Source organism: Plutella xylostella, chromosome 24, assembly GCF_932276165.1.
Source record: "Plutella xylostella chromosome 24, ilPluXylo3.1, whole genome shotgun sequence".
Taxonomy (NCBI): Eukaryota; Metazoa; Arthropoda; class Insecta; order Lepidoptera; family Plutellidae; genus Plutella; species Plutella xylostella.
Genome location: NC_064004.1, coordinates 800,562 through 1,048,382, shown reverse-complemented (window position 1 = coordinate 1,048,382; position 247,821 = coordinate 800,562). Strand labels below are relative to the sequence as shown.

Sequence of the window (247,821 nt, the reverse complement as noted above, 5' to 3'; positions counted from 1 at the left end):
ATCCAAGTCGGCTGACGAGGTAAAACAAGCTGTATCGTCTGCGAAGCATGCTAGGTCAGTTCTGGTTTGGGTAGGGATGTCGTTTAGATAAATCAGGAATAGGTAAGGACCCAGTATAGATCCCTGTGGAATTCCAGCAGGAATATGACGAGCTTCAGAAGAAGCTTTATCGATATGTACCGTAAAGCTCCTATTAAGGAGATAGGATTGAATAATTTTAACGAGTGATATGGGGACATTATACTTCATAAGTTTGTGGATAAGACCATTGTGCCACACAGTGTCAAAGGCTTTTTCAATGTCTAAAAGAAACATGCCTGTGGAGATGCCTAGATTTAGGTTTTGAGCTATGTTTTCAGCTACTCTTGCGAGTTGTTGAATAGTTGAATGTCCATGGCGAAATCCAAACTGTTGGTTGATTAGAATATCGTTTGTTACTCTTTGCAGCCTACGGCAAACAACTTTTTCAAACAGCTTAGCTAAACTTGGTAAGAGGCTAATGGGTCGGTAGCTGGTGGGAATTGAACTGTTTTTACCAGGTTTCTTGATGGCAATAACCTTGGCTAACTTCCAGATCGATGGAAAGTAAGCCAGGGCAAGGCAAGCGTTAAATATTTTAGTCATAAGTACTAAGGCTTTCTGAGGGAGGTTTCTAATCAGGAGGTTAGTTATCTGATCGTGACCTGGGGCTTTTCGTATTTTTTGTCGTTTTATGAGCCTACGAATCTCACCAGTGTGAACCAAGCTAAATTGGGACCCTTCTTCCATGTTTCTTAGACATTCTATGGACATGTTCACCTCAATATCGGTTTCACCGCTGTCCCATGCAGTCGTAAGACACATGTTATTATGGAAGGCGGTAGCGAGTTCTTCACACTGATCTTGGCGAGACTGTGTAAAGGTACCATCTGGTCGTGACAAAGGAGGAATAGATGTTGGAGTATCTGACCTAACTGATTTAGCTATTCGCCACAAATCGGAGCTTGGGTTGTCTACTTTGCTTAGTTTTTCGTTCCAGATTCTGTCCTGGTGCTGTTTTAAACCAAGGTTAATTTGTTTACAAAGGAAGTTTATTTTAGAGCGGATATTTTTACGGCAGTCGGGTTTGACTTCGTTTGTGAGAGTTCTGCGTAGTTTGTTTTTAACGTTGATTAGTCTCTTTATTTTTCGGGGAATGCTGCACGTAGTTGGTTTAATAGAAATTAAAGGTACGGAGTGGTCTCTAGCTGATATTATTGAGGTGCTTAGGTTTGCGATAGCCATGTCTATTTCGTGCGGACTTTTAAGAATAGAGGAGGAGAGATTGATTGATTCATTTAAGAGTTTACGGTAGCCATTCCAATCCGCTCTAGTGTAGTTAAGACGCTTTAATGACAATCGATCTACTTTCCCAGTTATCTGGAAGAGAACTGGTAAGTGATTCGAGGTCAGTGCTGTAACTACACGGACGTCGTTAATAGTGTGTATATTATTTGCAAGTATCAAGTCTGGAATGGATGGTATGAGGTCATCGCGGTAGTGAACAAGAGTGGGGCTGTCTGGTGCGTGAATGGAATAGTCGTGGCAAAGTAAATGGTTAAAAAGCAGGTTACCGTTTGTGTTTCTAAGTCCAGGGTACCAATGGTCATGTTTGGCATTGAAATCACCCATTAGGATAACGCTTTTATCAGTTTTCAACAACAAGTCTATGTCTCCAGTAACAAAGGGAAGGTTAGGGGATTGGTATACTGAGTATATCGAGTAGTGGCAGTTATTAACTTTAATTTTAACTCCTATTGATTCTAAATAGTTTGTCCCCGGAGTATGGACGAGAGTGTGTTCAATATCGTTTTTTACTAGAATTGCAACTCCTTGACCCTTGCCATTCAGGTGTTTGTCACATCTGTAGCAAGAGAAGCCTGGAATTCGTAATTTAATGTTATGGGTCAGTCTTGTTTCAGAGATAGCTATTACGTCAACAAGTAGATCACAAACTAATTTAGAAAGCTCCAGCTGCTTACCGCCGACACCGTCGGCGTTCCAGTGCATCATGCGTATCTGATTATACTTAGACATATTTACCAAGGTGAGATAATATTAACACTACTTTGTCAATCATTGAGGTACACTGTAGAAACTGTCCCCGTATAGTCTTCAAGGTAACCATGATGTCGAGCATTTCTCTTGTTGCCACGTCGTGATCTTCTGGGATTAAATTGTCGTGATCTTCTGGGATTAAAGAGGACTTTGGAGGTATTGACTGCACGCCGGAAGTGACATCAGCCCAGGTTTTAATTCCAAACTCAGGGAGATAATTGTTTTTTTGTTTTTCTGCATGGGGTTGATCATTTCGTTTTGGAGGAACAGGTTGATTTGCGGTTTTCCGTACGGCTCGTTGGTTCTTAAGCATGAGAATGTATCTCTGCCGCTCTTCGCACTTTGAGTAGTTTGCAGGATGATCTAGCTGGCAGTTGCAACATTTTGCAGGAGTAGCTTTGTCCTTTTTGGGACAGTCTTTCGTTTGGTGTTGTTCGGTGCATTTGACACATCTCGCGGGAAGGTTGCAATTACGAGCAGCATGTCCGAATTTTTGGCATCTATAGCATTGAGTGCCAAGAGAGGCATTTGAATCATTCGAAATCTTTCAATTTTGACGGAGCAATTTCCGATATATTTAATGGAACGAATCTTTCCTATGTCTGTTCCGGATGGCATCTGCACTAGGAAAGGAGGACATGAAACTGCGTATTTATTTGGAGAGTACAGTTTAGATACTATGGCTCCACTGAATCCCATTGAGTCCAGTTCGTCGGATAAGCACGTCTCAAAGTAATCCGGGAGACCTTTGATGACTACCTTGGACATCCTTTCATCTTTCCGGGTAAAGGTATGGAAGAGCATATTTTCGCTTTTGAGGCCTTCTTTGATTGCTTGGTGGGCTTCACTTGAGTAACATTGAACTGCTACTTTATTTTGCCCTTTATAGCTAAGATGAAATTTTTTGTCGTACCTTTCTATGACGTCCTTGATTTTTCCGTGAGTCCATCCAGATTGCAGCTCCATGATGATTGGAGGAATTCTAGCAGGAGGGACTAACATAACACTCTGGCGAAAAGTGGGTGCAGCAGTGCACCTCTGCCTACCCCGCAAGGGAGTACATTAGTACAAGGCGTGAGTGCGTGTGTGTGTGTGTGTGTGTTTCGATGTTCTTAGCTATTGCCATCATTGAGATCCAGTCGCCATGTTCCTGCTCCTCATCAGACCCTCACCAGACCGCACCTGAAAACAGCACCCTGAGACTAAATGAATGAGCCCAATCTCGATGTTCCTACCTATTGCCGTCATTGAGATCCAGTCGCCATGTTCCTGCTCCTCATCAGACCCTCGTCCCTCACCAGACCGCACCTGAAACCAACACCCTGAGACTAAATGAATGAGCCCAATCTCGATGTTCCTACCTATTGCCGTCATTGAGATCCAGTCGCCATGTTCCTGCTCCTCATCAGACCCTCGTCCCTCACCAGACCGCACCTGAAACCAACACCCTGAGACTAAATGAATGAGCCCAATCTCGATGTTCCTACCTATTGCCGTCATTGAGATCCAGTCGCCATGTTCCTGCTCCTCATCAGACCCTCACCAGACCGCACCTGAAACCAGCACCCTGAGACTAAATGAACGAGCCCAATCTCGATGTTCCTAGCTATTGCCATCATTGAGATCCAGTCGCCATGTTCCTGCTCCTCATCAGACACTCACCAGACCGCACCTGAAACCAGCACCCTGAGACTAAATGAACGAGCCCAAACTCGATGTTCCTAGCTATTGCCATCATTGAGATCCAGTCGCCATGTTCCTGCTCCTCATCAGACACTCACCAGACCGCACCTGAAACCAGCACCCTGAGACTAAATGAATGAGCTCAATCTCGATGTTCTTAGCTATTTCCATCATTGAGATCCAGTCGCCATGTTCCTGCTCCTCATCAGACCCTCACCAGACCGCACCTGAAACCAGCACCCTGAGACTAAATGAATGAGCCCAATCTCGATGTTCCTACCTATTGCCGACATTGAGATCCAGTCGCCATGTTCCTGCTCCTCATCAGACCCTCACCAAACCGCACCTGAAACCAGCACCCTGAGACTAAATGAATGAGCCCAATCTCGATGTTCTTAGCTATTGTCATCATTGAGATCCAGTCGCCATGTTCCTGCTCCTCATCAGACCCTCACCAGACCGCACCTGAAACCAGCACCCTGAGACTAAATGAATGAGCTCAATCTCGATGTTCTTAGCTATTTCCATCATTGAGATCCAGTCGCCATGTTCCTGCTCCTCATCAGACCCTCACCAGACCGCACCTGAAACCAGCACCCTGAGACTAAATGAATGAGCCCAATCTCGATGTTCCTACCTATTGCCGTCATTGAGATCCAGTCGCCATGTTCCTGCTCCTCATCAGACCCTCACCAGACCGCACCTGAAACCAGCACCCTGAGACTAAATGAATGAGCCCAATCTCGATGTTCCTACCTATTGCCGTCATTGAGATCCAGTCGCCATGTTCCTGCTCCTCATCAGACCCTCACCAGACCGCACCTGAAACCAGCACCCTGAGACTAAATGAATGAGCCCAATCTCGATGTTCTTAGCTATTGCCATCATTGAGATCCAGTCGCCCTGTTCCTGCTTCTCATCAGACCCTCGAGAGACAAGAACCTTTTGATTATAGATTGTAGTTTACGAAAATATAACCAAATACTAAAATGATCAAGTTATTTTAGTATACTCATTCTCATTTCACGATTTGCATAATGCCACTGTGTGTGTGAGAGCCGTGCGTATGTAGTAGTACGACTCAATACCTAAAATCGAAGAGAAGATTTTTGAAAACGCGTCCTTAACCTATATAATTATTAAAATTAATAATACATTTAAGAATATTTCGTAAATTTTCACAATATTTACACAAAAATACACTTTTTATTTATCTCTCCTTAATTTTCTAATAAAAATATAAACTTTTCATTATAATTATAACTAGTATTTATGCTTTAATTATTTATGTATAATTATAAAGATATCACACTTAAAATACATTGGGTGGATGGCGGTATATGGATTTGATGAAAGATGAACTCAAATGCTTCATAAATAAGACTTATATTACATCGGCCCTATCAACAAACCTGGTATAAGGTTAGGATAGGTATTTTCTGTAATATCTGACGTCCATTTTAATATCAACAGACAGTCTAACTATAAAGTCGTGAAAACGGAAGTGGATCCTAACTAATTGTTTAAGATCGTATTTAATCGATATATAGTAATAATTATATATTTATTAAAGGACGATAATAGTTATATTTATTAAAGGACAAATCCGTTAAAAATCCATAGGCAATCGGTATTTTATTTTTAAAATGTACTTATGTAAAAGTAAGTAAATAACTGATAATCATAAAAAGTATTAGCAAAATCGCACTCTTTGATGTCAGGACTTTTATAGTTTGACTGTACCTATGCCAACGTTATGCCATGTTAATTGCAGGAGGGATTAATGATTTTTAACTTTAAAAAAAGGGGTTGAAAAACCCCAATGATAATTAAAGTCTGTTTTTTTAATCTCAGACTTGAGACTAAATTGACAGATTGTGAACGGTTCATCAACAGTCGATTGTCCCGCCAATAGAACGATACGTCACTTAACGACGGGACAACCGACTGTTGATGAACTGTTCAGAAAATGACAATTTAGTATCTTATGTAAAAAAATACAGACTTTAGGAGTTTCACAACTATTTTAACTTTAGGTGTTACAAAGAAGGTGTTGTAAGTTCAACGCCTTTGACTATTATTTAGTTAACATTAAAAAGGATTATAACTACGTCTGTTTTAAGTAGGGTAACTGTTAAAAACATAACTATTTATATTTACTTTTCCTTGATAATTGATAGTAAAAATTTAAAGCCACATGAGCGGTATTTCCAAACTTCATTTAAACATAAACTTTTAAACAAAATGGCGGTTCTCACGCTGCACGCATCACGCTGAATGTTCGATCGTTAGGGTGCTTACATAAAGAATCTGGTTCCTTGTATCTACCCGTACCGGTAACTTGATCAGGTAGCGCCCACTGAGAGATTTAAAACCGGGAAATGCTCTAGCGCACTCGCAGAAAGATAAACAGCAGGTTACCGGTACGGGTAGATACAGGGAACCCAGTCTCTCTATGTAAGCACACTTACTTGTAAAGTCCGTCCTCCGTTTGGATATAATAGACACAGTCTGGATATTGGCTACCTGTGGGATAAAAGACATGCTGTCACTGTCTAAAACATAATTACAGAGTGACAGCATGTCTATTATCCTACAGGTAGGCATTATACAGACATTGTGTAACAGGCCCTTAGGGTGCTTACATAGAGATTTTTAATGTCATGAGCGCTTTCGCATAATCAGGTTACCGGTACAGGTAGATACAGGGAACCCGATTCTCTATTTAAGTTCCCTTAGATTGTTTAAATTTTATGCCAAGTATGAAAAAATTCAGTATCTACTAATGCGTTCATACATTTAACGAAAACGCTGCGTTTTTTGGGGCAGTGTGTGAACCGCCTATCTATAATATTTAGAAAATTTTGAATACTATTTACAGTTTTTACATAGTTTGAATATAGTCAATAAAGACCTTCATTATTAGAGATCTGCTTATCTTATTTATGCCCAAAAAATATACTATCAAAAAATGTAATTCAGCTAATAAATTTTAATACAAGAGACCTACACGAATGTGTATTTTTTTACAAAATAAACTATGTACTCAAATTATTTAACACTAGAGTAGGCGCGCTCATTTAACTCCTGGGATGGTCGCGCGGGCTACATATGTAGCCCATTTGTAATGCCTCATGAGCACAGATATTTGATTGAAAAGTAAAACACTTTGCTACATTTCAACTATCATATTTATTTTTAAATTTGAAAATAAAAAACGTTTGAATATTTCCTAATTTTAACTAAGTTTTTAACAAACAAAAACATGCTTATAAATATCGATATTATTTTGGACCATCGCACAAATCAGATATATTTTTTAGTTTAGGACACAAAACTTATAAACTGATCATAGTTTCTTACAATATAGGATACAATATAGTAGCAGATGGTGGAAATTTACTCCATTTCATACCATTCCGGGACTTGTAGCTGATCAAAACTGATGATGATGATGGTACTTTCACATCACATCATCTTCGTCCAAATCTTGTATTTATGGTTCACTCTCCGATAAATGAGAATTATCGGAAAGAATTAACGGTTCCATAGGACCTTCTTCTTCGCTTTCCATCAAGTTATCACTATTTTCCTCGTCTTCCATAAGTCATATCCGAATTTGACCTTCGTTCACCGCCATTATTACCTAAAATTATTCAAATTATTTTTTAGTGTTATTAGTCCAAAATAGAACTAACAAAGTAAAAAAAACAATCAAGTAATATGATACTACATTTCATATAAACGTAAATGTGCATAAAAAATATAAAATCCAAGAAATAAAACAGAAAATCAGAAAAAAACACTTACCTAGAACGGTCGCGCGGGCTACATACGTAGCCCAGCAACTTTAGCCACTGTATACCTCAGGTATCCGTGTGTCGGGACAGTGGGCACGCTGCTGGGGGACGCGGGGGTTCGTGAGGAAGGAATACACGGGGGGACAGAGCGCTAGTGCCGTGCGTTCCAGATATTTACAACAAAATTATATCCTGGTCTACACCTGTAGCCCACGCGCCCACTCTAGTGTTAAATATAATTATGTTTAAGTATATTAAGATCCATTCATATTTCATTTGCAAAACCGGATAGTTTTGACAGTGATCTGACATTGAATTCACCGAAACCTTGGCATAAAGATAAATTATTAGACATTTATTGTTTATTTGCGACTGAATCTCAAGTTATACTATTTATTTATAAATCGATTGTTAAATCTGAAAAATACGACTTCAACAACATTATTGATGGCCCGTGAATGGTTTTGAAAACAAATAATAACATTACTCACAGTTAAAATAAAATCCCTTGATGAAAGCATCATAAACCATTCGTTTCTTTGGGATGTTTCAAAGTGGTATACCAAGCCGAAATGAAATATAAAACCCAGGCAGTTATTTCGTTCAATTACTTTTGAAAATTCAGGAATAAAATCTTTACTTCCTTATAAAAACTTTATCGATCACGTGACTTTTTACAGTAAGGATTACGGAATGACCCCTGAGTCACTTACATTCGGCTCCCTATACCACTTTTTAAACATCCAGCCTTAATTTTCCTCCAAGTTCACTCCACTCACGCGTCAACCGTCGGTTGCTGAACCGTTTTGCATGAATTCACGGCTCGAGCGTGCGCACTCTGACCCGCTGCCGGTAGTGGTACTCCTTGAGGTAGCTGCGCAGCCGCGCCGGTAGAGGGAGCTGTTCTACGCCTGGAAAATTAAAAAAAACATTGTTATGGCAACTGAAAATAATAATATGTGGGGACATCTCACTCACGGCGGAGATGCGGTTTCGAATCCTGGCGCTGTCAATGAGTTCTTTGTAATTTAAGTACAATGTAAGTACAAGTAAGGTTTGGCTGGAAGAAATAGCTTTAATTGTTTCTATGTTTGTTTTTGTATACAATAAAGTGTAAATAAATAAGTTTATACCATGGCTCTAGGAAAAAAAACGTGAGGAAAAACAGTAAACAAAATGCAGATCGTTTTTTGCTTTGTTTTTGTATGTGACACACCATTTAGTTCGTATATTGATGTCGATTCAGAAGGCAGAAATTCTAAATTTAGAGCTGTCAAAACCTTAATTTCTTTGTTTAAAATTCGACTCTATGATTGTTTCCGTAAATGTCATTTTATGCTAGCAATTTTTTTAGTTTGACAGCGTTAAAATTAGAATTTCTGCCTTCAGAATCGACATCATTGTTAATCTAAAGTCCGTATATTACCGTCGTAAGTGATGTGGCTGACGATGGCGGCGCGCGCGAGCTGCTGCAGCGAGAAGGGGTTGGTGCGGGGGAGGGGCGCCGTCAGCATCGGCTCGAAGAACATCACGCATGCCGGGTCCTGTAGGCAAAAAGATGTGTTAGTGAAATATTTATACTACTGTTGAAGCTAAGTGGGTGACTACGGGATTGATGGTAAATGACAATGACAAACGCAGTAATCCTTGAGGTCAGACTTTTTACTGAATTACTAGACATAGTAAACAAATTACATTTCTCAAGTGTATTAGCTAAATGGAGGGCGCGAGGCGACTGGCTCATTGTGCGCTACTGGAAGTTACCCAAAAGCTAACATTGTAAACATGACTAAAACATAATTATGTCGCTACACAACTTTTCCATACGTTATGCTCTTTTTTTTTTCGGTGGCAACACTGAAAGCGCTAACATCGCGATCTCAAAATAAATTGATAATATTCTTATTTAGAAAGTTATTTATAGCAAAATAACATTCTTTCACACCGCAATTACTTAATATTATTAGTGATAGTAGTATTTTACAGTTGTGATAGTGATAAAAAGTGTTAAAAAATATAACCTAAAATTTCAAAAAATAACGATCAAAATTTTGATTATACATTATGTTCATCGTAAATAACATGGAAAATGGATAATAAAATGAGTGATACAGAAGATTCCTCGCAAAATATAAACATAGATAAGTCGCTTTCAATGCGAAATGAACAAAATGTTAACCCCAATAAAACCCTAGTGCAACAAGTTTTCCACAAAGGTCTCTTTAACATTGGCTCTAAGCCTAGAAGCAACTCTTTAACGGATACTAGTGAGCTGGTGAGAATGCGCAACACTGAAAAATCATTAGATTCGCGTTCACTTACTGGCGAACATGATATGCCAACTGCCAGTGACAACAGCTGTGAGTGGCAAACTGTGCCGATACTTAGACAAGATAAGAAACGGAAAAGAGTTTCTAACTCACCGCCATCAGAGTCTCCAAAGGTACAACTGACTAATAGGTTCTCAATACTACCTATGTCAGATGTCCCCATCCAGTCATCTACCGAAAAAAAGGAATACAAACCACCGCCAGTGATCCTCTACGGAATTACAGATATAAACAAACTATCTAACCTTATTCAGACAAGAATCACAAAAGATAACTATGCACTCAGAACGGTAACTAAACAACAGCTACGAGTTACATTCACAGATCTTGAAACCTACAAAGTGTTTATGTCTCTAATGCGTGAACATAAACTGATAGGCCACACATTTACCCCTAAATCTGAAAGGGCCTACAGAATTGTAATCCGAAAACTACACCCATCAACTCCAACAGAGGAAATCAGAGCGGCGATAGAAAAAACTGGAAATACCGTTCGGGGAGAAATCATCAATGCAAGGTTTGGTCAAAACAAGATCCCCACAGGTACGTTCTTTGTTAATTTAGAACCAAGCCCAAATAATGGTTGTGTAAAACAAATTAAATACATTTATAACACCTCAGTAGTTATAGAAGACCCGAGAAAGAAAAGTTCTATAGTCCAATGCAAGCGCTGTCAACAGTATGGACACTCGAAAAACAATTGCTTAAGACCATACCGTTGTGTAAAGTGTGCAAAAAGCCATAATACAATAGATTGCCCTATTAAAGATAAGAACACCCCTGCCACTTGTGCGCTATGTCTTGAAAACCACCCTGCTAACTATAAAGGTTGTTCTGTTTACAAGGAAATTAGAGACCGGAAACACAACAGTAAAAATAGATTCACAAGGAACACTCCCCACCAGAAACCAACTGAGACCACTTCTAGTCCTCAAAGCGAGACCCAGCTGAATACTGAAGATAAAACTCAAAATAAGCCAACATACCGCACCTACTCTGAAGCTACAAAGCAACAGCCATTGCCATCATCAAATGATACTGAACCATCAACACAGAAAGATAACTATCTCCAATCTATAATAATAAAGCAGACTGAAAAAATTGACCAGCTTATCACACAACTTGGGACATTATTAAGCCTAGTGACCATGTTGGTTGGAAAAATTCAACACTAACTTAAGAATAGGAACTTGGAACATAAATGGGCTGACCCCAAACAAATTAGAACTGAAAACATTTATACAACTGCACAAAATGGACATTATACTTATAACTGAATCACATTTGACGGACACCAGCAACTTTATACTGCCTGACTTTAAAATTTACACTGCAAACCACCCAGATGGAACTGCTCATGCAGGTGCTGCCATTCTCATTAAGAGTAGCATCAAGCACTATTTGCTACTTCAATATCAAAAAGCTTTTCTACAGGGTGTTGCGGTAGTGATTGAGGACACAGGGGGTGATTTGGTAGCTGCGTCAGTATACTGCCCACCGAAACATAAAATAACACACAACATGTTTAAGGATTTCTTTGACAGACTAGGAGGAAGATTCCTGGCTGGTGGTGACTGGAATGCTAAGCACACTGTCTGGGGCTCAAGACTCATAACCACAAGAGGAAGACAACTAAAGAACTGCATTGATGACAAAAACTACAGAATACTCACTACACGTGAACCAACTTACTGGCCCACAGATAGGAGTAAAATCCCAGACCTGCTAGACTTCCTAATCTCCAGTGGCATATCAAATTTATATACAAAGACAGAGAGCTGCTATGATGTTGCAGGTGACCACTCCCCTGTGATTGTCACACTTAGCACCTCAGTAATTCAACAAAAAAGACCCGAAAGATTGTCGAGTAATAAAACTGACTGGGAGGCTTTTAGAAAAATCATACAGAATGAAATAAACCTAAAACATAAACTTAAAACCCGAGATGACATTGATGATGCCGTTGTTAAATTCACTAACCTTATACAGGAGGCAGCTTGGAAAACCACACCTACAGTAAAACACTCTTATCAAACTAACCACAACTTCTCCCTGGAAGTAAAAGAGAGAATTCTAGAAAAGAGACGTTTAAGACGAGTATGGCATGTCAGTCGACTTGCATCTGATAAAACAGCACTAAACAAAGCTGCAGCTGAACTGAAAAGATTCTTGGCCAATATAGAAAATGAAACTGTACAAAGCCATCTTGAAGCCCTTTCACCACAATTAAGTGTCCACTCTAAATACTCGTTGTGGAAAGCCACTCAACATCTAAGCCAACCCCAACTAGCTGAACCACCAATTGAGTACAATGACAAATGGGCAAAAACAGATGAGGAAAAGGCAGAAGCATTTGCATCACATCTTAAATCGGTTTTTCAAGAGAATTCCGGTAACAACCAGGAATCTTGGGAAAAAGAAGTGGATGATTACCTTCAGAGTGACTATCAAATGAGTATGCCAATACGAGCTGTATCTCCAAAGGAACTACAGAAAGAAATAAGAAAACTAGAACTGAGAAAGGCTCCTGGCTTTGATTTAATCACTGCTGAGATACTCAGAGAGTTACCACAGAAAGCGGTCATCTACCTAACATACTTAATCAACAGCATCTTCAGACTTTCCTATTTCCCTTCCATCTGGAAAATCTCAGATATTATTATGATCCACAAAGAAGGTAAACCTCCAAACCTAGCTAGCTCTTACCGACCAATCAGCCTCTTGCCAGTAATGTCCAAGCTGTTTGAAGGATTATTTAACAACAGACTTCAGCCCATAATTTCTAAGGGAAACCTCCTACCTAACCACCAGTTTGGGTTCAGAAAAATGCACTCAACAATAGAGCAACTCCACAGGGTATGCAATAAAATCAGAGAGTCATTTGAGAAGAAAGAGTACTGCTCGGCAGTTTTCCTGGATGTTCAGCAGGCCTTTGATAGGGTGTGGCACAAAGGCTTACTCTACAAGCTAAAAATGGTACTACCACATACATACTATTCACTACTGGAATCTTACCTCAGTGAGAGACTATTTCGGGTAAAGTGCAAGAAAGCCCACTCAAAACTTTATGACATAAAAGCTGGTGTTCCCCAAGGCTCTGTGCTTGGCCCCTCCCTGTACAGTCTTTACACAGCAGATATACCTCAGTCCAGAAATGTCACCACAGCCACCTATGCTGACGATACAGCAGCCCTATCTAGCAGCAAGACGCCAGAGCAAGCCTCGAAGCAACTACAAGAATATCTTGGGGAAATGGATAAATGGTTGGAAAAATGGAAGATAAAGGCAAGTGCATCCAAATCAGTGCACATCACATTCACCCTAAGACAAGGTAACTGCCCACCAGTCAAACTAGGAGGAGAGGCACTCAAGCACGTAGATAATGTCAAGTACTTGGGTATGCACCTGGACAGAAAACAGACATGGAAACATCACATTCAGCAAAAGAGGAACGCAATCAACCTGAAGACACGAGAACTAGAATGGCTCATCAACCCAAGATCAAGACTAAGCCTTGAAAATAAATTGTTGGTATACACATCTATTCTCAAGCCACTGTGGACTTATGGCATAGAACTTTGGGGCACTGCAAGCACTTCAAACATACAACTCATACAAAGGTGTCAAAATGCAATCCTTAGAAAAAAACCACTAAAATGTAAGTAATAATTTACACAAATTATATGTGACAGTACAAATATACAGGAACTGTTCTTTTTTATGTTGGTGCAGTGACAAAGTAATCTGAAGAAATATGGCACCAACTTCAAAAAAGAACAGTTCCTGCTTAGGTATATTTGTACTGTCACATATAATTTGTGTAAATTATTACTTACATTTTAGTGGTTTTTTGAAGTCGGTTTTTTATTTTTTTAAATTATTATTTTATTTTATAGTTTTTAGTTTATTTGCAATAATTTTTAATCAAAAGTAAGATGCAAATGATACCAAAAAGTCCTACTAATCAATACGAATCATTCAAGCCTAAACACGAGGTAGTTGCTATATACCGTTGAGGAGTTCCCTTGACTGCCTTCCGTTTCCATCATCAGATCAGCTCAAGGTCACCATCATATTTTATTGTTATAAGAACTATATTTACGTTCTTAATTTCATTAGAATCGGTTAATATGTGTCCAAAATGGAAATTCATACCCTGTTTTTACCCCTTTACCCACCCTTAGGGGTTAGATAAAATTCTGAAAAAAAAATGGGACCACCTGGAAGCTCAACCCAATACAACAAAAAAAGAATTTTCAAAATCGGTTCATAAACGGCGGACTTATCGGTGAACATACATAAAAAAAAATATAAAAAAAAAAAAATATCCCGACGAATTGAGAACCTCCTCCTTTTTTTGAAGTCGGTTAAAAAATAAGCAACGCACCCCTATTCACCAAAACATCTGAAATACATGAATACTTGAAAGTTCCTACCGTGTTGGAGGAGGTTAGATCTCGAACAGCTAGATACAGAACGCGACTGCAGATGCATGTGAACCCACTCGCCGCCCAGCTCACTAACGAACTGAATTGTACCCGACTCAAGAGACACAAAATCCTGGATCTTGACAAAAGGGGACTAGTTTAAAACATGGGGAAACAATCAATGGATGACAGACCCGACATGTGACGCCCACAGAAAATACCTGCTTATGGTCTCAGGACCGATCGCAAGTGGCCATTAAATAAGAAAAAAAAATAAAAAAATACGTTATGCTCCAAAACTCCACATTCTAGGATACATTGGTCGAAAATAACAATTATTAATTGTACAATTACACACGGCAGTTTAGTATCGATTTTTTAGTCAGAGCGAGCTAGACTTGGATTTAATTACGTTTAATTTTTTGATGTAAGTCAGGGTGTGTGTTTAATCAAAATCGTTTGATCCGTTACCTTGTAGTGCTCGACGAGCGAGGTGACGGTGTGCGCGCTGAACACGGCCGGGTCGTGCGCGTCGAAGCTGAACCTGGAAAAAAAAACATCAACAACATCTTAAGTCGACGTCTTTTACAATTGTAATAGGTTACAATTTAAACCGTCACCAAAATAAATATGCTGGGACACGGGTCTTTTTCCAATAAAAGAAGGGTTAGCTCACCACGCGGGCCTAGTGCGGGTTAGTCGATGAGAAATTTTAGAATTATTTGTCGATTCAAATGTCGCTCGATCAGAATATTATCTGTACTACCACAACAATCTTTAAACATTGTTTAACAAGTGTTTTAAACTAAATTTGAAAGATTTATCAAGCGTTTAAAGCGCTAAACATGTGATAAACACAGTATAAGTTTTTGTGGTAAGGCCCTTTGGGTCCCCCAATGGCTGACCGTGCCATGTGTCTAGTGCTACGATCACTGAAGCCAGCTCGACTACGGACGCTTCATAGTATCCTTGACCAACTCCGAGACGCTAGGTATCTCAGTTCTATTGACCTCAAGGCGGCTTTTTGGCAAATTCCTTGAAAAGGCAGGATTCGAAGTAAACAGCGTTTACCGTTCCTGCCCATGGATTGTTCCAATTCGAAGTAATGTGCGTCGGTCTTACCTCAGCTCCAGCGACGCATCAGAGACTAATGGATAAATAGTTTGGTCCCGAATGTGGAGAGAAGACAATTATTTATTTAGAGGACATCTTGGTCGTCTCCTCCACGTGATAGATACCTAATGCATTTTTTCTTACTTGCCACAGATTTTGAGCAGTCTCGGAGTGTCTTTTTATTTGAATTAATTTAAATAACTAAGTTATAAAATAAAACATATTTTTTGCAAAAATTATTGATCTACGAGATCAATATTAAACCGGGTTCCGCTCATCTGGCATAATCTTTATTGACCAAAACTCATTTCGCATAACTCGTATGGTCTAAACTTTTTTGGCCGAACCATCACTTTGCCAAGACTTATGTGGCATAAGGCTCGTTTCGTCTAAAACTCTTTAGGCACAATCTTTAAACACCTAAGTTTCGTTTGCTCAAATTTATGTTCGTCTATACCTATGTATAATCTTGTGTCTCGTAACGTTATCTTAATAAATAATATATTAAGTATGTAGTAAATGTACAAATTGTGGTATTTTTCTCCTACATCCCGAAAATCACGATATTGTATGATCAAAAAATCGAAAGTTAACGACCAATATAATTATTACAAACCCCATGAGATCGAAACCTAAAAATAGGTGCGACGACGAGCAAAGCGAGGAGGAGCGTGTTAGGTGCACATGTTCATCAAAACCAAAGCGGAGCGCAGCGAAGCGGAGCGGAGCGTTTTCCAAACAGCGGAAACATTACAAGGCACCAGTTTGCGCTATGTAGGGAGACGCTACGTCAAAGTTAAAGAAAAACGAATACTATTACTTTGTATAAACCTTGTAAACCTATGCCATAGCATTATTAGGCTATTCAAGATTTGGCCATACCATTATTAGGCTAAACAATGTTATGCGAAATAACTTTTTACTAAACGAGATTTATGCCATACGATTTTCGGCGTAACGAGACTTTGACCAAACGTTACTATGCAATACGAGATTAGGCAAATAAATCTTATGCCAAAAAAGGTAGAACCTATTAAACCATTTATTTTGGCTGTAATTTATTTGTTTATTAAAAAGACACACAAAGATTGTTTACCTTTTGTGCCAAATAAGCAAATAAGAATGAATACAGTATAGACAACTGACCTCTGTCGGTGGTGCTCGATGCGCGCGTGCAGCGAGCGGCCGTACTTGCGGAACGACACCGAGAACAGGTGCTCCTCCTGCGCCGAGTCGCGGAGTAAGAACGTGCCTGTGGGAAAAGAGGACATTTGTTTATTTTATTATTTATACATAAACTATATTACAACAACAAAAAATAATAATTGTTTAACAAGTGCTTATAACAAAATTTTGACAGATTTATGAGGTGTTTCTGTCAAATACTATCTTAGTTTTTGTGGTAAAGCCAAAAGTTATTTATACTTTGTCTTGTCTCATAAGTTGCTATGAACCTGTTGTCTTTTTGTAAGATAAAGTAAGATGGAAGATAGAAAGTCTATACAATATCGTGAGGTTTGCTCATGAAGTGAATATTCTCTATTCATCTCAGAACTATCGAAATCCTGCATCGGGGATCTAAATTAGATCAGACACTAGACGATACATATAGCCATACTATCCTACATCGCGGTGGTGAAGTTTCTTACCCTCGGGCTTATTGTCCAATAGTCTCTCAGATCCATCTTGCCCCAGTAGAAGCAATAAGCCGTGATCTGCTGTAAGTCAGGCACGAGGCGGTGTTGGTAGTCAGCCTATTCCCATCCTACATTGCTTGCTTATTGCCCAGTCGTATCCTACACTGCAGTGGTGAAATCTCTTACCTTCGGGCTTGTTATCCAACAATCTCTCAGCCTGATATCTGTCCATCTTGCCCCAGTAGAAGCAACAGGCCGTGATCTGCTGTAAGTCCGGCACGAGGCGGTGCTGGTAGTCAACCTATTCCCATCCTAAATTGCTTACTTATTATCCAGTCGAATTTTAGATCGCGGAAGCGTATTCTCTTACCTTCAGGCTTGTTATCCAACAGCCTTTCCGCCTGATATCTATCCATCTTGCCCCAGTAGAAGCAACAGGCCGTGATCTGCTGTAGGTCGGGGACCAGGCGGTGTTGGTAGTCTGCTTGTGTGTGGGCGCGGGGGGGGCGCGGCGCGCGGAGGAGGAGGGCGCGGAGCTCGCCGTTGCATACCACCTGTAAAGGGAGAGGGGGGTTAATTAGGTAGTGTTTTAGAAGATGAAGCATACGAATAGAAGACGCCGTCTGCAATGCTCGCGAGTTTATTAGAAAGACTAATTAAAACTATTGCGGGTGTGTAGTAGATCGAAATTAGATAGTATTGGACAAATTCAGATAAGCATTCACCTTTCGGCATCGAGGTCCGATACGTAAAATACGTTTACGATAGTTGGACGCTTACCCGTAATACGATGACGGCTGGTATAATTATCATTCCAATAAATTGCTATTGTGTCTCGCAATGACAGTTCTGTAGCAATAGCATTTTAAGGAGCACATACATAGTATCAACCCATATAAATGCATGTAAATCAATGTAGATAATTGAATAGAAAACGACATATCAGCTACCATGACTTAGTACAGTCACTCAGTTTAGTTGCTTAGCAAACTAAACTTAGAGCTAGTTTGAATATATGGAAACTAATAAAAAAAAAAAATACCTGGAAGTGTGGATGCAACCGTATGGAGCCATCAGAGTGCTGAAGCTCTGCTGGACTGTTGTCCGGAGACCCCTCCCCGTCCACTCTGGAATTAGCATTACACTTTTAATTACAGTTCATACACATTTAGAGGATGCTGCACAAAAGTGGTAGTGTAAGCCAATAGCAGTTTGTCTCCATGATAAAAACAAAAATCTTTTCTGTTTTGTATGTTTTTTTAGATCAGGATAATTTTTAGTTGTGAAAGATTTTAGGTAGGTATGTGGTTTATTTTGTGGAGTTATTAACTATCGGGGCTATTATTAATTAAACGTACGTAAAGCTGGAACCACACTTGGCTATTCGTATTTGTTATTGGATATTTGCTGTATTTGCCAAATGGGTACCAAAAAGTCAGGCAATTTCGGCAGTAATTTTGGCAAATATACTGACCACACATGGCACTTTTGGCAAATACGTAATATGAGTAGATCACTATTTCCACAAGGTGTTGCGAAATTGATGATGAAGATGTTTTTATATATTTTACAAATAAGAGTGTAATAAACTCACGGTCGTGACGCGACAGACAGGACGTACACCTCCGCGTTGACTGGCTCCCCGTTCTCTCGAGTCACTTCGGCCTCTGGGAACAAACAATAGATTGATTAACAAACAAACAAAAACTATATTGGAACTTTCAACTCAAAAATATTGTGAATTCTCTTCGGAAACAAGCACTAGTTGAAGGAAAGTTTTTAATGTTAGTGTGCGTGTGTTCGTAATCTTATCAGTTACACTACCATCTATCGATAATTTTGGGTACTTTTTCGAGGGATCTATTTTGCTTGACAAAAAGAGAAATCCACCACACACAGATTAGGGAAAAGTGGTTGCAGCAACACAGTCATCTCTGCCTATTTGTATTTGCTAGATACACTTATCAAAAGCCAATAAAATAACAATAAATGTACCTGTATTAATGACGATGGCGTCTAGTTCTCGCCTGAGATCCCTCGCGCCGAGCGTCAACACCGCGGCCAGTCTGTAAAAAAAGAAATAATATATATAACTTAGATCTTAATTATTCCTAATATTGTTTATTAGCTTTTGTGCTTCGCCCCACAAAATCGGCGTAAATACAAGTTCTGCATATTTATATTCTACTATACTGCCATCAGTCGGTAGTCGTTGGCACTTCGTGGTACATACAGACGACCGAATGGTGTAGTGTTTGTTTCGATTCCCGGCCAGGCAAATATTTGTACTCGGGTCATGGGTGTATGTATCTGTGAGAATATATCAGCTGTCCGATACCAATATTACAGGCTTGCCCAGTTTGGGATTGGATGGCCGTGTGTGAGACGTCCCTACATATTATTTATTTATTTTTATAATTATGCAAGCTGAAGTGGTAGTGGACTGGTCATATCTGCCAAAGAACCGATAACCGTTGGGGTAGACGAGTTCTCGAGTGAACGCCACGAACAGGCAAACACAGCGTGGGACGCCCTCCTGTCCGCTGGACTGACGACCTTAGGCGCGTAGCCGGTAGTTTTTGGATGAGGAAGGCCAAGGACCGAGTGTAGTGGCGCTCCTTGGGAGAAGCCTATGTCCAGCACGCTACCCATTTAAATCGTATGAGGCCTATGACGACCGAATGGCGTAGTGGTTAGTGACTGACCTGACTACTGAGCCGAAGGTCCAGAGCTCGATTCCCGGCTGGGGCAGATATTTGTTTACAGACAGATATTTGTACTCGGATCTTGGATGTTGATGATATTTATATTTAGTATCTATCTATCTATGTATTTGTGTATTTGTGTAGATATATCAGCTGTCCGACATCCATAACACAGGTTCTGCCTAGCTTGGGGTCGGATGGCCGTGTGTGAGATGTCCCCACATATTTATTTATTTTATTTATTTGTCCAGCAGTCGATGAATATTGGCTGATGATGATTATATTATACCTGTCGTCGTGCCTCGAGTCTGACACGCGTCGGTAGCCGGTGCACACGCAGGCCGGGCGCCGCGGCCGCCGCCGGCACGAGCAATCGCGCCCCGCGCTCCATCTGTCGAGAGACCGATAGTCGGTTAGTTAGATACAAGGAAGATAGGGTGTCAATGAAGGCCGTTTTTAACAGCGTGCGGGATTCATCACGCATGCGGGATTGCCCCGCACGCGGTCATACGTATGACAGAATAAGAATATGAATGCGAGACGCGGGAAAAAGGCGGCCATTCCGCGAGAGTGATTAAATCCGCATGCTGTTAAAAACAGCCGAAGTATCATTTTGGCGTAATATGTCGCGTGTGGACTGAGTAAAGGTCTTAGATATTTATTCAGTGATGACAAAACACTATAAACAGAAATAAATTATAGAAGGGCTAGCATAGGGCGCAAATAAAACGTGACAAAATAGCTCCGCGCTCGCTCTTGAGGTTGCACGAGTGAGCGCAATGCAAAATTCTTCAGGAATCGATAAACGGCTTTAAATACAGTAAACATTAAAAGATTGGTAGCCGGTAATTGCCTAATGAGGAAGGCAGGGAACAGAGTATCCCAATACTCTGTTCTCTGCCAGGCCAGCATGGTGGACTAGCTAAACCCTTCCTTTATTGGAAAGAGACCCATGCCCCAGCACTGGGGTTGTGATGATGATGATAATGACACTTTTGTGTCATCTTCGTCATTGTCAGGCCTTTTGACCTTCCTCTGCATTGAGCAAGAACCCAGAGCAGTAATGCCCACCGTGGAACTATTTTCTTCTGTTTTCCATAAACCATAGACTATTATGGAGTGGGAAGATCGGGCAACCGCAGCCCAAGATAGTCAGATGGAGAAATCTTCTCTAAGCCCTTTGTCACTTCTGAGGGATGGCAGGATGGATGCATGTATATGTATAGACTACTATAGTGGGTAAGTCATCTGTCAGTGAGCGCGGCCACGTATCTCTGCACGTGCGAGTCCGCGAGCCGACTGCTGCAGATACCATAGACACAGAGCATAGACTAGAGCATAGAGCTCACCTGTCAGTGAGCGCGGCCACGTATCTCTGCACGTGCGAGTCCGCGAGCCGCGAGCGCCGCTCCCACGCGCCGCAGCCGCAGCTGCAGGCGCTGCTGCTGCCTGGAACATACCATAATTTTTTATATTGAGTTTGAGGTCACAAAAAGGTGTCTAAGGATGAAGTATGACTGGATGAGGCCCAGTATTCTTATGAAAATATCCAGATAATCATGTACTTAGTAGAATTAGTAGATGTTCAGCTTGACATTTTGTATAAATGGTAAATTATCTTAGCGATCTCACCATGTCCCACTTAAATCTGCTGGTTTTAGCGCATGGTACTGTGTATAATATTATGTAATGATTTATATTAAATAAACAAAGTTAAAAATTAAAAAAAACTAAGAACCAGAAAAATTCTCTGAGGCACATCTCCAGTTGGCTATTTATTATGGTGAAGTGGGTGACTTATGCCAAGTTGCAGAAAGGAAGAACATTAAGCTAATGTCGGCATTAAATCTATGTGTCTTTTTGACCTGATATACATATTGTTAAAGCAAGGTAGGAATAGATTTAATTCCGACATTAGTTTAAAGTGCCTTTATGCTACTTAGTATAAGTCTGAAGTACATACTTTTCCTGGATGTCTGCTGTCCCATGGTGGGGGTGGATTAGCTGGAGCTGCAGCACAAGTGGTGGTTCGGCCAGCGAACTACCATCTGTAACAAATTATAATTATACATTAATAAATGTGTAAGTGTATATTTGTGGTACAAGCTTTGTATTGTGTTCATAAGTTTCCTGTAAACTAACATTCTCCTGTGAAAATGTTAGCCCATCTTGCAGGAACACAATACCAACACAAAGACAATTCAACTTGTGTGCAGTTTTTTGCAGGTCAAAGCAACTTACAAACAGATGAATTGTGAAAAGGCTTGGTAGCCTTATGTTAGGATCGCTGGCAGTAGAAGCAATGTTTATTTGTATATTTCATAGGGTCATTAACATGTAAGAAATCCTAATACCGCGATGTAGATTGCGGGATAGTGACATCTATGTAAATAGGTAAATACTACTTGATAACTGAACAAATTGAGAACCTCCTCCTTTTTTGAAGTTGGTTAAAAACTATTTACATAGTTGTTCCTCATCACAAGAATAATATAAATAAAAGTGGTCACCGCCAAATCTAATGAACCACTGGTCCAGATATACAAAGAGGTTGAGGGTGCTAACAAGAGACATATCTAACTTTGTAACTGAAAGAAGATCCCACATATAAAGTATATTTCTGATGCAATTATTCTTTATGATTTCTGACTAAGACATGACACATCTTATTCTTCTTCATTCATTTAAAGCTACCAGTTAATGAAAATAAAGTTAGTAATGTTGGACACTATACAGACAACAACCACTTCATTAATTAATAGTCCTCACTCTTAATTATTGTGTGACCTGTTTACAGTAGTATTTTACTGCGAACAAATTCCACTCATTAACACCATATTAGTCTCTGCCAGACAGCCAAATGGGGTATGGGGAACACCAGTTTAGGTTTTACTGCACAATAAAGTGATAATGTTATTAAAGATTAGTCATAATACTCACGAAAACAGAAAGAATTCACGAGATCAGAATTTTTATGGACACTTCAACTTCCAGAGGGCTATGCCCTACCTTTCTTCATAGTATATTAGAAAATCATTGTCTACACATGTCATAGCAAATATCTAGGGTGCACTAGTAGACAAATCTATCATTGTGACTTACTAAGGGGTCACAAAACGGCAAGACGGGGTCAACACAAGTTTTGCCTTACTAACCTGCATGGTACTAGCTGCACATCTAGGTTAGGTCTAGACTCAAGACCAAATATTATGAAATAATCAAGTCTCAACTTGTTGAAGATTCCAAATTGTATGTAAACCAGTTTCTGTAACTGGATAACCATAACAGGTTAAGGTAAATAAAGCAAGTGTAACCGACTATTTTTGGGCTTATTATGAGTAACTGGGGTTATAAAATCGCAATGATTCAACAGGGCAGCTGTAAACAGCCAGATTTAGAAATAAATAAACAATAAAAAGTCACTACGTCCGCCATTTTGATTGTGAACTTAGAAAATCTCCATGCCGATTATTTGGGCTAAAACTTCGTGAATTTTATGAAAACTTACGTCTGAAGCAGCTGGGTGTGATGATAGTTTCGTTTATTTATATTCGAGGCACTTTAAAATGCATTTATTAGTCAGTAACGGTACTTTTGAAGTCATTCACAAAAAGTTCATTTGGTTGCGGAAAACTTCAAATTAAACTTGGAATTTTATGTGTAACACATGGTACGGTCCGCACTTATCACAATTTATAAGTTATTTATGTAATTCACGATAATTAGAAAAGTTTTGTGATTAAAATTGCACGACACTGAATACGCAGTTCCCATCACTGACTTTTTAATTTTTAAACTTTTTTGTTCGTGGTTTGTGATCCGTTCCTTTACTTTTGGTAGGAATCGCAGTTAGAAATCAGTGATTGTGTTGTTGACTTTAAATTTTGCGTGACTTGAGTTCTAGTAAATGCATTCTAATGATTCAAATATTACGGAGGTTGATGAAAATGCCCAAAAATCCAAAAATAAATCAGTACCTATCATAAACAGTATTTTTTATAAGGATACTATCTCAGAATAATAACTACCAACATCATGAACTTGACAGTTCTTTCTATCTGTCACCTGTCACTGTCGTGATTGTCTGATTGTCAGTCTGTCGCTGTCAGTTCAATTTGACAGAAGATTCGAAATCTAACCTCTTGCGTGTAATTTCACACAATTTCATTTAAATTCTATTTATTTTGTTAAATAATGGCTTCGGTTAAAGCTTACACGGTTGGGAGGCTAGTGAGCCTAGTGACGAAATCAACTTACGGCACTTTGAGAGCAAGTTTACCCAGGTAAGAGTTGCGCAACCGATGTTTCTGTCTAACCTTAAATATTACAATAATTTCCACAATAAAACTATTTTTGACTATTTACCCAGCAATTCGGGCCTCAGTAAATACCCTCAGTGGTCTCATAAGTATAATATATTTCATAATAACCTTATCAGATGTTGCATCATTCGGTGATGATAATATCCTGAAACATTCAATAGTAAACCAGTAAGGACTATAATATTCTTCTACGTAGCTTGTTGGTGACAAACACTAGAGCTGGGCCCCAAGTCCGTTAAGCAATGGCGGCACAGTTGTGTGTCGGCAGCATGGGTTTTGCACTGTAGGTATTAATTATCTGCGTTTTAGGAAACATTTATGGCATATTTTTTAAAGAACTAACGTTAATAAACAGTAATAAGTATCAAGTGTTTCATATTTCACTACTGGGACTCACTAACCAAGAGAAAACGGATACCTAAAGTAGGAAAACCATTCAGAAGACACAGCATTGAGCTGCCATTCCTTAGCAGACTTGAGGCCCTGGACTAGGGTTTGTGACAGTGGTGAAGATATTAGTCACTCAGATTTGTGGTCAGTTACTCACTACCCAGGGTAACCAGCAACAAATATACATAAGGACTTATTTCAAGATAAATTCCTAGATCATTAATAATCATAATAATAACAATAAACAATAAAAATTATTAGTATAAACCTAAGTTAATAGAAGATGTGAGCAAGATTGCCACTGTCACTAGGGAAAGGATACTTAAATATCACTGTATACAGCGCATACAGTTTATATTATATCACCAGAGAATTCTCCTTTCATTCAAGAATCCAATAATAATAATGTCTTCCTAAAGAGATCATAGTATAGATTATCCTCCTAATGAGTAGATTATAGTGCCCAAGTGTAGTACACAGGAGCACTGTCTGTTCTATCACTTGTATAACCCAATTGGCAAATGATAATGAGAATAGAACTCAAGACAGATAAAATACATAATTTCAAGACCTCAAAAGCCCTGTAAACCAAAGATTTTGATATCTCTGTTTGGAGTTACTTTATGAATTTTCCACATTTTACTGATAATTTCACATAAAAAACTGCATCATTCATTGACCTGTTCCAGATGTGCCCGCCCATACAGCACAGAACAAAAGGCAGCCGACTCAGCAAATGAACAGGCTGATAAACCAGCATCCATTGAGGAATGCCACAAACAGATTGAGATACTGACAGCAGATGTCAGCAAGATGAAAGAGCAGCTAAAAGACTATGATGTAAGCTCATTGTGTTATTTCTTAACTTATATTAGGTATAAACTTCATAATCTACAAATCTATCCCGGTTAAGTTGAGACATTTTTAAATAATATACACTGGAGAATGGCATTATTTGTTATTCCAAAATTCCCACTTTTTAGGGTGAAGCATAATATGCATGCTCCTAGGAGTAAAGATAAGATTAAAAAAATATTTCATAAAATCCACTACAAGTTTTGTCAAAAAATTTATACTCATACTAATTTAATAAAAATGAACAGTATTTTAGTAAAAAATACCGTCCAAGACACACCTGATCCGAAGGTACCCATGTCACTGGCAGCTTTACCATGCTGCACAGCCAGGGATCAGGCGCGGATCCACCCATATGGGCAAGATGGGCATGCCCATCACCTAATTTGACTGGCCAGATCACACCACGGGATTTTAAGTATATGTAATAAGTAGTTTTTAATTATTTAAAACAGCCAGGAATAGAGAGCGCTGCAAAGAGCTGACTGCCAACCTTCAATGATGGAGAGGCACTATAAGAAGAAGAATAAGTAGTTTCGTTATTTGATGACTTTCGTATGGCTGTTTTTTATAATTATGTTGGTGCTGATGATTTTAGGTTATGCTAAATATTTTTTTCCATCTCGAAAACCCTCCGGATAGTTGTCAAAAACCATAAAATTTTCGGTCATGCCAAGAGTCTGGGTTTCGGCTTACAGCAAAAGTCACTATTTACGTATTCAATGAGTTTGATCTCAATAAGCCAAATAGTTTTTATCATACAGTTATTATGAAAACGTGAAGATTTTGATCAAATTCTTTTTTTTTTTATATTTGTGTAACTAACTACCTAGTTAGGTAATTTTTAATTTTGTGAGTACCTATTAACATTTTGTAGACCGTGTAACATTTTCATCGTTCGCGAGTGTGAATATCTAATAAAATTATACGAATCCTATGTTACAAGGTGTTGCAAAAAGGATATACTAAGCCGAAGTTTTGATAGTTGTCATCATCATCATCATCAGCCAATAATCATCCAATGCTAGACATAGGCCTCTCCCAAGGAGCGCCACAACACTCGGTCCTCGGCCTTCAACCAACCACTACCGACTACCCACCAAGAGGGCAGGAGGGCGTCCCACGCTGCGTTTGCCTGTTCGTGGTCTCCACTCGAGAACTCGTCTACCCCAACGGTTATCGGTTCTTCGGCAGATATGACCAGCCCACTGCCACTTCAGCTTGCACAATTTGACAGCTATGTCGGTAACTTTAGTCCTCTGACGGATATCCTCATTTCCGATACGACCCATCAGAGAAACCACAAGCATAGCTCTCTCCATAGCACACTGAGCGACTTTAAATCGGTGGTCCAGTCCTACCGTCAGTGTCCACGTCTCTGCACCATACGACATCACTGACAGGATGCACTGGTTGAAGACTTTTGTCTTCAGGCTCTGAGGAATAGCCGAGGAGAATATGTGACGAAGTTTCCCGAAACCTCCCTTGATAGTTGTAGGGGTAATTAACTATTGATAGGTAAGTATAGGATCCTTCACCAATTTAGCAGCACTTTTTTAAAATGCGCGTTGAGTTATGGCTGAAAAATCATCAATTAAAAATCTTTTTTTGTTAACCTACTTCAAAAAAGGAAAAAAGTCTTCCCTGGCACATTTGGAAGACTCTAAATCGGTTGCGAGCAAAGGTAGGCTGCTGCAAGGACAATCTCTGCAAGTGGGGTTATACCGTTGGTACCAACGTCGGGATCTTTTTTTTTATATTTTTTGATGTATTGGGTTGAGCCCCCAGGTGGTCCCATTTTTTTTTCGGAATCTTATTTCAGCCCCAAGGGGTAAAAACAGGATATGTATTTTCATTTTGGGCACCTATTATATAACCGATTCTAATGAAATTTAGAACGTAAATATAGTTCTTATAACAAAAAATATGATGGTGACCTTGAGCTGATCTGATGATGGAAACGGAAGGCAGCCAAGGGAACTCCTCAACGATATATATATAGCAACTACCTCGTGTTTAGGCTTGAATGATTCGTATTGACTAGTAGGACTTATTGGTATCAATTGCATCTTAATTTTGCAAATAAACTAAAAAAAAAAAAAATAAAGCCGACTTCATGAAATCACAAAAAACTATGAAAAAATAATTTTATGTTTAGACCAATTCTATGTGACAGTACAAATATACTTAAGCAGGTACTGTTCGTTTTTGATGTTGGTGCGGTGACAGTAGTACCCCCTTATTCATAGAGAAGTTACAGAACGTTTTAACTAATAAACTGTTTTGTCCCTCTCCGACAAAGAACAATCTGTTCTTTGACAGAGAGGGACAAAACAGTTTATTAGTTAAAACGTCTTGTAACTTTTCTATGAATAAGGGGGGTAGTTTTTAGTGGTTTTTTGAAGTCGGTTTTTTATTTTTTTATCTAAAATAGCTAGAGCAGGAAGGCTCAGATAAGAAAGCTATCCTTCCTTATATGACAAAAAAATATATAAATAAGCACCTAAGTATAAGAAATACGCATTAGCCATAACTCATCGCGCGCAAAATTTGAATTATACCTACTATGTACTATGTAAAGGATCCCGAACAACATACCTAATTATCAAAAATGCAGCGATACCGTAATGATTGTAATTAAGATATACTTGTCAAAACTATTCCCGCTTGCCACGCTTCGCCTTAAAAATTATTCCTCTGGGAATTTCCCAGAAAAAAGTAGCCTGAATTTAAGTTCAGGGTGTCAGTACATTCGTTTTGTCGTGAAAGATAAACAAACAACCATCCATCCTTTTAAATTTTTGCTTTCATAATACATATTTGGGTCCTTGGGCCCAAGTGGTCCAAGGCCCAGTACAGTTCTCCCATATTAATAATGCGCATGCAAATCTTCGCAAACTGTCGTATTCCCGGAAACACCCGAATCAGTGCCTTAAACAAAGCACTTGCATTTTGATCCTTGTTCGAAAGAAATAGTAGTCAATATCATGTGACACATAATCGAAAACAATTTGGGCGGTCGGTGGCTGTCACCGATCAGTCAAGGGTCTCAAGGTCAAGATCAATATTACTTTTGTGGAATTATAAAGAGCTGCAATTACGCATCGTTCTTGTTATTTTTTTCAAATGTGAATTTAATTTCAACTTTAATTATTTTTGACGATGCCATATTATGAGGCACATTTAAGAATAAAATATGCGTCACATTGATAGACTTCACTTTGCCAATAAAGCCACACCCAAAAGACCAAGTTTGTAATTGTAATATTATTGTGAATGATCAGCGCTGTAAATACTTTTGAACTGAGATTTTAATTTTTTTATATAAACCTGTGTTTGAAATCCATTTCTCCTTATAATATAAACCTTGTGTTATTCAAACCTTCTTTCATCCATCTTTACATCAGCTTCAGTAAGACACTTGAAAAGTACCTACTGTAACATTTTCGAAGTAAATTTTAATATTATGGAATATTATGAATTATCGAATCAAATTTCGTTACTGATAAATCAATTATCTCTTTTAGCACCAATTACATAATTCTACTAAAATTTAATGAAGAAAATGCACTTAACCACTCTAAATACATAATAGTTTTCTAACGCTCGGGAATACGACTGTTGCCGAACAATGACGAAGATTTCTATGTGCATTATCAATTTTGGGGAACTGTACAGTTGTATACGTTAAATAATATTTTTTGGCGTAACACAAAGTTTGGTCGGTACAAAAATTAACTAACCTAATGTTTATCAGTACTTATTGTTTTTTTTTTTTTTAAGAGATATTGCATTGATCATAATAATTATGATAACTACCAACATACAAAAAAACTGTTATGATCAAGTACCTCAAGACGAGGCAAAACTACCTTTTTTGACTTGCCCATCACCTATTTTGAGGTCTGGATCCGCGCCTGCCAGGGATAGCCTCTGCATCAGGTGTGCCCCAGAACAATATCCTAGGCTCATTAAAAATTTATTTAACACCCTGACTTCACCAACAAAATATACAGAAAATAAATAATAACTTCTAACTAACTTGACTACAAACCCACAGGACAAGTACAAGCGCGCGCTGGCCGACGCGGAGAACACTCGGCGCCGCATGACCAAGCAGGTTGAAGACGCCAAGTCCTTCGCCATACAGAGCTTCTGCAAGGATCTGCTTGATGTGAGTACCACACATTGCTATTGGCTGTAAGTCTGCCGGCATCCGAGGAGTCGGCAAGCCGAAGGGAATCGTGTAGTATGGATTCTTCACTATTGCCTGTATTATGTCACTGTATTCTAAACTGCGAGATTATCTACGTAAATAAAGATGGCATGCAGCAGGCTCTGCAGACATTGCTATATAGCAGTAAGTCCACCTTGCATAACGAAGTACCTTGAGAATGCGAATCCTTTGCTATAAACTAAAACTGTTTCCTTGATAAAATCCTAAATTTTTTAGTCTTTGGGGCTTTCTATTCTATCCTATTCTATTCTCTGTGGGGGTGCCAGCACCTGCACCTGGCTCTCTCGAACGGAACCCTTGTGCATATCCCCAAGGTCTAAACTGCCTTCCCAAGCTTGGACCATTTCCCACCACGCTGGTCCACTGCGGGTTGGTGGGTTCACATATCTAGATGTGCTAAATCTAGATATGCAGGTTTCCTCACGATGTTTTCCTTCACCGTAAGAGCGATGGTATACACTGTAGACATTATATATACATGTCGGCGAAGGTGAGGGGTTCGGCAGTAGCTCTCCATCTCCATCAGACATAGTGGGCGTGCAATGGGATCCGGGCTTGATGGAAACACTCTTTGTAGGCAATCACTTGATTTATTAGGTAGGTGCACTTCACAGAATACAAGACAGACTATGATACGAAACGTAGGGTACAGGTCGATAGCGCTCGGCGGTTGGAAGGCAAGTGAGGGAGCGCAGCTCTGCTCCCACCTGCTGCCACGCGCCCCACCATAGACGCTGTAGAGCGCCGCCAGGCGGCGCTGCTGCGCTTCGTATCCGGGCGAGTCAGCGGTGTCAGTATCATGACTGTAATCATGACTTCACCGACACGGCCATCCTGTGATGCACACGTCCTCGTGTGTGTTATTCTGTAACAAGACACAGCGAACAGTATCTTCACAAATTACTTAGCCTACTACTATTTACAATGCTCTACATTAACACTATGCTTATAGTAGGTATCTTAAAAGAAAACTAATCAACTTCTTTATTAACAGGAATGAATAAACTTCTTGCCACACAGACACATTGTATCATTGACTAATCAATCTCTAAGTTCAAAAACTAACATCTTCAGTACTCTTTCATTAAGCTTTCATGAACCATAATCAAATCGAATCAACCTCTCAACGGCTCATCGGCCAAAGCAATCACAGTTGCATTCTCATTACGCGCCTCCCTCCAAGGGGATCGCCGAGTCAACCTTTGACTCTCCACATACGGTTCATCATGAACCCGACCTCCGCCAGAACTATACGCCTGCCGCCTGCCCACAGACTATGCGAACATAGATGCTGATTTCTACTAGACTACGACTACGTATCAGTCTCTGGTACGGTCTCATTATCACTCATTATCACTTATGCAAGCTTAATTATTATTTACAGGCTCCTCAACAGCCTCTTCATTCAACTCCGACTCATCGTCCTGAAACTCTTCAATGATACAAGGTTCTGAGGGCATCTTTCTAAGCCTATCGTGTGCGTACTTGTAAGTACGTTTCGAATTCAACGCCTTTAAGGTGTATCTGTCACAATCTAGTACCTCTATCACTTGGAATGGGCCTTTATATTTAGGGTCTAACTTAGTCTGGTTTCTCTCTTCATTAGCCAGTAATACAAAATCTCCTACTGAAAATTTGCTAAGTTTGGCCTTTGTGGAATCAAATCGACGCTTCTCATAAACAGCTGAATTCTTAATAAGTTGAGCAGCTTCAACTCTAAGTGCAGGTAAGTCAACCTCTATTTCGTCATTACATGTCATAAGAGTCAATGGTCGCGCAACTTTACCAATCATGAGTTCTAATGGACTCGCTTGAGTAGTACGGTTTACGGTGCAATTAATGGCGAGTTGTACTTCACTTAACGCGTCTTGCCAGGATCGGGTATCGCTAGTTTCTACAGCCGTTAGCATAGACTTTAGTACGCTCATAGTTCTCTCTACCTGCCCGTTAGCACGCGATGATCCGGTTGCGATTAAGTGTAACGAAATATTACTAGCATCACAGAACTCTTTAAACTCCTTACTGGCAAAGCATCGTCCTTGATCCGCTATGATCCTTGTTGGCGCTCCAAACAACGCTACGCTATCTTTAACAGCCTGTATGCTACTAACTGTGTCAATTCGTGTTGTGTGAAAGAGCAGAGTGTATTTTGTGAAGCCGTCAACTAATACGAACGCGTATTCTTTTTGGTCGTTCTTCCCGCTAAGTTTACCGGTTGCATCGATGTGGATAGTGTGCCATGGCGTTGTTATCTTAGGGATTGGATGGAGCTCCGCTTGAACTCGGCCTGAATGTGATTTAGCTACCTTACATGTAACGCAACTATCGATGTACTTCTTTACGTATCGCGCCATGCCTTCGAACCAATAATGTTGGTACAACTTTTCCAATGTTTTGTCGGAGCCTAAATGTACTAGAGACTCATGGATATTGTTTACGACAGACCACCGTAGAGCTTTGGGTAGAATAGGCAAACATCTCGTGCGTCTATTACGCTGAACCTTCCTATGAAGAATCCCTGCTCGCACGTCGTAAGTATTGGCAATGTCCGCACTCAGTGTACCATCATTGAGATCAGTTATTAACTTGCTAATTTCGGGGTCACGTTTTTGTTCAGCAATTATCCAATTATTTGTAACTTCTGTAAAGTTAATTTGTTTCTGCTCTACATTTGAAGCTACTTGCGGTTGTAACTTTACGCTCGACTCTACCTGTGACTCTATGCTCGGGACTTCGCTAGCGCTTAAACTTGACTGAACGCAGCTGTCCTGGTTTGCGTTTCCGAGGTTTCGTGAAAAGAAATCTACGTGTTTCATGTACTGTCCGGCTTTATAAACGACGTCGAAATCAAAAGATTGGAGATAAGCCCACCATCTTTGGACCCGCGGTGTTAAGTCAGCTTTCTTACTAGAAGACCTTATAGAGTTGCAATCTGTTACAACTGTAAATTTACGCCCGTGTAAATATTGTCGGAAATGCTTTATAGCATTAACTATAGCTAGCGTCTCAAGTTCGTAACTATGATACCGCGACTCCGCCGGGGTGGTACGCTTGCTGAAGTACTCTATTACGTGTCGCTTGCCGTTCACAATTTGAAATAAAATAGCGCCATAGCCGTTAGCACTCGCGTCAGTATGCAACTCGACGGGGTATTCTGGATTGTAAATCATCAACACAGGTTCTTTTGTCAAAATCGAAATAATCTCCTGTCTAATTTCTTCATGACGCGGCTGCCAGATAAACGAGACATTTTCTCTGGTAAGATTGTAAAGAGGTCCCATAATGCGCGAAAATTGCGGTATGAACTGACGGAAGTACGTAGCTAAGCCTATAAACTGTCTTAACTGAGTTACCGTTTCTGGTGGTGGCAATTCGGTAAGGGATCGAACCTTACGCTTATTAGGTTTTATTTGACCTGCACTAATCTCATATCCTAAAAATTCTAGTTCAGTTTTTAGGAATGAGCATTTATTTAAATTTAAAGAAAATCCCGCCTTCGTAAGTGTGTTTAAAACGACTTCAAGCCTTTCCAACCCTTCAGTGATCGTTGCAGATGGAATTAACACGTCATCAACGTACACAATGACGTAATCATAAGCCAGAGGGCCTAGCGCTTTAATTATCGCTCTTTGAAAGACAGAAATGGCATTACGAAGACCAAAGGGCATGGACAAGTACTCAAACTGCCCGTCAGGTGTAATAAACGCGGTTCTTTCGATAGATTCTTTCGATTTGATAGGAATTAAGTGAAATCCACTTGCGCAATCTAGTTTAGTGTAGTAATTAGCTCCCTGTAGACGTCCAATGAGGTCAGAAATTAGCGGTAATGGGAATCTATCAGGCACCGTGTTGCTGTTTAGTTCGCGGTAGTCAATGCACATCCTATCACTACCATCGCGCTTTTTAACCAAGAGAGCCGGGCTCGCGAATGGGGAACTACTCGGACGGATAATATCCGCTTGCAATAATTCGTCTACGCGGTCACGCATTATTTTTCGCTCTTCCGGGCTGAGGCGATAGGGACGCCGTTGTACTGTACGAGTGGGGTCAACAAGCCGAATTTCAAGTTCTCCTGTAGTTACGCGAGTCTTAGGCATACCCGTGACGAAATAATCAGAATTACGCTCTAAAATATCTACCAACTGCGGCTTATTACTGTCGGGAATATCCGTGTCGACATTTTGGAAATCATTTTTGACCGATAATTCGATTTCACAACTAGCTATCACTTTGTGTTTTTCTAACTTAAACTCAGATGACGTCATATGAACTGCAAAGCCTTGATTTAAAATTTCGCGACCAATCATTATCTCATTTTCTAATATAGCGTCAGGCACAACATGTAGCAAAATTTCTAACACATTATCACCTATCTCAATGACACACAGTATTTGCTGGATGCTGACTGTTCTTGATTCACCAATACCCTTAAGGTAAACAACGTTATTATAACGTTTCCCAGAAAATTTACGTGAAACACTCTCTTTAATCAAAGAACACTCAGCACCAGAGTCATATTGGAAAACGAAAGACTGACCTTTATGATTAAAATTTCCTGTTGGTGCTTCTACGACGCACACGTTGACACGACGCTCAGCATTGGGCCCGCCACCGCTGCCACCTCTGCTGGCGCCCTGGGCCGCTGGACACCGGCTCGCGATGTGTCCTGGCTCGTTGCACTTAAAGCAAATGATCTTGCCCGATGTAGTTGGCTGCTGCTGTGGTCCACTTCGTGTAGTTGGCACGGCAGGATTGGTCCATTTCTTGCTTTGAACCTCCTTGCCACGATGAAAGCACTCAGATTGCTTGTGTCCGATTTTTCCGCAGTGAAAACACATTACAGGGGGTAGTGTGGAAAATTTGGCACGTTTGAATTCTGGTGCGATTTTCTGATCCAGGGATGAATTAGCCTTGCGTTTTAGGAAGGAAAACGCTTGTAGCTCTTGCTGGAATCGATTACGAGTGCCGATTTCAGTTGTGTATGCCAAACGATGTAATTTCGAATCGAATTGCGACATGTGAGCGAGCACTGTTGATACGGCGATCTGCTCCACAGTTTTTCCTTTCCAGTTGTTCAGTAGGGAAGTGATTAGGCGGCTTCCATAAGAGGCTAGTGTCTCGCCGTCCTTGGGCTTATTATTGTTTAGGTTAATGAGCGTCGCAGCTGAAGTTTCGACAGACACGAATCGCGCAACGAACATTTCTTTAAATTGGGTCCATTTCATACCTGCATACGATATCTGGGCAAGCCATGTCGATGCCACGCCTTTCAAGGCCTTGCTGATTACAACAACAAGCTGGCCTCCTTCTAGCGGCTTGTCTGCGAAGCACACGTCGGCAGTCGCACACCATGCACGTGCGTCTGCATCAGGTTTTTCAGGGTCGAACTCCGGAAGCGTGATCTTGTAGCCAGCACTCGGTCCAGGTTGCTTGAGTGCGGCGATGAGGGCTTTCATGTTCTCGTTCTGCATCTCGAACATCATGCGCCAGTTCTGCTCCGTGGCACCTTGGTCGCTGCTGAGTGGTGCTGATGCTGCATTCGCCCGTTGGGATCCCACTTCTGATGTCGGCGAAGGTGAGGGGTTCGGCAGTAGCTCTCCATCTCCATCAGACATAGTGGGCGTGCAATGGGATCCGGGCTTGATGGAAACACTCTTTGTAGGCAATCACTTGATTTATTAGGTAGGTGCACTTCACAGAATACAAGACAGACTATGATACGAAACGTAGGGTACAGGTCGATAGCGCTCGGCGGTTGGAAGGCAAGTGAGGGAGCGCAGCTCTGCTCCCACCTGCTGCCACGCGCCCCACCATAGACGCTGTAGAGCGCCGCCAGGCGGCGCTGCTGCGCTTCGTATCCGGGCGAGTCAGCGGTGTCAGTATCATGACTGTAATCATGACTTCACCGACATACACATTACACGTATTCAGAAAACAACTCATTGGTACATGTCAGCGCCGGGATTCGAACCCGCATCTCTGGCGTGAGAAGCGGGCGCTTACCCGACTGAGCCACCACCGCTCTTAGTCTTTGGGGCTTTCTTCGAGGTAGAGTTTTGATTCAAAATAGTATTTAAATGTCCTCCCCTAACTTATCTCTATATATCTCCCCAGATAGCAGATACGCTGGCGGCGGCGGCGGAGTCGGTGCCGGAGGGCGGCGCGGCGGGCGAGGCGGACGCGGCGCTCAGATCTCTCCACGATGGAGTTAGACTGACTAAAGCACAACTGACGCAGGTATGGAGATAATAATAGATTGGGGTTGTAGTTACCTCCCCTAATAGCAGATAGCTTGTAGCCGACCAGGCAAGTGCGGCGATCTGATATTAAACTGTGATTATGCACAACGGGCGCTCCGGGCTCTGCACACAGGAGTTAGACTCACCAAGGCACAGCTGACGCAGGTATAGTTACCTACACTTATCTCCCCAGATAGGAGATACAATGGCGGCTAAAGCGGGCACGGATATCTGTATGATGGAGTTAGACTGACCAAGGTGCAGCTCACACAGGTAACCCAGGGTGCTTTTCCAACACAGGTGTACTATGCCGTTTTGCTGCAATGATGTGAAAGAAATTCGTTCCCAGCAGTGCTATGCTATGTGAACAAATGAATATGGTGTGGAGAATGTTTAATGAATGCATAGCAACCTAATAGCAACAAACGCTAAACACAACGCGCGCAACGGACTACTTTTGAGTGCTTCTGCGGGTGGTCTTTAGTCCCCCGGCTTTTTTGTTCCCTACTATTTTAGGCTCTAGACAGCAACCTTTGTTTGTTTTTTTATTGTATGATTTTTCGTATTTTCTTGTTGCTTTGTATCATTTTCTGTTTATGTTGTTAGTATGCCAAATACCTAAATGTTTATTTATTTTAAATATTTTTTCATGTCTCGTTGTTTTTTCCAGGTGTTCACGCGGCACGGGCTGGTGTGCGTGTCTCCGCTGCGCGAGAAGTTCGACCCCAACCTGCACGAGGCGCTGTTCCAGCAGGTACACTAGCACACACTCTCTCTCTCTCTCACACACACACACACACACACACACACACACACACACACACATAGCCTTTTAGGCTACATTGAAGAATATATATTATTAGGTTAGAAGGGCAAGCGCCCGCTTCTCACGCCATTGATGCGGGATCCCGGCATGAGTTATTTGGAATTAAATTTTGCTATCTTACGGTGAACGAAACAATCGTAGATCTTGCACATCTAGATTCCTGGATTCTAGATACACATCCACCCTAAGTGAATTGTACTCATTCAAAAACAGCGATACGGCTCGCAACTTATCTCGTGAGTCCTTCGGGGATAACAGTCGTGAGTATGTGTATGTAAATAACCTTACTCCCTCTTTACCCTGCAGGAGGTGGAAGGCGCGGAGCCCGGCACAGTAGTAGCAGTGAGTAAGGTCGGCTACAAGCTGCACGAGCGCTGCGTGCGGCCCGCGCTCGTGGGAGTGGCTAAATAACGTGGGGCTGATGATACTTTGTGAGAGAGAGTGGGCGGTTGACATGTTGCTGTGAAGATTGTTGGTGATGTTTGAGTCTTTATATTAGCGCTCTATATGAACAAGATGAAGAGTCAGTGCGAAAGAAACGTTGGACAAATAAACACTCCACTCCACATTTTGAAATTAAACTCGCATCTAGCAACATGTCAGAAATTATCCTGGTGGCAATTGAAATACCAAAATTAGTCGAAAAATTCACATACGAACAATAAGTGTTTACATAAAAAAAATTAACGCAACGCTATTTGAAGAATGTAATGGTGTTTTCCGATTTTTTTTAAACTTCTAGAACAAAAGTTGTCCAGAATGTCGACATGCATAGTATGCATAACTTTATTTAATTTTTATGTATAAAGCATTTATTATATTCAAGTTAAGTTATATCCTACTGGAACTACACAAAGCATATCTAGTTATTTTATAACAAAATTATGGTTCGTTTAAAATATTAGTTGTATCTTGTATCACAGCAAAACACACAATTAATCCTATATTTTTCCCAATTTTTCGAAGAAAATATAAATGTGAAAACGAATTTGATGTAAATTTCATTGTTGTTATTTTTGTTTAGGTTACTTTTCGTAGCACGAATTTTATGAGACACGAATGATGAAAAATGTTTGATACCTGTGAGAAAGCCTAGAAAATAATCCCATATTATATGTTACACTATATGATATTGTGCCTTTGTCTTCATAGTATGTAAATCAGAAGAAAAATCGGTCTGATTTCTGTCAATCTGCCAAAAAGTCGGTGTAGTAGTCATTATTACTTGCGATGTATAAAGGCACAATAGCAACTTGTGGGGTTTATTTTGAGCTGACATTTTGAAATATTCTTAACAATTTATATCACATCGATGCATATTTTTGTACAAGACAATTCACACAAGTTTACCTAAACAAACTATGAATTAAGAATTTTGTACATCGCCTAAAATTAGTTATTTGCCTAAAATACTAACATATCTTATACATTTTATTGTTGAGCTTTATACTTACTGGAAACAAAAATACCAAATGGCTCTGTATAAAGTTTATAATTTAAGATGGTTAGTATTTTACGAAAGAGTCACATAATAAACTTAGTACTTTCCATACATATTTGAGTGTTGTATGATTGTATGAATTTGTATGAAGTGTGTCCGCGTAGAATGGTGGTAGTTTATTAGTTACTTATTAAATAAAAGCAAATAAATGTTAATTGTTTAAAACACTATTTTATTCAACGTAAAAATACCTACCTAATTGAGCTATACAAAAATTTGGTCTACAAATAACTAATTTCAGTTTTAGTGCACAAATAGTAATATCTTATTTTAAAATATTATAAAAAAAAAGTTATGCCAGGCCCATGCCAAACACATACAGTTGGTAGAGTCATAGCATCACGTTTTACACCCAACATAACTTTGACGAACTGTTAATTCCGACAATACTACAATTCATTCTTACAAAAGACGCGATAGTGGCGCCATCTATGTCGCTGTGGGAGAATGCACAAATCTTTCCTTCTTCTAATTATAACTACTTAGTACTCTTATCTTCATCCAAACTAAAGTTAACTGGATTCCTGACTAGCCTTCTAGACCTAGGCTGAGTTTGAGCACTAGCGGTAGTCCCTTCAAGTTTACCAGGACTAGTTGCCCTCCTAACTGACCTTCTATCTTTCAACGCGGTCAAAGACCCAGTTTCTACTTTAGACACCCTAGATTTAGACTTGGGGATACCAGATTTCACTGGCACTTTCGTATTCTCCTTGTTATTAACAGTTTTAGTTTTCGTATTTTCTTTGTCATCAGTTGTTTTGGACGCGTCAAGTTTTGCTGAGGAAAATTCTTGCTCCAAATTCTTTATTATATCTTTTCTTAAAGATTTTTTGGCGTAGGGTTTCACCGAAGTCATTGGCGTGAAGAATTCATCAGTTACAGGAGTAGCGCAAACTTCTTTCGGTGTGAAAAATACGCTGTCGTGTACTTTAGATGTGTTTGCTGCGTTAGGAGTAGATATCTCCTGTGTCACGTTACTTTTACTTTCAACAGAAGGTTGGGTCAGTAAAATAGACGGTTTGGATCTAGTTGGTCTTGGAGTTATTGTTTCTGGGACAGGTTTAGCTGTTATTGGAACTGGAATTTTGAATTCTGATCGTTTCGATGTCCGCTTTTTAATTTCATTCGCCGGTGGGTCTTCCACTACTTCGTCTAAGTTCAGTTTGATAACTTTTCTCTTAGCATTAGGTATTTCTTCACCTTTGACGATGATTTTGCTTGGTTTAATATCCGGAATTACCTTTTGTTCTGGAGTTTTCGGTGGTTCTATTTCGTTATTCTTTGTTGGAGTAAGTTTAAGGCTCTCTAACTCCTTTTCTAAGCCTGTAATTTCTAAACTGTGCCTTTTAACTGTTTTCCTAATTTGCGCGGATGCACACGTCAAATTCATGACTTCGCTCTTCAAGTAACTGTCTGGGTCTCGCATTTCTTCCATCAACTCGTGAATTCTGACGATAAAATCATCAGCTTTATCTTTATTCTCCATGTACAACTCAAAAAAGGCCGCCTCAATCAAGATATCAACTTGTATCTGTTGAAACTCCTCTTTTAACTCATTATCGACGATTTCAATTATAAACGGCTCATAATTCTTCGCTTTCAATTCGCGTTTGGCTAAACTCAACTTGAGTTCGACTAACCCGAACATTTTCAGCACACCATCGAAATAATTCCTTGCCAATTCTAGCTCTGATGCTCTAAAATACATTGAGGCTTCCAACCCAGCCGTTTGACAGGCCAACAGGAAACAAGATGGCGTCTGACAAGCGTAGCATAGACAATCGCCTCTATGAGATAGGAATTCCGGCATTTTGAAACCTGGCACTTGTATGCAGGGTAAAGATGGACTGATTTGGGTTTTTTTGAACATTACGCAGTCCCTCATGGGGTCAACCAGTTGGGGTCTTGGGGTTTCGTGCTGGGGTTTGGTGTTTTGGCACAAAATGGCAGATTGTGATTCGTTGGTGGGCAGCCCGAGGATGAACTTCAGACGGTTGTCGATCTTCACCTGTTGAGAATGGAAAATAGGTTAATAATTGATGTTATAAGAACACAAACAAAGAAGTTATAACAAAGTTTTTTTTAATGTGGACTTACTATTTTACCTTTAAGGACATAAGCCTCCTCCAAGACTGGAGGGTTATTGCCATAATCTCATAAGTTGGAGACATTTTTTACTAACTATATACGAGTACCATTCCACGGGGAAAGAGATCTGACAGAACCCTTATTACATTCAAATAAGGGTAGTTTTTGTTTGTATCAGATGTCTTTCCCCGTGGAATGGGAAATAGTAGCCTTAAAAAATAATTCAAACCTGAGCATCAGCACTAAAGCTCGTACACACAACACTAGCCATCAGCCTCGCCGCCGCCACCGCCGGCGCGGCGCCCAGGGCGGCGGCGGCGGCGGCGCGCGCGCGACGCCACAGTTGCACGGAGCGGCAACGTCGCGCGGCGAGTAAAGAGGTGGCTTGGATGCGGAGTTTGATGGTGAGGCTTCGGTAGCGGCGGGTGGACCAGCGGGTGGCTAAGAAAGAAAATAAGAGAGGTTAAAATTGTTTGTGTTATTTGCGCGCTGACCAGTGGGTGGCTGTAAAGAGGTTGAGGTTATAATAAATTGTTATAGTTTGATGGAGCGGCAAATTCAGCGAAATTCTAAAGGAGCTGGAGGAGGTATAGGTGCGCTGTATGATGAGTTAGAAACCATGTTATCAAATATTGTACGGAGCGGCAACGTCACAAGGTGGTGAAGAAGGAGGTATGAGTGCGTTGTTTGATGGTGAGACTTTTGTAGCGGTGGCTGTAAGCTGTAAGATAAGAGAGAGACGTTGTATAGGTGTTGCACGGAGCGGCAACGTTGCAAGAAGGGAAAGGTGTGGTATGAGTGCGCTGTTTGATGGTGAGACTTTTGTAGCGGCGCGCTGACTAGCAGTAAGATGAGGGATTTGGGTTAGTGCACCCTTTTTGCAACGACCCGTAGAAACATATAGAAGAAATTGGTTGTTTTTTTTTTGTTTTTAAAAATAAACGAAGAATTTAGAGAATCAATAATTAATAATAATAATAATAATATGTGGGGACATCTCACACACGGCCATCCGACCCCAAGCTAGGCCGAACCTGTGTTATGGGTGTCGGACAGCTGATATATTTACACAAATATATAGATAGATAGATACTAATTATAAATATCAACAGCCAAGACCCGAGAACAAATATCTGTGTTTAAACAAATATCTGCCCCAGCCGGGAATCGAACCCGGGACCTTCGGCTCAGCAGTCAGGGTCACTAACCACTACGCCATTCGGCCGTCATATTATTCTTATTTAACGCTATGGCAGCAGACGCAGCTATGTATCTACAGGATTATATAAATAACTGACCGTTGTTGCTGACAGTGAGGTAGTGTCTCTGAGCAGCCACCACCGCCGCGAAGCTGGCGTGAGGTCCGAGCAGCGCCAGCTGCGCCTCTAGCAGACGACCGATGGCGAGTTGCACTGCGGAAGAGAAACAACAAAACATTGATATAGTATGGCCGTTGAGAGAATGCGTTTATGACATTCGAAATACCATAGATATTTCCCAAAACAAAACACTAAAGGTATAATTATACAAATTTAGATATTGTTTGACTGTTTTTCTGCGCTGTCGATCTCGTTATAAATTAATAAAATTTTATTTTAAATCAGCTTAACAATGTGTGGTAAAACAGTCTCAGTCCATTATTGTATTACCATTAAAAATATTGAAGGGATGTTTAGAATGGTATTTGAAAGATTTATAACGCATTTATCAGCACTTAACGGTAAAACTCTTCGTAAAAAAATATTTTTTCAACCATAAAGTTATTTTTTGGCTTAAATATTATTTGAATTGTCATCTTCCAGTAGGTAAGTAGTTTTAACAGAGACAAAGCAATCAGTTACAATTAGCCTCCGGACTATATAACATAAATAGCACTTACAATCAGCCTCCGGATTCGTCTCCAAAGTCTCCAGTAGCTTGGCCTGCGCGCACTGAACTAGCTGCGCCGCCGCCGCGCGCCGCCCGCAACGCGCTTGGAATATCTGTAACAATAATAATAATAATGATTATTCAATTATTTATTTATAAGAAGGCCCTGGACATATTTTGTAGTATGCACTGGGATGAGGAGGCTATGGACAGGGATAGGTGGAAGAACCAGGGAGAGGCTTTTGCCCAGCAATGGGTCACAATGGGTTTATTAAAATATATGCAGGCACATATTCAATTCATCATCATCATCTCGCTAAGTGTTCCGTATCCGATAACGTTGTTTATAAGTTGCCGTTTGTATAGAAAACAAGTACAGTCCGAAAAGTTGATAATGCTTTTAAAATAAAATCTTATTTTGTAATAAAGAATGAAATAATGATATTAAACGCTACTACATAACGATTTTCGTAAAATAAACGAAGTTTCTCATTAGTGTAACGAGAGTATCTGATATGCAGATAAAGAATGCCATATACCTACATACCATATACATATACTCACAGCAGCATCACACACAAACACTATGGCTTATAATATATACTTATGATACTTAGGAGAGTGTCTATAGGGGTTCGCTTTAGCTAAAGTCTATATATAGTACTTATATTAGATACTACCCCCTTATTCATAGAAAAGTTACAAGACATTTTAACTAATAAACTGTTTTGTCCCTCTCCGACAAAGAACAATTTATTCTTTGACAGAGAGGGACAAAACAGTTTATTAGTTAAAACGTTCTGTATTTTCTCTATGAATAAGGGGGTTAATTGACAGATTTAACTGACTTAAGAGAGTATCTATAAGGATTCGCTTTAGATAATTTAAACAAACGAGCGATTTAGATTCGAGCACGACGGGTTTTGTACCATAGTGTATAAATTGCGCTTTTTCCTTTTGTATTTCGTGCCGTTCTATTACGTTAATCTACTAAAGATACTTAAGCGCGTGACATCTTTATCTACTTTGATAAGCAGCAGTTTCGTTTATCTACATAGATAAACGAAACTATCTATCTTTACCTAGATACCTAAACGAAACTATATCCATCATTATCTACATAGATAAACGAAACTGTATCCATATTTATCTACCTAGATAAACGAAACTGTACCTATAGCGATTTTCGTTAAATACAGCGGCAGCGGGCGTTGTTGTAGCGTTACAATTTTATTTATGTAGATAAAGGACGCCATGTATAATCTGTAGGTACATGTATATATACTCACAGCAGCATCACACACAAACACTATGGCGGTATCGGTCCACACTTGCATCCCGCCCACAGCCCGTAGTCCGGCCGCTAACAAACGCTGTGATTGCGCGGAGGGTCGAGACCAGTGCGGGAGACAGACGACCACTTACTGAGAGAGTGTCTATAGGGATTTGTCTTTAGCTAATTTAAACAACAGAGTGATTTAGATTTGAGCGAGACGGGTTCCGTACCATTGTGTATAAATTGCGCTTTTTCCTTTTGTAAATTAGGTTTATCTACTAAAGACAATATTAGAGCGAGCAACGTCTTTATCTACCTAGTTAAACGATACTGTATCCATTTTTATCTACCTAAATAAATAAATCTGTATCGCGATTTTCGTTAAATACAGCACCGGCGGGCGTTGTTGAAGCGTTCCACCATTTTTATGTAAATAAAGGACGCCATGTATAATCTGTAGGTACATAGGTATATATACTCACAGCAGCATCACACACAAACACTATGGCGGTATCGCCCCACGCCTGCATCTCGCCTACAGCCCGTAGTCCGGCCGCTAACAAACGCTGTGATTGCGCGGAGGGTCGAGTAGAATGCGAGAGACAGAGGACCACTTACTTAGGAGAGTGTCTATAGGGGTTCGCTTTAGCTAAAGTCTGTTTTTTTATAGTAGATACTAAATTGACAGATTCAACTGACTTAAGAGAGTATCTATAAGGATTTGCTTTAGCTAATTTAAACAGAAGAGCGATTTAGATTCGAGCACGACGGGTTCCGTACCATAGTGTATAAATTGCGCTTTTTCCTTTTGTAAATTAGGTTTATCTACTAAAGATATTTAAGCGCGCATCATCTTTATCTACATAGATAAACGAAACTGTGTCCATCTTTATCTACGTAGATAAACGAAACTGCTGCTGTAGATAAACGCGATTTTCGTTAAATACAGCGACGGTTTTAAAAAACGTCGCCAATAAAGAGTGTCTACAGTGTTGCTTATAGGTAGGTTTAGTCACAATTTTATCATATTACTCGCATTTTTGGATTACATATTTTCGGATTTTTGTCATTAATCTAGTAATTTACAGTATACTCACAGCAGCATCACACACAAACACGACGGCGGTGTCGCCCCACGCTTGCATCTCGCGCACAGCCCGTAGTCCGGCCGCTAACAAACGCTGTGATTGCGCGGAGGGTCGAGACCAGTGCGGGAGACAGAGGACCACTTACTGAGAGAGTGTCTATAGGGGTTCGCTTTAGCTAAAGTCTGTTTTTTTATAGTGGATACTAAATTGACAGATTCAACTGACTTAAGGAGAGTATCTATAAGGATTTGCTTTAGCTAATTTAAACAGAAGAGCGATTTAGACTCGCGCACTAAGGGTTGTGTATAAATTGCGCTTTTTCCTTGTTTTTCGTGCCGTTCTATTACGTTAACCTACTAGAACCGCAGACATTTGAGCGCGCGACACCTTATCTACATAGATAAACGAAACTGTATATATATTTATCTGCTTAGATAAACGAAACTGAATCGCGATTTTCGAAAAATACAGCTATAAGTGGCGTTATTTTAGTGTTACGGGTTTATTTACGTAGATAAAGGATTCCATGTCATAATCGGTATAATCTGTAGGTACAAATATACTCACAGCAGCATCACACACAAAGACGAATGCCGTATCGGTCCACGCCTGCATCTCGCGCACAGCCCGTAGTCCGGCCGCTAACAAACGCTGTGATTGCGCGGAGCGACGAGTAGAGTGCGAGAGGAGAAGCCCTGCGTTGAGTAGGTATGTGTCACTGGAAGAAGAGATGGGTAATTTATTAAAACGCGAGTCAAGCTGAACACATAAATAGTGACTAAAATAATGACACACCATCTTATTCATAAAAAAGTTACTGAACGGATTAACTATTGAACTGTTCTGTCCCTCTCTGACAGAGAACAATTTGTTCTTTGACAGAGAGTGACAAAACAGTTCAATAGCTAATCCGTCCAGTAACTTTTTTATGAATAAGGGGGTGAGTTTCCATGTTCGTTGTCTTAACTTGTTTGCCAGGGTGTGGATCCTTACATAGTGGATGATTGTATTTGTATTTTGCTGTTCCATACTTAGTTGCTTTAGGTTACGGTAAGTTGATTAAATATTTTCAAAATTTATAATTTAGTATTTAGTGATATAAATATTTGTTGGTACTATAAATACTACAGGGATATAGTTTTATGTTAAGTGCTACTTCCTTGCAGATGTTTACCCAGCAACAAGCGGAGTATGAGTGGAGTCTAGCATTTCAGGTGAAAGATTAGTGTTTTCCTGTTCAGTGTAGCAGTATAGTGTATGAATGACAACCATGAGTGAGGGAGTGCCCATTCAAAACCTTAATAGGTTTAAGAGCACTGTAGGTATGTATTATTAAGAAATATTATAAATAAATGAACAATAACACACCGCACTATGGTTAGTGCGGGTATGTCAATACTCACACATCACTCGCAGCCAGCGCGCAGCAGCAGCGGCGCCAGCGAGTGCAATGTTTGCAGCGATGGATTCAGGACGGACTACTGTTGACTAGCTGGAGCGTGCTTATTGTAGACTATGCGTTCTTTGTTTAGTGGTTTTTAGGTGGAATTTCGGGCATAACTACAAAACTTAGACAGTGTTTAACAGATGATTAGCGCTGTCAAACGCCTGACAAATCTGACAAAATTCGTTTTAAGCGTTTATTAAACAACGGCCTATTATTTTGCAATACAGTTAGTCATATAGGTTTAAGGTTAGTACTAATTTAGTGTGGTCTAGGTACTCACACATCACTAGCAGCCAGCGCACAGCAGCAGCGCGCGAGCTGCAGCGCGGGCGCGCGCGAGTGCGGCAGCAGCAGCGGCGCCAGCGAGCGCAATGTTTGAAGTGATGAGTTTAGGATGGACGGACGCGCTGTTTGAGAGAGAGGATTTGGGGTTTTACTTTTGTTATGTATGGTTGTTGTAACATTTATATAATTTGTAATTTATTATTCAGTTAGTAATTCTATTCTATTCTGAGAAGGGGCGAATTTCCTGGACGTGACTCTCTCGAGTGGAACCTATGTTTCAAAAGTGTTTGTGTAGCAATTTTTACTACTCATATCGTCTATTTACCTACAATTTGGGGTTCAAACTTCTCTATGACAAATAGGAGCTGGTTACTGGGATATTAAACTTACTCAATGTAGTAAAGTAAAAAACCAGCAAATACGGGTAACGCGGATTGCATGCCATTGTCCCGCGTCCCGCGTAAATAAAATGCTTGTATGAAAGAACTTGCGGGCGTCACGCGTGCGGGATAATTCCGCGTGCGCGATGGAATCTGCACGATATGAAAAACACCCTAATAGGTAGTTACACAATAAAAAAAATTAAAAAATATGTGAATGAATGGCACTTACTTTTCTTCAACTCCGGCTCAATCCTCATCAGCACCTCCACAGCCTCCACTCCGGCAGCCAGCGCAGCGCTCTCCTGTTCCACCGTCCTCCTCACAGAGATCTGGTCCGGGTCCGTCACAGACTGATCTGACTTCCATCCGTACTTCGCACTGGCATCAGCCAAGTCATACTCACATTTTAACACCAACATTACACATTTAACTAGTAGTTCTTCTGGAGTTTTTCCTTCAAAGTTTTCTAGCAATTTAAAGATGATTTTGGAGAAGTATTCGCTGTGTATCGTACGGACAACTGTTGGCGTTTGTATGATCATTTCGTATAACACCCAAAGTATTTCGCTTTGGTTCTCTGTAGGGTGTAAGTCGGTATGTTTTCCTTCATATAATTCGAGTAGACACGACCATATACCGGCTATGGGTAGGATTGAAGGCCATAGTTTAGCGTACATAGAAAACTCATGCTTCAAAAGTATACTTAGCTTTAAAGGACGTAGAAATGGACTTAAATCTCCGTAAAAATCGCTTTGAATGGCGTTTTTAAATGCGTTTAAGACGGTAGTGAGTTGCAAATGTTCTTGAGATGCTATTTCTTGACTGTCCTCAAGGTTTTCTTCTGGCTTCGCTTTAAGTATCTTTGCTTTGATGTCGATAACTAAGCTTATGTACTTTTCCGAGCTAAGTCCTTCGGGTTGAGCGAAGAAGAAGCTCAAATATGCACTCTGCAACGCTTGTTCGTAGAGTTTAAAATCCAATTCGCATATGGATTTGTTGTAAAACCCCCTGCTTATGTTTTTCAGGTCCGATTCATTCTTGTAATGTTTGATTTCTTCTTTCAAATACAAGTCGAAAGTTTTTATTGAGTATTCGTAGAGAGAGGATTTGTTGAGAAGGATTGCAGTGTTGTGTATGTCAGTTTGGGCTTTTTTCAAACATTTCAAGTGATTATAACAGCCCAAATTCGCTAGCTCTTTCATAATATTATGTTGCGCTTGAATCAATTCATAGTAAAGCGGTAAAATCGTCGTAACATTCAACTCTTGGCTTAAAGAAATAGAAATGAAACTTTTTACTGAAAACGATAGTCTCAAAGAGTCATGCAAACCAGTTTTAATATTACAGTTATCGCATTTCAGCAGTTGTTCAGTGTTTCGCAACTTTTTCATCAGCAACATCATCAGTTTCAGGCAATTCTCTTGACACTCAATATTAAAGTGTTTGCTCCATCGTCTTTTATCAGAATTCAGTACAGAAAACTCTATAAACAGTCGAAGCATCTGATATATGTATGGATACGACGCTGTCATAGCTTTTTCGTAGCCAAGTCTCTCTGTACTCTCACAGGAATGCACCATCCCACGCAAAACCGTCTCAGTGAAATTCAAGTCTAGTTGCTCCTTCATTAAGTAGCAGAATGCGTTCAGGTAGAATGTCTGCAAGCAGTGGTAGATGTCGGACTTATGCCCTAGAAGAGATATACTCAAGCGCACAGCTATAGGCAGAGTGGAGTCTTTGAAAGCAATCTTTGCGCTATTTTCAGCTACAACATAAAATGCCTCACTCAGTTTTGTGTAGAGATCAAACACATCTTTGTCGGATAGAGTTTTGAACTTTTTCAAATCGCTTTTTTTACTTATCGCCTCAAATATAGCTTTATAAGCATCATTGACTTGCTTAGCATAGTGATCGCTGTACAGAAAATACAGTTTTTTGACGAGAAATATCAAAATGTTGCTACAGAATTGTGCAGTGTCATATAAGTGTATGATTTTCTCTGTGTCTTCGACAAGTTTTGGTAGAAGTTTGATGATTGCTCGTTTTCCAGCCTTTAGCTTCTCTATGTACATTATTCTATCTACTAGTATGTTCCAGTAGGTCTTTATGTATTCTTTCAGGAGGTTTTCAGCTTCACACTCGAAGGGCATGTAGGACAGTTTCAGGATTAGTTCTGGAGCTTCTGTGGAGTCCTGTAATGTAAAAATATACATATTACATCATATCAAATGACTTTTTGCAGCACATTTGTACTCACATGATACATTGCGAACATCCTAACTAATTTTATAAATGCGAAAGTAACTGTGTCTGTCTGTCTGTCTGTTACTCTTTCACGCCAAAACTACTGAACGGATATGAGTGAAATTTGGTATACATACGGTCTAGACCCTGGGAAAGAACATAGGCTACTTTTTATCCCGGAATTCACACGGGAAAACTTTATAAGGCGAAGCGCGCGGGAACAGCTAGTATTACATATTTTAAAGTTTTGGTAGCTCAATGTTTAAGGTAAACTGTTTTGTATGAAACACTCAAATTGAATACCCCCAAAGTCAAATAATACGACTGGCTAATCATTTAACCACAGTGACATACCCTAGTCCAGTTCTAGAGTTTGTCACTGACATGCTAAAAAGTATTAAACAATATACAAAATACATTTAAAGTATGCTACATAACACATAATTATGTGCAAACAATGTTTGATTACATAAGGTGTTTGTAAAAAATTATATTCTATCTCTCACCTGTTTCACAACATGCTTGTGTATGTGGTACACGCAGGCAAGGGTCTTCACGCGATCAGCCGGCCCCAGCGCACGGGTCTCCCTCACGCAGTCGACGCTCAGCGAGACGAGGTCCTTGCTGCTGACGGTAGCCCGCCAACTTGGTACCTTGTCCAAGTTTCTGGAAGTATTCGAGTGGTAGATATAGAATAGAATGATATTATAAGCGGACTGAATTAAATGTTTAAAGATATGTTTTTTTTTATGTCCACAAAAATTAAGTAGCATTATTATTAGCACCTATAGCCCATAATAACAGCCCCTAAAGAGCATAAAAAAAACCAATATATGCAATACATTTTTCATACATTATAAGTTTTTGTTATATTAATTTAATGCTTGAATTTCCTATGATAGTTTTTGATAACCATTATTGTTGTTTCAAGGAGACTACAAGGCGAAGACTTTGGTAGGTGGATCATTCTTAAGGTCATATATGGGTGAATAGGGGTGATTTCTACCAGAGATTTGCAATATGCACTATACTGCAATAACGTGAAATACATCCATCTCCTCCCATGCTATACTATGTGGAATAATGAATATAATTGGTAGACATAGCAGCATAGTATATCACATCTCTGGTAGAAAAACACTCTTTAAAGTCAGTGCCTGATGGTTAAAAATTGAGGGACGGTAAGGTAGCCAAGAAATGGATGTAGACCACCAGCCAGATGATCAGAAGACAACGTCAAAGGAGGCAGTGTTTCAGAGTAGCACAGGACCGGTAAAGTTGAGGTACTTATAAGGAGGCCTATAACCAACAGTGGGCGATAGATGGCTGATGATTACGATGTGAAATAAAGTGATAATTACCTGCATAATATGCATAAAACATTAACTGCGAACGACCCTCGATCTTTGACTGAGAGTTTTGGAACCAAACTTTTGAAGTCGTCGTGCACATTCAGCAAGTCCGTTAGATCGGTTTTGGAGCCGCTTGCTTTCAGTTTCACCGCAAATTCGTTTGCCTCCATGTTTTCGATGTTGAAATGAAATAAATCCCAAAATTACAAACAAATTTCACGGTCACGAAATGCGAATTACCTAAATTGAAATTTATTTTGAACACAAAGCGACCGTTGGTAATTTTTATGAACTGTCAAGCTGTCGAGCGACGTAGTTAGTTTACTTACTCTATGGAACTGTCAAAAATGTAGATGCCACAGACCAGCATGTCCCGTAGGCCGCATTTTACAAAATGCCTAGGCGGATTAGCAAGCAGATGCGTTCACATTCACATGACGGATTTTGCAACGCACTAGGGATGTGCAAATGTTAAAATGGCTTAAAGGCGCCGACACACTAGCGGACGTGACGCCGCGACTGATAAGTGTGCACGGTCTTTTGGGCCATTTCGTGCCCGATCGCATAGACTAGAATCGATCGCTCTCGGACGTCTAAAACCACTTCCGATAGTTTCATAGAGAAAAGAACACTACGTACCAGACTGGATAGTTTGTTGTTATTTTTAGGCTATAACTAGCTGTACTTCTTCCAAACCATTGAGTATGAATGGTCTGGAGACGAAATAGGCAGACGTTCCCCTCTGGCGGGGTGGTAGGCCAGAAAGGCCCACCGATTTATAAAAACTAGTTGCAGTCTCAATTTTCACTAGACTCAATCTAGTTGGCAAAGTGTTCGTTTCATAGAAAATGATTTGTTTACATACTAAAATGACAGCTTCAATTCATAGAATATCCGGATTCCGGATTTGATCACAGATTTGGTCATGGTTTATTGTTATTAGCTGTTTCCTAGCAACCAATGTCCAAAAAATGCAATAGTGATGTACCGGTATGTAGATATGTATTAATCGACAAAAAAGGTCATAGTTGGGAAGCGTCCGTAGTCGAATTGGCTTCAGTAATCGTAACTGATCACTGAGGTTAAGCAACAACTGACACGGTCAGCCATTGGTAGGTACAGCATGAGTTACCGATGTCAAATGGTTCTTTTCTGGACGCTTCCGTGCTTCAAAGTCAAAGTCAAAGTCAAAGAACTCAAACACACCCACTACACAACTACACAACATGCATCACATTTTTTAAGTTAAATTAAATTATAAACTCTATGTTCCTATTACTAGTTTAAAACATCTTAATTTTAAGCCAAAATTGTTTTATATAATATTACTATTAATTAGTTTAAAAACAGAATACTAAATGTAACCTACACGCTATGTAAATCGTTTTTGATAATATCTTCCGCGGGTCACCACTATACAGGCATTTAGCCTAGTGTGGAGACCACTGTAAATGGTGTTGTAATTTCTTTTTATTAAATATATTCTGATTCTGATTCTGATTCTGAAAATTTTTTATTCATCGTACAAATATAAAATTTTCTGATGAACGTCAATTTTTACAAATTACTCTCCGTTCGGATAAGGGGGGGCTCTTTCTGTCTAAGGAGAAGAACGGAGGCAAGAAACTCCTGAGCCATCTTTTCAAAAAAAGACTTAAAACTAGTGGTATACAATACATATAAGCTTAATAATAATTATTATAATAATATGAGCAGAGCTAATTACTTATCACAGCCATGCATTAACGTCCTCTAAGTAATCATCAATTTTATAATAAGCTTTTTTACTGAGTTTCTCTTTAATGTAACACTTAAACTTATTCTCTGGCATTTGAGCAACTTCTGCTGGAAGCTTATTATAAAATCTAATACAGTACCCTAAAAACGATTTATTAACTTTCGCCAGACGCATCGCTGGAAAAGCCAGCTTATGCTTGTTCCTAGTATTAATGTCATGATTACTGCCAATTGTATCAAAAGTTGAAATATTCTTTCGTACAGTATACATTAAATTGGAAAAAATGAACTGACATGGAACTGTAAGGATGTTAATTTCTTTAAATAGTTCTCTCAATGAATCCCTGGAACCAAGTTTGTATATAGAGCGGATGGCTCTTTTCTGTAATACAAATATAGTCTCAATATCAGCGGCTCTACCCCTAAGCAAAATGCCATAAGACAATAAGCTGTGGAAATAACTAAAGTAAACTAATCTGGCGGTTTCAACGTCGGTCAGTTGTCTAATTTTCCGTACAGCAAAAGCTGCCGAGCTCAACCTTCCAGCCAATTTGGCAATGTGAGGTCCCCACTGTAACTTTGAATCTATAGTCATACCAAGAAAGACAGTATCATCAACTAGGTCCAATTTATTCCCATCTAGAATAATGTTAGTATCGCATTGTCTAACATTCGGCAGTGTAAATTTAATACATTTCGTTTTCTTAGAATTCAATAAAAGATTATTTACGGTAAACCAATCGTGTATGTCAGATAGAATAGAATTAATTTCATAAAAAATATTTTCACTTCTTTTAACTTTAAAAAGCAAAGAAGTATCGTCAGCAAATAAAACTATATTAGTCAATTTTTCAACCATAAAAGGCAAGTCATTAATATAAATGAGGAATAAAAATGGTCCTAGAATAGATCCTTGAGGGACGCCTATCTTTACATGAGCCCCCTGTGATTTAGTATTATTAATATCGACCCTTTGTTGCCTCTTGTCTAAATATGAAGCTATCAAATCTAAAGCCTTTCCTCCTATTCCATAGTATCTCAGTTTCGAAATTAAAGTCTGATGGTCTACACAATCAAACGCCTTCGACAGATCACAGAAGACTCCAATAGCATCGTGATGGTCTTCCCAGGCGTCAAATATGTGCTTAATTAACGCAGTACCGGCATCGGTTGTTGATTTGCCTTTTGTAAAACCATACTGCTGGCTATGAAACAATCGAGCTTCATTGAAATGCAAAAGCATCTGACTGAGTATGATCCTCTCAAATATTTTACTCAAAACTGGAAGAACCGAGACAGGCCTGAAATTTGCAGGGTCCTCCATATCCCCACTCTTGAACAGAGGTATAATTTTACTCAATTTCATAAGATCTGGGAACACACCTTCAGCGATACATTTATTAAAAATGTTAGCCAAAATTGGGGCGATTTTATTAATAATAGAAAGAACAAATTTAACTGACATTCCCCACAAGTCTTCAGTTTTCTTCATATTTAAGGACTTAAATGTTTTTATAATAGTTAATGTATTTATATATCTGAATTTAAATTCCTTATCGGTTGAAGGTGCGTTCTCCTTCATCAGGGTTTCAGCTAATGTAGCTGAAGAATCTAGGTTGCAAGTAGTCTCTAAAGGAATGTTCGTAAAAAACTCTTCAAAGACTCTCGCCACCTCGTCATTTGATGTTATTATGTCATTACCTACCTTTAAAGATAAATTAGTCTCGCGTGTTCGATTCTTCCCCGTTTCGTTATTAATAATATTCCAAATGGCCTTAGATTTGTTAGCCGAGTCTTTAATCTTGTTATTAATAAAAATTGTCTTCGCACAGTGACAGACACATTTGTACATTTTGCTATATTTCTTCACATAAGATTGAAAGTCAGGGCGGAGTATGAATGTTTTCATCTCATACAGATCATATAATGTCGCCCTGCTTTTGCGAATACCATCTGTAGCCCAGTCGGGTGGATTTCAACAAGTCCTAAAAAATCTTCATTTCCGTGGACTTTTTTATCTTAAGGTTTTTTATATTAGTAAAACGCTTTTATTAAAGTTTTTGTTAATGTTAGTGTTCTTACTAAATGGGTAGCAGATAAGTTAAAAACTTAACGAGATACGGATGATTAAAAATTTCGTGCCACGGCGATGAAACATGCGTTCACGGCAATGAAACAAGCGTCCACGGCAATGAAACAAAGGCCCACGGCAATGAAACAAACTTCCACGGCAATGAAAGAACTGTATACAATGGAAATGAAAGAATCAATCCACTGCAATTTTTAAAAAAGACTGTGAGGGAAACGCAAACTTAGACAGGCATGTATGGCAGAAATATTTGGATAGATATTGGAACGAAAGAAAGAACGACAGTATGTATAAAAAAATAAGAATATAGTATGGAATTCTCTAAGTAGCATTGTGGGGTCCGTATTGCGACGTATAAAACAAAATGTTTCATTTCACACTAATAACGTTCACAACATATAATAAACCTTACCTTTAACATCTATATTTTTATAAGGTATAATACCCAATATGTATTCTGTTCATTTAACACACATTATGTGATATGATAGAATATTTTATGAACTTTATGCTAAATCATAGTATATTTTAATTGGTATAATAATATGAAATGTACATGTTATCATCATCAGCCTATAATCATCCAATGCTGGACATAGGCCTCTCCCAAGGAGCGCCACAACACTCGGTCCTCGGTCTTCCGAATCCAGCCACTACCGGCTACCTGCCTATACTTGCATATATTGACAGCTATGTTGGTAACCTTAGTCCTCTGACGTATAACTTCTTTTCTGATACCATCTATTAGAGAAACCCCAAGCATAGCTCTCTCCATAGCACGCTGAGTGACTTTAAATCGGTGGACCAGTCCCACCATCAGTGTCCAGGTCTCTGCACCGGGTTCCCCTCATCTCACCTAATCTTTATTATCCTAAACTCATTTCGCATAACTCGGTTCGCTTCGGTCTAAACTTTTTTGGTAGAATCATCACTTTGCCAAGACTTATGTGGCATAAGACTCGTTTCGTCTAAAACTCTTTTGGCACAAACTTGAAACATCTAAGTCTCGTTTGCTCAAATTGTTCGTATTGGTATTATCTTGTTTCTCCTAATATTATCTTAATAAATACTATATTCAGTATGTTTTAAATGTACAAATTGTGGTATTTTTCTCCTACATCCCGAAAATGAATGATCAAAATATCGAAAGTGAATGACCATTATAATTGCGAAGCCGAGCGGAGCGTTACCCACATAGCGGAAAATTAAATACCTAATGCAAGGCACTAGTTTGCGCTATATAGGGAGACGCTTCGTCAAAGTTAAAGCCAAATGAATATTAGTAGTTTTTATAAGCTATGCCATAGTATTGTTAGGCTATTTGAGATTTGACCATACCGAAATAATTTTTTACTAAACGAGATTTATGCCATACAATTTTCGGCGAAACGAGACTTTGACCAAACGTTACTATGCAATACGAGATTAGGCAAATAAATCTTAGGCCAAAAAAGGTAAAACCCTCTGCACCATATGGACGGCTGAATGGCGTAGTGGTTAGTGACCCTGACTGCTATGCCGAAGGTCCCGGGTTCGATTCCCGGCTGGGGCAAATATTTGTTTAAAGACAGATATTTGTACTCGGGTCTTGGTTGTTGATATTTATATTTAGTATGTATCTATCTATGTATTTGTGTAGATATATCAGTTGTCCGACACCCATAACACAGGTTCTGCCTAGCTTGGGGTCGGATGACCGTGTGTGAGATGTCCCCACATATTATATATTATTATATTATATGTCATAACTGGCAGGGCGCAATGGTTGAAGACTCTTGGATGCGCCTTTCAGCCTCCTTGTCGAAGTTGCTTCTGCCTAGCCGAATAGTCTGCCTCAAGTAGTCATATTATTGCACAACTTCGATAGTTGTCTCACGAACGATCACCGGCTCCGGTTTTATGTGAACATTCTACATGACTTTTGTCTTGCCCAAGTTCATACGGAGGCCTACACGTTGCAAGCAGCATTAAGGCCACTTAGCATCCAGATGAGTTCCTGCAGAGATGTATGTTCTATTATATTCTATTCTACTATCTGTGGGAGGTGTAAGTACCTGCATCTGGCTCTCTTGAATGGGACCTTTGTGCAATGTGCATATCCCCAAGGTCTAAGCTGCTGCCTTTCTAAGCTTGGACCATTTCCCACCACGCTGGTCCACAGCGAGTTGGTGGGTTCACATATTATCTAGATGTGCTAAATCTATAGGTAGATATGCAGGGTTCTTCACGATGTTTTCCTTCACCGTAAGAGCGATGGTATACATTGTATTTAAATTTTAAGGAACACATTGGTACATGTCAGCGCCGGAATTCGCACCCGCATTATTGGAGTGGGAAGCGGGCGCTTACCCGACTGAGCTACCACCGGTCTTATTTATACATAACGTTTATTATAATTATGTTGTGATTGTTATTACACACAACACACACACGCACTCACGCCTTGTACTAATGTACTCCCTTGCGTGGTAGGCAGAGGTGCATTGCTGCACCCACTTTTCGCCAGAGTGTTATGTTAGTCCCAATGTAATAGGGGGCGGGCCTATTGCCATTTTATGGGCACATCCAAGACCCGAGAACAAATATCTGTGTTTAAACAAATTGTTGTGATTGTTATTATTAATGTAATATTATATATTTCGTTTTTATACATCGCGATACGCACCCGTTTTAACGCACTGCAAAAAGAGGTAATTTGACTAGTTCTGTAGGTAATGTCAGTGATCGGTATTACCTGTATTACAGGTAAAAGATATTGTTACTTTGCCTAATCATACATACCACGGCGATGAAAACATAAGTCACGGAAATGAATAACCTGGCCACGGAAATGAATAACCTAACCACGGCAATGAATACAAATTATTTTACTAGGCATGGCAATGAATTTTTTTTCATTGCCGTGGCTTTTTTTTCATTGCCATAGCAAATATTGGCCACGGAAGCCACGGAAATGAAAGCACGGCGATGAGAATCAAGGCATTAAATATAAATAACTAAAAAAGTATTAACTATTCGAAGAAATAAACACTGTATAAGGTAAATATTTTCAAAAAGCTTTCTTTTGAATGCTTACTCTAGAAGACAAACTTAATTTTATAGAAGTTATATCTATCCACGGCAATGAAAGAAAAAATGTCCAGTCCCCAAAATTTTTACTGATTTTCACTATAGCGCAAAAACGCGGGCACCGATGTACCTCCTTCCACGTCGAGCAGTTAGGCGACACTTGTAAGAAACGATTAGCGTACTGAGGGGGGCACCCAAGTTCATAGGTAAAACAATAGCCTTGATCATGTTTAGGACACGGCGATGAACAGAAGTTCTGGGACACATGAATTTTCACTTACCGTTCGTTATATTCTTTATATATTTCAATAAATGTATTCCGTAACAATACTTTAACTATTAAGGTATCAAATGAAACTAAGTTTAACTATCAATACTCAATATTTTTTCATCAATGAAGAATAGTACAAAACGTGGTAACGTGGGGACAGACACGGCAAGGAAAGATTTGGGGGTTTAATATTTTTTTTTAAAATATCCATTAATTCTATTAATAAAATATTTAGTGCTACACATAGATAACTATTTCACTTAACCGGAAAAAAATATTAGAAAATTATAACTTGGTTTTTTAGTACCGATTTCATTGATGCCACGCAATTTTTGGCCGCGGGAAATTCACCCAGTCACAAAATTTAATTTTATTATCTATCAAAACTTCCTTCGTTTCAAAATTACTCTCAAACTCATCAGCTATTATCTTAAATAAGTTAGTATACATCTCATTAGAATTGCAATCTACTTTAACCTTCGGAAGTTTTTCGTCTAGTTTCTTCAAGTAATTGTCAATTTTCTTTGTAGTAATCGGTCTGCATCTCACCTTAGTTTTATTTGTCTTGTCAGTGTTTACTAAGGTAATGGTCTGCCCACTGTGGTCTGACCTCAGACAATTTATCACACTACTGTCTTTAAACTCACAGTTACAGAATATGTTATCTAGACAAGTGGCCGACGTGGATGTAATCCTAGTTGGTTCCAGAAAGACATTAAAAAGATTAAATGATTTAAAAAGTAACAGTAATTTCGACCTATTAGGAGAGTCACCTAATAGGTCAACATTAAAGTCACCACACACTATTACTTCCTTTTTACTATTGGAAGCTAACCTTAGAACATCCTCCATGACAGTCTCAAAGGTAATGAAATCACCAGTAGGTGGCCTGTAGGTACATACTATTATATACTTGTTTAGCTCTGCACATGAAATTTCTATATGGTGTTTAACAGAAAGAGCTACTATGTCCTTTCGTTCTTTACATTTACAATTTTCTTTAAGAAATATAAGTGACCCACCATGCTCGTTGCTCTTTCTGTTAAAACAGCTTATAAGTTTGTAATTTTTCAATTGGAACATCATTTTATTCTCGTCTAACCAATGTTCTGTGATACATAAACAATCAATGTTAAATTTTTCCGAAAATAGTTCTATTTCTAACAATTTAGAAGAAAGACTCTGAATATTCTGATGTACCACTTTAAATTCATTCTTAAATGTCTTGTCCTTTAATAGTTTTGAGCCGAGAGAGCAGTGAACTGAATCAATCTTTATATCAACGCTATGATGCTCTCCCGTTGTCTGAGAATCTAATTTAAATCTACTGTACTATTACTATTATCAGTATTACTACTGACGGTGTCAATAGGGACACAAGTTTTCTTCGTTATAATGCTTATAACTGAGTTAATAAGATGAGCTACTTCTGTAGCTAGACGTCGTTTCTCATTTGAGGACAAAAATAAACTGTCCCAAGTCAACTTAAAATTGTCAACGTACAAATTAGTATCAAAGAAATTGATACAATCAGATTTACAACATGCATTGTACATTGTTTTATTTAGGCTACATGTCATATAATTGCATTTGTCAGGCAGTGTGCATGAGTAAGGAAATGCACAAACAAATACATGTTTTGTAGGAAGGCCTTCTAATATAGCAAAACTTCTATGTATGTCAGACTTTGTGTTCAAGACTGTTTAGATTTGTTGATTATTTAATTGTTTATAGTTTGAATTGTTCAAGTTTAATAAAGTTTATTTGGTTATGTCTATAGGTAGGTAGAGATCTAATATAGTTATTGTTTTTAGTTAGGTATAATGTTAGGTAATAGTTTGTAAATATACCTAGTATAAGTTGTTTATTAATAAATAAACTATGAGGCTTGTTAGGCGCGATAATAGATAGTAGATAGTACCAATGAGGGCGCTTATGGTGCAAAGCGCTCTGATTGGTCGACGCATTTCTTGCCCCGCCTCCCACCGCCCGCGCGGCGGAGAGCGCATTTAAATATAGGCGGTCCGGGCCGCCTCGTTCATTCCACTCGCAGCCTCCAAGAAGCAAAGAAGCCTCCAAATAATAGAAGAAAAAAGCCTTCTCATTTCAAGCACCTGCCCTGCCCTACAATAGGAAGAAAGAAGAATCCCTGCTTGCTCTTCGATCAGCTTCACAAACGATTTTCACAAACGATTTTCGCAAACGATTTCTACAAACGATTTTAATGTGACGTGCTAGATCGAAGGGGTGCGTCACATTTTCTGGTCCTTCGAGCCGGATTGAAGATCAAGCATGGTGAACACAAGAAGCGCCTCCAAGTCAGCCTCGGTAGCCGGTGCTACGGACAGCACCGGTACTGAGGCCACCGCGACGACGGCAACCACGAGCAGCGGGGATACCTACACGTCGACGGGAGCATCCACGGACACATCGAACGAAGCATCAAGCACTGCGGCCGCCTCAGAAGTCACGGCGCCCGCCTCCGCTACAGCCCGTGTCCCTGCCCCCGCGCCCCCCGCGCCCCCCGCGCCTACCCCTGCGACGCCGAAGCCCGTCAAGCCGCACACGCCACGTCGCGCATGTTCAAATGCGTCTTCAAAGGGTCGCCGCCGGGAGTTGCTGAAGGCCAAGGAAGAGCTTCTGAAGAAACAAATGGAGTTAGCCGCCGTACGGGTGGCCATGCTGGAAGAAGAAACGGACGATGAAGAAGAAGAAGACGACACCTCCACCATAAGGGGTGTCCGCATGTCCGAGTGGGTACAACAAAGTACTCTCGCGCTGACCATGCAACCACATCACGCCGTGCCGAGAGAAGACGCCGGAGCGACAGCGGGCCTCCCACGCCGGACATCGATGCCAGAGCCGCGCATCGAAGCCAGTCCACCGGGAGCCGCACTGGAGAACGCCGCGCCGCCGTCTGCACGTCGTGAGCCGTGTCCCATGGGTGCCGACGAGCCGAGAGTACAGCTGCCACCGAACCCGTACACGTCAGAGCCGCACGTGTACGAGCCGCCGCGTCCGGTGCAGCATCGCTACGACCCACGACCGAACGCCTTCGACTACAAGGAGCTAGCCGAAGCCATCGCCCTCGCTGCACGTGCGATGCCGTCGCCGCCTCAACATGTCGCCGCGCCGTGCCATGTCAACGAGCTACCAACGTTCAGCGGGGCATCGAGTGATTGGCTGCCATTCAAGGCGGCCTATGAAGAATCTGCAGTCCCTCACGGAGCAAGAGAACCTGTCTCGACTGCGCAGAGCCATCAAAGGAGCAGCGAAGGAGGCCGTCCACTGCCTGTTCATCGGGACGCCCTCTACGAGAGAAGTGATGGAGCTGCTGTCTGCGCAATTCGGGAGGCCGGACGCACTCATCATTCACGAGATGGAGAAGCTGCGCAGACTACCGAAGATCGTCGACACTCCGAAGGCCATCTGCGACTTCGCCGCGACGATGACCAACGCGACGGCCACAGTGGTGGCATTGAAGAAGGAGCAGTACCTACACAATGCGGAGATCGTCAACAACGTCGTGGAAAAGCTGCCGGCCACACTGCGCAACGAGTGCTACACCTACATCACCGAGCAGCCTGAAGACATCCCCGACCTGGTCAAGCTGACGCAGTTCGCCAAGCGGGCCGCGGCACGGTGCAGCCGCTTCGCGCCCATGGACATCGCAGCGAGTGACCGGCGGGAGCCCGCGCCAAGGAAGACTGCGCGCATCTACCACGTCGACACAACTACAGCTGCGAAGCCTGCGTGCCCCATCTGCGGCGAGAAGCATGAAGCCGCCGCCTGTCCGACACTGAAGCGAGCCGAAGTACCTGCGAGGTGGGACATAGCGAAGAAATACAAACTATGTTTCCGCTGCATGAAGATCCGCAAGTACCGACACTCCTGCAAGCCGAAGCAGTGCGACAAGGACGGGTGTACCTATAGTGGCGTGTGTAGGCAGGAAGCAATAATTAAAAGTCCCAAGTGCACAATAACGAAGGTAAAGTTTATTGCACAAAGTACACACACACAAAAGTCTTTTAGAAAGAAGCAAGAAGGAGTAGAAAGTATAGTAGAAGAGATAGCTTAGAAAGGATAGCACATACAATAGATTTAAGAATAAGCGGAGTAGGTATTCTCGACGCAAGCAAATAATTGGCAAATAAAATAATCGAAGCGGCGGAGTGCGAAAGCGGACTGCCGGCCGCGGGCCGGCTCAGGTAGCCGCGTGCGAGTATATTAACAATATCATGCGATCTCGCTCGCGCGTAGATCTGCGATAAGGATTCTACGTCACCGCATGCGCTACCGCTGGCCGGCACACGACTCGACAGAATTATCTATATAAAATACGTTTAGTCTTGTCTGTCTGTTTGTCACTTATTTTAATGTTTACTATATTATGATTATTTTTACTTTTATACATTACTAATATATATATGCTTTATTGAAATTTACAATTTAGAATAGGTATAAGTTATTTTTACGTTTATTTACTACTTTATGATTTACAACAATGATATTAAACTGTAGATATTGTAAATAGGTATTTTTATATTTTATACATGTAAGTAATAAAATTATTTTGAATTTAAGTTCATGCAACAGATAAATTATTAGGTATGATTGGTAGGTATTTTAATAAATTAAATAGGTAGGCCATAGGGCACTACATCACCCCCCTCCAGAGACCGTCAAGGGCGATAATAGTCGGGAAATCGTACGCGACGCCCTGATCTCGTCGTCCTGACGACATCTTCATCATCATCAGCACGAAGTATGTCTCGATTTTCCGCATTTGGAGTGTGACGAGTGACTGTGTGAGGAGGAGTGTTTGGTGTTTTGTGGTGAGTGTTAGTGGTGGGTGTGGTAGTGTCTGGGTCACACAGTATGAAGGCCGGCTTGATGCGGTCTATCGATACGGTCACCTGTTTACCATTTATCAAGATTTTGAAAATCTTGTCACCTCGTTGGACGACCTTGTGGGGACCAGAGTATGCTGGCTTCAACGCACCACCAACAGTGCAGTCCCTGAGAAACACGTGAGAAGACGTGGCAAGGTCTTTGAAAATGAAAGTGTTGTGCTTGCTGTTGTGCCTGGCTGTTGGTGATGGTTGAAGATTCCTAACCAAGTTCCTAAGCCTAGACAAGTAATCAGTTGTATCAACTGTGACATCAGCCTCAGGGTCGAAGAATTCGCCTGGAAGGCGCATAGGCTGGCCGTATACAAGTTCGGCGGCTGAAGCCTGTACGTCTTCTTTATAGGCGCTGCGGATACCCATCAGCACTAGTGGAAGAGATTCCACCCAATTGTGGTTTGCATGGCAAGTTATCGCAGCTTTAAATTGGCGGTGGAATCTCTCCACCAGTCCATTGCAAGCTGGATGGTACGCCGTGGTTCGACGATGCTGGAATCCAGCAATCGTGGATAGGGCCTTAAATAGAGCGGATTCAAACTGCCCTCCTCTATCTGTAACTATATCCGTGGGGCACCCAAAGCGAGAGAACCAGCCACTCAGCAGGGCCTTTGCCACTGACTCGGCAGTCATATCTGCTAGTGGTATTGCCTCAGGCCATCGCGTGAAGCGATCGACGGCGGTGAGACAATACCGGAAACCTTGACACAATGGCAAAGGTCCCACGAGGTCAATGTGGATGAAGGCGAACCTTGACTGGGGTAATTTGTAGGTGCCTAATGGAGCGGACACGTGACGTGTGATCTTGGATCGTTGGCAAGGTAAGCAGGATCGAACCCACCCACGACAGTCTTTCCTAACGCCTGGCCAGACGTAGCGGTCTGAAACCAGTTTCGCAGTTGCTTTGGTGCCAGGATGACTGAAGGAGTGCAAGCTTGCAAAAATTGCAGTACGCAACTCCTTGGGCACGTACGGTCTTGGGGTTGAGGAGCTGATGTCACAATACAACTGACTACTTGTTCCAGGTATACTTACCTGCTTCAGGTGCAGAGAAGTGTCTCCAGCCAGCAGTTGTTTCAGCTCCGGGTCCTCGAGTTGAGCGGCGGCAATCCTTTCAGCGTGCACAGGTTGAGCAATCTCCTCAATACGCGAAAGTGTGTCCGCCACGACATTGTTCTTCCCCGAGATGTGCCGTATATCGGTGGTAAATTGTGCGATGAAGTCTAAGTGTCTAAACTGCCGGGGAGAACAATTGTCTTTACGAGAGTGGAAAGCAAACGTGATAGGCTTGTGGTCCGTATAAATGACGAAATCACGAGCCTCCAACATGTGACGGAAATATTTCACACTCTCGTAAATGGCGAGCAACTCTCGGTCGTAAGGAGAATACTTAACCTGTGCAGGGCTCAACTTACGTGAAAAGAAAGCGAGAGGCTCCCATGCTCCCTCGGTCAGCTGCTGCAGGACAGATCCAATGGCCTTGTCTGACGCGTCCGTGACCAACGCCAACTTTGCGTTGCAATCAGGATGCGCCAGCATTGCTGCTTGACACAAGCTGTCCTTGCACTTCTGGAAAGCCAGGTGTTCCTGTGGAGAGAAGTCCACGGGATGCGAACCTTTTACCGATCCAGTTAGTAGGGCATTTAATGGTGCTTGGTGAGTGGCAGCCTCGGGAATAAACCTTCGGTAAAAGTTTAGCATCCCGAGGAACCTTCGTAGTTCCCTGACAGTTTTAGGTGCAGGGAAGTTGTGAATGGCCTCGACCTTGGAAGGTAGGGGTCGTGTTCCTTTGGCTGAAATATTATAGCCTAAGAAGTTTACCTCCGGCACACCAAAGACGCTCTTAGAGCTGTTGATGACCATACCGTATTCCCTCAGTCTGGTGAAGAGCTGACGCAGGTGGGTCTCGTGGGTCTTCTGGTCTTTCGAAAAGACCAGAAAATCGTCGATGTATGAGTATGTGAAATCCAGACCCCTGAGCATCTCATCCACGAAGCGCTGAAACGTCTGACCGGCATTTCGAAGTCCGAACGTCATGTACGGGAATTCGAAAAGACCGAACGGCGTGGTGATGGCGGTCTTCGGGATGTCATCCGGATGGACAGGAATCTGGTTATACGCCTTGACCAGGTCGATCTGGGAGAAGACGGTACAGCCAGACAGGCTGTGAGCGAAGTCCTGGATGTGCCGGATGGGGTAAGAGTCCGGAATAGTACGGGCGTTCAGCATTCTGTAGTCTCCACAAGGGCGCCAACCAGGGGCGTACCCAGGTAGGGGCAGGGGGGGGCAGCTGCCCCCCCCTAGAAGATAAAATAAGCGCAAGTAAAAATGTGTTATCTGCGCAAAATAAAGTCTTGGAAACGAACATTTCTTTTCAGTCAGATATTTTCATTTAATATACTTTTATCTATTATAATTAAATAATTAAGTACTTATTTAAAAGAAAACAGTGAATTTAGGTACCTATTTAAAAGACTGTCATAGAAAAAAAACTGCAAAATCGAGAAGATTACTGTTAAATTAATATTTTGTTTAGTGTTTTAATGAAACTAATTAATAAGAGTATTTTTTTATGATTTTTAGGGTTCCGTATCTCAAAAGTAAAAAACGAATCCTTATAGATAAGATAAGGATCACTTTGTTGTCCGTCCGTCCGTCTGTCTGTCACCAAATTCACCACCAGAAACGGGTAAAATATCAAGCTGAAATTTCCCATATAGGTATATACAAATTTACGGCCCAGACAAAGTAGTAAAAATATTTTTTTGGTGTAGTGACCTACCTGCCTTACAAGTAAAGAAGGGATGAATTATTTTTTTGTGAATGATTATGTTATTGTGGAATAGGTATTTAAAAAATATTATAGGTCAAACCATTTTTGATTCAGTAATTGGTTTACGAAATAATTAAGCTTCAAAGAGCAGTTCTTCTAATTTTTGTTAGACTCAAGCGAGTGTCCCGTCCCCCTCTGCTAAGTAAATGGTTGGTCCAAAAAAAGGAAAAAAAATGACAGATTTAGTACATAATTATACGACGAAATTAAAAGGAAAACTATCTCAGGTAAGTACACTATACAAGTTTACGAGTAATAGTCAATATTGTGATAACAAACTAGTTACATTTAAAGTTGCAGAATAGGGAATATGCATGTCTTTTTTATATTATTATTAGATAGTTTTACATCGCTATATTATCGTAAAAAAATAATCAACGTCAAAACAAGTAATTTAAGGCATAAAAATAAATATTAAAAAATTACAAACATCACGACCAGTGTAAATGTCCGTCATTTCTACGCGCTGGGTGTGACGTCACACTTTCGTTTCACGGCTCAGAATAATGATTCTCGCCAGTCGCGCCGCTCAGTTCTATGGGCATAGTTTATTGTGACGACCGAATGGCGTAGTGGTTAGTGACCCTGACTACTGAGCCGAAGGTCCCGGGTTCGATTCCCGGCTGGGGCAGATATTTGTTTAAACACAGATATTTGTTCTCGGGTCTTGGGTGTTGATATTTATATTTAGTATCTATCTATCTATGTATTTGTGTAGATATATCAGCTGTCCGACACCCATAACACAGGTTCTACCTAGCTTGGGGTCGGATGGCCGTGTGTGAGATGTCCCCACATATTTATTATTTATTTATTTATTTATTTATTGTGAGCTTGACATATCGACAAATTTTACGTCACATCCGCTCTAAGAAAATGCGTCACGTTTTCAAAGATATAAAGTTACCGAAGTTTACTAAGAATTATAATAAAAAATATTGATAGATGCATAATTTTGAAATAACTAAGGGCGACTTGCAAAAACATATTAAATCAAGACTTAGTGTTAAATCTCGATTTAAACCATAACTTTGTATGGATTGACGTTTCTTAAATCGATATTTGACGCTAAATCTAGATTTAGTATGCTTGTGCAAGTGGCCCTAAGTTTATTAAAAATAATATTTGACCTTTATTTGAATCACATGCATATTCCCTATTGACCATGACATAATTATATCGATGTATCATCATCAGCCAATAATCATCCACTGCTGGACAAAGGCCTCTCCCAAGGAGCGCCACAACACTCGGTCAGCACACACAACACAACAATATCGATGTATGGCAAAAATAATTTCAACTGCCTAAGTTTGATTTTTGAGAGAGCTTATCTTTGTACGGAACCCTCAGTGCGCGAGTCCTCACACTTGGCCGGTTTTTATTTGTTTGAATGTACCCGACCGACCATCATCTTGAAACAGGTATGAGCTGCCCCTCCCTAGCTGAAATCCTGGGTACGCCCTTGGCGCCAACCGTCGTCCTTCTTCGGCGCGAGGTGGAGTGGTGAAGACCAGGGCGACTCTGATGGTCTACAGGTGCCAGCTTGCAACATGGCCTCGAATTCGGCCTTGGCAATTTTTTATTTGTCAGGGGCCAACCTACGGGGTGAACCTGATACTGGTGGCCCAGGTGTGGTGCGGATGTGGTGTACAGTGTTATGTTTAGGAGTGCGGTGTGTGCCATGAGGACGAGTGATGTCTGGAAATTCGCGAAGTATGTGTGTATATGCGGAATTACCGAGACTTACTTTAACCGATGAGATGTCATCAGTACGACGGGCAGGCGAAGCCGGGGTGGTGAGGCTAGTATTGTTATCGATGAGGCGTTTGTTCCTGCAATCAACAACCAAATTATAAAAGCATAAAAAATCCACGCCTATTATCGCCTTTGTTACATCAGCAACAATAAATCGCCAAGCAAAGTCGCGGCGTAAGCCTAGGTTTAGAACAACATTTATGAACCCGTACGTTTTAATTGAAGTACCATTCGCCGCACACAACTCGTAATTAGTTTTGTCCAAATGTCGCGCTATTGCCGATCGGGGATAGACACAGAGGTCGCTACCAGTGTCGACCAGGAACTGCACCTTCGACCGTTGATCGGTGATGAACAGGCGACCCGCACTCGGACAATCATCAGTCGCCATTACTGATTGCCCCGAGCATTTCCCGCCTGTGGGTAGTCGCACGGCTTCACGCACCGTTTCGCCCGCTCGCCGAAGTTCTGGTGGTACCAGCACTGTGGGTACCGTCGGTATGCAGATGATGAGCGGGTGGAGCTGGATCGGCGACCGTGACGCGTGCGGCTGCTGGAGCGTTCCCGGGGGCGGGACATTCGGTCCACCTTGTCCGCCAGCTTCTCCATCTGCCTGGTGAGGGCGGCGATCTCCGAGCTCCCGGCGCCACCCGACGTACCTGGGGCAGCTGCTGTAGACGTGACTGCGGCTGTAGCTCCGACCTGGGTACCGACGACGTCGTGGATCCTGTCAGCTAACTCGGCCAGCTCAGTCAGGTCCGTCTTGGATTGGGATGCGATGATGGCCTGAGTGGAGCTGGGCAGGCGGCTCGTCCAGATGGTCCGCAGGAACTCGTCAGGTACTCCGGGGCCGGCCAGGTCCTTCAGGTGCCGGTAGAATTGCGAGGGCTTCCGGTCTCCGAGCTCCTCGTGCATGAGAAGCTGCTTCACCTTCTTCTCGCGTGACGCCGACAGCCTCTTGATGAGCTCAGTTTTGAGCTTTTCGTATTTGTCCGCGTCCGGAGGGTAGGAAATTATGTCCTCTACCTCCGCGGCGTATTGGGCATCCAGGTTGCCGACGACGTAAAAGTATTTCGTCTCATCGGTCTTGATGTTGGCCAGGGTGAACTGCGCCTCCATCTGGCTGAACCACAGCCCTGGCTTCTCCGGGTAGAAGGGCGGAATTCTCACGCCAACTCGGAAGGTCTCCGCTGACGATGATGTCGATGCTTTTTCTTGAGCCATCTTCAAAGTGTCCTTTTACGGGGTCACCAATATAGTGGCGTGTGTAGGCAGGAAGCAATAATTAAAAGTCCCAAGTGCACAATAACGAAGGTAAAGTTTATTACACAAAGTACACACACACAAAAGTCTTTTAGAAAGAAGCAAGAAGGAGTAGAAAGTATAGTAGAAGAGATAGCTTAGAAAGGATAGCACATACAATAGATTTAAGAATAAGCGGAGTAGGTATTCTCGACGCAAGCAAATAATTGGCAAATAAAATAATCGAAGCGGCGGAGTGCGAAAGCGGACTGCCGGCCGCGGGCCGGCTCAGGTAGCCGCGTGCGAGTATATTAACAATATCATGCGATCTCGCTCGCGCGTAGATCTGCGATAAGGATTCTACGTCACCGCATGCGCTACCGCTGGCCGGCACACGACTCGACAGAATTATCTATATAAAATACGTTTAGTCTTGTCTGTCTGTTTGTCACTTATTTTAATGTTTACTATATTATGATTATTTTTACTTTTATACATTACTAATATATATATGCTTTATTGAAATTTACAATTTAGAATAGGTATAAGTTATTTTTACGTTTATTTACTACTTTATGATTTACAACAATGATATTAAACTGTAGATATTGTAAATAGGTATTTTTATATTTTATACATGTAAGTAATAAAATTATTTTGAATTTAAGTTCATGCAAAAGATAAATTATTAGGTATGATTGGTAGGTATTTTAATAAATTAAATAGGTAGGCCATAGGGCACTACATACCTACATGCACCATCCGCTGCTGCATGGCGGTACCTACGCATCGACCGCCAGTACGCAAGTCGTCCAATCGCAAGAATCTGAAGCAGTAACAACAGCGCGAGAAGAAAGAAGTACACCGGGGCTCCTGAAGATACTACAAGTACGAGTCACCGGGCCAAAGGGGTCGCTCGACACCTACGCGCTACTAGACGACGGGTCGACGTGCACACTCATCGAGTCAGCAGTCGCGCAGCAGATCGGAGCGACGGGACCGCCGTCACCCTTTTACATAGAAGGGGTGTCGGGCATGAAGATCGACGCCAGTGAGTCGCGCCGAGTCAACTTGAAGATCTGCGGGCGCAACACGAGCGAAGTCGACATCTGCGCGCGCACAGTGCCGGACATCGGTGTCTCGCCTCAGACGGTGCCTGCGGGGATCATCGAGAGCTGCCCACACCTGCAGGACATCAAAGAAGACATCCTCTACGAGCGAGGCGCCGCCACCATCCTGCTCGGGCAAGATAACTGGGAGTTGCTGCTCACGCACGCTTTCAAGTCGGGCGCGCGCGGACAACCTGTGGCGTCACTCACGACGCTCGGGTGGGTGCTACACGGCGTGCAGTACCGACAGCCGGCAGTGCAGCGCGTGCACCACCTCACAGTGCAGCCGCTTCAAGAAGAGACAATGGAAAAAATGATGCGGGACCACTTCGCACTCGAGTCGCTGTGCGTCGACAAGAAGAAATCATACACAGAGGCCGAGCGACGCGCGCTTACGCAGCTAGAAGAAAACACGCGCGCGCTACCGGCGGGAGGCTATGAAACATGCCTCCTGTGGAAAGAAGACGACCCTCGGCCACCAGACAACTACTCGAGTACAATGAAACGACTCGAGTTGCTCGAGAGGAAGCTGGACAAGAACGAAGCTATGAAGACGCGGTACAACGCACAGATGCAGGTGCTGCTCGACAGCGGCTACGCTGAGGAGGCGCCGCGTGAGAAGAACGAGAAGATCTGGTACCTGCCTCACTTCGCTGTCATCAACCCTCAGAAGCCGGAGAAACTGAGGATCGTCCACGACGCCGCCGCTCGAACGAGAGGGACAAGTCTCAACGACATGCTGCTGCCCGGCCCAGACCTCCTGCAGTCACTCCCGGGGGTCCTCATGCGGTTCCGGCAACATGCAGTGGCGGTGAGCGCGGACATAAAAGATATGTTCATGCGCGTTCACATCCGAGAAGAAGATCGCGACATGCAGCGCTTCCTATGGAGGGGAGATCGACGCGCCGGCCCGCCTACCGAGTATCGCATGAAGAGCGTTATATTCGGTGCGACTTCATCACCGTGTACGGCTATTTACGTGAAAAATAGCAACGCCGAGCGCTACAAGGACATCTACCCGGAGGCGGCCGAGGCCGTGGTGAGAAATCACTACGTGGACGACTACCTGGCGAGCTACGAAACAGAAGAAGAGGCGGTGCGCATCTCCACTGAAGTCAACAAGATACATCACTTCGCGAACTACGACCTGCAGAAGTGGACGTCGAACAGCCGCATCGTGCTCGCTCAGCTGTCGCAATCTGAAGCTGAAGACCCTAGACTGCTGCAACTGGACCCGGGGAAGCTGCTGGGCATGGTGTGGCACCCGGAGGACGACACACTCTCCTTCAACTTGAACAAACATCGCATCCCCGAGGCAATACTGAGCGGCGAGCGCACACCTACGAAGAGAGAAGCGCTGCGGACAGTCATGTCGATCTACGACCCGCTCGGACTCGCCACGCCGGTCACCGTGCAAGCGAAGCGCATCCTGCAGGACGTCTGGCGCTCCGGCATCGACTGGGACGCGCAACTCGAAGACAACGAAGCACGAGCATGGAGGAGCTGGATCGAGCACGCGCAACAGCTGCCGCGCCTCGCCGTGCCGCGCTGCTACGCCTCATACAGCGGCGCGGCCACTCGCGAGCTCCACATCTTCGTCGACGCAAGTTCGTCTGCATATGCTGCTGTCGTCTACTGGAGGGTCGTCGATCAAGAGGGAAACACACACCTGTCACTCGTCAGCGGAAAAGCAAGAGTCGCACAGCTCAACAAGGTGGTCTCCATCCCGCGACTCGAACTGCAAGCGGCCGTGCTGGGATGCCGCCTCGCACAAGCCGCCATCGAAGAACACGACTTGAAGCCGAGTCGTCGAGTGTACTGGTCGGACTCAAGAACAGTACTCACGTGGCTACGAAATGGCCCACGTACCTACAAGCCGTTCGTAGCACACCGCGTAGCCGAGATAAGCGACACTACGAAAACAAAGGAGTGGCGCTGGGTACCTACAAAGGAGAACACAGCCGACGACGCGACACGCGACACGCCCCCGGACTTCAACTCGAGTCACCGGTGGTACCGCGGCCCCGCCTTCCTATACCTACCGGAGGAGCACTGGCCGCGAGAAGAGAAGATCGTCGAAGAAGATACGGGGGAAGAGCGAACACTCGTCACTGTCGCCGCCACACGCTTGTCTGAGGCCCTGCCAGACATAACTCGCTTCAGTAACTTCATGCGAGTTATTCGAGCGACGGCACGGGTACTACAATTCATCGAGCTACTACGTGCGAAGAAACAAACAGTGCTGCATAAGCGCACTGAGAAGAATGAAGAGGCCGACCCTGCGTGGACAAGTACTACGCCGAGAACAGCTACGCGGGCCGCTACGCCCGCCGTGAAGACAGCTGTGTGGAAGTACCTACTTCTCAGCGCTCGGCACATGCACTGCGCGCGTCAACTGTGGCTACGCTCGCAACAACAAGAAAACTTCGCTGAAGAAATAGCTGCGCTACAGAAAAGCGTCGCTATACCTACTACGAGTCGACTGCACAACTTATCAGTCATACTCGACGAAGAGAAGATCATCAGACTACGTTCAAGAATAGCGACTGCCGCCGACATCACCCCATCGCAACGTGAACCGGCAGTACTCGACGGCAATCATCGGTGGACCCGACTGTACATCGCTTGGGTACACAAACAGCTTCACCACGGCGGGTTCGAGACAACTGCGAATGAAGTCCGGCAACACTACTGGGTGCTGAGACTACGACACGCCGTGCGCAGCGAAGTGAAGCAATGCCTGGCCTGCCGCATACGGAAGGCCACACCTGCGCAGCCGTCGACGGGCAACCATCCACATACACGGCTCGCGCATCATCAGAGGCCGTTCACCTACACCGGACTCGACTACTTTGGCCCTCTCATGGTCACTGTGGGTCGTACGAAGCAGAAGAGGTACGGCGTGCTGTTTACGTGCCTCACCACTCGAGCAGTACACCTCGAGGTCGCCGGCAGCCTGAGCACGGACTCGGCTATCATGGCGCTTCGACGGTTCATCGCGCGGCGCAACTGTCCCTCCGAGCTTCACTCCGACAACGGGACCAACCTGCGGGGCGCCGACGTCGAGTTGAAGAAAGCAGCGCTGGCGGCCATGGAGGAGGAGGCGTCGGTGCGCTTCATCCAGTGGCGGTACATCCCTCCGAGCGCGCCATTCATGGGAGGCGCGTGGGAACGGCTGGTGCGGAGCGTCAAGAACGCGCTACAAGTCACACTGCACGAGCGCGCGCCGAAAGAAGAGGTCCTCGCTACACTACTGGTCGAGGCGGAGCACACCATCAACAGTCGGCCACTCACCCACGTGTCGACCTCTGCAGACGACGAGGAAGCCCTCACGCCGAACCACTTCCTGCTGGGCGCGCCGTCACGAGTGCCGCTGCCGGGAGCCTTCACCGAGGACGACGAGGCCGGCCGCAAGGACTGGAGGAAGAGTCAACGCCTGGCAGACATGTTCTGGGCGCGCTGGGTACGAGAATACCTACCGGAGCTGCAACACCGGCGGGAGCCCCGAGCCACCAACGGGGCCATCAAGAAGGACGACCTCGTGCTCATCGCGGACGGGACTCTACCACGGAACTGCTGGCCACGCGGAGTCGTCGTGTCTACCTACCCCGGTCCAGACGGCGAGGTGCGAGCAGTCGACGTGCGCACCAACAGAGGGGTACTCCGGCGGCCTACGAAGAAATTGGTCATCCTGCCAGTCAACACTTGAACACGCAAGATTCCAGCTACAAGAGCTGCGGCGGGAGAGATGTTCAAGACTGTTTAGATTTGTTGATTATTTAATTGTTTATAGTTTGAATTGTTCAAGTTTAATAAAGTTTATTTGGTTATGTCTATAGGTAGGTAGAGATCTAATATAGTTAGTTATTGTTTTTAGTTAGGTATAATGTTAGGTAATAGTTTGTAAATATACCTAGTATAAGTTGTTTATTAATAAATAAACTATGAGGCTTGTTAGGCGCGATAATAGATAGTAGATAGTACCAATGAGGGCGCTTATGGTGCAAAGCGCTCTGATTGGTCGACGCATTTCTTGCCCCGCCTCCCACCGCCCGCGCGGCGGAGAGCGCATTTAAATATAGGCGGTCCGGGCCGCCTCGTTCATTCCACTCGCAGCCTCCAAGAAGCAAAGAAGCCTCCAAATAATAGAAGAAAAAAGCCTTCTCATTTCAAGCACCTGCCCTGCCCTACAATAGGAAGAAAGAAGAATCCCTGCTTGCTCTTCGATCAGCTTCACAAACGATTTTCACAAATGATTTTCGCAAACGATTTCTACAAACGATTTTAATGTGACGTGCTAGATCGAAGGGGTGCGTCACACTTTGACACCCCTAAACTATTTCCCACCATAATAAATATAGTTGTTTTGTCAGTGTGTGACCTCTCTGAAATCAATTCAACTATTTGTCCGAATGTAAGTTCTGGGTAACAATAATTAACAACTTTTCCATTTACATGATTACCCAACATGTGCCCGAAATCCTTGCCAAGCCTATCGGAATATACAATTGTGCTGTAATCCTCGCTTGAATTGCTACTACTTGTAGTAAGCCTTGTCAAGGAAGTGGGTGACATCTTAGGTAACTGCTTATTACCTACTATTCTACTAGCTGCCTGAGCATAGGTGGGTTTCCTATGTAATTTCTTAGTGGAGGCCTGAAAAACATCTGCTGCCGCCGATCCGCTCTGGATGACCTCTGAGGATGGCGCGGCCGTCTGGAGGCTGGTGGTGGCCGCCAGGAGTCTGGTGGTGGCCCTCGGGAGAATGGTGGTGGTCCCCGAGCTTCGGACGGGACGTTAAGCCGTGGTCCGTCCCGGTTGCTGCTTCGGCAGCAGTCGTTAAGCCTAGTCAGAGGCCGTCCGAAGGGGCGGCTTGAAAGCATCTGACCGTCGGGTTGCCCACTTACTCGACAACTTCAGTGCATTGTACTCATTCAAAAACAGCGATACGGCTCGCGACCTATCACGTGAGTATAAATGTACAGCGAAAAGCGGGTGACATCGTTTATTAATCATTCCTAATTAAATTTAACTATACCTAATTAATTTGAAATTAGTATTTCTAACCTATGTTCTCGAATTCATCGATAACACTTATCGATAATTGTTACATCCATTGGCAAGAAAAATGAAGACACTGTGTTCATTATTAAATGTCACTTCACGTAACTCTTATTGCTGGGAATTAAAACTCATAATGATATGTCCCATGAGACATAATCATGGTAAACGGTAAAATTTCTTCCCGCAAAATTTGGCAGACTTTTTTGTATCAAGAAAGATCGCTATGACGCTTCCCGAGGGTACACCCGAGTCCGCGTTGTTCTATGTTCCAAACTGTTCCAAACCGAAAATCGGTAGTTTATTTTCTCTATGCCGAAAATTATGTTGCAATGAACCACCAGGGTAAGATTTTTCATGATCATATTTTATAGTACCTATGTATTAAAGTAACTACAGTCTGGAGAATAAAAACCTGACCCCTCAAATGTAGCATTAGGACTCAGCTAGAAACTGTCGTTATTTTACATTGGTTTTTTTTTTCAGTGTGGGGAGAAAGTTTTAACTCCGTTAGAATAGCGCGAGTCAATGCTAGTTTGTGTGGTGCGGATATGGTGCGGGAGAGTCGCCACCTAGCGGTATAGGCGCTGCACTAGTTTCACACCATATTATAATATATTATAGGTAAATTTTAGTCGATATTCACTGCTCGATCAGCTATGATCTATGAATAACCTACCCTTGGCCCTTAGTAGATACTACCTTTACGTCTAGTATTAGGTATACAATTTTCACATTTTAGATACTATATAGTTAGGTAGGTATTACTAGGTATGTAAATTAAGAAGTTTGGTCTCATGGTTATAATTTCTATTGACCAAAAAAAAATTTTTTTCCTGTTACCTCCTGCGGGTCGACTGGCAGAAAATACTTTTAACATTAAGTCTACCTTTTGTACTTTTATTTGTAATATTTGTACAATAAATAGTTAAATAATAATAATAATAAGGCGAAGCGAAGTCGCTGGGATATCAATAAGCTAGATAAATAAATAGGTAATAAATAACCAATGGTTAATCGTTTATTGCACCATAAAAAAGTTGATTGACATAGAAGTTAATACCTTGGTTTCAGATACAGTAATTATTATACATGGCACTGAGTACATGAACTTTTTCTTATTCTATGTTATATTCTATACAGGGTGAGTCTTTCATAGGTGCACATCCGGAAGTATGTTACAGAGCTTTTCATTGTGAACAACTTTTGTTATGATGACCTTGGGATTTTCCCGAAAAAAATATCTACTCCCCATACTCAGTGTCACGTAAACAACCAATTTTTGTAAGTATGGGGAAGCATCTTTTTTTCAGCAGCAGCATCAGCTTTCATAATAAAAATATACAGAGTTGAAGAAGGATAATAAATAATTAAAAAAATAACCATGTAAGTAGATAATATACATTTAAAAAAAAACGAACGCCTAAAATCCTTCATTCTCATGTGAACGCATGTGTTCTTTCAAAGTATAGCTCCGCGCGTATGCTTTCCTGCAAACATTGCACTCGTACGGTTTCTCACCACTATGCTTCAACATGTGCTTCTTCAGGCTATGGTTAGTGATAAACGCCATTCCGCATTCAGCGCACTTTTTATTCTTATTCCCATGTGTCTGTCTCATATGCGTCGCCAGATAATGCCTTATGTTATATTCTTTCGGGCAAACAGGACACTTGAATTTATGCGTTATGTTATGTACATCTGACATATGCTTTACCCGATCGTTGTAGTGTTTCATCGGTTGCGAACAAATCTGACACTTCAAGATGCGTTTAGAATGTGTTTCCATGTGATTCGCTTTTGACGTTTTCGTTTTTAAAACCTTCCCGCAGAGGTTGCATGGAAACACGCCGCTTTCGTGTGTCCGCTTGTGAACTTTCAATCGCTTGGAGTTTATGAACGATTTTCCGCAAACATCGCAAATGCAATTTGCGTAGTGCTCATTTAAATGAGTAGTCAGACTTCTGAATACATGAAATTCTAGTTTGCATATATGGCATGTGTACGGACTAGTGTCAACTTTGTAGTCGGCTATACACTCTGTGTAAATCTTTAGATTATGTCTCGAGATCAAATGCTCTTTCAAAGAGGTTATGTTGTTTAAATTAACGTCTAAGTCGACACAATCGATGCAATTCAGTTCGGAAATGTCAATTTGCAAAGAGCGCGGGAACCGTTTTATTTTTTTTAATTCCTTGTCTATGTCTTGGTGCGTTTGCGAAGTGTGCTGCCGCAAAAGTTTTATTTCTCTAAACTCTTCCAGGCAGTAGAAACATTGGAACCAGCTCTTGTGATGCCGAAAGGGGCAGGCTGTAGTGTGCTTTAACACTGTGTTGCAGGTTTGAATTACTTTTTTCCGTTCAGAAATATGTTTTGGGGGTGATACTGGTGCGATAGTGGGCGAATCTGAAACACAGGTTGAGATAATATGTTGTAGTGTACATGGAGCCAAGGTGTAAACCAATATTTATATCGTCACATTTTACACATGGTGAACATAATATGAATATGTATAAATAAACAAACCTTTGTCTATGTTGTGAAACTGAGCAATTTTTTAAAATGAATTGTTTAGTTCATATTTTTTCTACAAAAGTTAGTTTTGATTCTTATTAGATGCATTAGTAGGTAGTTAATAAAAAACTAAAATAAAATCTTACCATTTTCAGTCTTATCCACATTATCATTGAGATCATTATTGCCAAACACAAAACCATGTTTGACTTCTAAAGATTCCACACAAAATTGGTCCTTATCTTCAGGAACTAATGGTTCATTTTGGGCTGCTACTGATTTAAGTCTTGAAAGTTCAGTCAAAGGTGTGTCTGAGTCATCTGTGCTATCTCTGTCTTTCATTCTGGTTCTCCTATCTCCTCTCTTCTTATGGATTTTGTGCTTCACTTTCTTCTTTGACATTAAATTTTCAGATCTATTTTCTGTGTCAAAAAAGTCATCGTCTTCAATTTCAGACTTTATCTCTTTGTCTGAAACATAAAGTGATTCTTTAGTAACTTGAAAGAAAGAAAGAAAGATACAACTTTTTTTTTTGATCATAAATATCCTTCCACCCTAGGTTGTCTTGAAATAATCACACTAAGCGATAAGACACCATTTTTGTACATAATAATATGTGTTAGTTTTTAAGTGAAGTATAGTGATGTTGATGATCACACATGTGATATTGACTATACTATACTAAAGGATATTTTATCTATCTATCTATTATAATATTTTTATATAAAACTCTTTTTTCTTTTATTGGGAGTAAGATAGCACTGGCAAAAAGTGGGTGAGAATGGAAAGATATTTTTTACAGATTTCATGGAAATCAACTGGTTATAAAATACATGGCAAGAGTGTTTATGTAATTAATGTTTTCTGTTTGGTCTTTTATAGTTCGTAGAATTGTAGCCACATTTAATAAAAAAGTTACTTGCAAAGTGCAATAAATTTAATACTATGATGATTATAATTTATCTTACTATATAGGTACCTTGCAAACCACTGTTATCCTCAAAGAATGCCATATAGCACTCCTCAGCATCCACAACTTGCTTCCGGAAGGCACAAGCCGCCTGAAGCTGCTGCACACACGCCCGGCAGACCTGTCTGCTGCAGCCGAGGTCTGTGAGACGGGAGAGCTGCAAAGGAAACAAAACAATACATATAACCTTATTGTCCACGGCAGATGCTTGTGCCTTTATGATGATCTGGACAGCAACCTGTTGTGTTATTGTTTGTCTGTATTGTACTATGGTCTTTTGGATCAAAATTGCGTTCACAGTAATAGCTTTGCGTCTTCAGAAGGTACCTACTTACATATACTCCGAAACATTGATGTAGCATGTCTGAAAATACTTCTTTATGTCCATTAATGATATTTTCAGCTGTGAGATCCGTATCGCCAGTCACGGACAGGCAGCATCGGCACACGTTAGGATCTCCGGCCCACATCTTTGTGTTTATCGTCGTCATTTGAAGATTTTTCGCTTACTTTCGGTCTTTCGGGCAAAAAATAAAAAGCAAAACAAAACAAAAAAAACATATGATGAATGACATTGACAAGAGAAGAAATGTTGCATGTTGCGTAGGTAAGAAGTTCAGAGAAACATCAGTCGCGGCTGACAGCCGCATCAGCTAGTGTGTCGGCGCCTTTAAAATTGAAATTTAGTTAAGTACTCAGTGTGTGTTTTGTTTATATTTTTGTACCCATCCTATAAATGTGTGTATAGTGCGACAATCTTATCTGTTCCGGTGAGAGCGAACTAAATTGATCCATATCTCTTTATTTACTAATGAATTATATATTGATATAGATTAGATGGGTTTATTGAAACCACAAGAGCGAATTACCACTACTGGCAAACTTAAAATCGTATAGAATGAAGAAATATTACACATTTACGTGAGCTGTCACCGGAACAGATAAGTTTGTGGCACTGTACCCCTTATTTCTTGCTGTAATCGATAGATTAAAGGCTTTCTCAGCCTATTCCGGTATAAGTAATAACAAAGAACACAACGCTACTCAGATTTAACATGAGAATTCACCAAATATGACGGAAGTAAAGTGGAAAATCGAACATAACCTATTTAGATGTTGTCATGCTGAAGGTTCTTTCAGGAACCTCGGAGCAACTTGGATCGATGACTGCGGGCAGGAAGAAGTCTACTCCTTAATGCTGCGAAATCAGTTAGGTCTTGTAGTAAGTCTTGGCCATAACTTAATTTGTATATCAATTTAATGTGCAGATCAGTCGGGTAAGCGCCCGCTTCTCACACAAGAGATGCGGGTTCGAATCCCGGCGCTGACATGTACCAATGAACAACGTGGTGGGAAATGGTCCAAGCTTAGGTAAGCAGTTTAGACCTTGGGGATATGCACAAAGGTTCCACTCGAGTTTTCGTTCATTCGTTTCCTAGAATGTGTGAGTTGCAATTAAGTTAATGTCTTTATTCCACTTCAGTTATCAAAAGTAGAAGGACTAATGTCGGATGTGACGTACACAATATGTGACGCATGTATCCACCGGCTGCGGGAAGCTGGTGACTTCAAGAGACAGGTGCTGGCGTGTGAACAGAAGTTCCATGATATGTATATTAGGAATATGTTTACTGGTGAGTAATATTATGACCATGGACAAATAATTGTAAAATTTTAAGTCTAATTAAAAAAAATCTATTCTATTCTATTCTGAGTTTCGGGTTATAACATGGTGAACCGCTTGATTGGACCGAGGATTGTGTCACTCATGATCCCTTTATATTTTTACCCCTGATGTAATGTATAAAGAGGAAATTTTAATTGTTTTACAATATTTAACATGTTTGTGTATCTATAATAATATGTAGTACATAGATAGTGTAAGTATTTTTCAGATCTTTTAGTAAAGCTTCTAATCTAATTTTAGTTGGGGAGCCTTTTCAAATTAAAGAAGAAAAAGAGGAAAGTTATATTACTATAACAATTGATGATGACGGTAAGAAAATTAACACAATTCTAACAAAATCAACAGTCATAATTATATGAATTAATTAATAATTCTCTCATTATTAATAAATTGGTATGGGATTTATATTGATTCTGATGGCAAAATTATTATTATTATCTAGTTATACATAATTATATTTCTTGTAAAAATTAGATTAAATGGAACATATTTTTACAGAGCCACAAGTACCTACAGACAATAAACAACATAGCAATTATATTAGTGACAATAGTGTTAATAATGATGATGACACCATGGATAAAGTTCAAATTTCTGATACTGAAGGTAATTCAATTAAATAATAATATGTAAGTATATAAACTAAAGTGTGAAACTAAAATCGATCTATAAAGTCGTGAAAACGGCAATGGATCATAACAAATTGCTTAAGGGCGAGGCCATAACACTGCGTTGCGACGTCGCATCGCAAAAATCTGCGACTGTTTTAGAAGTTTTCCCATACTAAATGCTTGATTACTGTCGCAGATTTTTGCGATGCGACGTCGCAACGCAGTGTTATGGCCTCGCCCTAAGACAGTATTTGACTACTTTATCACCTACCTTCATACCCGAGTCCGCGTTGTTCTATGCCTACCTTTAAACACATATACAGGGTGTTGCAAAAATCGTATACTAAGCCGAAACCTACATGTGCAGCATGTTATATCTAAGCCCGAAAATGAAATCAGAATTTCAAAAAATTTACAAAATAAAATATTCATGCTCCATAGTAAAAAATCACGTTACCAACAAAGTGTCTATGGGAAATGAATTTAGTATAAGTACACTTTTTGCAACACCCTGTATGTCAAAGACGTCGTCACTCTGCATTTAATTGTTCACCTGTACTCACTAACTTTAAGCAAATAAGTAACTGAGAAAGACAAATCTCTTGCAAAAATCCTTTTCTTTATAACTTTATAGAGGTTCTCAATTCGTCTGTATGTTTTTTTTATGTCTGTTTCAGAGCAACCAACTGGTAACCAGAAACCAAAGGGAAAAATAACGCGAGCAATGAAGCTACAGATGGACACGAGCAGACCTAAAGTTTCCCGAAAGAAGAAGAAGAAACACAGCATAAAGCCACAAACAAAGATGGATGTGAAGAACAAAAAGGCATTACATAATTTATTTTTATTCTTATTACAGTCGTCGAAATATAATAGGTCCGTTTGGACAGCTACACAAATTTGCTATTTACTCTTGATTTACTTGATTAAATACATAAAAAGACACATAATCTGGCTTATTATTTCACAGCTGAAAGAAAAAATAACTTTTAAAGCACCAAAACTTACTTATTGTTTAGATTTTTAATGATTTTGTTTCGACACTAGCTCTCATCCCATTCATTTTGTAGCTGTCCAAACGGGCCTCATATATTTCGACAACTTTACAGTGTGTTGCAAATTGGTCATTCTAAACCACTCCCTTCGGCTTAGTAGACCACCTTTGCAATTGCAACACCCTGTATAACTAGGTATATTTTATCTCTCGTGTACCTCAGTTGAGACTCGTGCCCACATGTTCCAGATTCCCATATTGTACTGTGAAGAAGACGACAGACATCCAGGCACACGCCGCGACAATGGTAATGGTGAATTTCTTGATTTTTTTGTATATAGGTAATTATAGATTGAATAGCTAAAATTCACTTAAAAAGTGCGAGTCACCTCTTCGGAGATTACAGTCATAGTAACAAGTCAGTGAGCATATGAATGTGTCTATGTGGATATCAGCTGATGACAGTTTAAAAGTTCCAAAATCGTCCGATAGATGGCATCCGGCCTGTCGTTTTTTATGAGCAACATTCTTCTGAGAGAACGGAAGATGTCAAATGGTACAAAGCTGTCTTAAACTAGTTAGCACTTATATTATGCATACCTAATATAACTGCTAGTAATCACATATGGTTTAAATCACATCCATTGGGTTTTGGTATTGGCTGAAAGGACTGAAATCCATTTCCGCTTTAAAAAATGCAGTGATGCTGAGTATGAAGTTTTACTAGCGCCATCTATAATCGGTTTTTGTCTACGGTTGAAAGTCTCCCATTCCGCCTAGCTTGGGTTCAGATGTCCGTGTGTGAGATGTATCCACATAATAATAATAATAATCATTTCTTTTAATTCACACCCATCAATATACATGTTCTTTTCCAGAACCGAGTGCGGAGAACGACAAATACGCGTGCAAGATTTGCGGCAAACAGCACACTCGTCTGATGTCGCTTCACATACACTTACACGCGGCGCACAAGAGACAACTCAAAAGCTCAGCTAATCAGTTACAAAACATCAAATACTACATCACTGACAACGGCTCGACGTTTAACTGCTCGATCTGCCACAAGAAAGATGAAAAAAGAAACGTCATTATAGATCACTACCGAATCCACTTTAAAGGTGTCTGCTTAGAATGCGAGACCGACTTTGAGACAGGACCTAAGTATAGGCAGCACTTGTTGGAACGGCACGGCATAGACGAATCGCACAAATGTAGGGCCTGCGATGCGACATTCACATGTATTATTGGTTTAAAAAATCATATGAACTCATTTCACAGGTTGGGGAGGAAAAAAAAGTGTGATAAGTGCGATTATGAAACATATGGTACGAGTGCATTTCGTTCACACAAAATAAGCCATATGGATGTTAAAAGGTATTGTTGTCGGTTCTGTAAGAAGGCTTTTCAGCATAAACGTGGTATGAACTTGCATGAAAACATACACACTAAAGAGAACCTGAAAATGTGTAATGTGTGTAACACTGGATTTGTTCAAAGAACTAGTCTGAAATTTCATATGCAGAAGCATCATCCAAGTGTACTTTTTGTTTAGTTATTTGGCAATAAAGTGTTTTTTTTATGAATACTGAGTTGTTTATGTTGTTATTGAAATACTTGTTAAAATATGGAAACCGAATCTCACTTATACCTTGTTTCACGGGGAAAGTCACCTGATACATACAAAAATACCCTTATTCGAGTGTAATAAGGGTTCTGTCAGATGTCTTTCCCCGTTAAACAAGGTATAAATAACAACAAATAAAAACATTGTTAGTTTAATTCAAGGACCAACAAAAGGGAGTAAAATGTTCAATAATTTGTTGTTCGTCCCCAGGTGATAAAATACAATACCTGATCACCCGAGGAGACAACATTTAAATGACAAAATTATGAACATATTCCTCTCTTTATAATAATTAGAAATAAAAACCTGCCAGGTAAATTTTTGTAAGAAAAATCATAAAATTTTTGGAATATTCATCTGTATTTTTTTTAAACTTTCTATTAATTTTCATACTCACAAAATAACACACCTCAACCGCCTACACTGTTACCATTTCACCAGAATAACTTGAATACAAAATTAACCTTTCTTATCCAACAAATCAACATATGCACACTGAATCAGGTCTCGGTCTTTCACTCCCAGTTTCAGTTGTAGGTCTCTAGCTATGTCCTCGCCCTCCGCAGCGGTTTGCTCTGGCCTCAGCACCACTTCTAACTCCATGAAGTGACCCAGGCCCTTGACTGTGTCTATGTGTACACGAGTCTGGCCCACCATAAAGAGTTTTCTGTGGAGAAAAGAGTGGAAATGTTGATTAAAATAAAAGTATTCAGGTAGGTATGGTTCGGTAGGTCTTTTGCAAAGAAATATAGGCAGTTTTGTATGGAGCTTTCGTAGCTGTTTAGTTAAGAAGAAATATGGGCATTTAAGTATGAAGCTTCTTAGATTAGAAAATAGACACACACAAGACACATTTGAGTATTATAATATCATAAGGGTTAACATTTTGTACCTTTCTTTGACCACCCTGCCTCGCACTCCAAGGCACTTCTTCAGCATATCATCAAGTGTTTTTGCTTTCTCCCCTTCAGTAGCAGCGAAGTGGAGTAATTCGTAATCACTAAGTTTAGGGCCCTCCGTGTCCTCGCGGTCGTAGCGGACCAGTGTTGCTGCTAGAAAGAACAAGGTGTAAGTTTGAAATCAAATGTTGTTTATTCAACATACAATTTGTTATTTGTTGATATTGAAAGAAACTAAGAAGAAATGGCGAAAGAAACTCCTTTAGCATCTTTTCAAATGTATGTACACTGTACAGGCTGCCACAGAGATATCTGACTACACACGCTAACTGGGTGTGCTGAATATGCTCACGACTCCAATCCCTGAAGGAGTAGTCACAGGGGACTCGTAAGCGAGCCACCGCTTTACTCACGTGATAGGCGCGAGCCGTATAGCCGTTTTAACAATATCATAATGCGTTTGTTATAGTTGTCAAACCTGAATCACCGTAGAACCGCATTTTGAGACGGCCGCTCGTTACATTGTAGAATGTATCGTCTTGATTTATAACGCTACCGGGCCCTCCGCTTAGTTCGGTTGCAGATTTTATGATGCCATCGATGTCGTGCACTTTAGCTTTGATCTCGACGTTACGCATGATGAATTTAGTAAGTATTTATTGAGAAATCAAATTAATATTGTGTCGTGTGTATGTTCGAAATACTGTAAATAAACTTTTGACAACTTCACCGTATTTTTTTGACATTTTGTTTTATTTACCGCCGTTTTTATCAGTGCTGCCAACATAGGAATCTAAAATATCTCCGTAAGTTTCTAATCAACCTAGCCATTTTCTAAAATACGCTTAACTCTATGGAAGCGTTGCTATCACATCTCTAGTGAGTTAACGAAATAACGACCATAGACAAAACAAATTGAATGAATGAAAATAATTTTTTAATAATATAAAATGGCGATGGCGCTTGTTGACTTGTTGTGCGGCGATCACGTTTTATTTGTTTATTAGTTAGTTTCTATTAAAATTAAGAACTTAGGTACCTATTTAAGCGTTTTGTTAAGGAACTCATCAACGATGACTGATGTTAAGTGGAAAATAGAGAAAGACCTGTGTAGATGTTGTCATTCAGAAGGCTCGTTTCGAAACCTTGATGCTCCTTTTGCTAATGACTTTGGCGAGGAGGAAATATACGGCAAAATGCTGCGAGAGCAGCTTGGTATTGCCGTAAGTATTAATTTTACTTAGCTGTGGACGAAAAGGTAACAAAGTCGATAAATAATACGCTCCTAGAATAGGCAAGCAGTCTTCGCTTGCGATAGTCGACTCTTCCCGTGGGAGGTGGAAGGAATAAGATTCCTGTTGTTGTTGTTGTTGTTGTCGTCCTAAGGTACCCCAGTGGTACAGAGGGCCTTCACGCCGTCCTGTCCTCAGCAACGGCTCTGGCCTCCATCCAGCTCAGGCCTTGCCTTCGCAGCTCGCCGTCCACTGTGCGCCTATAAGATTCCTAATCAACTAATAAACACCGCAACTCTACAATTCTTAGGCAGTCAGAATAGTTCAGTTCCCAGGGTCTGCTGTAAATATCACGTAATTAATGTTCACATGCATTTTCAGTTGTTCAAAATAGAAGGTATAATGTCTGAAGTGACATACACAATATGCGAGGGCTGCATCTTCCGGCTGCGAGAAGCCACCGACTTCAAGAGACAAGTCTTGTCTTGCGAGGAAAAGTTCCATGATATGTTTAATAGGAATATGTTTACTGGTGAGTTTCAAGTTATAACTTGTTGCAACTTCAGAATAAGAGGGGCACATCCTAAGATTAAAAATATACTTACAAGATATCTCTCACAATTTCTTTTGCACTGACACTCCATCTAGTTTGTATTCCATTGGGCACATCTCAAAATTTCACAAATATGTGTTACAATCAAAGAAAGACTAAAAATGAATTATTTAACTTATTGCCACTAGTTTGATTGCCCTGCAAAGCTACACGAGTTTGTTATCATCATAGATAAACTTGTTAAATGCACTTTCTAAAAATCATAGCACCGCCTTATTTGTGGTAAAAGGCAATATAGTGACTTTATCTATGTTGATTAACATATGTAACAGCTGGATGGAAGAAGGTTTAGCCCCAATTTCTCCATAGTCGGTTACAAACCAACCAGGGATTGGTTCATCAATTATATGTCATCTCCATATAAAATTCTTGACAGATGTGTCAAAAGTCAACCACTAATACCTGGTTATGCTCTAACCGACTATGGAGAAATTGCCACTTACTGTCTGTTTATTATGACTGTAGTATATCACTGTCACATTATGCATCATATAAAGCAGAATGCAATGTTATATCTAAATCAATATTTTTATGTTTCAGTTAGTATCCCCACGCTCACCACTGTGAAAAAAGAGGTCCAAGATGAAATAGATTTAAACTATGGTAAGTTACAAATGAAAGCTTCAAAAGTTACATACTTTTTGCTTCCTGTCTGCCTGGTATTATACTAATAAATTATCATAATGTTTTGAGCTAATTTCTTCCATACATACATACATATTACATACATAATGCTGCCTGTATCCCAGAGGGGTAGGCAGAGACTATGCACCTCCACGTGCCCTGATCCTGACATACTTCTTACATAATTAAGCTTAATTTTTATAATTTATTTAATGATTGAAACTTCTGCTAGGCTCTCCAGCTTTTTGGTAATGTTATTTTTATTAATTAAAGAAATATTATATACAACCGAATGGCGTAGTGGTTAGTGACCCTGACTACTGAGCCGAAGGTCCCGGGTTCGATTCCCGGCTGGGGCAGGTATTTGTTTAAACACAGATATTTGTTCTCGGGTCTTGGATGTGCTCGTAAAATGGCAATAGGCCCACCCCCTATTACATTGGGACTAACATAACACTCTGGCGAAAAGTGGGTGCAGCAATGCACCTCTGCCTACCCCGCAAGGGAGTACATTAGTACAAGGCGTGAGTGTGTGTGTTGTTGTGTGTGTGTGTGTGTGTGTTAAAGAAATATTCTTAACATCACAGTGGCGGCAGACGATGACGGCGACATGGGAGCTGATGATGATGATAATTACTCTTTAGAAGATCTCAAGTTCTCTGAGGATGGTAAGTGAAGCATTAACAAGAACTACCAAGTTGATATACCAAACTGTACTTAAATTATTTTATCATGGAACAGCTACAGCTGTTGTAGGGTTCCATACCTTAAAAGGAATTGTATCAGAAATGGGGCTATACGTCAGAGGACTAAGGTTACCGACATGGCTGTCAAAATATGCAAGCTGAAGTGGCAGTAAAAACCTGGTAAAGGTATTGGTACCATATTTAAAGTGTCGTATATCGTTTAGCAATCACTTACCAACGCAAAGTTCAAGGATAATAGTACACTCTAGAAACTGTTAAGTAAAATATGTAAATAACAAATATTTTTTCTTTCCTGCAGACGACAAACCTTTAGGACTGAGTAGTATAAAGAAAGAAACTCCACAAAAGAAAAGAAAGACCACAGTGAAACCCGCCAATAAAGTTACCAAGAAGACAACTACTAGGAAAGTGAGTAAATTTACATCGTCATTTTACACAACTGATAGGCAAAATAAGAAAAAAAATACACTCACCTAAAGTGTATTCATTCTTACTTGGCACTAAAGGTAAACAATCTTAGGCCCTGTTTCACAATGTCTGGTTAGTGGCTACCTGTGAGATAAAATACATGCTGTCACTGTCAAAAAAATAATAACAGAGAGTGACAGCATGTATTTTATCTCACAGGTAGCCACTAACCAGACATTGTGAAACAGGGCCTTAGTGTCTCTTTTTATTTGAATTTACAATTTAAAAACGAGGTTTTAAAATAAAACCGTTACTATTTCGTAAATAAACCATTTGTTTACCTGTAGTTTGTTTTTTAACAATGTTTTGATTAAAAAGACACAATGATCCTATGATATTTTTAAAACTACTTAAAACTTTTAAAAACTACTTAAAACTTTTAAATATAAAGTGTTGAGCATGTCTGTAATTGGTACATGTTATTGATAAGTACCTCTCTAACCTTTCTTTTATAAGTGTATTGTAACATGTACTGTTGATGTGCCTTATATAAATAAATAAAATAAATATAATATTGCAATTGCCACCCTTTGGGTACATCCCCTAAGACCTCAGAAAAGTGCCTCAAGGTTAATAAAAATTTGCTTCAACCGAGTATTCTAAAATCTAAAATCTAGTTTACAGATTTGTTATAATTGTGACATCCGTTTTTCAGGCAGCCAAATCGAAAACGAAAGCAGAAACTACAGAAAGTATACCAGCCACGTCTGCAGAGAAAAAACAAGGTTGGTGCCATTTATAATATGAATACACGACTGTTTTGACACGGGCTTGCTTCACGGCCCTAGCACCCAAACGGCTAAACCGATTTTGTTACGTCCGTTTTTAGGGTCGTAGGTTACTCTGAGTGTTCTTAGACATGTTTCATGAAAATCGGTTCAGCAGTTCAAAAGTTGTATTGAATATCGGGGGTTTTAATGTTGGTTAGGTTAGAACCTAACCGTTAGGTTATTAATTGAGTGGTCAAAAAGTCTCCTATTAAGGAATTCAAGCACAATTTAAGAGATGAGAACCACTAATTTTAGCAGTTACTATATGTATATTATTGGTTAGAATGAACCCGTGTCAGAGCAGTCGAGAGTTGCAACAAAGTTACAATGCAATAATAAATAAATAAGTATATAATAAGTATGTATAAGAACATAGATACCCAACCGACCAAGTATAAAAAAATATATTTTTCGTTGTACTTATTTGTATTGTATCTAATGGAAAGTTCTAACCATCGCATTGTAACTCTGAACAATTCGACTTTTTCTTATTTATTTTATACAGTCTTTTTCAAACTTGAATTATTATATGTACTTACTCTGTTAGGCTCCGTTTCTATATTTATTCTGGGACTTGTACTTATTGCATATAGCTGTGTGTGATACTTTGATACCGCGATGTAGGACTTTCGTTTTCTCGATTCACTGCCATCTGTTGGTAGTTTACGGTACCTCTTCGCAGGATCTATAGCTTCACTTATAAGTGTGCCGTGGATAGATGTCGCGACTGTCGCTAGCATCTAATAAATAATAACAATATATGGGGACATCTCACACACGACCATCCGACCCCAAGCTAGGCAGAGCCTGTTAAATGATTATCGGACAGCACAGATACATAGATAAGTATACATATTAACACCTAAGACCCGAGTTCCAATATCTCTCTTTCAACAAAATGTCTACCCCGGCTGGGGATCGAACCTGGGACCTTCGGCATAGCAGTTCACCAACCGTAGAACCGGTCGTCAAAATATTGTAGGGATGATATGTACTATTATGTACTCAGGTAGTGACGTAGGGTACAGAGTTAATATAAGTCTCAACTTATTATTAAATAAATGAGTATTTACTGGACAGTCGCGTGTTTCACTTGTCTCGCCTAAGCCATCCCTTACATGGCGACCCTGCCATGTTTGGCAGCGTTTCGGGTATCGCGTGCAAAATAAGTGTGACAAAATGCATCGTATAATATATTATATCGTCGTGTCGCGCGCGCAAGGACCTCTAAAACTGTTGGTGTTGTGTAAAAATTACTAAAATGTGTAATTCCGTGCCCCCTCCGCGCCAAGAAAATAATAACTTCATGACACAAGTTGGGCTGAAAAATTCTTTGAACCAAGAATCAAATAATATTCTCGGTCACTTGAATCACATGAACTGGTATATGTTCCTGCTGCTGTTGATGCTGGCTGTTGTGATATTGTTTTTTCTGGGCCGATATATCAATATAAGCTGTAACAAGAAGATAGAGCTATAGTCTTTTGTGTGAAAGGATTAGATTAGACAGTCAGATTAACGTCAGTTGCTAACTATTGTAAGTACGCATTTTTTCTAATATTTACCAGTGTCCTGTAAAGTGATTGTGTTAATGTATGATTTATGAAACCGTATTTGAAGCTCTTAGCGTTGTAAAATGAATATGTAGATTTACTGTTTTAAAAAGTTACTTATGAACCTGCATCAAAATATCCCTATTTACTGTTACTCATGTAAAGGTATACAGGGTGTTGCAAAAAGGGTATACTAAGCCGAAACCTACATGTGCAGCATGGTATATGTAAGCCCGAAAATGAAATCAGAATTTGGAAATTCGCGAAAAAAAAAATTTTTTTTTCAAAGTAAAAGTCACGTGACCAATAAAGTTTCTATGGAAAATGAATTTTTTTTTTCGCGTATTTTCAAATTCTGATTTCAGTTTCGGGCTTAGATATGCTGTATATTTATAATTTAGAAACTATGTGGATCACGTGACTTTTTACTATGGAGAGTGCACATGTATACATCAGTAGTATACAGGGTGATTCAGAAGCGATATAGCCAAGTGGGAGTGACTCAAGAGCTCATAAGTTTGTAGGATTTAACAATACAATATAACTTAATAAAACACAAAGAATACCTACTTAAAGTTAAAAGAATAGGTGGCCTTATCGTCAAAAGTGATTTCTTCCAGGTTAAACTTTTGGTGCAAAAATTATTTATGGAATTAATAAGGGAAGCTTAACCACACACACGCACTCACGCCTTGTACTAATGTACTCCCTTGTGGGGTAGGCAGAGGTGCATTGCTGCACCCACTTTTCGCCAGAGTGTTATGTTAGTCCCAATGTAATAGGGGGCGGGCCTATTGCCATTATACGGGCACATCCAAGACCCGAGAACAAATATCTGTGTTTAAACAAATATCTGCCCCAGCCGGGAATCGAACCCGGGACCATCGGCTCAGTAGTCAGGGTCACTAACCACTACGCCATTCGGTCGTCAAAGCTTAACCATTAACATTTAGGGCCTGTTCCACAATGTCTGGTTAGTGGCTACCTGTGAGATAAAATACATACTGTCACTGTCTAAAAAATAATGACAGAGAGTGACAGCATGTATTTTATCCGACAGGTAGCCACTAACCAGACATTGTGGAACAGGCCCTTAGACACATAAAAGGCTTTAACCGTCAAACACTTTGTATCAATCTCCATTCGAAACATGCGTTAAACGTGTTATAATTATTTTGATAGTCACACAGTTGATTTTGTTTTAGGGCCAAGAATTGGGATCGACTACAAAATAAAACACAAAGGGTTTGGCTGCCTCCATTGTGGGAAGTGGTGGAGGCCAGAGAAATTCCACACTGTAGTCAGTCATGTGAGAACAGAACATTTAGCAAAAAACAAAGTGACATGTCGCTATTGCCGTAAAGGTTATAAAAACAGAAAGCTACTAAGAGGTCACATGTCTCTGGTTCACACAAAAAATTCAACGACAATATTGTATGACGTTGCTGTGGAATGATAACCTCGTATGTGTAAAATATGTACCAACCACGTATGCCTATAATAGGTGTAGAAATTGTGGTATACGGATAAGCTGGCGGGCTACAAGAAGCGACAAAAATAAAACATGCTGTGGCGTACCACAGGGTAGTATACTCAGGCCTAAATTATTCCTCATTAAACCGTTGCCGTTGGTATACACAGGAGATGATGATGAAATGTAGAGAATATACCACCGATAAAAGGAACCGTTTTCGCTCTATCCACATCCCGAGTGTTGCTACGAATAAGAACCAAGAATACCTTGTTCTAGGCTCATCGTCTGACACCAAATCACTGACTGCAGAACATAAAAACGAAAAGACTATAAAATAGAGGAAAACTTTAAAATAAAAGGAACAAACGTGGTATGGAAGGTCTGCAATTTCAGCTGCGTCACATGAAAGAAAGGAAACACATTTGTAGATTTTGTGACAAGAAATAGTTGAATCTGGCGGCATTGAACATGCATGATACATACTAGGAAGAAACTCAAAAATGTACTGTTTGTAAGATTTGATTTGTGCAGTGCAGTAGCATACATACCCACATGGAGAAGCAACACCCTGATGTACCGATTGGGTACACAACGTAGGATTAGGTATTAGGACATTAGGTAAAACTAGACAGGGTTTAAAAACTGATACAGTCAGCCAAAATCCTTAAAGTCGTAGAACAAAATTGTACCTATTTATTTATTTCATTATTTGTTGTACAAACATACAATATATGGTATATCTTGACACTAATATAGCTCCTTAAAAAAATAGGAGACATTAATGCTAAAAGCCTTTTCTACCAGGCAACCAACAACCCCTTTGCTATACATTCCCTTTTTGCAACACCCTGTAGAAACCCACAACGGCCTGTTTAATAATTGAACCTTTTTCGATATGTATGAGTTTGTAATAGGTACTCTAAGTACTTACTTACCTAATATTACTTGAATAAATAAAAATAACATACCGCCTACATGTTTTTCATTGCCCACATCGTTTTCAAAGACGCCAATGCCCCTCAAATAAATTCCAGATTTAGGGCGGACCCTAGACCTACAATAATATTGTGCCATAAGTTTTTAATCCAAATGACGTTGGCGCAATCTTCAATATTAACCCTAGACGATGAATCATATTGCACAATTGTCAATATTGCGCAATATAATTGATCGTCTAGGGGCCGCCTAATAGGTACATACATACCGCCTAAACTATATTTTCACATCATAAGATACATAGGTAGGTAGATGGTTGAACTTGAGCCAGTAACTTACTGATTGAGAATGAAAATTATTTAAGCCAACAATCTTTATAAAGTTACAAATCAAATAGTAGCATAAGTACCTATCCTGAACAGCCATCATAACATAACAGTGGACCAGCGTGGTGGGAAATGGTCCAAGCTTAGGAAGGCAGTTTAGACCTTGGGGATATGCATAAAGGTTCCACTCGAGAGAGCCAGGTGCAGGTATTTACACCCCCACACAGAATAGGATAGAATAGAATAGAATGTGCCTGAACCAATCTATACATTAATACCCCACAAAACTCCCAATTTTTATGCATACCGTACACCCCCAAATATCCCCCAAGTCGACCACAACCGAGAAGACAGAGAGAACCAAATGAAAACTTTGTATTTTTGTCTTCAGGACAAAGGGCGAAGCGCTTTCAATTCACCGAAGAGGATTTCAGCCAAGACGGCGACACCTACACGTGCAAGCGTTGCGGGAAGCGATACGACAAGTTCGAATCCCTGAAATACCACATCCGAGCGAAATACTACAAGATACCTCGCTTCAAATGCCCGTTGTGTGAGAAAGAATTCATGACGCCGGCGCCGCTTACAACGCACAAACTAGAGGTCCACAACGTGGACGATCGACACAAGTGCAATGCGTGCAAAGGAGCGTTCAACACAAAGATACAGCTACGAAAACACATAAACAACTTTCACATGCTTGGGGAGAAGCATAAGTGCGAGTTCTGCGACTATGAGACGTTCAGCTTTGAGGGTCTGTATAAGCACAAGTTTAAGCATAAGACGGTTAAGGACTATCACTGTAGGTTTTGCAGGAAGTCGTTTTTGAGGAAGACGACGTTGGATTTGCATGAGAGGATCCATACGGGGGACAGACGGAAGGTGTGTACGGTTTGTGGACAAGCGTTTGTGCAGAAAGCTAGTTTGAATTATCACATGGCTAAGTACCACCCGGAGATAAATTTTTGAATGCGCTGGTATAATTAATAGGTAGTTAATTAGTTTAGTGCCAATTTCTCCATAGTCTAAACCTAACCGATAGGGATTGGTTAATCAATTATACGTCATCTCCGTATAAAATTCATGACAGGTGTGTCAAAAGTCAACCACTAATACCTGGTTATGCTCTAATCGACTATGGAGAAATTCGCACTTAGAAAAATAACACGAAAAAGGCATGATTGAATTGACTTTGCCGCCAAAAAAGGTAATAAAATGTCCGTTTGAATTTTAAAAGTGTCATAAGCACTGTCAATTCCGCCAATGTCTCGTGTTGAAAAGGAAACAGAGGTTATAATTATAGTTTAATTTGGAACATTCTTACACATGACTTAAGCTTGGGCGTGTAAATAAGTATTGTATATAAATATAGTTCGGTTAGAGGATATTTTTAATGGGATACCAATGTAGTTAGACTTACAAAAAGTGCATTTAAGCAATGCAAATTGTCCAGAGAGTCAATATTTTAAAGAGAGACTTAGATTAACAATAATCAGTGCAAAAGAAAAATCCCGACAGTTAATAACATCGCACTTCCGCCAATAAGCTCTTATTTTGAATTAGTTCGGTTAGAAGACTTGTGCTTGTGACCTTATTCATTGGTAAAATAGTTGTCATTACAGTCAGCCCAAAATCATGAAAAATCTAAACAATAAGTGACTTTTCATGCTTTAAAAGTTCTTTTTCTTTCGACTGTTAAATAATAAGCCAGATTATGTGTCTTTTTATGCATTTCATCAAGTAAATCAAGAGTAAATAGCAAAGTTGTGTAGCTGTCCAAACGGGCCTATTATATTTCGACTACTGTAGGTTGAACTTTATACGATTTGACACTAAACTAAATGAGGACTGTTTATTGCTTTGTTATTTATGTGACATACCATCTTGTTCGTATATTGGTTAATCTAAGACAGTACCCGAATAAAATTTAAGTACAGTGCGACAAACTTATCTGTTCCGGTGAGAGCGAACTAAATTGATCCATATCTCATTATTTACTAATGAATTATATATTGATATAGATTAGATGGGTTTATTGAAACCACAAGAGCGAATTACAACTACTGGCAAACTTAAAATCTTATAGAATGAAGAAATATTACACATTTACGTGAGCTGTCACCGGAACAGATAAGTTTGTGGCACTATACGGTCAACTGCATAAGGCGTTATGCACTTCTGTACCTTGTCAAACTGACGAACCGTCAATGTTTCAATGAATGGATAGGCGGTTTTAGAGTGACAAGGTACAAAAGTGTATAGCTACTTATGCAGCTGACTGTACCTACCTACATGTTGATGGCACCTCGCTTCAATGCAAGTTGTTTTACGTTATTTATGCTATATATTATGCTATCTAGCAATAATTTTGGGATCTACCTATGTTAAAATTAGCTGATCAAACCTTTTTGCTTACGTTTTAATTTTAAACTCCTTTTTATAAATGACCCTTTTTAAATGTAATTTTACATAATGACTGAAAGTCTTTAAGCCACAAACTCTGCACCTTGTGATGAAAATTACGCAATATCTATAAACTGTTGTTTTATAAATGTAACGAATGTAAAAATTGTAGTTATAAATAGTTATTACTTGATGTATTATTGCCTTACATTATTGTTATATTTTATTAGTTAGTACATACGAATTCATGGTTAGTAATATAATTTATGTTTGGATCTATGAATAAAGTTGACTGAGTCATTTTATTATTTCATATCGATTTTTATTATCATTTTAAGAATTCTTGCTTGAAACATACGTATGCTGTGTATAATCCTCATAATACCTACATCATCCTTCCACACAGAAGGAAGAGATATATTTTATAATATTAGGAAAACTGAACTCATTTTAATATGTAGATAACAATGAAAGAGTAACTCATGATGCACAGATTAGTTAGGTAGTATAGGGAGGTTTACTAAAGCTATAATAGACTAATTCTAATCGCAAATACAGCTAACTTTAATACAAATAGAGAGAATCCTAACTAATATTATAAATGCGAAAGTAACTGTGTCTGTCTGTCTGTCTGTCTGTTACTCTTTCACGCCAAAACTACTGAACGGATTTGAATGAAATTTGGTATACATACGGTCTAGACCCTGGGAAAGAACATAGGCTACTTTTTATCCCGGAATTCCCACGGGAAAACTTTTTAAGGCGAAGCGAAGCGCGCGGGAACAGCTAGTTAGATATAACAAAAAACAAAGACTTGGAAAGAAATCAAACTAAACTAAACTAACCAGGTTTATGAGATCCAAAGTAGCGATTAAAGCCTATTTTAGGTTCTAAGGTCTCATTGAAACAGATAAGGCTATATACTTGCATACTATACAAAAGTTGGGTGTTGCAAAAAGGGTATACTAAGCCGAAACCTACATGTGCAGCATGGTACATCTAAGCCCGAAAATGAATTCAGAATCCATAGTAAAAAAGTCACTTGACCAACATAGTTTCTATAAAATAATTTTACTGGACTCTTCTCTTCTTTCTAGGTACTTCGGATCACAATCTGCCACCGAATCCGAAAGACTACACCGTTTTGGATAAGCCTGGCCCCGCCATGTGCAAATGCAATCGATGCCATCAACACCTACATCTTTCTAATTTCGCTAGCCACTTCGCCAGAATACACCAATGCAACGTTTGCCCACTTTCCTTCGATTCTGGACCGCTAAAAGCCGACCACATCAAAAAGTCGCACGTTGACAGTATCAACAAAACAAACGCAGCACTCTTTAATTGCAACACTTGTGACAAACAGTTTCTATCGTCTATAAACTTGTACAATCACTTTAGAAAAATCCACAAAGAAGATTGCAAGATTTGCAAGATTTGTGGCGAGCAGTTCAGTCGAAGGGCAGACATGGAGAACCATCGGTTCGACGTGCATTCAAATAAACCAATGATTCAGTGTACATCCTGCGACTATCATACCAGACGGAAAGCCGTCATGGCATCGCATGTCAAACGCGTTCACTTAAAAGAGAAGAACTATAGTTGCGAGACCTGTGGTCGTCTTTATTACGATATTGGGTCGTTGAATGAACACATGTTGAGGCATAGAGTGGTGAAAGAATATGTTTGTGATGTTTGTGGAAAGTCCTTTCCAAGAAGGGGGACCATTGTGTCTCATTTGCGGAGCCACTTTGGGGTCAAGACACGTGTTTGTAAAGTCTGTGGGCAGGCGTTTGTGCAGAGTGGCAGCCTTATTTATCATATGAAGAAACATCATCCGGGGTCTTGATAAGGTTGGAATAACAATAAATAAATAAATATGTGGGGACATCTCACACACAGTCATCCGAGCCCAAGCTAGGCAGAACCTGTGTTATGGGTGTTGGACAGCTGATATATCTACACTAATACATAGATTGATATATAAGTACATACTATTTATAAATATCAAGACCCAAGACCCGAGTACAAATATCTGTCTTTAAACAAATATCTGCCCCAGCCGGGGATCGAACCCGGGACCTTCGGCATAGCAGTCAGGGTCACTAACAGTGGTTAGTGTGAATGGTGTAGTGACACCATTCGGTCGTGTAAGGTTAGGTGGAAAATGATAAGAGGACTTTTCACACACGGCCAGGTTCAAGCTAGGCAGAGCGTGTGATATAGGTAATGTAGAATGTAGGTAATGAACAGCTGATATATTCACACAGATACATTGATCTATAAATATTAACACCCAAGACTAGAGTACCTGTGTCTCGGCCGGCGATCGAACCCGGGACATTTAGCATAGCAGTCATCATCATCACGTTACTCATTCCAACATGACTTACCCTTAATAAATTCAGTCAGATAGATTTCCTTCAAACAATTTTACATCGAGGTCGTTTTGTACTAAAATAGCAATAACTTCTTTTTTAATTGAAACTATAGCAACGTTTCATACCATTTTGGAAACTGCATTAAATGAGTAATCTTTTCAAATAAGGTGCCAGGTTTGCGTGGTATATTTTTTTTACAGTATGTAGAGTCAAAGTTGTTTATAAAAAAATACGATTACCTTTTATGACTTTGAAAACCGTGTTTTTTTTAAACATTCAGCATTACTCGATATTTTTTTGACTGCGATCAATAGCAGGGCTATACAGGGTGATGCAACACCAAACAAATCCTAACAATATGGATTTTTGTACCGGCGGCACGCAAAAAACTGATCCAAGGTGTCGATTTTCAGCAAATTTATAAAAGTGTCAATATCTCGAAAATTATCGAGTTTTTACTAAGGTCATATTGTGATATTCTGGTCTCTCATGATCTGACCTATCAGCCCTTAAAGGGATGACGTTGACTTTTGGGACACCCTGTATGTATGTATATAATTTGTATAGCTCTTATGTATAAGTAAGTATATCTCTGTGTCTCGATTACAGTAGATAACTTCTCTCCTCTCAGCCTATCGCACTACCAAACCACTTTGTCGACCAAAGGTGAACTGGTAGAGAATGCTACTAGCATTAAGTTCGCCTTTGTACAATGTTTTTATGTGCAATAAATAATTTATAATAATAATAGACCTATGTACCTATATCTACTTATTCTCTATTCGATTCTGAGAGGGAGCAAAGTTCCTGTGCGTGGCTCTCTCGAGTGGAACCTTTGTACATATCCCCTTAACTTCAGCTCAGCCAGCCTAGCTCCCGAGTAAACTGGAGCAGCAAGCCTGGGTGTAGCAATAGCTGAGGTAGGCGCTCTGTTGCTCCAATAATCCTAAATAATATTATAAATGCGAAAGTAACTGTGTATGTCTGTCTGTCTCTTTCACGCCAAAACTACTGAACGGATTTGAATTAAATTTGGTATACATAAATGGTCTAGACCCTGAGATAACATAGGCTACTTTTTATCCCGGAATTCCCACGGGATTTTTTTAAGGTGAAGTGAAGCTCGCGGGAACAGCTAGTATTATTATAATTTCCAGGAAGTATTGTTATATCTAAATCAATATTTTCATTTTTCAGTTAGTGTCCCCACGCTAACCACTGTGAAAAAAGAAGTCCAAGATGAAATAGATTTAAACTATGGTAAGTTATTAATGTGTTAGATGTGTATCCTAAGTGCATTGTACTTATTCCAAAAACGGCGATATGGTTCGCAACCTATCACGTGAGTGTAAGGGTCAATTCAGACGTACCACAACCACACCACAGCCACAACCACGCGGTGTGGTCGGGCGTATATTTTGTATTGACAATGAATAATCCAATTCACACGTGCCACATTTTGCCGTTGTTATCGACCACCTGTGTAATACGACCACATCGCAACCACAACGCAACCACATCGCAACGGAACGCCGCCACGCGGCGGCGGCACCGCGGCAACCTGTTCTCCGTATAAAACTGCACACGACGACGTGGTTACCACATCGCAATGACAGCGACAACGCAACCACATCGATATTTTGTCGCTGCCACAACGCAACTGCAAAAAACCGCTGTCACACAATTCACACGTAACCACAGCTTGACCACATTATGTCGCTGCGATGTGGTGTGGTTGTGGTACGTGTGAATTGACGCTAAATGTGCTGTGAAAAATGGGTTGCTCGCTTGTGAGCCACCTCTGACTACCCCTTCGGGCATTACAGTAGGTACTGCTAGTAGATTATATACCTATATCATCTAATAATAATACATAACTATTCCAATGTTTGAAAGCACTAAACTAAACCGGATGTTTCTTTTATTTAAAGGTACAACAAGATTTCCGGACGATCTCATTGGAGAATACACCGTACTGGAGACAGAGTTCACGCGACAGTGCAAACGATGCGAAAAGAAAATCAAAACCCATAAACAATTCAGAGCTCACTTTGACCGCGTGCACCAGTGTAGGAAATGCAAGCAACGGTACGACACTTACGATGATAGAGTAAAACACATGAAAAAATGTCATGAAGAACCTAGCGACGGTGCACAGCAAAACGATGAGGAGAAAGGGCCATACAGGTGCAATGTTTGCTCGAAAATGTTCGAATTGCGACATCAATTGTCTAACCATCTTCGTAGGATACACCCGCCCGGCGGAATCCGATGTGAGCCGTGCGACCTAACATTCCCGCGGCACGTAGATCTGATCAATCACCGCTACGACGAGCATCTCAAAAAGCCCAAGCACAAATGTAAAATGTGTAATTATGAAACCAGAAAACAATCCTGTCTCAAGGCACACACCGATCGAGTGCATTTAAAAGTTTTAGCTGTCACTTGCCAAGTGTGCGGCCTACAGTTCTACTGTGAGACCAATTTGCGAAGTCATATGGTGAAACATACGAAAGTTAGAAACTTTGAGTGTGATATCTGTAAGAAAGCTTTTGCGACAAAGAAAACGATTATATCGCATCTGCGAAGTCATTTAGGGATAAAGACGATGGTGTGTCGTGTTTGCGGAAAGGCTTTTGTTCAGAGGATCAGTCTTAAGAATCATCTGAAGAAATATCATCCAGATACAGTAAAACTGAAAACGGAAGTCCTGAAAACAGAAGTGGACTCTAACTAATTGTTAAAGACCGTATTTAATCGATCTATCATATTTATTAAAGGACAAATCCGTTAAAAAGCCATTATCAATGGGTACTTTATTTTTAAACTAAATGTTATATGTAAAAGTAAGTAAATAACTGACAATGATAAAAAGTCTTAGCAAAATCACACTCTTTATTGTCCGGGCTTTATACATAGCTCGACTGTTCTTAATGTTTGATTTTAGAACTGGAAGCCAACTTTAGCAAACTCGTTTTTTGAAAGGATGGAGTGGGCTCTTGGATCTAGCTCTTATAGTTTCATGTTTTTTTTTTTTAATAGGAATAAAAGTTTCTGTTAGTTTGTGATTAATAGCTACGCTAAATATTTTACATAATGTCCATGTCCAAATAAATGTAGGCAGAAATAGCCTACGGAAGCCGGAGGAGACACTAACAAAAATTTGGAGTGATGTTTATGATTTCTGATGAAGAAATATCTTAAAGAACCTCATTAAAATTGTTACTGATTAAAATACCTAGCGTTTCATTTTTAAATATTCGCAGTCCACCCATACGAAGGTTGAACTTAAGGTGCGGACACATCATCAGACGCGGCTGACGTGCACGGTCTTTTGGGACGGTTCATGCCAGATCGATCTTGGACGTCTGAAAGCTGAAGGTCAGCCCAAGGTTACGTCCGCGATTTACGTCCGATAGTTTGTACTAGATCTATACCTTTAAGCCGCGTTCGATGATGTGTCGGCACCTTTATTCTTATTCTGAACGGTAGGTAAGTACGTGTAAATTCACAGATCGGCGAGTGGCCACAGAGTAATTTCAGTAAGTCAAGATTCTGTTCTGTGGATGACTGACAGCTGACACATTGCAGTATTGGTTACCCTACGGACCTTTTCTCGTATTTTTATGTAAAATGGAAAGGAAAACAAGAAATCCAATGGGGGCAAAGTCAATTTGTAGATGTTGCCTATCAGAAGAGGCGTGCAAAGATTTAGACACCCCGTACGATTGCATAGATACTAAGGAAGTCTACTCGGCAATGCTCAAAAAGTGTTTTGATATTATGGTAAGATACCTATCTACTTTCAATACAATAATATGAATTCTCATGTCTACGCACCGGTATAGCTTTAATAATGTTTAAGAGGAGACTGATTTCGTTTCATTAAAAGATTACTTACATATTTTTTTAAATAAATCACTTACCTAAGTTTTTATACATTACAACCAGGTTATACGAACCTTAAATGATAGTCATCGTTGTTTTATTAAATATCGTAGACCACAACTCTTTAAGCATCTGCCGATATCCATTAAAAAGGCCTCACCCTATTCTTCCCAAAAGTAGCATAGTAATAATTTTACTATCAAAATGATTTTCAGCTCTCAGAAAATGTTACCATCAAATCCGGTATCTGTGACTCCTGCATACAAAAGTTAAGAGAATGTCTTGGATTTAAGCAACAGGTTCTGAAGTCGGAAAAGGCATTTTTGAAAATGCTTATTGATGAGGAAAAGAAATGTAAGTAAAAACCGCAAAACAGATCGTGTAAAATACATCTGCACAATACTCCTTCCTACTTCATTTTAATAATTATTATTTCTTAACTAGCTATTCCCACGAGATATGTCTGAAAAAAAACAAAAACTCTCATAATTTTTCTGATGATAGGAATAACCATCCTAAAAAAATCTCAGAAAGGTATTTTCTATTCATTAGTAATTCCTATCATAAGAAAAATTATGAGCGTTGTTGAATTTTTTCGGACATAGCCCATTGCTTCACCATAAAAAGTATTTGCATGGGAATTCTGCAATAAAAAGCCTAGCCTATGTGCATATCTAGGGTGTCAGCTAAATCCATATGAAATTTCAGTAAAATTTGATGTGAAGAAGTAACAAACACACACACACATACTCACAAACTTTCGCCTTCATAATATTAAGTAGGATTTTATTTGCACAAATTATAATATATACTTATAATCTATTGTTTCTTACTTGTTATAGATTTTGTGCAGTCTTTGAGTGTCTTTTTATTTGAATTAATTTAAAAACTTAGTTATACAAATGAAATACTTACAAGCAAAAATGATTTATTTCGTAATTAAACCATTTATTTTGCCCGTAGTTTATTAGCTTAATAGTATTTTAATTAAAAAGACACACAATGATGGTCAACCTTTTGTGCCAAATAAGAATGAATACTGATGAATGATTTATTTTAACTTTCCAGATAAAATTGATGTTAAAGTGAAGCAAGAAGTGATTGACCTGGATAATGACATGGACAATATGTTTCTTGGTAAGCTTAACTTAATTTTAAATGGTATCAAAAACAAAACAGTTTTTTATTCCCACGGAAATAGAGGGGTGTTATAAGTTTAATGTATCTGTGTATCAGTCTGTGGTAGTTCGCAATGATGAACAGCTTTTCTTTGTTGAATGTCAGAGGTTTTTAACATCAGGTCAGGTTATACTGCAATATGGTTACTTATAATCATAGTATTTCAGATCTAAAAGAGGAGTACAACGATGATGATGAAGACGATAAGAACCTGGCGCTGCTCGCCATCGAACAGATCAACTTGAAGCACAAGTTCAACAAGGATGTCGTTGTTAAAAAAGTGGCCAAGAAAAGTAAGAGTGGTAAGTTAGTTTTTCGACTTAGACGACCGAACGGCGTAGTGGTTAGTGACCCTGACTACTGAGCCGATGGTCCCGGGTTCGATTCCCGGCTGGGGCAAATATTTGTTTAAACACAGATATTTGTTCTCGGGTCTTGGATGTGCCCGTAAAATGGCAATAGGCCCGCCCCATTAGGCATTGGGACTAACATAACACTCTGGCGAAAAGTGGGTGCAGCAATGCACCTCTGCCTACCCCGCAAGGGAGTACATTAGTACAAGGCGTGAGTGCGTGTGTGTGTGTTAGTTTTTCTACTGAAAATTAAGAAAGGTTAATAAGTGCCAATTTCTCCATTCTCGGTTAGAGCATAACCAGGGAGTAGTGGTTAACTTTTGACACATCTGTCATGAATTTTATTTTGAGATGACGTTTAATTTATAAATCAATCCCTGATAATGTCAAATGTCAATGAAGAAAATGGCACTAAAGTTAGTTCTCCACCAATCAAAGGCAATAAGCCCGCCTTTGTATAACTTACCTACAGTGCTCCAAAATTGATAATGCGCATAGAAATCATTGACAGATCAGTTGTTTTCGATTATGTGACACATGATATTGACTCCTATTCCTTTAGAACAAGGTGCAAAATGCAAGTGTTTTTTTAAGGCTCTTACGATTTAATGATTCGGGTTTGAAGATCTGCATGTGCATTATTAATTTTGGACAAGTGTACTTATTTGTAACTATAATTTTTTATTTTGTATGCAGACACCAGAGTGCTTATGGATTAATAAATAAGTAAGGAAAAGCTGTTAGTAAGTGCAGTGTCAGTAGGATGGTGATATATCTGCTTGAAAACTTGTGATATAAAAGCTCACTGTTGAAAATATTAAATTAAACCTTGTAATTTCACTGTAATACACAATACACACTACACGTATTTAACATACGTATGTTAATTGACGATATTTAACATTACAGAGAACCAAAAAAGCCAGAAGCCTCTCAAACTAGTTACAATTAAACCCTCTCTGCTGACAGCGAGCTTCGCCACTGAAATGAGAAAACACTTCCATAACACAGAGAACCTCATAAAGTACTCCAATGCACTGCCATTCTCAAACAAAACACTACAGGGATACATATGTGCGTATTGCAAGAATACACAACCCGACTTACATAGCCTGAGGCTACATACGTCTGCTGAACACGCGAAACACAAAATAGACTATCACCAAAGACACTCAAACGATCTTGGCATCAAAATGGAGATTTCCGACCTCAAGTGCAATGTTTGCGAAGAAAAATTCGACGTGATCGCCAACCTAAAAGCTCATTTGGCCAAACAACATAACGTCGCGTTTCACATGGACGTCAAAGATTACGTTCTAGAGTTCAAGTTAAAGGATAATGAGAGGTTGGACTGTGCGTTGTGCAATTCTACTTTTGAAACGTTCAAAATGCTGTTGCAGCACATGAACGGCCATTACCGGAACTACATATGTGATGTGTGCGATTTAGGATTTATAAACCAACTACGTTTAAAAAACCATGTGCGTATACATGAGACTGGTAGTTTTAAGTGCTCGTTTTGTGAGAAAGTGTTCACGACAAAGTTAAAACTTCGCTGTCACGAGAAGTTTGTTCACGAGAAAAACACAAGAAGATATAACACTAAGTGCCCGCAATGCGATGAGACATTCGCGAATTACTACCAAAGAAACAGGCACATGCTTACCGAACATAACAAGAACGCTGCCAACTACAACTGCAATATCTGCGAAAGAGTATTCCTCATGAAATCCAAACTTACCAGTCACATAAAAAAGGTGCACCTAATGGAACGCAACCACGTGTGCAATGAATGCGGGCATACATTCTTTTGGAAGAGATGTCTAGAAGAGCACATGATAAAGCATAAAGGGGAGAGGATATACCAGTGCAATGTTTGCACGAAAGCTTATGCGAGGAAGAAGACGCTTAGAGAGCACATGCGAATTCACAGTAACGACCGTAGGTTCAAGTGTGGTGTGTGCGGTTGTGCTTTTGTGCAGAAGTGTAGCTTGAAGAGTCATATGTTGTCAAATCATGGGCTAGCGTTGGCCGAATTCGAAAATGGGGTTAGAATAGACAATGGTCATAATTCTATTGTAGTCCAACAAGATGTTATGTAGGAAGGTGAGATAATTGTTTTTTTTAAACGCGTAGAGAGTTTTTATTGTCTTTTGAATCCTACAGACTAACCCCCTTATTCATAAAAAAGTTACTGGACGCTTTAGCTATTGAACTGTTCTGTCACTCTCTGCCCGCTGGACTGACGACCTTAGGCGGGTGGCGGGTAGTGGCTGGATGAGGAAGGCCGAGGACCGAGTGTTGTGGCGCTCCTTGGGAGAGGCCTATGTTCAGCAGTGGATGATTATTGGCTGATGATGATGATGTCGCTCTCTGACAGAGAACAATTTGTTCTTTGGTAGAGAGTGACAAAACAGTTCAATAGCTAAAGCGTCCGGTAAGTTTTTTTATGAATAAGGCGGTATAACTGCAGCTGGTCAAAAGTGGTATAACAAACCGTTAAGTTTATTATTAACTATAGGTAGATTTTTATATTATGTCAATAACACTGAGTTGCACAAAGAAACTTTAAGCTAATGTCGACCTTAAATGTATTGCTGCCTTGCTTTCACAGTATACGGGTAGAAAGAAACAGGTATAGATTTAATGTAAACATTAGCTTGAAGTTTCTTTCTGCAACTGGAAATAAGACATAAACAATTAAACATGTGCAATAATAAATACTTTTACTCTAGTACGTAAGTAGTTCAAAGTATATTAAGTTATGTTGTTTGGAAGACTGGTTAACTGCTTGCAAAACTTTTTGGTGGAATAATGTTTTTTACAAATAAATTGTGTTGTGAAATCGTTTAGTGTTGATACAGTATTTCAATTTCTTATACTTTTACAAATACATAATTATTGATTAAAGTATAGAATTGGAAATCGTTATTGGTTATGATAGCGAGCCATTCCAAACCAAATTAATGAGTGCTTTAAAATACAATTCAAAAAATTAAAATATTTATATAGGTCTACTTGTTTACTTATCTCAATCTTTTAACAGTCATCAACTTTGTAAAATAAACATATTATTCTACGTTATTTAATGTGGCAATATTAAAATATCTTCCAATATTATTTGTTATTAAATATTTTTTATTTAATTGACTGGCAAAGCCAACGATATTTTAATACTAACGATAGATGGAGTGACAGTGCAAAAATACGTCTCGACAAATAACACCCGACTTTTAACTCTGAGCTCATCATGTGATTATATACATTGGTACAGTGAAACTATAAAGTCCTGAAATTAATGTTTGAGGAACTAAAATTTTCAGGAGCCTGGCACCATTAGAAAAGAAACATAAAAGTCATAACAATTGTTTATGTCAATAGGCGGTTGGCTGTTTTTTTGAATTTTCTTATTAATTATAAGGATAATCTAGATAAAAGCAACAATTTACGCTTGGTTGCAATTAGGAAGATGAAGAAAAATATTCGTAGTCAAGCTAGTGAAGTTATTTATCGATTTTTAATACAATGTTTAGCGGAACATCAAGCTGGACACATTTTTTCGAATTTGGAGGATGTTTACGCTCGTACAGCGTCTATGACGGGTATGTAGCATTGTACAAATTGTAATAACTAATTTTTTATTAGTACCATCGCTTCATTTATCGATAAACCTAGGTTTAGAGCCCAAGTCGAACATTGTTTACATACCACTGATTGTAGGTTTCATCTGGTTTCATATCGGACCAGCTGATGTGGGCGCACAGACTGCGAAGCTGAAGTGGGCTTGGGCAGGCCACGTCTGTCGCATGCACCCGGACCGGTGGGCCAGAATTGTCACCAAGTGGGTGCCCAGTGATGGACGTCGGCGACGCGGAAGACCCAGGCGGAGATGGCGGGACGACCTCGACAGGTTTTTGCCTCAATGGCCGAAGGAAGCACATGATCGGGAACGGTGGTCAGTTTATAAGGAGGCCTTTGCCCAGCAGTGGGAAACGACACAGGCTGCATAAAAAAAAAAAATCGGACCAGCGTGCCAAAGAGGGCAAAATATGGAATATTCCTAACTCCTGGAAGAAACAAAACTGGCCGTCCAAAAAGAGAAATTGATGTCTTTACTATGTGTGCCCTTCGTCAACAGATCTAGTTTTTTTATACAGTTGTAATAACGTTTTCTAAATAAATATTTATTGGTTTCACTATTAGCCTTCATATTAACACCTTCTAGCTTGTATAAGAGCTTTTTTGTTGATGTTAAGTTGTTTTTAAAATACATAAATAGGTAGGAAGTTCACAGGCAAAATTTCAAGTATCAAAGTCAGTTATGTTTCGCTATATAGGGTTGCTACATGAAAGATAGCAGTGCCCTCATTTAATTTCAGGACTTTATAGTTTCACTGTACAATGGTTGTCATTAGGTTGAATTTACAAGTTTGACAGTAACAAAATGCGGGCAGATTTTTGTTTTGTGACGCACCATCTGGTTCGTATATTGTTAATCTGAGCCTTGAAATGTTATGTTCTGGGTACCTACCTGTTGTTCCTAGCTTATATTATTATTGTAAAGTAACTTATTAAGAATATTTATGAGTTACTTCAGGTGATTTAATAAAACAGAATTTGTTGAATACATTATACTTAATGTTTTATTGTTGTCTATAAATTGCCCATACCTAATACTAATTACTAACTATATATATACCTTGTTTCACGGAGAAAGTCATCTGATACAAACAAAAACTAGCCTTATTCGAATGTAATAAGGATTCTGTCAGATGTCTTTCCCCGTGAAACAAGCTATAAGACAAGTGTTACAAAAGTGGCACAGTAAGCCAAAAAGGATGAATTTTCAAAATTAAATTTTTCAACAATGACCCTTTGAGTCACCTCCTCTCGGCTTACCACAACATTTTTGCAACACCCGATAAAAATATGCGTTATTTATCCTAACTAATATTATAAATGCGAAAGTAACTGTGTCTGTCTGTCTGTCTGTTACTCTTTCACGCCAAAACTACTGAACGGATTTGAATGAAATTTGGTATACATATGGTCTAGACCCTGGGGAAGAACATAGGCTACTTTTTATCCCGGAATTCCCACGGGAAAACTTTTTAAGGCGAAGCGAAGCGCGCGGGGACAGCTAGTAAATATATAATATAAATATATTTGTCAGCTAACTGCAATAAATTAACTTATTTCGCCAAAACCCCAGGCATAAGCATCTGTCAATCATAAGAACCGCTTCTCACGCCAGTGATGCGGGTTTGAATCCCGGTGCTGACATGTACCAATGAGTTCTTTTAACTAAGTACAATGTACACCATCGGTCTTACGTTGAAGGAAAACATCATGAGGAAACCTGCATAATAATTATATTATATCTAGATTTAGCACATCTAGGTATGTGAAGTTGTGAACCCACCAACCCGCAGTGGACCAGCGTGGTGGGAAATGGTACAAGCTTAGGAAGGCAGTTTAGACCTTGGGGATATGCACAAAGGTTCCACTCGAGAGAGCCAATTGCAGGTACTTACACCCCCACAATTGCAGGTACTTACAGGTACTTACAGGCCAGCGTGGTGGACTAGGCCTAACTAAACCCTTCCTTCATTAGAAGGATACCCGTGCCCCAGCAGTGGGGACGCGATGGGTCGTGATGAATCCAACGAATAGAACTCTTGATACTCAATCATTTATTGCATCCATAAGTTAAAGATAAAGATAAAATACTCTTTATTGCACACACACAGAAACAGTTTCATAAACATAAAAAGAAAATAAATAGTACAATCGGCGGCCTTATTACTAAAAGTAATCTCTTCCAGACAGCCACATTGAAAGGAAATCGATAGTATAAAGTAAGGGGTAATGTGTGACAAGACTAGAGTAAGTCTTACAGGTGTTCAATACATTGATATTATACTAGTATCCTACTAATATTATGAAGGCGAAAGTTTGTGAATATGTGTGAGTATGTTTATAACTTCTGCACGTCAAAACGGCTGAACCGATTTTAATGAAATTTGGTATGGAGTTAGCTGACACCCTGGATTAACACACAGGCTTTTTATCGAGGAATTCCCACGGGAAAACTTTTTAAGGCGAAGTGTAGCTCGCGAGAACAGATCGTTTTACAATGGTTTTGACTTTCCAAAGCACGCTGAGCTGATAACTAAATCATTCACCATCGTCCACAGAACTCACTGGTTGACTACTGGCAGATTTCACAATATCACTCGCTGCCATGCTAATGCCATGATTGGACAACAGATGGCTCTTTAAACTACATTTCTGTACGAACGACAGCTCGCAAACCGAACATTTAAATCTTCTATCGTTATTATGAATCTTCATATGTTCCGTTAGAGTATACTTTCTGGCATACGATTTGTTGCAGACTGTACAGTTATAGTTCTTTTCGCCTGTGTGTTTAACCATGTGGCGTTTTAAAGCCCTTTTACTGAAAAATCTATGACCGCACTCATTACACTGACAGTTCTTTTCCATTAAGTGATTCTTCTTTATGTGACTCATTAGCAGCGATTTCAGTAAGTACGGCTTATCGCAAACATTGCACTTGTATTTCGCCTCTATATTGTGTACTTTCATCAAGTGCTGGTTTCTTCGGTAGTAATTACTAAAGGGAGCTTCGCAGTAAACGCAGTTTTTTATATTCTTCGCGCCTAAATGCTTAAGTTTTTCATGATAAGACTTTTTGGTTTTATTCGCGAATACTTTTTCGCAGTAATCACACTTGAAGTTCCCCTCTATGTGGGTAGTGAGGTGTGTGTCCAAAGACCGCTTGGTCACAAATCCAGTGTCGCATTTATCGCACACATAGTTTCTGTAGTGCTTATTCATGTGTTGTTTCAGCATCTTGAACGTTTCATATTTACTCGTGCACATAGCACACTCGTGCGTATTGCCTTTATTTAATTTAAATGGCATTATTTGATCTTTTATGTCGTTGTGTATAGTTTCTTTGTGAATTTTTACGATATGTTCTTTGAATGTGAATAAATTATCCATGGTTTCATCGCATAGAGCACAAGTCAAATCTGTTATGTCTAGATGTACGACGGGGCTTTTTTTATTGATGTCGATGTTCAGTCTATCCTTTTTATGATCGCCCTCCATATGAGCTCTCAAGTCTGAAGGGTCAGGAAATGCATTGTTGCAGTAAGCACAAATGTAGCCTAAGATTGAATGGTTTTTGAAAGGTACTGCGTTAGAGAATTTTAGTATTGTTTTTATGTTTGAGGCGTGTTTATCGTTTTTCTTAAAAATTTGTTTTACTTCGAGGTCCTCTCTGAGTTTTCTTGCTAATGTTAATTTATTGGCGACCTTGATCCTCGTCTGGCCGATGCTTATGGACCTTTCCTTTTTCTGCGTGCGGTCGCTACCTGCAATAAGATCACACAAGTACAATGTAAGTACAAGTGAATGATTAAAACTTGAAACGATTTCACAGTAAAAAATGTGGGCAGTTTTTTGTTTTATTTTTTGTGACACACCAACTTGTTCTTATATTTATTTATTCATTAATTCTTCATTGCACAAATATAAAAAATAAATGTACAAAAAGAGGGCTTAATGCTAAGAGCATTTCCTACCAGCCAACCTACAGGAGGTACAGGAAAACTAGTGTTGCAAAAAGAAAAAAAAAGTATGGAGGAGGTAAGAATTAAAAATAAATCAGTCAATAATCAGATTTTTGTTAACATAAGTACCAACCCATAGAACTGGCGAGACGTGACACGAGTGACCTGATCTGTTCGGCGCGGCCGCCCGCTGCCGCTGGCTTCCCGCGCTTGACCGAAGCTTTGGGAATTGAACGCACATTTGCAATTTTGATAGCGCTTTTCGGTGCTTTTGGTGCGATAGGAGGGTCGATTTCCGATTTTATTTCTTCTGCTAATATTGTTCTGCTGGTTACTGAAATTGTTGAAATGAATCATTTATTTTTGTGTTATAACTATAAGTATGTATAATATGGTATAGCCCATACTTTTCATTTCGTAAAATATAATCCTGATTCATAGTAATTCAATAAATAATTTGCAAATAAGGAGTTTACATACCACATGCACTTACAGTAAAGGAAAACAATGTGTGGACAAATATAGAGTTGAAATTTACAGCGAAAAGTGGGTAAGCCACCCAGCTTAGAAGTCACCTCCCTCTGACTACCCCTTCATGGTTTATATTTTTGACCCTAAAAGAAATCCAATAAATCAACTTAAGAATTTACCTAAATCAGCTAGAAATAAGTCATCAGAATCATGCGCGAAATCTTCTTCAAATTTTTCCACTTTTACATCAACTCCCATAGCTGAAACAAGAAAAATATAAATTAAAAAGAGTTTTTCAATCGCAAAATATTTAAAGAAGGTAGTTGAAGAAATATTAATCTTTAACAGGGATTCCTAGTTTAGTATGTGGTACTATTAAATTTTAGTCCTGTACTTTTAATATTAGCTTGTATATATTTAATCATGTGTAGCTGATTACTAAGTTAAATTAGTTGTATTTTATTAAATTATTCTCTTGGTGGATTGAGCGGGGCACCCCGTAATACAGGTTCCCACCTAGTACAGGGGCCCTTGTGAATTGTTTTAACTTGTGGTTTTTGTACAATAAACAATTTTTTTTTTTTAATGTATCTAGTCAATCACCACATTTAGGGATCTCAGGTGCTTACTTTTTTATAATATCATTTATTTTATAAGCCATACACCCTAAGATTAAGTTGGCTTTAAAACTAAAAAAAATAACAATTCTCAAATAATTAAAAAAAAATATTTGTAGCTCAACTATTAAGGTCCTTACCTTCCTCTTTCCAATTTTGACTTATTTTAATGAATTCATGCTCACACTTGAGGACTTTGTTCTTAAAAAGCAAACACCTTCTAAGCTGGTCGATGCACGGGTCACATATGCATGATTTGAAATCTTTGTTGTGAGATAGCTGTAAAGATAAATTAGTTGACATTATAATTTATTGTTGTGCAGTGCACAGGTATTTACTGTAACTATTTACTTTACAGGCTATTGACTAAAGTAAGTACTTCAAAGATAGACCTCTTTTGCCTTCTTCATCCAGCCACTACCATCATCGCTAAACCATATAGCCTTTTACATAAAACACTTACAACGATATCAAAACATTCTAACAGCATTTCGGAATACACTTCTTTTCCATGTTTATTAGTGTAAGGGTAGTCAAAATCCTTGTTTGGACCCTCTATAAGGCAGCATCGACAGATGCTTTTGGTTTCCATTTCAACACGTTACGTTTTCTTATTTTAATTTATAAAACTATCATAAAATAAAATTAAAATCGACTTGAGATTAATATAATACACCATACACCACCCTTGACAACACATCATTCTGACATAAATACTACTCTGTGTCTGTGTCTGCCTGACAAGTCGTGTTGCGTAGCGCACATAGTGCGATCAAAACTCTCTATAACTGTGCGATCTGGATTTGGCGCCACTACGTGCATCTGTCTATAATACTGTTTCGAACGCAACCATTACAAAATGGCGACGCGTGCATATTTCACGGCGTCCTAAACGTTTTTACTCGTAAATTTTCGTTTTCAAACGTAAATTTTCATGACTCACGACTTACCATGGAGTCTTTTTTGATATCTGGTATCTGCCGCTGCTGCGCTTCCGAGGGCCCTTCGAAGAACCTCATTAACAAGTACAAATGGATGGGCGAAGAGGAAGTGTATTCGGAAATGCTGAAGGATTGCTTCGATGTCACGGTATGCCTCTGATATTATTGTTATGAAGATCATACAGGTCTCTCGCATTTCTCATCAAAGTGCAGTGTGTATAATCTTATGGAGGCGACCATAACAGTCAAAACGTGTTGTATTTTGCTAGCCGGTACCTAGTGGGTGGAAATGTGTATAGTGGCATCCCTCATTTCATGTTTTAAAACTTGCCCCTGTATGGTCCTCTTGGATTCTTCATCTTAAGCGCGCTACAGACTCTCGAAAAAACTTCACAAGACGGGGCAAATACAAGAGTGTATCATCCTTATTTGGCAAGCCCCGCCAGTCGTTTTAATAGTATAAAGTTTTGTTGAGACCCGAGACAAAACCTCTCATAGAGAGTATGGAGCGGGATTTATAGTTAGCCACACACAAAAGTTATACTTACCCTTATTACACCTACCAAGTAGAGTGGCCGAGACAGTGCTCTCGAGTTTTTTTTAAATTTGGGTTTGTCACTTGGCATTAACAGACTAGCTATGGTCAGATGCTCCTTTCAAGCACCCCACTGTACTGCTCCTGTAACCCTACTCTTATACTTACACTATGAATTATCTTATGCTAATTCCGCAAACCCGTTGGTCCCAAAAGTAACTAGACCAAACTGGATGATTGTAGCACAGGACCGTGAAACTTGGCTTGACGTGGCGGAGGCCTATACTCTGCAGTGAGTTGACATATGATGAAGCTAATTTCAAGCTAACTTGTATGGTAGATTAAAATCGTATCACACACACACACACACCTTTGAAGGCTTATGTGGTGTTGTATATTGTTGATTATATATGTACCAAAATGTGTTTGTTAATAAATAAATAAAATAAAAGCAAAACTCAAATTTCCAGCTGCACAGTACAGATGACCCGGCCACCAATGGCGGTATTTGCGAGGTCTGCATCACACAGCTCCGCAACGCCTATAACTTCAAGAAACAAGTGATTGTCACTGAAGAGTTCTTCAAGAGACGATTGCTGGATGGTGAACACACGTTTACTGGTGAGAAGACTTGGACATTGCCTTCAATTAATAAAGAAAAATTGCAAAAGAACCTTTATTAAAAGTGTGTGTAGAATATAATAGAATAGAATACTCTTTATTTTGCACCATTAAAGAAAACATTACAATTTCACAAGTTATATAAAATTGTACAAAAAAGGCGGTCTTATTGCTTAAAGCAATCTCTACCAGACAACCTTTGGATGGAAGAGACAATTTTAACATAATTAATGGGAGTAGACATGCAAGGTATACTACTTAAACAGTACATACTACTATTGTGTGTAATTGGTGTGGACCAAATTAAAAATAAAGAAAAATTAATAAGTAGTTAAGTGATTAAAAAGGTTATTTGTAGTGTGTTGGTGACAAAAATACTAATAAAAAGAGAAATTGTATCAACAATAGTAAAATAAGTGTTAGTTTAAATCATAGCTTTTTATAGTACTAGAGCAAAGACAGCGCCAACTGCTAAAAAAATAGCACCCTGGCATAATACATATTAAAAACACCCTTCCTTTTGCTGATTTCAAAAGTTTAAATGTTTGGTTTGTTTATTTACAGCTGACATCAAACTGGAAGTGGACAGGGGGGACTGTTCCGCTTCAGAAAACGACATCGACGCGGCTGATGACTTGGGTAAGTTACAATCATCATCAGCCTATAGCAGTCCACTGCTGGATGTAGGCCTCTTCCAAAGCACGCTACTGGATGCGATCTTTAACTTTCCGCATCCAATCATAACCAGCCACCTTTCGCAAGTCGTCACCCCATCTAGCCGGAGGGCGTCCCACACTACGTTTGCCTAGTCGCGGCCTCCACTCCAGAACACGTTTACCCAATCGGCCATCAGTTCTTCGACAGATGTGACCAGCCCACTGCCACTTTAGCTTACTAACTAGCTATGTTGGTGACTTTAGTTCTCTGTCGGGTTACTTAACAATATTTTTTTTCATGATCTAGATGGAGTGTCAGTGTAGGAAATGTCTCGACAAATTACATCCCACTTTTACCATAAAGCTCTTATTTCGAATTAGTTTGAATAGGTGCTTTATGTTAGGTTACTAACACAACTATGGACTTATGTCTGAAATAAATATTATTCTATTCTATTCTATTCTTTATGCTATGGGACACTGAACTACTTTAAAAAAAGGTGCTTTATCTTGAACATTCTGTTACAGACTCGGAAATGTCAGTGAAGTCTGAACAAGATGAGGAGAAACCTAAAAGGCGCAAGGTGACCGCCCGAGCGAGCACCTCGCGAGCTGCCAAGAAGGTCAAAGCGGAGGATGCGAAAAGTAAGTCGTAGTTGTTTTATTTAGTCGGGCTATGGTCTTGTATTCAGGTAGTATTTAAACTCAGATGCTAAATGCACAGATTCTGAACGGTTCATCGACGGTCGATTGTCCCGGCAATAGAACGATACCTACGTTATTTAATCGCGGGACAATGGACTGTTGATGAACCGTTCTGAATATTCTTTATTTGTACACACACATAAAATTAACTTACAATACTTAAATAACTTTAGTTAAGAAACGGGAAGTGGGCTTTAGTTTTTGGTTGGCTTATGACAACCCTATTGAAATAGGGGTATCAAAAGTTTAACATGTTTCTGTGTGTGGTAGCATAGCTCCAAAACAGCTGATCCGGTATTTTTACCTGAATGTAAGAATGTAGCCTGATTTCAAACTCTACACAGAAAAGCAATACTTAATAAATTTAATTAATTAAAGTTTAAATAAATCCCAGTAAAGTTTTATCTTAATCTGCTGAAGGTCCCAGGTTCTATACTTTTTATTTAAGTTAATGGATTGCAGTTAATTTATAGCTTTTCTGTGTCCAGTTTGTAGTATTTTAGTATATTTTGTACTTTAGTTGTGATTTTTTTCACGGAAAATCAACATAAAATATTAGATTTAAAAGAAAATATATTTAAAGACGTATATATTTTTATTATTTATGTCGATTTTCCTTTTGTAATTTTAACTGTGTGCAACTTCGTAGTATTTTTGTTGTTTATAATAAGGCAAAAACATATTTAACTCGAACCAAAATCATTTTAAGTTATTTCGAATTCCTACAATTATATGTTAGGTAGGCGCTGAAAAAAATTTCGGTCATGATTCGTATAAAAATTGCTGTTTTCTTAGCTCATACACTTCGCATCATAAAATTTTAAATGATAAAATGAAAGCATACGGACGGCGTCTTTACTGCAATTTAGGCGAATAACGGCAAAAATGGCGTCACACACATATAATGTATATCTAAATTATATGTTTTATAATAAAACGTTTCTGTAATATGTACTTACATATTTTTAAGAACCTTCGTTTGACATACTCCACTTTTAATTTTATGGACCCTGACGGGCATAGCAACTGTGCTATCGTATTTTTAAATTGATGTTAAAAATGTAACTGCGTTTTGACATATCCTTAAAAATGGCCGGTGGTTCTGAGAATAAAAACTTAGTACCTACTATAAGGTCTTCGCATATTATAACAACTCCACGCCAACGCGGCAGCAACACTACTCACACTCTCGATGAGTAGTCAACTAGTTGATCCACCCAATGGTCACAAGTGGACAACGCGGTGTCAACGAGTGGACAAGTCGCAAACGCATAGTCGTTGCGTGGACAACGTGTGGTCGTTGCGTGGACGACGTGTGGTCATTGCGTGACAAACGTGTCGGGGTTGACCTTTAGTGTACGATGCGTAGGCCACTCGTTGTACACTACTTTATAATCATTTTTTGAAATTAAACCTTGAACATATGACACAGGGCTTATATATCAATGTCTAGCATAGAGTCGAGTCGCCGGTGAGTTGTTATAATGTGCGAAGACCTATAGCCAACTATTTATTAAACACACTTTTCTACTTCTGCCTTTGTCACGTCGCGTGACGTATGCCAGTGTCACGTGTTGGAGAATAAAACGGGAATCCTAAACACAGCCCAAACGGTAATGCGAAGAAATAGAAGCCAATGTATTCCTGCATTCTTATTGCAGAGGAGCGGTCGTCATTTGAGGAGTTCCAGTGTCCCCACTGCGACTTGACACTGACAAGAATGTACAACCTTAAACGCCATATGCTTCAAATGCACTCAATCGACATCAAAGTGACCACAAAGAAACTGTGCGAAGATTGCGGCAGACAATTCAACAACGCCCAGTGTTTGGCCAAACATTTGGCCATTGGATGTAAGAAAGGGATGCTATGCACCGAATGCGATAAAAGATTCGACACGAAAGCTGAAGTGTTAAAACATATGAGGCTGTTGCATTGGCGGGAGTATAAGCTGACCAAATTGAGATGTCAGGGTTGTGGCGAGAGCTTCGCCAGTCATGAAGACCATGATGCGCATTTGTATAGTGCCCATGATATTCGGTTGGATTATCAGGAGCTCACGTTTGATTGCATGGAAGGTGAGAAAAACAAATTGGTTTGTTGAATTCTCAAATACGTCTTTAAGACTGCCAACATATCGGCTTGACTGCCTTGTTTCCAAATATTATCATAATATTTAAATGCAATTTAAAAAATAATAACATAAACGACATTGATTCCAGATTTGCTATCATGGAAAGAGGAGGTAGAAACGAAAACCGGTTATGTATATCTGAAGAGATTGTCCGAATCGTTAGGATTGTATTACCATTGCTGTCCCAAAACGTATTTAGGAGCGTCTCAGATACCTCTGAAAGCCAAAACTTGTCCAGCCAGAATCGAAATTCGCGAAGAATCCGAGCTTTTTCTGGTGACACATCAAACTGTGCATCTGTGTGATGAAGAACCAAAGATTAGTAAAACGGTAAAAACGAAAGTCCCCTGCCCAAATTGTGATTTGGAGTTAGACTGCCATGAAGAATTGAATGGTCACTTACAGTTGGCCCATAATGTTGATATTGACGTTGAAGAGTTAAGTTTCGAAAGTTATGATGGTGAGTATGTGTGCTTTTTTTTTCAAGTTTATAATATTTATGTTTGGTACATTTAGTAGTGCATTGGTAGGGCTGTAGTTCAAATGTTTAAATAATGATAGTTGATGAATTTCATAGATTTATTATTAGTAGTAAATTCTAAATTATTTCTACTTTTAATACATATTTTAAAGAAGCGATTGTATTTATCTTAGAAGAAATAATTGTTACAACATCTAACTAAATAGTCACATAAAGATGTATTAATAAAGTAAACAAATTTCACAAATACACTTAATTTCCACAGCGTTTTTAAAATGGAAAGAGACAGAGGAGAAAAAACACACTGTCCAGTTTTTCAAACGATCGACAAACCAAAACATGAAACGCGGCAACCGAATTCGAAAAACCTACTACCTCTGTTGTAGATCCGGCCAAAGTCGCGGTGAAAAACGAAAGAGTAGCCTGAAAATTGGAAAAATATGTCCAGCCAAAATAGTGTTAACAAAAGACGATTCTTCCGAAGTATACCACGTGAAATACCAAAGCACTCATGTAGGCCATGGCACTGAAGTGGCACACACTAAATTGTCTAAAGAAGACAGAGCACTAATAGCTGATAAGATCAAAAATGGCATAAGCCTGTTAAAGATCTTGGAAGAAGCTCAAAAGAATGAAGGAAGACTGAAAGAGTTGAGAAGAGTTGATCTGTACAATATAATACGAGACTTCAATATTGATAAAAGTGATGTTAACTATGGAACTAATTATCGTAGGAGAGAAGCAGGTTTGAATCAAGACAGTGGCCAAAATTTGGGAGTGACTGCGGCTCAGGCAGAAGAGGAGGATGGAGAAAATTCTGCAGTTGTGAATAATCACAATCGTATCACAGAAGAGATTAAAAAGACTAATGTCTATATAATAAAGTTACAATAACAAATACGGGTTGATATAGATGTGTAATCTATTTCGCGTGAAAAAGTTCCATGTAAAAGTTCCTGTGGTCTCATCAATAAAATATTTTAAATACCTACAATTTATTTTTGAATCGCACCATAATTTTAAAGTACCCATTTTACCAAACCTCTACCTAATGTTAACCATCATCAAGATAAAATAAGTTTATTATTTTACCATGATTTATACGAAATCGCAGTTTAGGCTAGCTTTAAAGTTTGCAAAAGTGTAAATTTTTCATGACCAACCATTACATTACGCAACATCTGTTTACCCTATAAGTCAACTTCTGCCATTTATATTCCTAGTCTAAACCTTAAGATGCAAAAAAGTTCCATTCGAAAGTGCCAGGTGTAGGTACTGACGCCTCCGCAGAGAATAGAATCCTAGATTGAATAGAAGCTTTTGATTTGAGTTTTGTGTCACACATTACTGCTTACATTTTAATGATAACGGAAGAAAATTGGCGCCACTATTTCCTACATTCTATGTGAGGCGAACCTTAACTACTTACCGAACAATTTTTGTGTATTGCCTTTTGGCTTATGTATTTTCGCTTCAAACTTACTATTACGGTTTTATCTTTACTTCATGATTACTGCTGAAACTTTAACCTACAAAATCATGTTATAAATAATTGAAGCATATAATTATATTCCGCTTTCCCATGCTTTCTATTGCCCTTCCTATGTCGCCGCGCCGTCTTATATCAATTCTATTACCATCGTTCAAGCACAATCAAAACCCAAGAGCAAATATCTGTCTCTAATCAAATATTTATGAATCAGCCGCACCCGCCCATAACATGTGACCAGACATTAACAAGTCGTCTAGATATACTAAAAGAAGGAACTCTTCTGTTATAGGCGCGGTCGGCAAGCGGAAAAAGAAAAAACAGAAAGGCCAAGAGAGCGCCACCCCAGAGCGTATCGAGCATAGAGTCAACCTGACAACGATACTGCAACACTCTAACGCCAGCCCCTTCAGAGATAAAACTATGAGGGGATTCTCATGTCTCTACTGTGCGAAAAGCTTTCCCTACATCGAAGACCTACGACGCCATACAGCCCAACAATCGGAGAAAGATAAACTCAACACAATGATAGATTACAAACTCAGCTACAATCCAATTAAAGTAGACATCACAGATTTAATTTGCAACATCTGTAACAGTCCCATGAAAGATCTGAACGAACTCAAAGATCATCTGACTAGCGCTCACGATAAGTTCATACACAAGGACATCAAAGATATAATTTTACCTTTTAGGTTGATGGATGGCACGAATTTTACGTGCGTCATCTGTTCAGTAGTTCATATTTCGTTTAAGAATCTGTATCTTCATATGAGCAGTCATTATAGGAATTACTGTTGCAACAAGTGCGGCGTAGGGTATATAACTATAGCGGCTTTAAGGAAACATATGAAGACGCACGAGGATGGAAACTTTCCTTGCGCGTATTGCGATAAGGTCTACTCTTCGAAGGCGAAGAAGCGTAATCACGAAAAGGGTGTTCATACGGGCGGTTGGCTTAGAAACAAATGCCCTCACTGTCCAGAAATCTTCGTCAGTTACTACGATAGGAGCGAGCATTTAGTCAGGGTCCACAACCTAGCGCCTGTCACGTATCCCTGCAACGCTTGCAATAAGGTTTACAAGAAAAAGTTCGAGTTGAACCGACACATCAAACACCACCATTTACAGCAGAAAAACTATATGTGTGACTTCTGCAAGCTTTCGTTCTTCTCCAAGCGTGGTTTGGTCGACCACATGGCGAGGCATACGGGCTCTGATGTCTTCTGCTGTGAACTGTGCAACAAGAGATTCGCGCGCCTCCGAACCTTGAAAGAGCACATCAGATCTCACGACAACCAGAAGAAATACCAGTGCGATGTGTGCAAAAAGACGTTTATGCAGAAGAGCAGTCTGAAAATCCACTCAAAGCTGCATCAAGACGACTTGGAGATATTCAAGGAGTTTGATGATGTGAAGCATTTGATAGACAACAGGGATCTGACGCTGAAACAGATTGCGGCGGAGAGCAAACAGAAGGCCGAGGAGGAGAAGGCGGCGAAAGCGATTGGCGTTTTATAGGATGTAACGAATGATGCGATTCACGAAAGATGACCAGATAACAAACTGATAATAATTTTGCAGTGCTTGTGAAAGGCCCAAAAAAAGGAGAGAAGGAAGAGGTTTTTGGCTAAAGAAACAAGGCGTTTATAGCTCAGATACATAAATAAATAGATAGATGATATAGGAAAATTGGTCAATTCACGTGAATCGTAGTCTCCAGAGTTTTAAAATGAGATATTTGGTATTGCTTTTGAATGAATGCCCGCTGTGAAAGAAAGTCACGGTCGGAAAAGAGCTTATTATCTCAACGTATGCGTAGATGAATTACATTACAATTGTGGCCGTATCCACAATAACCTATCGACAAGTGTCCAAAATTATTCGTGATACGTCCACTGTATATTGCACTGTAATTTCTTAAGCCTCCATAAGACTATTGGGAAGGTTAACCAAGGTATCGTACGTATCGGACCAAACGGATTTCTATACAAAAATGCTGATAAGTGGACGCTTACCATTAGTTTTCACTTTATATGTTACGCAGCCGGCTGCTTTTACCATTAAAAATGATAAGCATCAATTATGATTTGGTAAGAAATTAAATCAAAGTTATAATAATAATGTAAATAGGTATAATGAATTAGTAAATTAAGGTGTATATTTTTATATAGAAAGTCAGTGCAATTATATATTTATATACACTGTTGCATTAATATAACTCGCGCAGAAAAACAATCGGGAATTATCGACCGTTACTTACTGCCAGTTTCAATAACTCTATCGATTACTGGTTACTTTCATACTATTTTGAAATATGAAATGTTGCAAAACGTCAAAATTGTATGACAGTAACTACCAGTTATAGATAGATAGAGTAAGGGCTTGTTTCACAATGTCTAGTTAGTACCTAGCTACTTGTGGGATAAAATACATGCTATCACTGTCAAAAAAATAATAACAGAGAGTGATAGCATGTATTTTATCTCACAGGTAGCCACTACCCAGACATTGTGAAACAGGGATTTAAACAAACTGGCAGTAAGAGAAGAGGTAATAAGAAGGAGTATAGATAAAAGAAATAGATAGAGCTGAGGGGTCAGTCTCTAAATCGACCAACTAACAAACATTTTGACGGTCAAATGGCGTAGTGGTTAGTGGCCCTGACTGCTATGCCGAAGGTCCCGGGTTCGATTCCCGGCTGGGGCAGATATTTGTTAAAGACTAATATTTGTACTCGTGAGGTGTCCCCACATCACGCTTAATACCACGAGAGAGTGACTCCCTGAATAGCATGAGTCCATATAGGATTTTAATATTGTTCTTTATCTGAGCGCGTTATATCTACCTATTAAATATAACATTAGTTACGTTATTTAGTTTCGCCAGTTCTTTTACTATACAGCTGTATAGTTTTTAGTTCCAGACATTGTTGTATAAATTAATAATTGTGTTTACAATTGACCAAGCGTTTTTAACTTCGTTTACATATCATGCAACACTATTTTATAAATAGATTCAAAATATAGCTGATAGATTTAAAATTATTGTTTAGTTATAATTATTTTAGGTATTCACTGCAATCATGCTTAATTTCTTTATTTAGACGAATAAAGTGTCAATTATTTCGAATGATTATTATTTTTATTCAAGTTATCCAAACAATATACCAAAGGAGAATTTTTAGCTACCTATTCCTTAGTATTTTTTATTGACAAGATACCTACTAACCCTCAAATTCAGAGCTTTTTGACACATTGCAATAGGTTTAAAATTGACGTTGTGATATACGAATTTCATTTTTTTGTCTGACGTAAAGAGTCGAAATTCGTGTTTTTCATTGTCAGTTTTAACCTTGTTGTAAATTTAAAATACGGTCTATGAATTTGAGGGTTACAATTTTAGGATCGATTAGAGAAAGAACATAATATAACTTAACTGACCATCCTACTAATACTCACATCCTACATAAACGTGACAGTTTGTAAGAATGGACCAACAGCCTTACTTTTTTAAATAAAGTTTATCATAAAGTTAGCTGACATCCTGGATTAAGACATAGGCTAGGTACCTTTTATCCTGGAATTCCCACGGAAAACCAAGAGAAGCTCGTGGGAATGAATAGTATGTAGTGTTTTAATACATTACTTGAAAATATGCATACTAGTACATGTAATTATTTAAATACCTCACGTAACGTACGTAAAGAGGAAATGTTTTCTTCTACAGGAAGACAATCAAGAAACGAAGGATCAAAAACGGGATCACAAAAGGAAGGAACCAAAGACAAACACCTGCCTGAACATCAGAAACTCATGAGAAACCTGTCGACAATACTGAACTTTTCCAACGCAACTCCTTTCCGAGATAGTCACGTTTTAGGGTACCGTTGTGCGTATTGCGATAGCATATTCCGAGACCCAGCAGAGTTGAGGACACACACTGGTTCCGTACATAACAAACATAGATTAGCTTACAAATCTGGCAAGCAAGAAGTCGATAATTTTTCGTGCCGTCTTGACATCTACGACTTAACTTGTACCGTTTGCAACCAACCGAAAGAATCTTTGAAGGTGTTAACGGAACATTTAGTTAAAGATCACGGTAAAAAGTTTTACACTGATGTCAATGATCAGATACAACCGTTTGTTTTGATGGCGGAACGTCAGGAAAGCGTTAAGTGTTGTGTTTGCTCGAATGAATTTAGCAGCATGAAGGATTTGATGCAACACATGGAGGTCCACTATCGGAATTATATTTGTCCGGTTTGTGGCGCAGGTTTCATAAACAGAGGTAGTCTGAACAAACACGAAGTTGTCCACACTAAGGAGACCCGCCAGTACGCTTGTAAACACTGCAAGAAAGAGTTCTCACATGAGTGGAAACGGAGACGACACGTGAAATCGGTGCACGAGGGCGTGGACGAAAAACGCCATGTGTGTCAAATGTGTAAGGGTAGATTTAAGACTTACTACATGAGAGCGCAGCACATGATACAAGCGCACAATGTGAAGCCACTGCCGTGTGAACTGTGCGATAAAACATTTCCAATACGGCCCATGTTGGCGTTGCATCACCGCAAAGAGCACATGAAGGAGAAGCAATACGAGTGCGTTGTTTGTAAAATTAGATTTTTCGAAAAGAACAAGTTGGTTTCCCATCAGATTATTCATACTGGCGAGAAGAACTTCAGTTGTGATGTGTGCGGTAAAGCTTTTGCGAGACGGAAAACGCTGACGACGCATTTGAAAACCCATGGAAGTGTGATTAATAGTAGTAAATAGGACCTTAAAAGAAAACCTTGCTTAATTAAAATTGAATGAAATTAAATGTTGTTTATTCGATGTAAAATTTTACAATTATTTGTCGATAGGTCGACAGTCATAATATTACTCTACCACCAATTTACAACGCTCCATCACAAAGGAGAAGAAATAGGGAAAGGATATCCTTGGAAAACACAACCTGAATCAATTGTTAAGTTTCTTCTTACTTCCATATTTTTGTAGGCTTTTTATCCTAGTAACAAAGCTTGAAGTTTTCCTTTAAAATTATATTGTGGTCATGTCATCTGTCTCTTTCGGGCATTCATGCAAAATCATCAGAGTTATATATCTGTGTTATGTTATTTAGCGTCTATTTTAAGTAAATTATTCATTCTATAAATAAATCTATACTATAATTGACTGGGCAATCTGTTTGATTTGAATCGATACATTAATTTAATCGGTTATTACGGATAATAAGATTTAAAGGGTAGAAAAGCGACTTCTACAAGGTGTAGGTATTAAAATTAATAACCTAATAACAATTTATATGCATGCATACATTTTTCTTATATATCTGTCATCTAACTAAGGATTATTTGTCAAAGCGAACGCCTCATTAAAACAATAATGCATTCTGCTTGGAAGAGATCGCTTTTAGCGATAAGGCCACCTATTGCGTTGTATCCACTGTATTATAAATTGTTATTTGTGTCCTGTTAAGTCAATAAAGTAATATTCTATTCTACATACTGGCTACTCTTCCTTAAAAGTATGCACTCGGAAATTGTGTTTGTGGAAGATGTAAAACGCAATTTATGTTTAGTCGTAGTATTGAAATTTGAAATTTCAAAAAGATTTCGTTAAACAATATTAAACAGAAGAAGAGAGGTAAACACAAAGGCAACACAAAAACCGCAAAATAATCAGCAGTGGAATTGAAATATAAAATTTTGTTTTAGGTGCGCCAGTTTCAAAACGTGTCACGCGTTCGACGAAAACCGGACCGGAACAAAAGCCACACGACACCGGGAAACAAAACCACAACCTAAAAATGATCCTTCGGTATTCCAACGCCAGCCTCATCAGGATGAAAGACAACAGCGGCTACGGCTGCTGCTTCTGCAAAGAACTCTTCCAAGAGCCGATAGAGCTCAAGAGGCATTTCCTGGACACGCACGGTCAAGACATCAAACGAATGACTACGCGAGTCCTCAAGCATATCGTCAAGATAGACGTGTCCTTCCTCAACTGTAGCCTCTGCGACACCGACGTCGGCAGCCTTGAAGAGTTACTCACACACTTGGTGGAAACCCACGACAAGTTCATTCACAAGAACATAGCACCTAACTACATGGAGTTCAAATTCGAAGGTCCCGGGTATCGTTGCGCGTTTTGCGAGCAATCCTTCGGGTGCTTCAAGCCGTTGATCGAGCATATGCATGTGCATTATAGGAACCATGTGTGTGAGGTTTGCGGGGCGGGGTTCGCGACCCGCCCGGCGTACCGCTCGCATAGGAACCGCCATGGCGACGGCGTATACCCTTGTAATTACGACGGCTGCGATAAAACCTTTGACCACGCTGCTAAGCTACACGAGCACACAAACAGAGTGCATTTAGGCCTCAAAAGATACGTGTGTCACATTTGCGGAGACAAATTCGACGATCAGTTCAAAAAGACGAAACACTCTTTGGAGGCGCACGGGATTAAAGAGGAACAGGAAGCGGTGTGCACGATTTGTGGCAAATACTTCCTAAATCATAAGAACCTTAGGGAGCACATAAGGAAGAATCACCTGATGGAGAGGCCGCACGAGTGTGAAACGTGCGGTAAAACGTTCTTCAAAAGAACAGAGTTGAAGAACCACATGGTCGTTCATGGCGCCCCGTCGATCTATAAGTGTGAGATTTGCACCAAAGCGTATCCCAGAAAGAAGACGCTAGTGTCCCACATGCGTAGTCATGCGGTAGTGAAGCCATTCCAATGTGAACCTTGTGGCCTCCAGTTTGCACAGAAAGTGTCTCTGCGTTATCATAATAAGACGAAGCATGGGATAACTTACATAGCTCTGCCAAGATACGTTGAAGCTTCTTAGTGTGTTGGTGATCTAGAACTAGGTGTTGTCAGCTTGGTGAAATAAATATAAATATGTAGGGACATCTCACACACGGACATCCGACCCCAAGCTAGGGAGAACCAGTGTTATGGATGTCGGACAGCTGATATATCTACACAAATACATAGATAGATACATACTAAATATAAATATCAACACCCAAGACCCGAGTACAAATTTAATATCTGTGTTGAAACAAATATCTGCCCCAGCCGGGAATCGAACCCGGGACCTTCGTCAGAGTCACTAACCACTTCACCATTCAGCCGTCTAGGTGGTTGGTCAGATAAGCGTCAATCACCCAGGGTGCGTGAGTAAAGAGAGTAGGCTTTTGAGTGAAATAGTAATTACAGACAGAGTGTGCTTAAAATAACCAAGTGACATGGCAACAATGGACCAAATAATGTGTGAAGCGACAAAACGTTATGTTTTAATTATTGTTCGATTTGTTTTGCAACTTGTCTCATGTAATTTTCAAAGTTAATATGAAAATTAATTAAAATATTAATGAATTAAATTATTAATTAAGTCCTTATGTTTTTGTTTTGTATGAATAAAGTTTTTGATGAAAATATTTTTTTTTACTTTCTATGCTGACATAACTTTAAATTTAGCAATAATTAACAAATATTAGTATTGTAACTTTTTGTTTATGCTAGAATTGAAGATTGAAGAAGTTGATTTTACGCCCTACCATTATTAAAACTTAGCGATACTATTAACCTGCATGGATAAATCATCAAAATCTAAATCAAATTTTAAAAATTAAAGGAAATTGAAAACATATTGCATAAGTAGATAGATAGATAGAATATTCTTTATTTGTAGTTACACACACATAAAATAAACTTACATAACTTAAATACTAACGCATATGTACAAAAATTGCGTTCTTATCGCTTAAAGCGATTATCTTAAAATATTGGTAATTATTTTTACGAACACAAACTTGCCAGTAGTGATTATGATGATCCAGAACTACAAATGAATCATTTTGTTTTAGGTACTCCGAGGCAAGAGATGCCCAAACGAGCGACAAAGGTGACACAATCTATTAATAGCAAGAAGAAGCTAACTCACACTGACAATAAACTTTTAGTTGTAGACAAAACAGAATCACCAGAAGTCGACTCGAAACAACATCTAAAAAAACTTATTAATGAGAGTTACAAAGACGGAGTAGACGCACAGTCAACGAAACCTAATGATCGGAAAGACAAAAGGAAACGACTCGAGAATTTACAAACAGTACTGCTGAATTCTAACGCTAGTTTAATTCAAGGGAAAGACAACGGTGGATACCGGTGCAGTCTATGCCCACACAAGTTCCCTGAATCCTCTGAACTAAAAACTCACTTTTTGAACCGACATCGCAACGTAGACTTCATAATGCGACTACAGGCTGGCATGTTTGAACGATCCACGAAACTAGACGTTACCTTTCTCCGCTGTTCACTTTGCAACGCCGAGCTAGACAAATTGGACGATTTGAAAGCGCATTTGCAAATGGAACACGGCAAGGTTATACACAACGATGTCACAAACTACATGGTGCCGTTCAAGTTTGAGAAGCCAGGGTTCCATTGCGTGGAATGCGCGGCAGAATTCGGAGAATTCAAACCGTTGTTCGAACACATGCACCATCACTACCGAAACTATGTCTGCGATCAGTGTGACGCCGGCTTCGTCACTAAAAACGCTAGGAACTCGCACCAAGCCAGACACGGATTTGGCACATATTCGTGCTTACAGTGTGACAAGACGTTTCCTAGCGCGCAGCATCTGAGCTCCCATGTGACGCGAGTCCACGATAAAGTCAAGATGTCCCGTTGCCATCTTTGCTTGGAGAAATTCACCGATATCTTTAAAAAGGCGCAGCACACTGAAGAAGTCCATGGTATAGTACAGCCGAAAGCCGTCTGCAGCGCGTGTTCAAGGGAGTTTAAGAACCACAGGAGTCTAAAGATCCACGTCAAACGGGACCACCTGATGGAGAGGCGGCATAAATGCGAGTTTTGCGAGAAAGCGTTCTACACGGGCAGCCAGTTGAAACACCACGCTATAAAACATATTGACGCGCCGAAGAGTTTTAAATGCTCGATGTGTCCGAAAGCGTATGACAGGAGAAAGACGCTGATGAATCACATGCGGTCACATACGGAACTACTGCAGTTCCATTGTCAAATGTGCGACAAAGAGTTTATGAGCCAAGTGGGCGTGGACTATCATGTGAAAATGAAACACTCTGCTACCTCTTCCTAAGTTATTGTAAAATTATTATAATTATTACTAGGGCTAATTATGTTGAAAATGTTGGCCAGATCCACTGCTGCGCTGTTCGGCGATGCTCACTCTGTCTTTGTATAGCTGTTAACAGCTTTTAGGACAGGAGCTAACAACGGCGGATACCGGTGCAGTCTATGCCCACACAAGTTCCCCGAATCCTCTGAACTAAAAACTCACTTTTCGAACCGACATCGCAACGTAGACTTCATAATGCGACTACAGGCGGGCATGTTTGAACGATCCACGAAACTAGACGTCACATTTCTCCGCTGTTCACTTTGCAACGTCGAGCTAGACAAATTGGACGACTTGAAAGCGCATTTGCAAATGGAACACGGCAAGGTTATCCACAACGATGTTACAAACTACATGGTGCCATTCAAGTTTGAGAAGCCAGGGTTCCATTGCGTGGAATGCGCGGCGGAATTCGGAGAATTCAAGCCGTTGTTCGAACACATGCACCACCACTACCGAAACTATGTCTGCGATCAGTGTGACGCCGGCTTCGTCACTAAAAACGCTAGGAACTCGCACCAAGCGAGACACGGATACGGCACGTATTCGTGCTTACAGTGTGACAAGACGTTTCCTAGCGCGCAGCATCTGAGCTCCCACGTGACGAGAGTCCACGATAAAGTCAAGATGTCCCGTTGCCATCTTTGCTTGGAGAAATTTACCGATATCTTTAAAAAGGCGCAGCACACTGAAGAAGTCCATGGCATAGTACAGCCGAAAGCCGTCTGCAGCGCGTGTTCAAGGGAGTTTAAGAACCACAGGAGTCTAAAGATCCACGTCAAACGGGACCACCTGATGGAGAGGCGGCATAAATGCGAGTTTTGCGAGAAAGCGTTCTACACGGGCAGCCAGTTGAAACACCACGCTATAAAACATATTGACGCGCCGAAGAGCTTTAAATGCTCGATGTGTCCGAAAGCGTATGACAGGAGAAAGACGCTGATGAATCACATGCGGTCACATACGGAGCTACTGCAGTTCCATTGTCAAATGTGCGACAAAGAGTTTATGAGCCAAGTGGGCGTGGACTATCATGTGAAAATGAAACACTCAGCTACCTCTTCCTAAGTTATTGTCAGATTGATAATAATAGTTTGAAATGTTTACACATAAAATTATTGTAATTATTACTAGGGCTAATTAAATAATAGAAAGATTGCTGCGCTGTTCGGCGATGCTCACTCTGTCTTTGTGTAATTTTTAGGATTTTTTATGTTAAAAATTTATTGCTGACATCAAAATAATTTAAGTAGGTAGGTATATTTAAATCGAGTAAATTTTACCATAGCGATGCATTTTTTGTCTAAAAGTTAAAATAGTAATAAGTTCCAAAGAAATATATTAATTATTAAGATACTTACTTGTTTTTTTAGCTTACTACCGCTTATCACAATAATGTTTTAAATTGATTGAATTGCCACACAAATGTTCTTATGATCTATAACTGAATACTTAGATAATTTTAAACAGAATAATACCTAAGTATGGGTTTGGGATTAAAATTAAGAAATAATCATTTACGTGCCATATTATCATCATAATATTATTATTCATTAGCCCATTGAATGTTCCTTTCTTTTTAAAAATATTTGCTGACAGACCTTTGATGTATATACGGTAAATAAGCGCGCATTTGTAAGGGTTTAGGTAAATACAGTCTAATAATGTCCTCCTAGCCGAATTTCGACCACGGCGGCCAATCTCATTTGAGATCAGCCATCTACGCAGGAGTAGATTATAGTGCCCAAGTGTGTGCGCAGTACACAGGAGCACTCTCTGTTCCATCACTCTCATAACCCAATGGGACGGATTGACCGACACGACTGGAGAGAGCTAGGCGCAGGACCGACTGCTTTACATGCCCCTCCGACAGCATGGATCGTTTCACTGTTTCGGACATCAGGTGATCAGCCTTCTATGTCCTAACCAAACTTAGAACCACAATTTAGAAACACAAATTGATGGTCCCACCCGGGAATCGAACCCGGGACCTCTGGGTCATGAAGCGAAGCTTCTACCACTAGACCACAGAGGCAAATACAGTCTGGAGCGGTGGTAGCTCAGTCGGGTAAGCGCCCGCTTCTCACGCCAGAGATGCGGGTTCGAATCCCGGCACTGACATGTAGGCAAGCAAGCAGCCATCCAAGCGACCGTCCTAGCCGAGGTCAGAGTTGCAACTTCATTCATATGGCATTAAGTCCACCTGATTGTACATAATTACTTTTGTATATTGTGCAATGAAGAATAAATATATTGAAATTACAACTCTGACTTCGGCTAGGACGGTCGCTTTCTAGCGGCGCCGTCTGTAGCCGACACGTGTGACTCACTACTGAGTACGACCGCAACATGGCCACCGCCACTAAACGCTCGGACAGAATCATGGTAAGCGAGGTGCTCGCCTTCATACAGAGCAAGCTGGACACAATGGACGTGATCAGCCTCGAGCAGATCCGTCTGACCAGCTTCAAGGAGGCTGAGCTTGCCGCCGCCAAGAAGCTGCTCGCCGACACCGCCACCACCGCCGTGCGCCTCGAAGGCTCCATGAAGAAAGATCTGCCAGTTACTTACACCCCCATAGATAATAGATAGGTAGACACAATAATCTACAGATGAAGCGTGCTGTAGTCACGTGGTGTAATATTCATAAGTGTCTCAAAGGAAATATCATTTGTTTTAGGTACACCGCGTCAAGATAATAAATCTACTTCAAAAACGACACTCCCTAAATCGGTTGTTGGCAAGGAAGAAAATGCTAACAGTCGTCTGCCAAAAGTCCGGAAAACAAAATCTGGCAAGTACGATCTGAGGGTGAAATCAAAAAACATATCGATTCATCCAATCATTTCAGATATCAAAGTGAAAAGAGCAAAGATGTTTGAAAATGTGCAAACAGTGCTGCTCTATTCTAATGCCAGCTTGATCAAATGCAAAGGTTTGGACGGCTACTCCTGCGTGGTATGCCCCGCCAAGTTTCCCGAATCGGTCGACTTGAAAAAGCATTTCCTCAATCAGCACAGCAACCCAAAAGACATAAAGACTTATCAGAAAAAGTTCTTTCTATTCCAAAGCTCAGCCAAATTGGATATATCGTTTCTGAACTGCTCAGTTTGTGATACCGATATTGACAGCCTGGAAGATCTAATGGCTCACCTGCAAACGAAACACCAAAAGAAGTTCCACGAGGATGTAAAGAACATCATGCTTCCTTTCAAGTTTGAGCAACCGGGCTACCACTGCGCTGTTTGCGATTACGAATACGGAGATTTCAAAAAAATTGTCGCTCATATGCACAGCCACTACCGGAACTACGTTTGTGACGAGTGTGACGCAGGGTTCGTGTCAGAGTTCACGTTGTTAAAGCATTTGACTCGCCACGGCGGTGAGTGCGTTTGTCCTCAGTGCAAAAAGACATTCGCGACCTCATCGAGTCTTGTACGCCACCGCAGACAAGTCCACGGAAGAGTCAAAGAGACGCAGTGTGAATTATGCCCAGAGACGTTTCGAAGTTTCGACCAGAAACTGCTTCATCTGGAGGAAATCCACGGGATGGAACAAAAGAGGGTCGGCTGTGAATTCTGCAAGAGAGTATATGAGAGCCGCGCGAATCTTGTGAAGCACATCAGACGGTGCCACATGACAGACCACAAGTACAAGTGTGAATATTGCGACAGGACATTCTGCATTAAAGCGGAAATGAATTCGCACAGACTAGTCCATGTAGCCGAACCGAACGCCTTCAAGTGCGACGTGTGTTCAAAAGCGTTCAAGCTAAAGAAAAGTTTAACGCAACATCTAAGGATGCACACGGAATTTTTGACACACAAATGCGAGCTTTGTGACAAATTGTTTACTGGTCAAGTTGGCTTGAACTATCACATGAAGAAGAGCCATTATCAAATGGGCGAATTCGGTGATGATGATAATCATTCCGTTTGATCTAAGTTCGTGGAGCGTGTCCGTAAAATTAGATGAACGCTTTTGATAAAACTGTGAGTAGGTATAGTGGACATAGGTGTACTGGTGTAAAGTCATCGAAATATAGTAGGCCCTTTTGGAAAGCTACACAAATTTGCTATTTACTCTCGATTTACTTGATAAAATACATAAAAAGATACATAATCTGGCTTATTATTTAAACGGCCGTAAGAAAAAAAGAACTTTTAAAGCAACAAAAGTTACTTATTGTTTAGATTTTTTATGATTTAGGTTTGACACGAGCTGTCATCAAATATATTTTGGAGCTGTCCAAACGGGCCTATTATATTTCGACGACTGTAGGTACTAATAGTTTAGTTAGTCTACAGCTTCTTGGATGTTAGTAAGTGGCTTAAAAAATTACTTAAGTACCTACATGTATTATTTAGCGACTTTGTTGGTTTGTCGTCGACACGATAAGAAGAAGAAGAAGTACCTACATAACTACTCGTATATTTTTCTATTATTATTATAATTGTTTCTATCTAAACTTTTTGTTGAAAGAAACCTGTGAAATAAGGTTTCTGAACTTAATAAGGTTAATAAATAAATAAATGCAGTTCTGCGTTTTATTTCAATATTTATCAAACATGTTAATCCTAACTAATATTATAAATGCGAAAGTAACTGTGTCTGTCTGTCTGTCTGTTACTCTTTCACGCCAAAACTACTGAACGGATTTGAGTGAAATTTGGTATACATACGGTCTAGACCCTGGGAAAGAACATAGGCTACTTTTTATCCCGGAATTCCCACGGGAAAACTTTTTAAGGCGAAGCGAAGCGCGCGGGAACAGCTTATATTATATGAACACACACAAACTAAAACGTACAATAACTTTTTTATAAAAGGGGTTCAGCCTTTAAAAATCGACCTCCTCCAAGTCTGAAAGATTTTTGCTGTTATGCATAAAACCTTGTTCAAACTAGGCTAGTTATTTAGTCGAGTGCAGAGTAATTTCAGAGCCATAGACATAGACACATGATAGATAGATAGATAAGTTATTTATTTACTTGACACAACACATACAGAGGTTACACAGCAAGATTTCTAACATTAATTTTTTAGATTACATAAACACAAAACATTATTATAAGACATGCAGATAGAAAAGCAACATGTGTATTTATCATCACATCGATTATTTACTAACAAAATACACATCACAAATACAAAACAACATCAATAGGTACAGTGAGATGAAGAATAACATAATAGTGGTGTGTATTATGCCAGTATGCCAGACTCAGCATGTGCTGTACAAAAATTCATACAGCCCATAATATAGCCTGGTTTACCAGCATGCTATTTATTATATTACTTACTCTAGGGCAAATAACTTTGAACGAAGTATTATAATTTCTTCTATGTTATAACCTTTTGATAATATAACTAACTTACAGATAACATTTAAATGATCATTGAAAATCAGCCATTTACTAAACTTAACTTATATAAATAAGTTTGGTATAGGTATTCCTCCTAATCAATAAATTTCATGATGTTACTTAATAATATGCCTATCTACTTTTCATTAATAATCAGAAAAAGTTACTTACCACCGTTTTATAATTTACTTACTTACCGCGTCATAATTTATGGTGCTCGAAGAGTTTCTTTCGCCATTTCTTTCCTCCTTAATGACGGGGCCTTTGTGAAATTGTGTTAGAGTAATCCTAATGGACAAATACAAACTTAAATGTACCTAAAATTTTACGTCTAATAAAAATATTCTATTCTATTCTTTTCCTTGTAGGTACACAGAATTGGGATGGACAAATTGTTATCAAAATTGAGCCCATCCAAGCCCCGGCCGCAGTCAGTGGCGCATCACAAAACAAAGATATTAGTGAAGAGCGTACGTATCAATAAATTATAATTTATTTATATAAAGAAAGTTAGGTTAGGCTTCATTAGTTACTTAAATGTTAATTTATATTTTTTTTTGCTTAACTGCCTCTGTGGTCTAGTGGTAGAAGCTTCGCTTCATGACCCAGAGGTCCCGGGTTCGATTCCCGGGTGGGACCATCAATTTGTGTTTCTAAATTGTGGTTCTAAGTTTGGTTAGGACATAGAAGGCTGATCACCTGATGTCCGAAACAGTGGAACGATCCATGCTGTCGGATGGGCATGTAAAGCAGTCGGTCCTGCGCCTAGCTCTCTCCAGTCGTGTCGGTCGATCCGTCCCATTGGGCTATGAGAGTGATGGAACAGAGAGTGCTCCTGTGTACTGCGCACACACTTGGGCACTATAATCTACTCCTGCGTAGATGGCTGATCTCAATTGAGATTGGCCGCCGTGGCCGAAATTCGGCTAGGAGGACATCATCATCATCATTTATATTATTTACCTTTATAATACTTGCCTAAAATGTGGAAAAACTAAGGAGCTGTAGAAGGGAAGTAACTTACCCTTCCGTTAGACGACTAACTAATTTTTAAAGATAACTTTATTTTTAAAAGTAAACAAAGCTTTGGTTGGTTCTCAAACGTATTACTTATTTTTTTAGTATACTTCCCCCCTTTAGTATAGACTACCTACTAATCATAGACTGCTACTAATAATAAAAACTTAAATATTCTATTTTATTTGTAGGTAAACGTCAAGTTACGGTCAAACAGGAAAAATCCAAAACTGTAAAAAATATTAGACTGAAGGATGGAAATAAAAATCAGTTTAAAAGGGACTCGGTCTGTAACAGTAAACGTATGTATTTATTAACCCACACTTTACTATCATAAACACAATAATTAGTAATAATTCGCCATATTTATGCTATTTTTCATGTTTTTTCATTCGCAAAGCACCTACCTATAGGTACTAGGTACATATAAAAAAAAAACACGCACTCACGCCTTGTACTAGGTACCTATATCATAGCTATATAATTACATAGTTCAAACCATTTTACCTTCTTCAATATTTTATACTTACCCCATTATCTCACATTTTCATCATGCCGCTTCGGAAAATCTTACTTTAGGCCTGGGTCTCCTATTTTATGCTATATGCGGCGTCCGACTTTGACGTAAACGTTTCTATCAACGTCCTACGGCCTACCTACGGCGTCTACGCGCCAACGTCGGCGTGTGAGGGAGACCGCATCAGTACATTTCGATAGTGAGCATCGTGACGCGGCCTACGGTGTGACGCTGGACGCGACCTACGGCGTAAATAGGAGACCCGGGCCTTACACTCATTATATGCCTACCTAAAATTAATATCTACTGTGTTTTTTAGCCAGCCCAGAGCTAGCAAAACGTGAAAATTTAAAAAAGAAGAAAGAGGAATTTGCTAAACATAGAAGTAACATCCAAACTATTCTAAAATACACGAACGCGACTCCAATACTTAATAGAAACACACTCGGCTACGGATGTTGTTTCTGCTACGAACAATATTCTCAACCGGGAGACTTGAAAAAACACACACTTGAAGTTCACAACGAAGATAAACTTAAATATTTAGAGGAAAAAACCCTCAGGTGTTACGTCGCACGGATAGACATAACCGGACTGAAATGCCAACTCTGCGACGCAAAAATAGATAGCATAGAAGAAATGGTGAGCCATTTACAAGACCCACACAAGAAGCCATACTTTACAGATATAAAGAGTAGAGTAGTACCGTTCAAATTCGACAACGACACACTAAGCTGCGTTTATTGTTTGAATCGTTTCAGTCAATTCAAACTGTTGCAAGACCACATGCACACACATTTCAGGAATTACATTTGCGCTGTATGCGATAAAGGATACGTCAACGCAAGTAACCTACAGGCTCACAGCAACTTGCACAAAACCGGCGAATACCCTTGCACTGTCTGTGGGAAAATGTTCAGCAGTTTAATCAGTATGAAAAATCACTTTGGGCAACGGCACAAGTTTGAGGGAAAAACTGCTATCTGTCCCCATTGTGGCGAGAGATTCGGGTCGAATCGAACTAGGAACGCTCATATGGTAGCAGAACATGGAACGACCCCAGTTCTCTTGAAATGTCAAGCGTGTGATCAAAGCTTCCCGCACCAAAGAGCCCTCTTACGACACACCAAAAGAGACCACCTAATGGAGCGAAAGCATTCGTGTAACGAGTGCGAGAAATCGTTTTTCTCCAAATCGTCTTTGCAATCTCATATGACGACTCACACTGGAGTGAAAGACTTCAAGTGCGATGTTTGTTCGAAAACGTACGCTCGTAAGAAAACGTTGACGGAACATATGAGGATACACAACGATGACAGGAGGTTCAGCTGTGCGCACTGCCCGTTGACGTTTGTGCAGAAGTGTAGTATGAAGGGACATATGAAGTCTAAACATGGCGTCGTTGAGTAATATTTTCATCTCGAATATTTTCGTGACGAGCTAACCGAGGTAGATTATTCAGGCCAAGCAGTAAGTGGGTTTTGCAATTTTGGGTAAACGAAAAAAGTTTACGTTTTCTTCTGTCATTTGCATCGTTACACCATCTGGTAAAAGATTCAAGATAGTTTCCGCTAGGCTAGAGCCGCTTTACTACTTTGTATGCAAACTGACAAACCTATACAAGACGTGCTGTGATTGCAGAATGGTGGGATCCTCCCCTATGCTTCGTCATTGGGTGCAGCGTCGTATCTGCTCTGCATAGTATGATTTTTTAGGTTATTATTTACTTTACTAACGCTAGAATAAGATACATTTTAATAATACGCTATGGACCAAAATGGCTGAAAATTTATGTTAATAGTTACGTAATGTTATTATTCAAGAATATGTAAGTGAGCAATCTCATGTATACTCACAGCTTACCTGGTTAGGTTTTGACTATTTCTTTAAGTTTAATTCAATTTTTGACTATTTCTTTAAGTTACAACACTGTATTTCTATGCATTACATTGTTATTGTAGCGCTTACACGGTAAAATTACAATATACCTAGCTAGGTAGCTATTATAATACTGAAATAAACTTTGAAAACTAAAGAATATGCGGTAACACTTTTTTATTTTATTTTTATTTTATTTGGACAAACAACAGTAATAAACTTAGCAAATCATAAAGTAAAAACACAAAATTCTTATTCTTAATGATATCCCTACCCTTAACCAAAATTAAGTAAGTAGGTATCTTTAGTTCAGTAGTAGTAACTTAGTGTCTTTAGTTCGGGACACCAGTTTTTTTTAAGCCGAAAGTGCGTCAATCTGTAGATATCTGTTAAATTCTTCTGTATTTAATCAGACCGTCTAGTACGGGTTTTGCAATTTTTGAAAACGAAAAACGTTTAGGTTTCCTTTTGTCATCTGCATACATTATCTGTCAAAAGTTTTATCATAGTTTCCGCTAGAGGCGCCACTTTGTATGCGAGAAAACGTAAACTTTTATAGGGTTCGATAAACTATCAAACCTGTAGGTACTAGACGGGCATTACTCCCCATCGCACTGGCAGTAAGTAGTTAGTATAATATTACCAAACTTTTTTGTTAAACAGTAAGTAATGTCTTTATGAGCATCGTGTAATAAATGTCGACATTTATCTAAATGACCATTTTCTTTGATTTTAGGCAGCCGAGCGCGGACAAGTGTCGTCTTAGTCAAGAAGAAACCAAACAAAGCTACAGAGCGACGACCTAAGAAAAAGTCCGTTATAACCATAAAGCGTTGCCCGGACGATACACAACCCATTAAAGTGAAGAGATTAATAGAATTAGACAAACACAAACAAAACTTACGTCTGATACTGCAATCGACAAACGCGACCCCCCTCCGAGGTAGAGACAGCATCGGCTTCTTGTGTGGGTATTGTAACTGTAAATTCCCCGAAGCAAATGAACTCAAACAACATACGCTAGAAACACATTCGAACCAAGACGTTGAAAGCCTGAAAGGAAAGTTGTCAACTTTGTCGACGTTTTTGGGAAAAATCGACGTAACAGCCCTCCATTGCAGAATATGTAACAAAGATATTGATGGCCTAGAATCCGTTTTGCCTCACCTAAAAGATACTCATAACAAGCAGATAGTCGTGGGCCTCAAAAGTCAGCTTATTCCATTCAATTTCGACACCGAACGTTTGAAGTGCGCTGTGTGCAAGGATGAGTTCAACAATTTCAAAGTTTTAATTGAACACATGAATTCGCACTATCCGAATTTCATTTGCGAAATTTGCGGCTCAGGCTTTGTTAATAAGGGAAAATTGCAGTCACATAGCTACAGGCATAAGACTGGCAGCTACAAATGCGATTACTGCAACAAAGACTTTGACTGCCGGCCGAAAAAGAGGAACCATGAACGTGTGGTGCATATTCATGTCAACAAACGCAGCAAGTGCGCTTTCTGCGGTGATAAATTTACGGATTACGCGAAGAAACTCGACCACGAAGTGAAGATGCATGGGGTTAAGCCTCGCGATATTAAGTGCAATTTGTGCGAAAAGACATTCCACAACCAGCGAGCGATGAACTTGCATTTGAAAAAGCACAATTTGCTAAATATAAGGAAGTTCACACGGGATAAATTTTGAAATAAATTAACTTTCAATATTCATTTTGACACTTTTTGCGTATTCTGATGGCAAGTTTCCCGTTCCTGATATACTTACCTACGTTCGGTGTACCCCGGGCAGTCAGGATTCATCATCATCATCAGGTCCTGGGATCCCTAATCAGGGACATAGGGCTCGAAGTGTAGATTTCCACTCTGACCGGTCCTGTGAAACGCCTTCAACTTCGTGCCAGCTCATGCCGGTGGCGGCTGCCTACAGTCAGGATTACTGTAGTTATTCTATTGATTGACTGACCTATGACACCACGGTGACAATTCCTAGAGTCTTGCTCTTGTGTGTGTCACCGATACGTTAATAATATTAAAATAACCCTTAAAATCTGCATCATGAAGTGGACTTCTTCTGCAGTCGTCGAAATATAATAGGCCCGTTTGGACAGCTACACAAATTTGCTATTTACTCTTGATTTACTTGATGAAATATATAAAAAGACACATAATCTGCTGGCGTATTATTTAACGGCCGAAAGAAAAAAGAACTTTTAAAGCACCAAACGTTACTTATTGTTTAGATTTTTTAAGATTTAGGTTTGACACCAGCTGTCATCCCATACATTTTGGGGCTGTCCAAACGGGCCTCTTATATTTCGACGATTGTAGCTATGGTCCAACGACCTTGAATAGGTAGCCTGTAGGTAGTGGTTGGATGAAGAAGGCCGAGGTTTGAGTGAGAACCATCATCAGTTCATGGGAGAGGCCTGTTGGGAAAAGATCGCGATTTGGACAGTTAAGGTAATGATTATGGCGAGATAAGTAAGCTAGGTGGAGAGTAATTAATGCATGTATTATTTATAAACTACCGTAGTATACACGACACGAATAGCGCCATTCAATGAACGAGCTAGTGATTCAACCAAAAAGGAGATTTAACCAGATGCCTGCGACATATACATAAGTAATTTCATTCAATAGGTACTTAATTTAACAGTCAATCAAACGTCGGAATGGCTGGTTTTTTTAAATTTATAAATATATATCCTATGTAGCAAATATAAGCCATTTCCAAATCAACTCTTAGAGCAACGCCACAGGCAGTCGTTCTGACGTGCCCTGCCTACCTACCTACATCGCATATTGTAAACTATTCCTAGTCTGTATTTAAGTACCTAGGTCCATTGTCGTTTATTAAATCTATATTCAGTCCTAAAGCGGTCCCCCAGCCGTCTGCGACGCATGTTTCTCGTGCGTAGTCATGTGATTCCTGAGATTCTTCTTCCACAGAAACTTTTTACCGCATTTATCGCAGTGAAAGTTCCTGTCACCCGCGTGACGGACCATATGCATACGTAGCATGAAATTGTCAAAGAATTTCATATTGCACACTTGACACTCGACTGTCTTCTCCTTCAAATGGGTTCTTCTCACGTGTTCTCGCATTAAAGAGTTGCAAGTGAACATTCTACCGCAATGCGCGCAGGAGGATCCAGAGTTGTGTATGTTGATGAGATGTTTCTGCCGTAAGTACGTACTGACGAATTTTTCCGGGCATTTCGGACATTTGACCACTTTCTTCCCGTGGTGTTTCGCTAGATGGTAGTTGAGTCTGTCGGTTCTAGGGAACACTAGGTCGCAATCGGTGCATTTGATCTTGCCAGGCTTGTGGTGGCGTGCTATGTGCGATCGTAAATTTGGGTCGGTTCTAAAAGTTTTACCACAAAACACGCAAACCAGTTGGTTATTCGAGTGCGCCTCGTTCATATGTTTTAGGAGATTGCCGAAGAATCTGTAGCTTTCATCGCTGCTGCATAGAGGACACGTGAAGTTGTCTTTCAACAGTTTGAAACCGATTATTTTGCAGTCAACGGATTTGTCGTAGGAAGCCTTGTGTTCTAACACTAAGTGGTCTATGAGGGTGTTTAAATCCAACATATTTTCATAGCAAACTTTGCACTTTAGGGATGCTATGTCTACTTTAATGTCTACGTCTTCTCGACTGCGCAGTTTGAGGCTTTTGTGCTTCGTGTCACATACAGGATGCTCCAAAACCGTATGCTCCTTCAGAGCGTCAGAATCTGCGAAATCTTTTGGACAGAAAAAACACCGGAATCGGTTCATGAAGAATTTAAAAGGTATGGCTGTAGACATGTTGAAGATGCTCGCTAAATTGTTTCTTATCGTAGCGACTGTTGGCTTTTTCTCATCAGTATCATCTATGGCTATGGAGCAAGGATCTGTTCTGTCAAAAACCTCCTTTCTAACCTTGCATTTGCTCGTGTGCTGTAAGAACGCCTGTCTTGTGCTGCAGTGTCGTTGACAGAAACCACATTCTAAAACACCACTGCTCAAGTGCACTTTGTCTATGTGCTTCATCTTTTTAGCGCTGGAAGTGAATCTATCGAAGCAAACATTGCACGTATGCAGATGCTCGGTTTCCTTGTGAGCCCGCAGTTTCGTATTCGACGCAAATTCATTATCGCACTCATCACACTTGTACCCGTCTTGGTGATAATTACGGATATGCGATTCCAAATCCCTCCTCTTGTTGAAGATTTGCGAGCATTTATCACAGACGCACACGTTTTTCGGGTGTCGAGTGTTGACGTGATTGACCAGATGTCGGAAAAACGTGAATTTCTCATCACACTCCATACAGTTAAGGTCAACCAAGCGATAGGCAGCCAGACTCAACTCTACATCTTGGTCGTAAGGCAAATGATGTTTGTTAGAAATATGCATTTTAATATCCTCTAAGTTGGAAAAAGGTTCGTTACATATTTCACAGTTTATCTCTGATATATCCACTTTGATTTCTATATCTGCCGACCTCACAAGCCTTATCGAATAGTCTTTTACATCGCAATCACCATGACCCTTCGTATGTTTCCTTAAATCAGTGTAGTCAGCAATATCTTTGCCGCAGTAAAAGCAAAGATACTTGCCTCGCCATTTAAATGGTATGACAGAAGTGTTGTTAAACAGTATTTCGAGATTCCTTCTGCGACGTAGCGAGGGGTTTAGGCTTCTTGTGCGATTACCTGAAAAGAAATGGTTCTGCCGTGAAAAATATTGTTGTCATGGAAATTTTGGTGAGGAAATTTTAGATTTTATCTGCCATGTCGCCATAGAACTTTCTGTTTTTTTCTTTATTTTTTAGATAGCTGTTGCCTGCGAGCTTCTCTTCGCCATAAAAATTTTCCCGTGGGAATTCCGGGATAAAAAGTTGCCTATGTTCTTTCCCAGAGTCTAGACCATCTGTATACCAAATTTCATTCTAATCCGTTCAGTAGTTTTCAGTAGCGTGAAAGCGTAACAGACAGATAGACACAGTTACTTTCGCATTTATAATATTAGTTAGGATTGCATCTATTCTATCTTGTACTCTTGTAGCAGCTTAAGCAGTTCGAATCCCAGCCATGGCAAGTATTTGTAGGTCCTCTATCTTCCAATCAAAATGTATTTTACTTAAGAGCTCTTCTTATTTTACTTAAGAGCTCTTCTTATTTTACTTAAGAGCTCTTTTTATTTTTACTTAGCTTAAAAGCGCCGGCCTAGCGTTAAGATTAGAAATTAAGCTCTGACATGTCGAGCAATTCATTTTTAGGATAAAAAATAATACTTCACTTGGGACATTTTCAAAAGATATTTATTAATGTAAATTTCCTACTAGCTTCTCATATTTTACACAAGCATTGTGATATTGGAAGAAACATATAGCATATTCATGGTTTATTCGATATTATATGTTATTACACAAATAAGATAAAGTTGCAACCACATTTAAAAAATGTACATAGATAATGGTGAATGAACTCAGGCTATGCCCTATATTCGTAGGCCTGCTAAATACTCATTCCTACTTGAACTTATGTAGTGCCATTTTAAAATTTTTCATTATCTCTATGAATGTAACACGGAAATATCATACCAATATGTTGTATATAATGATATAACTACTACATATATAATATTTGATTGCTGTTCGGTCATGTTCATAATAATATTACTATAAGACATAATTTATCAGCAAAAGTTATCTACAATCAATACTACATTACTGTAACTAAACTACACTTGTCCAAAATTTATAATGCACATGCAGATCTTTACACCCGAATCATTAAATCGTAAGAGCCTTAAAAAAAACACTTGCATTTTGCACCTTGTACGAAAGAAATAGGAGTCAATATCATGTGTCACATAATCGAAAACAACCGATCTGTCAAAGATTTCTATGCGCATTATCAATTTTGGAGCACTGTACATAGCTTTAATATTAGTACCTACTTATTAGATACCTACATCTTACTTAATTGATATTGATATATCTTATGATATACAGGATGATATTTTACCAGTAGTGATCCCTCTGCTATATATTTATATTTAGTATCTATCTATCTATGTATTTGTGTAGATATATCAGCTGTCCGACACCCATAACACAGGTTCTGCCTAGCTTGGGGTCGGATGGCCGTGTGTGAGATGTCCCCACATATTTATTTATTTATTATTTATTTATTTATATCAATGTATGTACCTATCTACTAGACATGATGAAGACTTTTACTATGCGACCAACACTGAAATCTGAAAAAGTGAGCATCACTGATAAAAAATCATCCTGTACATATAAATATCTAGATGTATTTATGTTCTCAATAAATAATCACTAAGGCCCATACATGGCTATAACCTACATAGCAATACTTACTAATACTTAGCTAACATCATAATTATTATATTCTAGGTCCTTTATCATTTTTATCATAACTATAACAATATTTTATATTAATTAGGTAAGAACTAGGTGTTGAAAACAAATAGATTCAGGAAAAATAAAATATTCTGAAACATAAAATAATTAGTACGAGTATATTTTTCACACATGACAAGTTTTCTGATAGCTTATGAAATAAAGAACTGAATTGACATTAATTTATTCTAAACTGCAAAGGTCAATTTGAATTAAAGTTGCTACAAATATTTCACAACTACATAAATAAATGTAAGACTAAAAATAAGCCTAAAAGAGAAAGAGATTAAATCCCAAGTATCTATCCGTCCTTATCATAGTGACAGTTTTTCAGTCATGTTTCTGTCATTATTACTCATTAGGTATACCATACATATTATGTCCTTCCTATGGAAAAAAATAACAGCAAATTATAATGAGATTGATAGAAAATGGGTCATAGCAAATTTACTTATAACAAGCTTATGCATCAGTGTACAAAATACCATTTAACCTACAAGACACACAGTTACCTATAAATAATAATAGATGGCGCTATAACTAAAGAGTTGAGTCTATCTTCTAAAAGTAACCTTGAATATTGCCGGCTATTTAGCCCAAGTATCATTGTTTTTTTTTTAAATACGATATAATATTTATGAAAATGATAGCAGTTATAAGTTTAATATGCAGTTGAAATTAAAGGGAGAGCCGATAGGTAATACGGTTAAACTTGGACTATACTGTTGAACTTCACCTTAGTGGGGAAATTAAAAAGACTTAGGACCTGTTTCACAATGTCTGGATAATTGCTACCTGTCGGTTAAAATACAAGCTGTAACACTGTCATTATTTTTTAGACAGTGACAGCATGTCTTTTAACCGATAGGTAGCCATTATCCAGACATTGTGAAACAGGCCCTTAAAATTACTTAGGTACTATAAATAATACTTAATAAAAATTAGAATCTAAAAGGGAAGCCAATTGGAAGCGGGTTGTATGGACCTTGGACTACACTGTTGGACTTCGGCATTTGCGGCGTGTATGGGACTTGCGCAGTATTGGCTTGTTTATTATACGCTATAGCCTGGGCTTGGGCATTATTAGTCTTCGGCACTGCGGGGAAGCTAAACGGGTTTTTACTGTGCCTGCCAATATGCCTCACAAGCCCTTTCCTCCACATAAAGCTTTCCCCACACTCATCACATTGGAAGTTCTTTTTCCCGCCATGTTTCACCAAATGATGCTTTAATTGTACTCCGTTAAAGAACTTCATATCGCAAACGGGACAAGCCACGCGTTTCTCTTTCAGATGCGTTCGTCTTACGTGGATTTTCATGAAGGAATGTCTCACAAATTCCTTCCCGCAATAGTTACATTTGTGGCCGAATTTGTGCACATCCATCATGTGTTTCTGCCTCAGATATTGCGAGGAGAACCGTTCGCCACACGTGGTGCATTTGACAGCTTTCACGCCGTGCGCCGTCGCCATGTGATTGGCCAATCGGGATCGAGAGTCGCAGACCGCACCGCACGTGCCGCATTTTAATTGGCCGTCGCTGTGATGCGTTCTAGTGTGCGCTCGCAATTGGTTCTCATTGCCGAAAGTTAAACCACAGTATACACAGACGACGTTGTTGTTTGAATGAGTCACGCTGACGTGATGCATCAGCAAATTGAAGAATTGGAAAACGGCCGGGCAGTACGGGCACCCCATGTTGTCTTTGATCAGTCGGTACGGTTGCAGACACGTTTTGACTATAGGCTCGATTTGAGTGTCGTGCTTTTGGGCCAAGTGCTCGATCAAGGCGTCTAGGTCCCTAAGAGATTCGTAACAGAGCTTGCAAGCGACGTACGAGGTGTCGAGTTTAACGCACACGTTACCGATCGTTTTGCAATTCTTTTTGATATAATTAGCATCGCAGTTTGCGTGGCTTAGAAGCGTGTGTTCCCTCAAACTGTCAGAGTCAATGAAATCATCGGCGCAGTAGAAGCAATTGAACTTATTGTTGGTGAAATTAAAAGGTATGGATGTGGACAGGATGATTACATTTATGATGTCATCTTTGACTTTGTCGAGTTTGTGTCTTTTAACCGTCAGCTTTTGTTTTCTGTCGGTATCAGCTGCGTTACACTTTTTCATGTGCACTCTTAGGCCTAGCTTCTTTTTGAATATCTTGTTGCAATCGCGGCATTGTAAAGCGTAGGACTCTGGATGCTCCAACTGGCAGTGTTTCTGCTTCTGCGCAGCTGATGGTAGCTGTAAATGACAGACCTCACAACGGTGAGCATTCGACTGATGCTTCTTCAATATGCTCAAAGTGTTAAATTTATGCGGACACATATCGCATTGGTACCCGCCTACTTTGTGACAATTCTTGATATGACGATACAACTCGCTACGTTTGCTAAACCTGTGGTTGCACTGATTGCAAATGAGGGTTTTATTCGGATGAGCGTGGTTCATGTGAGACACTAAATGCCCGAAGTAGCTGAAAGAGTCAGGGCAGAGATGGCAACCCAGGTCCAACAGACGATACTGCTCGATGACCACATCCATAACTTCGTATTTCACTTGGTGAGCCGAGCACAAATGTTCGGTGAGTTCGTTGAATGACCTGAATAAGACATTGCAAAGTTTGCATGTGATGTTTGAGATGTCAATTTTGATGTTCATATCCCCATAGCCCTTGATAGACTTGAGGTCGCAATCGGCAACGCTACCGTGGGTTTCTGTGTGTCTCCTCAGCTCTTTGTAATCGACTATTCTGATGCCGCAGTAAAAACAGATATAGTTGGCCCTCCATTTAAAGGGTATGATGGTGGAACTGTCAAATATGATTTGCAGATTCTTTCGCCTCTTCATCATATAGAACGACTTGCTCGTATTCGAACCTGAAAAGAGATTTTGCAAACTGTAAATGTACCCATTTGTTTTTATATAGCGGAAGCTGAAATTTAAAAAAAAAGCTTACACGTGTTTAAAATTACGAAATAATGGAAGAAATTTAATTTTGGCAATAAAGTGTCTTTGTTTACTGTATTGTTTATGTACTCATTATGTATTATTATAATGCGGCAAGTTACTTGGCGACCCTCCTTGCGGGGTGAAAGAAGTGGCGGGGGCGAGGTAGCACGACATGCTACACACGTAGAAAAGTGTGCCCGGATTAATCTCGCGATAGCTTGTAACTATTTCTGACGTAAGTAAAATTTTATTCTATGAGTGTTCCCGTAAATGTCATATTTAGCTTAAAATTTATAGTTTGACAGCATTAAAATTTGGATGTTTACCTTCAGAATATCTACCAATTTGAATTTATTTATGTAAAAGTGTTTTATTTTATAAATCAATTTCCATGTCACTTTCATGTTCACTCTCTGTTTGAACTTGTTCATCGTCGTCGTCATCCTCATCTTCATCATCGTTTTCATTAACTTCAATTATAAATCTAAGACAAAAACCAATTTATGTTTAATTTACAATAAATTATAAATAAACAATAACATACCTGTCCAATACATCGTCAAATACTCTATCAGATTTATAATATTCGTCTTAATTTTTTATGACATGGTCGTCACAATTTCTCCACTTTTTAGGCGAATAATTAGAGAAAAGCAACTCTAAGTCTTTTATCTCTTTATCTAAGTTAGAGTCAATCGACGTTCTTGCGAGCTCGCCTTTCATGTACCGCCACACAAGTTCAATAGGATTTAATTCCGGGTGGTATGGGGGTAGGCGAAGCACGATATGACCATTTTCTTTCAAAATTTCATCTATTTTGTAATTTTTCTCTGTGTTTTGCTCATTAATTACTTTCATTAAATCACATAAATTTTGGTTGCTTTCCTAGTTACAAGAACTGACAACTGACGCACTGTCATATGGACTCTTCGTCTTTGTTGTTTACTTTTTCGTATCTGACTGCGCAGTACCAACCTTTAGCCGCGTAGCATGACTGATCCGGTACGCTGTTCTACAAGAAGCCCCTATATTGAGACATTATACGATTTGTTGTTATTAACGTTATTTTGTTGACGAATTATAGATAACTAATAATAATATTAAAAAGGCCTCAACACTCATCCTAAGTCTAATGGTCTCAGGATCAATGATCTCATGTGGGTCGCACTCAAATTATGACAGACTATATAAGACATGTGGCCGCCTCGGCTGCGCGGCCGAGACTGCCGTAACAATGACATGCAGTGCACGTGTTGCCCTTCCCCGCTACCCTCCCGCTACCCGCTGTCGTCTTGAGTACCTCGTCCCCTCCGCGTCTTTCACCCCGCAAGGAGGGTCGCCAAGCAACTTGCCAATCTATAACTATTACATATCTACACATACATACAAGAAGTGTTTGTAAATATAAATAAAGATAAATATAAGTTACATATTTTAAAGTTCAAACTCTATGTACAAATTACGGAAGATTACTAAACTAATATAAAAGGTAAATCATGTGATGTTACATTTTGTAGCAAATACTACACCTACAGTGACTCAGTTATTCAACATTTCATAAATACTTTACATTCGGATTTCAAACCCAACCCCACCCTACCACCCCAACCCAATTTCTACACGCAACAAAACCGAATACTTAACACAGGGTACAATTTAATAAATAATAGCTCTTTCACTTAAATTTATCATTAATGAAATCGAGTTCGTCATAAATAATTTACAAATAAATGTTAAATTAATGTTTAATTTAATAATTTAAACACAATTTCATCACTTAGATTCACTTCACATCGATATGGCACTAGCGTTCTTATTATGTCGTCCAATATGTCTGACCAAGCCCTTCTTATACATGAACCGTTCCCCGCATATGTCACAATGGAAGTTTTTCTCGCCCGTATGTTTCACCATGTGACTTCGCAAGTCGATCGGGCTGAAGAACTTCATATCACACGCTGAGCAAGGCACCTTTTTCTCCTTCAAATGGAACCTTCTCACGTGGTCTTTCATGTAGGAATTCCTGTGGAAAACTCGCTCGCAGTGAGGGCATTTGTGTCCCATATTATGAACGTTTAGTAGATGTCTCTGCTTCAAGTAGTGGGTCTCGAATCGTTCTCCACACTTCAGACAACGCAACGCTTTTTTCCCATGGACTTTAGCAAGATGAGAGAAGAGTCTTGACTGTATATTACATTCAGCGTCACAAATGGGACATCTGAACATGCCTTGCCGATGGTTGTTGCGTATGTGGACCCTTAAGTGCGTCTCTTTGGCGAAAGTCAGACCGCAGTAGGAACAGACTATATTATTATTTGTGTGCGAAGAATTGACGTGTTTAGCCAAGATGTTGAAGAAACGGAAGACCTCGCCTGGACAGTACGGGCATTCCATGTGGTCTTTAACAAGCTTGTAAGGTTGGAGGCACGATTTCAGCATGGATTCGAAAGTGACGTCGTGGACTGTCGTTAAATGGTCAAGTAAGCTATCGAAGTCCGTTAACGGTAGTTGGCATAATCGGCACCGTAAATGTAGGATATCCAATTTTACACAAACGTTTGTCAAACAAGTGCAGTTCTTCTTGATATATTTCGTGTTGAGATCGCAGACTGTATGGTTGCTTTGCGTGTGATCTCTCAAAGTTTCCGGATCGATAAAATCTTCTGGACAGTAGAAGCAATTGAACTTATTCTTGTAGTAACTGAAAGGGGTAGCGTTAGACATGTTTATTATGTCGCAAATGTTCGTTTTGACCCTCAAAAGCCTTCCGCGTTTGGACTCTCTCGACTCCCTTAGCTCTCGTTTCGAGTCTTCGTCTTTGACTATTGGTATTTTGGCCGATTTAGCCTTCTCCGGATGGACTAGTTCTAGATGCTTCTGTTTGAGCGTGGGAGACCCAAATTTGACGAAACACACGCCGCACCTTGTCGAGTGGTATTTAGCTTTGTGGTATCTCAGACTGTTCAGCGTATCACATTTGACTGGACAATATTTGCACTGGTAACCCCCCTCCCGATGATAATACGACATGTGGCAACACAGATCCTTCTTCCTGTTAAATTTCTGATTACATTTATCGCACTCGTGGCTTTCCTCATTAGGGTGCGAGTTTTGTAAATGCGATATTAGGAACCGGATGTAATTAAACTTTTGCCCACACATGTGGCACGACATGTCTGACAACTTTAGCGTTTCAATTTTGAGGTCGGACGGATCGACCGACAGATCGTGCCTGTCATTCAAATGCGTGATCAATTCGTAGAAACTTGTCGCCGTGTCTTTGCAGACTTGGCAGGTGAGGTCAGAAATATCCACTTTAATATCGCGACTCCAGTTGAGTTTCAACGTTGCAGCTGTCACTTCTTCAAGCGAACAGCTGCCGTGCGCCTCGGTATGTCTCCTCAACTCTTTGTAACCGTTCAGAAATAGCCCGCAATAGAAACAGCTGAACTTTGAGCGCCATTTGAACGGTATAACTGAGGTGTTGTTGAACAATATTTGCAGATTTCTGCGCCTCTGTATGCCTATGACTTTGTTGCTACCTGCAAAGAGAATTACAACTGTAAATGTACCCGTCGCCGTGAGGCCGCGATCGTAACTGGTCTACTTTTGTCGTAACTTGTTGCCGGAATCGCAAAATTGAATCTTTTTAAAAATTCTGACTTTACTTTATTACATGACGGCTCCCTATTGGCGAGTGAACGCATTTCAATATTATTCTTTTTTTATTTTTATTAATTAGTGAAGATATAACAGATATTTTGGCAACTAGTTGCGAAAACCAGTTGCGACCGCGGCCAAACGACTCTTTGCGATGTATTAAGCTCTAAGACAACAGTTATGAAACTATTAATTTAGCTGTTACTATACTGAACTGAAAATCAACGAGTGTCGTTTTTGGAAATGCGAAGTCAAACACTATAGTACGGTTTAAAACACGGGGTACATTTAAAGTTAACTCTCTCAGCAAGCAATCCGATCGTCCTATTTCCAAAAAAGACGAAAGACGATACATTCGTCTTTACAATAATATACAATACCACTTTGCTCTATTTGTACAACGCCCGATTCTAAAGTAACAATTCAAAATGGCGGACAGACTAATGGCATAGTGATCTACATCACTTTAATCGTTGGTGTGTCAATCATCCTTCCTACTCCCTCTCATGTAACTGCCGCCATTTTAAAATTGTTTCTTTATCTGCGAGCGTTACACCTACTAAGCAAACAAAGATTAAATTAAACAAATGAATTAGCCCAACCATTTATGATTTGTTCTTTACATAAACACACAAGAACAACGGCACAGCTTATAAAAGCAGTCCTGTTTCCACCGGTTGTACTATTCCTATTTTATTAATAATTATGTTGAGTGCAATAAAGAGAGTAGGTATTTATCTTATACCAAGTGAAAACAGCGGAAAGACTGCCTTTCCACCAGAGATGTGAAAAAACCGTTCCCACCAATGCATAGCATGCTATGTGGACCAATAAATATGATTGGTGGTTATCAAACGCATCCATAACAAAGCAGCATAGCACATATCTGGTAAAAAAGGCACTAAATAAAGGCTAATCTACACTGAAAGAGAAGCAAAGCGTATACCAATTTTAATGACAGGACAGTACAAACTGTATGTGCTATGTCTGAAGGCAACGATATTTTAATACCAAATAGGTGGAGTGTCAGTGCAAAAGAAACGTCTCCACAAATAACTAACAACTTCTAACACTGAGTTTTATTTTGAATTAGTTCGGTTAGACGATTTGTGGCTTTATTCATTGGCGCAATGGTTGTCATTAGGTTGAACTTAAAACGATTCATGCAAACAGGTTTTTGCTTTGTTTTTGTATAAGACACACCATCTAGTTCGTATATCGTTAATCCAAGTCTGAAGGTGTAAAAATGCTCGAATCTTAGTTTGGACCTTGGGGCTATGCACAAAGGCTCCATTCGAGAGAGCCAGGTGCAGGTACTGACACGCCCACATAGAATAGATAGATATTCTCAAACCTCTGCAGTTTCTTCCCTTCTCTTTCAGTACAAATCAGTCCCCTAAAGTAACACAAACAATATACTCACTAGCGGCATCCTCAGTCTTCTTCTTGATGCGTTTCCGCTTCTCTGTCTTGACCTCGGAGGCCCGCCGTGGTGTTGCCAGCGGCGCCGCGTCCACTCCCTCGTCACCAGACTTCAGGGAGAGGAGCTCTTCTTCTGACTCTGTGGAGTGGCCGGTCCGTAGAATAAGGATTTAAAGTTGTACTTGTGATGTTTATGATTATAGTCGTCGAAATATAATAGGCCCGTTTGGACAGCTACACAAATTTGCTATTTACTCTTAATTAACTTGATGAAATACATAAAAAGACACATAATCTGGCTTATTATTTAACGGCTGAAAGAAAAAAGAACTTCTAAAGCACCAAAAGTTACTAATTGTTTAGATTTTTCATGATTTAGGTTTGACACCAGCTGTCATCCCATACATTTTGGAGCTGTCCAAACGGGCCTTTTATATTTCGACGACTATAAGAATGAGTATTTTTTACATTATAGTTTATTAATATAATATCATCATAATACTACCAGGGAGGCTAGTCTAGCTGTAGTGTTTCTGCCCAACATACTAAGAAAAGATATAGGTTCGTAGGAGAATGTATTACCTACTCTGTGGGAGTATGATTTACTGGCAGTTTCTATAACTCTATCTATAACTGGTAGTTACTTTCATACGATTTTAACAGATTGTTACTTTTGATTATGTCAAAATCGTATGAAAGTAACTACCAGTTATGGATAGATAGAGATATAGAAACTGGCAGTTAAGGTACTTAAATATCTACCTCCGAATTCATATAGCTTTTTGCCACTTTAAGAATGTTTACAAATGACGTGGTGACGTCGGTCGCCCGACTTTAGAGAGAGGAGCTCTTCTTCTGAGTCTGTGGAGAGGTGGGGTCGTAGAACCATTGTTTCAGCATACTCTGGTAGATCATTAACACCACTGTTGTGATGTTACAGTGGATTAGTTGTTGACTTTGGACGCATCTGTCAAGAATTGAAGATGGACATGGCGTATATTTCATGTAACAGGGGTGGTAATGAATGTTATACTATGGTTGTCTGAAAAAGATCGCTTTTAACGATAAGACCGCCATTTGTGCATCTCTGTTATTAAAGTAAGATTTAAGTTTTGTTTTATGATGTTATAAAAAGATTATTAGTATTACTAAAATAAGAGTCCTTGGTTAAATAAAAATTCAATACCATACTCAGTAAGTAACTTTTATTTCAATAAGAATATTACTGAGTCTACATGTTAAATGCATTAATCTCTAGGAAGCATTTTAGGTACCATTTACTACACCTACCTATAAATGTACAATCAGGGAAATTCATGATTTGAAATGAGCGAGTGTGTTTGTAGTGAACACACGGGCACGTTTCAAGCGATTCTAAGCTTTAAGCTAAGCCACCAACCGATTCCTCGATAGTACTCAAATCGTTTAATACATATTAAAGAAATTTAATGCACAATATTGACTTGGCTTTTATTTATATGGAAGAGAGACAGAAGCAATGTTAATTTAACTTTATACAACAATAAAATATAACTTTTAAAACTTTGAGCCGTTTGAGCAATAGCAGAGTATATAATTATGTCTATTCCCTATATTATAAGAACATTTATCTAATTTACACAAATTGAGAATTCAATACTTAGAATAAATATTTAATACACTTGTTTTTCGAGTTCTCTCCTAATGGAATATGAATATGGCTTTTGGGTATGTATATTTACAATATTATTGGATATAACATTACAATTTAAGATAAGATAAATGCAAAAAAACATTTTAGTTGATGTAACTAATGCTAAAATATTTTCGACATTATTAATCTACATTAGATTTCTATTCTATTCCATATTATTCTGGCCACCACCAATGCCGTCATGCCTCGCCAAATGTTTGACCAAACTTTTCCTGTACATAAAACTAACACCACAAACATCGCAGTGGTAATTCTTCTCGCCAGTATGTTTAATCATATGTCTCCTCAAATTTATCTGATTGAAAAACTTGTGGTCGCAAATTGAACATGAGATCTTTTTCTCCTTTAAATGGACCCTTCTTACGTGGTCTTCGACGTAAGAATTCCTATGAAACTCTCTCGGGCATTGTGGACATTTATAACCGGTTTTATGTACTTCCACGTCGTGTTTTTGCTTCAAATACGCCGTCTCAAATCTATCACCGCACTTAAGACACTTAGTTATCTTTATCCCGTGAACTTTAGCCATGTGCACGTCCAATCTAGCCCTAATACCGCATTCCTCTTCGCATATATAACAAGTGAACTTTTCCGGTTTATGTTTGTTCCTCAAGTGGATTTTCAGTAGCTTCTCCTTGGCAAATGTTAAACCGCAAAGAGCGCACACGATGTTGTTATTCGTGTGGCTAGAGTTTACGTGTCTCACTAATATGTTGAAGTACTTGAAAGTCCGTCCCGGGCACTCCGGGCATTCAATTTGATCCTTAACGAGCCTGTATGGTTCCACATACGTCCTTAGGTCTTCTACTATCTCTATATCATGGGTTGTAGTCAAATGTTTTATCAAATAAGCAAGGTCTGTTAAAGATTCTTGGCATAACCGACATTTTAAGTTTTTTATGTCTACTTTGACAGACATGCTGGCGAGATTTCCGCACTTTTGGAAGAATTTTGTCTCGTGCCCGCTTGTTACGTGAGATTCAGTATGTTCCCTCAATGTAGCCGGATCTTCGTAGGATTCGGGACAGTAGAAACATTTGAATTTGTTCTGGTAGTAGCTAAAAGGTGTAGCGGTGGAAGACCTTATAACTATTAGTATACTCTCTTTGACTTTCAAAGACTTCTCTCTAGTCTTCAAATACGATGAGTTTGAATGTTCCGTTTTTATTTTTCGTTTTAACGATGATTTCGGCTCCACGCTATCGCTAGAATGTTTGTCTTTCAAGTGTTTTTCTAGCAACAATGCCGACGCAAATTTACTCGTACACTTATCGCACTGGTTAGTACAATGCTCTTTTCTGACGTGATGTCTTAGGCTACTCCGAGTGGCGCATTCTTGAGAACAGCGTTTACATTTGTGCACCACTTCCTTATGGCTTTGCGTCATGTGCGCTGTCAGATCTCGCTTGCGACCGAATTTTTCTTTGCACTTTTTACACTCGTAACACGCAATAGGATGAGATTTAAACATGTGTGCTATATACTCTTTGTCGTATTCAAACTTTTTCGAGCACACATAGCAAGTGAGATCAGCCAGCCTGTACCCGGCTATAAGAATATCCGAAATATCCACCCCAAGGCCATGCCTCTCGTTCAAATGCCTAGCAACATCGTTCAAACTCTCAAATTTATCTTTGCACATTTTGCACGTGATATCAGAAACGTCGATTCTAACGTCATATCTGTTGGTTCTGTTTTTGCAGGCCGCCGCAATGTCCTCTATAGTGCATTTGCCGTGTGCCTCTGTATGTATTCTCAACGCTTCGTACTTGTTAACTATATCATTGCAGTAGAAACAGTGGTATTTCGCGCGCCATTTGAAAGGTATTACGGTTGTATTATTGAATAGAATTTGTAGGTTTTTTCTCCTGCGAGTGCCTACCGCCCTCTGCCCACCTGCAAAGAGAATTCCATCTTTTAGATTAACTCTTTTAGCAGGTTTTCGAGGGCAGTGGGCATGCAACGAGGAGTAATTTTTTCAACACAGCTCAAAGGTTGTCTGGATGAAGTCCCTTTGAGCGACGAGGCTGCCATTTGTAATAAGTGATAGGTGGTGGTTCGTGTCAGGTGAATTTCTGAAAACTGTTATAACTGACAAAGAATTGTGGTCTGAGCCTCATGTAGAATATCTTAACTTCTTATTTTTTATGTAACTGAGTGCTCTTTTTTCATCAGAGGTTAGTCAGATAAATATTATCAGCAGATGAAGTTACTTTGCTTCACTTTCTAAATTAGACTTTTTGTGTTTCTTGCTTTGGCTGTGAACATATTCTAATTTATTTATATATTTTAAAGTCACAAACGATATTAATCATATTTTCCCCGAACAACACCCTTACTTTTTATCTCTGAATCTCCTGCAAGATGAGTGGTAGCAGTAGTCTTTAGCATTAAGTCCTCCTAATTGTACTATAGGGCTGCAATGACTTAAGGCCCCTTCACATATATCAGTGATGCTTCAGTGCCGGCACAGGTTGGGTGCTGTTTAGTGTCAGTGATACAGTGGTGCTTCAGTGATCCTATTCACACATTCTAGGTCTAGCAAAGCTCAGAGCAAGCGTGTTACTACAAACACACACATTCACACGGGATATTTTTTTGAAATCGAACCCGTACATATTTCCTCGATTTTACACCTTAAGAGATATAAATGTATCCACCCCTAGAGCTTTATTTTAAGTTCTACGGAAGAGTCTCAGGTAACATAAAGTTGTAATATGTATCGATAAAATATTTTAATTCATAATTATATTTCCTACCTATAGGTATATAATACTTATATAGTATTATAATACTTACGCTGCGTTACATATGAGGTAAGGATGGAGGATAATTTCGACATTAAAAGAACAGGTACATACATTTAAGGTTCTCAAGGACAACAGATTTAAGGTTCGTAGACCGTAATTTAAAGTTTCTTCGGCATTAGGATAAAAATTAGGACACTGGACGTTAAATAAGTGTAACTGACTGAAAAACTTAAGTCAGATTTAGACAGAGTCAGTGACTGGTGCCGAAATCGAAACAAGTGAGCGGTCATACGCACGACAGAATACGAATTACGAATATGCAGGCGAGACGCGTAATTTTTATCTTTTATCTTTTATCTTTATCTTTTACGCGGGAAAATGGCGGCCTTTCTGCATGCGTGATGAATCCCGCACGTTCTTAAAAACAGCCTTACACAGGTTTTTTTCGGTTAGCACTGACTTATCTGAATATTGAAAAGATGGCTCAGAAGTTTCTTGCCTCCGTTCTTCTCCTTAGACAGAAAGAGCCCCCCCTTATCCGAACGGAGAGTAATTTGTAAAAATTGACGTTCATCATAAAATTTTATATTTGTACGATGAATAAAAAATTTTGACTTTGACTTTGACTTTGACTTTATCGCCACATTTTGGAGCCAGTCACTGAGCCTGTCTAAATTCTTCCTTTAGAATAAGAGTCTCCCACTCACCATCGTTCTTCCTGGCCTTCTTCCTCTCGGTCTTGACCCCGCGGCGGCGCGGCGCGGCCCCCGAGGCGCGCGGCGCGCGGCGCTTGAGGGACAGGGGCTCTTCGTCTGTGTCTGTTTGTGAGATAGGTACATTAAAAACTATACTCACGAGCAATGAAACAGTTCCAGTGAGCAAATCATCACATTACTCCTAAACGGAAAAGACTACCTTAATGACACCGTCTGCAATATTGAAGTTAAACGCGAATCAGAATGTAATATTCTGATCAAGTATCATCATCATGATCAGCCTATAGCAGTCCACTGCTGGACGTAGGCCTCTCCCAAAGTACCTACGCCACTAGATGCGATCTATAGCTTAATCAGAATCAAAAGAATCATTGTCAACTTTTAAATGAAATGTTGGTTGAAAGGTGTCGTTGTGCCAATCTACAAGGGTGGTAACAGAGACAGTGTCAACAATTATAGACCAATATCAATTCTGACAGCTTTATCAAAAGTCTTAGAAAAGGCATTGAATAACAGGCTAACTGGTTTCCTTGAAAAGTATCATAAACTATCCGAAAATCAATACGGTTTTAGACGCGGAAAATCAACGTCAAAAGCAGTACTTGAACTGACTTCGTATATCTCAGGGAAACTAGATGATCATAAAAAACCGATTGCAATCTTCCTGGATCTTGCCAAGGCATTTGACACTGTCTCTGTGCCACTACTTGTGGATAAGCTAAACAACTCTGGTATACGAGGGATTCCTCTGAAACTTTTCTCTGATTATCTCTCATGTAGAACCCAGTGTGTCAAGATCGGTCAGCATGTAAGTAGAGATTTACCGATTTGTTATGGAGTACCACAGGGAAGTATTCTTGGTCCGACGTTGTTTCTCGTCTATTTAAACGAATTATGTTCTCTGGAAATGGGTGGTAGACTAATTGCTTACGCAGATGATACCGCATTATTATTTGCAGGGGATACATGGCAAGACACTTTTGAATCTGCACAGTTAGGGTTAAATAAGGTTTCGCACTGGCTATCTAAAAATGTCCTTACCGTAAATGCCAGCAAAACTAAATATATTACCTTTTCAATAAGAAACTCTACACAACCGGAGTTACTGCATCAACTAATTATCCATGCTCCAAATTGTTCCACTAATGGTACATGTCCCTGTGCTAGTTTGGAAAGATGTTCTATAATCAAATATCTGGGAGTCATTATAGATCACAATCTCTCTTACAGGTCACACATTGAACACCTATGCGGAAGAATTAGGAAGCTGATTTATATTTTTAAAAACTTGAGGCAAATTATGAATATTGACTCACTGATAAGAGTATATTATGCCCTCGGGGAGAGTGTGCTTACTTATTGCATAACGTCCTGGGGTGGAACTCATAAGACTCTCTTCCTCAATTTGGAAATTTCACAAAGGGCGTTATTGAAAGTCATAGATCATAAACCTTATCGTTTTCCTACCGCACTCCTTTATGATTCAAAGTTTTGACAGTAAGAAAACTATTTCTTTTGGAAACAATTCGGCTTCAACATGAAATCACACCTTTTGACAAAAATATAACGCTGAAACGTAGATCTGATATTGTATGTGATCAAAAAAAGTTTAATACTAAATTCAGTGAGTGTTTCTTCCCCTTTCTCGGTCCTTTTATATATAATCATGTAAACAAGCATCTCAAAATGTATGAATTAAACAATTTTGAGTGCAAACATAAGGTTAAGATATGGCTACTAACGAAGGATTACGACTTCATTGAGTCGTCTTTAAAACCAGTGTGCTAAGAATATAAAATATTTCATTGTATATTTTCAATACTCTATGCAGGTGCAGGCATCATTATACACACACACACACACACACACTCACACACACACTCACATACACCACACACACACACACACACACACACACACACACACACACCACACACACACACACACACACACACTCACACACGCACACACACACATTCATATAGTCTGTTTTTCTTTTTCTTTTTCTGTATGATTTACTTTTTAAATCTACGTTAAATTTAAATTTAAGTAACTTATTAAACTAGGTAATTTGTTTTAGCTACCTAAGTCACCAGTTAAGGGTTGAGCAATCACTACTTATCCTAAAACTACAGGGCTATGCCCTTTATTAGGGAGTAGGGTCTCATAATTGTTTTGTGTGCAATAACGTGTAGCTACTAAATTAAGTAACATAATTAGAAAACTGTATGTACACACTGATTTGAAAATAAATTTTATTTATTTATTATTATTTATGTTCCACAGTGGCTCTTCATCTGTGCAAATTAAATAACCTGTGTACGGCAATATCTTTCTCAAACTGGAACAACCTGATAGAGATCATGTTTCTTTCCTTATTTGTTCTAATATATCTTTATCACTTTATACCTAATTATAGAAAAAGTTTGTTATAATGTGTCTCATTTTTTATTTTCTTCTACTAAGAGGATAAAAAGTAACAAAAAATTTAATAGCTTTAATAAGTTGTTCATACAATAAAATTTTTATACTTTGCTTACCATCATCAAAAACGTCAGCAGTATCTATCATGTTGACATCAGGGTCCACATCTGTGCCGGGCTCCTTCTTCATTTCTTTCTTGCCGACCATCACTGTAAATAACATACCAAGAGTTAATTTTTCTTTTAATTTAACAGACTAGATCAATTATCATCATCATGATACATCACATCCCCACTGCTAGGACACGGGTCAACTTCCAATGAAGGAAGGGTTTTAGGCAAGTTAGTCCTAGCCAAAGATAAAATTCACACAAATCCACTACATTCAGGAATTCAAGCTGTTTATTATCTGTGTCCAAGTTCACCAAATGGAATTAAGTAAACATTGCATTGAATATCCTAAGTTTATTATATACATTATACTAATTATTATTGTAAGATCTAAGACTTTAGATTTTTAATTGTAGCTATGCATTACCTGAAATAAATGACTATTTATTTATTATAATACATTTAAATGACATGTATGCGGTGTATCTAAAAACAAGATTATGTTGCATCTTATCCTACTGTAAGTATAATACATACTTTTCCCCTTGAAGTCCTTCCGTGCCACCATGTCGATGAAGGTCTTCTCGGACTCCAGCACTTGCCGCTTGAACTCGGTGGCATCCCGCAGCCGGCCGATGCAGACTTCGCAGATGTGTCTGTTCGGCCCGTTCGGTCCATCTGTTTGCTGGGATATCTGAGTGGAAAGGTATTCATGAGCATTTTCTTCTTATAATAATATGGTATGTACTTAATAACTCTGCTGACTACTTCACAGTAATCCTATGCAATCATGCAAATAGCCACATTTTTTAAATAATTTCTGAGTTAGTTGAGTTAGACTTGATATTAAAACTGAGCTATAGTTTGTCCATTGCTGACTCATAAAATTCTACCCATGTAGATGTAAACAATTGCTGTAGATGTGCACAATGAAATAAGAAAAAAAATTGAGTATAAAATTTGTGATGTGGCTTTTCTATCCAGATAAATTGCTTCTGATAACCAGCTAGGCTCTTATTCTCTTATTTTTCCTAACAATTTAAATGTAACTGGAGTAGGTATTGCGTTTATTTATCCAACAAATCAATATCGGATTTCGTATGTCGTACATATTGGAAAACACTCAATAGCTTTGACACAAAGAAAGCTTCCAATACAGTCCCCCCCCCCTCATAAAACGCCAATATTCACCCATCTGAGCGTATTCTTATAAAATTTCGTTGATTTTTATTGCTGTTATTGAGAATGAAAGCTTTCTTACACAAATGTCGAAGCATTCCATTAGCATATCGCCATACACTTCAGTATGTCCGCCACAGAAGTAGGGTGCCCCCAATTCCTTGTAGCATCCCTCAGCGAGGCAGCACCGGCAGAGGCCGGGGCTGTCCTTCACTATCACAGAGTCGAACTCCATGGTTGGTCAGATCTTAAAACACCATTAATTCACGAATAGAAAGTAAATCACTGGATAATTCACGACATTTTTCGCTTTCGCATCGACTTGGCTTGGCCGACCTAAAAGAGAAGAAAAAAAACAAAAACCACAGATTAATAAAAGCTATTGACGTTTGTCGTTGTACTTTAGGTTGGCCACACATTCAAAATGGGTTGTGAGTGTGGTGGCCGGTGGCGGATTAGACTACCCGTTGGTCGTTAGGAATGGGAAAAAGAAGTTTCAAAGAACTAATACCACCACCGTTAATGATACGGTATTTTTGTGGTGCGAAGTGAGTTGGAAAATTATTTCTATGAGTGTATCGAACCTTTTTGTCGCGTTCTCGGAGTACGGTTCATATTTTGTTATATGGCAACAATGATATAAAAACTCTTTATACTCTATGGTTACCTCAGAAAAGTCGAAAAAGTAAACAAAATGGCGGCCGGCGTACCCTGAAGTGACGCTCCTTGCGTTTCTCATTTAATTTTAACACAAAGAACATTTCAATTGAATATTTAATGCCAGTTTAGTGTTTCAAAATGGATTTCGACGAGGTTGTTGTTAAAGAAAGCCCTGGCTTGTGCCGGTGCTGTCTCTCCGAAGGGTGTTACAAAGATCTTGGATCCGAGTATTCATGGATGGGAGACACGGAAATTTACGCAGATATGCTTTTGGAATGCTTCGACATTGGTGTAAGTTCTTTGTATAGCTTATTTAGAACTCCGTTTCCTAGACTTTATTCAGAAAAAGCTGTATTTCTTTGATTTGTGGCCACAAGAAGTGAAAACGCATTGTTGAGTTTGGGGTCGATATCTTCACGGCCATTGGACAATATGCTTTCTTCTCTTTTTGATGCGCTTTCGCAGAGCGTTTACTAGCATTTTTTTTCACTTTATTTATTTATTTTATTTAGGAAAAGCTTTATGTCTATTTTACCATGAAATATGTAAATTGGGTTCGATTCCCGGCTGGGGCAGATATTTGTTTAAACACAGATATTTGTTCTCGGGTCTTGGATGTGCCCGTAAAATGGCAATAGGCCCGCCCCCTATTACATTGGGACTAACATAACACTCTGGCGAAAAGTGGGTGCAGCAATGCACCTCTGCCTACCCCGCAAGGGAGTACATTAGTACAAGCCATGAGTGCGTGTTTTTTTTTTATATGTAAATTCTGTACTTCTGTAAGATGCGTTGAGTATTTCATTATAATAGCAAATAATCAATAATCATAGTTACAATATTTACACACAGTACATAACTGAAATTATGAAGTATTTTTAAAACTCACAACAAAAAAGGCAAATAACATAAGTTTGTCATATGCGTAAGCCACTGTGGTAGTTACAACTTTAAAAAAAGCCAATTAGGTATGTATGTTCATTAAAAAACCACAACACACCATTGAAAGATTAAAAAAAAACTCAACAATTTTCCTCAAATATGCCTTGTCCAGTAGTGAACAACTATTAACTTTTAACTATGAATAAATAACTCCACTAAGCATTTTCACTCAATACTTCTCCCTTTAAACACAGATATCGCAACACATAGAGGGCCCAAACGGTCCGAACCGACTCATCTGCGAGGTCTGCATCACGCGGCTCCGAGACGCCTGCAACTTCAAGAAGCAGGTGGTCGAGTCGGAGAAGAAGTTTGTTGATATGGTCGGCCGTGGGGAGTTTAGAGACAAAGGTGGGTACTTATATGTATTGACTATAATATTGTTTACAAATAAATAGCTTTTCTTTCTTTCTTTCCATAGTTCTCAAGATTCCTATCCTAGTGCTGTATTCCAGCCAATTAATTTCTAAAACTCTACATTGAACCATGAAAAGCCATTGTAGTCGGCCAACCTAGGTCCTATGTATTTCTTTTTGTAGAGTTAGCTTCATAAGTAGTCAAACTTACAAGCCACCTCGTCATCATCATCATTAAAACATTGATGGATTGTTAATTTGACTAAGTACAAAAGTTCTTAAAAGAAGCTGACCATGAAAAGAAAAGAGACTCTTATCCCACAGACAAACTGTATAAATACAGTTTTGTAGGGCAACAACTGTAAGGCTGTTAACAGCATGCGGATTTCATCACGCGGATTGCGCGCCCTTTTCCTGGGCTTCACTTACATATTCCACACATCAAAATGAATACTTGTATGAACGCGTGGGGGGCAATCCCGCGAGCGTGATGAAATCCGCATGTTGTTAAAAACAGCCTTATTGTAAAAAATATTAATATGTGTGTACTTTTATAAATAAACAACCCTAACCTACCTAACTCTTTTCACTTTCACTTTATCTAACTCTGGCACATTCTGCATCAACAGTGGTGTTCGAGGGCATGAAGACGGAGCCGCCGCCGCAGGCCGAGGCGCTGGACGTGGAGTACCTCGACGACATCGACTTTGGAGAAGGTAAGTCATATTAAAAATAACAGTTATTTATTTATACTTTATTGTAAACTCAGGTAAAAAATATTAAGTTTGAAATAGTAAGTACCTATGGCCCATTCCACGAAAGACATCTGATACAACCAAAAACTACTCTTATTCAAATGTAATAAGGGTTCTGTCGGATGTATTTCCCCGTGGAAAGGGGATCTTTCATTATCATCATCATCACAAGCCATCACGTCCCCAGTGCTGGGGCAGGGGTCTCCTTCCATTGAAGCTAGGGTTTTGGGCTTTAGTCCACCAGACTGGTCTAGTGCGGGTTGGTGGACGTCAACACGAACAATGTTGTGCTGAGAGAGTTGTCAGGTAAGTGGGCAACACGACTGTCAGATGTTTTCAAGCTGTCTGAAAGCCTCTGACTAGGCTTAACGTGTAACATCCGAAGCACAGAAGCACACAAAAAACGACCACTCCAAATCGGTCACCCACCCAATAAGTGACCTTGCCATGTGTTGCTTAACTTCAATGATCAGTTACGATCACTGAAGCTAGCTCGATTGATGCTTCACTGTATGTACTATTAGAATTTCGTGCAAGCGAGCCACCCGCTTTTTGTATTTTGCATTTGTACTTACGTGATAGATGGCGATCCCTATCGCCGTTTTTCAGTTATAAAGCAATATTGTATAGCATTATATTCATTTCTTCACCAAACATTTTCAGAAGCGGACCCTGAAGACCTCCTCAAGACTGACACAGACGCGGAAGGCACAGAAGACATCACAGGTATATATTATGTAGTCTATTATACAATATCTATCATTATTTTAGGTATACAAGTATAATTACATGTAAGTTTATATATGAACCCTCAAATTATAGAACGTATTGTAAATTTACAACAAGGTTAAAATTGACTTTGTAACACAAGTGTATCGACTCTTTACGTCAGTCAAAAAGTTGAAATTCGTATATCACAACGTAAATTTTAAACCTTTTGCAAAGTGCCAAAAAAGTCTATGAATTTGGGGGTTAGTTTGTAAGTATATAACAATAAAATTATTAAAATAATGCTATTCCTTTACAATTCATTAGTACACTTGACCCTTCCTTCCTTGGTTGTCTTGAAAAAAACGCTTTAAGCGATAAGACCGCCATTTTTGTACTTATGTGTTAAGGGCTTCACACGCAGCAGCTATAATGTAGTGATGCTATAACGCACGATATATCTTATTACATCTTTCCATACAAATCGTCAGGATACCACACAAGACAATAGCTGTCTTGTAAAATGTAAAAATATACATTATAGCAATTAATATTTTTACATTTTGACGATTTCTATTGAAAGATGTAATGAGATGTATCATGCTATAATGTTCATCTTTACATTATAGCTGCTGTGTGTGAAGCCCGTGTGTATTTAAGTTATTTTAAAGTGTGTGTACAAATAAAGAATATTCTATCCATCACAGTGGCAGCACTCCCAGTCAAGCGCGGCCGCGGTCGCCCGCGCAAGCACCCGGCCGTGAAGCCGGAGAAGAAGTCCAAGCTGGCCAAGTACGAGGAGAAGGCGAGAAGCTCCAAGTCCTCAGCTAAAGGTTGGTGTTGGATTTGCTATTGGGGTGTGGTTACGTGTTGTGGAGGAGTGTTTGGGGTTTTAGAAGCGGGTTTATAGGTTTTTCTTGTAGTATTTTTGCTGGGTATATGATAATTTATGGGTTGAAGGTGTAAAATGTTGGATTTATCAGTCAGCAAGCCCTAAACCCTAGACTAACTTGCCAAGCTAATGTCTGTGGAAAATATTATTTTTTTTTCGATTGATTCGATTTCGAAATGTTCTATTATTACCTGCTGTGTTTTTTGTCACACACACACACATACAAGGTCACTTTGTTGACCGTATGTAAGACAGTGTCTTACGGAATGCATATCAAATTAAAACATAAACCATTTATAGTAAACACAAAATATCATTATTGCTTTATGCAGAAGATTTTTATTCTTACAAGCTTACTTCTCCATAACATGTAACCATACCAAATTCGTTTTGGTAATTTCCTCGTGACAAGACTCTTTTATTTCATTTTAATATGGCGATGCCGATGCAAATATATAATTCTTTTTCACCCTTTTTGTAATCAAATTGATGCCAATAAATCTTCAAATGTTAAGTTTTAGAAATATTTCTTATTTATTAACTACTTTATCTTGTAACTATGAACCCCACTATTTTAATCAAAACTTTGGTTTACAAGGAAATTCTCAAAATATTATTGTTGTCTTATAGCATAAGGTCCCTTTACTTTTGGGGCAGCGTCACTTAAAATACATACAGTATTTTTCGAACACAGAACCTTCCTTCTTTACACAGTTGGGCTAGACCTTGTTACAATAATTTATACAAATATTAGTACGCTGTTGTGTACACATAAATGGTACACTTAATTATTGATATCGGTACAATAAAAATCAATACTTCATGTTGTACAGTTAGCTGCATAAGTAGCTATACACTTTTGAACCTTGTCAATCTAACAAACCGCCTACCCATACATTAAAGCATTGACGGTTCCTCAGTTTGACAAGGTACAGAAATGTATAATAACTTATGCAGCTGACCGTACATATTATAAATGACTTATCGCCTAAACGCGAAACAGTCACAAGTAATAAAAACCTTCATATATTGTAAGACATTTTCATATTTATTTATTTTTTAATTTTCAACTACGTTTTACTCTTGTGATTATAATTAAACATGGATCTCACTTGAAATGTTTCTCAATTTATTTACCTCAAACCGTAGGTTAATTCGTCGTGTAAAGTATAAAGGGCGTAAGTAATAAATATAGAAAAGACTAGGATATTAGGTGTACGTTTTCAGGTAACTTAACAGTAGGTTATTTTATGACGCTGTCCCAACCCTATAGAAATCTGAGTTACCTACATTCATTTAATATTTTGGTACTACTTAAACTCTGCCGGGTAAACTCATTTATATTTCACATTTAAAATATTACCAAGCGTTGCTACGTAACTTAGATTTCACTAACAAGATTGATTAACACTGTTTGATACCATAAGCAAAAGTTAAAATTAACTTTTCTTATTTAAAATGCAATTCATCATTTGTATCTTAAAAACACTAAAATGTTTTCATTTAACTTTGTCCTTCACAATTTATATTATTCGGTTATATTTAAACAAAATTTATCAATAAGTCTTCAGACAGGCATAAAATTTCTACTTCTTATTAACATTATTCTAGAACGTTTTGATGTCGTTATCTTTATGTTTGTTATTATTATTCTGGTGTATACGAATTCTGCGGAAAATATACTATTTAGGATATGATGTGCGTACAAGTTTTCTATACACAAACTAAACTATCTTCTACTCTTCAATTTTATTAATTTTAACAAAATAAACTGCTTCTATCAATTATATTGGAAAATTATGAATCAGCGAAAAATTGTGACGTTTACAAAAGAAATGCGATAAAAGCTTAAAGGCAATGAGATTTCAATGGAAAATTTCGTTTTCTAGATGCCAAAGAAGAAGAAAAATCGCCAAAACCGACCAAAACCATGTCGTCAACGAAACGAAATCGGCTGATGAAAGAAAACGCTATAATGATACTAGAGTCGGCAAATTTGGTGCCGTTCAAATGGCAAAGACAAAATTACCTATGCTTCTTCTGTCATAAAACATTCAAAGACATGGACAGTTTAAAAGAACACACGACGCAAAACCACAGAAATTCCAGCATAAAAAACGCAGTTTTGTATTTGCGACGCGACGAAATGGTCAAAATAGACATTTCGACTGCGACTTGTAAGATTTGCGACTGCAAAATCGAAGACCTAAACTCCTTGATAAGTCATTTGAAGTCTGAACACGAGAAAATGTTTGCCGAAGAATTCGGTTACGGAGTCATTCCATACAAGTTTAATGGCGACACGTATAAGTGCGCTATGTGCGATAAAGAACTTCAGTATTTCACGAAACTGAACCAACATATGAACTCGCATTTCGGTAGCTACATCTGTGATGTTTGCGGCAAATCGCTGCTAAGCCGAGATAGGTTGCGTTGTCACACTCTAACACACACATCCGGCTTTAAGTGTAAAGAGTGCGGCATGTGTTTTACCTCGCTCGTCCGAAGAAAACAGCATGAGATTACTGAGCACAAAAGGGACAAATCACTCAAATGCATCTATTGTACAGAGTCTTTCAAGAACTACAGCCAAAGGCTGACGCATCACAAAATCGCACACGGTTTACAAGTGCCAGAGTACAAGTGCAATGTTTGCTGCAAAGTATTTCAGTTGAAGAGCAAAATGCAAGTGCATGTCAAAGAAGTACACGATAGGGAGAAGAATTTCCCCTGTTCCATGTGTGACATGAAGTTTTTCTCGAAGTCTCATGTGCAGAAACATATGGTTAAGCATTCTGGCGAGAGGACGCATAGGTGTGAAGTGTGCAATAAGTCGTTTCTCAGGAAACAAACGCTTACGTTTCACATGAGGATTCATAATAATGACAAGAGGTATTCGTGTCAGCTTTGTGATCAGACTTTTGTTCAGAATAATAGTTTGAAAGTTCATATGGGGGTGCACCATCCTTGTCAGAAAACTTGATACAGTTTTTGTGCTATTGCACTGTAGGTTTTGCTGATTATTATGTATTTCATTTATTATTTTTGTTTGTATACAGCCTTATTGTGACAGTATTTTATTTTTTACCTTTTGATACGTCTAGATATTATGGTAATTTATAGTTATATTTTTTTAAAGATTTATAATCTACACAAGTACATAATATAACTAAAAAGGAAAAAGCCTAGGTCAATTTAGGTTTATCTTATAGAAAAGTTTTTAATGAGTACTACAGACTGATAAGCATTTTTATAATTTAATCGTATATTTAAGTATTACGGACGCTAAAATATAACTTTTAAGTATATCCAAATTATTTTCATTTATTTCGCGTTTCCACAAACCCAAAGAGATGACTTTAAATGTACCCTACAGTTAGTCTAGTACTAGTGTTCCATGTTTCTGTATTAAATAAGGGTACATTTACAGTGGAGAAATCTCTTTTCAGATGTAAAACCGAGGAATAGCAAGGCGTCGTCCATACGAAGACGAACGAACCTGCAAATCATTTTCAACCACACCTCAATAATACCGTTTAAATGGAGGGGCAAATATAGATGCTTCTACTGCAGTGTAAACATTACACAGTACAGTGAATTAAGAAAACACACGAAATCCCACGGCGAATGTTCGCTTGAAGACCATTCGATTAAAATTATTAAAGGCGGGCACAATATGGAAGTCAAAATCGATATATCCGACATGACTTGCGAAATTTGTACAGAGAATTTCGAGAAATTCGAAGATATAGTTAAACATTTAACCGCAAAGCATAATCTGCTTTACGACAACAGCATAGAGACGGTTTTGGAACCGTACCGACTGGTTGATACGACCTGCCACCTGTGTCTTGAAAAATTTACCTATTTCGGCTATTTGGTGTCGCATATGAACACGAATCACCCGAAAAACTGCCACGAGTGTGAAACGTGCAAGCACAAGTTTAACAAGCGAAGGGATTTATTCTCCCACATAAAAAACTACCATCGCGAGGGCGGCTACAAGTGTGAATACTGCCCACATAAGTTTAACACGCTCAACATACTTCGGAAGCACCAAACGAATGTGCATCTGACTCGGTGTACGAAATGCTTTTTAAAACTACCATCAGCGGCGCTCAAACAGAAACATATGGAGCAGGAGCATCCAGAAGACGACAGCCTGCAATGTCAAAATTGCAACAAAGAATTCCACACAAAACTAGGCCTCAAAATGCATACGCGAAAATGCAACGCTGAAGAGCAGATTCTAGAAGCTGTGAAAAATGAAAACGAACCTTACGACTCAACTGACAATGTCGAAGATGGAACGGTTAAACGGCAAAGCGTCAAGCAAATCAAAGAGAATATAGTCGCAGTCCTAAACATGTCGACAGCAATACCTTTTAGTTTCTACAAGAATAAATTCAATTGTTTCTATTGCTCGGAAGATTTCCCCGATTCGGATTCCATGCGTGATCACACGATCAAAGCCCACCCCGTGTGCGATGTCAAATCTAAATGCATCAAAAAGTGTAGGGAGTCCAATGTGACCGTCAAAATTGATATATCCTCTCTAGCCTGCAAAGTTTGCTTCGAACCCATGAATACGTTAGACATCTTAACCGATCATTTGATTTCCAAACACAATGCTAATTATGACAAATCAATAACAACTTGCCTACAGCCGTACCGACTCATCAAAGATCACATGGCGTGCCCTCACTGCCCCGAAGTTTTCAGATTCTTTGGCACCTTGCTAAAGCACATAAACTCCCATCACACAAACAATAATATAATATGCGTGTATTGTGGCCAAACGTTTCGTAAAGAGCAGAATCTACGCGTCCACATTTGGCGACACCATAAGGAGGGTCAGTTTAAATGTACGATTTGTGACTGCGAATGTGCGATGCCTTCTAGACTTTACATGCATATGGCGAAAGTCCACGGGGTCAAAGCGGCTAAATGCTCAAAGTGTGGCGAACAATTCGCGACCCAATACCTGAGGCAAAAGCATCTCATAGACGCTCACAACACCGGCCACAAATGCTCATATTGTGGCAAACTTTTCGTCAGAAACTCCTTCATGAAAGATCATATCAGACGGACGCATTTGAAAGAGAAAAACGTGGACTGTTCCGTTTGCGGGATGAAGTTCTTTAATAACATTCTGTTGCGTCGCCACATGATCAAGCATAGTGGGGAGAAGAATTTCCACTGTGATATTTGTGGGGAAAGGTTCTTTTGGAGAAAGGGTCTGGTGCGGCATATGGGAAGGCATAACAAGCCAAATGTTGCACCTATGTAAATTAAATCCTAAAGCTGGATAGTTTAAGTAGGATTTTGACCGAAAATGCGTTGTTAGTATTGTAAATGTAGATACTGCGAAATTATTGCTTAACCATGTAGATCTGAATTAGCGGTCGCTTTAACCTAGTCATCCAACAAACACTATGTCATCTATGTAACAAAAAAACAGAAACCCAATAAACCCTGTACAAAATGTGTCCGAAGCGACGAAAATGGAGAGAATTACAGAACGAAATCATTTCTTTTCAGACGACATGGGTCGAGTAGAGTCGGCCTCCACGCGTAGGCGGCGGAACTTGCTCCATATATTCAACAATACATCGCTTATCCCCTTCAAGTGGCGGGGAAAGTTCATATGCTATTTTTGCGAGGAGAGGTTCAAAGACAGTAAACTGTTGCGCAAACATTCCAAGTCGCATCCGCCGGTCAAACTCAAAGACAAGGCGCTGCACTCACAGCGAAAGTGCAATATCGAAGTGAAGCTAGACGTTTCCGAGATCACTTGCGAGATTTGTAACGAGAGTTTTAACACCCTCGATGAGATTGTCCAGCATTTGACATTCAAACACAATCTCGAGTACGACAAGTCGGTCGAATCGCCGATAGAGCCGTATCGGTTAATCGACTTAAAATGTCTAGTCTGCGGATTCGCCGGTAGGAACTTTATCAATCTAGTGACGCACATGAATAACAGTCACCCGCATAATAGCCACCCGTGCGAGCATTGCGGTCAGATGTTCAACAAACTTCGTGATCTGGACACGCACAAACGAAACTTCCATAAAGAAGGGGGCTATCCGTGCGAGATTTGCAATAAAAACTTTCCAACTAACCAGAGGTTGCGGGTCCATACGAATAAAGCTCATTTGTCGTCCTGTGAAATTTGCTGCAAACAATTTTCGACTATAGAGATTAAAAACAGACATTTTATTTCCGCCCACGCGGATATATTCAAAGGAATAAAGTCTGAGTATCCTAGGTATGACATGATAGACGAAGGAGACCTTCTAGAAATGAACCATCAGGACCTCAATCAGAGGAAAGAGAAAGGGGCTAGGAATCGCGCTAACATATCCGTTATACTCAACATGTCCACGGCTATACCGTTTAAGTACTTCAAAAATCAGTACCTCTGTTTTTATTGTTCGAAGTATTTCACCGATTGCGAGCTGATGAAAGAGCACATTGTTAGTTCACACGTAGCGTATAACACAAAACAGAAAGTTACGAAAGCACTGAAAGGTTCAGATGTGTGTATTAAGATCGACATTTCGAATTTAACATGTAAAGTCTGCTTTGAGAGTTTCGACGGATTAGAGTCCCTGATAGATCATTTGATTGTGAAACATAACGCTCCGTACGATAAAAATGTCACAGGGATCATGCAGCCATTCAAACTGAAACGGGATAACATGGCATGCCCAGTCTGTAACGCTGACAACTTTAGCTATTTCGGCACGCTACTTAGACATATGAACAAAAACCACGCTAGTCATAACTTCATTTGTGATAATTGCGGAGAAGCTTTCGGCAGCACTCTGCTTCTCAAAGCCCACATGAATAGGTTGCATAGCGATAAGGAATACAAGTGTGAAATATGCGGTATTGTATTCAATCAGAGCTTGAAACTTGAGACGCATAAGGCGAAAACGCACGGGGTCAAAAGTGTTGTTTGTCCAAAATGTCCCGAAGCGTTCTTGTCAGATTACGCTAAGCGAAAGCATTTAATGAGAGTCCATAATGTCGGCCACAAATGTACTTATTGCGATAGGATGTTCACGAAAAATTCCTTCATGCGGAGTCATATAAAACGAACGCATTTGAAAGAGAAAAATGTAGTGTGTCCATACTGTAACGTTAAATTCTTCGACAATTATATCCTAAGGCAGCATATAGTCAAGCATATAGGGGATAAGAACTTCCATTGTGACGTGTGTGGCAAAAGCTTTTTCTGGAAAAAGAACTTGCGCGGCCACATGGCGTCCCACAGCAAACATACACAGAATCTAGACGTACAATTCTAAGCTAAACCTAAGTATTTATCTGTATTTAAATTATGAATCAACAATAATTGTGTAATACATAGTCGTGATATAATGAAAGCGTGTTTTTATTTGATGAAACCCTGTAGTGATTTCGAACATTCGAGAGATATAGAGAGCGCATTTCTTTTCAGATGTAACTCAGCCAGATAAGGACTTTCTATACACTTCAGAGAAGAGAAGACATAATCTGGAAATATTGTTCAGGAATACGAGTGTGATACCCTTCAGATGGCGCGAAGGATTCAAGTGCTTTTACTGTGGCCAGCTTGAGCCCGGCTACGGTGAATTTAGGAAGCACACGAAATCGCACGACATTAAACGGCTATCCACTATAAAAGCTAACGTGAAAATAGATGTCTCTAAAATCTGTTGCGAGATTTGCGACCACACTTCTGAAAGCGTAGAAGAATTAGGTGCTCATTTGGTAGAAAGCCATCAGTTGACGTACAGAAGGGATGTGGAGAATTTTCTAGAAATGTATAATTTGGATAACATGAGCTGTCCGAAATGCAATGAAGCGTGTAAGACTTTCAGAAGCCTGCGGCTGCATATTAGCAATACGCATGCTCAAGTCACCTATAATTGTGAAGTTTGCGCCGAAAAGTTCTACCGGAATAGAGACTTGGCATTCCACGTCAAAAATTCACATCGCCAAGGCGGCTACTCTTGTAGACTCTGCTCCCAACAATTCTTAACTAACAGCAAACTTAGTTTCCACACAAAAGATAGACATATAACATCCTGCCATATTTGTTTCGAAAGTTTCCCTACGCCAGAAATAAAAAGAACCCACATAAAAGACGAACATAAAAATCAGAACTGCCCGACTTGTCACAAAACCTTTCTGTCCAAATACGGTATGCAAAAGCATATGCAGAGCTGCGTCAAAACTGAATGTGTCAAAAAAGAACTTACACCTAACGTGTCAATAAAGAAAGAAAACGAACCGGTGCCGAAGACGTCATCGAGAAAGATTAGGGAAAATATAGCGTGCGTCTTAAATATGTCGACGGCGGTACCTTTTAAGTACTACATGAACCGTTTCAGATGTTTTTACTGTCCGAAAGACTTTATAGACTTTGAAATCCTTAGGGAACACACAGTAACAGATCATCCTGTTTGTGATACGGACGAAAGAGGCCTGCGATTGTGCCGAGGCAAAGAAGTCAACGTTAAATTAGATATAACGTCTTTATCTTGCAAGGCGTGTTCAGAAAAGTTTACCGAACTTGACAAATTAATAGACCATCTCATAAACAAACACGATGGCAGTTACGATAAGACAATAAAAAACGTTTTGTTTCCTTACAAGCTTATTAAAGACAACATGGCTTGCCCGGCGTGTCCAGCCGTGTTTAGATACTTCGGAAAGCTGTTGACGCATCTCAACGAAGTCCACACGGACAACAATATAATTTGTATGTACTGTGGCCAAGCTTTCCGAAGCCAACCGAACTACCGCTCTCACATATCCAGATACCACAAGGAAAACTTCAAATGCTTCTGCGGCGACCAATTCGAGAACCTAATGAAGTTGCGGACGCACAAAAACAAAATACACAAACAGAAATCCTTTAAATGCCAACAGTGTAATGAGTGTTTTGACACGATATACCAGAGGCTTCGACATTTGGTGTCTGTCCACAATTCCGGACACAAATGCACTTATTGCGAGAAGATATTCACTCGGAATTCGTTTATGAATGACCACATTCGTCGCAGTCATTTGAAGGAGAAGAATGTTGAGTGTTCTGTGTGCGGCGAGAGGTTCTTTGGGAATACTCATTTGAAGATGCACATGGTTAAACATATTGGTGAAAGGAACTATCATTGTGACGTCTGTGGGAAAGCGTTCCTGTGGAAAAAGAATCTGAGGGGCCACATGGCTTCTCATAATAAACGGGCTATCATGTAAATTATAATTTTTTTTAATAACTTTGGTTAGCTACCTGGCTATATGTTTGAAATTATGCAGTGAACTTTGTACACTATCAAGGTTAAGTTATTTTTAGTAAAAATAGTGGCATACTATATGTAGGTATATATTCGAACTAGTCCGTAGTATGTATTTAAGTATGTAAATAATTCGCGCTTGTATCTAAGAGCTAGTATACAGTTTATATTTGAATAAAAGATGGCAAAATTATGGAAAAAGCACTGTTTAAATGTACCCTTGACACCTACACCGAACTTGATAACCGCAAAGAAGCAGAAGCATAAGTAAACAACACCACCACGCTTGACAATAAAACCAAATAGACTTTAAAACTCTGAAACATTACCCAGGGTACATTTTACAGAAGAGCGTTTGTTTTCAGATGAAGACGGGAAGAGAACGCACAGCAATAACCCATCAAAAAGACGAAGGCGCAATCTGGAAATATTATTCAACAACACGACAGTTATTCCCTTTAAATGGCGAGGAAAATACCTCTGCTACTACTGCGTGCAAGAGGTGGAACTATCCGACCTGAAAAAGCACACGAAATCCCACGGGAACTGCTCGAGCAAGGACTTCGCGATAAAACAAGTGAAGGCGGGCGACAGGGAAATCAAACTGGACGTCTCAGACATATCCTGTGAGATTTGCAACGAGCAGTTCCCCAATTTAGACGAGATTCTCATGCATTTAGTGTTCAAACATCAGCTGGAGTATGACAGAGATGTTGACCTGTTATTCACTGCGTATAAGCTGTCGGATTTGACGTGTCTAGCTTGTGGGGAGAGCTTCAAAATCTTCAAAGACCTCGCTGCCCACGTCAACAAAAATCACCCGCAAAGTACGCTAGTCTGCGACCAGTGCTCAAAGAGTTTTACTAAAAAGAGGGACTTGAAAATACACATGAAAAACTTCCACAAAGACGGCGGGTACCGATGTGATGAATGCGGTGAGGAATTCCACTCCAACTGGAAACTAATAACGCATAATGAGGCAAAGCACTTCCACACTTGCAATGTTTGCATGAAAAAGTTCTCTTCACAACAGAAGAAGACAAAACACATAGAGGTAGAACATTTAAGTGAAGAGGTGTTAACGTGTGGCTTTTGCAACAAGTCGTACACGACTAAGAAGTCGTTTTTGACGCACACAATCAAATGCACGACAAGCAAGGAAGCCGAGGAAGAGCCGACGGCAAAATCGCCGGCAACCGAATACAAAGTGAAGAAAATTAGGAACAATATAGCGTGCATTGTGAATATGTCGACGGCGCTACCGTTCAAATACTTTATGAACCGCTTCAGATGTTTCTACTGTCCGAAGGATTTTGTAGAGTCGGACGATATGAAAGAGCATTGTGTTATGGAGCATCCGGTCTGTGATATCAAACACAGAAGCATGCGTCTTAGGGGTCTTCATAATATTTACATTAAACTGGATATAACCTCTCTAACTTGTAAAGTGTGCTTTGAATCCATGCCAGATTTGGACACGTTAGTCAACCATTTAATCACAGAACACAAGGCTGCATACGACAAAACAGTAGACAATAGAATACAAGCGTTTAGGCTCATGAAAGACAATTATCCGTGCCCGTACTGTCCGCAAAAAGAACCGTTTAGATACTTCGGACAGGTCCTAAAACACATGAACAAAGTTCACTCAAACAATAACCTAATTTGTATGTTTTGTGGTACGTCCTTCCGTACGGATTCGCATCTGCGCTCGCATATATCGCGGCACCACAGACAAGAAGGCCACAAATGTAACGACTGCGACATGGAGTTCCCGACAAAGCTGCGGCTCGTCACACACATGGCCAAAATCCACGGCACGAATCTGGTGAAATGCCCGGAATGTCCAGAGAAATTTCCAAGCACATACGAGCGGCAGAAGCATTTGATTTCCGCACACAATTGCGGGTCCACATGCAAATACTGCGGTAGGATGTTTACTAGAAACTCGTTCATGCATGACCATATTCGCCGGACGCATTTACGGGAGAAAAAAGTCGAGTGCACGATTTGTAACATGAGGTTTTTTGACAATGTCATGCTCAAAATGCATATGGTGAAGCATGTCGGTGATAGAAACTTCCACTGTGATATTTGCGGCAAAAAGTTCTTGTGGAAAAAGAATTTGAGAGGTCACATGGCGTCCCATGACAAGCATAATAACGTGCACAATACTGAAATTCTACATATTTAGATGTTAAAAGGCTCTTAGAGTATAGTTTAATCAAATAGGTATCTAAAAAACTGTTTAGGTTGTGTAAAAAAATAAAAGAAGACAAGAAATTGCCTAAAAAATAATTATCCTGTTAGTGTGCTGGTTTGAACGGTATTATAGTATGGAAACTTTGTCTTTTCCAGATAAAATACTGCAGTCAAGCCAGTACGACAGATACACCTCTGATAGACGGCGGAAAAACTTGCAAATTATATTCAACAACACAACCATAATCCCTTTCAAATGGCGCGGACGTTACCTTTGCTTCTATTGCGGGAGAGATTACACTGACTACCCAGAGTTTAGGAAACATACTCTATCTCATGGCCAATGTAGCATTACTGATTATTCGTTAAAACTAGTTAAAGGCAGCCATATAGAGGTCAAGCTGGATATATCTGAAATATCCTGCGTCATATGTAGTGAACCCTTCGAATCTCTTAGCGAAATTGTTAGCCATTTGAACGGAAAACATAATCTAGATTACGATAGTTCGATAGAGACGTTGATAGAAGAGTACAGACTAGTAGATCACAGGTGTCTGATTTGTCAAGAGCAATTCGCGTTTTTCGGTTATTTAGTCACGCACATGAATACGACTCATCCTAAAAACGCGTACATTTGTGACGATTGCGGCGTCTGCTATAACAAGAAGAGGGATTTAGGTGTACATATTAGAAATCAGCATAAAATCGGCGGGTATCCATGTGACCAGTGTCGTGAAACCTTCACTTCCTTAAGTCTCCTCCGAATACATAAAAACAATCAACATCTAATCAAATGTAAATACTGCAGTCAGACTTTCTCGTCATTGGCTTTATCGAGAAAACATATAAAATTAGAGCACCCAGATGATGGTAGCAAGAAGTGTGTTCATTGTGCAAAAGTCTGCCATTCTAAATTAGGTCTCAAACAGCACTTAGCCAAATGCAAAGTCAAAAAGATCACCCAAGACGTCAACGAGGCTAAAAGCAGTGTGTACCAAGAAAACACGTTTAAAGAGCCGAAAATCAAACGAAACATAAAACAGATTAGGGAAAATATAATGTGCGTATTGAACATGTCAACAGCTGTGCCTTTTAAATTCTTCACTAAATACCGTTGCTTTTACTGCGATAGTACTTTTGTTGAGATGTCAAAGCTCAAAGAACATACAACTACCGAACATACTTTATGCGATTTAAAATGCAAATCTATAAAAACGTGCAAAGGCGAAAGGATCTGCGTCAAAATCGACATAGCATTTCTAGCGTGCAAAGTTTGTGGGAAGTCAATGGATGAACTAGACACTCTTATAGACCACATCATCGCAGAACACAAAGCCAACTATGACAAAACAGTGACCGGTTGCTTGCAGCCTTTCAAAATCCTGAAAGACAACATAGCATGCCCATTGTGTCCCGATCAAGTATTCCGATATTTCAGCAATCTTTTGAAGCACATGAACACAGAACACACAAACAACAATATCATCTGTTCATTTTGCGGCAAATCCTTTAGGACGCTAGCTAATTTACGCGCCCACCTATCCTACAACCATACCAGGGATACCGCTTGTACAGTATGCGGTGTAGGCTTCAAAAACTTCTCCAGCCTAGCGCGTCATAACGCGAAATTTCACGACGCAAAAGATTTCAAATGCCTACAGTGCGGGGAGCTGTTCTCTTCGCAATACATGAGGCAGAAACACCTAATAGACGCTCACAACACTGGCCACAAATGCTCGTACTGTGGTAGAATGTTTACGAGAAACTCCTTCATGGTAGACCATATACGTCGCACGCATTACAAGGAGAAAAACGTTCCGTGCTCTGTGTGCGGCGAAAAGTTTTTCGACAACTATTTGTTAAGAATGCACATGGTTAAGCACGATGGGGAGAGGAAATTTCATTGCGATGTTTGCGGCAAGTCTTTCCTCAGAAGAAGCAATTTGAGTGGTCATATGGATGTGCATAAAAAACATTCGCAAGCTCAGGGTGTTGATAGAGCGGGGTGCGTTGGTCGTACGGAATAGGTTTGGCTAACGTTGGCAATACATATGTCGACTGTATTGATATATGTGAACTAAACGCAGCACATGCCGTATACAGAGTGTTGCAAAAAGGGTATACTACCGAAACCTATAAATAAATTATAATGCTCTATAGTAAAAAGAACAAATTTTGTATGGAAAATAAATAAAAGAAAAATCTCGAATTTTATGATTCTGATTAAATTTTTGGGCTTTGATTTAACATGCTGCACACGTCGGTTTCCCTTTTTGCAACACCCTGTATATAAATATTACGTTTTAAAAATTATTCAACTGTAACGTAAAAAAACCTTATAATTTGTCTTCCGAATTGGATTCTAATAGCTCCATGTTTGTAAAGTATTATGTAAGATAGAAAGGCTTATAAATGGCACTGACAATACCTGTACTAGAGGTCTAGAATTGAGCTAATAACTCTAAAAAAGTATAAATACTTGTAGTGCTTACCGTAATGCATAATATTTGTGAAATTTACCATGGATTACTTCAATATAATAATTATTTACAAAATCATTGAAGATTAGTAAACTGGGATTCAATTCTCAACCACAAGCCTTTTTAGTTAGCTTCCAGTATAGTGCCACAAACTTATCTGTTCCGGTGACAGCTCACGTAAATGTGTAATATTCTTCATTTTATAAGATTTTAAGTTTGCCAGTAGTGGTAATTCGCTCTTGTGGTTTCAATAAACCCATCTAATCTATATCAATATATAATTCATTAGTAAATAATGAGATATAGATCAATTTAGTTCGCTCTCACCGGAACAGATAAGTTTGTCGCACTGTAGCATGATGTATTGCAATTTTCGTGAGAATTTGAGTCCTGTAATAAATTTTAAAAGGGTTTATATAAGATTATATCTCAATTAAGTAGTATTTTTGTAGATTTCGATGTAGTTCATACGAACCGCCTTTTCTTTAAACATAAATAAGATTTAAGTAATAATTGTATACTTATGGCAACTGATACTTAGAAAATAATTTTGCAGATGTCTGTATTTTGTTTTATATTAACTAAAACTATCATTTTTATAATTGAATTATGTTATTTACAATAATAATTTATTAGATAGACTGCGCTGCTATATTTTAAGATTAAGATAAATGACAGTATACTTTTTTATTTAAGTAGTCAGACATAATAATTTTATATTAAGACTTATAGTTTCGTAAAGGTTTATAATAAACCGTTTGTATATTTAAGAAAAATATTATAAGTTTTTAAAATATGAACTTAGAAGCATACCTATTTTAAGGTTCACTTTGTGATAACTATTTTCTTCTGATAAATAAATAATATACTTATCAGATTCATTTTTTTTTCTTGTAATTTCCCTCTTATTATCGTGCTCAAAAGTCGAATAGATTGCTAAAGATGATTTCAAATAAGTGTTATAGGGTATTAAACTGCTCAGATTGATCAGTAGATCATGCAATAAAAAAAATGTCAACTCGACGCCCTTTATGTTACAATGTTACTTATGCCATTTGGGCATGATAACTATACTTTCTGAAACATTAACACGTGTTTTAGGTGATGCTATGGTTTACGTATTATAATAAAAATGATATTAATTAGGAAGGACAAACAAGTGTACGCGTGAATAGGACTAACAACAAAAATGTATTAATAAAAGTTAATTATGAGAGCAAAAATGTTCACAAACCGAAACCTAGAAAATAAAATCGCCATTTCATTCCAGGTGGACACATAACGTTGGAAGACAAATACAAAAAAGCGGAGCTTACCAGACAACTCGCGTTAAAACAACGCAACATCGAATATCTATTACAATACACGACCGTCACCCCGTTCCTATGGAACAAGGGAAAGTTCCAGTGCTTCTATTGCACGGAACACATTAAGGACCCTGTCACACTAAGACAGCACACGGCAGACGAGCATCAGTTCTCTAACCTGGAACTCGTAATCCACGATCGAATGACTAGCAACAGAAACAAAGACGCAGCGGTGAAAATTGACGTCACTGGGCTCTCTTGCAAGCTTTGTCCATACACGATCTCTGATCTAGAAAGTCTGATACATCATTTAATCATATCCCACGATGCAGAGTACGATGTCGGCGTCCCGAACTGTGTTCTCCCGTTCTTTTTAGACAAAGAGAGTCCGACCTGCGCAACGTGTAATACCAAATTCGTATTCTTCGAATATCTGCTTCGGCACGCGAACAAACACCATTTGAACCATAACTATATGTGCGACGTGTGTGGAACCAGCTTCCAAGGTGAGAACCACTTGAGAATGCACAATAGATACTACCATAGAGAAGGTGGGTACAACTGCGAGTATTGCGATGAGAGCCTAGCGACGCTTTCGAAGAAAATGCTTCACGAAAAGAATGTCCATTTGGCGAATCTTTCTAGTTGCCCGCACTGCCCGGAGTCGTTCAAAAGCACGTATTTAAAAAAACAACATTTAGCTAACGTCCACGGAATAGAGGAGTTGAAGGTGAAATGCCCACATTGTCCGAAAGTTTACCCCCAAGAGGGCATAATGTCGAGGCACATGAGACGAGTGCATTTACGCGAAAAGAACGTCGAGTGTCAAGTGTGCGGAGACAAATTCTTCGGGCCCTACGATCTGAAGCTGCACATGGTGAAGCACAATGGAGAAAAGAAATACGTGTGCACAGTTTGCGGAAAAAAGTTCTCGAAAAAGAGCAATCTGAACACGCACACGACGATTCACTCGAAGAATTTCGTGTGTGAAATATGCAACAAAGCTTTCGGGTTTCAAGTGAATTTGAAGACACATATAAAGAGGAACCACCCAGAATACCAGATTATAGAACAGGAGCCTGAACAAGACCAGCAAGTATTGTTGATAGATGATGAGAGTGTTGTGCATTTTGAGGTTATAAATAATCAAACTGACGGGTCTGATGTCATCGATTATGTTTTTAAAGTGTAAAGTAAGGGATGATAAGTGGCGATTGTGAACAAACAAATCTTGATAATAATCACTGTCACTTCTGAAATATGTAAAAAGGTATTTACAAAAAAATATAAAAAAAACATTCATGAAGTATAATTTAAATCAAACTACTATTAATTACAGTTTAATTTTGGCATTGAAATTTGTGTTTTTACAATCGCTACCATTGTTGTTATAGTTATACTCGTAATACACATGTCATCTGTATGAACTAGGAATATGCTATTTATACGGATATCAACACTGTAATCAGGTACTATATTTATATCATAATTTTGTTCATTTATTTCTTTGAATAAATCAACTGTAACCGTTTCTACAAATTTATTTTCACAACCTTACCGACAAAACTTGAACAACATAAAACCTAACTGAGATATAGGTATTGTAAAGTTGGCGAGCCTAATGCTGCAGCGATTTCTATTTATCTAACATAACTAAGATAGTAGAGGTTCTATAACTAAACAGTCACCAATAAGTCATCACAATAATAACAGTCAAAATTTCCAACTGCTATTTTTTCGGATAAAAAACGGACGTATTCTTCCACAGGGGTTGTTAAGATCAAAGAAGAAAAGCCGACCTGCGTGGAAAAACTAGCAAACATTAGAAGAAATATTGCACTATTGTTGCACTATGGGAACGTCACACCTTTCCAATGGATGTCTACAAGATTTAAATGCTTCTATTGCAGCAAGGACATAACCGACTGTGATAATCTTATCTCACATACCAACCAAAAACATTCAAACCTACACCTGGAGGAATTCATAAAGAAAAGAGTAAAATCCAAAGACGTACCTATAAAGTTAGACGTTCAAAATATTGCTTGTAAAGTATGTCTGGAACCTATAGATAGTCTTCAAGGTCTTATAAGCCATATTATACAAACTCACGAAGATAATTACGATGTTGAGGTTGGTGTATGTGCGTTCCCATTCGTATTGACCAAAGACGAGTACGCGTGTACGCAGTGCGAAGATAGATTTGACAATTTCTCGTCACTCGTGTCTCATATGTACAAGATACACGTTTCACACTCGTATGTCTGCCAAATATGTGGCCTCAGCTTCCTGTATAAGGACAGAATGATGCGACACTTCAACAACAGCCACGTGGGATACCGCTGTTCGATATGCAAGAAGATGTTCGAAGGACAAAAAACGCTGGCAAGGCATAAAGAACTCAAGCACGGTCAAGTTAAAGTTCATAATTGCTCGCTTTGCAGCCTACGCTTCTATAACGACTACCAACTTAAAGTCCACATGGGGAAAGCTCATAATGTGGAAAAGTTTGTGATTAAATGTGAAATGTGTCCCAAAGTTTGTAATACGAAAGGGGCTCTGCTAATCCACATGCAGTCAAAGCATTCCGAGGCTACGTACGAGTGTGATATGTGCGATTACAAAGCGAGCATCAAATGGTTGATTAAGCTGCACAAGCGTAAGCATTTGGGTGAGCGCGACTACGAGTGTAGTATCTGCAAGCGTAAATTTGGACGGTCGAGCAACTTGCGCACGCACATGAAAGTGCACACGGGAAACTTTGGTCGTGTGTGTCGGAAGTGCCGACATGGATTTGTGGATGTTGAAGAATTGCGAAGTCACGAACGCGAGGTGCATTATGTTGACTGAAATTTAATGTTTGTTAAGATTCCCTCTTGTTATTCAGTTGTAAGATTACCTCACATTGTAGAAAATTATGAATATGTGATAACTGCCATTTAGGTATGTAATGGAGTAAGTCTTTTCGAATAAAAACCTTAATGTAAATCCAGATCTTTGAATCTCCTTCTCTATTTATTGATGTACAATCCGGTGGACTTAATGCTATAAGTATTTTTACCAGTCAACCTCCAAGAAGTAATTAGTGAGCATAATGTACCTAAGGGTGAAAAAAATAAAAATACTTGCTTACGTTTTCAGTAAAATACCTGTCATAACTAGTTTTATGTTATATGTAAAATTCATGAATAGATTTAAACCTAAACTGCCTAAAATATATAAGTATAAATGCCTAATATATTAGGTCCTTACATATGAAATTGGCGTTTTGTCGAACTGGCCACTTTGATCTCAAATATTACCTTTATGGTTAGGAATTCCAAATTCAAATTCATACAGCTATTTACTCATGCATTTGTGTTTCAAACCCCCTAATTCATTTGTTTTTTCTTCTTTTGTTTTTTTCTTTGTGTCACTCTGTTTACAAAATGGAAAACTTGAAATATCTCGTTATTTACGAGTATGAGTTCCACCGTGGCACCAGTGCTGCAGAAACGGCTCGAAGGATTAATGATGTGTATGGTGACGGTGTCGCAGAAGAAAACACAGTGCGTTTTTGGTTCCAACGTTTTCGTTCTGGAAATTTCGACCTGCAGAACAAGCCTCGTGGACGGCCGGAGACCAAAGTTGATAATGAAGAATTGAAGGCTATTGTGGAAGCGGATCCATCGCAAACCACGTCCGAGTTAGCTGCAGGCTCCGGTGTTAGTGATAAAACTATTCTAATCCACTTGAAGCAAATTGGGAAGGTGAAAAAGCTTGAAAGGTGGGTACCTCATGAATTGAGTGAAGCAAACCGACAAACGCGCGTCGACTGCTGCGTTACGTTACTCAACCGGCACAATAATGAAGGAATTTTAAATCGAATCATTACCTGTGATGAAAAGTGGATCCTCTACGATAATCGGAAGCGCTCATCGCAATGGCTGAACCCTGGCGAACCAGCCAAATCCTGCCCTAAGCGAAAATTGACAAAAAAATAGTTGTTTGTAAGTGTTTGGTGGACTAGTGCCGGTGTCGTTCACTACAGCTTTCTTAAATCTGGCCAGACGATTACGGCAGATATCTATTGTCAGCAACTGCAAACCATGATGGAAAAGCTAGCTGCTAAACAATCGAGGCTGGTCAATCGCTCTAGGCCACTGCTGCTTCAGGACAACGCTAAACCACACACTACACAACAGACGGCTACCAAATTAGAGGAGCTTCAATTAGAATGTCTTAGACATCTACCGTACTCTCCGGACCTTGCTCCAACAGATCACCATTTTTTTCGCAATTTGGATAACTACTTGCAAGGAAAAAATTCAACTCCGATGGGGCAGTCCAAACCGCCTTCAAAGATTTTATTGATTCCCGCCCGAATGGTTTTTTTAGTAAGAGGATCAATGAACTACCTATGAGATGGCAAAAGTGCATACATAGCAATGGTACATACTTTGATTAATTTAATATATTTCATTTAAAAAAACCGGCCAAGTGCGAGTCGGGCTCGCGCACAAAGGGTTCCGTAGCACAGTTAAATCAACCTATCTCAAAAACTATAAGAGATACTTTGATCAAACCAAAAATCGTTGAAAGAGTTAATTAGCATGCATCACCTCTATTTTTTTTAGAATTTTATACCCCGTAGTTATAAAAATAGAGGGGGGGGGACATACTTTTTACGACTTTGAGAGCTGATATCTCAAAAACCGTTCACTTTAAGAAAAATGTTTTTTAGAAAACTTTATATCATTTTAAAAGACCTTTCCATTGATACCCCACACGGGTATGTACATCGAAAAAAAAAATTTCATCCCTCAGTTACATGTATGGGGGGCCCCACCCCCAATTCTTTTTTTTACTATTTAGTGTCATATTTTTGTAGCGGTTCATACAACACATATTCCCATCAAATTTCATCACTGTAGTACTTATAGTTTCCGAGTAAATCGGCTGTGACAGACGGACAGACGGACATGACGAAACTATAAGGGTTCCGTTTTTGCCATTTTGGCTACGGAACCCTAAAAAACGACTTTATGTTCCTCCTATAGAAAACGCCAATTTCATATGTAAGGACCTAATATATTAGATAATATATAAACACAACTTTCTTCTATCCTAGTTTATCCATTCACTCACTTCGCCTGAAAGGAAACCACCTCATTCGTCCGTTTTCCTTTCAGGCGAACGTAAAGGAGTGAGGCAGCTAAAACGTCCAACCACACGCAAAACCCCCGAAGACATAGATCCAGACATCGGGCAGTGGTCTAAAAAGACGCTCTCCACCAAACAACAACGGGACACAACGATAAAGAATGTATTACATGTACTGTTGAAGTCAAATGTTATGCCATTTCGGTGGCTCAAAAGCGCATACAGATGCTTCTATTGCTACGACATCTTCCAAGAACCAGCGGACCTCAAACTTCACCAAGTAGCTCACGACAACGACGAAATAAAAGTGAAAGCAATGAACAACTATTGGGAACCAGTGGTCTACGTGGACACGTCAAATTTAGCGTGTAAACTATGCGACGAAAACATAAAAGATCTTTACGACTTGATTGATCATTTAGTGGCGAAGCACGCAGTAGTTTATAATAAAGATGTCGGCATTAATATAACGGCATTTAGGCTTGAAAACACGTCAGTGACTTGTTTGGTCTGCATGGCCAATTTTAGAACATTCGGCCATCTTTTGATGCACACGAACAAACAACATAAAGGCGCGTCGACAATTCTATGCGATTTATGCGGACAACATTTCAAAGGAGAAAACCTCTTAAGGACGCACGTGAAATCTGCTCACGAGAATACGCAGCTTCTGTGTACTGAATGCGGAGATAAATTCGAGTCGAAGTCGAAACTTTTAACCCACGAACGGCATAATCACGACAAGAAATTCAAATGTCTCGTTTGCCCGGAGCTTTTCAAGACACACTACAAGCGCTCCCAACACATGGCGGCCTCACATAAGAACAGAAGTGAGGTTAAATGCATGTATTGCCCGAAAACATTCGTTTTTCGAAGCAACATGACCACGCATGTCCGGGACTCGCATCTCAAAGAGAGAAACCATATTTGCAGCGTGTGCGGATGGAGGTCCTTCTCAAGCAATCGATTAAAGAACCACATGTACAAACACAGTGGAGAGAAGAACTTTAAGTGTGAAGTGTGCGATAAAGCTTTTACTACGAAGAAGATTATGAGGGCGCATTTTGGGAGGATACATAAGAATAAACAAAGTTTTGGGGAAGCTGTGGCGTATTCTGCTTGTTGATGTTATGTGGAGGTATACTTGATTAACTATACAGAACTACGAATTTATTTTAATACATAATTTAATCATTATGATCAAAACAACAACATACTTATCATGTAAAAGTAAACATATTTTCTTACTAACTAAGCCTGAATAAGTATAATGAAATAAATAAGCTACCGTACTGACAGATACTTCTCAACATTAATTTAACCCACGATGAGTATAACCAGATGTAGCATTAAACATTACACAGGAATCACTCTAGTAAAATCCACTCGCAACTTATCGTCCATACAAATCCAGGTACTGACATGTTATATTTGGATGACATTACATTACGGTGGCCCGGAGACCGAACGACTTGATAACAGAAAAATAAACAGTATTTATCTCATCGTTACAGGACAAAGCGAAGACCCTACGGAGCTACCGTATGACAAACAAGCGGAAAGGGTGCGGGCTAACTTGAGCACCCTGATATACGCCACAAATGTTACACCGTTCAAATGGTTCGGAAATAACTACAAGTGTTTCTTTTGCGATTCCACCTTCATAAAAGTGGACGATTTGAAAGACCACACTAGGGTTGACCATGAAGGGTTTTACACTGACAGCATCCTGAAGAGTGCCGTCACAAGAAAGTATCAAATCAAACTCGATATTGCTGGGCTTAAGTGCAAACTGTGCCAGGAAGAACTGGACAATATTAGCACCTGCGTAGAGCACATAGTTAAAAAACACCAGTTGAATTATAATCACGGATTGGACAACCATTTTGTTTATTTCAAACTCAGTGATGGCGATTTAAAATGCATTTATTGCGAGAAGGTTTTCGGTTGCTTCGGGCCTCTGTGCAAGCATGTGCAGGCGGAACATTCTTCAGGAAACATTATATGTGAAACCTGCGGTCGTAACTTCGTATTCATTGCCGGTCTCAAGAAGCACATAGAGAACAAACACAACAAACGGGCGAAATACGAGTGTAAAATATGCGGAAAGAAATTCTACAACTTGAGTAACAAGCGAAACCATGAGGCAGTGAACCACGGCACCTACACCTACAGCTGTGAAACGTGCGGGGATAAATTCTCGAGCATATACAAGTTGAAACTCCATAAGATGAAAACGCACGAGACTGCTTCGTACGAATGCGATCTTTGTCCGATGAAGTTTATCTGGAAGAACCATTACATGAAGCATAGGAACCAGGTTCATTTGAACATCAGGGTCGTGTGTCAGGTGTGCGGAGAACACTTTCACAAGAATTACTTGAAAACGCACATGGTGACACACACGACGGAACGCCCGTTCGAGTGTGAAGTGTGTAAGAAAACATTTGCGCGGAAAAAGACGCTGACTGTGCATGCGCGGACGCATACTAAAAAGGGACATGGTTATGATGAGTGAATGTATTTATTTTATTATTGTTAGGAAATATAGAGCAGTGAAAATACATAAATAAATATTTCTCATATTTTTTCAATAAAGTTTCCATTAATATGTTAAGATAATTAGGTTTTAAAATCTACAATAGATGTGTAAAATAAAATGAGATTAAAAAATAAACAACAGGCATTAAAATGAAGGTTTTCTTTTCATTTACTACACAGATTACAATATAATAAATTAAGGCTACCTACTAACAATTACGTATAGATAAAGTATTTTTAGGTAGGTATAATAATAAATATTTCAAAGTTACCAAAGCAAGAGTCTAAATAGATTATATACTTAATTTAAATACCTCTGCCTATGTTTCATTTCAATTAAATTAACGTACCTACCAAACATCTATTTTGAATATTACGAGTACTTCGCTTGTTTATAGGCTCTAGTTGTATCGTGATTAAAACAATATACCATCTAGAAATCAAATAAGAACATCTTAAATTTAGTTTCTCACTATGGAAAAGCGAAAAAGAGGAAGTCACTTTTTCTTTAATTTCAGGATCAAGTCAAGATGACGAGCGAAGCGAAGAGCGAAAGCGGAGAAGAGAAATGGTAAAAAAGATACTTCACCATCTTCTACAATATTCCACAGTTGTGCCGTTCAAATGGAACCATTCCTACATGTGCTTCTACTGCGGCATCAAACTGAACGACTGCCAAACCCTCAACAGTCACACCAAAAAAGAACATGAGGACGCGAAACTAAACAACGTACTAAAGAACTTGCCTCTGAATAGGGCTGTCAAGTTGGATGTCTCAGAAATCAAGTGTAAACTTTGCTTCAAATCTTTTGATTCGCTTGAGGAACTGCTAAAACACTGCTCTGAAGATTACGGCGTTAAATATGACACGGATGTGATTGATTTCCTCGCCCCGTACAGACTTTCCGATGACGGCATGAACTGTTTACAATGTGACGCAAAGTTCCAATACTTTGGGCCTCTACTCAAACATGTCCACAAAACACATAAAAAGAAAAAACTACGTCGCTTGTGTGAAGTGTGCGGCAAAGGTTTCGTTAATCCACTCAATTTGGGAATTCATGTTTTATCGGCTCATCAAGAAAAGCATTCTTGTGAGCAGTGCGATAAGTCGTTTCAGAGCTATAACTTACTGAAACAACACATGAGGGACACTCATAATAATGACGCCCTGAAGTGTGAGAAGTGCGGTCACGGATTCGCGAGCCAATACCGGTTGAAGCGACACCTAGCGCTGACCCACGACCTGAAAGAGTTTCAATACAAGTGCGATGTGTGCTCAAAAATATACACGACCATAAGCAAGCTCCGCATACACAAACGGAGGATTCATTTGAATGAAAAGAATGTTTCTTGTCAGATTTGCGGGTTGAGCTTCTTCGACAGTGATCATTTGAAACGGCATATGGTGAAACACAGTGACGCGAGGCCGTTTGAGTGTGATTTCTGCAAGAAAACATTTCAGAGGAGGAAAACTTTGGACTTACATCGACGGATACATACGAATGATAAGCGCTATGCGTGCAAGGAGTGCGGCAGGGCGTTCATTCAGGTCACTAGTTTGAAGCTACATATAAGAGTTCATCATTCGGAGGATAAGCCGTGATTTAGAATGAATACAGCTTCGAAATTAAATAAATAAATAAGTTGGTACACTTGTCCAAAATTAATAATGCACATGCAGATCTTCACACCCGAATCATTAAATCGTAAGAGCCTTAAAAAAACATTTGCATTTTGCACCTTATTCGAAAGAAATTGGAGAGAATTATCAATTTTGGAGCACTGTACTGTAAGGTGCAATCTGTATATTATGTCTGTGTAGGTTCTTATCTAGTAAAGAAGTATAGTAAATACTTAATTTCACTAAGCCTGAATTATTATCATTATTTAATTCTTTGTTGTACAAATATTACAAATAAAAGTACAAAGGGTGGACTTAATGCTAAAAGCATTTTCTGCCAGTCAACCCGCAGGTGAATTCATAAGTGTAAGTAATAAGCTCCCGTGTTGATAGATAATTCTCGAAAAGACACATCATCATCACAACCCAACACGTCCCCACTGCTGGGGCACGGGTCTCCTTTTTCAATATAATAATAATAGCTAGCTTGTGCTGAGAGAGTTGTCGGGTAAGTGGGCAGACTGTCAGATGTTTTCAAGCTGCCCGAAGGCCTCTGACTAGGCTTAACGACTGCTGCCGAAGCAGCAACCGGGACCCACGGCATAAAGTGCCGACCGAAGCACGGAAGCGTCCAGAAAACTATCAGCAAAAGATACTCATCATCATCAGCCTATAGCAGTCCACTACTGGACGTAGGCCTCTCCCAAAGCACAACACTGGATGCGATTATAGCTTTCCGAGCTTTCAGAGTGAGTAAGTTGTGTTTTTATCATCTAAAACTACAAGGTAATATTAACTTACCTGAGTAAGCAGGTACCTACCTACTTTCATGGCTATTAACGTCTGCATACTCAGCATTATACGCAATGGAGTAAGTACCACATTAGGTCAAATCTTGACTCATTCAAGTAAAAAATATGTTTAAATGAGAACACATGCAATATTCACTAAAATGTATGAAGGTTTTATTTTCATATCACAACACAATACAAATGAATAAATTAAGGATACAATTACGTATGAAGTCTTTTTGAGTAGGTTCTATTCTATTCTATTCTATTCTATTCTATTCTCTGTGGGGGTGTAAGTACCTGCACCTGGCTCTCTCGAGTGGAACCTTTGTGCATATCCCCAAGGTCTAAACTGCCTTCCTAAGCATGGACCATCTCCCACCACGCTGGTCCACTGCGGGTTGGTGGGTTCACATATCTAGATTTGCTAAATCTAGATATGCAGGTTTCCTCACGATGTTTTCCTTCACCGTAAGAGCGATGGTATACATTGTACTTAAATTCAAAGAACTCATTGGTACATGTCAGCGCCGGGATTCGAACCCGCATCTCTTGCGTGAGAAGCGGGCGCTTACCCGACTGAGCTACCACCGCTCCTTTTGAGTAGGTATTTAAGTATATTAAATATTTAAATTCACCAAAGTGAGAGTCAAATTAAAGGTAGATTCAAATAAATTATTTCTACGTCTATTGAATATCACAAGCATGTACTGTACATTCGTTACTAATAGGCCTTAGATTAACAATATACATACGGTTAAATAGTTAAAAAATGCGGACAGATTTTTGCTTTGTTTTTGTATATATGACACGCCATCTTGTTCGTACATCGTTAATCTATGGCTATATACAGGGTGTTGTTATACATGCTGCACATGTAGGTTTCGGCTTAGTATACCCTTTTTACAACACCCTGTATAACTAATGAGGAATCAAATAAATCATGTATCTATGTACTGAAGAATACCATCACCAGTGTCTGTTTTTTAAATCTCACATGCTAAATTGACAGATTCAGTACCCGTATCACGAAAATTCGAGCTAACGAATAGAATCGAATGCGAGTGTGACTATTGTCAACTTGACACCACTTTCGAACACGTTTTACCTTTCGAATGAGTTTCGAAAAGAATGACCACAGAGTACATAATATTATTCTGACAATGACCTATGGAATGATAGCTGTCAAACTTTCGCAAATCTATACACCGCCATTTTGTTGTTGACAGGTTGATAGCACTTTCGAATAGACTATCGAATAGAATGTGCTGCGTTTTTTCCGGATCGCTCTACTGAACGGTTCATCAACAGTCGATTGTCCCGCCGATAGAACGATACGTCACTTAATCGCGGGAGAGTCGACTATTGATGAACCGTTAAGAATCTGTCAATTTAGTATCTGAGATTAAAATACAGACTTTACCTCTATTGCAACGCGATAAGAGGGAAGTGTCCGACAGCGCTAACTTTGCAACATAAACAAGTGCCAATAACTGGATCTCTACGCTACTACATATCTACGTCTTTGGCACAAGTATTGGATTACACCTTTGATGAACAATACTATGAACTAAATGGAGTGTCAGTGCAAAAGAAATGTCTCGACCTCACTTACAAAGTGAGCTCTTATTTTTAATAGTGAGCTCTTATTCTAATGATTTGAGTAAAAAAATAGGATAGTATTTAGCTTTGTTTTCGTATTTTCTTGTTCGTATTTTGTTTATCAAAGGATCACATGGTACAAAACTATAATGGTACAAATTTATATAGGCACCCGCACCTTGCAAATTAAAGGTGGAGAGAAAAATGGACTTTATTTAACTGTCACTGTGACCCTTATGATGCCGAACACGGAGAAAGTCGAAACGCCATATCTCACAATGTTTAACTAGGTTTCAGATAGGCTCAGACTACATAATAAAGGACAAGTCTCAGATAACCTAGATCCTGTGAAACAAACTTTAAACTTGACGAAATCAATGGAAATAAGTATTAACGTATTATATTTGACTAGATTTTTATTTTAAACCTCACATAAAAAAAGCTTTTACAAAATGTAATGTAAGTAGGTACCTATTTTGAAATGAAATATGTGTGGGGACATCTCACACACGGCCATCCGACCCCAAGCTAGGCAGAACCTGTGTTATGGGTGTCGGACAGCTGATATATCTACACAAATACATAGATAGATAGATACTAAATATAAATATCAACACCCAAGACCCGAGTACAAATATCTGTCTTTAAACAAATATCTGCCCCAGCCGGGAATCGAACCCGGGACCATCGGCTCAGTAGTCAGGTCACTAACCACTACGCCATTCGGTCGTCGGGTTATACCACTTCTTAAAAATGACCACAAAAACATATGACCAACATAAACGTATGTATTTTACTTGCGAAAACCCCTAATAGTAACTCGACAACCTACAAACCATTCCAAAACCTATATTCACTCAAAACCACACTTCCAATGTCTATAAATAACATAAATAAACATCACTGACTCAAACCCCTTTATTAAAAAACGTAGACTTAAGATAGTACTGGTTTAGAACCCAGTCCAGAGTTTTCATTCAAATCAGTTGTCTAAACCTGGGTTTTAACGAGAACTTTAGTCTTCGTTTTATAATAACGGATACACATCACTGATTCACAGAGTCCAATTTATTAGTCTAACTAGAGGTTTCTAGAAGGTTTTCTTCGCCCGTTGAGGTAGAATCGTGTCTTTTGCGAAACTGAAGAAGGAGAGAAGGCTGTATCGCTTGGACTTACGGGAGAGATAGTCCGTCACTACGTTGTGGTCACCTGGAAATGAAAATATTTTGGTAAGTATTGTGAATGTGGGAAAGGCAATGTCTGGACAAGCTTAAGTGCCAATTTTTCCTTAGTCGGTTAGAGCATAACCAGGTATTAGTGGTTGATTTTTGACACATCTGTCAAGAATTTTGTATGGAGATGACGTATAATTTATAACCAATCCCTGGTCGGTTAGATAACTGACTATGGAGAAATTGGCACTAAGTACATTAGTAGGTATACATACAGGCTGTTGCAAAAGTGGTACCTGTACTAAGCTGAGATGAGGTGACTCGTCATTCTGAACCACTTTTGGTCTTTGAATTTTGGAAATTCGCAAAACACAACCTTATAAGTAAGTACTTAAAATGGTGAATGTTTTTTTATCAGTCAACCTGTACTTTGAGAGAACAGAATATAGATTACGAATATTGCTTTTGTGCATATTGCAATAGGAATTGTGAAACATCATCATCAGCCTATACCAGTGCACTCTGGACGTAGGCCTCTCCCAAAGCACGCCACTGGATGCGATCTTTAGCTTTCCTTGTGGGACATAAGCAGTTCCACAATTCCTATTTCACTCAGAGTAAGTATTTGAGTAACAAAGCACACTCACCCAGCAAATGCTGCCGCTCCCCGGTGGTGGGCAGCACATAGTCGTTGGCGGAGAGAGACACGAAGAAGCCGAACGGCACCAGCCAGAGGCAGATGGTGAAGTAGCCCAGCACCTGGAGAACAAGAGAATGATAGATTTTCTTTATTTGCACAAGATCAGGTCACAATTTTATTATTGAACATTCAAGTTACTCTAACATGTTAAAAATGTATAGAATGGACAAAAAGATATTAAAAGGTATATTCAACAGTTATTTGTACAGTCAACAAATCATGTTGGTTTAAGGTAAGTGAGCCACTATTGGTATCATATGGGTTTTCATAAATGTATTGAGAAACGGTGCAGCGTTGACAATGCCTATGAAGTGCATCACTTGTGTTAATTTCTATATTGGACTGCCTCTGTGGTCTAGTGGTAGAAGCTTCGCTTCATGGCCCAGAGGTCCCGGGTGGGACCATCAATTTGTGTTTCTAAATTGTGGTTCTAAGTTTGGTTAGGACATAGAAGGCTGATCACCTGATGTCCGAAACAGTGAAACGATCCATGCTGTCGGATGGGCATGTAAAGCAGTCGGTCCTGCGCCTAGCTCTCTCCAGTCGTGTCGGTCAATCCGTCCCATTGGGCTATGCGAGTGATGGAACAGAGAGTGCTCCTGTGTACTGCGCACACACTTGGGCACTATAATCTACTCCTGCGTAGATGGCTGATCTCAAATGAGATTGGCCGCCGTAGTCGAAATTCGGCTAGGAGGACATTATTATTATAATTTCTATAGAAAGATACTGTGTGTTGCATACAATACCTTTATTGAAACGTTTGGTCCTAAGAGTTGTAGGTGAATGGTAAGTAGGTATAATTAATGTAGCAAAGTCAAATGTTTTTATTTATCTGCTAGACAAAATAGATTTTGATTCCAAAACTCACCTCAGTCAAACTGTAATACACATCACCAAAATATTTAAACGCATAATAGTGATGCGCCACTAGTGTTGTGACACCAAGCACGAACGGGACACTAGTGACACGGACCGATGGGAAGTCTTTGAGCAGGACACAGTGGATCAACTGCTGGAACAAGCCAAGGAGGCTCAGCGTGGCCGGGAGGTCCTCGAAGATGAGGAAGCCAATGTGGACTACCGCTGTGCCCTGGAAATGGAGAGGTTAAGGTTTGTTACTACATTATTCTATTCAAGGTAAGGGTCTGTCATTCTATTCTAAGAAGGGTTTTAAATTAATAGGCTAAGAAAACTTAAAATGCTTTGAATGCACATTACATTTAGGTTACCACCCCTAGAAAAATATTTTGAATCTTAGAGTTGTAGGTTAAAGATGATCTGATGATTACTGAATTCATGCACATATACAAGCCTAATAAAATTAGTGATCTGTGAATAATAATATGTGGGGACATCTGACACACAGCCATCCAACCCCTATATAGGCTAATAATTTTTCATTTGATTTGAATATGAAAGTCTACTTATCTCATTTGCTGATTGTACCTATCTTGCCCCGAAAAAGAGTTCACTGGAGAATCAACATCTGCTGTCCATCTTCCTACCTGAGTTTTCATAAAACAAAACATATAGCTACTTACCACAATAAGCCATGTTATGACATGTTTGGCTATTACTGTGTATTCTTCTACCAACTCGGCGAGGTAATAAAGTCCTGTGGCTGGAATTATAGTGTATTTTCAGTTAATATCTTAATTTAAATAGAAGATAAAAAATTATAGGCCGTCTTTTATAGAGCCCATGTTTGTTTGATAAATAAAATATTTGTCGCCCTTTCATCAGTATACTATGGTAAGATTTACTATTAATAAACAGTAAAGCTGAAGAGGCCTTCATGTTATAATTGCAACGCAGGTTTGCTAAAAATAGCAATAAAACAGACGTAAAAAATGTAAGGGCCATTTTTAAAGAATACAACAAGATTGAAGTACTTAATTTACTAAGAGTTTACAAAGATAGCTTACCAGTAGCTAGTGTAAGAAACACAGCCTGCAGGAGCATAGCTAAATAGCTTAAAATATAAATAAATAACATTTTGGAAACCTTGACTTTGTCTTTTGTTGATAAATTTTGAATATTTTTTTTAGGTTAGACGCGTTGTCATGTCAATGTCAGATAGATAGAAGTTATCTGTGTTGAGAGGAAGGTCTGTGGCAGGCAAACTTCTCAGAATAATAATTAACTTCCTCAAATCCTCGCACTTCAATCAAGAGAGACGGGAACGGGTTAAACATTTTTTACTCTCTAGCGTGAATATTTGAAAATGAAAAAAAAAAATTAAAAATGAAAAAAGATTTATTTAAATTAAAGATTATGAAGATACAAATAATAAAGGTTGCAGTGTTTGTTTGAACCATAGAATAACTAAGTACTAGTACTTACTTACGGTTTGAACACTAGATAGATACTGTAAACACGGAATTACTTCTTTATTGTTTGAAATTGTTCAAGCGATGTTAATGCCAAAGTTTTAATAATTTCCACCCCATTGTTTTTTAAGGACTAAGTAAAATAAATAGACATATTCTTTAACGATATGGTTTTAATTCTCATAATATGTATATAAAAATTATAAAATACATATACTTATAAGATTTGTGGCGACACCTATCTTTGCGAAATGGAAGCTTCAGCACGAACGCCATTACAACCCTGAAGGCATCAGGAGTTGTTAATCAATTTGAACAGATGGCAGCACGCGTCAAGAAGTACACACACGTACAATCGTTCATACATCGCGGTATCAGAATTCCTAGCATTTACAAAATAAAACAACAATCGATAGTTGGCCCTTCCTTTTTAGTGGTTAACCGTAGGTTCACTCCATATTAAGTTCCGGATGGTGAGTCTTGATATGGCCTTTAAGGCTACACTTCTGAATAAAAGCTTGTCCACAAACAGCGCACACATGTCGACGATCATTCGTATGAATCTTCATGTGTTCTTTCAACGTCTTCTTACGAGCATATGCTTTCTTGCACACATCGCACTCGTGCGTCCTCTCACCGACATGCTTGATCATGTGCACTTTCAACTCGGTCACTGTGAAGCAAGTGTAGCCGCACGTTTCACACTCATTGTTTTTCTCTTTCAAATGGTCTTTCTTTAGATGCCTAGATAAGTTGTATTTGCGGTCGAATTCACGATCGCAAACGTTGCACTTGTATTTGATTGGTGCGGCGCCGTGTGCCTCCACTAAATGGCGTTGTCTTGCGAAGTATTCTGTGAAGCGAACGCTGCACTTCGGACATTTAAACCTTTTGAATAACTTGTGAACGGCGTCTGTGTGTGTTTTCTTTTTCTGATACGACGGAAATACTTTCCCGCACACTTCACACGGATAGTTACCGCCAACGTGTATCGATTTCACGTGCACTTTTAACCTGTATTTTGTTATAAATCCAGTGCCGCACTCTTTACACACATAGTTTCTGAAGTGCAAATTCATGTGTCTTTCCACCGCGCCAAAAGTCTGGAAAGTTCCATCGCAGATTTGACACACAAGATCCTTTTCCAGCTTAAAAGGTACCAGCCTGTCCGTGTATTTCAAGCACATTTGCTTCTTATGCGTCTGATTCAGATGTTTCTTCAGCTCGCTCAGGTTTGCAATTTTACTATCGCATATTTTACACTTCAGGTCTGTTACATCGACATTTACAACTATATTTTCTGGTCCATACTTGTACAGGAATTTCTTTACATCTATAGACTTATGGTCTTGGTTTGTATGTGATTTCAGTTCTTCTAGTGTACCTAAGGCCTTCCTACAGTAGAAACATGGGTAGCCGTGAGTGGTTTTGCTGCGAAAAGGCGTTACATTTGAGTTTTCAATCATAGTCGATATGTTAATTATGTGAGCTCGTTTCTCTGTTATGTAGTTTGATGAAATGTCGAGCTTCGCGGCCATTGATTCTTGTTCTATGAGTATTTTTTCCACGTCCCTCGCTGTTATGATCTTATCTGGAACAAAGGCAAATTATTGTGTGAGGATAAAATTGTAAAACAATAAAATACTTCTACACTAACTGTCACTAACCAGAAGAAAGGTAACATAATACACTCACGATCAATGAAAAAGTTCCTTAAAAAGTTGGTTGTATCGCTGCTTTCATATTATCGAAAAACATGATTGTTGGAAAAACGCGTTTAATCTTTAAGTCTTGTACGAGAAAACACATCATAATATCAAAGTAATATAATATAATTTAACTACTTGTCAGTAAATACATATTTATTTGACATATTTGAGTCTTTAAAGGACCGACATGAATGGTCAGAACGTGCTTCCGAAGCAGCGATTGTGTCACTGGATCTTCTTCATTGCTCGTGAGTGTATCACACAATCATACCACCCACCTCTAAGCCTGTGGCAGTGCTGCAGGAACCCCGGCGGCGCGCGCGGCCGCAGCGTGGCCCCGGGGTAGCGGGACAGGAGCGCCGCCTCGCGCGCGTCGGGGGACGGCGGCGGGGAGGAGGGGGGGTCTGGAATACATACAATACGATAGTTCATGAGAATACCTCTATTATAATATAAAGGCATAGGAGCGGTGGTAGCTCAGTCGGGTAAGCGCCCGCTTCTCACGCCAAAGATACGGGTTCGATCCCGGCGCTGACATGTACCAATGAGTTCTTTTAACTTAAGTACAATGTATACCATCGCTCTTACGGTGAAGGAAAACATCGTGAGGAAACCTGCATATCTAGATCTAGCACATCTAGATATGTGAACCCACCAACCCGCAGTGGACCAGCGTGGTGTGGAAATGGTCCAAGCTTAGGAAGGCAGTTTAGACCTTGGGGATATGCACAAAGGTTCCATTCGAGAGAGCCAGGTGCAGGTACTAACACCCCCACAGAGAATAGAATAGAATAGAATATAAAGGCGAAAGGGTTGGTAAGGATTTAGCTGAGATCTAGTCATATGCTACTTTTTATCACGGAATTCCCACGGGAAATCTTTTTAAGCCGAGACGAAGCTCGCGGGAACAGCTAGTGTACCATAAAATCTTCAATTTATCAACTGCCAAGTATGTATTCTAATTTCTTATCAAAGGTTAGCGTCCACCTGGAGGCTGGAGTCCAATGTATGGAAAAACCGTGTCGGCACTCGGCAATGCCGATGAAGTGGACGCACTTGTGTGAATTATATACAAAGAATACTGGTTTCCTACAATGCCGAAAAGTGGACCATACCTTAACCGTACATTATTAGATATATGAGGATACAAATGACGCAAAAAAATATTGGCAAGTAACATTATCTCACCCCCGTAGTCCCCATTATCATCAGGCACATAATCATCATCATCATCATCTTCGCTCCGGCACTCTGTCTTCACCTCCTCCACCTTCACCACCACCTCATCGCCGTCATTGAGCAGGTTCACCACTGGAAATACAAGATTAAGTTTATTTTACAGAAACAACTTACCAACAAAAGTATGGTCGCCAAGCACAGTGAAAAATTATGTATAAATAAACCTGGTGGTTATACATACATATAGAAATAAGGGATTGTAAGTACAATAATTATACCTATATTAAAGTACCTCTTAAAGTACCTAAAGGTAAAGGAAAACATTGTGAGAAAACTTGTACATCTAGATACTAAGGGCGACTTGCACAAGAATCTTAAATCTAGATTTAATGTCAAATCTCGGCTTAAGAAACGCCAGTTCATACAAATTTAGGTCATAAATTGAGATTTAACACTAAATCTAGATTTAAGCTTCTTGTGCAAGTCACCCTAAATGTATGGTCACTCCAAAATGGTGAAAAGCTTGTAATCTATCATGTAATTAATGAATGTACCAGCCTTTTGATTGTTGGGGATTATGACATAGTCAACAACAAAATGTTACTCATTCAAGCCTAACAGTACTGATTCTACAGATCATTTTGTTTGTTATGTAATGTAAAGTTGCCTACCAATTAAGCAGTGGCAAAACCTTCGCTCCTCCATAGTTTCTGTAAATGGTGGTCAACTTATGTAATCAGAACTGTACCTTGAGCGAACTCCCCGCGCTGCAGCGGGTCCACGTCCTGCAGTGCGCGCTGCCCCGCCAGCACCATCTCGCGGAAGCTGTTGGCGTCGCGCAACCGGTGGATGCACGACGAGCAGATGAGGTTGCTTGTGTTGTGTGTGTCCAGCTAGAACGTAGGATATTTTAGAATTAGATTCATGGTTGCAAGTTGAATGGTGGCCTAGAAAGGGACATAGAATTGTCTTTACTAGTCACCAAAATCACAAAACAGACAATAAATTATAATAAATAATAGTTGGCCTTATGGCTATGATTGATCTCCTATAGAGAAGTTGAAACATGTTTTTTATAGATTAGCGAGGCTGTACTATAAAGCATACATAGCTGGGTCTGCTCCTTTTGCCATAAAAGTGTCTAGAATAATAGAATTGACTGTACATCTGACTGATAAAAACCAGAGGTCATATTAACTAGCTTTGGCGTACCCAGCGTGACCCCTGGTTCTTCCTGGCCAGGTGCATAGTTAATTCACACGAGTAGTACAATAATCTCACATTAATATTGAAGCACTCCATGAATATCTCTGCATAAACCTCTCGGTTCCCTTCGAAGTTATACTCCTTCATCAGCTCGCGGTGGTAGCCGGCGGCCGCGCAGCAGCGGCACGCGCCGCGCGTCAGGATGTCGCGCCGCTGTCTCGCACCTTCCATGGCTGAATATAGCTGCTAAGTATAAGTTAAAGGTGGAAAAGGATGATCACAAAATCATCACAACAAATACAGTGAAGCATAGAGTATGTAATATCAGTGAAGATGAAGAGTAATTCACAGATAAGAAATATCAGAATTTGCTGTCAAAATGTTTTTTTTTTGTCTGTGTGAAGTCTAAACACCAGAAGAATTATTATTTATTTTGGCCTCTTTCTGTTACGACCACGACGATGACGCCAGGCTACGGGGCGGTGGGCAAAGTCCATTATCCGTGGACGTTCGTTATTATGTAATATGCACACGCAGTTGGTCCTCAACCAACCGATCACACGTCTTTTGATTGTTCAGGATGAGTTTAGTCTCGGCTATTTAATTTTTACTACTTAACTACTTACTAGGTACTTGAATGAAGAGGAAAAGAAGACGATGGTTTATACTGGCTATACCAATTATTACCAAGTAGGTACATAGAAAGAGAACCAAATAAAAGTCGTATGACGCGTGGTGGCGGCCGCAGGCAGCGGATTGCTCATACTGCTCATGCTTCATCATGCTTGAACCTTTTGACGCGTGCCACAGAAACCGTCAAATGACGGATGCGGGCGCAACGAACCAATGGGTGCTCACTCTAACGGTGCGTGGCTGGTAGGTATATTGATTTAGTTAAAATATTATCAAAGCGAGATGTATATAGGTAGGTACGTGGTAGGTACCCTACGCGTGCTGCCATCTGTTAACAGTGACTCATGGTCGACTCAAGTCGACGGTCGAATGGCGTAGTGGTTAGTCGAATGCCGAAGGTCCCATTCCCGGCTGGGGCAGACATTTGTTTAAACACAAATTGTTGGATAAATATATTTAATAAAATAAATATTATATAGGTTTTTGCTCACGTGATGGTTCAAGGTCCAAAGCTCGGCGTGGAGGGCCCTCCCGATGCTTGAGTAATCCGTTTTAATCTTGAGGTTCTCACACACAAAATCACATGTCCACTTATAATCGTATACACAAATATAATGCCTAATAGCAGCTGGTAATATTTAACCGAAAATACAAATATTGCGAATATCGAGACCGCGCCGAAATACAAGAGCAGATAACCCGACGAGAGGCTGCCAACGACTGAGTAGACTGTCAAAAATAAAAGAACCTACCCACATACAAATATAAAAGTGTTCGTCGGTACCGAACACAAATATTTGTACTCGGGTCTTGATATTTATAAATTTGCGTCGTACCTACTAAGTCAAATTACGCGACCTCAAGAGCAATAAAATGGTTTGTATTTTATAATATGAATAAAACATCATCATTAAAAAGTACAAGTTTATTTATTTAGCTTTGTTCTTAACAATAATATTATAACTAAAACGTTTTGGAACATTGGGTTAGAACATAGAAAACCTTATAGAAAGTAAATTTTAACCAACCAATCACGACACAGCTTGAGGTGACAGTCCACAAAGCTAGTCCATTTCTTTCCAAAGTCTTTATTACATTTGACAAATCAAAGTAGTGTATGTCATAACTATTTACACATAAATAAAAATATACCAAACTCTCTATTGCAATATTATATAAGCAAAATTAATTAACCATAATCATATATTTATCAAGTTCATGTATATTCCTTATGTCAATACAGTTTTTTTTAACATGGAACGATAATGCATTTCATCAACTATCAATCCATCATTTAACTACTTTTAATATAAGGCAAAACATGTTTTCTCTCAATAGACAACAAGCTTTTTGAAAGCAATGTACACAAAATGACCAAAATCTTTTTTTATATCCTACCTAATCCGTGATACATTGTATCTCTATTCTCTATGCCTAATCCTTAAAATAATAAAAGAAAACAAAACACACCAAAGGGTTAAAAACGAGTTTACCAAAACATAGACTCTTGCTTTTGTAGTGAACATGCTGGTCCTTTAGCTGACTGCCTAAGGGTGCTTTTCCACCATAGATATGCTATGCTACGTTGCTATGGATGATGGTGATACATAGGTACTAACCATATTCATTGGACCACATACTTTTGAAATCTTCGCAGCATAGCTGCATAGCATATATGTCTGGTGGATAGGCACCCTTAGCGTGAGGCCCCATTGGTGCGTTGCGTCGCGTCATTCCATAGGAACGATCATCAACGGTCATAAAAATATATGACAGCGACGTCGACACAACGCACGAATGGTGACTTTGGTCACTCTATAAGACGAAAAACAAAGTTTCGGAGGGCTGCTGGCACCACGACTATATCTGAGGCGCGAGCATAGGATTCGATACTATTTTCGAATCTACACGAAGGGTCGCTTTTACCAAACGCTAAACGTATTTAAATGAAATTTTTAATACATTTTGTACCAACTGACGTCGTATGACAGGCTACTAAATACGTTTAGCGTTTGGTGAAATTCTACCTAACATGGAAAAAACAAATGCCACTTTTGGAACTAACAAATTTGCCTTACATTTTGACAGTGACATTTGACGATACGCAACGTAAACGGAGGTTTCGAATCCTGTGCTCGGGCAACTGGTTGTATCAAACGTGCCGATTGCACGACAGCTCTCGTTCTTTCGTTTTTCGTAAGTATACAGGGTGATGCAAAAAGGGTATACTAAGCCGAAAGGGGGTAACTCATCGTCATCCTTAACAACTTTTGTTCTACGAGTTTTGGAAAATCGCAAAAAAAAACATAGCAAAAAGTCACGTGACCAACAAAGTTTCTATAAAGAACTTTTTCAGGATGATCCCCTGAGTCACCCCCCCTCGGCTTAAGCTGCGTACAGACCGGCCCAACGAACGCCCAACGATGGATATTTATCATACATAATACAGGGCAGATTGCAGCAACAGAGGTCAACGAAACCCGTTCGTTGGCGTTTGTTAACCCTTTTTGCAACACCCCGTAGAGTAATCCTCCTCAATCGAAACAGTTCCTCAGCCTCAATTCTTCGTCTCCAGCCTCTTCGACTTCCTGGGCTGAAGCGGGGGTCGCTTCTTGCGCGTGTGCACCAGCAGCGAGCAGTCCGCAGCCGTGTGGACCTTGTTTATATGAGCCTTCAGAACTTGCTTAGTCACAAACATCTTCTTGCAAACATCGCACTGGTGCTCCTTTACCCCTGTATGCATTAACAAGTGGCGTTTATAGTCGTTCAGACTGAAGAATTGTAAATCGCATAGTGTACACTCGTAGTTTCGCTCTTTCAGGTGGTCCTTGCGCTTGTGGGCTAAGTAATGCGGTTTCCAGTCAAACACTTTGTCACATAGCTCGCAGTTGATGTATTTGATTGTGCTCGGATGTTTCTCTATGGAATGCACATGTCTAGCGTAGTAGGACGCGAATTTCTCCGGACAATGCTTGCATTGGGCAGTTGTAAGCTTCATGTGAACCGTGTCAAAGTGTTTCTTCTTGTATTCCTCTATCGGGAACACTTTGCCACAGATGTGGCACGGATACTCTCCGGTCACATGTTTTAATGCATGCTTTGAGAACCGCTTGTAAGACAGGAACGGGAGACCACAATCCGGACAGACAAAGTTCTGCAAATGTGTGTTCATGTGTTTATCCAGCGCTCCGTAGTTTGGGAATGTTTCTTCGCATAAACAGCACGCTCCACCTTCTTTCCTTAAAATGAACGGTATAATCCTCTGCTTGGCTTTAGTGAACACCGTCTGATGTACATCCTCAAGATGTTGGAACAGATTTGGCCAAGTGACTTCAACGTTGCAAACGGTGCACTGCAAATCCTTGATGTCTAGCTTGAAGGTTTCATTTATAGAGCTTGGTTTGGTGATTTCTGAGACAGCATTGATTCGTTCAGTGATGTGTGTGTCGTTCACGTGTGGTCTTAGTTCTTCTGGGTCGTCGAATCTGGTCTTGCAGTAAGCGCAGTGGTAGTATTGGGTGACGGTCTTGAATGGGACAGCGTTAGTGTGTAGGAGGATATTTTTGATCTCGTCAACGAATATTTGGTGGTTGGCTGCGTTCCGTTCGGTGTTGTCTGGGAAATAAAAATAAGTATAAGTATTTGTTCAAAAATTAATAGTTTATTTAATGGAGGAAGGTGCAGTAGCTATAATAAAAACACTAAAGGTAAGCGTCCATCTATCGATATCGTACACAAAGGACGCATACTGAATCCGAATATGAAGTGGACGCACTAGTGTGAATTTATTTAAATTTGGCATTGCCGACGCCGTTTCGCATGCATTTATGACAATTCGTTACATGCGATGCCTACGATATACCTAAAGATAAACTATTCACACTAGAAAATTTGTTTCATACAACTCATTACTCTTTTGCAGGTTATTTCAGTGTGACCAATTTATATCTTACTAGCTGTTCCCGCGCGCTTCGCTTCGCCTTAAAAAGTTTTCCCGTGGGAATTCCGGGATAAAAAGTAGAATTTGTTCTTTCCCAGGGTCTAGACCGTATGTATACCAAATTTCATTCAAATCCGTTCAGTAGTTTTGGCGTGAAAGAGTAACAGACAGACAGACAGACAGACACAGTTACTTTCGCATTTATAATATTAGTTAGGATAGTTAGGATGCACTCATCCAGAAGGGCTAGCACGGGGCGCAATAAGATGTGACATAAGTTCTGTTTTGTATCGGGCTCAATAACATTGCGCAGCCCCAAGAGAGAGCTCGATAAACTTACTTGTCGTGACTTAATGGCGCCCCGTGCTAGCCCTTCTGGTCGCGCAAGACGCGCACGCCAAGTTACCACATTGCGCAGCTTCGAGAGCGAAGGCGACGGAAAACTTTTGTCGCGTCTTGCGCACCGTGCTAGGCTAGCAGCATTTGATAGATATTATACTCACAGAGCGCGAGGTACTCGTTCTTGATGGAGTCGCTGCCGGCGCTGGCGCTGATGCTGTAGAGCCGCGGCTTGTTCGAGATCTTCTTGATCTCCACCTCTTCGACGAAATCGCCTGTGGAGAGGAGTCAGTGATGAGTAAGACAACCCAACTTTTTTGACCTACAGAGCGTCTATCTCAGCTATTGCAACACCCAGGCTTGCTGCTCCAAATTACTCAATATCTAGGCTGGTTAGATTTAAATAGTCATCTCTATCAAGAGGATATGTACAAAGTTTCCACTCGAGAAAGCGGATATAAGTTTATTAACGTGTGTGTGTGTATCTGTCTGTGGTAGCGTAGCTCCCAAATGGCTGAACCGATTTTTATTTTTTTAGGTGAAGTAATAGGTACCTAATGTTACCCAGGGTGTTTTAAGCCATATTTTATCAAAATCGGCATAGCCGTTCAAAAGTGATGCGACTTTTAGTGATAAATATTTGGGGGTTCTTAACGTTGCTTAGGTTATAACTATTTTATTTGGAAGTTTTTGTTCAGATTTTCTACTTTTTGCTGCAACTAAACTTTATTTCATTATTAAATTACTTACCCAAGTGTTTGTTCCGCTTGCCGCTGGGCTTGCCCGCGGTGTCCTTCTTCTGAGGCGGCCGCTCGATGCGCTCCTCCTTCACCTCCACCTCTGTGGGTAGTTGGATTTTTATGTAAGTACAGTTAACAAGAGAGACAAGTGTCTCTGTGCCGCGGCACGGGCCTGTTATCGACGTCGAGAAACTCCTTCAATGCAAATTTCTCCAGTGACATATTTATGGCGAATCTCGATATATTGACGTGATAACGAACCCGTGAAACAGCGGCAGAGCATAAAGTTTGATGTTAAAAATTATATTGAACAGTTTTGTCCCTCTCTGACAAAGAATAATATGTTAGAGAGGGAAAAAACAGTTTAATAGTTAAAACGTCCTATAAATTTTCTAATGAGCACTTAGGGTACACATCTAGAATCTAGATGTGCAGGTTTCCTCACCTTGTTTTCCTTCACCGTAAGAACGATGGTGTACATTGTAATAGGTAGTAGGAAGGAACCGCTACACGGGTTCATTATCAACGTATCGCCATTTGCCATAAATACAACGCAGCAATTGATGCAATTTATCGACGTCGATACCGAACCCGTGTAGCGGCCGCAGGAATTAAAAGCCACTTGCAGAAACATTAAATCTAGATTTAGTGTTAAATCTCGATTTAGGGTCAAATTTTATTTGGAATGACGTTTCTTAAATCGACATTTGACACTAAATCTAGATTTAATGTCAAATCTCGATTTAAGAAACGTCAGTCACTAAATCGAGATTTAACACTAAATCTAGATTTAATATGTTGGTGCAAGTGGCCCTAAAACATAGAACAAACCATCAAAGTCATCCTCCAGGAACTCCACCTCATAGTACTCGTCGGACTCCGAGCGCACGGAGCCGCTGTCCTCGCGGGGGCCCGACCCATTCTCTGAAGGAAACAGATACAAAGTTAACTCAGTACAGTAAAACTATAAAGTCCTGAAAACGGAAGTAGATTCTTAGTGTTACTAATTGTTAAAGACCATATTTAATGGATCTATTTTATTTATTAAAGGACAGTTAAAAAGTCTTTATAAAAAAAAAAAAACACGCACTCACGCCTTGTACTAATGTACTCCCTTGCGGGGTAGGCAGAGGTGCATTGCTGCACCCACTTTTCGCCAGAGTGTTATGTTAGTCTCAATGTAATAGGGGGCGGGCCTATTGCCATTTTACGGGCACATCCAAGACCCGAAAACAAATATCTGTGTTTAAACAAATATCTGCCCCAGCCGGGAATCGAACCCGGGACCATCGGCTCAGTAGTCAGGGTCACTAACCACTACGCCATTCGGTCGTCAGCCTTTATCAATCGGTACTTTATTTTAAAACTGTATGTAAAAGTAAGTAAATAACTGACAATGATAAAAAGTCATAGCAAAATCGCACTCTGTATTGTCAGGACTTTATAGTTCGACTGTAGATCTATAACCAACAAGCTGAAAGCTGATGTTTCAATCATCAATGTATTTTGTTTATTCTGTATTTTTTTTATGATGTTTTTAAAGAATTCTTTTTTTTTATAATGCCTATAAAGAGTTTTATTAAATCTAAATATCTACCTATCTTTCATTTCAGATTATGACTGATATGCTGTGCTTAAATAGTCATTCACAGATGTTTTTTTCTCTTCTTCTTCTTCTTCAGGTGCCATCTACTATGGTAGGTCCGAACCATATCGCCATTTTGGAATAAATACAATGCACTTAGGATACACATCTAGATGTGCAGGTTTCCTCACATGGTATTATTGTACTTAAACTCCTTAATTGAAAACACAATTGAAAGAATTTATTGGTACAGGCCAGGATTTGAACCCACAGCCTCTCAATTGAGAGGACGAGGCCTTATCCATTACGCTACCACCACTCTAATATCGCACAGCTAATACTTACGTAGTCTTACGATGGAGTCAAGAGCCTGGTTCTTGAACTTGTACGCGTCCCGGAGCCGTGTGATGCAGCTCTCGCAGATGAAGCCGTCACGGATCTCCTCAATGCCTTGCAGCTGAACATGTGGGATAAAAATAAGAACATGGATCAACACAAACTACCAACCCGCACTAGGCCAGTGTGGTGGACTAGGCCTAAAACCCTTCCTTCATTGGAAGGAGACCTATGCCCCAGCAGTGGGGACATGATGGGTTGTGTTGTGATGATGATAATCAACACAAAATGGCAAATATTATGTATGTATGTGAATTTTTACTACCTACAATATTTTTACAGTACACCTTCTCATTTATTCTTCAAGTCAACCAAGCAAATGTTGCCCAAAAGAGATTGCTTTTACTGATAAGGCCACCTTAGGTTTATCTTTCTGTTGAATCAACAGAGTTGTATTATCTGGAGAGCCCTAGTTTCGTCCAATATGCCATCTATGTTAGAGCCCTGGGGCCTTAGCAGAAACAACAGGAAAAGGCCAGATGGCCTCACATTGATCCCCTGGAAGAAGGGACGCTGCTTGCTGTGGGATGCTACATGTGTAGATGTGTATACACTTTTGCACCTTCACATGTGGCATCCACCATTGCAACACCTGGGGCCACAGCAGAATCAGCAGCAAAACAGAATTTAGATTGTCATGATATTTGACAAATAAAAGAGTTGTTCTATCCTACATCTGCACCTGTTTTTGCTGGCTTCACCAATGGTTTCCTAAAGGAATTTTAAGTTGAATAGAAGTACCTATTTATACTTATATATACTTTCTATTTCGTACCTATATATACTTTCAAACTAAACAGTGAGATGATTGACAAGTCATAACTAATACTTGGTCTAACTAAGGTCTAACATTAGTAGCTTACAGGCGCGGATCCACCCATATGGGCAAGATGGGCATGCCCATCACCTAAATGCCTTGCCATATCACACCACGGGATTTCAATATAATAATTTCGTTACTTTATCATTTTCGTATGGCTATTTTTTATAATGATGCTGATGGTGATGATTTCTGGCTATGCTAAATATTTTTTTCCACCTCGAAAGCCCTCCGGATAGTTGTTGAAGAATTCAAAAACCATAAAATTTTCGGTCATGCCTAGAGTGAGTTTCGGCTAACAGCGTATAAGTACAACGAGACTAGTTTGATCTCAATAAGCCAAATAGTTTTTATAATACAGTAATTATTATAAAAAACTTTAAGATTTTGATGAAATTCTAATTTTTTAAAATAAAAATTGCTAATTTGGTGTCGATATTTTGTAAGTGTAACTTTTCATTGCTCATGAGTAGACTTTTAAATAGCTCTAGGTAACATAAAACTATTCGGCCTATACAGATAAAATAAGCCACATAGGGAATATGCATGTGATTCAAATAAAGTTCAAATATTATTTTTAATAAACTTTGTTATTACAAAATTATGCCTCCATCCAATATTTTTGATTTTATAAATTATTTTCGATCCAGTAAATAATTGTTGAAAAGTAGAAAAAAACTGCAGTAAATTCAAACTTTACAACGTCACGGATTTTCATTTTTAAAAAGTTTTCATAAGTATGTAATTCTCAGAACAATACAGGGTGTTGCAAAAAGGGTATAATAAGCCGAAACCTACATGTGCAGCATGGTATATCTAAGCCCGAAACTGAAATCAGAATTTCAATGATGAAAATAAATTATTTTCCATAGAAACGTTTAGTCTTTTACGGCCCCGACAAAGTAGTCAAATAAAATATAGATATATTTTTTTGTATAAGTACCTGCCTCACGGGTTTTTTTTGGGACACGCAAAGTTGGGATGATTTTTTGGAGAATATTGTTGAATAGGTCTTTCAAAAATATTGCAGGTAAGCTCAAACCATTTTTTGATTCAGTGATTGGTTTACGAAATATTAAGCTTTGAAGTGGTAATTTTTGTTAGACTCAAATGTCCCCCCCCCCTGCTGGCTAAATAGTTATTCCAAAAATATGAAAAAAATCACGGATATAGTACATATTATGATGAAATTAAAAAGAAAATTATCTCAGGTAAGGTAAGTAGACTTGTACGGATCCCTTAGTGGGCGAGTCCAACTCGCACTTGGTCGGTTTTTTGACTTGCCCATCACCTATTTTGAGGTCTGGATCCGCGCCTGGTAGCTTATGCTAATGTGAAATGATGTGGTGTGGTTCATCAAAATTCATCATCTTGCCTCAGTAATTTCATTTGTAATATATTATTGTAGGCCTGTAGGGATAAAATATCTTGGTTGGGGGAAAGAATACGAAGGCCGGTTTGTTTGTTTTTAATATTCTTAGAATAAGTACTTACATCTACGGCAAAGCATTGCTCCAACATACTGCCGTATATCTCCTCCTCGCCCATCCATGTGTAACTGTTCCAGATAGCTTTGAAGCAGCCATCGTGAAGGCAACATACACACGGCCCGCACAACTCCATTTTGATCTTTTTATTAAATGACATTGTTTTGTTTTGGACACTAAAAACAAAATTTTATCGAATTTAGATTCAGAACAATCACCGATCACCAAAAGAAGAAATCAAAATGACAGCATTCGAAAAATGGACGCCGACACGAGTCGCAAAAGTGACGCCAACGCCACAGACAAGGAAGAGCTCAGAAAAAGGTTATGGATTTTAGGCCGGGCACAAACTTACGATTATTTATCTGACATTAGTATGGCTCCTCTGTTGGGAGAGTGGAAAAACTGATAGAAGATTACGTAACTATGTTGTAAGTTTCATTTGAATATTTGATTATCCTCTAACTCCGACGCAAAAAGGGACGTTATAAGTTAGAATGTCTGTGAAGTGATAAATTATCGGGAGTAGACCGCTTCTAAAACAATCATCACAGAACAACTTTGGAAATAAATGGAATTTCTTGACTTTTATTTTTTTATCTGTGTCGTGCAATGTATTGAAAATGGATGCATTTTGTTTGTATCCAAATTTCTACGGATTTGTTTTACAAATTCCTCAATAGCCTGTCTTAAATCGTCGGCTTTTCTGCCAGCTTTCTGCGCGGAAATACCTTCTTCATTCATCACAGTGTAAAAATGAGCGTGCAAAAGAATAACGGGCCGTTAATTGACCCAGGGCTATGTCGGTGTTGCAGATCTATAAAGAAATGTAGAATACTCACAGCGGAGTACACCTGGATGGACCAGCGGGAGGTGTACTCCGACATGATCATGGACTGCTTCGGAATATTAGTGAGTACACTGTATAAATATGTTTATAAACATTCTGTATGGATATGTTAGCTATCTTGAATCTTATGCTTCAATGGAGTGTGTCGGCAAAGATCTTCACTGTTCTAAATGTTAAAACTAAGGTTGGATTGAATACAAGCCTATCTACTGTCATAGAACACTGGCAAAAAAGTCTTCAGAGATGTATTACTACTACTATTGCCTACCAGCGTGGTGGGAAATGCTCCAAGCTTAGGAGGCAGTTTAGACCCTAGGGATATGCACAAAGGTTCCATTTGAGAGAGCCAGGTGCAGGTACTTACACCCCTACAGAGAACAGAATAGAATAGATGTATTGCTACCTATTTGTTTTGTTAACTTTTATTCATGATATATTCATCTCTATAACTACATATTATTGATTTGGGTTGAACAGTAGCTAATTAATTAAGATAATAGATGCTAAACTGAGTAATAATAATTTTTACTGGGGTTCCTAGTTCACATGAACATAGGCCATAATGGCAAAACTTATGAGGTACCAAAACTTTTAACTCTTTGAGCTTTACTTATACAAAATAAAACAGACTTCAATGTTAGAACTTTATACATGTGGATCCCTTGGATTAACATATTATAGGCTAATTTGTATTGTTCGGAATTCCCATGGGAAAACTTTTTAAGGTAAAGTGAAGCTCAGAAGAACAGCTAGTAATAATCATAATTCCCTCACCCTACTCCACAGCTGTCCCACACGGACGACAGCGAGCGTGACTGTGGTGTGTGCGCCACCTGCGTGGTGCGGCTGCGAGATGCCTCCAGCTTCCGCAGACAGGTCAGTTGCATGTAAATGTAATTTTACAAAGACTTTTTATCATTTTCACTTTCTCACTTACAGTTAATTGCATGTTAAAATTAAAGAAGCTAAATTGATAATCTTATTTATATAGATTTTGGCTTTAATAAAGGTAATACTACTGAAATTTACATGTTATTTATTCATAAATCCTATGATAAAAGTGCAGATAGTAGGTAATTCATTACCATCAGCTTTATCTAACAAGTTTCAGCAGTTGAGTATATTCATGTATTTATTCATTTTTCTTTACTTATCTTTCATTCTCTTTCCAGGTGCTTCAGAGTGAGGAAGTGTTCTTGCAAGCCCGGCTGCAGTACCGGGACGAGCTGGACGGCCACGGTGAGCTTATACAGGGTGTTCCAATACAATAATACTAGTTTTTGCAGTTGCTTCGCTGGCATTGACTTATCACCCAGTCAGTTTAGATTTATTCCCAGGACTTCATCCCCATTTTCAAACTTCATCATCATCAGCCTATAGCATTCCACTGCTGGACGTAGGCCTCTCCCGAAGCACGCCACTGGATGCGTTCTACTTATAGCTTTCGGCATCCGATCATAACCAGCCACATTTCCCTAGTCGTCACCCCATCTAGCCGGAGGGAGTCCCACACTACATTTGCCTATTCGCAGACTCAAATCCAGAACATGTTTACCCCATCAGTTATCGATTCTTAAATAACCAACTCTGATATCGGGAATAACAAAACAGCAATACATTCTGATTGAGTAGGTATTTAACTTTACTATGAAACAGTAACAGTTGTTTTGATTTTCCCGATTTCAGAGGTGGTCCCAGAATTAAAGTTATACAGTACATTGATACCTGTCAACGTGATAGCCATTAATAAACAAACATCATATAAGTGAAATGTACCCAGTTTCAGACGTAGAGAAGAAACTCCTAGACCTAGAGCCCAAGCTGGAGCCTCGAGACGACGCCAGCGACCATCATTCCGCGCGGGAAGCTGATGACCGCTCCACGGGGTACCTGAGCGATGACCACGCGGGGGACATGGGGGTGGATGCAGGTGAGGAATTTACTGTTTGATTCCAATTTATGGTAAACTGCTAAATACGCAGTTTTAGAAACGAAAGTATGTCAGGCTAATGGCACGTGGAGACCCGTAGTATCTGCCTACCCCTCTGGGAGGCAGGCGAAAGGTCCTTCATAAAGAAAGCGTTCTCCATAAAAAATCTTGTGGCCAACAAAGTTTCTATGGGAAAGGATTTTTTTTTCGACCCCCTAAGTCACCCTATTTTGGCTTATACCCATTTTGCAACACTCTCCATATCTATTTGAATATTGTTAAATTAAACTTAATGGGCCGAATTTCATCAAACTTTAATAATATATAATTTTTGAAATAACCTTATTTCCAGACGTGAAATCGCCCAAAAAAGAAGACATCGAGGTGAAACCGGACGCCGGTCTCTCGAAAGACACAGCGCAGCCGCCGCCCTCCGACGACGATGACGACCTGCCGCTGGCGCTGAAAGCCAAGAAGAGAGTGGGGAAGAAGACGAAGACTAGCAAGAATGGGAAAATCACGAAGGCGAAGAAAAAGACGGCGAAAGTTGCGAAAGGTGAGCTGTGATTTTTTTATGTTGAAGAATAAATGTAAATGTGCGTTGCTGTGGGCAACTTACTTAGGCACTATTCATTAGTCTGTGGTGCTGATTTTGTAGGTCCCAAATACACCATTAGGGCCTGTTTCACAATGTCTGGATAATGCCTACAATTTTCACAATGTCAATCTCTGTAATTACTCTAATGAGCTAATTAAAATAAAGTACCTACAATGTGACTTTATTGAAAAACACACTACATAAATTTCATTACTAAGTGAGCAGACAACCTTTCAGTGAATGAGAGACTTATGGAATAAATTAGTACACTTTTTCCATTTGAATAAAAGTGCTAGTGATATTTTAATTACTTTCTTCAATAATATTTTTACTCCTTATTCCACAGCCACAACGAAAAAACAACCGAAGCTATTCAAAAAACAACTAGAAAAGAAGGACACGACAGAACGGGACCTCGACTACATGGCCGAAGAAAACTTACTGAATATCATAGAAAATTCATACGTAGTGCCATTCAAGAACCGCAGAAACAACTACTATTGCTACTACTGTAAGGACTATTATCCTAAACCGGAGGATTTACGTGAACACACCATCACTCATGACACTAAACCATTCCAACTTCTAATGGGGTATAAAAAGATGCCCAAGTTAGATATTACTAGAATAGACTGCCGGCTTTGTACGGAGAAAATTGATGATATAAATACTTTTAAAACGCATATAGAACAAGTGCATGGCAAAAAGATATATTCTGAGGCTCCAGATAAATTGTTACTGTATAAATTGACATGGAATAACCTTACATGTGTAATGTGCAGTGATGTGTTTGAGGACTTCAATGGTTTGAACACGCACATGGTCGAGCATTTCTCGAATTATACGTGCGATGTTTGCGGCATGTGCTTTTTAGAGAAGCCAAGGTTAGATGCGCATTTAAAAAGGCATAAAGACGATGAGAAACACACGTGTGAAATATGCGGAAAAGTATTCAAATCTAACCATTATAAGGATATGCATGTAGATATTGTGCATAAGAAAAAAGCTATAATTCGGTGTCCGCGATGCGACGAGTGTTTTATGTCTTACGCGCTCAAAAACAAGCATTTAACAGACGCGCACGGCCAGAAAAGAGTCTACCCTTGCAACTTATGTGATAAGGTTTACAATCGACAGAAAACCTTAACCGAACACCAAAGGAGAAACCATCAAAAAGTTTTGCGACATCAGTGTGAATACTGCGAACAAAGATTTTACTTACCGTCGCGGTTGAAAGAGCACATGGCCACTCATACTGGCGAGAGAAACTTCCGGTGTGAATATTGCGAGAAAAGTTATCCGAGATTAAAGTCTTTACAGTATCACATACGGACACACACGAATGACCGCAGGTACAGGTGTCATATCTGCGGGCAAGCTTTTATACAGAATGCTAGTTTGAAATCTCATATAAAGAGCCATCATCCTGAATGTGAGATTGAGGGGTGTTATTTTTAAGCGTTGTTTGTGCGTAGAGGCTTGTGTGTGGCAGGTAAGATTAAGGCCCGGGTCTCCTATTTACTCCGTAGGTCGCGTCAAGTGTCACCGCCGTAGGCCGCGTCACGATACTCACTACGTCTACGCGCGAACGTCGGCGTGTGAGGGAGACCGCATCAGTACATTTCTATAGTGAGCATCGTGACGCGACCTGCGGCGTAAATAGGAGACCCGGGCCTAAGATGTTATGTGTAATGAAGGTAGGGGCTGGATAGTGAAACTTAACTGTTAAATTATATAAAAATCGAAAACCAGAGTTGGTTCTGCTATTTTGACGCACACTCGGACTGAACATGTAATATACTGTTATCCTGAAAACCCGGCTTTAATATTTGTAAGAAATACTCCATGGAAAACTGTTGCCCAGTGAGAATATAATGTAGCCAGTAATATCACAAAATAGTTTAAACCATGTTTCAAGGTATTTAAAAGCCTCATATTGTGGAATATGCAGAGCTGACCGCCAACCTCCAGTAGTGGAGAGGCACTAGAAGAAAAAGATATTGTGGTTATACGTTTTTAAAAAATATTGTTAGAAGCTGAGATTACGAATAATGATAAGCAATTTACTTGAATCTCATATATTACTCAAATGTGAAATGTGCATTTTAATTTTGATAAAAGTGTTTTCTCTTTTACTTTATGATTGTAAATATTCCATTAATGTTAGTAATATACAATTGTATTTTATGAATAAGTAACTATTAATTATTAAATTATGGGTTAGTTATTTTATAAAAGTATTTATAGATTATAATAACGAATTCTCATTAGATGTAAGCAATAATTAGAACATCGCAATGTCATTGTTTAGATCTTATTAATCAGTATTTTTTATTAAACATAGCGTAAAATATATTTAAAGTAAATTATTATTATATGCAAACTTTAATACAAGTGGTTTCAATTATTTTATTACCTTACGAAATATCATCACAGCCATGTGTGTCTACCTCATAGACCAACTACATGGTCTACCTAAGGTCTACCTACTCGATTCTAGTGATGTAACGAATGTGTGTTTTTGAACATTCGCGAATGCGAATGCGAATATTCAGTTGGTGTTCAAATTTGGCGCCATTTGTATGGTATGCTGTTCTAGGCGCATTCCGAAACGGACTAGCCAATACTAGACGCAGTTTTTTTTTGTAAAGTAGTTACACTTTTTGTAGTCCGTAGTCGAGCTAGCTTCAGTGATCATAACTGATAACTGAGGTTAAGCAACACATAGCACGGTCAGTCGGATGTGTGACCAATTTCAAGAGGTTTTTTTTCTGGGCGCTTCCTTGCTTCGGACGGCACGTCAAGCCGTGGGTCCCGGTTGCTGCTTCGGCAGCAGTCATTAAGCCTTGTCAGAGGCCTTCGGGCAGCTTGAAAATATCTGACCGTCGGGTTGCCCACTTGGTACCCGACAACTTTCTCAGCTCAAGCTTGCTTGTGTTGGGGTCCACAAACCCGCACTAGGACAGCGTGGTGGACTAGACCTAACTAAACCCCTTCCTTCATTGGAAGGAGACCCGTGCCCCAGCAGTGAGGACGTGATGGGTCATGATGATGATGATGATGACACTTTATTTAGCCCCGTAACTGTTACGACAGATTGTGCGGTACGGTTTCTGAGTGTGTAAAGGAGTCTACACACCAAACCCGCCGACCCGCCGACACAGCCCGGCGGCTTGGTGTCGGCGACTTTGTTTCAAGAATCATGTCGGCGACTCGTACCCGCGCGTGCAAGTACTAAAAAAGTTGTACTGATTTCTTGCCGCCGACCTCACCGACACAGCCCCATGACACATGTTGGCGGGTTGGCGGGTTTGGGTCGCCGACACCAAGCCGCCGGGCTGTGTCGGCGGGTTTGGTGTGTAGACTCCTTAACAGTTCTCACAAAATATAATAATAAGGCTGACAGTGACACTGAACACGACTTCAGTGCGTATCGGAACTTGATCGGAACTCAGTCTCAATTTTGTTCCGAGATTTGCCGAGCGGATTCGAACTCGAAAGATTCATCATTATAAATATGTAATACCAATACCAAATGATAAAGTAAAGACCTAAAATGTCATTAAGAAGGTAACTTATAAAAAGGTTATAAATAACAACAAACAATTTACAAATTACAATTATTTTCAAATTGTTTTTTTTCTAATGAGGCGTTTGTTAAAAAAAAAAAGTTCCTTTTTGGAGAAATAGATGGCGTTGTCTGGGGTTGTACCAACTTTCAAACCCTCAGAACACACTCAGATCACAATATGTTATTCTGTGAGGCTAACGAAATGTGAAAGTGACGTAGGTAGGTAGAATTGTAGTATTATTTTCTCCATGATGTCGATGTCACTGTTGCTTCAGCTTCAGAATACTTAGCACTATCCCAAGCCACATGCAGTCTGAGCCTCGGAAGGATGACTCGCGCTACCACCCGACATTTAATCACAACTAAGTCAAAGTCAAAGTCAAAGTCAAAATTTTTTATTCATCGTACAAATATAAAATTTTCTGATGAACGTCAATTTTTACAAATTACTCTCCGTTCGGATAAGGGGGGGCTCTTTCTGTCTAAGGAGAAGAACGGAGGCAAGAAACTCCTGAGCCATCTTTTCAAAAAAAGACTTAAAACTAGTTGGTATACAATACATATAAGCTTAATTATTATTATTATAATAATATGAGCAGAGCTAACTACTTATCACAGCCATGCATTAACGTCCTCTAAGTAATCATCAATTCTATAATAAGCTTTTTTACTGAGTTTCTCTTTAATGTAACACTTAAACTTATTCTCTGGCATTTGAGCAACTTCTGCTGGAAGCTTATTATAAAATCTAATACAGTACCCTAAAAACGATTTATTAACTTTCGCCAGACGCATCGCTGGAAAAGCCAGCTTATGCTTGTTCCTAGTATTAATGTCATGATTACTGCCAATTGTATCAAAAGTTGAAATATTCTTTCGTACATACATTAAATTGGAAAAAATGAACTGACATGGAACTGTAAGGATGTTAATTTCTTTAAATAGTTCTCTCAATGAATCCCTGGAACCAAGTTTGTATATAGAGCGGATGGCTCTTTTCTGTAATACAAATATAGTCTCAATATCAGCGGCTCTACCCCAAAGCAAAATTCCATACGACAATAAGCTGTGGAAATAACTAAAGTAAACTAATCTGGTGGTTTCAACGTCGGTCAGTTGTCTAATTTTCCGTACAGCAAAAGCTGCCGAGCTCAACCTTCCAGCCAATTTGGCAATGTGAGGTCCCCATTGTAACTTTGAATCTATAGTCATACCAAGAAAGACAGTATCATTAACTAGGTCCAATTTATTCCCATCTAGAATAATGTTAGTATCGCATTGTCTAACATTCGGCAGTGTAAATTTAATACATTTCGTTTTCTTAGAATTCAATAAAAGATTATTTACGGTAAACCAATCGTGTATGTCAGATAGAATAGAATTAATTTCATAAAAAATATTTTCACTTCTTTTAACTTTAAAAAGCAAAGAAGTATCGTCAGCAAATAAAACTATATTAGTCAATTTTTCAACCATAAAAGGCAAGTCATTAATATAAATGAGGAATAAAAATGGTCCTAGAATAGATCCTTGAGGGACGCCTATCTTTACATGAGCCCCCTGTGATTTAGTATTATTAATATCGACCCTTTGTTGCCTCTTGTCTAAATATGAAGCTATCAAATCTAAAGCCTTTCCTCCTATTCCATAGTATCTCAGTTTCGAAATTAAAGTCTGATGGTCCACACAATCAAACGCCTTCGACAGATCACAGAAGACTCCAATAGCATCGTGATGGTCTTCCCAGGCGTCAAATATGTGCTTAATTAACGCAGTACCGGCATCGGTTGTTGATTTGCCTTTTGTAAAACCATACTGCTGGCTATGAAACAGTCGAGCTTCATTGAAATGCAAAAGCATCTGACTGAGTATGATCCTCTCAAATATTTTACTCAAAACTGGAAGAACCGAGACAGGCCTGAAATTTGCAGGGTCCTCCATATCCCCACTCTTGAACAGAGGTATAATTTTACTCAATTTCATAAGATCTGGGAACACACCTTCAGCGATACATTTATTAAAAATGTTAGCCAAAATTGGGGCGATTTTATTAATAATAGAAAGAACAAATTTAACTGACATTCCCCACAAGTCTTCAGTTTTCTTCATATTTAAGGACTTAAATGTTTTTATAATAGTTAATGTATTTATATATCTGAATTTAAATTCCTTATCGGTTGAAGGTGCGTTCTCCTTCATCAGGGTTTCAGCTAATGTAGCTGAAGAATCTAGGTTGCAAGTAGTCTCTAAAGGAATGTTCGTAAAAAACTCTTCAAAAACTCTCGCCACCTCGTCATTTGATGTTATTATGTCATTGCCTACCTTTAAAGATAAATTAGTCTCGCGTGTTCGATTCTTCCCCGTTTCGTTATTAATAATATTCCAAATGGCCTTAGATTTGTTAGCCGAGTCTTTAATCTTGTTATTAATAAAAATTGTCTTCGCACAGTGACAGACACATTTGTACATTTTGCTATATTTCTTCACATAAGATTGAAAGTCAGGGCGGAGTATGAATGTTTTCATCTCATACAGATCATATAATGTCGCCCTGCTTTTGCGAATACCATCTGTAGCCCAGTCACAAAATTTAATTTTATTGTCTATCAAAACTTCCTTCGTTTCAAAATTACTCTCAAACTCATCAGCTATTATCTTAAATAAGTTAGTATACATCTCATTAGAATTGCAATCTACTTTAACCCTCGGAAGTTTTTCGTCTAGTTTCTTCAAGTAATTGTCAATTTTCTTTGTAGTAATCGGTCTGCATCTAACCTTAGTTTTATTTTTCTTGTCAGTGTTTACTAAGGTAATGGTCTGCCCACTGTGGTCTGACCTCAGACAATTTATCACACTACTGTCTTTAAACTCACAGTTACAAAATATGTTATCTAGACAAGTGGCCGACGTGGATGTAATCCTAGTTGGTTCCAGAAAGACATTAAAAAGATTAAATGATTTAAAAAGTAACAGTAATTTCGACATATTAGGAGAGTCACCTAATAGGTCAACATTAAAGTCACCACACACTATTACTTCCTTTTTACTATTGGAAGCTAACCTTAGAACATCCTCCATGACAGTCTCAAAGGTAATGAAATCACCAGTAGGTGGCCTGTAGGTACATACTATTATATACTTGTTTAGCTCTGCACATGAAATTTCTATATGGTGTTTAACAGAAAGAGCTACTATGTCCTTTCGTTCTTTACATTTACAATTTTCTTTAAGAAATATAAGTGACCCGCCATGCTCGTTGCACTTTCTGTTAAAACAGCTTATAAGTTTGTAATTTTTCAATTGGAACATCATTTTATTCTCGTCTAACCAATGTTCTGTGATACATAAACAATCAATGTTAAATTTTTCCGAAAATAGTTCTATTTCTAACAATTTAGAAGAAAGACTCTGAATATTCTGATGTACCACTTTAAATTCATTCTTAAATGTCTTGTCCTTTAATAGTTTTGAGCCGAGAGAGCAGTGAACTGAATCAATCTTTATATCAACGCTATGATGCTCTCCCGTTGTGTGACTAGTGAGTTCTTATTCTGAGTTTAGTACTCTTTGCTCTCTATGTAATTTTTGACAGTTGGTACACTGCGTTTTCACGCCATCTATCGGCTTAAACAAAAGCTCAACTGACAGCTGTCAAGGAAAACGGCTCATTAATACTGACATTCGCAAAACATTCGCACAAATTTTTGCGAATGCGAATGCGAATGCGAATATTCGTTACATCACTACTCGATTCTATTAAAGGTTCAACCTAACAACAAACTTTACTAGCGCTGCAAATTGAAAAAATCATAACTTCCGTTTGAATGCGTTTTCTCAAAACTGCAACGTTTCACGTTCTCACCTCCCAATAACCTAGAATGTAGAAGTGTAAGTAACTAACAAAGAGGAAGAGGCCTGGGAGGCCAATCATGGCTACAAAATCTATACCAGAGTGGTACCAAGCGCGGCCTCCAAGACGGAAATCAGCAGGATTATTGCCAACCTCCGCTAGGAGACGGCTATAGAAGAAGAAGAAGTAGCAAATGCTAAAACTTTTCTGGCGGAAAGTGGAAGCATGGAAGTAATAAGTACTTACGTACAACAGTACTTATTACTTCCATGGGTTGAAGCCAACAAATCAGCAGAATACAAGATCTTTTGTACATACATAACTATGAATCTACCAAAAACGAAACGCAAACTCCAAATGTCATAAATAAAACAAAATTTACTACCAAAACGTTGTGACACCGTTGGAGCATTCAGTACTAGTCGCGCACATCTTTTACAAACGTTAAACAGCTGCTGAATTTAGAATCATGTCTTTATAATTACACCAGCCAGCCATTTGCAAGATTGACTGGACGCGAAATCACGAACTAAATGTTTTCTGAGCAAAATAATGGGTTTCTAGCCCCGTAACGAGATTTCAACAAGATTTAATAGTGGTAAAGGTACATAGCAATAATGGCGGCTACAAAAGACAGTGAAAAACCCAAAAGCCCAGTCATAGAAATGGGCCTGTGTAGATGTTGCCGATCAATAAAGAAGTGTAGACTTATAACCGGCCAGTACGAGTGGATGGGGACCAAGGAGGTCTACTCGGAAATGATGACTGACTGCTATGGCATTCTTGTGAGTACTACATGGCTTTCTATGGGCTTTCTATTCTCTGTGGGGTGGAAGTACCTGCATCTGGCTCTCTCGAATGGAACCTTGGTCTAAACTGCCTCCCTAAGCTTGGATCATTTCCCACCACGCTGGTCCACTGCGGGTTGGTAATAATTCATAATATACATAAATTGAACCAGGGTACTGGGTTCACATATCTAGATGTGCTTTATGTGTTTTAGTGTAGTGTTTTTTGAGGAAACCTGCAAATCTAGATTCTAGAAGTATACCCTCAGTGCATTGTACTCATTCAAAAACTCTCTTACAAAAGGCATTTTCAAATATTCATGCACCTCATCTATTCTGGTGAACCAATGTGCATTTATTATGTCTTAGAGTACTATTTAACGATTTACAATTCCATACATTCCAGCTATCCTGCCTGGACGAGGAGAAGGAGTTGTGTATCTGTGCGGTGTGCGTGTCCCGGCTCCGTGATGCGCTCGCGTTCCGCAAGCAGGTGCTTTATTGGGAGGATGCGCTGATACAGGCCAAGAATGGTGATTATTAGTTGTAGTCTAGTGGCTGCTTGTGAGTGTAAAATTAGAGGTGGAGAGTTTTTAACATATTTTAGTTTAGATGCTACTCATTTTGTAAATTAGTTTGAGTTTCCCAAATATAAACGTTTGGTGTTGTAATGTTTTCCTGTAGGAATTCTGGGATAAAAAGTAGCCTATGTGTTGGTCCAGGGTGTCTGCTTACTGCACGCCGAATTATGTGAAAATCTGCTTTTGAAAGAATGTGGAAATGTAACCTTGGCTTTTAATTATTTCATGTTGATAGTCTGAAAACAGTTTAAAGCAGAAAAAACATTATTTCTCTTGACAATTTTTATTCACAATTCCAGAGAACCACAAAATAATGGTGGAGGTGCACGTGAAGCCAGAGCCGCTGCACAGTGATGACGACTCGCAGGATGCAGACTACATGGACACTGCTGACCACGATGGTAAATGCATGCTATAACACTTGCAGTTTAAGAAATTATTTGAATGACAAGTGGGAGTACAAAGCAAAACGTGTTTAGAGTTTAAGACATTGCATCCCATCCTGTATGTAGTTAAACTAGTTCCCATGCATTAAAATCAATCATTATAATAACTGAATGGTAATTCAACTATTGCAGTAGTCTACACTTATTAAAGCATGGTTCCTCAGCAAATATTGGTTGTAACACAGCCATTTCCTCTCGACTTGTATATGCCAAAAATGTATATTTACCATTTTATCGTTTTTAGATGTTGAAGACACAAAAGATGACGAAATTAAAAACAAGAAACCAAGTAAAGTGGGAAAGGCGAAACTAGTCAAGAAAACAAAAACACGGGAAACAAGAAGTAAAACAAAACAAATGAATGAAGGAACAAAAAAACACCAGCAGATGAAAAAGAAGCTACAGAATGAGATCAAGAAAACTAAAGTGAAATTAAAGGATTTGTACGGGACTCCTGAAACTGGTAAGATTAAATGTTATTATTTTTCTTTTAATGGTAACCTTTCGTTCGGCATCGTATGCAATGGAAGCATCCCATTCAATATTAATATAGAAATTCACACAAGTGTGTCCACTTAATTTTAATAATAAGTGTGGACGCTGTTTCTCTATACATTTATGACAATCATTTTGGTGCGATAGGTACGATACCGATAGCAGGACGCTTACTTTTAAAGTTCCCTTTGTTCTCACAGTTATTGGGAAAATACTTTTATAATTATTTTTTTCTCTAAACTTTTTAAGGCAAAACATTACAACTTTGTCAAATGCTATTAATACATCAAATGTATGTTATATGTATGTATGTGTAATCACTGCTAAAACCCTCATAACAACTTTTCTTTCTTTTTCAGAGCTGCAAACCCAACAAACCACATTAGACTCGGAGAGCAAAGTTTTCATCAACGCAGTCACCATCGTGACCAACTCCTATGTCTGTCCTTTCCTCAATCGAGTCAGCAACTACTACTGTTTCTACTGCAGAGACCTGTATCTAGACCCAAACGAACTGAGAGAACACACCTTAACTCATGATCCTAAGGACTTCCCAAACATGTTGCTAAGTAAGAAGCTACCCAAAATAGACGTTACAAGAATAGATTGTAGACTGTGTCCGGAGAAAATTAGCGATTTAAACACTTTTAAAACGCATGTGGCCGCTGCACACGGTAAAGAGATACACAAAGATGTAGACAACGAGTTTTTAAAGTTCAAACTAACGAGGAATGACTTGAAGTGTACGGAGTGCGAAGATGTATTTCCGTATTTCGACTTGTTGACGAAACACATGGCTGAGCACTTCGGGACTTTTACTTGTGACAGTTGCGGTGCTTGTTTTTTGGAGGAAAACTCGTTACTAACACATATGCGTAAGCACAATGCTAAGAAAGAAACCTCATTCCCGTGTGAAGTTTGTGGCAAGAATCTGAAATCGAAATATAGTATGGTTTTGCATGTGGCTACAGTGCATGAAAAGCGGCCAACGGTTGATTGTTACAAGTGCGATCAGAGTTTCTTGTCCTACGCTATGCTCAACAAACATCTGATAGAGGCGCACGGGGATACCAGAACGTTTCCTTGTAAGCTTTGTGATAAGGTTTATAATCGAAGGAAAACACTCATGGAACACAATAGAAGGAATCATTTGAAGGTGTTTCGACATCAGTGTGATTTGTGCGATCAAAAATTTTACCTGCCTTCAAGGTTAAAAGAGCACATGGTAACCCACACTGGGGAAAGGAATTTCAGATGTGAATTTTGCGATAAAAGCTATCCGAGATTGAAAACGCTAAAAGAGCACATACGGACACACACGAATGATAGGCGATACAAGTGCGATATATGCAATTCTACATTTACACAGAACGGGAGCTTGAGAAGTCATATGAAGAGTCATCATCCAGGATTCGCTGATCCGGTTTTTAATTAGAAATCTTATTTACTGACATTATTATTACATTTTATTGTAACATAGATTTTAATAATGAAATATTATATTATTGTATTTATACATAGCATCATGTTTTACCTGGCCAACTATTCTGTGATAACTACTGGCATTTATATAACTTTATTTACATACCTACTACTCCATAGAATATTTTAGTTTACGCTGAAAGAACAGGCAGGACTATAAGTAAGTATAGAAATCCAGAAGAATGAAGTAAGTTGCTCGGATTTTTCATGTAAGCATAGAAGATAGGGTTCAATCCATTCCATAACAGCACATATACCTATCAACTCGGAAAAGGAACTAAGCGTATCAACTCGAACCGTTCAGTATTGTTCAAGTACTTATAACTCCTTACTGCAACGCACTTATGGGAATCGTAACGTAATCGCCTCGCCTTGGGACAAGCTCGTGAAAGTTGCGCTTACCGCTATCCGTCGCCGCGCTTACGGATAGCCGTCGTCGCCTCGCTTACGTATCCGTATTCTTGCTTACGTCTCTTCGTCCTCGCCCTCGATGACATAGGTACATATTATGTAAATCTAATGCGCCGGCCATAGACCCCAACGCTCGTAGTAAGGCCGTAACAACTTGCCATCCACCTGCGGTCGGAGACGGCCGGGAGGCGTCCCCTAGCCGTAGTCGAGGGGACGTGCTTAAATAAGGTTGACGGCGAGGTGAAAGGTGACACGGTTACGATCCCTTGATAGCTGAGACCTTTAAACCTTATTCGACACGGGACAACATTCTGGATATTGAGATTGAGAGAGAAAACTTCTGGACGAACATTAGTGGCCGTTTTTGAACGTACTTTGTTAGCTGTCAAACTCAAAATGTCAATCGGCCAATATCGTAGCCAGTGTTTTCCGATTTTTTTGTAATTTAACTTAAAAATGCATTTTAATACAGCAGTTTAAGCATCTTAAGCTGAATTAAATGCTAATGACAATAGGCTCGTTAGTCAGCTGACAGCATGAGTGCCGTTACGACGAAAGGTCCAATAGTGGACCCTGGAATGTGTCGTTGTTGTGGGTTCATGAAGAGATGTCGAGTTCTCAACGTTGAATACACACACCTGGGCAAGAAGGAAGTCTATGCTGACATGATCATGGACTGCTTCGGGCTTTTGGTAAGAATTTCTCAATAATTTTCATATGAAACACTTTTAAATTGTAGTAAAGTTGGCCTCTTAAAATTTAATTCAAGGGTGCGTCCAATAAACATAAACAAACAAATGCACACTGTTATAGTACACTAGGACATGGGCCACCATAAATACTTGAGTTCTGTGGCAATAATCACCAAGATTAGCAGGCAGGTTGCAGATATCACATAGCAGCAACATAAAATTAATGTTTTCCTCCCAGTCTATCACATTACCTATCATTTTCTCCATATCGCCTAAGATTAACTGGAGGAGAATGCTGGACATTTAGTTTGCCTTTGTACAATTTAATAATTGGCAATAAATAATTGAATAATAATAACAGCCTAAGACAAGAACCAATTTAATGTCTGCCCTCACCAACACAACCCGTCACGTTGTTTTAAGGCCCTTACACAACAGTTATAGAGTTACAAACCACTATGCCATCTGGTTATTCAGCTAATACTGTTTCCTTTATTTCCTACCCAGCTCTCCAACATGGATGGTTCGGAGCGCGACCGGCTTGTGTGTGCACCGTGTGTGGGACGACTCCGGGAGGCGAGTGCCTTCCGCCACCAGGTGCTGCTGTGCGAGGAGGCCTTCCTACTCAAGATACAGCGGGACGGTGAGCCTTTACTTAACTTATTGAGACTTCACTTAACTTCAATGTCACTGTATTCAATTGGTTACAAAAGAAAATAATACAGATTTTAATTGTATAGGTTTTAGTCAGTGAAATACCATAGAAACAATGCTATTTAAATATTTATTCTTTAGTTAGCACAGAGTCACAGACGTAACTGGCCCCCACTACTTTGATGCACTTTATCTATGAGTGAAGTGGTTTAATTGAAAAAGGAAACATGGGATATGATTTTTCTTTCTTTCTTTCTATATGCTTTTGTTTCTTTCTATAAATTATATGCTAAAAAGAATTTGTATTTTTCTAATATATAAAATTCCCTATTCTCAAATTAATATGATTATAATTAATATTCATACTTAATACAATAATTTACTGCTATTTCAGGGGATGAAGCATGTGCAATAAAGACAGAGGTAAAGACAGAAGACGCGGCGATGGAGGACGACGGAGTGGACACTCCTGACTATGATGACCTCGTTGATGACAATGCAGAGACTGGTGAGTAAAATCTCCTTGTTATTTATTTATACAAACTTTATTGTACCTATACAAAACATAGCTATAAAAAAATAAGTTAGAAATAAGTAGTTAGTACTTGCCAAAAAGCAATTTCTTCCAGCCAACCCTTGATTGTAGGAGAACTTCTTATTTTATTAATTTACTAGCTATCCTCGCGACCTTTGTGTCCCTTTAAAAGGATTTTTCGTGAGAATAAAAAGTACATAATTATAAACCTTCCTCTTAAATCACTCTATCTAAATCTGTTGTGTAGTTTTAAAGATCTATGTATGTACTTACACATACATACATTTACATAGAATAACAGCCTTTAAAGTTTTTACATACCTATAAATATGTTGTTGTTTATATGTTCATTTCATAAACCAATTTTTCCAGAAGACCAAACCTCACAAGACGCCCTCAAAGACCCTATCACCAAAGAAACATCAACGGAACCTCCTGAAGAAATCTCAGTCAAGAAGAAATCCATCAAAAAACGTTCATCCGCCAAGAAGGCGGTCACTCCGGCGCAGCGACAGAAAATCAAAAAGGAACTAGTCACGAGGATGGAGAAGTTAAACTCTATGCTCAAACAGAAGTTGAATGAACCAGACACAATAGGTAAATATAACTTACAATTCTTCCAGAAAACTACATTTTAATATGAACTAAATGGAGTGTCAGTGCAAAAGAATCGACTCGGCAAATATCACCCCACTCCTACCACTGAACTCTTAAATGAGTTTGGTTAGAACCTTTCTGACTTTATAGAATGGTTGTCGTTAGATTGAATTCAAAACGGTTTCACAGTAAACAAAATGCGGACAGTTTTTTTGCTTTGTTTTTGTAAGTGACATACCATCTTGTTCGTATTTTGTTAATCTTAGGCGGCTCAGGACCGGAAAACCTGATCTACACAAAAAAGGCCTACTCATACACAACAGTGTGCGATAAATGGATGATGATGATGTTTATTTTGTGGCATCTATTCTCCTCAAAATTCTTCTGCTTTACTAACAAGTTCTCCTTGTCCACAGCACCAATAACAGCGAAAACTAGAAAAGCGGAGCTCCTAAAACAGAAAGCCAACCAAAAAATGAGCCAAGAGCGAATGCTCCACCACAACACCGTCACCATCGTCGAAAACTCCTACGTCTGCCCCTTCAAGACTCGCATCAGCAACTACTACTGTTATTATTGCAAGGATATATTCACAGACTGCAACGAGCTCAGAATACACACTCTCAAACACGACCCTCAGTATTTTGAGGACCACATGGAAGCGAAAAAGATTACTCGAATAGATATAACTCAAATTGACTGTAGACTTTGTAACGAAAAGATTTCAAATTTAGAAGACTTTAAGAAACATCTTTCGACGGTACATAAAAAGATTATATACCCGGCTGATACCAATGAGTTTTTAACGTTTAAGTTGTCTATGGATAATTTGAACTGTTTGGAGTGCGGCTGCTCGTTTCCGTTCATAGACAAACTCATAGAGCACATGACTGATCATTTCGGGAAGTACGTGTGTGATATGTGCGGAGCGTGTTTTATAGAGGAGAGCACTTTATGTCAGCATATAAGGGGGCACAAAAAGGTTGACACAAACTTTCCTTGTGAGATTTGCGGCAAGAATTTCAAGTCTAACTACAGTAGACAGCTTCATACTGCGACAGTTCATGAAAAGAGACCAGTAGTTCACTGCTACAAATGCGAGGCAAGTTTTCTGTCTTACGCTCAAAGGAACAGACATTTGATAAACGTCCACGGGGATAAAAGAAAGTTCGCTTGCCAATCTTGCGACAAAGTGTTCGATGTGCGGAAAACGATGGTAGAACATACTAGGAAATACCATTTGCAAGTTTGCAGGCATCAGTGCGATGTGTGCGATCAAAGATTTTACGCGCCGTCGCAGTTGAAAGAACATAAAGTCACACACACTGGGGAAAGAAATTACACATGCGATTATTGCGACAAGAGCTACCCGAGGCGACAGTCGCTACAGGATCACATAAGGTCGCACACGAACGATAGACGGTACAAGTGTAATGTGTGCAATTCTACTTTTACACAGAGCGGTAGTTTGAAAAGTCACATGAAGACTCATGAAGGCTTCGAGATGGGCGAGGGATTCCCCTCTTGAAAACCTCTTGGATGAGGCTTTGGACCCTCAAAATCAACTGAAAATTTGCGCAAAAAGAAAAAGCGATTTATATTTTGGCAATTCTTTGAGATAGTCTCCACTAGAGGCGCTACTTGGTATGTGACAATTAACTTACTTGCTTTATAGATGTGGATTCCGGGTTCTATTCCCGGCCGGGCCCGTTTCTTTTGGTAATAGCCCCCCTAAAAGTGTAGGCGTTGGGCCACAGCAGTTGATCTATACATATACATTTTGGACTCTCAATTATTTATGTGTTGTGTGAGTATTTAAATCAATAACTTTATTAATTTATATAAGTGATGTATTTTAAATATACAACTATTATTTATCTACCTAGTGCAATAATCAAGAATAAAGATGATTTTAACAACTATATTTCTTGTTATCAATTAAAGGCATTTAAAAATTTCAGTACTTCACATAATAAGACCCACTTCCTGCACACATGCAAAATATTGGCAAAATTTACAGTAAAAAGGACCTTGGATACTTGATTAAATAAAATTTATTAACTTTAGAGTACATAATATTTTGTTTACAATTAATAAATAGATTAAATTGTGATGATTCGTTCGATACTTACAAATAAGGTACATGTTTATTGCATTGATAATAATATATAGAATGAAACCCATATACACTGGGCAGTCGGCGACTAACAACTAGGGCCCCTTTCACCAACTAATTAAATCTACATTTAGTGTCAAATGTCGATTTAAGAAACGTCAGTCCATATAAAATTTGACACTAATTCTAGATTTAATATGTTGGTGCAAGTGGCCCCAATGTTACAGGTTAATCTTATTACCGCATTGACACTGACAAAAGTAATATTTTGCTGATGAATAATGGTATATGTGGGAAGTAGAGCAGCTAAATTGTTTTTTTTTTCAGACATATTATTTTTAGTTGCACATGGTACCTAAACAAAGTAATTGAGATCATAATTTATAAGTATAGTGAGTACATCAGTAATCAAAGGCTAATACTAAATTTAGGCTAGACATTTTCCTGTTTAGTCACTTGAGTGCTAGCAACTCAGTCTTACCACAAAAAAACGAAATTCATTTAAATATAATGTAATTTCTATTTATCGCTGTCAAAAACATTCAATCTAATCCATAAAATTTAATATACCCGATAAAACTGCATTAAACTTGAGTCACAAATAAATACTTTACAATTCACTCAAAATCTATTTTGACACTTTTTACACTCGTCCCAAAACACATTTACCCGTACTCGGGATGTTGGCTTTTCAGATGCGCCTTGAGACTGCAGTTCTGTATAAACGCTTGCCCACAGATGTGGAAGAGTGTAAACCACAAAAAACTAAACATATTAAAACAGTTTCTCACATAAATACTTTATCCACAGAGAATCCATTTTGACACTATTTACACTCGTCCCTCATCACATTTACCCATACTCCGGGTGTTGGCTCTTCAGATGCGCCTTCAGACTGCAGTTCTATATAAACGCCTGCCCGCAGATGTGGCACAGTGTAAACCACAAAAACTAAACATATTAAAACAGTTTCACAAACAATTTACTCAAAATCCATTTCTACACTATTTACACTCGTCTCAAAACACATTTACCCGTACTCTGGGTGTTGGCTCTTGAGATGCGCCTTGAGACTGCAGTTCTGTATGAAGGCCTGCCCGCAGATGTGACATAGCGTGAACCACAAAAACTAAACATATCTAAACAGTTTTTCAAATAAATCATTTACAATTCACGCAAAATCCATTTCAACACTTTTTACACTCGTCCCAACACACATTTACCCATACTCCGGGTGTTGGCTCTTCAGATGCGCTTTCAGACTGCAGTTTTGTATGAAGGCCTGTCCGCAGATGTCACATTGTGTAAACTACAAAAACTAAACATATTAAAACAGTTTCTCAAATAAATGCTTTACAATTCACTCGAAATCCATTTCTACTCTATTCACACTCGTCACTAAACACATTTACCCGTACTCCGGGTGTTGGCTCTTCAGATGCGCCTTCAGACTGCAGTTCTGTATAAACGCCTGCCCGCAGATGTGGCACAGTGTAAACTACAAAAACTAAACATATTAAAACAGTTTCACAAATAATTCACGCAAAATCCATTTTGACACTTTTTACACTCGTCCCTCATCACATTTACCCGTACTCCGGGTGTTGGCTCTTTAAATGCGCCTTGAGACTGCAGTTCTGTATGAAGGCCTGCCCGCAGATGTGGCAGCGGTAGCGGCGGTCGTTGGTGTGGATGCGCATGTGGTCTTTGAGCGTCTTGAGACGCGGGTAGGTTTTTTCGCAGACCTGAACAAAATGAATGTATTTTATTTTGTTTATTTTTGTAAGCAGTATATGAATGTAGTATATTACTTTTACATCATCTTAAAGATTAATCTACTGGGTGAGATTATGAAGCTCAATATTATTACTTATTACCCTATCAGAGCATTAAATAAGTCAACATGTAACCTACCTAACCAACGTAAAAAAAGTCGCATAACTTTACAGCTGATTTTGATAAATTAATATAGCTGAGAACACTCGGAATAACATTACCCAAAAAAAAAGGAAATCGGGTCAGCCTTTTGGAAGCTACATTACCATAGACAGATACACAGACACAAATGAGTGGATGAATATCAAACTGCCATATGTCCACCTACCCGAAAAATTTACTTTTTGATTTGGTCGTGTTCTCCGTTAAAATGTCAGTTTGCCTATGCCCTTCAAGTTCCAATAAGTGCAAGGCATCCATGAGAAAAAAGCCGTTAAAAAAGTAAGTTTTTTTCAAATCCTTTTAAGTCTAACCGTTTCGCATTACAAATTTTCACAAGTCCATTCCGGCCAATCACAGAGCGTAATTTTTTCAACATGGCGTCAGTCTTGGTGAGAATTTCGAGGCTGTGGTGTGTGCTCTCAGTGTTTTATAACGAATATGAATGAAAATGTTGAGGAAATTGTGATTGTGGACCCTGATAAAGCTCGGAAAAGGAACAGATTGAAGAGTGTAGCAAAAAAACGACAGAAAACTATGGCGAAGTAAGTTTAAAACCTCTTTTTTTCCAACCCACGTGTCAATCACAAAGCATTTTCGTAGTAAACACAGGGCCGTATCGGGTAGAATATAATACGGTAGGTAGGTACTTTTCTACCGAAAAATTTTGGTTGATTAACTTCATTGTATTATATAGAATATAGACTATATTAGTCTTACTGAGTCCGGCCCATGATATTAGTATTTTTCAAACAACTATAAGTCCTTATGACTCATATCAAAACAGCATAAGTCTTGTATGGGCATATCAAACTGCTATAAGTCCAAACTGTTTATTAACTTTTACGCCTTTCTATGAGTGTTATAATGGATTTGTTTATTAAAATACACTCTTAAGGTCACAAGTCAACTGATTAAATCACGGGGCAAGTTCTATGACCATTAAATAATAGAGAAAACAAAAACCTCCATTTCCCAAATTTTGCGTGGACGTGACATATGGCAGTTTGATATTCATCCACTCAAATATAAACACACGTTAAACTTATAGAGGGGGCGATGTTTCTGTGCGTGGCTCTCTCGAGTGGAACCGTTACAATACAATACAATATAACTTTATTGAACAAAACACACAACATACATTAAATAACAAAAGGAGTAAGCACAATAGGCGGCATTATCGCTAAAAGCGATCTCTTCCAGGCAACCTTTGGGTGAATGAGAGGTGAATTTATTTATTTATTTTTTTATTTATGTTTTAATAATAAATACTTAGATACATACAAATTCAAATTCAAATCAAAATTCAAATCATTTATTTTGCTGAATATAGGTACATTGGTTTGGTGTATGATAAGTAAAGGAAAGTCGCTTAACTATACTCCACCCAAGAGGGTTTGCAAAGTTTTAAAATTAAAAATAAATTAGATTAAAATTAAAACATAAATAAAAAATTAAATTAAAATTAAGAAACAGTGATAAATTCAATGAATGCATGCATGTCAAAGATATACCTAATTAATTATTTATACATATAAACTTTTGACACAGCTACAAGGAACGTGACTATTACTCATGGTCTTGAAGAAATTCTTCTAGGCTGTAATAGGCTTTTCTAATAAGAAATTTTGCTAAGCATTTTTTGAACAAATTGAGTACATTGATTTCTCTTATACAACTCGGCAAATGATTGTAGATTATAGGGGCCATACCAAAAACACTCTTTTTAAAAAGAGCTGTTGAGCAGCTGGCAGCGCTGATTTTATTTCCACACCTTTTACTTTTGAATTTTCCAAAACGATCGCTATTTCCTTTCACAAAGAGTGCTATTTCTAAAATATATAATGAAGGCAACGTTAATACTTTCAGTTGTATGAAGTGCGTTTTGCATGTGTCTGTTGGTTTTAATTTACAGATTGATCTAATGCATCTTTTTTGTGCCTTAAAGGCGATATGTTTATCTGTAGAATTACCCCAGAAGATAAGACCATATCTCAGAGTAGAGACCACATACGCATAATATGCAGCTAATACTGCTTTTTGATTGACCACTTTTGCAAGCATATGTAAAGCGTAGGCGAATGATTTAACTTTAGAGCAAACCCTTTCTACGTGGTTCTTCCATGTCAAATGTGAGTCTATGTACAAACCTAGAAATTTTGTGGATTCAACTAAATTTATATTTTTATTATTGTATTTTATGTCAAGATTATCTAATTCTGGTTTAGGGTTGTAATTATTTTTAAATGTCATTATATTTGATTTGTCAATATTTATTAGTAGATTATTTGAGGTGAGCCATTCAATCACATCTGATAGTGTATTTGTAATGTCAGATTCTAAAGCATTTATATTATTGTTTTTAAATAGTATTGTACTGTCGTCGGCAAATAATACCATAGTGTTTTTTGTTTTTCTAGGTAGGTCATTTATGTAAATTAAAAATAGTAGAGGGCCTAAAACACTCCCCTGTGGTACACCGTATTGAACAGACCTATCCATAGAAACATATTTTTTTATAATTCTATTTTCTGCACTGAGCCTTGTTACTGCAGTTCGTTGTTTCCTGTCACTAAGGTATGATTTGATGAGGTTTAACACATTGCCTCTAACTCCGTAGTCTTGCAATTTCTGTATTAAGACTGAATGTTTAACATGATCAAAGGCCTTCGTCATATCCATATATAGAGCTACTGTTAATATTTTTTTGTCCAATGAAGTTACTACGTCAGACAAAAAATCAAACAAAGCTAGATTTATATTTTTGTTCTTTCGAAATCCCTTTTGTTCCGCTGCGAATATATTATATTTTTCAAAATAACAGTAGAGGCAATTATAGATTACTTTTTCAAATATTTTTGAAAATATTGGAATAAGCGCTATTGGCCTATAGTAGGCCATATTCTCTTTATCAGTATTCTTGAACATTGGCTTAATAATTGATGTTTTCAAACGATTAGGGAATGAACCTTGCTCTATGCATAGGTTCATGATGTAGCTTAGAATCGGTGATATTATTTCAGAAACGAATTGAACAACCTTAGTACAAATGTCATCAAAACCAGTACTAGACTTATTTTTAAGATTTTTAATAATTTTAACAATGTCATCAGCTGTAGTAGGGCCCATAATAGATACTTATACAGGGTGGCCCAAAGAGTGACGTCCAAAGGAAAATGTTTGATTCCTTAGGTCAAGGGGTAGCCAAATCACCCCCATGTATGTTCAGCAATTTTTAGTAGTTTAGGAGTTATGATTTTTTTTCAAATTTTTCTACGAAAATCGACCTCAGTGGATTAATTATGTTTTATTATTTTTTGGATAACTTTTTTAAAGCATTTTTTATTTTTGTGTCATCCTCTTAAGTTGTTCTTTTAACCATAAAAGTTTCAGCTTCCTAGCTGTAATGTAAGTTAGTTATTTTTTTATCGAAAGTTCGAATTATATCATCGAGCTAGACTGCTCTGAATTTTCTACTTGAAATTAAAAATGGAAAAAGATATTCTTATGGTGCCTTATTAATTTTAAAAACTCCGCAAGGTTCCAAAATTACATAAAAATAAAAATAAACTATTGCTTAATAGGGTATTATTTGCAGAAAAAAGCCTTCAAAGGTACCTGGGTGGAAATTACCTAATTAGTAAATTGTTTCAGAAAGTTGAAATATTCCTGTTATGTCATTACTAAGGACTAATTAAGTTAGAAAATGTATCAAATTAAAGGGAAAATTAAATTATTTACTTTTTTTTAAATTTAAGTTACATTTTTGAATGTAAATTCTTAGAAAAATGTTTTAGTCTGAGTAGTAAGATTTATGAGATAATTTTATTATTAATAATAAGTAAATAAACTCTAATAATTATTTTATACATTTAATCACAATAAATTTTCAAAATGGCGACCTCCCATAGCAATACACAACCTACATCTACGCAAGAAATTTTCTTTAAGTCAAAAAAGTGACAAATGTAAAAAATATGACATTTGTCAAAAGGTTAAACATGTAAAAAAAGTACTTTTTCTCAAAAATAAGACATCTGTCAAAAAGTTACTTCTGAATGAAACAGAGAAGCGTATAGGCAACTTAAAGAAAATTTCTTGCGTAGATGTAGGTTGTGTATTGCTATGGGAGGTCGCCATTTTGAAAATTTATTGTGAGTAAATGTGTAAAATAATTATTAGAGTTTATTTACTTATTATTAATAATAAAATTATCTCATAAATCTTACTACTCAGACTAAAACATTTTTCTAATTATTTACATTCAAAAATGTAACTTAAAAAAAAAGTAAATAATTTAATTTTCCCTTTAATTTGATACATTTTCTAACTTAATTAGTCCTTAGTAATGACATAACAGGAATATTTCAACTTTCTGAAACAATTTACTAATTAGGTAATTTCCACCCAGGTGCCTTGGAAGGCTTTTTTCTGCAAATAATACCCTATTAAGCAATAGTTTATTTTTATTTTTATGTAATTTTGGAACTTTGCGGAGTTTTTAAAATTAATAAGGGACCATGAGAATATCTTTTTCAATTTTTTAATTTCAAGTAGAAAATTCAGAGCAGTCTAGCTCGATGATATAATTCGAACTTTCGATAAAAAAATAACTAACTTACATTACAGCTAGGAAGCTGAAACTTTTATGGTTAAAAGAACAACTTAAGAGGATGACACAGAAATGAAAAAATGCTTTAAAATTTATCCAATAAATATTAAAACGTAATTAATCCACTGAGGTGGATTCTCGTAGAAAATTAGGAAAAAAATTCATAACTCCTAAACTACTAAAAATTGCTGAACATACATGGGGGTGATTTGGCTACCCCTTGACCTAAGGAATCAAACATTTTCCTTTGGACGTCACTCTTTGGGCCACCCTGTATACATACATACATACCATATACTTATATAGAGATTTATACGTAGATAGGTACTATTAAATGATGGACAGATAATATTCCTTTACTTGTCTTTTGAAATCAAAAGCTGATTTTGCACAACGGATTTCTAAAGGCAGTGAGTTCCACAGTCGTATGGCGTTACGTTACGTTGAACTTATGACACCCTTTTTTTGTCGGTGCTTAAAAACATAAGTGTTATTGACTCACTTTGCACTTGAAGTTCCGCTCGCCGGTGTGCGTGGGCATGTGGTTGGTGAGCGCGAACCGAGTGAAGAACTTCTGGCCGCAGTACTGACACTCGTATCTGAGGGAAACAATTTTAAGTTTTCTTAAACCAAAACGTCATGTTGTAAGTGAATTGTAGTTTTTGAGCTTAATAATGATAATTAAATAACCATTTTTTTTAAGTATACATAGATAGATAGAATACACTCTATTTGGACACCAAAAAAGAATAATGAAATTAACAAGTTGTAACTCTAATTAAGGTACAAAAGACGGTCTTATCACTAAAAGCGATCTCTGCCAGACAACCTTTGGATGGAGGGAATAAGATATCAAGAATTTTGATGTTTTATTTAGAATTTGATAAAACTGTGTGATTAAGCTAGTTTTTTTCCGTTTAATCGTAATTTGGTGCTATCGTCTGCCTTTTCATTGCTCACGAGTGTTTTGAAGACAAGAGGTAAAAACAAATTGGCCGTCATTGACTGATGGATATATATTAGCGTAAGGACCCCTTAAGGCACCCTTCCCATGGCTCCAAATTCTCATATAAATGTCAGTATTGTTTGAATTAGAGCCAGCGCGCGGGTGTCATATTGTTTAAGCAAAAAGGTCTGGCAGGCGCATCCTTCCCTTGTAATCATAAATTACCTGTAATCCTTCAAATGGTCCTTCCTTTTATGTATCGTCAGCATCCTTCTTGTCATGCACACTTTAGAACACAAGCCACAAGGAAACGACATCGGCTCATCCCCATGCACCTCCATTAAATGTTTCAACTTCTGCGGGTAAGACATTAACATCACGTCGCATTTAGGACAGTAGACCCGTCCCTTTTTCTTGTGGACTCTATCTATGTGTAGGTCCCTATTGTACTGAGCTCTGAAGTTTTTACCGCAAGTGGGACAAGGAAAGTCCCCGTCCTCGTGCCTCTGTAAATGCATGTCGAACCGGCATTTGTCCACAAATCCTAATCCGCACGTTTCACACACGTAGTTACTGAAATGCACGTTCATGTGTTTGTTTAGCGCGTGGAAGTACGGGTATTTTAATTCGCATAGCGCACACGATAATTCGCCTTTTGTTAGTCGGAACGGCAACACAGAGTCAGGATAATCGAAGTAGTATTCTACTCTGTGAACCTTAGTGATGTGCAACTTCAACGATTCTAGCGAATAAATCTTTTCATCGCACAATCGGCAATCGATTCTCGTTATGTCCATTTTGATCATTTTCTTCTGCTGCGTGATTTTGAACTTTTTAGGGTTGTGTTCGGAAATCGTGTGGGTTCGTAGCACTTCGGGTTCCGTACAGAGGATCCCGCAGTAGAAGCAGATGAGGTTGTTGTGGCGACATTTGAACGGACACACATATGAACACTCGACTAGGCTCGCGATGTTGGTCTCGGTTGTGTAGTTGACGTCTCGCTCACGGTTCTTTTGTTGCAGACGGAGCATCGCTTCTTCTGTGGAAGATTTCATTGTATTGTTAAATTAGTTATGTAAGAATAAATTAATCAAGGAGATGCAATATTCTTCTTAGATTGTAGTTAACAATAATTAGACTTGTACTAGGGAAACAGTCTGTTTTTCCCTAGTACAAGTCTAATCATTAGAAGGGTCACCACCTTTTTGGGCGTCGCCTGGTCGGGCTTCCGAGATACGGGAGACGAAGTCACCAAAGACCTGAGAGAAGTGGAAGTATCCGACTTTAATGTCGGAGGCAAAAATCCACTTCGGGTTACTGAGCCAGCAGAGTGAGTGACTGAGTAGGGAAACAGTAGCAAGTTGAATTATTGTATGTATAACGACTGAGAAACTCTCCACTATCAATTCTAGAGCCAAAGGGCCACAATCAGTAACACAGACACCCATTACAAACTATAACCTTTGCCTTACAAACTATATTTTCTGCCAAGCATTAAAACCCGCAACTCACTCTTAGTCCTCTCCACGATCTTGTTCCCGGAGGCCCCCGGCGCCGGCTGCCTCCGCTTCTGTCTCCGCGGCGGCGGCGGCGGCGGGGCGCTGGTTGGTGTTATTGTTACTTCGACTTTTCTATCACTTTCTTCTGTGTAGTCGCGGTCTGAAAAAAAAAGTTATAATATTATAGTAGCCCTCCTACAAGTCCTACAAATAAACATACAACAGGATGGGACAGCTCTACTGTGCTCAGTGTGACAGGGTGTTCAAGACGAAGTTCGGACTTGCCAGCCACATAAGAGCACATAACAGAGTGTAGCAAGAGTCGCTGTTGTCGGATAAACGAAGAGGACATCATCATCATCATCACATAATATAATAAGTGTTATTAATTTGATAACTAATGTACTACATTAGTTATCACACAAATTCAAATTCAAATTCAAATGGTTTAATCGACGTAAAATTTTACAATTATTTGTCGATAGTCATCTACCACCATTTCACAAAGGCCCCGTCATTGAGAAGGAAAGAAATGGCGAAAGAAACTCCTCGAGCATCTTTTCAACTTTGCCTTATAATCTATTACAATTTTTACTTATATCTAGTACCTACAATTTTACTTAAGTACCTATATCCATTTCATTTTTTCAATAGCCTTAGCTGAGGTGGACAAGACCACGCGTTTTTGTCGTTTAAATAATCATTTATACTATAGTAAGCTTTACTACATAATGTAGCTTTAACATAATTCTTAAATTTTTGCTCAGTAAGGTTTATTGCTTCATTTGATAATTTATTATAAAAGCGTATACAGTTCCCCATGAATGATGTGTTTGTTTTCGAAAGTCTGAGTGTGGGGAAAAGCAACTTATTTTTGTTTCTGGTCTCAATACCGTGAGTGGCTCCTACTTTACTAAATGAATTTAAGTTTTTACGAACATACATAATATTTTCATAGATATATTGGCATTTAGTATACCTATTTCCTTAAACGTATCTCTTAATGAAATTCTAGACCCTAATACATATATGGCTCGAATTGCTCATTTTGCAGAACAAAGATTTGATTAATGTCAGCCGCTCGTCCCCACAATAGAATTCCGTAAGACATAACACTATGAAAATAACTAAAATACACAAGCCTGGCTGTATCTACATCTGTTAACTGTCTAATGGTTCTAACCGCATAAGCTGCAGAACTCAATCTACCGGCTATCCTCTCAATATGGGGTCCCCATTGCAACTTTGAGTCAATTGTAATACCCAGGAATACCGTTTCATATACTAACTCTAGCTTATCGTTATTTCATTTCATTTCATTTATTTAATACCATAAACAACATGTCGCATAAGATGTTAACATTGGTTTATGCATTTAAAGTACAATGTTATTTTACCCTTAGGGTGTAGTACAAATTTTTAAATATAATATCGAGGTACTATACACAATCAATAATTTAATACGAATTAGAATTTTAAAAACAATACAGTAAAATGAGATGTCATAACAACACAATAACACAATAAAATTTATAACAATTTCTATAAATTCATCACACACAACATAATCAATCAATCGTATATTATAATCAATTTCATACAATTATTATCAATGACATCAATTTAATAAACATAACAATAACAATTTCATTTAAAATTCAGTAAAATGAGATGTCATAGAGTAACAACACAATAAAATATAATCAATCAATTGTATACTATAATCAATTTCATATAATTATTATCATTGACATTAATTTAATAAAAATAACAATTTCATTTAAAATTCAGAAATTCATTGTGGTTGTAAGGACAAATTTTTAGTAGATAAATACTTAATTTATTGAAAAAAATGTTTCCATTTAACCTTTTTATATCATCCGGAAGTTTATTAAAAAATTTAATCGCCGCCATTTTTGTGGTTCGGTCGTATGTCACAGTTCTAGATGTAGGGACATCCAAATTAAATTTATTTTTCTCATTTAATCTACTGCTAATGCCTTCAGGACGTAGTGGGAATTTAGAGGGGTATCGTTTAACTATTTTACACAGCTCTATAATATAAAGAGCTGTAACGGTGTGCATTCTTAACTTCACGAAGGACTCCCTGCAAGAAATCCTGTTTGACCCTAAATTTTCAAGGATTCGGACGCATCTCTTTTGCAGAATAAAAATTCTTTTTATATCCGTACACCCTCCCCACATCGCCAATCCGTAGGTAACCCTTGATTGAAAAAAGGCAAAATATGCTTGGAGTGTAGCTTTTTTCGTGGTTATTTTTGACAGACACCGTAACGCAAAACAAAAGCTGCTGAGCTTATTTTCCAAGACATCTATATGTGTCTTCCAGTTTAGATGATCATCAAAATGTATGCCTAGAAATTTTGCACTTTTAACAGTCTCAATTTTTTTGCCATCTATAGTAATATTCAAATCAAGATCAGGTGTATTATAATTTCTGAAATGTAATATACACGTTTTGCTAATATTTGTATTTAATTTGATGTTTTTTAACCATTTGATAATTATTTTAAGGGTAGCAATAAAACGAGTGACTGTAAATTACAGTTCTAAGTGTCAAAATTAATTAATTTGGGTTATAGAATTACTAAGTGAGCGACTGACTGCGAGTGACGAGAAATCAACAGAACAGCAACTTACAAACATTAATTTGAGTTACTTAAAATACAAAATGAGCAGCTTCATAATATTTGAGCGACCTAATATTTGTTTGAGTGTCAACGTTACGTCCTGCATTTTTTTCAATATTTGGCAAATGTATTTTTTATACTGAGCGACATTTTATCTTAAATGAAGTGTTTCGAATACAAAACCCACTTTGAAAAATACACTAATGAGCAGATGATACTCTGCGTATAATGAGCTCACATTTCAAAAATAAAAATAATATGAAATAACTATTTGAAGAAACACTATTCTATTAGTTGAGAAATTTTATTATTGAAATATAAGGGTAATTAAATAAAACAATGTACTCCGTAAAATTAAAGTAATATGCATGCATTTATTTCAATCAATTGAACAAAAAATAAAATAAGACGCTTCAGTCAACTAAAAAAAACTTCTTATTAATACTAAGAAACATTGATAGGTATGAGGAACCCTACTACAACTCACCTGACTGCAACGATTCGTCGCCCGCGCCCCATTCGAATTCGCGCGCATTTAAAAATCTGTAGTTTTCATTAAAAAAGCGTATCAAAATAAAAAACATAAGCCCTCAAATAGAATATCAGTAACCAATAATCATTAATAAAGCAGCATACAAAACTTTGCTCAAAGTGAACTTTTTAGTAGTTCGATAGTATAACCTCACTTAGAAAAATCGAATCTATCTTAATATTGAAGTTGCCCTCTCTGTATTTCCAGTCGCTCACTTAGTAATTCCAGTCGCTCACTTAGTAATGAAGTCGCTCGGATAAAATTTTAATATTCGAAATGGATATATCACAATCCACTTTTTGTAAGCTCGTTCTGGATTTTATTATAAATCAATATTCGTCGTCAGTTTAGTTAATTTTTCGCTTACTCAAATTCATACCGCTCAAGTTATTAAAACAATATGTCATCATCAGTCGCAAAGTTTTTTTTTGTTCGCTCGTTTTATAATTCCCCTTATTTTAATAGTATCAGAGATGGTAGCAGAGAGGTCAGGTGTATCTTTTCTATCAAATTTGAAAAAGACCGACACATCATCTGCGAACATAACGATTTTTTGCTTTATGACGCATGGAAGATGGTTTATATAGAGTAAAAATAGAATCGGCCCTAATATACTACCCTGTGGGACTCCCATTTGTATTATGGAAGTGCGTGATTCAATCTTTTCTAGGGTTTTTTTGTCATTTAGGATATGTAAGATTACATTTTGTGGCCTCATTTCCAAATATGACCTAAACCAACTAAGTATGATTCCGCGTATTCCATTTCTTTCTAGAATATTAAGCAAAATTTCGTGATCAACATGGTCAAAAGCCTTAGATAGATCTAATAGTACAGACACGACATTTTCTTTACCATCTAGGGCCTCTGTTACAAAATCTACAATATCAAATATTGCGTCAGCGGTAGAGGAGCCCTTTTGAAACCCAAATTGTTCTTTGGCTAATATTTGATTAAGTGACAGAAAACATCGAAGTACTTGCCATAATTCCCTCAAATATCTTTGATAAAGTAATAAGTAAAGATACGGGACGGTAATTATTAACATTGAGTTTGTCATCTTTCTTATGAATTGGCTTTATATCAGCCTTCTTTAACCTAGCCGGAAATATACCTTCGGTGAGCGATAAGTTTACCAGAAACAGTAAAGGTTCAGCAATGGCATCAAAGATATATTTGAGAACCAATGTTGGTATATTGTCATACCCACATGATTTTTTGTTTTTCAACGCCATTACTGTTTTAAATAATTCATCTCTGGTTACTGGTCTGGCAAACATGGTATTTGGGTTAGAGGGCTGATCATTTGTTTTTGTAGAAATATTTGGTGTGCTGATGGCAGCACTCTTATCCCCAGTTCCCGTGTATGTAAAAAAATCATTGAATAAATCTGGAGCTTCATTTTCGGAGGTTACTGCTCTCACTCCATCGGTCAATCCGACATATTTATTTACTTCAACTGGTTTCATACCATTAATATTCCTATTTATTAAATTCCACGTTGACTTGACTATATCATGAGAATTTATTATCTTGTTTTCATTATAGGATCTTTTTGCATGTAAAATTACTCGATTTAAAATAGCACAGTAGGTTCTGTACCGGTTGTGTACTTCTTTGTTCTCAGAAACTTTTGCTCTTATGAACATTTCTCTTTTTGTTGAGCAAGACTTCTTAATTCCCGGTGTAATCCAGCCCCGGTCCTTACTAGAGCTGTTACATTTTATTTTTATTTCAGGACAGTACCTATCAAACGCTTCTGTAATAATGTCATGAAAAATGTTGAAACCAGTATCACAGTCCGATGCTTTGAGTACTTTATCCCAAGAGACATTTAGCAAATCTGTTTTCATATTTTCTAAATTATCTTTATTCAGGTCTCTTATGTAGTTGTAATATGCTGTTTTTTGTGTAAACGGAATTTCCAGGTTAGCATATTGAAGAGTATGGTCTGAGATAGCAAGATCAATAACTCTCGCTTCATTTAGCTTATTAGTCGATATTATATTGTCTATACAAGTGCGACTATGACTAGTTATACGTGTAGGTTTGTGTATGTTTTTTACTAAATGAAATGACTCTAAAAGACACATAAACTGTTTAGTCTCATTGCTATTTACCAAGGTGTCGACATTAAAGTCTCCGCAAGCAATTACGGTACGAGTTTTATTTTTATTTATAAAACTGAATAAACTGTCCATGTTATCGATAAAACCATCATTATATTTAGTATTTGGTCTGTAAATACATAATATATAAGTACCATTCAAGTCGATTCCGCATAATTCAAATATGTAAGGGATTGACATTTCCTTAAGTTTTGGTAGAGTCTTGAATGATACATTATCTCTAACAAAAATGCATACCCCTCCTTTACTCTTTCTCTTTACACGGCAATAACTAGATGCCAGAACAAAACCTGAGATACTAATGCAATTAAGATCTGCTTCTCTTCGGTGGTGCTCTGAGATACATAGGACCACAACTTTTTTCCCTTCATTACTATCCAGCCAGATTTCAAGTTGAGATTGCTTCGATTGGCTTAGGCTTTGTACGTTAATGTGAGCAATTTTAGACGAGTATTTTACGGTACCTGCGCGGTTATTGGAGTTTGGGGAAAAGAATTTGACTTAGCCATATTGTTCCCATTTGTAGACACATCACCTACACGGCTTGGACTCCGCATGGAGGTGGTGGAATTCTTTTGGAAGAAATATGGGATTGTGCCCTTTTTGGGTTTAACTGTGTTTATTTGATTTTGACTTAACCTTGCACCAGTTACAGGGTTGGTGGTCTGTATTTGGAAATAATATGGAATTGTTCCCTTTTTAGGTCTTGTCGTGACAGTTATTTTATTTTTAACGTCTTCATTATTATCAATAGCTATCGGTGCCTTATTTTTGAAGTTGAGGAAACGATATTTATAATCATCACTATCAATCTCAGTGTTAAGTTTGTCACATAATTCCTTACGATTCCTTGAATCAACCTCAATAAATTTCGTTCGGTTATAATGATTACAAAGCAATTTAATGTAATAATTTTGTAGATTTGAGTTAATGTGATTATTTTTAGCTACTTTGACAATTAGGACTTTATGTTCTTTAAGCATATTTAGAGCATTACACAATTCAAAAACAAATTCGTAAGGCTTAGTATCGTTACTACCCAATATGAGAACAATAATATCATTTTTACTATCGGATTCTTTTAAAACATCTTTGCAACTGGTTAATACATTTAAGGTCGAAGCTTGCGGCTTACAATACCCGGTTACAGTGTAGTTGTCATTCCACTTTGATTTCCTGCTCTCAATCATTTCCGCGGCTATGCCTTTACATCTCTGGTCTCCTAGAATGTGAATTTTTGGTTTTATTGGCTTTTTGTATGTAGTATTTGTTTTGCAGTCCAATATTTTGTCCACTGTGTTTAAGCGCTGTGTTTCACATTTGTTCATCTCTTCCTGAGTAATTTTAGTATCTACATTTTCAATCTTGTTATTATTCTCTATATTGGATTCAGATCGGTTTGAAGAATGCGCCAATGTGGCATCGGTCTTAGCCATTTTATGATTACTATCCATTTCTTCAATGTCAAATATGTCTCTACTTGTCTAACATTAGGCAAAGTGAATTTAATACATTTTGTTTTCTTGGAGTTAAGAGCTAAATTATTTACAGTGAACCAATTAGCAACTATGGAAAGAGTACTGTTTGCATTGTCAAAATTGACTTCTTGTCGCTTTAACTTAAATATAAGTGAAGTATCATCAGCAAACAGTACTATCTCACATAATTTATCTACCAAAAACGGTAAATCGTTAACATATACAAGAAACAAGAATGGTCCTAAAATCGAGCCTTGGGGAACACCCATACTGACAGGACAGCCAGCCGAACGCACTCCATTTATGTCAACTAGTTGAGTTCTGTTGGTCAAGTATGATTCCAATAATGTAAGAGCTTTGCCAGTTAGCCCATAATATTTAAGTTTCATAAGTAGAGTGGCATGATCCACACAATCAAATGCTTTCGATAGATCGCAAAATACACACATACATAAGCCAGTAAAGTTTTCAAAAACAATAATTTAGTAGGTAGGTACTTTCTTTGTTACAAACATTGTAATTGCTAATGTGTGGTTAATCATAGGTACACCTAGATTGTTTAAAGTATAAGTGAGTGTACCTGAGTCATCGTCGGCGACAGCGGGGGCGGGCGGGGAGCGCGGGGTGCCGGGGAACTGTGGTTCTAGCTTCACGGCGTCCAGACCAGGCAGGGAAGGAGCATCTGAGGATCCAATAAAATAATTTTAAATGATGCTAAGGCGTTTTTTTCACCATTTATAAACCTTGGTTATCCTGTTTTAGTGCAATTATGGTATTTTAGACATTATGTGATGAGTTAACAAACAACAAACTTCATAATTGCTGATACTCAAGGTGAGGAAGGTGAGGTGTATAATATCATCTCAATGAAGCAGTCTTTTTAAATTCTGGCATACTATAAAACAATGTTATTACCCTCCTTCACCACCACCTCCGAGTCCCCCTCATGGTACATGATCTTCATGGCGAGGAAGGCCTCCTCGGCGCGCAGCACCTGCCTCTTGAAGCAGCTGGCCTCGCGGAGACGCACCACGCACGTGGCGCAGACGAGGCGCTCCAGCGGCTTTCCGTCCAGGTGGGATAGCTGGAACGATAATGCTCTTGTATTTGTATGGGCTTTGTAGGAATTTCTCCTGCAGGTTGACTGGCAGAAAATGCTTTTAGCATTAAGATTGTAGATTATTTTTAGAAATTTGTATATTATGTAATTTAATTTGATTGTGAATATTTATTGTGCCTGTAACTATACTTATTAATTTATGGACTTTCAGTCTGAAATAAATGATTTGAATTTGAATTAAGTTCATGTGATTTTCCATTATTACTTATTACTGTTGTAAAGTGTGCAATTAAAGAATAAATAAAATTGTTAAGTTGGATGATGATGAAGCATGGTTCATGGTAACTTTACTATGCTGACAATGCTACCTTTGGGAGGTCAGGTATCTGCGTGGCTAACCGTACATTCACATAATTAACTGTGCATATTTCATCACAGCAATATTAAAGTCAGGCAATATCAATGTTCAGGTCCAGTTTGATTGACCTATAAAAAATAGGAGTATTCTCAAAACTCACCAAAAGACCGAAGCAATCCATCATGATATCCGCGTAGACCTCTTTGGTGCCGGCATAATCGTATTCCTCGTTTAGAAATCGGCATTTTTTGAGTTCTCCGCAACATCGACACAAGCCAGGATCAATAACTAGCGGTTTGCTCTTCGTTGTGCTCATTTTGGAGGAAAATTATTATATTAAAACCACAGGCAAAGGGTTTTGTCTTTCACGTTGACCATTTTAGTTAATTTATCAAGCTACTCATTATTATTTTTACATTAAAATAGATGCGAGAAATGAAAAGCTTTGTTTTGTTTTTCAATATTTCTGTGTGCCAAAAATTTATTTATTATCTGTGAAACTTTGACAGTTAATCAGGGGGTGTACTGTAACTTTACGAATTCAAATAATCAAATCAAGAAAATAATCATTTTTTGCGCGTGGATGGACCATGGATGGACCACGCAACTTTGCATGATTGGGAATTTAAGAACTTTGAGTCCAACCATAAAATAATTTAGTCCAACGAACGTTTCGCCCACGAATTTGTATACTAAACGGGCCTAAAGTGTGTGCCACACTTTTTTTGTTTATTTTTGCATCACCACACATTTTTTGTATACTGTATACTCACTGCATACTGTTGCCCGAGCACAGGATTCGAAACCTCCGTTTACGTTGCGTATCGTCAAATGTCACTGTCAAAATGTAAGGCAAATTTGTTAGTTCCAAAATGGTTCCAAAAGTGGCATTTGTTTTTTCCATGTTAGGTGGAATTTCACCAAACGCTAAACGTATTTAGTAGCCTGTCATACGTCTGTCAGTTAGTACAAAATGTATTTAAAATTTGATTTAAATACGTTTAGCTTTTGGTAAAAGCGACCCTTCGTGTAGATTCGAAAATAGTATCGAATCCTATGCTCGCGCCTCTGGTTACACCGTGCTTACCAAAGATTACTATATACCTACTTTGAGCTACTTATAAATGGCACGCATGGGGGCTACGCATGGGCTCAGGTATAACGTTAAGAAGAGTGAGTTGCTGGTATTCAAGGCAGGGCGACACTCCTGCAATAATATTCCACCAGTAGTTAACTCTCTGTGGTGCTCCTCTTAACAGAGTTAATAAATTTAAATACCTGGGTCATTGGGTCACGGAGGACCTCACGGATGACCTTGACATTGAGAGGGAACGCAGAGCGCTGGCGGCCCGATGTAACATGCTGGCTCGCAGGTTTGCACGCTGCTCCAAAGAAGTAAGGGTGTCGCTTTTTAAGGCTTATTGCCAAACCTTCTACACATGCAGCCTGTGGGTCAAGTATACGCAGAAGGCCTACAGTGCTCTGCGCGTCCA

General features: G+C 39.1%; 28 protein-coding genes and 1 long non-coding RNA gene across 46 annotated transcripts; 18 read left to right on the top strand and 11 right to left on the bottom strand.

Annotated features, from left to right (window-relative positions):
* Positions 1-7,894: 7,894 nt before the first annotated feature.
* Positions 7,895-23,576, bottom strand: LOC105396212 (suppressor of cytokine signaling 5). Its single transcript, XM_048629880.1, has 12 exons — positions 23,280-23,576; positions 21,735-21,819; positions 21,121-21,220; positions 20,061-20,162; positions 19,062-19,132; positions 18,661-18,733; positions 18,109-18,193; positions 17,437-17,620; positions 16,576-16,681; positions 14,788-14,860; positions 8,986-9,103; positions 7,895-8,470 (listed from the first exon to the last, which is right to left on the bottom strand). Exons 2-12 carry the CDS (start codon positions 21,757-21,759, stop codon positions 8,376-8,378), a joined length of 1,032 nt encoding a protein of 343 aa, XP_048485837.1. The 5' UTR covers positions 21,760-21,819; positions 23,280-23,576; the 3' UTR covers positions 7,895-8,375.
* A 288-nt stretch (positions 23,577-23,864) lies between these two features.
* Positions 23,865-38,306, top strand: LOC105397424 (grpE protein homolog, mitochondrial). Its single transcript, XM_048629889.1, has 6 exons — positions 23,865-24,054; positions 25,173-25,323; positions 29,399-29,512; positions 35,690-35,812; positions 36,485-36,568; positions 36,947-38,306. The coding sequence occupies exons 1-6, from the start codon at positions 23,966-23,968 to the stop codon at positions 37,049-37,051; spliced, it is 666 nt and encodes a 221-aa protein (XP_048485846.1). The 5' UTR covers positions 23,865-23,965; the 3' UTR covers positions 37,052-38,306.
* LOC105398787 lies at positions 38,293-50,479 on the bottom strand. Its single transcript, XM_048629714.1, has 9 exons — positions 50,183-50,479; positions 49,328-49,487; positions 46,807-48,769; positions 46,190-46,316; positions 45,030-45,180; positions 42,109-42,211; positions 41,528-41,641; positions 40,543-40,670; positions 38,293-40,149 (listed from the first exon to the last, which is right to left on the bottom strand). Exons 1-9 carry the CDS (start codon positions 50,341-50,343, stop codon positions 38,620-38,622), a joined length of 4,437 nt encoding a protein of 1,478 aa, XP_048485671.1. The 5' UTR covers positions 50,344-50,479; the 3' UTR covers positions 38,293-38,619.
* A 16,745-nt stretch (positions 50,480-67,224) lies between these two features.
* Positions 67,225-68,058, bottom strand: LOC125490466. Its single transcript, XM_048629713.1, has one exon. It carries the CDS (start codon positions 68,056-68,058, stop codon positions 67,225-67,227), a length of 834 nt encoding a protein of 277 aa, XP_048485670.1.
* A 771-nt stretch (positions 68,059-68,829) lies between these two features.
* LOC125490465 lies at positions 68,830-72,894 on the top strand. The gene has a single exon (XM_048629712.1). The coding sequence runs from the start codon at positions 68,830-68,832 to the stop codon at positions 72,892-72,894; it is 4,065 nt and encodes a 1,354-aa protein (XP_048485669.1).
* Positions 72,895-75,656: 2,762 nt separating this feature from the next.
* On the bottom strand, positions 75,657-78,299 carry LOC105398739 (zinc finger protein 266). The gene is made up of 4 exons (XM_011570959.3): positions 78,066-78,299; positions 77,740-77,887; positions 76,907-77,230; positions 75,657-76,652 (listed from the first exon to the last, which is right to left on the bottom strand). The coding sequence occupies exons 1-4, from the start codon at positions 78,219-78,221 to the stop codon at positions 75,670-75,672; spliced, it is 1,611 nt and encodes a 536-aa protein (XP_011569261.3). The 5' UTR covers positions 78,222-78,299; the 3' UTR covers positions 75,657-75,669.
* A 377-nt stretch (positions 78,300-78,676) lies between these two features.
* LOC105398786 (zinc finger protein 37 homolog) lies at positions 78,677-82,610 on the top strand. 3 transcript variants are annotated; one of them, XM_048629864.1, is made up of 7 exons: positions 78,677-78,952; positions 79,214-79,364; positions 79,658-79,726; positions 79,916-80,023; positions 80,706-80,854; positions 81,272-81,329; positions 81,901-82,610. In XM_048629864.1, the coding sequence occupies exons 1-7, from the start codon at positions 78,803-78,805 to the stop codon at positions 82,575-82,577; spliced, it is 1,362 nt and encodes a 453-aa protein (XP_048485821.1). In that variant the 5' UTR covers positions 78,677-78,802; the 3' UTR covers positions 82,578-82,610. The 3 variants fall into 3 exon arrangements, with proteins under 3 accessions (XP_048485821.1, XP_048485820.1, XP_048485822.1); XM_048629863.1 differs by having other exon boundaries at positions 81,272-81,335; XM_048629865.1 differs by lacking the exon at positions 79,658-79,726 and having other exon boundaries at positions 81,272-81,335.
* Positions 82,611-82,990: 380 nt separating this feature from the next.
* On the bottom strand, positions 82,991-84,292 carry LOC119691909. Of its 2 annotated transcripts, none has more exons than XM_038110467.2 (3): positions 84,027-84,292; positions 83,542-83,698; positions 82,991-83,316 (listed from the first exon to the last, which is right to left on the bottom strand). In XM_038110467.2, exons 1-3 carry the CDS (start codon positions 84,184-84,186, stop codon positions 83,109-83,111), a joined length of 525 nt encoding a protein of 174 aa, XP_037966395.2. In that variant the 5' UTR covers positions 84,187-84,292; the 3' UTR covers positions 82,991-83,108. The 2 variants fall into 2 exon arrangements, with proteins under 2 accessions (XP_037966395.2, XP_037966394.2); XM_038110466.2 differs by having other exon boundaries at positions 83,542-83,701; positions 84,027-84,291.
* A 184-nt stretch (positions 84,293-84,476) lies between these two features.
* On the top strand, positions 84,477-99,839 carry LOC105398785 (myoneurin). Of its 4 annotated transcripts, XR_007267698.1 has the most exons (9): positions 84,477-84,771; positions 85,162-85,312; positions 85,928-85,996; positions 86,605-86,685; positions 87,023-87,132; positions 87,848-87,917; positions 95,752-96,507; positions 98,233-98,295; positions 98,967-99,044. XR_007267698.1 is itself a non-coding variant. In XM_048629860.1 (8 exons), exons 1-8 carry the CDS (start codon positions 84,622-84,624, stop codon positions 99,770-99,772), a joined length of 1,500 nt encoding a protein of 499 aa, XP_048485817.1. In that variant the 5' UTR covers positions 84,477-84,621; the 3' UTR covers positions 99,773-99,839. The 4 variants fall into 4 exon arrangements, 3 of the variants coding, with proteins under 3 accessions (XP_048485817.1, XP_048485818.1, XP_048485819.1); XM_048629860.1 differs by lacking the exon at positions 95,752-96,507 and having other exon boundaries at positions 98,967-99,839; XM_048629861.1 differs by lacking the exon at positions 95,752-96,507 and having other exon boundaries at positions 84,478-84,771; positions 85,934-85,996; positions 98,967-99,839.
* A 711-nt stretch (positions 99,840-100,550) lies between these two features.
* LOC119691948 (zinc finger protein 658B) lies at positions 100,551-104,634 on the top strand. Its single transcript, XM_048629991.1, has 5 exons — positions 100,551-100,821; positions 101,139-101,277; positions 101,992-102,060; positions 102,270-102,404; positions 103,365-104,634. The coding sequence occupies exons 1-5, from the start codon at positions 100,669-100,671 to the stop codon at positions 104,555-104,557; spliced, it is 1,689 nt and encodes a 562-aa protein (XP_048485948.1). The 5' UTR covers positions 100,551-100,668; the 3' UTR covers positions 104,558-104,634.
* A 3,785-nt stretch (positions 104,635-108,419) lies between these two features.
* On the bottom strand, positions 108,420-111,805 carry LOC105398738 (zinc finger protein 845). The gene is made up of 5 exons (XM_048629711.1): positions 111,608-111,805; positions 111,285-111,423; positions 110,707-110,787; positions 110,186-110,390; positions 108,420-109,908 (listed from the first exon to the last, which is right to left on the bottom strand). Exons 1-5 carry the CDS (start codon positions 111,734-111,736, stop codon positions 108,633-108,635), a joined length of 1,830 nt encoding a protein of 609 aa, XP_048485668.1. The 5' UTR covers positions 111,737-111,805; the 3' UTR covers positions 108,420-108,632.
* Positions 111,806-111,950: 145 nt separating this feature from the next.
* Positions 111,951-138,388, top strand: LOC105398735 (gastrula zinc finger protein XlCGF57.1). Of its 8 annotated transcripts, none has more exons than XM_048630002.1 (7): positions 111,951-112,233; positions 113,091-113,233; positions 113,798-113,880; positions 114,426-114,542; positions 116,264-116,680; positions 116,825-117,196; positions 117,483-118,165. In XM_048630002.1, exons 1-7 carry the CDS (start codon positions 112,096-112,098, stop codon positions 118,109-118,111), a joined length of 1,899 nt encoding a protein of 632 aa, XP_048485959.1. In that variant the 5' UTR covers positions 111,951-112,095; the 3' UTR covers positions 118,112-118,165. The 8 variants fall into 8 exon arrangements, with proteins under 8 accessions (XP_048485959.1, XP_048485958.1, XP_048485961.1 ...); XM_048630001.1 differs by having other exon boundaries at positions 111,955-112,233; positions 113,091-113,241; positions 113,806-113,880; positions 117,483-118,164; XM_048630004.1 differs by lacking the exons at positions 116,264-116,680; positions 116,825-117,196; positions 117,483-118,165 and adding an exon at positions 130,573-132,242 and having other exon boundaries at positions 111,957-112,233; positions 113,091-113,241; positions 113,806-113,880.
* On the top strand, positions 127,993-129,044 carry LOC125490520 (gastrula zinc finger protein XlCGF7.1-like). Its single transcript, XM_048630010.1, has one exon. It carries the CDS (start codon positions 128,088-128,090, stop codon positions 128,958-128,960), a length of 873 nt encoding a protein of 290 aa, XP_048485967.1. The 5' UTR covers positions 127,993-128,087; the 3' UTR covers positions 128,961-129,044.
* A 963-nt stretch (positions 138,389-139,351) lies between the features above and the next one.
* On the bottom strand, positions 139,352-160,350 carry LOC105398734 (zinc finger protein 569). 3 transcript variants are annotated; one of them, XM_048629999.1, is made up of 6 exons: positions 160,084-160,350; positions 159,360-159,516; positions 158,829-158,921; positions 156,280-156,390; positions 151,131-151,268; positions 139,352-141,381 (listed from the first exon to the last, which is right to left on the bottom strand). In XM_048629999.1, exons 1-6 carry the CDS (start codon positions 160,234-160,236, stop codon positions 139,550-139,552), a joined length of 2,484 nt encoding a protein of 827 aa, XP_048485956.1. In that variant the 5' UTR covers positions 160,237-160,350; the 3' UTR covers positions 139,352-139,549. The 3 variants fall into 3 exon arrangements, with proteins under 3 accessions (XP_048485956.1, XP_048485955.1, XP_048485957.1); XM_048629998.1 differs by lacking the exon at positions 139,352-141,381 and adding an exon at positions 143,396-145,974; XM_048630000.1 differs by lacking the exon at positions 139,352-141,381 and adding an exon at positions 147,775-149,589.
* A 320-nt stretch (positions 160,351-160,670) lies between these two features.
* On the top strand, positions 160,671-181,124 carry LOC105398729 (zinc finger protein 737). Of its 3 annotated transcripts, none has more exons than XM_048629682.1 (6): positions 160,671-160,952; positions 161,798-161,954; positions 162,586-162,675; positions 163,378-163,440; positions 164,130-164,255; positions 179,557-181,124. In XM_048629682.1, the coding sequence occupies exons 1-6, from the start codon at positions 160,800-160,802 to the stop codon at positions 180,783-180,785; spliced, it is 1,818 nt and encodes a 605-aa protein (XP_048485639.1). In that variant the 5' UTR covers positions 160,671-160,799; the 3' UTR covers positions 180,786-181,124. The 3 variants fall into 3 exon arrangements, with proteins under 3 accessions (XP_048485639.1, XP_048485637.1, XP_048485636.1); XM_048629680.1 differs by lacking the exon at positions 179,557-181,124 and adding an exon at positions 173,970-175,861 and having other exon boundaries at positions 162,589-162,675; XM_048629679.1 differs by lacking the exon at positions 179,557-181,124 and adding an exon at positions 173,970-175,861.
* On the top strand, positions 165,896-167,341 carry LOC125490453 (zinc finger protein 728-like). Its single transcript, XM_048629686.1, has one exon. The coding sequence runs from the start codon at positions 166,245-166,247 to the stop codon at positions 167,295-167,297; it is 1,053 nt and encodes a 350-aa protein (XP_048485643.1). The 5' UTR covers positions 165,896-166,244; the 3' UTR covers positions 167,298-167,341.
* On the top strand, positions 167,640-169,616 carry LOC125490451 (zinc finger protein 26-like). The gene has a single exon (XM_048629684.1). It carries the CDS (start codon positions 167,991-167,993, stop codon positions 169,602-169,604), a length of 1,614 nt encoding a protein of 537 aa, XP_048485641.1. The 5' UTR covers positions 167,640-167,990; the 3' UTR covers positions 169,605-169,616.
* On the top strand, positions 169,794-171,708 carry LOC125490450 (zinc finger protein 728-like). Its single transcript, XM_048629683.1, has one exon. It carries the CDS (start codon positions 169,819-169,821, stop codon positions 171,628-171,630), a length of 1,812 nt encoding a protein of 603 aa, XP_048485640.1. The 5' UTR covers positions 169,794-169,818; the 3' UTR covers positions 171,631-171,708.
* Positions 171,849-173,597, top strand: LOC125490452 (zinc finger protein 62 homolog). Its single transcript, XM_048629685.1, has one exon. The coding sequence runs from the start codon at positions 172,127-172,129 to the stop codon at positions 173,564-173,566; it is 1,440 nt and encodes a 479-aa protein (XP_048485642.1). The 5' UTR covers positions 171,849-172,126; the 3' UTR covers positions 173,567-173,597.
* On the top strand, positions 181,005-182,585 carry LOC125490464 (zinc finger protein 287-like). The gene is made up of 2 exons (XM_048629710.1): positions 181,005-181,013; positions 181,307-182,585. Exons 1-2 carry the CDS (start codon positions 181,005-181,007, stop codon positions 182,441-182,443), a joined length of 1,146 nt encoding a protein of 381 aa, XP_048485667.1. The 3' UTR covers positions 182,444-182,585.
* Positions 182,586-184,928: 2,343 nt separating this feature from the next.
* LOC125490463 (zinc finger protein 729-like) lies at positions 184,929-188,882 on the top strand. The gene is made up of 3 exons (XM_048629709.1): positions 184,929-185,565; positions 186,250-187,170; positions 187,888-188,882. The coding sequence occupies exons 1-3, from the start codon at positions 184,929-184,931 to the stop codon at positions 188,880-188,882; spliced, it is 2,553 nt and encodes an 850-aa protein (XP_048485666.1).
* A 710-nt stretch (positions 188,883-189,592) lies between these two features.
* On the top strand, positions 189,593-190,457 carry LOC125490492. Its single transcript, XR_007267699.1, has 2 exons — positions 189,593-189,938; positions 190,299-190,457. It is a non-coding gene; the product is annotated as an uncharacterized LOC125490492 (long non-coding RNA).
* Positions 190,458-192,343: 1,886 nt separating this feature from the next.
* On the bottom strand, positions 192,344-195,252 carry LOC105398728 (protein TEX261). The gene is made up of 5 exons (XM_011570937.3): positions 195,094-195,252; positions 194,710-194,789; positions 194,037-194,258; positions 193,113-193,224; positions 192,344-192,502 (listed from the first exon to the last, which is right to left on the bottom strand). The coding sequence occupies exons 1-5, from the start codon at positions 195,161-195,163 to the stop codon at positions 192,384-192,386; spliced, it is 603 nt and encodes a 200-aa protein (XP_011569239.2). The 5' UTR covers positions 195,164-195,252; the 3' UTR covers positions 192,344-192,383.
* A 420-nt stretch (positions 195,253-195,672) lies between these two features.
* Positions 195,673-199,920, bottom strand: LOC105398783 (zinc finger protein 25). The gene is made up of 5 exons (XM_048629708.1): positions 199,668-199,920; positions 199,135-199,279; positions 198,396-198,518; positions 197,486-197,611; positions 195,673-197,089 (listed from the first exon to the last, which is right to left on the bottom strand). Exons 1-5 carry the CDS (start codon positions 199,821-199,823, stop codon positions 195,948-195,950), a joined length of 1,692 nt encoding a protein of 563 aa, XP_048485665.1. The 5' UTR covers positions 199,824-199,920; the 3' UTR covers positions 195,673-195,947.
* Positions 199,921-202,725: 2,805 nt separating this feature from the next.
* Positions 202,726-209,815, bottom strand: LOC105398727 (zinc finger protein 799). The gene is made up of 6 exons (XM_048629707.1): positions 209,540-209,815; positions 207,185-207,286; positions 206,076-206,208; positions 205,255-205,344; positions 204,669-204,779; positions 202,726-203,840 (listed from the first exon to the last, which is right to left on the bottom strand). Exons 1-6 carry the CDS (start codon positions 209,690-209,692, stop codon positions 202,783-202,785), a joined length of 1,647 nt encoding a protein of 548 aa, XP_048485664.1. The 5' UTR covers positions 209,693-209,815; the 3' UTR covers positions 202,726-202,782.
* Positions 209,816-210,146: 331 nt separating this feature from the next.
* On the top strand, positions 210,147-214,641 carry LOC105398782 (zinc finger protein 25). The gene is made up of 7 exons (XM_048629706.1): positions 210,147-210,444; positions 211,169-211,258; positions 211,555-211,621; positions 212,163-212,312; positions 212,665-212,868; positions 213,257-214,413; positions 214,590-214,641. Exons 1-6 carry the CDS (start codon positions 210,289-210,291, stop codon positions 214,366-214,368), a joined length of 1,779 nt encoding a protein of 592 aa, XP_048485663.1. The 5' UTR covers positions 210,147-210,288; the 3' UTR covers positions 214,369-214,413; positions 214,590-214,641.
* A 6,080-nt stretch (positions 214,642-220,721) lies between these two features.
* Positions 220,722-224,077, top strand: LOC105398725 (zinc finger protein 91). Its single transcript, XM_048630012.1, has 5 exons — positions 220,722-221,116; positions 221,526-221,652; positions 222,000-222,101; positions 222,391-222,609; positions 223,001-224,077. The coding sequence occupies exons 1-5, from the start codon at positions 220,949-220,951 to the stop codon at positions 224,074-224,076; spliced, it is 1,692 nt and encodes a 563-aa protein (XP_048485969.1). The 5' UTR covers positions 220,722-220,948; the 3' UTR covers position 224,077.
* A 993-nt stretch (positions 224,078-225,070) lies between these two features.
* On the top strand, positions 225,071-228,852 carry LOC119691922 (zinc finger protein 436). Its single transcript, XM_048629705.1, has 5 exons — positions 225,071-225,226; positions 225,734-225,869; positions 226,275-226,388; positions 226,788-227,012; positions 227,429-228,852. Exons 1-5 carry the CDS (start codon positions 225,071-225,073, stop codon positions 228,538-228,540), a joined length of 1,743 nt encoding a protein of 580 aa, XP_048485662.1. The 3' UTR covers positions 228,541-228,852.
* A 1,673-nt stretch (positions 228,853-230,525) lies between these two features.
* LOC105398724 (zinc finger protein 260) lies at positions 230,526-246,807 on the bottom strand. The gene is made up of 7 exons (XM_048629704.1): positions 246,489-246,807; positions 245,826-245,994; positions 245,491-245,592; positions 238,134-238,280; positions 236,847-237,660; positions 236,178-236,274; positions 230,526-230,873 (listed from the first exon to the last, which is right to left on the bottom strand). The coding sequence occupies exons 1-7, from the start codon at positions 246,642-246,644 to the stop codon at positions 230,715-230,717; spliced, it is 1,644 nt and encodes a 547-aa protein (XP_048485661.1). The 5' UTR covers positions 246,645-246,807; the 3' UTR covers positions 230,526-230,714.
* Between the last annotated feature and the right edge of the window lie 1,014 nt (positions 246,808-247,821).

What these genes read in the sequence shown, in the direction of transcription:
- LOC105396212 (XM_048629880.1), bottom strand. Translation starts at nt 21,759, where the DNA reads ATGGGACAGCAGACATCCAGGAAAA. An exon ending in GTTGGATAACAAGCCTGAAG is followed by an intron (nt 16,682 to 17,436) that starts GTAAGAGAATAC and finishes CTTTTCCCACAG; the next exon opens with GCACGTTCTTACTCCGCGAC. An exon ending in ATCGAGCACCACCGACAGAG is followed by an intron (nt 14,861 to 16,575) that starts GTCAGTTGTCTA and finishes TTTTTTTTCCAG; the next exon opens with GTTCAGCTTCGACGCGCACG.
- LOC105397424 (XM_048629889.1), top strand. Translation starts at nt 23,966, where the DNA reads ATGGCTTCGGTTAAAGCTTACACGGTTGGGAGGCTAGTGAGCCTAGTG. An exon ending in AGCAGCTAAAAGACTATGAT is followed by an intron (nt 25,324 to 29,398) that starts GTAAGCTCATTG and finishes ACAAACCCACAG; the next exon opens with GACAAGTACAAGCGCGCGCT. An exon ending in CTAAAGCACAACTGACGCAG is followed by an intron (nt 35,813 to 36,484) that starts GTATGGAGATAA and finishes TGTTTTTTCCAG; the next exon opens with GTGTTCACGCGGCACGGGCT.
- LOC105398787 (XM_048629714.1), bottom strand. Translation starts at nt 50,343, where the DNA reads ATGGAGGCAAACGAATTTGCGGTGAAACTGAAAGCAAGCGGCTCCAAA. An exon ending in TCTTTGTGTGTGATGCTGCT is followed by an intron (nt 42,212 to 45,029) that starts GTGAGTATATTT and finishes TTATTGTTACAG; the next exon opens with ATATTCCAAGCGCGTTGCGG. An exon ending in CCTCACTGTCAGCAACAACG is followed by an intron (nt 40,671 to 41,527) that starts GTCAGTTATTTA and finishes TTTCTTTCTTAG; the next exon opens with CCACCCGCTGGTCCACCCGC.
- LOC125490466 (XM_048629713.1), bottom strand. Translation starts at nt 68,058, where the DNA reads ATGGCTCAAGAAAAAGCATCGACATCATCGTCAGCGGAGACCTTCCGA.
- LOC125490465 (XM_048629712.1), top strand. Translation starts at nt 68,830, where the DNA reads ATGCACCATCCGCTGCTGCATGGCGGTACCTACGCATCGACCGCCAGT.
- LOC105398739 (XM_011570959.3), bottom strand. Translation starts at nt 78,221, where the DNA reads ATGACGACGATAAACACAAAGATGTGGGCCGGAGATCCTAACGTGTGC. An exon ending in GGATAACAGTGGTTTGCAAG is followed by an intron (nt 77,231 to 77,739) that starts GTACCTATATAG and finishes TTTATGTTTCAG; the next exon opens with ACAAAGAGATAAAGTCTGAA. An exon ending in TGTGGATAAGACTGAAAATG is followed by an intron (nt 76,653 to 76,906) that starts GTAAGATTTTAT and finishes CCTGTGTTTCAG; the next exon opens with ATTCGCCCACTATCGCACCA.
- LOC105398786 (XM_048629863.1), top strand. Translation starts at nt 78,803, where the DNA reads ATGACGGAAGTAAAGTGGAAAATCGAACATAACCTATTTAGATGTTGT. An exon ending in GAAATCAGTTAGGTCTTGTA is followed by an intron (nt 78,953 to 79,213) that starts GTAAGTCTTGGC and finishes ATTCCACTTCAG; the next exon opens with TTATCAAAAGTAGAAGGACT. An exon ending in ACGCCGCGACAATGGTAATG is followed by an intron (nt 81,336 to 81,900) that starts GTGAATTTCTTG and finishes GTTCTTTTCCAG; the next exon opens with AACCGAGTGCGGAGAACGAC.
- LOC119691909 (XM_038110466.2), bottom strand. Translation starts at nt 84,186, where the DNA reads ATGCGTAACGTCGAGATCAAAGCTAAAGTGCACGACATCGATGGCATC. An exon ending in GCGGTTCTACGGTGATTCAG is followed by an intron (nt 83,702 to 84,026) that starts GTTTGACAACTA and finishes TGTTCTTTCTAG; the next exon opens with CAGCAACACTGGTCCGCTAC. An exon ending in GGCAGGGTGGTCAAAGAAAG is followed by an intron (nt 83,317 to 83,541) that starts GTACAAAATGTT and finishes TTTTCTCCACAG; the next exon opens with AAAACTCTTTATGGTGGGCC.
- LOC105398785 (XM_048629860.1), top strand. Translation starts at nt 84,622, where the DNA reads ATGACTGATGTTAAGTGGAAAATAGAGAAAGACCTGTGTAGATGTTGT. An exon ending in GAGAGCAGCTTGGTATTGCC is followed by an intron (nt 84,772 to 85,161) that starts GTAAGTATTAAT and finishes ATGCATTTTCAG; the next exon opens with TTGTTCAAAATAGAAGGTAT. An exon ending in TGAAATAGATTTAAACTATG is followed by an intron (nt 85,997 to 86,604) that starts GTAAGTTACAAA and finishes TTAACATCACAG; the next exon opens with TGGCGGCAGACGATGACGGC.
- LOC119691948 (XM_048629991.1), top strand. Translation starts at nt 100,669, where the DNA reads ATGGAAAGGAAAACAAGAAATCCAATGGGGGCAAAGTCAATTTGTAGA. An exon ending in AAAAGTGTTTTGATATTATG is followed by an intron (nt 100,822 to 101,138) that starts GTAAGATACCTA and finishes AATGATTTTCAG; the next exon opens with CTCTCAGAAAATGTTACCAT. An exon ending in GGCCAAGAAAAGTAAGAGTG is followed by an intron (nt 102,405 to 103,364) that starts GTAAGTTAGTTT and finishes TTAACATTACAG; the next exon opens with AGAACCAAAAAAGCCAGAAG.
- LOC105398738 (XM_048629711.1), bottom strand. Translation starts at nt 111,736, where the DNA reads ATGGAAACCAAAAGCATCTGTCGATGCTGCCTTATAGAGGGTCCAAAC. An exon ending in TAGAATGTTTTGATATCGTT is followed by an intron (nt 111,424 to 111,607) that starts GTAAGTGTTTTA and finishes TTATCTTTACAG; the next exon opens with CTATCTCACAACAAAGATTT. An exon ending in CTTATTTCTAGCTGATTTAG is followed by an intron (nt 110,391 to 110,706) that starts GTAAATTCTTAA and finishes CAACAATTTCAG; the next exon opens with TAACCAGCAGAACAATATTA.
- LOC105398735 (XM_048630002.1), top strand. Translation starts at nt 112,096, where the DNA reads ATGGAGTCTTTTTTGATATCTGGTATCTGCCGCTGCTGCGCTTCCGAG. An exon ending in CACGTTTGATTGCATGGAAG is followed by an intron (nt 116,681 to 116,824) that starts GTGAGAAAAACA and finishes CATTGATTCCAG; the next exon opens with ATTTGCTATCATGGAAAGAG. An exon ending in AAGTTTCGAAAGTTATGATG is followed by an intron (nt 117,197 to 117,482) that starts GTGAGTATGTGT and finishes TAATTTCCACAG; the next exon opens with CGTTTTTAAAATGGAAAGAG.
- LOC125490520 (XM_048630010.1), top strand. Translation starts at nt 128,088, where the DNA reads ATGCGACTACAGGCGGGCATGTTTGAACGATCCACGAAACTAGACGTC.
- LOC105398734 (XM_048629998.1), bottom strand. Translation starts at nt 160,236, where the DNA reads ATGGAGTTCGACTCTGTGATAGTGAAGGACAGCCCCGGCCTCTGCCGG. An exon ending in GAAGGACTTCAAGGGGAAAA is followed by an intron (nt 158,922 to 159,359) that starts GTATGTATTATA and finishes TGTTATTTACAG; the next exon opens with TGATGGTCGGCAAGAAAGAA. An exon ending in GAAGACTGAGGATGCCGCTA is followed by an intron (nt 145,975 to 151,130) that starts GTGAGTATATTG and finishes ATCTCTTTTCAG; the next exon opens with GTTCGAATACGAGCAAGTCG.
- LOC105398729 (XM_048629679.1), top strand. Translation starts at nt 160,800, where the DNA reads ATGGATTTCGACGAGGTTGTTGTTAAAGAAAGCCCTGGCTTGTGCCGG. An exon ending in TGGGGAGTTTAGAGACAAAG is followed by an intron (nt 161,955 to 162,585) that starts GTGGGTACTTAT and finishes ATTCTGCATCAA; the next exon opens with CAGTGGTGTTCGAGGGCATG. An exon ending in CTCCAAGTCCTCAGCTAAAG is followed by an intron (nt 164,256 to 173,969) that starts GTTGGTGTTGGA and finishes GTTTGTTTTCAG; the next exon opens with ATGAAGACGGGAAGAGAACG.
- LOC125490453 (XM_048629686.1), top strand. Translation starts at nt 166,245, where the DNA reads ATGTCGTCAACGAAACGAAATCGGCTGATGAAAGAAAACGCTATAATG.
- LOC125490451 (XM_048629684.1), top strand. Translation starts at nt 167,991, where the DNA reads ATGGAAGTCAAAATCGATATATCCGACATGACTTGCGAAATTTGTACA.
- LOC125490450 (XM_048629683.1), top strand. Translation starts at nt 169,819, where the DNA reads ATGGAGAGAATTACAGAACGAAATCATTTCTTTTCAGACGACATGGGT.
- LOC125490452 (XM_048629685.1), top strand. Translation starts at nt 172,127, where the DNA reads ATGTATAATTTGGATAACATGAGCTGTCCGAAATGCAATGAAGCGTGT.
- LOC125490463 (XM_048629709.1), top strand. Translation starts at nt 184,929, where the DNA reads ATGCCATTTCGGTGGCTCAAAAGCGCATACAGATGCTTCTATTGCTAC. An exon ending in GGCCTCACATAAGAACAGAA is followed by an intron (nt 185,566 to 186,249) that starts GTGAGGTTAAAT and finishes TCATCGTTACAG; the next exon opens with GACAAAGCGAAGACCCTACG. An exon ending in CCCGTTCGAGTGTGAAGTGT is followed by an intron (nt 187,171 to 187,887) that starts GTAAGAAAACAT and finishes AATATTCCACAG; the next exon opens with TTGTGCCGTTCAAATGGAAC.
- LOC105398728 (XM_011570937.3), bottom strand. Translation starts at nt 195,163, where the DNA reads ATGTTATTTATTTATATTTTAAGCTATTTAGCTATGCTCCTGCAGGCT. An exon ending in GTTTCTTACACTAGCTACTG is followed by an intron (nt 194,790 to 195,093) that starts GTAAGCTATCTT and finishes CTATAATTCCAG; the next exon opens with CCACAGGACTTTATTACCTC. An exon ending in TCATAACATGGCTTATTGTG is followed by an intron (nt 194,259 to 194,709) that starts GTAAGTAGCTAT and finishes CTCCATTTCCAG; the next exon opens with GGCACAGCGGTAGTCCACAT.
- LOC105398783 (XM_048629708.1), bottom strand. Translation starts at nt 199,823, where the DNA reads ATGGAAGGTGCGAGACAGCGGCGCGACATCCTGACGCGCGGCGCGTGC. An exon ending in TGATAATGGGGACTACGGGG is followed by an intron (nt 197,612 to 198,395) that starts GTGAGATAATGT and finishes TATGTATTCCAG; the next exon opens with ACCCCCCCTCCTCCCCGCCG. An exon ending in GCACTGCCACAGGCTTAGAG is followed by an intron (nt 197,090 to 197,485) that starts GTGGGTGGTATG and finishes CCTTTGTTCCAG; the next exon opens with ATAAGATCATAACAGCGAGG.
- LOC105398727 (XM_048629707.1), bottom strand. Translation starts at nt 209,692, where the DNA reads ATGTCATTTAATAAAAAGATCAAAATGGAGTTGTGCGGGCCGTGTGTA. An exon ending in AGCAATGCTTTGCCGTAGAT is followed by an intron (nt 207,287 to 209,539) that starts GTAAGTACTTAT and finishes CCACATGTTCAG; the next exon opens with CTGCAAGGCATTGAGGAGAT. An exon ending in GAACGAGTACCTCGCGCTCT is followed by an intron (nt 203,841 to 204,668) that starts GTGAGTATAATA and finishes TTTATTTCCCAG; the next exon opens with ACAACACCGAACGGAACGCA.
- LOC105398782 (XM_048629706.1), top strand. Translation starts at nt 210,289, where the DNA reads ATGAGCGTGCAAAAGAATAACGGGCCGTTAATTGACCCAGGGCTATGT. An exon ending in CCTCCAGCTTCCGCAGACAG is followed by an intron (nt 211,259 to 211,554) that starts GTCAGTTGCATG and finishes TTCTCTTTCCAG; the next exon opens with GTGCTTCAGAGTGAGGAAGT. An exon ending in GGACATGGGGGTGGATGCAG is followed by an intron (nt 212,313 to 212,664) that starts GTGAGGAATTTA and finishes CCTTATTTCCAG; the next exon opens with ACGTGAAATCGCCCAAAAAA.
- LOC105398725 (XM_048630012.1), top strand. Translation starts at nt 220,949, where the DNA reads ATGGCGGCTACAAAAGACAGTGAAAAACCCAAAAGCCCAGTCATAGAA. An exon ending in GGACACTGCTGACCACGATG is followed by an intron (nt 222,102 to 222,390) that starts GTAAATGCATGC and finishes TATCGTTTTTAG; the next exon opens with ATGTTGAAGACACAAAAGAT. An exon ending in GTACGGGACTCCTGAAACTG is followed by an intron (nt 222,610 to 223,000) that starts GTAAGATTAAAT and finishes TTTCTTTTTCAG; the next exon opens with AGCTGCAAACCCAACAAACC.
- LOC119691922 (XM_048629705.1), top strand. Translation starts at nt 225,071, where the DNA reads ATGAGTGCCGTTACGACGAAAGGTCCAATAGTGGACCCTGGAATGTGT. An exon ending in TGGACTGCTTCGGGCTTTTG is followed by an intron (nt 225,227 to 225,733) that starts GTAAGAATTTCT and finishes TTTCCTACCCAG; the next exon opens with CTCTCCAACATGGATGGTTC. An exon ending in ACTCAAGATACAGCGGGACG is followed by an intron (nt 225,870 to 226,274) that starts GTGAGCCTTTAC and finishes CTGCTATTTCAG; the next exon opens with GGGATGAAGCATGTGCAATA.
- LOC105398724 (XM_048629704.1), bottom strand. Translation starts at nt 246,644, where the DNA reads ATGAGCACAACGAAGAGCAAACCGCTAGTTATTGATCCTGGCTTGTGT. An exon ending in GGAGGTGGTGGTGAAGGAGG is followed by an intron (nt 245,593 to 245,825) that starts GTAATAACATTG and finishes TTGGATCCTCAG; the next exon opens with ATGCTCCTTCCCTGCCTGGT. An exon ending in TGTCGCCGACGATGACTCAG is followed by an intron (nt 238,281 to 245,490) that starts GTACACTCACTT and finishes TTTTTTTTTCAG; the next exon opens with ACCGCGACTACACAGAAGAA.